This window comes from Natator depressus, chromosome 10 (assembly GCF_965152275.1).
Source record: "Natator depressus isolate rNatDep1 chromosome 10, rNatDep2.hap1, whole genome shotgun sequence".
NCBI lineage: Eukaryota > Metazoa > Chordata > Testudines > Cheloniidae > Natator > Natator depressus.
The window spans coordinates 216,191-501,500 of record NC_134243.1 but is presented as its reverse complement, the minus strand read 5'-3'; the positions used below and the strand labels follow the sequence as shown (position 1 = coordinate 501,500).

The window sequence follows — 285,310 nt, the reverse complement described above, 5'->3', positions numbered from 1 at the left end:
CTGCTCCCCTCCTTGGGTATGTCTACACTACCCGCCGGATAGGTGGGCAGTGATCGATCCAGTGGGGGTTGATTTATCGCATCTAGTCTAGATGCGATAAATCGACCCCCGCGCGCTCTCCCGTCGACTCCTGTACTCCAGCGCTGTGAGAGGCGCAGGCAGACTCGATAGAGGAGCGGCGGCCGTCGAAGACACCGCGGTGAGTAGCTCTAAGTACGTCGACTTCAGCTACGCTATTCACGGAGCTGAAGTTGCGTAACTTAGATCGAGCCCCCCCAGTGTAGACCAGGGCCTTGTCTGCCTCGGTCTGTGGGGACATGTTGCAGCCCCCTCAGGTGCTGTAGGGCGTGCTAACCCCCGTGCCCTCGCGGGGGCAGCAGAGGAGCACATAGGCTTGCTCCATCTCTTGCTGCTCAGCCGGAGACTTTCAGCACCTAGTTCGCTCTGAGGTATTAGACCTTTCTGACCTGACCCTGCACAGGCCCCAGGGAGGGAAGACAGAGATAAGACATGTAAGATCTGCAAAGAGGGGCTTCCCACTACAGGCCCCCTCTGCCACAGCATCACCAACCCTAAGTGTCAAAAGTTACAAACTAGGCCCCAAACAAGCATGCGATTTTTACAAACAATAAATTCCAGGTTCTTATTTCTTACCAGCTAGTTGCAGAGCCCCCAGGCTACATTGGGTCACATTTTTCTCCACAGCCATGAGGGCTGCCTAGAAACTTACCTTTGATTGCTTTTGAATGAAAGCTGAAAATTCTCATGTAATCACATGACTCAACGAGCCAGGGCTTTGAGAGAAACGTCGGCTACTGCAAAGCTAATGACAGGATCATGAGAGTTGGCGACCCTGCTACTGGCGGGAGGGGACTCCCAGCACAGACCAGTTCAGCACGGCCGGGGGAGGGGCACTCCCAGCTGGGACCAGCTCAGCATGGCTCCTAACTGCTTGGCTGGGGAGAGACTCCCTTCCAGCTCATTTGGTAGAACTGCTGACTGCCAGTTAGGAGGGGCCTAATGGGTCTCAAGAGTGGCATTGTGGCCAGGAGCTCTACTGTACCTCCCCCTCATGCCGAGAGCTTGGCTGATCTCATGAACAAAGTAGGATCAAGCTGGGTTTGTATTTTGATGGGAGCCATTAAGGAAAAACCCACATGTAGCAGTGGGCTCCTCAGTGTTGCTCTGTGTGTGCACCCTACACAGAGGGTGAGGCAGGCAGGGAGTGTGCGTGTGTGAAGTTGGGAATATTAGAGATGGGAGCTCTGCATGTAGCAGTGGGCTCCTCAGTGTTGCTCTGTGTGTGCACCCTACACAGAGCTTTAGGGTGGGATTTCCCAACATGCTCAGCACTGGCCTAGCTCTGCTCCCATTGATGTCACTTGTAAAACTCTCATTGCTGCTAATGGGGGAGTGAGGCCACCATCACGTGCCTTGGGAAATGCCACCCTCATGCTCATTGTGCAGGTTTGCTTTCTAAACATGAACTCTCCAAATCAGACAATGAAAAACCAGAGCGCCTCTGAAATGGGAGCTATTTCTTAAAGGTTCACCCTGAGACAAATGTAGCCAGCTGAACTCAGAGCAGGAGGCCCCAGAGAGCTTCATAAAGTGGTTACTGTGAAACTGGACATATTTTGTTTCCTCTGCTGGTGAAGGGACTTGGGACCCTACATTCAGGGCCTTTCCCCATCACTGTGGCTTGTGAATCACTCTGGAGGTGTTGGGGTCCATGTAAGGCCAAGAGCTCTGATGACTAAGCCAACATGCAGCTGAGAAGGAAGCACCAGCACTTAGGAGCTCTGCAGCCAGCTCGTAAAAGACTGACCCTCCCTCCCCAGTTTCATTTGATATTCATGTTAGAAAACATGGGGCCATTCTCCAAATGGGAATTTAGCTGTGGAGCAGTTTAGCCTCTGCTGTGACCACAGGCTGTCTTGGTCTCGCTGTGCTGCTGCTCTGCCTTCACTAGGGCACAGCCAGGGAGTTAGCCCAGTCCCGCACTGTGTGTCCTCTACAAGGGAATGTTGCTGCTTTTTAACCACGTGTACCCCAAAACACTTCGCAGACTGTACTGAACCAGCTGTGCAAACTGGAGCTCAGTGCAATCCCCGGCTAGAGTGGAACATGTCAGCTCCTTCCCAGACCACACCAGGTCAGGCAGAAGACTCCTGTTTCCAATTGAAACAGCAGGGGGAGAGCAGGAAGGCCAGATGCAATTTGGCCAAGAGACTGGGACCACACCCTTATTTTTGTGTTCCATGATGATGGGAAGCCAGCACTCCCTAGCACCGCACTGGAGCATTGCGGGGACAACTAACCCAGAACGCAAGGCAGCCGATTGACTCCCCCATCTGGAGCACCAGGGTCAGGGCTGATTCAGAGGGATGTGTGCCCCTTCCTCAGTCCCTAATGCCACAATTTCCCAAGGCACGTGATGGTGGCCTCACTCCCCCATTAGCAGCAATGAGAGTTTTACAAGTGACATCAATGGGAGCAGAGCTAGGCCAGTGCTGAGCATGTTGGGAAATCCCACCCTAAAGCTCTGTGTAGGGTGCACACACAGAGCAACACTGAGGAGCCCACTGCTACATGCAGAGCTCCCATCTCTAATATTCCCAACTTCACACACGCACACTCCCTGCCTGCCTCACCCTTCTGAAGTTAACGCCGCCCAAACAGATTATTGTCATGCCAAGCCTTGCTTCTCTGGCTTTAATCTCTCTCTCTGGCTCTCCTCTGGCTGTCGTGATGCATCTCAGACACCACTGTGTAAATGACTGTGCAGGTAGCAAAGCTAACAGTAAAGCTACTTCTACCAAGCCATGATCAAGTTCTTCTGCTTTTCTAGGTCTCAGACAAGGGAAACCCTCAATAAGCCAGAGGTCAGTGTTGGGCTGGATACTTATTATTTATGCAGTGCCCAGACTTTGTTTGGTACCTTACAGAGCACAGAATAAGATAGGTCCTGGTCCATACGCTTCAGTGCTCATGGCGTACAAATGTATCTGAGCCTGGGGCATGAGGTCGACAACAGTCTCGCCGCTCACACTCAGGCAGGGCTAGGAAGTGTTTTTAGGTCACTTATAAAAAGCTCTTGTACTTATTTTTTTAAAAAACTCTAAGAAGGTATTTTAAGTCATTCAGCAAATAGTTCAGTCTCAGTAAAGTTAACCCCTTAACGTAAATTCAGCAATTGCTCCCTCACTAATGAGTAATTGCAGATGTGGCTACTTCATATCAGTCTGATCATCTCAGAGAAACTTGCCATTGGTTATTGAGACTAGCTTTAAAACAAGGCACAGTGAACTCTGCTTTATGTACCAGAACTGTTGCTGCTTGGTGAACAAACCACACACTCTAAACTATCAAGAAACAGAGGAGGCATGAAAATTGAAGTTTAATTGGTGCTGGTAAGGAGACAAGCTATTGCTATGCTTTGTATTTTGCTGGCTAGTGCTAGGAGAAATGATTGAACTAAGATGTTAACCAATAATAAATAATACTAGGTGTTCAGCTTTATAGTGTTTCTTGTACTATAAATCTGTAACGATCCAGATCATCTCTGCAATTTTGTTCCACTAGCTCCCAGAGCACAAAGCGGTAGTTTGTAGCACATTGCACTCTCTACTGGCAACAAACTGCCCAGTGAGGAAGAGTTTGAGCTTATGCTACACCCAGGGTTGGGGCTACGCTGGAAGGAGACCTCACCCCTAACAGCACATTTCTAGAGAAAACCAGCTGAGGAAAATTAAGGCGGATTAATGAATGACTAGCTACAGCTATCCGTGAGCTGGATTCCATACAGATACCCATCTGCAGAACATGGTGTGTAATTGCTTTGTGTTATTATTGCACTATGCTTTTCACCAGTGAAAAAAGGCTTTTCACAGCCTCCAGGGTTTAGGGCTGGCACATTTACTGTAGGCAGCTGTCACATGCATCAAGTTCTGGAAAATGTCCCTCTGAGGTTAACGAGAGGAACAGACTAATCATTTTGGAGGGTTTGTTACTCTGTGGATATGAGAAATCTCTATTACTTTTCCCTTTCTCCTCCCCCTCTACACATTCTCACCCTTTATGTGTGTGTGCATATTATTTATATAGTTCTGCTTGTCAACTGATTGTGACATGTATTTTCCTGAATGAGGGAAATGGCAAGAGTGAGTTGGCCCCAGCCCTTAATTATAGCTGAGTGCCAGCTCTGCTGTGCCTACGGATCAATGGTCCTCTCCCTTCCGCTGCTGTTCAGCACTGAAATGCCTGTTGCTGGTGCATCTTGAAGAAGCTTAGAGAGGATCAGAAGATTCTGCGCAGGGAGGAGTGACCCATTTACAGCTGGGTGTTAAAGGAATCAGAGCGTTCAATGAACTGGTGAGTCCCCCCTGCCTGCTCTCACTGGATTCCACTCATGGTGCGAGTACAGAGCATAGCCCTGAGAATAACGTAGCGACTCCAGTGGCCTCACTTTGCAGATCCAACTCCCCCAAGTTAGAGAGGAACACAATGGCCCGTGTGTGGGAATTATAACGGGGAGAAATAACACTGATATTAAACAGTCAGAGCATGGCCACACTGCCCGCAGAAGGAGCCTCCCAGCAGGCTGGCAGACTGGGGCTACTACGGCTCACCCTAGTGCTCTAAAAACAGCTGCATAGATCGTGCTTTGAAGTGTGGCTGGGGCAGGAGCTCGGGCCTTGAAGCCCACCCTGCTCCAGTGAGTACAGTGGGGGGGGGGCTGAGAGCCATTGATAACCCTGGATAGAATGGAATCCACTTCCAGCCAGGGGGTGCACCAGCCTCCCCAGCACCCTTCATTCCAGCATCTCTGCCCTGCTCTCTTGGCTACAGAGCCCAGGCTCCAGCCCAAGCCACAACTTCAAAGCGCCATCTACACTGCTCTTTTTAGAGCGCTAGAGCGAGCCCTCCTAACCTGAGTCTGTTGACTGAGGCTGGGAGGTGCCTTCCGCAGGCTGTGCAAACATACCCTAGCTGGGAATAGAACCCAGGAGTCCTGGCTCCCAGTACTCTCCCCTAAACAGATATTTGATATTGCCAGTCTGCAAGTCCCTAGACTCCGCACACAATATCCCTGTGTGCAGCAAAGGGGCCTTTAGCACTTCTAAGATCCTCACCCAAACATTGCAAAGTATCATCATCCTTCTGCTCTTTTGCAATGTCCAGTGCCTGGCAGGAAGCCTGCGGCTCTAATCAACACAGCCTTGTCTTCCTCAGGGTGTGATTTCTCCCCTCGCCCCTGATAACGGGCAAATCCCATGGGGATTTCTTGCCAGTCACCCAGAGGTTGGTGCCATTGCAGAAGTGACCTTTGCCATACTGAAAATCAGCTGAGCTGCCTTGTCATGCAGTGGCCATGTGTCCCAGCTGCCCTGTCCCACAGCCATGCTCTGCCCTTATCCTCAGCGCTCTTGCACAGAGCTGGATGTCACAGTGGTGTTTGTGCTTCCACTCACTGCCCAGTTGTGGTGTTGATGCATTTTGACTGGCTGTCTTTGGTTTCTGATTGGCTGCTGCTTGCCTCTTGTTTTCCTGCTGCTCTGGGTCAAACTGCCAGTGCCACTAAGAGCACGTCCCTGGGTGGAATGCAGTGACGGGAGTGCTGGAAGCTTAGCATTTCATCAGGAAGCCTGTGATTTTTAGATGCCCCTGTCCTTGCTGACTGACGTTGCTGGACAGTTGCAGGGGGTTATGTTGCCTTCACACTTCCTCACTAGGGCCCCTCTTGATGGCTCCTCTGAGATTCCCAGAGGAGCTGGCTGGTGTGGAAGGGCGTGAGTAACTCCCATGCTGCCTGGGTCTGCCGAACGGGCGGGGAAGCTTATCAGACCAGGAGCCTTCCCATGGGATGGCCAGGACGTCTCCCCGGCGGTCAGGCTGAAAATGCCACCAACATAACCTGCCAGGGTAGCTTGGCAAGTCCTCCTGCTGGGACTGAGCAGCCCCCACAAAAACAGAACACGAGTGAGGCAGGAAAACCTCTGCTGGGCTTCAGTTTGTGTTCGGGGTGCCAGCCTGCCCCAGAGACCGCTGTAGAGACCAGCAGCAATGTCTCAGGGCTGCGTTCACAATGAACTGAGAGGTCAGCACTACTTGGTGATGTAGTAAGACCTACAGGTTACCCTGCCGAGAACCTGGCAGCACACAGCCCACTACACACCAATCCCTCTTCAGGCTTGACCACTTCGTAACAGACAGGCTGGCCGAATCCAGTCAGGCATGAAGACAGCAGCTCTCGCAGGAACATTTCGGGGATGGAAAAGACTTTCAGACTCCGAGCCTAAGATACCAGGGAAGTAGAAAGCTAACCCAGGAGGGGCCAAATTCACCACTGGGATAAGCAGGCACTAATCCACTGACCTCCATTATGATGGCCATAACTCTGTAGCCAGACGTTTTCTCAGGAAATAAGGAGAAAGTTGCGATTTGCCTTCCTCTCAAACAGGGAGTCTTGGGAAATAGCTAAGAAGCCAAGAGGCCACCCAGGCAAGCAGTGGCTCTTGTAAGGCACTTTGGGCTTAAAGTTTGTGGGGATGGATACTGCAGGTTTAAAGGCCAGAAGGGCCCACTGTGATAATCTAGTCTGACCTAGGGTGACATATTGGGACAGAGCGTGGGGTGTGTAATTGGATCCTATACAAGACAAAGCTCCAAATATCGGGACATCTGGTCATCCTAGTCGGACGGCCTGCATAGCACAGAACACAGACCCTCCCCCACGTCCCTCATCCAGCCCATAACTTCTGTTTGAGTGATAGAGGCTTGTTTACCAAGACGTCCAGTCTTGATTGACAAACTTAGAAGGCTGGAGAATCTCCCTCAGCCCTAGGTGAGCTGTTCCAGTGGCTAATTCCCCTCACCGTAAAAAATCTGCACCTCGTGCTCCCCGACTCTGCCAGCCTCTGGCAGCACAAACATGGCCAGGCCTTCACATGGCCAGGCCCACTCTCTGCGCAGGTTAGTAATAGGTACACACCAGTCCCTGCGGATGCCGAGCATCTTTGCCACTGGACACCCAGAATTCACAGATCTGCTACTCCCAAGGAATAGCACACGCCAACTTACCAGTTACACTGCAGGCTCACCGCTCCACTCAGTGCACAGCATTTAGCTGGGGTTACAGAGGAAAAACAAGACATTTATTTAACAAAGAACAAAGATTGAGAAGAAGCAAATAGAATAAAGGGAAACAAATGGTGACACACAAAATCATAACACTCTTTCTAACGCTTAAACTTAACTAACGAGACATTCCGCTGTCTCATAAAGGTTAGCTTGTCCCAAGTTTCTTTCCCAGCATCAAACAACCTAACCAGCTGTGATCTTCTGTTGATAAGACAAGCTTATCTGCTTGGAAGTGTGACTGGGTGTACCCTGCACTAACCCCTCCCTTATCCCCCAGCTATAGGTCCAAAGATCCATTGTCTTCACTCGCAAAAAGGATGTCCTCCTGCTGGTTTATTTCTTCCTATAAATTCCCTCCCTGGAAGATTTCACAATCCCTTGTTAGCAATCAGCTCAGACTGTAACTGGGTGGCCAGTGTGACCTGTACAATACTCGGTTTACAAGTAGCTTTTGCCTGAAAGAATCTTGTTGAGCACCTTTTGGTGACCAGCCTCCAGTCACAGACCTGAAGAACATAACTTGCAGTCTATATACGTAACTCCTTCCATATTATCCATACATACATTTCACAATGATGATGAGGACCAGGCTTTCAGTAGAGCCCTTGCATGACACTCTTTGGTGAACTAGTATTTAGATACCAGACCCACAGGATCCCCTCAACCCTATGCACCCCACTGCCAGTTGACACCAAGCGATCCCTGGGTCACAGCCTTCTCTGGGATGAGCTAAATAGATTGATCTTCTTTGTCTCTCGCTGCAAGGCAGGTTTTCCAGGACTCATACATTCTTGCAACTTTTTCTGAACCTTTTCCAATGTTTTAACAATCTTCTTGCAACGTGGACACCAGAACTGGACACAGTATTCCACTAATGCCATATGCAGGGGTTATAACACATCCCTACTTTGGCTCAATATTCCCCACATTACCCATCCAAGGTTTACATTAGTTGTCTTAGCTACAGCATTGCATTGTGAGTTCAAGGTCAATTGGTTACTTGCCTTTACCACAAGTCCATTTCTGAGTCTCTGCCTTCCAGAACAGAGGCCCTGCCACCCCAGGTGTGACCTACATTCTTGATTTCTAGATGTGTGACCTTATTATAGCTAAATGCAAAACTCATGGTTTTTAAGTGAGCCCCACGTACCCTGTGATATCTGATACAGCTAATACATTATAAAACTGACTTGAAGTTTTCTGACAGTAACCTAGAAACGGGTCTCTTTTAATTATTCTGATCTGTGTTTGCCAGTTGGTGTGTGTGTTCAGGTATGCACATGTATGTGCCAGAGTGTGTGTGCATTCGTGCAGCTTTCTGTATTTCATATTTAGTCAATCTTACAGCATTTATCACAGACAGTCAGCACCCTGATTAGAATGATAAGGAAGAGATACTTAATCCTACTTAGCCGCCCTCGGCTGATGTCAGTTAATTATGAATTTCCTCTCGTCAGCCCCAGCTCATAATAAGATCTGCAGCAATATATAGGGTGGTAGCGAGACATCCTCTCCCTGCCCAGGGGATGAAGCCTGATCCGCTTCTTAGAGCCTGCCTGTTGTTTTATTTTCAGTGTTCCCTTAAAGATAAGGGAAGCTGCAGGCAGGCAAAGGTGTAGGAAAGCGAGATTATTAGGTACACTGGCAGGTGCTGAGCTCTCTTCAGCTGTTTGCTTGATGACGGGTCCTTTAATGGCTATTTGAATTTTTTAATTAATTGGGTTTGGCTGAGTTTGCACCTTATGCTCCCTTTCTCCAACACTCTGGTTACTGCACACCTTCTGGTCTTCAGACTGGTTCTCTGCCCCCTTAGAGCAGCACATGGGCCACACTAGACAGTGGGCTTGTTTCCAAAGACAGGGTGACACCCACTCTGTGAGAGTTAGTGGTGTCCTGTGAGATGCCTCCAACTGCTGACTTCAGACCTGTAACCACAGATCAGGCCAATACCAACTGAGCTGAAGGACAAGGTCCCGCAAACATTAGCGCAGGCCGATGAGATGAATGGGGGTTCAGATGGCTAAGAGAAGGGACAAGTAGGAAAGAGGCATTAAAGATGCCAAAGGAGGGTTCAGGTGAGTATGTTCGCAGCAACAGAGGCTGGGGTGGTTACAGTCAGAAATGAGAAGAGGGAGAGGGAAGACAGTTGTTAGGCACTCGAGAGAAGAAGAGCCACCATTAAAGACAGACCAGTACCTACAATGTGCGTGGTTCTTTACAGGTATCGCTGTACATGGAGGCAAGTCCAGGAAGGAGGGGGGAGGAAGGAATTAAAAGCATCATAGAAATTAGAGCTGGAGAAGATGTCGTAGGCCATGTAATTCCTGCAGTGCAGCCTGTGCCCTCCATTCCTTTGGCCGCAGCATGTTAGCCGCAGGGAGGAGAGCAGTTCCGGGGCTATGCCATGCCCTTCAGGGGCAGGGGTTGGGCCAGTCTCAGCTCCAGCATGGAAAGATGATTGACACACTCTGCATGTTGCCATAGAGACACCCAAAGCCCTTTCTACTCCTAACATACTTTGTATTTCAGACACATTTACAATGGGAAAGGACATCTGGCGAGCGTGCGTCCAACTCTGCTTTATTGCCATTGTGTTCTCCAGAAGAAGGGGAGGAAGAGGTAAGGGGGAGAGGAGATTGGGGGCATTCATGCCGTTTCTCTCTCTCTCGCGCGCGCACACACACACACACACACACACACACACACACACACACACACACTCTCTCTCTCCTCCCCCCCCACTCCAGGAACTGAACAAGTCAGAGGGCAATATGGGGCCCAGGGATCAGGGAGTTGTTATTATTTCCCATCCCCAACAATATGCTGGGCAGCTAAGAGAGCAGGTAAACTGCACACATGCACCCTGCCCCCAAGAGTTTACGGTCTCATTTCATACAATAAAGGGCCAGCTAAACAGTGTGGTGGGGGAGGCTAGATCTGGCCCAGTAATAAGTGGCAAGGCTAGTGCACAGCATCGCTGATGTATCGGGGTTTGGGGCCCAAAGGGAGGCTGTTGGCATTAAATAACAAATGGAGTTAATTTCTGAAAATCTCAGATCTCCTTCCTCAGCAGAATTTCCTGGCAACCTGAGCTGCTTGAATAACTACCTCTACCGAATAGACTGTACATGGGAGACAGACGGGAGAGTGGGGGATGGACCCTTTCACGTGCATTTCACAAAGTAAGTTCAATGCCTACTCACTGTCTGCCACGCTGGGGCCCTGGGTCAGGCAGGAGGGCAAGCAGAGTAACAGGGCAGGAAGGGCTCTCTGGATTCCTTGGCCCTGAACTCTCCCAACAGCCAAATCCTAGTGGTGTCCTCCACCTCCTCGCTTGTTGGCTTGGCTTTCATCTGCCGTCCCTTTTCAGGGCAGACACGTAAGGCACTTGCTGGAGCCCAGGACTGCATTTCTTTGCATTTACACACTGGGAAGACCCCAGTTCTATGAGCCCTGTGCAAAGTGACTCCTCCGTGTGGTGACTGGCACTGCCACAAATAACTAAGGCTGAACTCTTAAAGTAACTAAACCCATTACTCTCTCCAGCATAAGACAAACTTTCAGCCCCTTGGTTATTCTAGCGCCGTCATGCTGGATGAGAATTACAGCTGCACACTGACTGCCAGAGATGAGCTGCACAGCCAGCATCACTGCACTATTAACACGTCGGAGAGGTTCACGCAGCAGGACAATTACAGCATCTCGCTACAAGGTGGTTTCTCTGGGAGGAATCGCACGTACGTTGCTTTCCCGGAATATGAACCCAGTCTGAACAGTGAGTACCACCCATTGCAGCTATGGGACTGGGGCCAGCTGATCCCTTTGGAATGAGAGTGTTTGGCCTGTGAAGTTCATTGAAGAGCAAGACTTCAGTGGCAGCAAGTGAGACTGATGGGGATGCAGAACCCCCACCCTTGGGCAGCATGGCCTGTACATGTTATATATGGGGGCAGCCCGTCATGCCCCTCAGGACTCTCTCTGGGTCTCATTCTTCCACATGCACCCCAGCCCATCCTTAAGGGTCATTCTGCCACCATCCTCCCTTGCTTTGCTATCTGCCTTGGGCAACATCCATCAAGCCATCACTGCAGTTTGAGCCCTGGGGGCTCCCCCTGCTGACAGCTGCACTGTTTGCTGGGATAGAGGAAGGACTGGGGAGCCTTGGGAAATGTGAACAATGGGCCTGATTCTCAGCCCCACTAAGACCACTTCACAATGCACAGTGTCACAGAGGGGTCTGAAAGCTCCCTAAAGGGGATAAAGAGGATTTTCCCAGTTGGAAGGAAACCCATTTTGCAGCAGCCCCTCTGGTCTCTGTCCCCAGCACAGAGCACGTCCGTGCGTGTTCCTGGTAGGGAGGGCTAGAGCATAATCTGCTTTGTGATCCCTCACTGGCATAGCAGTCCCTCAGGGACTGTTATAGTTGGTGTTACATTACAGAAGCCCTGTGGCTGCTTTAACTTGCACTGGGGGCTTATTTGTTCTCCTGCTGACCCCAGGATCATGGGAGGGGTAGAACCACATTTATGTCCCCTAGCTGTGATCAGCCTAGGACTGTGCTCTGTGTTCTGCAGGTCTCCCAAAGCCAAGCGTTTGGAATAATTCCTCTCTCTGTTTCCAGTTAAGTGTGATCCCCCCTTCAACCTGCAGAGCAACATCAGTGCCAGTAAGTGCCAGCTCTGGTGGAGTGTGCCATGGAGTCTAGAGAATATTCTTCAGTATGAATTGGAGTATAAGGAACACAACACATCCTGGGAGGTAACTATACCTGCTCTCAGCCTGGATGAGCCATGCACAGATGCCTGCTACCACAGTTCAGAGCAACTGCACTTGTGTTCCCCCTCCGTGGTCCACCAAGGACACCCAGTCTAGGCTGCCAGCTCCTTAGCCATCACCTCTCTTGGGCAAAGACCTGTGTCTCACTCCCTACTGACCAGGGGTTTTCCAGTGAGTCTGCATTGTTCCCTGCTAGCACTGTGATACTCCCAGTAAGCCATTCTGCCTAAACAAACCAGCATCTACACTTTGCTTTTTCTCCAGAAGCTATGAACAGCTGTAATTGCCCACAGCCCTTACAAAGCAAGCACATTTATTCTTCAGGTAAAAGCATTACAGAGAAAACATATTAAAACGATCAAAGAACCTATATGCATGCTAAAATGCTTACCAGAGATCACCGCCCTCCACCCCCAACTCAAGAAGGGCTCTGGTAAGAGCCTGTCCTTCCAGCCCCACCAAGGGGTTTTTCTGTGGTTACAAGGTCACAACAGCTTTAGCATAGAACTAGCCTCCCCATGAATGGGTCTGTCCTTCATTTATACAGCTTGGGCCACTGATCCTGAAACTTCAGGAACAGGTGATCACCCTTCTTAAGGTGCAGCCAGAGGTGAGAAATTTGCATTCAGCTCCTCCTAGAGATTCCCAAGGCAAATCATTTGACACTGTCTGTCCCCAAAGTCCATTCTTGTCTGGCAGGTTCAGTAAAGTCAGTGGCATGTCCCCCCTCCGGCTCCTACACAGAGGCGTGGCCAGGTGGGTCTGCATGTTGCCCTGTCCACAGGCACTGCCCCTGCAGCGCCCATTGGCTGTGGTTCCCAGCCAATGGGAGCTATGGGGGTGGCGCTTGGGGCAGGGGCAATGTGTGGAGCCCCCTGGCTGCCCCTAAGCGTAGGAGCCGGAGGGAGGACATGCCACTGCTTCTGGGAGCCACGGCACACGCAGAGCAGGGCAAGCCCCCAACCCTGCTCGAGGGCCAGATTAAAATGTCTGAAGGGCCGGATGCAGCCTCCCGGGCCATAGTTTGCTCACCCCTGGATTAGCACCTAAGAATGTAGAGTCAGGATTGGGGAGCTGTCAAATTGTTCAGAGTACCAGCCCTTTATTGTGTGTTGCTAATAAGAGTTATTTCTTAATAATTTTCAGCAGGCACAGCACAAACAGCTGTTCAACTCAGTGAAAAAGGTAGAAATCGAGGCCATGGAGTTTGAAGCAGGCATCATTTATACTGCGAGAGTTCGCTGCAAAACTTCCCAAGCAGAGGAAGGTTATAAAAGTCAGTGGAGTGAGTGGAGCCAGACAACTGAATTTCAAAGAGCAGCCCCCCCAGGTGCAAAGAACATTGTTTTGTTCCATTTTGTTTCATATGAGCCCTAAAGTCACTTTATAAAACAGAGAGAGAAAGAGACACACTGGGAAATGGAGGGGCTGTCAGCAGCAGGTTCATGGATCAAGAACAATGTCTTCCAGCCTTTTAAAGTCAAGTCACTTTCTTTCAAGGTTTTAATAGCTTGCTTGTTTGTTTAAGGATTTGGATAGAATTCCACTCTTTATATGAAAAAGCGGCAAAGAGTCCTGTGGCACCTTATAGACTAACAGCCGTATTGGAACATGAGCTTTTGTGGGTGAATACCCCCGTCGGATATCCGATGAAGGGGGTATTCACCCACAAAAGCTCATGTTTCAATACGGCTGTTAGTCTATAAGGTGCCACAGGACTCTTTGCCGCTTTTACAGATCCAGACTAACACGGCGACCCCTCTGATACTCTTTATATGGTCATTTGTGAGTTGATTCTGTTAATGGAATAATTCTTTTTATAGGTTTTTCACAGGTGCCCAAAAAGTTCTTTCACAGAAGCATGATACAGATTTTGTTCATTCCTCTATGTCTTGGTGTCATACTCTACATAATTTTGAACTTCAAGCTTTCCTCAAGGTACATTATTGTCCTTGGCACAAGCCCTGGCTGCCTTTTCTAGTTTAATGTAGTTTCTAGTTTTAAAGTTTAATGAGTGTGTATATCATGTGTCCACACATCTGGGCTGCTTCTTGCCTCTGCACCAGAGTCAGGTCTTTGAATGTCATGGGCTCAGAGGAACGTGCTCTGCAAACATTCCCAAACATGCTGTCTCCACGTGCTTGCAATAGTTAGCGAACCAATACTCAGAGTAGAGGGCGCAGGGTGCACTTCTGGGATCCTAAGCTCAATCAAGGAGCATAGCTGAGACTATGCAGAGTATTTACGGTTAAAAGAATTTTTTTAAACTTTGTGCCAATTTGCCTAGATGTAAAATAAGGGTGACTGGTATGGAGCATTAGCTATTGATGATCAATCTGCCATCTACATTTAGATCTTCCCTTGCTGGACTCCTGCCAACGGGAACTACACTAGCCAGTGTGAAGTGCCCCTGTGACTAAGTTTCTGTGTTTCTTAAGTTCTGAGCAGAGCAAAGGACCATGAGGTAAAAGGGAAAAAATGGCTCAAACCTCCAGCTGTCATGGCCCAACACATGGGAGCTCTGAGATGGAGCTCTATGTAGGGACAGGGGATCTACCTGGGCAATGTCCAGAGTTGCATGAAGGTGCTGGAATGCAGGGTTGAATCTGGCCTGGGTTAGTAGCCATGGGGAACGGTGTAAGGACCCAAGCACTAGAATTTAGGTCTAAAGAACCTGGGGCAGCTGTTATTCCCACAGTGCCACCAGAAGGCCCTGTAGAGGCACAGCAAGGGAGCACTGTGGAGAGCAGGTGCCACAGGAAATATCGCCCATGAGACCTAGAGAGACAGTACTCTGCTGCCCTCTGATTGGCCAAGTGCACCTACTTAACCCCTAGGTTTTTCCCAGGAATTTGTCTGGGCAGCCACACAGACTTTGGCTTGCTGCAATGCCAGACTTTGCCTCATCTTCTGGTCTCTGAGTCCAGTCTGACTCTGATCTTGATTCCCGCCCTCATTCTAACCCGGTACTGCCTCTGACCTTTGACCCCTGCCTGACTCTGGTCCCGACTCTTTTTTACAGGGCCTGCCCTTGATACCTGGCCTTGCCCTTGGCAGCCGGTATCAAGTGGAGTGCCCCAAGGGTCGGTCCTGGGGCCGGTTTTGTACAATATCTTCATAAATGATCTGGAGGATGGTGTGAATTGCACCCTCAGCAAGTCTGCAGATGACACTAAACTGGGAGGAGAGGTAGATATGCTGGAGGGTAGGGATAGGATACAGAGGGACCTAGACAAATTGGAGGATTGGGCCAAAAGAAATCTGATGAGGTTCAACAAGGACAAGTGCAGAGTCCTGCACTTAGGATGGAAGAATCCAATGCACCGCTACAGACTAGGGACCGAATGGCTAGGCAGCAGTTCTGCAGAAAAGGACCTAGGGGTTACAGTGGATGAGAAGCTGGCTATGAGTCAACAGTGTGCCTTTGTTGCCAAGAAGGCCAATGGTATTTTGGGATGTATGTAGGGGCATTGCCAGCAGATCGAGGGATGTGATCGTTCCCCTCTATTTGACACTGGTGAGGCCTCATCTGGAGTACTGTGTCCCGTTTTGGGCCCCACACTACAAGAAGGATGTGGAAAAATTGGAAAGAGTCCAGCGGAGGGCAACAAAAATGATTAGGGGACTCATGACTTATGAGGAGAGGCTGAGGGAACTGGGGATTGTTTAGTCTGTGGAAGAGAAGAATGAGGGGGGATTTGATAGCTGCTTGTAACTATCTGAAAGGGGGTTCCAAAGAGGATGGCTCTAGACTGTTCTCAGTGGTAGCAGATGACAGAACAAGGAGTAATGGTCTCAAGTTGCAGTAGGGGAGGTTTAGGTTGGATATTAGGAAAAACTTTTTCACTAGGAGGGTGGTGAAGCGCTGGAATGGGTTACCTAGGGAGGTGGTGGAATCTCCATCCTTAGAGGTTTTTAAGGTCAGGCTTGACAAAGCCCTGGCTGGGATGATTTAATTGGGGATCGGTCCTTCTTTGAGCAGGGGGTTCGACTAGATGACCTCCTGAGGTCCCTTCCAACCCTGATATTCTATGATTCTATGATAATTCCTCCAACTCCGGCCTGATGACTCCCATCCTGGGTGGGCAGACCTCAGCACAGCTGTGACCACTAGGAAGACCTCCTAAACCCCAGTCTTTAAAAAAAGGCTTTTCAGATGGCACAAGGAATAGTGCAGGATTATGCACTCTAAATTTAATAAAACTAGTACTTCTGTAAGATGCTTCATTCCTGGAAAGGTTCTGAGGTGATTTAGATCAAACAGTTGCTGTAAAATGCCCTGCCAGCTGAATTCATACGAAGGGGAACAGTTCAGACAATTCTCTAATACTGTTACACTGCAACATATATTAAGACTCAGAAACCTCGAAGGAGTCTGCATTGAGGACTTGCAAACATACATTTTATCCATCTGGACTACAGTTGTCTCCAGATAGACTGCACTGTTGATATTAAATGCACACACATAGCTGTGTAGCCATGCACAGACAGATGGCAGGAGCCATACGAAATGGGCCTTTCCTGGAGTCTTTCCAGAAGAAAGTTAAGTGTTTTGGTTTAATCTTTCGCAGTGTGCTGCGGGTTGCAATAGAAGGTGGAACATTTATCTAGATTTGATAGCAGTGTCGTTCTTTTTCCACAGGGCAAAGAACATCTTCTGCCTGAACGTTCCCACCCCAGCTGCTTTCTTCCAGCCTCTCTACACCTTGCACAATGGGAATTTTAAGGTAACAGCAAATTCTCTTTCTTCTTCATGATCCTTCCCCTCAATGTGGGAAGGTGGCTTGTGGGTTCTCATCACTGCTTCCACTAACTGGCCTCACCAGGCCCATTCCGACACAGGGCTTTAGTCTGCCTGGAAGTTCCTCATTCTCCACTCAAACACCTGCCTCCATATTCCTCCTGCTCCATCACCAACCTCCTCTCCATCTAGGAACGAAGCCCTCCCATCCTGAGCATCTTCCAGTCACTGCCTCCCTTCCTTTATACCACCACCATCGGACTTGCCCAATCCCCACTGGACCTTCCACAACTGCTGCTGTCAGGCTCTTCCTTGCCTAGCCAAAGAACTGCAGGAGAATCAGTCAGACCAGACTATCCGGGGACAGCCCACCCACACTGTCCTGTTAATCCAGCTGCTCCTACCCCATGCACTGAGGGGGCGTCAGCAGGGAGGGTCACTGCCCCTTTATGGTCAGAAGTACAGGATCCTTTTCCTTTTACCTGAAATCAGTTCCCCTGGGCTAGGGTTACCAGAAGTCCCGATTTTTATAGGGACGGTCCTGATTTTGGGGTCTTTTTCTTATATAGGTTCCTATTACCCCCCACCCCCGTCCCGATTTTTCACACTTGCTGTCTGGTCACCCTACCCTGGGCCAGCATCAACCTTGTCTCCTTCCTCCATTCTCTCTTCATCCCTGTCTGTGCTGGGGGCTGGCTGGTTTTGGGTGAGCCTTGTTGCTACCCCATAGGATGTCAAGTCCCTTGTCCCCCTACATTGAGGCCCTCTGGGTAAATTAGCACTTACTCTGACTGCCGAAAGTTGCAATAGGATCCAGTGCCTGGCAAGTGCAAAATCAAAGCCTGGGAGCATTTCCCGCCTCAGTAATGCAGTTGCCTTTTTCCTTATCCCCTCCCTGCTTCCCTTTCCACATACCAACTGGAGATGCTGCTCCCTGTCCCCCAGGGAGCCAAGATAGCAGAGGCTGCTCAGGGTCTGGCTGAGGAATGAAAGCTTTAAGGTCATCAAAACTTCCATCAGAGAAAGCAGGGGCCTTATTCTCCACTCCATTATTTGAGGTTCACTCAGTGGAGTTGCACTGATGTAGAACTGAATCTAGCCCCTGGTCTGCACTGCCAAAGCCTATGGAAAGCAATAGTTCAAGAATTCCTTTGCAAATTCTGCCTCTCCCCACTAAACAGTATTTACTATTCCTTGCTTCAGGACTGGATTGGACCTAATGAGACATGTGGCCAGCTCAGAAGAGATGACGCTAACAACCCAGGCAAAGTGACTATGGATGGAGTTTCTGGTCTAAGTGCTCATGATGTCATTTCCCAGCTCTCCTTCAAGTCACTGGCAAAGACCAAAATCATTCCTCAGGAGGACCCTTGTGGCCCTGCCTCCAGGCCCGACATGCAGTACCTCCAGAGCAGGTATGTGAGTGTGGAAGAGGTGGAAGCCAGGCTGCCATCATTGTTCCGACAAAACCACGCCGATGACGCAGGTGCCCTGGACTTCTCTGAAAGAAGCGAAACCAACCTTGGCAGCCCAGACATGAGTGGGAACCATCCCCCATATTTACGGGACGGTCAGGGTGACTTCTTTATGCCACAGGAGTCTCTGGAGCTGGAAAGTTTGTCCTTCTGTAGTAATGACTATTGTACCTTGTGTGGCAGTTACTGCGCAGGTGGTCCAATTCCTGCTGAACTGCTACAGCTCACCAAGGAGGATGGTCAGGTCAAGCATTAGAATGATGGGAATGACAGACTCTCACTGAAAGCTGCTGCAGATACAAGTCACCAGGTCTGCCACATCCACCAGCTGGCCCATCTGAACCCCTTGTGCAGTTACAGGCTCCATTAAACTTTGGGCCAGATCTGGAGATCCTTTCTTAAAAGCAAGTTATGTCCAGTCCCTGCACAGTTGGCCCAAAGAGGGCAGGCACAAGCAGCCCCCTTCCCTTGCTGCCCCCCCCCAGTGCAGGGGCTGAGCACAATCACGGTTTCTGTGACCAGGTGAGCCAGGTCTGTGCCAACCTAGCAACATGCTAGGCTCCCCAAGAGAGGCCGGACCATGTCTTTCCCCCACACCAGCCATGGAGCTGACTGGTAGCAGAACTCCTCATGCACCCTCTGGAGGGATGTAGTAGAAGGCACACCCTCCCTTTGTGCCTCCCTGGGGCAGAGCAGCGCTGCACTGCCCCCAAAGCACCTCCCTAACCGCAGCTCTTACTAATCAACCACCCAGTGGCTTCATATTCTCTACCCCAGACAGAGCTCCTGCTGTGCTGAGATCAGGGTGAAGTCAGACACTAACAGCAAACCCTGCACCAGGCTTACACACATTTCAAATATGGTGTCGCTCTTAGAACCACGTACGATGCTTGTTGAAAAACAATGCTCTTCCAGCGATGGACACTAGTGAGATGCTGCATTTTCTGCTCCTTTTAAACTGCACCTGAGTTCACAGGCATGCCTAGGTCCAATACTTTAATGTCTTTATATACTGTGTTTTGCTGTTTACGAGCCTGGTAACTTTCTAGCTTACATTAAACCCAGTGCCTTGCTTATGACTTGAAAAGATTTATTTCAAAACACACTATGAGTCACTGGGCTGATTCACCGTCTGGGGAGGGTGGAATCACACCCCAAACAATGGGGCTCAGGCTTTTCTTAGGTAATCCCATTAACCAGGCACTGCTGCTAAACAAGGATTCTGCTTTGGGAGACCTTCATTTTGCAGCCCTGGAATCCAGACTCCACGGCCCATTTACTCCTTGGTGCCTTTTCTGAGACAGCCACTGATGGTACCAACTGGGGCCTGTTTTTTAATGCTCTAATCAGGAGGCTTTTCTAAACCCTGTCTCAGATTAGGAGATTAATATGGCCCATGGGCTTCCTGCTGTCAATTAGATTTTTTTTTAATCTTAATTTTAAATAGCACAAGGGGGCCCAGACATGCCTTTTACAGCTCACAGCTATTCATCATCCAAGGAGAGGGTGGGAATTTGATGCAGTCCTAACACTCTCTTTTTATCATTTCTCCAAACTCAGAATTGGTAGGTAAGGTCTCATGGGAAGAAAAGCTAAGGGGTAAAAGAGATCAGGAGCACTGGCAATATTAAAGACAAAACAGCAAACTACCCCAATGTGAAGGAAGGATAGGAACAGTAAGAGGCCAATATGGCTTCATGAGGAGCACTTTAGTGAACTGAAAATCAAAAGGAAATCCCACAAAAGTGAAAACTTGGACAAATTGCTAAGGAGGAGGACAAAAGAACAGCACAAGCACATGGGAACAAAATCAGAAAGGCAAAGGCACAAATGAGTTACATCTAGCAAGGGACATAAAAGGTAATAAGAAGGGGTTCTTTAAACTCATTAGGAGCAAGAGAAACTAGGAGGTGTATCTATAGGGTGTATCTATTGGGGTTCCACAGGGGTCAGTCCTGAGTCTGGTATTATTCACTATTTTAATTAATGACTTAGATAATGGAGTGGAGAATCATACAATCATGGGACTTGAAGGGACCTCGAGAGATCATCTAGTCCAGTCCATGCTCTTACATCTTTTGAGATGCTTGGTTGTGCCATAGGTCTGGTTACTAGACCATAATTATGGAAAAAAGAGGAAGCAACAGTAATACCCAGCCAACTTGAGGAAAGATTTTATTTGATGCTTTGTGGTGGGCAGTGGCATTCGACCAGGGTCTTTCCTTATTTATCAATGGTTTGATCCTCCCCTTCCTCACAATATAGCCAAGGTACTTCATCTCTATGCAACTGAGCCAGCAGTTGGTCATGAGCCCCACAGCCCTAAGGGCCTGGAGTATCACTTGGACACCTTTGAGGTGGGGTAGACCGCTCCATCATCGAGGCATGCAGCAGCATATGCTCAGTGGGGCAGAAGTGTCTGAAATGTCACAGGAGTGCCATGGAGCCTAAATGGAAGGGTCCAGAAGTGGTACAGACCCAAGGGCATGGCACATGCAGTTAACTCCTTGGACTCAGGTGCTAAGGGGTTCTAACCCTAACCCCGGTCACTTGCCCACCAATCAAACCTCATGGGCCACCTCTGACTCCTATGAACAGCTCAGAAGGCCCTTGGCACTTTGCCAGCAGTTTGCTATCTGCAGAGGAGAGCAGCTGGAGACTCCTATTGGAGGAGAACAGGATAGGATTCTCCTGGACACTTCCTTTCTACTGTTGTTCCTGGGTGTGCTATGCTGCTCACAGGTTCTCCCTGACAAAGACCCCTACCAAATGTCCAGTAGACCTTGCTCCAGTCTCTCTCTCTCTCTCTCATTCATCTTGAGACCATACTGGATCACTTTCTGGCTAGTGATGCCTTGTTCCTGCCAAGACTCCTGTAAAAGATCCAGTATCCCCTGCGGTTGTTGGACATCCATCAATTCATAGGGTGAAAAGCCGGTGGAGGATTGTGGAACCTCCCAGATTGCAAACAACAAATACAGGAGCATTTTGTCCCAATTCCAGGCTTCCCTAGTTACAAATTTTCACAACAGCTGCCTTAATGTGCTGTGAAACCACACTACTAGATCATCTGTTTGTGGGCATTAGACAGAGGATTTTTATCAAGAGAGTTTTCAGGAGAGCCGAACTCTCTCGTATTAACTGGGATGTGAAGGCTGTGCCCTGACCCGTCAGGAGAACTTGTGGAAAGTCCACTCCAGCAAATACTTCCATTCACTTGGTTATTGTCTGTGATGTTGCTGAGTGCAGGGGCTACAGCTTCGGGTACCAAGTGGCATAATCTTCAATCGTCAGAATAAATAGTTACCTGCTTGAGCTTGGTTCCCGGGGCCCTACGAGGCCTTCCCCAACCCTATCAAAAGGGGTGCTCACCAAAGGAAGAGGGCCTAAGGAGGTCCTGTGGTCCAGCTGGGGGCTCATCAGTTGGCATTTCAGACAGGATTCACAATAATCTTTAATGTCAGGATAAACTATGGGCTAAAAGAACTGGGCCATTATCCTCTCTTGGATTTACTCCACTCCCAAGTGACCAGACCATGACACATCATGGGCAAATTTTAACACCTGGTTTTGATACAACTTGGGGTCCAAGAGTTGGGTTTGGCAGGCTCTGGTTTGTTTATCCTGGACCACTCACACCCAGAAATCCCTTTTTCACTCAAAATGGGGATAGTGAGTGTTCTGGGCAGGATTAACCAGCACTTCATTTCCACCAGCCATATAGTGGCCTGAAAACTGGTCCTCTCTCTGTCTTGGGATGAAGTTCAGATCCTGTGTAAGAGCAGTGGGTTGCCCCAAGGGGGAGGCTGTTCATATGGCCATTCCTCAGGAGGCTCCAAACTACACTGCACTCTGTGTACCTTTCCCGGTCTCTTTTCACAGACCCTTTGGGCCTTGAGTGCCTCCCTTCAGACCCAACACTGTTCCTGGCATGACTTTGCTTTGGGGCCAACCAGCTCAGAGTTGGAAGAGGGGAAACTTCTTTCAGCCTAACTTTTCCTTGGGTCTCTAAATTGAGTGCCAACCTCGCCTTCCTGGCCACCCTCAGAAGGCTGGTTACAAGTCCCCAGTCCTGGTTCAATACAACTGGGTAAGCAGGTGTCAGGTCACAGCAATTGACATTTCACCCTATCAACACCCCCACTGTTAATCTGACTTTAGCCAGAGGGTAGGGCAGATTGTCCCCGTGAATACATGCTACATATATCCATTTGGCCCCTTTTAGAGCTTGGGAGCTATCGATTGCTCTTGTATGAATGTCTACCTTGAACCTGAGTCAATCAGGTCCAGCACCTCAGTCTCTGCCATTGTAACCGGGACTACTTAGGCCTTCAGCCCAAGGTTTCTAAGCAACAGTCGCGGGCATAATTGCATTGTATATTGGGGCAATCTTTGTACCATTTGCCTTCCTTCCCCCAAATAAAACCAATTAGGGACCTCCCTTTCTTCTCAGCTGGGACTCTGTCAGCTGGCCCACAGCCAGGTGCAGGTTCCAATCCCAGGGAGTACCATGAGTTCACCCTATGGCCCAATTCAGCCCTTCCCAAGGGGTCTCTTGGAGCTTGGGCCCCCTTCCCTATTGGAGCTGAGCCATGCACATTCGAGTTCCCCAGTTTTCCTGGAGGCTCACACTCTATTTCAGCCTCCAGGAAATTCACTATGAGGTGTACTGCCTCCTCCAGGTGAGACACTTGGTGGCAGCAGACCCTCTCCTTGGACCTCACCGGGAGAATTTGGTAAAATCGTTCTGACGTCACAAATTGCACAATTTCCAGTGGGAGAACAAGTCTCTGGTTTCAGCCAGTGAGAACAAAAATTTAAAAGTCATGGGGGCTACAGCCCTTGGCCAGGACTCTAGAGTAAATGGTTCACATTGCATTAATCAGCAACAGCCCTCTTCACTAAGTCCCAGGTGGTCTAGTACTGTGGTTTTGAGTGTCCCATAGTCCTTTGCCTCCTCTATTCCAGGGCATGATACTTAGCCTGGGCCTCTCCTGGCAGATAGGGGCCACTAAGATCACACCCTTCGACCTGAAGCCACTGGTATACCCCAGCCGCTTGCTCTAAAGTCTCTAGGAAGGCCTCAAGACCATCTTCTGGCCCCATTTTTGAGAAGACTCCTCCATCACCCACAGTGAACTGCAGCACCCCCGCCTACCTGAGGGCTCCGATTCTCTGAGGTTCATAGATGAAGTATAAACTGCTGCCATTCCTCCTGCCGAGTTTGTTGGAACTGTTGTTGTAACTAGAGTTGCTGCTGGGTCAGAATCTGCTCTTGCGCTGGTCCTCTCATCACTGCTCTAGATGCTGTTCTCCCATCCATTTCAACACAGCTTCAGGAGCCATGCTTTTTCTAGGCAGTGGTAAACTCTGCTCGCGTTCTCCATCTGGTATAATTTGGTGGGGCTGTCGACTGGCTTGGTAACAAAACAATCAGCCACACCCAGCTCTGGTTTAGCCTTCAGCACAGGCTCTTTTATTCCTCTACCACAGAAAGGCAAGAAATATTGACAAGTAACAAAAACGATAGTCGTAACCTGGACTGGTACTGCAGGGTACTCTGCCCGCAATGGCTCAAGGGTCACAGCCCTCCCTTAGCCTCAGGGGGACCACAGGATCTACCTGCCCTGTTACAGCCTTTCATTACTGCTGCTCAGAAGAATGTTTGTTTGCCTCTCCTACCTCTCTGCTTATACACACTGAGTCCTTCCTTATATTCTGCAGCTGAGAATCAGAGCCACTCATTAGCTGCTGCTTATCTGTATTAGCTGGTTCCCAACACATACCTGCTGGGCTTCTCCTGGCCTTAGGCCCTTGAAGGGGCAGACTGCCCTGCTACAGTTATGGAGCAGACAGCAGCAGAATTTCTACATCATCTGCCTCTTTGGAGCGAAGGAGGAGTTGAAGATGACTCCCAGTTTACAGGACTGAGTGGCAGACAGGTTGGTGATGTTGTCAGCAGTGACACAGAATGGGATGAGCATAATGGAATCCAGAGTAAAGGCACACACACACACAAGTTCCTCTGAAAAAGAAAAATGCCAGGAACAAGGACAGGCCACTAATGCATTTGCACAAGGGCCTGGCTCAGGGATCTGAGGGGAAACAAGAGGCTAAACCCAGAATGGAAAACTGCTGTGGTTCTTTTACAAATTAGCCTGAAAGTGGCATTAACAGTGTTGTCTGCCACAAAGCGCTGAAATACCAGGGCAGCCAGCGGGACTATCAGCACAGAAGGTCTATTTTTTAAAATATGTGTGAATAATTCTTCTTGTGATTTGCAGTGATATCCAGCATCAAACGCTGAGATTCTGGGAAACAAAATGAAAAATATTCTTGCTCGGACATGGGCACAGACACACACACGCACGCCTGTGCGTGCAGGCACACTCCACAGACCTGAAGAAAAATCCCAGAAGATTTTACCAACATTTCCCATATATTTTTGTCCCTCATCTCAGCCCAGTATAATCCCCCAAATCTCTACTAATGATGTCACTTCAGTTAAAGCTCTTTGACAACAGAATCAAGCTGACTTTTAACAGGTGCTATTGTGAAATAGGTTTCAGAGTGGTAGCCGTGTTAGTCTGTATCAGCAGAAAGAACAAGGAGTACTTGTGGCACCTTAGAGACTATCAAATTTATTTGAGCATAAACGTTCGTGGGCTAAAGCACACTTCATCAGATGCATGCAGTGGAAAATACAGTAGATACATACAGAGAACATGAAAAAATGGGGGTTGCCATACCAACTGTTAACGAGACCAATCAGCAGGAGAAAAAAAAACTTTTGTAGTGACAATCACTTGACATCTGATTTGTGATTGCTGGTGAGTATTTGCTTTACTCACCAGCAACCACACACCACACAACAAAAACACTAACCCAGGAACCTATCCTTGCAACAAAGCCCGTTGCCAACTGTGTCCACATATCTATTCAGGGGACACCATCATAGGGCCTAATAACATCAGCCACACTATCAAAGGCTCGTTCACCTGCACATCTACCAATGTGATATATGCCATCACGTGCCAGCAATGCCCCTCTGCCATGTACATTGGCAAAACCGGACAGTCTCTATGCAAAAGAATAAATGGACCAAATCAGACGTCAAGAATTATAACATTCAAAAACCATTCTGAGAACACTTCAACCTCCCTGGACATTCAATTACAGACCTAAAAGTTGCAATTATTCAACAAAAAAATCTTCAAAAACAGACTCCAACGAGAAACAGCAGAACTGGAATTAATCTGCAAACTAGACACCATTAAATTAGACTTGAATAAAGACTGGGAGTGGATGGGTCATTACACAAAGTAAAACTATTTCCCCATGCTAATTTTCCCTCTACTGTTACTGACACCTTCTTGTCAACTGTTTGAAATGGCCACCCTGATTATCACTACGAAAGTTTTTTTTTCTTCTGCTGATAATAGCCCACCTTAAATCGATTGGTCTTGTTAAGAGTTGGTATGGCAACCCCCATTTTTTCATGTTCTCTGTGTATATGTATATATATATTATATTATACATATATCTTCCTACTGTATTTTCCACTGCATGCATCCGATGAAGTGGGCTTTAGCCCATGAAAGCTTATGCTCAAATAAATGTGTTCGTCTCTAAGGTGCCACAAGCACGCCTCGTTCTTTCATTGTGAAATCGCGCTCTCTCCAGTACTGTGCAGCCGCAAGAAAAGCTGCCTTCCTATCTCTACCAAATAATGTGCTGTTTAGTCATCTGTTTGTTCATTTCAGGAGCGAGTGATCAGAAGATGAGTCTCTGCACAGTTTTCTGCAATGTAAGTGATGTGACACAAATGCAAACTAATTTTAAAAGAAATAAAAATCTGTTCCTTACATTGGGACAGAGGGATTCAACCCAGACTAAATCCTCTGAGTTAGAGGTTGGATTCTCTTTACAACATGGCTTCTATCTATTATCTATTAATTCAAAGCATAGTTTGTTTCACGTGTCAGATGTGGGTGCACAACTGGAACATAGAGCTGGAGCTGCAGAGCACATGGGTCGTTGCTTGGCAAACTCCACCTCAAAGCGGCAGAAGCCCAGCCTGCAATAACGACTGTTTTGGTTTCCCTGTTGTTGCTATTAGCTGGTGGCTGAGGGCACAGCCCATTCAGGCAGTGCTACCGGCTAACAAAAGTACCAGTTGTTTCATGGTTTAGTAAGGACACAGGATGACAGTCATTCTGGAAACAGAAAAGGTTTAATTTTTGGTGAAACTGTTGAGTGTAAAAGTGAAAGACAGAGAATGCTGGTTCCAGTCAGACAAGTGGGTAAGCGCTGGACAAGCTCCTCCTATGCAGCTCTGTCAGTGAGCCTCAGTTCCAACACCCATCTCCCCTGCCACTCATGTTCCAAGGTCTCTACAATTCTGCCCTGGCAACTAAATAATCCTGGCCTGCAGAAGCCCTTTTCTCCACCCCTCACTATTCCAACTTTGCTCAGCTCTGCAGCTTTTGCAATGTACCTCAGACTTGGCCTGCAGTACCCTATGCTGTTCTTGCTCTAGGCCTCCACATTGCTCACTCCCCTCCCACTCAACCCCATGTACCCCCTTCCAGGCAGTAAAATCACCAGAGGTTAAAAATAGCCAATCTAATCTTCAGTAATTAAATCTAATCTAAAGATCTGTTCCTGCCAGGGTTTCTAGAGCATTTCTGAAGAGATAAGCACTAATCAAATACAGAGATCTCAGCTATCAATTTTGAAAGTGCAAACCATGATATCTGATGCTATGCAGATTCCCATTCTAGCAGCAGTTAACAAATGATCTCCTCCCAGTAGCAAAGAGGGTGAATGCAGACTTTTTTAACAATAGGGCAGCCAGGGTTAAAGTTGCAACACCAGCCCCCAGCATTTTGAATTGTTTTCTCTTTGGTGGTCATACCCAGGATAACGGCATTAATCGGGAAAATTCCCAAGGCCCCCAGTCTCAAAGCTGCAGAAAGATAATTCTAGGGCAGGGCTGGGCAAACTATGGCCCGCGGGCTGGATCCAGCCCCTCGAGGCTTTGGACCCGGCCTGCGGGATTGGCACCCCAGTGGTGCCACTCCACTCCGGGAAGTGGCCACACCACGTCCCTGCAGCCCCTGGGGGAAAGGATGGGGCAGCAGAGAGCTCCGCACGCAGCTCATGCCTGTGGATACTGCCCCCAAAAGCTCCCATTGGCCAGGAACGGGTTACCGCAGCCAATGGGAGCTTCAGGGGAGGTACCCACAGGCGAGGGAAACATGCGGAGCCCTCTGCGCCCCCCCCCCCACCATCCCCAGGGGCTGCGCAGGGACGTGGTGCCAGCCGCTTCCCGGAGCGGCGCCGCGTGGGGCCAGGGCAGGCAGGCAGGGAGCCTGCCCTGGCCCCGGTGCATGCCGCTGCCACCCCGGAGCCACTCTAGGTAAGCCTGCACCCCAACTCCCTGCCCTGAGCCCCCTGCCACATCTCGCATCCCTCCTGCACCCCAACCCCCTGCCCTGAGCCCCCTCCTGCACCCCGCACCCCAACTCCCTGCCGCATCCTGCACCCCTCCTGCATGCCAACCCCCTGACCTGAGCACCCTCCTGCACTCCACACCCCAACCCCCTTCCGTGAGCCCCCTCATACACCCCACACCCCTCCTCTGCCCCAATCCCTTGCCCTGAGCCCCTTCCTGCACACCGCACCCCCTCCCACACACCCCACTCCGCAACCCAACCTCTTGCCCCGGCCCTGCAGGCAATTTCCCCACCCAGATGTGGCCCTCGGGCCAAAAAGTTTGCCCACCCCTGTTCTAGGGTCTCCTGCTTTAGCTGTTCCCCGTAGATTCCGCCTCAGGGTGCTCAGGGGAGATGATCACACAGGGATAATTCCCAAGGCAGATTCCTCATGAGGAACCCAAAGGTGGAGCATACACAGACAATTCCTGGAGACTAGGGCACTTTAAAATCTTGCTCTGGACTCCCCACCATGACTCTAGGGGCTGTGGCACACAGTTTTAATGCCTTTATACTGCTTCAGTGCGCCCCAATGAATTATGGAAAGATAAAGTAGGGAGAGACAGGCTGACTATCGACACATACCAGAGTTCACATGGGAGTGAGGGGGTGAATCAGCTGCTCTGTCACCACCTCCTCCCACTCATTGGCTTTCTGGAACTACCTACCACACTCTGAAAGAGGAAATGTGGAGGCCCAGCTCTCCTCCCTGTCACTTAGCTGCTGCATTGCAGACCTTCTTCGTTCCTTACCACAGTAAGGCATATCTTCTTGAGCTGCCTCCCCAGCTGCTTACACGCTCCTCAGAGCAAATGCTCCCACTGCCGTATCTGCTATGTTGGTTACAAAATCTGCCCCAGGCCCTGGCCACTCTACCCATAAAATACAGAAGCCACCCTGGAGATCGGGAAATAGAGAACTTGGACAAGAAGGGACAGACCTCTAGAGGGACGAGAAGGGGAGACAGAGAGCAAGGGGAATGTGTGGGGCAATGGGAATGCCCAGAAATTCTCTCTCAGTCTCAGGCATAGCTAATGTCCTCTGCAGATAAAGTGGCATTTGATGCAGAACAGACACAGAAGCCAGGCATCTGAGACTCCCCTAACTTACAGCCATAGAACTCAGTGTTGCTTTATTCCTGAATCTCATGAGTTTGGTGTTTTTCCTAAAGCTCCAGGCCCAGTCATGTGACTATGTGAGAGTCTCAACTTTCATTAAAATAAAAATTAAGTTTCTGGCCCTCCTGGTTTTGGAGAAAAGCTGGACATTGATTCCTCTCAATTGACTGAAGGCTCAAAAACAAACAAAAAAAAACCCCAAACAAACTACAAGGCAAATACAAAGACCCAGAATGTGTTACTTTTTAAAAATCTCATGGTTTGTTTGTTTGGGTTTTTTTTGGGGGGGGGTAGACTCATGAATGTTTAATACTTGGGGTTGGCACAAGAACATAAGAATTGACACACAGACCCGTGGGCCACAGATTCATAGATTTGTAAGGCCAGAAGGGACCATTATGATCATCTAGTCTGACCTCCTGCATAGCACGGACCAGAGAATTTTATCCAGTGAGTCCTGCGTCATGCCATATTTTGTGGTTGGGCAATAGCATATCTTTTAAAAAGATATCCAGTCTCAGTTTAAAGGGTTCAAGTGACAGCAAATCTACCACATTCATTGGTAAATTGTTCCAATGTTTAATTACCCACTCTGTTAAAAATGTGCATTTTATTCCTTGTCTCAATTTTAATAGCTTCAGCTTCCAGGCATTGGATCATGTTATGTCTTTGTCTGGAGATTAAAAAGCTCCCTAGTCCAGTCTCCTGCCTGTGACACTGGTCAGCATCAGATGCGTCAGAGGAAGTGCTAGAAATCCCACACTAGAGAGCTGTGGAATAATCCGCCCACCATGAAGGTCTGACACTAACCTCTAATAGAGATTGGTTTGAACCCTGGAGCATGAGGTTTTATATTGCTTGCAAAATTTTTGTTAGTTTTGCCAAACATATGACAACATCCTGCAATAACCTGGCCAAATTAAGTGTAAGTACTTTAGGAGTTCATTGTAATAAAAATGCAAATGTTTCTGTACTATTGATGGATTTTATATATTTCCCTGGGGGAGGGGACCACAGACCTCCAGGAGTTATGAACAATGTGAGGTGGGTAGGCTAATTCACTCAGGTTGTAATAACTCCAGAGAGCTACCACCACCTAGTGAGAGGCTCACATATACTGGTTCAAACTGTATTCTCTGAGTCTAGGGACCAACAGACAAAGAAAGGATTTTAGTTTAAATACCCTGAGTTAAAACTGATTCAGGACCTTCTTCCTGATCCAGCAAGCGGACAGGACATCTGGTCCAAGGGGGTCCCCAATCCTTAGGGAAGGGTTGAATGTCTTTGGCTCACTGACACACCATAAGACTTGGGTGCTGGTTCTGAGCTGAAGCTGTAATCATAGAATCATAGAATATCAGGGTTGGAAGGGACCTCAAGAGGTCATCTAGTCCAACCCCCTGCTCAAAGCAGGACCGATCCCCAACTAAATCATCCCAGCCAGGGCTTTGTCAAGCCTGACCTTAAAAACTTCTAGGGAAGGAGATTCCACCACCTCCCTAGGTAACACATTCCAGTGTTTCACCACCCTCATAGTGAAAAAGTTTTTCCTAATATCCAACCTAAATCTCCCCCACTGCAACTTGAGACCATTACTCCTTGTTCTGTCATCAGCTACCACTGAGAACAGTCTAGAGCCATCCTCTTTGGAACCCCCTTTCAGGTAGTTGAAAGCAGCTATCAAATCCCCCCTCATTCTTCTCTTCTGAAGACTAAACATCCCCAGTTCCCTCAGCCTCTCCTCATAAGTCATGTGTTCCAGTCCCCTAATCATTTTTGTTGCCCTCCGCTGGACTCTTTCCAATTTTTCCACAATGTGTGAGCACAGGAAAAAAACACTGTGTGAGATTTGAAGGCCTAATCACCAACCAGAGCCTTTGCTGGAGAGAGGGGTGATGTATGGTAAGTGTGTTGGCATGCATGTAGGTTCTGGTTTGAATATGTTTTCTCTGTAATGCTGTTACCTTAAGAATAAATATGATTGCTGAGAAAGAACTGTGAGTAAATTAACAGTGGCAATTACACTGTGTACCATCTCTGAGCAGAAAAGCAAAGCAGGCAGACTGTCATTTGCTAGGGACATCACAGTATAGTCAGGGAACTGTGCAGCCTAGAAATATCTCAGTCAGAAGGGAGAGAGAGACACGTGTCTCCATGCAAGTGAGGTGATGGCTGAGGTGCTTGGAGTAGATGCCCTTGCTTGACCACAGAGTGGGAACACAGGTGCAGTTGCCCTGAACTGTGACGAGCATTATCTATCATAACTGGATATTATTGTTATCCATATAAATATTAAATCCTTCTTTGAATTTTGCTAAGTTCTTGGCCACAACAACATCCTATGGCAAAAAGTGCCACAATCTAACTATGCATAGCTCTTCCTTTTATAAGTCTTGAATTTACCAACTTCAAATGAATTGAATGTCTGTTTATTCCTGAGTTATGAGAAAGGAAGGAGCTTTAATCAACTTTACCTACACCATTCATTAATGTATATCATTTGTATACTCTTTGGGGAGACCAGTATGAAGGAGGACCTCACTGCAGCGACGGAAAGAGCCATCGCTTGTGCATGGTTCTGGAAAAACATCTAGTTTGTGACAAGGACACGAGAAGAAAAATAATTTGTATACTTTAATGGTGTGTCGTATTCACCTCCTTTCTAAGTTAAAAATCTAAATCCTTTGAATTTCTCTAGATGAGAGTTTCTCCAAACCCCTAAATATTCTTAAAAAGAAAAGGATGACTTGTGGCACCTTAGAGACTAACAAATTTATTTGAGCATAAGCTTTCGTGAAGCTTATGCTCAAATAAATGCATCCGATGAAGTGAGCTGTAGCTCACGAAAGCTTATGCTCAAATAAATTGGTTAGTCCCTAAGGTGCCACAAGTCCTCCTTTTCTTTTTGCGGATACAGACTAACATGGCTGCTACTCTGAAACCTAAATATTCTTGTCACCCTTCTCTGAACTTCCTCTAATTCTGCAATTTTGATCTGGGGTCACCAGTATTGCACACAGTATTCAAGATGAGGCTGTACCATTTACGTACAGATGGACATTATAATATTTTCCTCTATTATCTTATATCTCATTCCTTATGCAACCTAATATCTGGGTTGTTTGGTTTTTTTTACCATAGTTGTACATTGAGCTGTCTGCAGTGATGCCTAGGTCCACTTCCTAAGTGGACACAGTTAATTTAGACCCTTCTAAGGTGTATCAGTAGTTCAATTTTTGCCTCCAGCGTGCATTAGTTTGCATTTCTGAACACCGAACTTCATTTGCCATCATGTTGCCCATTTGCTTACTTTGGTTAGATGTCTCTGAAGTTCCCCAGAGTCTTCTCTGGATTTGATTAACCTAAAAACTTTGTATGCAGTGGATCTGTAGCCATGGATATTAGAGAGACAAGGTGGGTGAGGTAATATCTTTTATTGAACCAACTTCTGTTGGTGAGAGAGACAGAAGTTGGTCCAAATAAAGATATTACCTCACCCACCATGTCTATTTAAAAACATTGTCATTTGGAGATTGTTACCTCACTGCTCACCCCCCTTTCCAGATCATTAATAAATACTTTAAACAATACAGGACCTAGTACAGAACCTTGAGACCAGTGCTGTTAACCTTTTGCCATGATTAAAATCGACCATTTAATCCTAGTCTTTATTTCCTGGCTTTTAGCCAGTTTTTGGTCCTCAACAATACTTTGCTTCTAACCCCAAGACTACTAAGCTTCTTTAATAGCCTCTGATAAGTTACCTTGTCAAAGGCCTTTTGAAAGTCTAAATAAATTATGTCAACTGGTTATCCTTGATCGACTTCTTTACTGATATGTTCCAGGAATTCTAATAGATTAGTGAGGTGTGATTTTTCTTTGCAGAAACCATGCTGATTAGGCCCTATCAGATCATGATCTTCCAGTTATTTTATTATTCTACTTTTAACTATTGTTTTAACCAGTTTACCAGGTACAGATTTATGGCTGAGTGATCTGTAATTCCCTGGATCTCCCCTAGAGCCTTTTTAAATCTAAGGGTATGTCTACACTACCTGCCGGATCGGCGGGCAGCAATCAATCCAGTGGGGATAGATTTATCGCCTCTAGTCTAGACGTGATAAATTGACCTCCAAGCGGTCTCCCGTCAACTCGTGTACTCCACCGCCGTGAAAGACGCAGGCAGAGTCGACAGGGGAGCAGCAGCAGTCGACTCACCGCGGTGAAGACACCACGGTAAGTCGATCTAAGTACGTCCACTTCAGCTACGTTATTCACATAGTTTAAGTTGCATAACTTAGATCGATTTCTCCCCCCCCCGCCCCCAGTGTAGACCAGGGGTAAATAAAACATTTGCTACCCTCCAGTCCTCTAGTGTAGTAGCTGTTTTTAATGAGAGATTGCATGTTTCTACTAACAGCTCAGTCACTTCATACTCTAGGTCCTTCAGAACTCTTAGATTGTATGTCCTCCAGGTCTGATGACTTATTGTTTTTTAAATTATCAATTTGCCCCAGCACCTCTTCTTCTGACACCTCAACCTCTGATAGTACCTCATCTTTGTTACCAATGAAGAACAGGTCCAGGATAGGTATTATAATCCTCTTCTCTGGCAATACTAAAAATTAAACTGGTCATCTTTGCCCTCCCTAGGTATTCACAGGGTCCTGAGGAAACTTCCAAAGCCTCTCCGAGCATGCACTGGGCTTACTATAAAACATGGCATGAATTATTTGAGAGAAATCTCTTTGGGCTTAAGTTGAGGCTATAGGTTCATAGATTCCAAGGCCAGAAGGGACCATTGTGACCATCTAATCTGAGTAAATCAAATCCTGTTAAAATAAGACTTTTAGACATTTCAAAAAAGTAAATCTCAGCCTACAGTTTCCTTTTTCCTGGTTCAAAGTACATAATTTTGGTTAAATGCATTGTATACTCCTGAATAAACCTGCACATGCAAGGCTCCCACAGAACAGTGATCCTGGCTGTGCCTTGGTGTGATGTGGAGTACAGTTCTTAATGGTGAATACTAAACTCAGAACTCACAAGTGCAGGTAGCTTCATGAAGTGCTTGGGCCTCTTCATTTCCACAGACACACACATTTCACGCTGACTTCAGTGGGCCTTGTGCATGGTCTAGGGTGACCAGATGTCCTGATTTTATAGGGACAGTCCTGCTATTTGGGGCTTTTTTTTGTATGGGCTCCTATTACTCCCTCTCGTCCTGATTTTTCACACTTGCTATCTGGTCACCCTAGCATGGTCCCGGTAGAGAAAATCAGGGCTCTTGTTTGTAACATGGGCTGTCTACGAATTTCCGCTAGACTTTTCTCAGTTTGTCACAACCAAGGCTTTTCCGTTATCATAGCATAGTTGTTTGCATTTTAAATCTGTGTAATAAAACTTCATTTTCTTTGGCTATGTCAGAGGGTACCTGGCCCTCTGAAGAGGTCAGAGACCCAGCCGACAGGCTCCACAAGGGGGAACAAGACAACTCAGGTTCACCTGGGGCTACTTAACTCACTGACTTACCAGGAGGCAGTTAATTAGGCAGGGGACCACCTGATCAAGGAAAAAAGGCAGCTACTTGCAATGGGGCCTGGCCAGGAGAACACAGGCTCCTAGGGAAAGGAACAGTCCCCAGAGTACAGAAAGAGAAAGGCCCTACAGAGATGGCTTCTCAGAGGATTGCTGGTGAAGGGGGCTCACCAGCAAAGGAAACTCAGAAAGAATGATCCTGTGTGGGAGGACTTCCAAAAGGAAGAGACTATGAATGCTAAGTCTCAGAGAAACCTGGCTCCCATGAAAGACTTCACCAGGTGAGAACAGATGCTGTAGGTCAAAGGAATCATGCTGTACTGAGGAACAGTCCTTTTGGTTTGGCCTCTGGGGGGGATCTTGACCCAAGAGGAGGGACCCTTCCCCAGCTAGTGCCAAGAGGCCCCTGACTCCCAAAGAGGATTCTGGGTCATGAAGGCCTCACCGGTAAAGGACTTTTGATATAATTGGTGTTGATGGACTAAGGTTGACTCAGGCCCTCCTCCCTCCAGATAGAGAGAGACATTGTGGGGAGGCCTATTTCTGTGATGATATGCCTCAAGGGGTGCTGTTCAATATACAGGCCTCAGTAGACTTATTAAACCCGTATTCATGGAAACTAAGGCACAGCTACAATGGCGATGCTACATTGGGCTGCCAAGAGGTACTCCAGGGGTGAGCGCCCCTATTACAGGCTATAATAGCTAGACACTTGATTTTTGCCTCTGCGCGCCCTATTGTAGTATTTTTTTTACCCCTAGGTATTAGTCCTGGAGGCTTGAGAGGAAGCATAGATTTAGCATAGCTCTGAGTAAACATACTGCATTGCACAATTCCACTATCTCTTACTATAATTCACATTCAGAAGATGACAGGTTTCAAAGTAGCAGCCGTGTTAGTCTGTATTCGCAAAAAGAAAAGGAGTACTTGTGGCACCTTAGAGACTAACCAATTTATTTGAGCATAAGCATGTAGCTGTAGCTCACGAAAGCTTATGCTCAAATAAATTGGTTAGTCTCTAAGGTGCCACAAGTACTCCTATTCAGAAGATGGTTCCATTTCTTGATGGCACATTATTGCCCTCTGCTGGAAGAGCCCCATTGTCATAGATTTAAAGTGCATAAGAGACCATTAAGATTACACAGGCTCTTGTTAAAAAATATTGTTTGTGTTCTATCTAATCTATCATCTTGGTATCTAAATGTTTGTCATCTACCACTGGTACACACTGAAAAAAATAGGGTGGAATTAATCTTTTAAGAGAGAATTCATTCTCTCATTAAGGTCTGGGATATACAGTTCTAAAATATCCATATACTAGTATGGAAATAAAAGGCAATATTTTTGTCTTACCCTCCATCAGCTAATACATTATTTGTTCCAGGGAAAGATATTCTTTAATAAGAACAACCTAGGTTTGTAGGACATGAATAGTCCCAACACTGCAAAGAAGTAAGATAGAAATATTATACTTCTCATCAGAGGGTTGGACAAATTTAAGCACCGGTTAATGCTCAGGACTCTGGTGTTTGGACCGTAGCAATAGGTTTTGAATGCTGCATTGATTATCCTGATGGAATCTCTCTGTGAACATGACTGGAGAGAGTGAAAAGGGGAAAGGCATGCCTGGGAAATGTAAAGCAAACTAGGCAGGATTAAAACAAACAAGGGCAAAAACAGTCTCTCTCAGGTTATTGTTAACCATAAATTCATAGGTTATTTACAGGGCTGCTGTCTTTGTGAACTGGGTTGACACATCTTTTGCTGATTATAATATTGTCAGGACAGGAATTGGCTTCCTTTTTTAATTTTCATGTAGATCACTTCATCTCCTTTTTTATTCTATGAAGGTGACTTGCGGGGCGCAAGCCTGATATTTAAAGAAAACAAATCTAGAAGAACAGCTGAGAAACCATTTTATTAATATGGTTTTCAAAATGTTTTTGCCGGTGGGTTCTTTTGAAGAGATGCGTGTGTTTGGGGGGGAGGCTATTTTCAGCATATTTATACACTTCTTTCACATTCTAGTTATTGGATGTGTCTACCATTGGTATCCTGACTATTTTAATAATTCAATTGTTATGAATTATATTATCATGAATTACAGTATATTAAAATCATTGCAATCACCTACAAGCTGTCTTCACTAATGTCCCAGTTTAAAGACATTGTCTCACTGTAGCTTTCTGGATGAAACTGTCAGCAATCTTATTTACATCTAGGTTCCCTGGTACTATTTTGAAGCACATAAAGGACAGCTACATTATTCAGTTGCATTTGTCCCATCAATGACTAGAGATAATTTTTAAGTCTTCTGAAGCAGGAGAATGAGCATTCCACAGTTCAGAATGATACAGGCACAGTGAGAAGAAGTCTTATGAATTTGCAGTACTCGGGAAACATAGTGCTTCCAGAGTACCGCAAATGACTCCAAGATATTTTTCTTGATGGGTAATAGCTAATTTAGGCACCATCATTGTGTATGTATTGTTGAGATTATATTTTTCCATGTGCATAGGGTGACCAGACAGCAACTTTGAAAAATTGGGACAAGGGGTGGGGGGTAATAGGAGCCTATATAAGAAAAAGACCCAAAAATCAGGACTGTCCCCATAAACTCGGGACATCTGGTCACCCTACATGAGCATTACTTTGCATTTAACATACAATTTCATCTGCCATTTTGTTGCAAGTCACCCAGTTTTGTGAGATCCCTTTGTAACTCTTTGCAGTCTGTTTTGGACTTAATCTTGAATAATTTGTATCATTTTGTAATTTTGTATCATCTGCAATCTTTGCCACCTCACTGTTTACCCCTTTTTGCAGGTCATTTATGAATATGTTGAACAGCACCGATCCAAGACCAGTACAAGCCCCTCGGGGGACACCTCTATTTACTTCTCTCCATTCTGAAAATGGACCATTTATTCCTACTCTTTGTTTCCTATCTTTTAATTGGAGTGCCTGGGACTGCTTTCAGGATCATCTAAGGATCCGTAATTTAATTTAATGACAAGACTTTTATCTTAATCACCCTCCCTCTGTTTATAAACAAACTCCCTGTCTCAAGGGCAGAAGTTGTTAGTAGCACAGAACTTATCACATTCCACACTCAAGCTCTGACTTCTGGGTGCTGAGCACCCATTATTTTTTTTCTGTGGATATTTGAGCCCGGAGCACCCATGGAGTTGGCGCCTATGCTTCCGAAGGAAATCAAATTTCAGAACGACTAACTATGGTATCAGGTTTCAGAGTGGTAGACGTGTTAGTCTGTATCAGCAAAAACAACGAGGAGTCCTTGTGGTACCTTACAGACTAACAAATTTATTTGGGCATAAGCTTTCGTGGGCTAAAACCCACTTCATCAGATGCATGGAGTGGAAAATACAGTAGGAAGATATATATAACAGTACATGAAAAGATGGGAGTTGCCTTACCAAGGTGGGGGGGTCAGTTCTAATGAGACAATTCAATTAAAGTGGGCCTTTATCAACAGGACGTTAGAGCTCAGATAAATGTGTTAGTCTCTAAGGTGCCACAAGTACTCCTCGTTGTTTTAACTATGGCATGTAACCTATTGCTTGAATCAGCGTCTGCAACAGATGACTGGAGGATAGCTAAAAAAGGCTGCAGAGATCATCCTGATGATTACTAGTGGTAAGTCTAACTTCACTACCAGGCAAATAAGTTGAAATTAGAGTAAGGAAGAGAATTGCCAGACACACAGATGAAGTAGATATGTTGGTGAAGAGTCAACAAGGCTTTTGTAAAGGGAAATCATGCCTCACCAACCTATTAGAATTCTTTGAAGGGGCTCAACATGCATGTGGACAAGGGTGATCCAGTGGATATAGTGTATGTGGACTCTTAGAAAGCTTTTGACAAGGACCTTCACCAAAGGCTCTTAAGCAAAGTCGGTAGTCATGGTATAAGAGGTAAGGTCCTCTCATGGATCAGTAACTGATGAAAACATAGGAAACAAAGGCAAGGATTAAATGATAAATTTTCATGTTGGAAAGAGATAAATAGCAGTGTCCCCCAAGTATCTGTACTGGAACCAGGGCTGTTCAACATATTCATAAGTGATCTGGAAAAAGGGGTAAAACAGTGAAGTGGAAAAGCTTGCAGACAATACAAAATCACTCAAGACAGTTAAGTCCAAAGCTTGCTGCGAAGCATTACAAAGGGATCTCACAAAACTGGGTGGCCGGGCAACAAAATGGCAGATGAAATTCAATGTTGATAAATGCAGAGTAATGCACATACAAAATTATGGGGTCTAAATTAGTGTAGCAAGATCTTGGAGTTGCGGATCGTTTCCTGAAAACATCTGCTCAATGTGCAGTGGCAGTCAAAAAAGCTAACGGAATGTTAGGAACCATTAGGAAAGGGACAGATGAGACACAAAATATCATGACACTATAAAAATCTATGGTACACCCCCACCTACAATACTGCATGCAATTCTGGTTGCCCCATCTCCAAAAAGTTGTATTAGAATTAGAAAAGATTCAGAAGAGAACAACAAAAATTAGTAGGGGTATGGAACAGATTCCATATGAGGAGAGATGAAAAAGACTCAGACTGCTCAGTTTAGAAAAAAGATGAGTAAAGGGGGATATGGCAGAGGTCTATAAAATCATGAATGATGTGGCGAAAACGAATAGGGAAGTGCTATTTACTCCTTCCTATAACACAAAAACTATGCCACGCTCAATTAAATTAATAGACAGCAGGTATAAAATCAACATGAGGAAATCTTCACGCAATGCAGTCAGCCTGCGGAACTTTTTTCCAGGGGATGTTGTGAAGGCCAAAAGTATAAAAAAGATTAAAAAAACAATTAGATAAGTTCATGGAGGCTAGGTCCATCGAAGGTTATTGGCCAAGATGGTCAAGCATGTGACCCCATGCTCTGGGCGACCCTAAACCTCTGACTGCCAGAAACTGGGACTGGATGACGGGGTAGATCATTTGAAAATTGCCCTGTTTTGTTCATTCCATGTGACGCATCTGGCTTTGATCACTGTTGGAAGACCACATACTGGTGTAGATGGACCATTGATCTGACTCAGCACGGCCATTCTTAGGATCTTAAATCCCAGTCAGTCTCACTTTAAGGATATGGAAAGAAATAGGTAGAGCCCTGCACAGATACAAAATTTATATCTGCGGATGTGAAGTAGAAATCCATGGAGCTGCAGGTCTCTACCGGGAACCGCAGTGGTGAAAGCAGCAGTATGTCAGGCCACCACTCCCAGGACCAGCGCCCCACGTGGCCAGCTTCTCTGGCGTTGCTGTGCCACTCCCAGCTCCACCCACTGGGGTGGGCACCAGGCTCACCGGCAGCTGTCCCTGGTTGTGCTAATGCATGTAAGCAGCTTCCATGCTCCCAAACAGGAAATGCAGATGGCTGCATGGAAGAGACTCCTTGCTGGGAGCTCCTGAGAACAGCAGCCCAACATGCTGCTACTTTTGCCGCTGCAGTGCCTGGTGGAACCCTGCAGCTCCTTGGATATCAGCTTTATATCCACGGATATAAATTTTGTATCTGTGCAGGGCTCTAGAAATAGGTGTGGGTGAGGGCAGAATTTGGTGGTTTCATTATTAGCGATGTTATCAGGCTGATTTACAAATCTCAGATTCTAACAAATTTATTTGAGTATAAGCTTTCGTGAGCTACAGCTCACTTCATCGGATGCATTCAGTGGAAAATACAGTGGGGAGATTTATATACATAGAGAACATGAAACAATGGGTGTTACCATACACACTGTAACGAGAGTGATCACTTAAGGTGAGCTATTACCAGCAGGAGAGCGGAGGGGGGGAGGGAGAAGAAAAGCTTTTGTAGTGATAATCAAGGTGGGCCATTTCCAGCAGTTGACAAGAACGTCCGAGGAACCGGGGGGGGGGGGGGGAATAAACATGGGGAAATAGTTTTACTTTGTATAATGACCCATCCACTCCCAGTCTCTATTCAAGCCTAAGTTAACTGTATCCACTTTGCAAATTAATTCCAATTCAGCAGTCTCTCGTTGGAGTCTGTTTCTGAAGTTTTTTTGTTGAAGAATTGCCACTTTTAGGTCTGTAATCGAGTGACCAGAGAGATTGAAGTGTTCTCCTACTGGTTTTTGAATGTTATAATTCTTGACGTCTGATTTGTGTCCATTTATTCTTTTACGTAAAGACTGTCCAGTTTGGCCAATGTACATGGCAGTGGGACATTACTGGCACATGATGGCATCTATCACATTGGTAGATGTGCAGGTGAACGAGCCTCTGATAGTATGGCTGATGTGATTAGGCCCTATGATGGTGTTCCCTGAACAGATATGTGGACACAGTTGGCAACGGGCTTTGATGCAAGGATAGGTTCCTGGGTTAGTGGTTTTGTTGTGTGGTGTGTGGTTGCTGGTGAGTATTTGCTTCAGGTTGGGGGGCTGTCTGTAAGCAAGGACTGGCCTGTCTCCCAAGAGCTGTGAGAGTGATGGGTCATATTTCAGGGTAGGTTGTAGATCCTTGATGATGTGTTGGAGAGGTTTTAGTTGGGGGCTGAAGGTGACGGCTAGTGGCGTTCTGTTATTTTCTTTGTTGGGCCTGTCCTGTAGTAGGTGACTTCTTGTGAAATAGTTATGGGTAAGGCCACTATGGATGTAGAAGCCCTCTACACCAACATTCCACACAGAGATGGACTACAAGCTGTCAGGAACAGTATCCCTGATAATGTCACGGCAAACCTGGTGGCTGAACTTTGTGATTTTGTCCTCACCCATAACTATTTCACATTTGGGGACAATGTATACCTTCAAATCAGCGGTACTGCTATGGGTACCCACATGGCCCCACAGTATGCCAACATTTTTATGGCTGACTTAGAACAACGCTTCCTCAGCTCTCGTTCCCTAATGCCCCTGAATGCATCCGATGAAGTGAGCTGTAGCTCACGAAAGCTTATGCTCAAATAAATTTGTTAATCTCTAAGGCGCCACAAGTCCTCCTGTTCTTTTTGCGAATACAGGCTAACTGGGCTGCTACTCTGAAATTTGTAAAATACTCTCAATCTCTTCAGTCTCTCTTCATAGGAAAGATTTTTCCAGGCATTTGATCATTCTCATGGCCCTGCTCTGAATCCCCTCTAATTCTGCATTATTAATATTAAAGTGGTCATTGAATATGACAGCACTCAGTAACGGACCGAAGGAGAGGGGCCGGGTAAAGATGGCTTTATTCCATCTTTGCAGCTGATCGTGGAGCTGGCTGGAGGCTTGCTTGGCAGCTCTTGTCATGGACTGCTCCAATTTATTCCGGGTATCCATGGTTCCCAGAAGCAGCTGGAAATCACAAGTGTGCACAGCTGTTAAGCAATGCCATCGTCCCCCGGCCATGGCAGGGGCTGCAAGCACGGTCGTGAAGAGACTGTGCACCAGGCCTGGACCGGGCGACTCCCCAGCCCTGGGGAGTTGCGAAGCAGCCGTGCCAGTTGCCTTTGTGGGCTGCCTCCTCACTCGAGGCGCGAAGAGCCTGTAAGCCGCCAGAGGCAAGGCCCAGAGAGCCGGTGGGCCGCCCGGGGCGCGCGAGGGGCGGCCCGGCCCCGGTGCATGCTGGGCGCCCAGGGCGAGGGCTGGCGCAGCGCCCCCGCCGGCGCAGCCCCGGTGCCTGCTGGGCCCGGCCGCGGGGACAAGGGTGGCACTGCCCCAGTGCATGCTGGGCAGCCAGGCTGCGCGTGGGAGAAGGTGGGCTGGGGGGACGTTGTACGTGGAGACCAGGTGCATTGTGGGTGGAGCTGGCCACTGCGGGACAGGTGAACGGCGGGTGGCGATCCGCAGGCGGGGCTGAGGAAATCGGACAGGTGCATCATGGGTATCCGCGCGGGGGAGTCTGGGCTGAGAAGCTAATAGGTGTGCGATTACGCCAAGCTGCTTCCCATGATCCTCTACTGGCTCGGAGCCAACCCGGAAGTGGGTGTGACAGGAGGCTGGAGCCCAGCGCTGCTCAGGGCAGGGTCGGCGCGGCTCCCGAGGACAGACGAGGGCAGTGGCGTCGCCGTGTTAATTGAGCATGCGCAGAGCGCGCGCTCCCGTTTATACGCTGCACGGAGCGGAATCGGCAAGAAGTAGAGTCTGACACTACACCTGGGCCTGCCAGTGAGTAGCAGGCGGCTGAGCCAATGGGAGTGTGGAAGCGCGGAAGTCCCGCCCTTGCCAGAGGTGGGGGCATTGTTGTGGGTGACGTCACGGGCGGAGGATGCGGGTGCCCCATTGGCTCGGGTCCCTCCGCCGTGAGCTGGGCTCTTAAAGGGCGACTCGAGGGGAGGCCGGGCCGGCCGGGCGGGCCCATGGCCAGCACCAGCAGCCACCTCGTGAGTACGCGGCGTGCCGGGCCCCTGCGCAGGGGCTGCGTCGGGCCCGGCCGCTCGAGTGGCCCGCGGGTGCCCTCTGGGAGGAGGGGCTAGGCCGCAGCGCCGGGGCCGGCTGGCCCCAGGCCGCGAGGTGCGGGCGCCCCAGCAAGGCGCTCGAGGTTCTTCCGCGGACTCGGTGCGGTTCGCCCCTCACAGCAGCCCCCACGCGGACGGCGCGAGCGGCTCTGGGGGGCGCGAGGGCTCTGGGTGCGATGGGGCTGTGCGGGGCCCTCCCTCAACTTCCGGGCGGGGCGGGGGTCTCGGCGCGGTGGGGCTGGGCGGGGCCCCGTGTCAGGCCTCGCTGGGTGGGGAGCTCTGGGTGCGATGGGCTCTGCGTGAACCCCAGGACAGGGGTGGGGGGGTCTGGGCACGATGGGCTCCGCAGGAACTCTCCCGAGCGGGACCAGAGAGGAATTGAGTGCACTGGGCTCTGTGGGAACCCCGCTGGTCAGGAGCGGGGGGTGTGCGCGTGGGGGGTGTCTGGGTGCGATGGGGTCTGCGGGAATGCTGTGAAACAGTGGCTCTGAACCTTTCCAGGCTACTAGACCCCTTTCAGGAGTCCGATTTGCCTGGTGTACCCCCAAGTTTCACTTCACTAAAAAACTACTTGCTTACAAAATCAGACATAAAAATACAAAACACTGTTATTGAAAAATGCTTGCTTGCTTATTTTTACCATATAATTAGAAAATCAGTCAATTGGAATATAAATATTGTACTTATATTTCAGCGTATAGTATAGAGAGCAGTATAAATAGTCCACTGTCTGTCTGAAATTTTATTTTGTACTGACTTTGCTAGTGCATTTTATGTACTCTGTTGTAAAGCTAGACGAGTTGATGTACTCCCTAGAAGACCGCTGCATACCCCTGGTTGATAACTACTGGTATAAAATACTTGTAATTGCCTTCAACTACTGCACAGTTTTTGTACACGAAAGAGGTTTTTTGTCTTTCTTTGTACAGAGTGAACCTGATTAAGATGGTCATAAGGTTAGGAAACTAAAATTTCCACTTTTCATCCAGAGAAGATGAAAAGCCCATCTTCTATGAATCATTTGGCTCCTCGAGTGTACAACATGTGCCCCCAAACTGAGCTTGTCTCCATAATTTTAATTCTGATGCTGAAAGGAAAACAGCTGCTTTTTTGGGCTTGTGTTTTGGAGGAGCAAAGATTGAACCATGCTGTTGAAAGTAGACTTCTAGTTTCATTATGCTTGGGTGTTAAGGTTGCTTTTAATGGAAACTTCCACTGAAAGGATGTTAGAACTTTCTTGTTCTGGAAGGGACCACCTGTTACTCTGTAACCTGTTTTTTTTTCATTAGCACCAATTGTCTGAACTCAAATCATAGGCCGTGGTAGTGAGGGAGATAGTCGTCGCAGGTGATTGAACTAAAATAAGTCTTTCAGATATAGCTGCTGACTTACATTCTGATTGTGAACACTGATTGATAGAAGGGAAGTAGCTGACTGAAGTGGTTCTTATAGTTTGCATTTATGGGATATGTAGCAAAATTTATTATAGTGCAGTTTTTAAGATTTAATAACTATCAACTTTTATTGCTCAGGGATGTGGAAAAACACCCTGGGAACCCTCAAGCTAGGGGTGATGGCCCAGCCCCATTCCACAACATATCCTCTGCTCCTGTCTCCCTGCTTCTGTGTGCTACATTCAGCTTTTAGATTTTATACATAGTGACTTTTATAAACTTAATCAGCCCAGTGGGAGGTGATGGGGGATGAGAGAGGAAGTGGGGATTCAGCCAGGAAGGGTTTTGGGGGAAGCGTGAAGTGGAAGGGAGAAGAACTCAAGCTTTACTTTTCCCCATGCTGTCCCCACATGGTGTATCTTCACCTCCACGTTTCCCTTCCACTCCAAAGTGGTCCCTCAGCACAACTTCTCTCTGGAACACAGATAGTTTGTCAGTGTAGCTCCTCCTTGGGCCCCTCTCAGTTGAAGCCCACTTTCACTTACATCCCTGTTCCCAACCCATGCTAATTCCCCCGTCTTCCCAGGACCCCCCTTCACAGCACCCTCCTCCTGTGTTTCATCTGTCCCGCAAAGCCCACTGCAGCAGCCATGCTGACCATTCTCACAGATGGAATATGTGCAGAGCAAGGCTGATGCCAGTCAGTGCTCATTTTCACTGAAAATGACATTTCTACCTCCCCCAAAGATGTCTGTGTGTTTTTGTTTATTTATTTAGTAATTGTTAGGGAATCAGATTGACAGTAAGAGAAGACTGATGTCATGAATGAATCTGTGAATTTCTGTAGGCTAACCTTAATATAACTTTCAGGTTATGCCAAATAAAGAAAAATAACGGTTTAATTTTTAAGTTCTTTTGAACTTAAATTTGATAGCACGTGAGATGTTATCAAAGTTTGTGTGAGAAATGTGGCATTTGTGGAAAGGGTGGCTGTTTAGCTATAGGAACCTAAAGAAATGTGAGGAAAACTGGATAATTTTTTTAGAGGTCTATTTTAAAGCATTTCCCCTACAATTAGAGATAATGTTTGGGAAACAACCCCTTCCCCACTTCCAAAAAAATAAAAAAAATTGTCCTCTGAAGAGTTATAGTGCTGATGTTGGAGAATGAATTCAATTATTAAAATGTGAAAGCTATTTTAGTCCTGCTTTAAATACCAATCTCAATACAACCTTAACTACAGTTACTGATAAATAAATGGGATCTCTGTTAACAACAATTAATTAGTAGCTGAAGGTCTGTTCTGTTGCACAAGTGTGATTTGTAAAACCATGTATATAAAAAAAAAAAACACCAATTTATGACTGACCTTGGTAATATTCAGATCAAACAGCTCTCAACCATGCTTGTAGCTGTTTCTATTGCTTTGCACTGACTTAGACATTCTAGGGTTCAGGGTAGTGCTTCAGTTGTGTGTGTAGTTGTGTTGATTTGTATCTGACAAGGTTATGCTGGGAGATTTGTGCAGATGGTGGGTGTCGCCATTAGGCCAAGTAACCCACCATCTGTGCAGTATCCCTCAAACAACCCATGAAATTGGTCCATGCAGATTAGCTGTAGAGTAAGGGTGGTGATCAGTGGTCTAGTACTGGTGACATGGGATACGTGCATGGCTATACGCCACACAGGTATAATTAGTAAAGTCAGAATGTCTGAGAACTTAAAAATTGGATATCAGACCATCAGTCCCACTGATGATTCAACGTGGTGATATTCCGAACAGTGAGCCCTCAGCCATGCTTATGGCTGTTTCTATCGCTTCACATCGACTCTACAGATGTAACTGGCTTCTGAGTGACATACAAAATGATAATCCTGGAATTTTATTATATATGTAAACTGGGGGAAAAAATGATTTTGGTTAATTTTGTGTTAACATAAAAGTGCTTTTGCTGCATAGTTTTTTATTTGGGTATAAGCTATACCAGCAAAAGCACTTTTATATAACCGGGGTGGCCAAACAGCTGCATGTGGCTCGTGAGCCGCACTTTTACAGTTAAAATGCGGCTCACAGAGCACACACCCTCCCCCCCCACTAGTTTCCTCCTACCAGATGGGGAGAGGGGATGGCGGCTAGGGCCTTCTACCCTAAGGAAGGCTGGTGGGGCTAGCAGCTTCAGCCCTGCAGGAGGCACCTGCCAGGGTTTGGGACTTCAGCCCCGCTCTTGCTGAAGCCGCAAGCACCTCCCACGAGGCTAAAGTCCCGAGCCCCATCACCCAGCCGCAAGGTAGAAGCTCTGAGCTCTGGAAGGTGTGCCTGTCTCTCAACTTCTGAAGAGTATCATATGTGGCTCAGAGGATCTGTAAGTTTGGCCGCCCCTGCTATAAAATCTGCATCTACATTAGAAGTGTTTACTAGTATAGCTATCCTGGCAATTTGTTCCTAGTGTAGACTAAGCTCTTGTAATCTTAAATACTTGTAACTGTTTTACATATAAAACTTTTCAGAAAAATGTGAGATTTTTTTTGTTTTTGAGTTCATAGTGTCTGTTTAAAATCCCTCACACTTCATTTATCCGTAGACTGCTTTGTCTGTATCACTGACACATAGGCTGTCAACTTCTTGATTTGGTAAAAAATTTAGAGAAAACTGATCCCAAACCTGCCTAGGGTTGAAAGATGGAGTAAACTCATGAACACTGTTTTCAACATTCTAGGTTTACAAGGTCAGATAAGTAGTTTAATATGGCTAGGTACATATCCATATGTGTTAGAAATAACTGGTCAAAGAGTAGTGATACAGACAGTTGTGTGTGGTGTAGCTTTCAAACTAAATGTGCATCCACCGCATGGTGGGGGTTTTTTTTAAGCAAACCCTATTTTTGAGTGGACATGGAAATTACTTCCCATGTCTTACAAGAAATAACACATTTTCTCACAGTTTTTGTAACTGTGACTGGATCACTGTGCTTGTTCCTCCCTCAACTCTATCTGTATAAGAGACATTGATAAAGTATCCAAAGGAAGTAACAAAAACAGAGTCCATAGGTATTGGGGAGAGATTGCAGGAACTAGATAGTTATGTACCGCTTGGAAGATGTTAGCTCTGTCTAAATACTTAAAAAAAAAATGTAGCACCCTTTTTATTAAACCCACTTAAAGTAATCAAAGGTTTGAAATTTCTACTTTTTTCACCTTAATAACTCAAAACTTTCTTGGAAGGACTTTCTGAATGACTCTAGAACTCATAGGTTTATGACCTCAAAAAAACCATGCAAGTGAGACCTGATTTAAATGTGTTGTGATTGTTTTTCTATACAGACTGTTTAACACAAACACTAAGAAGAAAAGCCCTCTGTTAAGGAGCTTATTCACAGGTATCCTCCACAAAGAACTTCCCTAGTTCTACTCTAGTAAAGTTTTGGTATTTCTGATATTTTGAAAGTTTAAAAACAGGAAACACTTTTTGAGGTGGGAATTTTGTTATTTTATACATAAAAAGCAAAAACAGCACAACCAACTCTGTTTACCTTCACGTTCTCCTCTACATATCTTTTAGGTAAGTAAGCATACTTGAAAAAGCTGAGACCCAATAATTGGGTATGTGCAAAAGAACTGGATAAAACAGCATAATGTAGAGAAATGTTGAAGCTTGTGCTAAAGCCCATTTCAGCCTTACTGACCAATGATTGCTGTAAGCAATAAATGGCTTTGGTGGGGGAAAGACTGAGACTTGCAGCATGGTTAAAAGACTAATACACTTATTTAACAGTATTTTCATATATTCTTTATTGTTAGGCATTGCAAGGATTAACTTGTTTATCACATTCTTTTCCCAAGATTGTATTAAATTTGGTATTAAGATTATAAACAGGAATATAATGTAACAGCAATAGTTTAGATCTGTCACAGTTATTTTGGTTCTTTTCTGGGTTGCATTGGATTGGATCAGTTTATAAAAGATCCAGATGAACAAGAGTGGAAGAAATGTTAGTGACTTATTTATGTATCTAGATAATTGGGTTAGAGGCTGAATACAGGTGCTTGGAGATTCCTGTGGCTTCCTGCTTCAGATCAGTTTGACGGTTATTAAATAATAAAACAGGCCCTTTAAACATTGGCTCTGGCCCCTGAAGGTTCTGGAAACTGAAGTTCTTTGCTTAGTAATGGAAGAGGTTAGAGGGTAAGTAGTTGGTATACATGTTCCTACAAGTTCCCTCGTTAGGAAAAATCTTTACCTGAAATTGAATGTGGAATCCTAGAAATTAACAGAAAATAGCATACCAAGTATCAGAGAGGTAGCCGTGTTAGTCTGTATCCACAAAAATAACGAGGAGTCTGGTGGCACCTTAAAGACTAACAGATTTATTTGGACATAAGCTTTCGTGGGTAAAAAACCCACTTCTCCATGCATCTGAAGAAGTGGGTTTTTTACCCACGAAAGCTTATGCCCAAATAAATCTGTTAGTCTTTAATATGTCATCAGACTCCTTGATGGTTTTTTTAGAAAACAGCATAGCTATCTGTAATGTGGTTCAGTTCAGAAATATGCAGTTGTACTATATGGTTTGGGTTTCATGACTTAAATGTTATTGTACTCTCTTGATAAAGAACTAAGTTAATTTTGGTAGGAACAAAACATCAGTCTTTAAAAATCAGTTTCTTCTAATCTGGCACCACAAGTGCTAATACGCAGTAATCCTAATTGTATGGATATTGCATGACATCACGGAAAGCTTAACTTTAACTCTGAATTTCCTGTTGTTAATGCTTGTTTTTGGAATAATTATTATACTTTGTAATGTGTGTTATCCAATATTACTGATATGTATACTAGTTTTTATCTAGTGTTGGGCATACCATACAAAACATATTCCATGAGCTATATGGATGCAGAAAGATTTAGAGATAGAAAAACTAAAACAAAATGAAGATCCAGACTTGTAAGTAAAGCAGTGATGTTCACATTTCTGTGATGGTGAGTGGATTTCATTTAAGTGCTTTTTAATACCGTTGCTTTCCCCCATCTTCCTACAAAGCTCCCAATTAAATTAATAATAGCAGTATCTGTTGGAAGTGTCTGCTTCAGATTTCCTATTTTCATTAATATTTCTAATCTTCAGGGTTAAAGTGCAATAGCGTCAGAGCCTAAGAAGAAGTTACTAAGGCAATGTGTACACTGCCACTTATGTTGATATAACTTATGTCACTCGGGGGTGTGAACAAGCCATAAGTTATACCAAGCTAAGTGCTGGTTTGGACAGTGCTATCGCCACTCATTGGAGATGGATTAATTAAATTGACAGGAGAACTCTCTCCTGTCATCTTAGAGCGGCTACACTAGAGAGCTTACAGCGGTGCAGCTGCATCAATACAACTGTGCCATTTTAAGCTCTGTAGTAGTGTAGCCATAGCCTTAGTGGAACATGCTCTGGTCACTCTAAGTGATGCTTACTTTATCCCTATATTTTTGATAGGGATTGTGTGGGCTTGTGGCAAAGTGATTTACCACCTGGTGTGCTGCCTTTTAGCTAAGTGCAGCATTGCAGGGTTTTTTCTTTGTAGTCCTGTGACCAGGTCCACTGGTGATCCCTGTTGCCTTGTGACTTGGCCCTACAGCTGGGTCATCTTTGGTCTCACCCCTTTCGGAATGAATCAGGGTTTTCACCCAGTAGTCCCAGGACATCACACAGGCAAACAGCCCTGGTCCAAGGCTAAAGTAGTCCTTGTGGACTCTTGGATCTTCACAGTAGTCTTCCTGGTGAGGTTATAGGGGAACCCAGCCCTTCCATCTACCCTTGGTTCCAGCTCAGAGACCCGTGGAAGAAGTTGATAAGGTGTCTCTGGTCAGATCTCTTGCTGCTGCTGCTTCAGGGTTCCTTCCTGTGTTGGCCCACCTTCCCCTCACGGGGTTTGGATGACTGCTTTGTTCCTTTCTGGGAGCTAAAGATAAGAGGCCTGTCTGCTTCCCTAGCCTGAGTCTTTTGAGCTGAGCTTCTCCCATTTGAAGGCTGCTACTCCAAGATTGGTGTGCCAGGTGCAGCAGGGTGGGACTGCCTGAATCCATAGCTGCTCTTTAACGCATCACAGGGCCCCAACCCAACAAACGCTTCAGTATGTGCTTAACTTTTGGAGCATGTGTGTCGTTTCAGTGAAATCGATGGGCCTGTTCACATAGCACTGCAGGTTATGCAGCCTTGCTGGGCTGGTGCCTGTGAGAATCCATTTTTACCAGTTGCCTATTATGGCATTCTGTACAAATAAAATTTTGAATTTTATTTAAGTAAGGTCCTCAGAGGATCTGTAGTTTGTTTAGAGATTGGCTGAAGGATGACCATTCCATTTAATGACCACTTCTGAGGTTTCAAAATTTTGTTTTCCTAATGCATTGGAACAAAACCAAAATCTTTGAGATAGATAGGTTTATGAAGTGGAATTGTGTTGAAACAGCAGTTTTTAGATCAAAAAGCTCAAGTTTTTATTTTCTCTCCCATCAAAAGTGACCACAGAGCCTTGGATTTCAAAAACTTTCCCAATGAAAACAAACTAGACAAGCCATTTACAACACACACTTTGCTTCTCTACAAAAGAAAAAGGACACTAAACTATCTAAACTACTACATGCCACAAGGGCCACAGCAGTGGTTCCCTTAACGCACCCAGCAATATTGTTAATCTATCCAACTATACTCTCAGCCCAGCAGAAGAATCTGTCCTATCTCGGGTCCTCTCCTTCTGCCCCTCCACCCCCACGAACATGATAAAGTTCTGTGGTGACCTAGAATCCTATTTTCGACGTCTCCGACTCAAGGAATATTTCCAACACACCTCTGAACAACATACTAATCCACAGAGACCTTCCTACCAACACTACAAAAAGAAGGATTCTAGGTGGACTCCTCCTGAAGGTCAAAAAACAGACAGGACTTCTACATAGAATGCTTCCGTCAACGTGCACAGGCTGAAATTGTGGAAAAGCAGCATCACTTGCCCCATAACCTCAGCTGTGCAGAACACAATGCAATCCACAGCCTCAGAAACAACTCTGACATCATATTCAAAAAGGCTGACAAAGGAGGTGCTGTCGTCATCATGAATAGGTCGGAATATGAACAAGAGGCTGCTAGGCAGCTCTCCAACACTACTTTCTACAAGCCATTACCCTCTGATCCCACTGAAGGTTACCAAAAGAAACTACAGCATTTGCTCAAGAAACTCCCTGAAAAAGCACAAGAACAAATCCGCACAGACACACCCCTGGAATCCCAACCTGGGGTATTCTATCTGCTACCCAAGATCCATAAACCTGGAAATCCTGGACGCCCCATCATCTCAGGCATTGGCACCCAGACAGCAGGATTGTCTGGCTATGTAGACTCCCTCCTCAGGCCGTATGCTACCGGCACTCCCAGCTATCTACGAGACACCACTGACTTCCTGAGGAAACTACAATCCATCGGTGATCTTCCTGAAAACACCATCCTAGCCACTATGGATGTAGAAGCCCTTTACACCAACATTCCACACAAAGATGGACTACAAGCTGTCAGGAACAGTATCTCCGATAATGTCACGGCAAATCTGGTGGCTGAACTTTGTGACTTTGTCCTTACCCATAACTATTTCACATTTGGGGACAATGTATACCTTCAAATCAGTGGCACTGCTGTGGGTACCCGCATGACCCCACAGTATGCCAACGTTTTTATGGCTGACTTAGAACAACGCTTCCTCAGCTCTTGTCCCCTAATGCCCCTACTCTACTTGCGCTACATTGATGACATCTTCATCATCTGGACCCATGGAAAAGAAGCCCTTGAGGAATTCCACCATGATTTGAACAATTTCCATCCCACCATCAACCTCAGCCTGGACCAGTTCACACAAGAGATCCACTTCCTGGACACTACAGTGCTAATAAGCGATGGTCACATAAACATCACCCTATACCAGAAACCTACTGACCGCTATGCCTACCTACATGCCTCCAGCTTTCATCCAGACCACACCACACGATCCATTGTCTTCAGCCAAGCTCTACGATACAACCGCATTTGCTCCAACCCCTCAGATAGAGACAAACACCTACACGATATCTATCAAGCATTCTTACAACTACAGTACCCACCTGCTGAAGTGAAGTGACAGAGCCAGAAGAGTACCCAGAAGTCACCTACTACAGGACAGGCCCAACAAAGAAAATAACAGAACGCCACTAGCCATCACCTTCAGCCCCCAACTAAAACCTCTCCAACGCATCATCAAGGATCTACAACCTACCCTGAAGGACGACCCATCACTCTCACAGCTCTTGGGAGACAGGCCAGTCCTTGCTTACAGACAGCCCCCCAATCTGAAGCAAATACTCACCAGCAACCACACAACAAAACCACTAACCCAGGAACCTATCCTTGCAACAAAGCCCATTGCCAACTGTGTCCACATATCTGTTCAGGGGACACCATCATAGGACCTAATCACATCAGCCACACTATCAGAGGCTTGTTCACCCGCACATCTACCAATGTGGTAGATGCCATCATGTCCCAGCAATGCCCCTCTGCCATATACATTGGTCAAACTGGACAGTCTCTACGGAAAAGAATAAATGGACACAAATCAGACGTCAGAATTATAACATTCATAAAGCAGTCAGAGAACACTTCAGTCTCTCTGATCACTCAATTACAGACCTAAAAGTCGCAATATTACAACAAAAAAACTTCAAAACCAGACTCCAATGAGAGACTGCTGAATTGGAATTAATTTGCAAACTGGATACAATTAACTTAAGCTTGAATAGAGACTGGGAGTGGATGGGTCATTACGCAAAGTAAAACTATTTCCCCATGTTTGTTCTCTCTCCCCCCCCCCCCCCGCCATTCCTCAGATGTTCTTGTCAACTGCTGGAAATGGCCCACCTTGATTATCACTACAAAAGGTCTCCCCCCCCCCGTCCCCCTGCTCTCCTGCTGGTATTAGCTCATCTTAAGTGATCACTCTCCTTACAGTGTGTATAAGACCCATTGTTTCATGTTCTCTATGTATATAAATCTCCCCACTGTATTTTCCACTGAATGCCTCCGATGAAGTGAGCTGTAGCTCACGAAAGCTTGTGCTCAGATAAATTTGTTAGTCTCTAAGGTGCCACAAGTACTCCTTTTTCTTTTTGCGAATACAGACTAATACGGCTGCTACTCTGAAATTTGTTGAAACAGATATTTCTGCGGAACATTTTGGTTTCACCTAAATTAATGTTATAGCCAGCTCTGTTGTTCACACTTCTGTTAGCTTCCATTGTGTTGGGAAGTAAGTTCTTGAGTTCTTCAGTGACTGCCATATGGAATTAAACTGTTGATGTACCATCGGCTGATATGGGACTTGACAAGACCACTCAAACACAACTCTATCTTACATAAATACAAACATTCATATAGTTTTCTGTAACCAGAGGCCACTTGCATAAATACTGTTTTTATATGCTTTATGATACAGAGTTCATATCTCAAACATATCAGAATGGATTTTGAATATATTTACTACAGATTGAGGAACTCTATTAAATAACTGAACTTGAACCTTCATTAAACTTATGTCTGAAAACTAGGGTCAGTTAACTTCATCATTCAATTTCATAAACAACATAAAAGAAATGTTAATGAATTAAGGGCAAATAGTTAATTGTGTAGGCTAATAGTTTGGTAAGCCAGATTCCTTTGTTCTGTGAAATGCTTGTCAATTTTATATTGTCATCTTTCTATGTTAATCATTTGTCAGGATTTTCTGCCTTCAGGAAATTGAGAGGTGCCTTCATTTCTAAACTTGACTCCTTGTAATAAGGTGGACTGACTGCTCGATTAGATCAAATTCACATCTTGAAGACATTCTTTCAAAGCAGTCTTTTTTTCATGTTTCCTTCTACCTGGATCCCTGATAAATGTTTGATCCATCAATTTTTGAGCCCTTTACTACACATACAGACAGATGGCTACTATAAAAATCTACCTTCCCTTTTAAGAAAAATCCTAGTTTGTCAAAATGCACTATTCAATATATCAGTTGTTCAGATATTATTTCCTCTCCTAAAGCTATAAATGCTGACAACATGTATTTCATTAGGGCCTTTTGCCTTTGGAATTTGTTCACCATTTGTCTGAAATAACCAGAGTTTGCTGAACTTTAGGGCATTTCCACCCACCCTGCTTTTAGAGATGGGGAGATTGTGAGGGGTCTGTGAGATTGGAATTTAGAGGCTTACATTATGTTTTAAAATTTTGCAGCTACAAGTGTGTTTTGTATCCATTCAAATGCATAATTGAATATTTTGAGTGTCAAGAGTGCCCAGGGCCTGGAACAGATGATTTTTTAGGTAACAGTACGAAACTAAATAAAGCATTGCTGCAGTTTAGCGTTATCACTCATGGTTTTGTGATATTTCTCAGATGTTTAGGTTTACTCATAATCCCAGGATTTCCAGGTCTGCAGTTGTTAATGACATCAGATGGAGTAGAAGAATAATAATAGAGAAATAGGTCTGCATCCGAGAGTGCTAAAGGAATTGGTGGCTGTGATTGCAGAGCCATTGGCCATTATCTTTGAAAACTCGTGGCGAAGGGGGGAAGTCCCAGATGACTGGAAAAAGGCTAATGTAGTGCCAATCTTTTAAAAAGGGAAGAAGGAGGATCCTGGGAACTACAGGCCATTCAGCCTCACCTCAGTCCCCGGAAAAATCATGGAGCAGGTCCTCAAGGAATCAATCCTGAAGCACTTACACGAGAGAAAAGTGATCAGGAACAGTCAGCATGGATTCACCAAGGGAAGGTCATGCCTGACTAATCTAATCGCCTTCTATGATAAGATAACTGGTTCTGTGGATGAAGGGAAAGCAGTGGATGTATTGTTTCTTGACTTTAGCAAAGCTTTTGACACGGTCTCCCACAGTATTCTTGTCAGCAAGTTAAAGAAGTATGGGCTGGATGAATGCACTATAAGGTGGGTAGAAAGTTGGCTAGATTGTCGGGCTCAACGGGTAGTGATCAATGGCTCCATGTCTAGTTGGCAGTCGGTATCAAGTGGAGTGCCCCAAGGGTCGGTCCTGGGGCCGGTTTTGTTCAATATCTTCATAAATGATCTGGAGGATGGTGTGGATTGCACTCTCAGCAAATTTGCAGATGATACTAAACTGGGAGGAGAGGTAGATACGGTGGCAGGTAGGGATAGGATACAGAGGACCCTAGACAAATTGGAGGATTGGGCCAAAAGAAATCTGATGAGGTTCAACAAGGATAAGTGCAGGGTCCTGCACTTGGGACGGAAGAATCCAATGCACCGCTACAGACTAGGGACCGAATGGCTCGGCAGCAGTTCTGCGGAAAAGGACCTAGGGGTGACAGTGGACGAGAAGCTGGATATGAGTCAACAGTGTGCTCTTGTTGCCAAGAAGGCCAATGGCATTTTGGGATGTATAAGTAGGGGCATAGCCAGCAGATGGAGGGACGTGATCGTTCCCCTCTATTCAACATTGGTGAGGCCTCATCTGGAGTCCTGTGTCCAGTTTTGGGCCCCACACTACGAGAAGGATGTGGAAAAATTGGAGAGAGTCCAGCGAAGGGCAACAAAAATGATTAGGGGACTGGAACACATGAGTTATGAGGAGAGGCTGAGGGAACTGGGATTGTTTAGTCTGCAGAAGAGAAGAATGAGGGGGGATTTGATAGCTGCTTTCAACTACCTGAGAGGTGGTTCCAGAGAGGATGGTTCTAGACTATTCTCAGTGGTAGAAGATGACAGGACAAGGAGTAATGGTCTCAAGTTGCAGTGGGGGATGTTTAGGTTGGATATTAGGAAAAACTTTTTCACTAGGAGGGTGGTGAAACACTGGAATACGTTGCCTAGGGAGGTGGTAGAATCTCCTTCCCTAGAAGTTTTTAAGGTCAGGCTTGACAAAGCCCTGGCTGGGATGATTTAGTTAGGGATTGGTCCTGCTTTTGAGCAGGGGGTTGGACTAGATGACCTCCTGAGGTCCCTTCCAACCCTGATATTCTGTGATTCTAAGAATGTTGATAAACTGAAAAGGGTTCAGAAAAGAGCTACAAGAATGATTCAGGATCTGGAAAACAAGCCTTAGAGTGAGACATTTAAACTTAAGTAGATATAACTTCTTATCGGAGAAGGGTAAGAGGTGCTTTGATCATGGTTAAGGCTGCGTGTCCGTCATGGAGTTCAGATTCTGTGACTTTTTGTGTCTGTCTTCTGCAGCAGCCAGTGCTGGCTCAGAGTGGGCCAGTAGCAGCAGTTTGGGTGTAGCAGGGAACTCGGGGCTGGGGCAGGGGGTTGGAGTGTGGGGCAGCGCTTACCTCGGGGGGGGGGGGGAGGGGGCCTTCTCCAGCTCCCATGGGCATATCCCTGCAGTTCCTAAGTGGAAGGGACATGGGGCTCTGCACACTGCCCGCCCCTGCAGCTTCCATTCTGTGGTTCCTGGCCAATGGGAGCTGTGGAGCTGGCGTTTGTGGCAGGAGCAGTGTGCAGAGCCCCCCTGGCTGCCCTTCCCCCTAGGACCTGCGCGGACATGCCGGTTGGAGATGGGTAGGGAGCCTGCCAACCTTCCCTTCCCCCACCACCAGCAGAGGTCCTGGGCTGTGTGCCACCACCCACACCCCCAGCACGGCTGCATGCCCCCGCCCCCACCTCCAGCACCAGCGAGGGTCCCAGACTGCATGCTGCCACCTCCCCTCACACCAGTAGGGGTCCTGGGCCACCCCTTGCAGCACTTCTGGCGCCCCCAGATCACCCCCCTCCCAGGAGCACCCCCGGCCCAAGTTTTAGTGAGGGATATATAGTAAAAGTCATGGATAGGTCTTAGGCCGTGAATTTTTGTTTTCTGCCTGTGACCTGTCCATGACTTCTACTAAAAATACCCGTGACTAAAATGTTGCTTTAATCATGGTCCACAAGTACTTGTATGGAGAAGAGATATCTGATAGACAGCTCTCTGAGAAAAAGCCACAAAGAGAGTTAGAAGCTAAAGCTTCACAAATTCAAACTAGAAAAAGTCAGGGTAACTATTCACTGGAACAACTTATTTAGGGATGGATTCTCCATCACTTGCTGTCTGTACATAAAGACTAAGATTCTTTATAAAAGAGATGCTATAGCTCAAACAGAAATCATGGTCTCTTGATGCAAGAACCACTGGGTGAGGTTCTGTAGCTTGTATTGTGCAGGAGCTCAGACTAGATGATTGTAATGGTCCACTTCTGGCCTTAATAATCTATGAAACAATGCTTTTTGTAGAGAGAATGCAAAGTGGCAATCTTTTTCTACTATTACTATTGGATTAGAAACTCCTCAATTGACTTATTGAATTTTGTTTAAATGGGTAAGTCACTCTCTTGCTTTCACCTGGCTCAACTGCATTGATTATGCTGTAGAGTGTCCCTTAAAAATCTTATCCCTCTTCTAAAGAATGGGTTTCCAAGATCTGGACTGCTCAAGTTAATGCTTAATGAACTTGTAGTATCATAATAATAAATTCACCTTTATTCTTTTTGATTAGCTGTTCTGTAAAATGCCACCCAAGTATTAAATTTCCTAGTTCTTTGAGCACTAAAGGGTGTTTCTTATGTATGTGTTTAGTGGACAGGTTTAAAATATTGTTAGTAAACTAAACTGTGTAAGCCATGAAAGATTTAGCCGAGGACCAAATCACCCTAACCATCCTGTTTAGGTGTGTATGGTGCATTGTGGCTACACATGTTCAGTGTTGCAGGACTGTTAGTTGTTGCCCCATCCTACAAGGCCTGGCAGGGCTCTGCTCTATGGTGTTCATTTGTATTTGTTCACAATCTTAGTTTGTTCCAGCGGATGCTTAGGCTAGTTTTGCTCCTTTGAGCATGTGCTTGGATCCTGATGCAAAACACAGGATTCCTCCTGCTTCACCTCACATTATGCTTAGGTCTCCACAGCATGCTAACTGAGGGGTAAATAATCACAGGATTATGCAAACCATGGTAGTCTAACCTGTAAGAGAATGACCACACATGCTGTACTGTGCTGTCACTCCCTGCATCCTCACTGGTGCTTTATCTGGCTATGACAAGCAGTACAGCTATCTGGGAGCATATCCTAAGATTAATAGTACCACAACTCACTGCATCATTCTTAGCTCATATTTACAGCATCTTGTGGGACAACTTGTCTGCCCACTATGGGGACTGTGGAAAGTTTAATGGAGAGAACACTTAGTAAATTGCTTTGTTTGGCAATAACTATATACCCATAAAAAGGAACTGAAATGCTCTGAAATACAGAATAAAATGAGCCAAAAGAAAACAGTTATAAAATAACTATTCTCTTAATGATCTGTATGGTAAGAAAAAGTGGAGAGAAGAAAGTTCTTTTACAGCATTGCACTTCTGTCTTTACCTAGCTTTAAAAGCTTGAATGAGTCAAGGCTTTGAGATTAGGCTAGTAAGGTGATAAAGGTTCTTACCAAAACCTCAACTTTTGCAAGTTGGACAATAAAAGGGGTGAGTGGTTGTAGGAGAAAGGGAAGTTTTGACATGGAGGATTTTAAATCCATGTAAGAGTTTCACTATATCAGGTGGTTAATGGGCATTATTCTGCTATAACAAACACTGAAGATGCTTGAAGCAGGAGAAACTGCAAGCAGGATGCTGAACAGAGACAGATTTATAGTTCACTTCTGGTCAGGTCAAAGGATAGGTAGATGGTGAGATAGTACACAGGAATTGGTGCAAGGGGGCTTATGGGAAAGGATTGGAGGACCATCGCATCTCAACTGTTCTGATTGTTCATGGCTGCATGTTTTCACTGCTGTTATCTCAGGATAACCGTACATGTTAATAGCTACCACAGGATTTGCCTTATAGCTCATGGTGTGCTGCCTGTCTCACCACGTGGCACTGATAGTTATGTGGATGTGTGAACATGGAATGTGTGAAGGGGAAAACCCACAGCTGAGCCAGAGTTAATTCTGCAGTGATGGCATCTGCACCGTCATGGGAGTCACCAGTGTCCCAGCCAATCGCTGTCAGGCTCTGGACCTGGATGCCTGGACTGATAAGCACCACCACCATTGAGTGGCTCTGCTCCAGGAAGTAAGGAGCATGGCTTGATTTAGTTATTTTTAGTTACTATTGCCATAAGTTTTTTTTTTTTTCTGTTTTGTACTTAAGTAAGTTTCCTTTTCTTGGATTTTCCCTGTAAGTGTCAGATGGGATTGGTCTGGGCCCATATACATGGGGAGGACATCCGTCTTGAGCCCAGGTGAATGGCTTAACAAGTCCTTTCTTCTTCTGGAACATATTGAGGTCCCCAATGGTTGTATTGCTCCACAGCGCAGGGTGTGGTGATGGGGAGGTATTAAATCGCCTTGGGGAGGTATGTGCATTTGCCTTGTGGTAATGGGGACCAAGATGGTAGCCTTGCTGTGCCTCTATTAATTGATCCCTTTCTGTGTTCTCTTTCAGATATAAGTAGTGTAGAAGATGATTCTGAGGAAGCTTTTGAATTTGTGGCAACTCCCAGTGAAGTCCATGTGCTTTGGGAAGGAGTTGTCTGTGTTTGTCTGTAACCTTAGATCTTTCACCTTTTGTATTTTGCAAGTGAATACCTGTGGGATGAAAAAGTTAGAATGTTTCACTTATAAATAATGATGATAAAGTTTTTTTTTTTTTTCACTTCATTTGCATCCATTGGGTGTAGGGATTAGAGTGTGGGGGATGGAAGTGACCAGATAGAATGAAGAACAGCAAAAGTACCTCTCAGGCCTACCCTCACTAGGAGTTTGGGGGCTTTGGAGCATTTGATTTCTGTTGAATATTACTTCAGCTATTGCTAGGCCTATAATCTGGTAGGTTAGTGTCTTAACACATGACAGAACCAATGATCTGATCTGTCACAGCTGCCACTGAAATAGCATTCAGGAGAATTGTGGGATTGTACTGGGAGGGACTGCATGGGTTTGTTTGGTTTTTTTTGGTTTTTTTTTTCAGTATAGGATTATTTTGGTATATTTTAGCTCACTCTGAATGTCTTTATCATGCATTAAACTCAGTTGCATAATAAAAAACAGATTGCTTTTCACCCCAAACCAGAAAATAACTAATCAACAAAAACAAATACCCCTCCTCATCCTGAAATGGTATCCTTATCAGACCTTTCCCTTCCCAAGTGCATGGATAAATAGATGGGGCCTTACATTGTGCCCTGACAGTCAACAGATTGGACAAAGTAGAGGAGAAAAGCTCCAAAGTTTGAGTACACCTTATGGGGAAAGATCTACCAGCAGCTTCTCTTTTTTGTATTGACAGGACTTCAGCTCAAGTACGTGTGCTGATGTTGTGGTGGAAACATGGCAGAGGGAGAAGAGCAGTCTCAAGTAGGCAAATCCCAAAATGTTTAGGATTGAATAGGTCCAAAACAGTACCTTAAACTCCACCTGGAAATGAAAAGGCAGCCAATGCAGATGCCAGAGCACTGATGTTCTGGGCTCCAAGTGAGCCACACTGCTTGGTAAACAAGCTGCCATGTTCTACACAGCTTCAGTTTCTGGGTTCATTTAACAAATTCATATATTCTATAGCCAGAAAGGACAAATCGTTTTTCATTCTGACCTGCATAACACAGGCAATAAAATTTCATCTGTAAATCATGTAAGCATAGTGATTTGTGGTTTAACTAAAGCATAATCCTGTTGTGCCTTTGTTATATTAGAGCCCTGTACTATCAAATATATTCTTGTGAAGGTACATAGGTTATGATTTATAACCTTGTGTTTGATAAGTTCAATAGATTGATCTCAAGCCTCGTTGTAAGACACGTTTTCCAGTTCTGATATCTTTCTTGTGGTTTTGCTCTAAACCTTCTGTAGTTTACCTCCTTTTGGAAGTCAGAGCCAGTATTCCAGGAGTGATGTCCACAGTGCTATATACAGTGGCAATAAACTTGCCTACTCCTACTTGATGATCCTCTGATCATACATCCAGAGATCTCACTAATCCACTTAGTCAGCCATGTTTCCACCATGACCCCTAAATTCTTTTCAGAGGCATGGCTTTGCAGGATACATTCCCTACATTTTTTGTAATGTGACATACATTCTCTGTTCATAGATATAGGACTTTACTTTTGGCCATATTAAACCATGTATTTGCACCCAGTTTACCAACCAATCCAGATTGCTCTATATAAGTGACCTTCCCGTATCATTATTAGCCATTCCACCAGTCTTTGTCCGCAATGATCTTTTCTGCCAGTCACTGATAAAAGTTTTATAGCTTTTGATTGAGACTGAATCCCTGTGGGAGTCTGCTAGTAACATCCCCGTTTGATGATTTCCCTTTGAGATTTTAGCCATCTTATCTATGTAGTATGTGCTATATTGATTGATGCTAACTCTAATTAGAATTTCGTGCAGTACTAAGTCAAATGCCTTGTAGATGTAACTGCATTAACATAATGTAGACTTTTAATAACCACATTTGTAATATCAAAAAATGATATCCAGTTCAATTGACAGGACCTGTTTCTCATAAAACTTGTTGATTACATTCCCATCCTGCAGTATGTTTGTTGAATTTCATGTTGGCTGTTATATCATTTTGCCTGGGATCAATGTCAGGCTAAAATATAGCCCCTTGGGAAGCTTCACTGCACTAGTCTAATCCTGAGATGTTTGACACTGATAATGATAGCAAAGGCCACCTTTGAAGGAGACTCCTCCTCCTAGCCCGATGGGGAGGGAGTGGGGGGGAAAGCTTCATGTTCATTGTTGCTGTATGGTTGTTTAACAAGATCGGGAATCAGTAATAGCAACAGATTGTGAACTCTGTTAACAAATGGTAGGCACCCTTTCCCTACCTGCTGCCCACCATTGCAGCTGCTAGGCTATAGTTTGCTGTTGCCACTGGCCCTGTAAGCTGGGGAATGACTGGACGCTTGTCCAAGTTAGTGTTTTTTTCTAAAATTTCTCACTGTTGCAATTGCTGGTACAGCTTTGGTGGTAGTATTGGTTTGAATTCTAGTTCAGATAAGTTGCCAGTGGCCACCAACACTTGTTACGATGTCATTTAGACCTTATCTGAGCCAGGTTAGACAACAGTAGTAAAAACACTGGCAGCCCCAAAAGGTCTGTCTACAATATTGCTCCTGCTGTCATTACCACTGATAGAGCTGCACCAGTGAAATTTGGTGGGAAATTTGGCACCGAGAAAGGCTAATGTAGACACAACCACAGTAGTTGGACTTGCTTTGAACAAGGCTGCACTAATGTAAGCACTTGTGTGTGAACATGTGTTGTGTACCAGATGTGACTGAGGGTTTCAGAGGTATTGGCGTGGCCAGAATGCTCTAGTGTAGACAAGAGTCCAAAAAAAGGAGATGCCTAATTAGCCAGTTTTGCTCTCCTAGGAATTGGCCTTTCTCTTCCAGTTCCACTTTTATTTGAATTGTCAGATTCCAGCAGCTATGGTGTTAACCATTGATATAACCTATGGGTGTAAAAGGAATAACAGGACAATACCTAGTGAGTCTTTATTTTGCATCGAGATAAGTTGTTGTTTTCCTGTTTGAGGTACTATTTCTGTTATTTTCAGCAATTGTTAGGGGATAGTGCATGGAAGATGAAACAGAACCCTGTAAACATATGTTCCATACTGGATTTAAAAGAAAAATTGAAGGAAGCTTGTTAATAGTCATTTATGAGAATGACACTGTCGTATACATTTGACATGTTGCCCCCTAACTTTCCTTGCCTCCCAAATTGTTCCATTATTTTGAACAAAAAGAAAAGGAGTACTTGTGGCACCTTAGAGACTAACCAATTTATTTGAGCATAAGCTTTCATGAGCTACAGCTCACTTCATCGGATGCATAAACTTTTGAACTTCATTAGCTTCCAAACATACAATATACTGTATTGATGAACAAATAATTTCTCCTGTAGGGCAGTAGTTCAAAAAACCCTACCTTTAAACATAGAAAAATGATTCAATAATAGTAGTGATCAGTATGTGATACTCTGTGAACAAGACCAAATTTTAAAAAGAAAATTTAGAATAACTGAAGTGTTGTCAAGCCTCTGACTTGGAGTACTGTGGCACTGGTTAGTTATATCAGCACTGTTGACTCTAGCTGTCTTGATCCTCGCTCTGCTGTTACAGTACCATATAGCATATATGCATATTAGCATAACAGCGTAATAGCATATATGGGTATTAGCAGATCTGAGAGTCTCACAGGAGCCAGAATCACTTTCTACCACTGACTCAAGTAGTACTGGGCCTATCTCTCACCTGCTACTGAGTACCTCTCCCCCCCCACCCCCCTTCCTTCAGCAATTCACTGCCCCACCAATTGACATAACGTTGTTTTTGATGACTTCTGATGATGGTGTGGGGCACTTGTGCATTTATTCCTTAAGGATGTTTCCTCGTATCTTCTGCCTTAGACAAAGAATCCAGAGACTCTTCCAGGGGCAGATTTTATGGAGACCATTGCTTTGGGCACAGACCATGGTTCCTTACTCCAGGGCTCCTAGGCTCTTACCCAACTATGCCCACATGGTTTTACTGGGGTTCAGAAGCCTCTTTTGGATGGAAGTGCTCCTGACAGACCTTGGACCCATAAGGACTCTCACTCTACAACATCAATTACCCAGTCTGCACCTGGTGACTTACCCAAGAAAATGCCACCTCGCTGGATTTATTTCCTTGTCCTCCTTTGAGGCTATTGTTCTGCCTATTACAACTAGATAACTTTAAGGAGTATCAGGACCTGCTTTAAGAATCTTGGACTCTTAACAGATTCCCTTGGAAGAGATCCGGGAACCTACCCACAGGCTGGTTGACATCTTACAATCTCTCACTTCTGGCAAAATAGTGTTTTGTTAACTTTTGCTTGCATCTGTAATAGCCTTGTTATTTGGCAGACCACAGGCCCGGCAGCCTCTATCCCCCAGAAGGCAGACAAGAAATACCAGGCTCTGTCAAGGGAGGCTAAATGCTTTTATATGCATCCTGTACCACCTTTGTTAGTAGTGACAGCAGCTAATGAGAAGTTGTCAGCAAAATAAGACCACATGAAAGGAACATGAGCCTAAATGATTGGATATATTTGGCTGTAAATCGTATTCATTAGCTAGTTTGGAGTTTAGATCAGGTTCAAGATCAGTGGTTGCAGTGGGGTGATGAGAAGCTCTCATAACTTCAGGGCTCTGACTTCCTCAAGAGGCTCAATCCATGGTAAAGGACTTGCCATTTAAGAGGTCAGTGTTATTTAGCTCTAAGATAAATTATGCTCTTTTTACATTGAAGGATTGTGGAGCTACGCTTGGTCCTCAGTTTTGGACCCTATTATGATGGAATATTCTGTCCAGTTCCACGCTCTCCACCCTACTCCCCTATTCCTTTTAAGGGACCCGTCTCACAGTAACCTATTACGCCAAGAAGTCCTGTCATTTCATTCACTTGAAGAGATGGAAAGGATAGTTCCTCAATACCAATGGAAAAGGTTCTACAGAAAATACTACTTGGTTGAAGGGGGGAAGATTAAAGGATGGCAGACCTCCTTGTGCATAAGAAGGCACAACACATTCATATGCAAGTTGAAGTTCAGAGAGTGTCTAGACAGACATCAAATTGTGTGAGAGCCTGTTATGAACTGGCCGAAGTGGACCTCTAGTTTCTCTCATAGCTCATTCCACAAGAAATGTTTCCATAGTAGACACATGTAAAGTAGCCCCCTGGAGACCTATTCACACATATACAAAGTATTTTGGTGTCCAGGAAGCTTCCAGATCAGATTCTACATTCAGGGAAGGATATGCTGAAAATGACTCCAAGCTCCCACCTCCATTATATTGGTCCACTTCTTCGAAGTCACCATACATGGAATATGCAGGTGGACAGACTCTCAAATGAGGGAGGAAATTTACTTAACTGTACAGTAACTGGGCTCTCTGAGGCCATGTCTACGCTACCACTCCCCTGAGCGACATAAGTTACGCTGTTATAAGTGGTAATTGCACAGCGCTACGTCCCACCGACATAGCTACTGCTCACTGGGGGTGGATTAATTGTGTCAACGGGAGAGCTCTCTCCTGTCGGCATAGTGGCATCAGTACAGCTGTGCTGCTGTAAACTCTCTAGTGTAGACATAGCCTGAGATGTGTTGTCCAGATGCACATTCCACAACCTGCCTTCCATCCCCCTCTACCTTGGCGTCCTACCAGAACTTTGTGGTGGAGAGGAAACTAAGTGGTGATTGGCGCACTCTTCCCTCTTATGCTCTTATCATGGGGTGAGGACATTTATGGTGCATGAGCAGCCAAAGGGGACACTGGTGTCCAAAAGACTCATGTGGGGTGCATGCACCCCATACATTAAACAAGCATATAGACAATACATCTTGAAGAAATCCAGTTACTGTACAGTTAAGTAACTTTCCTTTCCTTTTGTAGCTCTTGGTTCACATTTGGAAGGTGGCTTACAACTATAATGAATAAGCCTACTTAGTAAAGACAGGTTGTATTCTGCAGAAGTTGATGGGCCTCACACAAATGCCACCTATTTGCCATGAATGAGTAGAGCTTTTTTCAAGCCCTCGGATATGGGTGAGGCACAGCCTGCACTTCCTGAAAAACAGACATGGTGTAGTCTCTGTAGTCTAGAAAACATCTGTGTTTATCATTCCTTTCCATAGTGCTGCTGCTTTGGTGAACAGACAAAGGATGTCTCTTAGCTTTAGTTATATTTTGTATGTTGAATATTTATCTCAAAAAGTGAACTTGTTTAACTGGGTGGGAGGTGGGGATGGGGGGAGAATTCCTGTACTTTGTAGAATACCAACTGGTGAATAGTTGTTTTAAAATCTACATTTTGGAATGGAACCTTTTAAACCCAAACATGTGGGTGAGTGCAGGTTGGATTCCCTTCCAAAGAGCCTTCCTACTTAAATCCAGAAAATTTTGAACCCTGTAGAAATGGGGCATTTTCAGTGTAAACACAGACTGAAACCTGTGAAATGCAAAATCATTTTTAAGCTTCAACAGGAAAGACTGTGATATCAAATTTGTGAGGGGTGGATGGGTGTGTGCCTGACTTTTGCTTCACAGTAAGTTATGCATTGTTTTGCCAACTGTCTTTTGAGGAACTCTAAACCTCTGAGTTTAAAACAATGTTTAAACCTAGGGCAGTGTTTGTTTTTAGAAAAATGATGATTTCCCAATACAGTGCAGTCAGGTTTTAATTTCAGAAAGGTTTGGCAATACTTTCATATTGCCTGCATTGCATTCTCTGCTTGGTTGCACAGCCACAGGCATCTACAGCAAACATGTGACAAACTAATGGCAGTATGTCACTGACAGGAAAGCCAGCTTGAGAATAGTCTGTGCTCACAGTTATGATTTTGGGGAACTGGATATCCAAGTAGCTAAAATGATCTAGCAGTTTTCTCTGATTATTTTTCCTATGGAGATTACAAAAGTCAGGGTTCAGTAGGCTTTTCTTGTCTCTGCTCCTTTGAGTGCTATATTTGGCTATTGCTTTGGTTTGACATTAGGGTATCTCTTTGTGACCATATTTGGAATTTAAATATTGAAACCTTCCTTCTGGTGGGAAGGGACTACAAGGCAGGGCATGGATTAAAAAACAAAAAACCTGTCAAACATGGATGGGAGTGTAGAACTCTGCTCCTGCTGGTCTCATCTTTTTGTGACCCCTGCACCTCACGCGCCCCCCGCCCCCCCCCACCCCCCCGCAGCCAAGAAATACCACTGAAAAGTTGGGGGTTCCATGAATATCTTAAAATGATAAAATAGTCACTCCTTTGTCGTCAGCAAATGTAGAAATTTGTCCCGTGTGTATGACCACGGTTTTTACACTTCATTTAATTTTTCCTTGTATGTTTCATTGTAGTTTAGAAAATTAATCCATGTGATTTACAAGCTTCAATTTATGTTTAGTACCCAGCTGTACAAGGCTACTGTTTGTTGAAAGTATACAACACTTATTCATTCACAAGATGGACTGATTTTCTAAGGCTCTAGTAGCTTGAAGTAAGCTTAAAGTTCATGTTAATTCATAGCAGATACCACTTTGACATTTTGATCCACAGGTATTAGGCGATTCTTAAAGGAGAGCCCTGAAAAGACTGCATTCTTGAGATGAATGCCTTCTGGTTACGTGTCTGAGTCTGTGCTGTTGTAGATATCATTGAGGCATATTTCAGTCAGGCTAATGATTCATTTGACAAGTTAAGAGCTGCTATCTCTGGAATGAGTTCTCAAGCATTGACAGGCCAAAGGATTTCAAGTTTTGGGGAAAATTCAGGCTTGATCTGGCAATCTGCAGTGTAAAGGAGGGATCTTTAGAGCTAAACTGGGTAAAATTACTGTTTTTGAAGAGTGTGACTACATTAATCGTCCTTAAACCAATTTCCCAGCTTTTGTTTCTTTTTAATTAAACAATCACTCTTAGTCGTAGGCTATGTCTACACTATGGACCTTGCAGCAGTACAGCTGTACTACTGCAGCTGTGTCGCGGTAAGGTCTCCTGTGTAGCCACTTTATGCTGACGGGAGAGCTCTCCTGCCGGCATAATTAAACCACCCCCAACAAGCGGTGGTAGCTTTTGATGGGAGAGTGTCTCCCTCTGACATAGCGCTATCCACACTGGTTCTTTTGTTGATGAAACTTTTGTCAGTCAGGGATGTGTGGTTTTTTTGTTTTTTGTTTTTCCCCACACCCCTGACCAACAAAAGTGCTAGTGCAGACGTAGCCTCACGTGAATATTCCACCCCTCTAAGTGACATAGGTTACACCCATCATAAGCGCTAGTGTGCACAGTGCTATGTTGGTGAGAGAGCTGCAGCTGCAGATCATTGAAGGTGGATTAATTATGTTGACAGGAGAGCTCTCTCCCATTGTTATAGAGTGGCTATACGAGACGTCTTACACCAGCGCAGTCGTAGAGTCTACTACTCTAGTGCAGACATAGCTTTAGAAGTTCAGCTATGTATTTTTAAGGAGATGGGGATTGTAAATAAGATGTTTAGGGATGGGTAAATGAAGTGTGTGTGTGTGTGGGGGGGGGTGTCCCAATTATTTGATTTGCTGGCCATGTGGTGGTCTATGGAGATCAGATATTGTGGTGATGATGGTGCAGGGGCATCTAAGTACTTAGATATGGGGGGGACTCACAAATCACTTTTTCAGCCTGACTTTTATTACCTAGCATATGGTAATATCTGTGCACTTATTGGGGCAGATCCCATGGGTATGGTGCTGAAAAACATACTGTCCATAGTGGTGGAGCACATTACTTCTAGACATGTGCACACTGTGTTTTTTGTTTTTGTTTTGTTGTTTTTTGCTATCCATTCGATTGTGAAACATCTAATTTCCTTCATTGATAGGATAACTGGCTTAGTGAGGGGAAGCAATAGACTTCATTGATCTTAACTTTAGTGTGGCTCTTGATACAGTCCTACATGATATTTTCATAAACAAACTAGAAAAATATGGTCTAGATGAAATTACTATAAAATGAGTGCACAACTGGTTGAAAAAAGTACTCCAAAAGTAGTTATCAACTGTTTGCTGCCAAACTGGGAAGGACGTATCAAGTGGTGTCCCAAAGGGTTTTTTTCTTTGTCCAATACTAGTCAATATTTTTATTAATGACTTGGAAAAGGGAGTAGAGTGTGCTTGCAAAATTTGCAGATGACTTCAAGCTGGGAAAGATTGCAAGCACTTTGAAAGACAAGATTTAGAATTCAAAATGATCTTGATAAATTGGACAATTGGTCTGAAATCAGTAAGATGACAATCAATAATGATATGTGCAAAATACTATCTTAAGAAAAAATCAACTGCACAAATACAAAAAAACTGGCTAGGCAGCATTACTACAATAAAAGCTCTAGGTGTTATAGTGGATCCCAAAATGAAACTGAGTCAAAAGACAGGTTTCAGAGTAGCAGCCGTGTTAGTCTGTATCCACAAAAAGAAAAGGAGGACTTGTGGCAAATTAGAGACTAACAAATTTATTTGAGCATAAGCTTTCGTGAGCTACAGCTCACTTCATCGGATGCATGCAGTGGAAAATACAGTGGGGAGATTTATATACACAGAGAACATGAAACAATGGGTGTTACCATACACACTGTAATGAGAGTGATCACTTAAGGTGAGCTGTTACCAGCAGGAGAGCGGAGGGGGAACCTTTTGTAGTGATGATCAAGGTGGGCCATTTCCTGCAGTTGACAAGAACATCTGAGGAACGGGGGCGGGGGGAATAAACATGGGGAAATAGTTTTACTTTGTGTAATGACCCATCCACTCCCAGTCTCTATTCAAGCCTAAGTTAATTGTATCCAGTTTGCAAATTAATTCCAATTCAGCAGTCTCTCATTGGAGTCTGGTTTTGAAGTTTTTTTTGTTGAAGAATTGCCACTTTTAGGTCTGTAATCGAGTGACCAGAGAGATTGAAAGTGTTCTCCCACTGGTTTTTGAATGTTATAATTCTGACGTCTGATTTGTGTCCATTTATTCTTTTACGTAGAGACTGTCCAGTTTGGCCAATGTACATGGCAGGGGGACATTACTGGGACATGATGGCATCTATCACATTGGTAGATGTGCGGGTGAACGAGCCTCTGATAGTGTGGCTGATGTGATTAGGTCCTATGATGATGTCCCCTGAATAGATATGTGGACACAGTTGGCAATGGGCTTTGTTGCAAGGATAGGTTCCTGGGTTAGTGGTTTTGTTGTGTGGTGTGTGGTTGCTGGTGAGTATTTGCTTCAGGTTGGGGGGCTGTCTGTAAGCAAGGACTGGCCTGTCTCCCAAGAGCTGTGAGAGTGATGGGTCGTCCTTCAGGGTAGGTTGTAGATCCTTGATGATGCGTTGGGAGAGGTTTTAGTTGGGGGCTGAAGGTGATGGCTAGTGGCATTTTGTTATTTTCTTTGTTGGGCCTGTCCTGTAGTAGGTGACTTCTGGGTACTCTTCTGGCCCTGTCACTTCACTTCAGCAGGTGGGTATTGTAGTTGTAAGAATGCTTGATAGATATCGTGTAGGTGTTTGTCTCTGTCTGAGGAGTTGGAGCAAATGTGGTTGTATCGTAGAGCTTGGCTGTAGACAATGGATCATGTGGTGTGGTCTGGATGAAAGCTGGAGGCACATAGGTAGGCATAGTGGTCAGTAGGTTTCCGGTATAGGGTGATGTTTGTGACCATCGCTTATTAGCACCGTAGTGTCCAGGAAGTGGATCTCTTGTGTGGACTGGTCCAGGCTGAGGTTGATGGTGGGATGGAAATTGTTGAAATCATGGTGGAATTCCTCAAGGGCTTCTTTTCCATGGGTCCAGATGATGAAGATGTCATCAGTGTAGCGCAAGTAGAGTAGCGGCATTAGGGGATGAGAGCTGAGGAAGCGTTGTTCTAAGTCAGCCATAAAAATGTTGGCATACTGTGGGGTCATGCGGGTACCCATAGCAGTGCCGCTGATTTGAAGGTATACATTGTCTCCAAATGTGAAATAGTTATGGGTGATTATCGGGGATACTGTTCCTGACGGCTTGTAATCCATCTTTGTGTGGAATGTTGGTGTAGAGGGCTTCTACATCCATAGTGGCCAGGATGATGTTTTCAGGAAGATCACCGATGGATTGTAGTTTCCTCAGAAAGTCAGTGGTGTCTTGAAAATAGCTGACAGTGCTGGTAGCGTAGGCCCTGAGGAGGGAGTCTGCATAGCCAGACAATCCTGCTGTTAGGGTGCCAATGCCTGAGATGATGGGGCATCCAGGATTTCCAGGTTTATGGATCTTGGGTAGCAGATAGAATACCTCTGGTCAGGGTTCCAGGGGTGTGTCTGTGCAGATTTGTTAATGACACTGTTGTGTGAAAAAAGCAAATGTAATTTTGGGATGTGTTAACGGCCATGTCCTGTGTAAGACATGGGTGGTAGTTGCTCCACTCGCTGGTGAGGGCTCAGCTGGAGTACAGTGTCCGGTTTTGGACACCACACTTAAAGATTTGGACAGACTCGAGAGAGTCCAGAGGAGAGCAACAAAAATAAGAGATTTAGCAAACATGACCTGTGAGGAAAGGTTGAAAGAATTAGGCATATTTAGTCTAGAGAAAAGAAGTGGGGGGGTAGTACACAGCATAGTCTTCAAATATGCAAAAGGTTGTTATAAAGAGGATGGTGACAGGATGTCAGTTATCAATTGTTCTCCACACCCACCAAGGCTGAGACAAGAATTATTTGGCTTAATTTGCAGCAAGGGAGATTTAGGTTAGCTACAAGGAAAAAGTTCTCCCATAGTTACCCCTGTCATTGGAGATTTCTAACAGGTTAGATGGACATCTGTCAGGGTTGGTCTGCTTGACCTCTTGAGGTCCATTCCATCCCTACACTTTCATGATTCTGTGATTTAGCTGTTGCAGCATAAAGTTACATTCCTATTCCTACAATAGTTAGATTGCAAACCAAGAGGTTATACAAGAGTTGGATCAAATAAAATTTCTAAGACCACCTGTCTGACTCCAAGGTGTTCAGAATACTGTACCTTCCCTAGACATGGCTGGAGAGAATTCCCAGAGTCAGAGGAATTACAGCAAAGCATTATCACCATGCACAGGCTTCGATAAATTACATTTGTAAGTGATTTTTAATATTGTAAAATTTCATTTAAATGTGCATCTATAGGATACTGCTGTTCTGGAGACTGTGGGATTGGCTCTCAGTAGAGTGCCACCGACTGACCTTGTAGTTCTACTTGGGGATTTCAACGCTTATGTGGGGAATGATGGAGATACCTGGTGGGGAGTGATTGGGAGGAATGGCCTCCCTGGTCTGTGCTAGTCATGGATTGTCCATAACTAATACCATGTTCAAACACAAGGTTGCTCATAAACGTACTTGGTACCAGAGCATCTTGGGTCGAAGATCAATGATCGACTTCATGGTTGTCTCGTCAGACCTAAGGCTGTACGCTCTGGAAAGTCAGGTGAAGAGAGAGGCAGAGTTGGCAACCCGATCGCCGCTTGGTGGTGAGTTGGATCCAATACATGGGACCCCAGCTGGATAGACAGGAGGCCCAAATGATCAGTGTGAGTCTCCTGGGAACATCAGGTAGAGGACCCTGTGCGGAAAGACTTCAATTCCCACCTCTGGAAGAACTTCTGCTGCATTCTGGGTGAGATCTTGGACGTTGAGTTTGAGTGGACCATGTTCAGGGCCTCAATTGTTGAGGCAGCCACAAAAAGCTGTGGCCTGAAGGCAGTTGGTTCCTGTCATGGTGGCAACCCTAGGATCTGCTGGTGGACTCCAGTGGTGAGGGAGGCTGTCAAGGCAGTGAAGGACTCCTGATACAGCTCAGAGGTACCTGCTGGCTAAGAGGGCTGCGATTGTGGCGGTTGTTGAAGTGAAAGCACCGGCTTGGGAGGTGTTTGGAGAGACCATGGAGAATGAGTACCAGACAGCCTCAGAGGTGTTCTAGTAAACCATTTGTTGCCTTAGGAGGATCAGCGAGATGTTGCCCAAGCTGTACTCAGTAAGGGTGGTGAAACGCTGACCTCGACTGAGGAGATTGTCGAGAGCTGGAAGGAGCACTTTGAGGAACTCCTCAACCTCGTGGACATGTCCCGCTTCCAGGAGGCAGCACCAGAAACCTCCATGAGATCAGATCTGTTTCTGCTGCTGAGGTCAATAGGGTAGTAAGTGCCTCCGTAGCGGTAAGGCAGCAGGGGTGGATGAGATTTGCCCGGAGATGTTGAAAGCACTGGAGGATGATGGGGTGTGGTGGTTAACGAGCATCTTCAATGTTGCATGGAAGGCGGGTGCAGTATCTCTGGACTGGCAAACCAAGGTGGTGGTCCCAATCTTTAAGAAAGGAGACAAGAGGATGCGTTCCAATTATAGGGGGGGGAATCACATTCCTCAGCCTCCCCAGCAAAGCCTGTGCCAAGGTGCTGGAGAGGAGATTACACCCGTTAGTCGAACCTCAGATTCGGGAGAGACAATGCGGATTCCAACCCAGCCATTGAACAATGGACCATTTGCTCTCTCATAGATACTTGAGGGGTCGTGGGAGTTTTTTGGAGACCTAGAGAAGGCATATGACCACTTCTTATGGGAAGTGCTGTGGGAGCATGAGGTGCTGGTGCCACTTTTGCATACTATCTAGTCCTTCTATTCTCAGCGTGAGAGTTGTGCTTTGTATTCTTGGTATTAAGTCGAGTTTGTTCAAGGTGGGCATTGGACCCTGCCAACTGTGTATCTTGTTCCCACTCCTGTTCGTGATTTTTCATGGACAGGATATCAAGGCACAGCTGAGCTGTGGAGTGCATCAAGTATGGGGACTCTCTGCTGTTTGCAGATGATGATGTCCTTCTTGCTTCTTCAGACTTTGATTTCCGACGTGCACTCTAATGTTTCGCTGCAGAGCGTGAAGCGGCTGGGACGAGAATCAGCACTTCCAAATCAGAGGCCATGGTCTTTGCTCGGAAGAAAGTGGACTACTCTCTCCAGGTGAGGAGGAAGCAGCTGTCCTTAGTGGACAAGTTCAAGTATCTAGGGGTCTTGTTCACGAGTGATGGCAAGCGGGAACATGAGATCAATTGACAGATTGGTGCGGTGGTGATAGTGATGCGGGTGCTGTACTGATCCATGGTGGTGAAGCAGGAGCTGAGTTCTCTGATGAAGCTCTCTGTTTACAGGTAACGCTACGTCCCCATCCTCACCTATGGTCATGAACTTTGGATAACGACCGAAGGACGAGATTGTGGGTACACATGGTACAAATGAGGTTACTCTGCAGAGTGGCTGGGATTACTGTTTGAGATAGGGTGAGGAGCTTAGCTATATGGGAGGGCCTCAGAGTAGAGCTGCTACTCCTCCAGATCAAGAGGAGCCAGTTGAGGTGGTTTGGGCACCTGATAAGGATGCCCCCAGGAGGCTTCCATTAGAACTATACTTGGCATGTCCCACTGGGCGGAGGCCCCGAGGCCAACCCATGACACACTGGAGAGATTATATCTCTGGGCTGGCCTGGGAACACTGAGGGGAATCCCCCAGGAGGAGCTGGAACCTGTTGTGGAGGAAAAGGAGGTCTGGTCCTCCCTACTCTTCATGCTGCCGCCACGGCCCTCACCAGGAAAAGCGACATAAAGGAAAAAAAAGACCACCAGTCAAGCTGGAAAGTAAGGTTTTATGTAACATACATTCCACAAAACTCCAAAAGTTTTCTTAGATTTTGGTGAGAATCTATGCTCTCGGCCAGGTTTGAAGGAAACTTTGTTTAGTAGCTTTCACATTTTAAACATTTTAAAATCCTGCAGGTAAGTGGAGGGTCCCCTAAACAGTGTTCTTATCAAGAAAAAGAAAGGTACAAACAGTTTTTAGGCAGGGTGTCTCTTTGCTGTGCCCTGAAGGTGCTTGAGCAAGTGGTATTCACATCAGTGTGACTTGAAGAATTTCTGTCTGTTTGTCAAAAAGTGTGTTACTGTGTTAGAACTGAAAAACTTTTAGATGCTAGGCAACGCTGCATAATCCCACTGGTTTTTCATATCTTCATCTTGATAATCCAGTCCCCTCTTTCTCTCAAATTTTGGATTTGAAGCTACATTAACTATAGTACTTCCTATTCAGAGGGTAAATAAAAACCTCTTTTGATACTTTAACTTGTGATTAAAAATCCCATAACCACCATTAATACCATAGCTTCACAACAGTATCGTATAGATGCTCATTTAAAATATCTTTTTTTTACAATAGGTTCTCACTTACAAATACAGTTTGTATAAACCTGTGCATGGTGGTGGTTTGCTGTAATTCCTCTGACTAACAATTCTCTCCAGCCATGTTTGGGGAAGGTACAGTTTTCTGAACACCTTGGTGTTAGATGGGTTGTCTTAGAAATTATACTTGATCTGAGCTTTGTATAACCTCTTGGTTTGCAATCTAATTATTGTAGGAATGTAGCTTTATGCTCTTTACAGCTAAGAAATACCATACTAATTAACACTAATTACCTGTACGATATAGTTCATGTGCAGAAAATAGAGAAGCATAATGGCTTCATATGACTATTTGTTCTGCTCTACTGAAACAGGATTTAAAAGTGGAGGACACTCTACAATATTAATGTTTTTTGTAATTTGAAAGCTGGCAGCTGAGCATATGCAGTAAATAGCTGGTAAGTATAACTTTCCTGTCTAATACTATCCCTTTTCCCCACCCATCACTAGGTTAACTGTCTCATATGCTTCTGTGCTGCCATAAACAAATTTGACAATTGAATATTTAATTCAGTTCATACTACAAACCTCTCCTGAGCTTTCACATTGTCTTCTGCTTGCACAGTTGTACTCTTTCAGTGACAGTGGGCAGTAAACATTCTGTTCCCTTGGTTAGGACAGAATACTTGGAGTTGGAATTCTTGGTTCTGTTCCGAGCTTTCTTTGCTCAATTGCATTGCTCTTTTTACTCTGTTGTAAATCTGGAGTAATTTTGTTGAAGACAGCAGAGTTACTTCAGACTACATCAGTATAACAGAGTAGAATTTGGCACTTTGTGTGCTTGGGAAAATCACTTAAGTAAACTGTGGTGCAGAATTTATCTCCTTAATTGAGGACAGTACCTCACAAAGCTGTTTTTGAAGCTTAATGTTTATAAAGCACTTGGAGATCCACCAACAGGTGCTGTTCATAATAGCAGAAGGTATAAAATGGAGGACTTGCCTGGATAAAGGTGTCAGGCCATCAGCCTGTGGGGAAAATAACAATGTTGACTGTCAGTGACAATTCAGTAATTTTTTCTCTTTAGACATTAAAAATAGATTGGCAGCCATCTTTGGGAATGTTTAGTGTTTGTGATTGCCATTGTACTGGGGTGAGTGGATGAAAATATGTCTGAGATGAATGTAATGGATGGCACCTGTTAATAAATGTAAATTAAATTGTTGTTTGCCTCTTACTCCTGTTTTGGGATTCAAGCAGGGCTCTGTCATTGCTCCAATACTCTTCTCCGTTTACCTTGTCATGATCCTAATCCTTTCCGTGACCACCTGCCTGAAGGAATCGGGATTGAGTATCCTATGGATGGTCAAGTCCTCAATCTCCAACATCTCCAAACAAAATCAAAGATCATGAGAACTGGCATCACTGACCTTCAGTATGCAGATGGCTGCGTCATTCTCGCACATATAGAGGCTGACCTCCAAAGTACCTTAAATCTTTTTGCAGATGCCTATCACAGCCTGGGTCTTTCTCTCATCATTAGGAAAACCAAGATACTATACCAATCCTCACCTGCACAAACTACTCTTTGTACTCCGCAAATTGCCATCAGTGGAGACCCCCTGGAAAATGTGGACCATTTTCCATACCTTGGCAGCCACCTCTCCCAAACAGCCGGCATTGACACATAAATTGAATACAGGATCCGCTGTGCCAGCACATCCTTTTGAAGACTTGTTTGAGTAGTCTTCCAAGGATAGGGATCTGCAAACAGGCACCAAGATCTTGGTTTACAAGGCAGTTGTCATCCCCATCCTTCTCTATGGATGTGACACCTGGGTAATCTATAGATGACATCTCAGACGACTGTAGTGGTTCCAGCAGTGCTGCCTCAGGAGGATTCTCAGGATCAGCTAGGAAGACTGATGCACTAACATCAGCGTTCTCTCTGCAGCCAACATCAACGGTATAGAAGCACAGGTCATGAAACGCCAACTCCGCTGGGCTGGCTGCTGTGTAGGTATGCCTGACACTCGCCTCCCGAAGCAAGTACTGTTCTCTCTGTTAAATTAGGGAAGAAGGGTTCTCGGAGGGCAGCGGAAGTGCTTCAAAGATGTACTGAAAGTACACCTTTAAAAGGGAGGCATCAATCCAGGAAACTGGGAGGACTATGGCGCGGCGCAGAACAGAACACAGTGGCACCACACCATACACCAAGCCACAGCTCACTTTGAGGAGAACAGACATGCTCATAAGTAGTGCTCCCTCTAATTTTCCCTACGCATGTGCAGAATGAATTTTATGTGCACCAATATGGAGGGGATGTGTGACACATCCCCTCCATATTGGTGCACATAACAAAATTCATGTGGTGGGGGTGGGGCCAAGGGGTTTGGAGTGTGTGTGTGGGGGCGCAGGGCTGAGGCAGAGGATTGGGATGCAGGGAGGCAGGTGAGGGCTCTGGAGTAGGGCTGGGGATAAGGGGCTCAGGGTTGGGGTGCAGGGGTCTGAGGGCTCTGGCTCTGGCTGTGGGTTAGGGGTTGGGGTGCAGGCTGCTCGGGACTTGCGGGTGATGGTGGGTAGAGATGAGTATCTCTCTCTCTCCCCCCTCCTTCCAACAGCAGCAACTGGGCTCGGGGCAGGGCGGTGCCTCTTCTCTGGCTGCAGCACGTCCGTGCTGGGGCCAGTGGGGAGAGGAGTTTTTCCCCACTGCAGTCCTGAGCCCCTGTGTGGGGCTTAATAGGTAGCTGCACAGATGCGCAGCTTAGAGGGAATGTAGCTCATGAGAGAGAGAGAAGCGACAAAGGAGGAAAGAAAGGGCACAACAGTTCAGCCAACAACTGTCTCCTCTAAGATTACACCAGTCACTTCTGTGGGAAAATCTGCAGGGCACAAATTGGGTTCCTCAGCCACTTAAAAACCCACCAATGAACCCCCTTGGCAGACATCATCCGCACACCAAGGGATAGCTGAAGAAGAAGAGTTTTGGGAGTAATGGCTACTCTCTGCTAGGTTGGGGCACTGTGGCAACCAAGCTGTAAATCACGAGGAGGAGTAGATGTTTAAATGGCAAGTTCTGATCTGATAGAGAAACTTAGAGACTTGTCTCTGCTTCTAGAGGAGTAGATAAATGTTTTGACAGAGAGGGGGGATTTCTGCTAGCAAAACACATCCCTGCCGTAGTTCTAAAGTTGCAAAATGGGTTCCAGTTATATTCCTAGACATGTACACAAAAAACCTGTTAAGACTGAGAGTATGTATCAGTTACTAAAGGATAAAAAGCATAGTAAAATTATTCCAAAACGAAGCATTACAAATTCACAGAAATTCGGAGTTGAAAGAAACTTACACTTAACAGAAATCCCCACGTGTTAATGTGTGTAAATGCAGTTAAGGCAACCAAAAATCCTTAATTCTGTCCTGTAGTGACACCAAGCAATAACTGGATAAAACACTTTATGTTCATAAGCATGTTTCTATCATAGGTAATTATGGTGGCAACGGTCCATCTCAGAAGACAATGGTGTAAGTGCCAAAGCAGTTCACTTACTCAGTGTCAGGCTGCAGCATTGCAAGTGACTAAAATGTCCAATGCTCAAATTACACAGAGCTCTTCTTCAGGTCTGGGAAATGTGTTTAGCTGTGGCACTCTGGGTAGAAGGTGGAACAGATTGTTCAGCATGAATACACATTTCAAGAGACAATTCAAGATGAAGTGGCCCATTAACACCCCTCTGGTCAAAGGGAGGAAAGGAGGGCGGGAGGGAGGAGATAGTTGAGAGTGAATGTTAGTAGGTTAAAGATTGTTTTAATAAGCCATAAATCCAGTGTCTCTATTCAGTCCATGATTTTTAGAGTTTAGCAAAGTTATGAATTTAAGCTCCCAGGCTCGTCTTTTGAAAATGTTGTGCGGGTTTCCTTTGAGGATGAGGACTGATAGGTCAGATATAGAGTGATCACTTTGTGAAAAGTGTTCACCCCCAGGTGATAGTGTTCTTTGTCTTGTCTTTTTCCTGTGTGAGTTCATTTGAGAGCATAGTGATTGTCTGGTTTCACTTTTCAGCCAGCACAGAGCAGTGCTGATCCATATTGGCATTCAATTCCCAGCTCTCTACTCAAAACCAGCACCATGCTGGAACTTCAAACAAAGCAGACTGGGCCACTTTCACTGACTGTGGACGGTATCTCCTGCATACCCCCGCTGCCAAAGACATTTGACCATTTTACTGCGCTATTAATCTCTGCCACAAAGAACAACATCCCTGAGGACTCAGGCCATCCTACACTCCTTGCTGGACTGCAAAGACCCAAGAATGCCTTCACAATTATGGGGAGCATAGAGACCCAGAAATTGGAGAAGCCCTCCTGGCGTCATTGGATGCAACAAGGCAGAAATGGTCGCTTGAATGTGTAGAAGGTCTAAACTTCACACGCTTTAGCAGATCCTCCTGGAACCTGCTGAAACTGAAAGACTATGGGGCTGCAAATCCCATGCATGTCACTAAGCCATAAGTGAAGGGCAGTGCCATCACTGCTAAATTTTTGTGGACATCAAAACAGCCAGGGGACAAATGGTATCACAAACAAGTCCAGCATCCATTCTGTCAGGTGATGTCCACATGAGCTCCAATGGTCTGGACCATTCACAAGTAAGAAGATTGATTGCAGCTATTGCAGTCATGAAATTGGGAAAAGTAGTGGGTGGAGAGACGCCAGTGTCTAAAGCCTGGAAAACCCGCAGATCACCCTGCTTAGTTATAGGCCAGTCTCCCTCTTGAGCACCATCTGCAAAGTGATGAAGCATATGCTTCATCAATCAAATCAGATCAGTCCCAGTGTGGATGCCAACCTACACAAAGATCAAGCTGGTTTTCAACTGAACAGAAATTGTTGCAGCCAGGTCCTGGCCCTCACTACAGACATGGAGGCTGGATTCCAATGAAACTCAAGATCAGTAGTGCTGCTTTCATCAATCTGTCAGCAGTGTATGACAGTCTGGTCTGCCACTGAACTTAGCCAGCAGCCTGAGAATCGGCACACAGAGGATCACTTTGAACACCATGCTTAGTGGCCAAAGGATGCTCATATACCTCGAAGGTCAAACTAGCAACCCGCGTGCTTTGAATAATGGCCTACTGCAGGGCTCTGTCCTTGTTCTAACACTCTTCAGTTTGTACACAAGCAATATGACTGAAACAATAACGCAGAAGTTGGCATATGCTGATGATTTGGCACTTGCAGTTCAGGCCCGTAGCTTTAAAGAACTTGAAGTGACCCTTGTATCTGACCTTAAGATCATGGAGGAGTACTTCCAAAAGTGGCAGCTGAGACCAGATCTGAGCAAATTGGTGGTCTCTACTTTCCAACTTTGACAATAGAATCACACAAAACACACTGTCGAGTTTTGTGGTGAAACTGTGTTATGACCCAAAGCCAACATATCTGTCTCAAGAATGACATTCTTGACTGCACACTGAGCTTTCATGATCGCCTCAAGGAAGTAGCGTCTAAAACGAAGACACGCATCAGTGTTGTTCAGAAGTTATCAGGAACAACTGCCCTGGTGCTACGAACATCAGTCTTGGCCCTGGTGTACTTAGTTGCAGGGTGTACTGTGCATCGGTGTAAACAAGAAGCTGCCATACCCCACTTTTGGCTAAGCAGCTGAATCCGAGCATGCAAATAATCAAGGAACTTTTAAAATCAACATATCTACCGTGACTTTCTGTATTAACAAACATAGAACCCCCAGCTATCTGTTGAGATATAGCAACAGCACGAAAACTTAAATGCACCAAAGACTACCCAGAACTTCCCATCCAGCAGGTTATGGATAACATACCCCAGCAACACCTGAAATTGCAAAAACCCTTATGGACCACATTTGAACACCTCATGTCTCTGGATCCAGCTAGGGAATGGCCAAGTGTCTGGACTTCCTCTAAAATTCCAAACAAGCACACTATACTGACCCAACAAGCTTCTCTCCTGTTTTCAATGTGCCATGCAGATTTTGGACCACACTGAGCTGCATCTGAACACACCATGGCAGATGCGGCTACTTGATGGACAAGTGGAAAATCAAAGACTCCCTTACATGCGACTGCAGTGAGGACATCCAAGCCATTGAACATATAACACAGTGGCATAAATATGGATTCAGAGGTGAGTGAGTGATATCCACCACGTCACAGAAGAGACATTGAAATCGTTTATGGACCTACTACTGCATCTGTAGAATGTCGCTCTGCAGATGTGCGCTGTGTGTGTGTGTGTGTGTGTGTGTGTGTGTGTGAGAGAGAGAGAGAGAGAGCGCGCGCGAGAGACGGCACCAGAAAAAAGCAGTTGAAGTGTACTGATGGGTCTGGCCTCTAATTGAGGATTGATTTACTGGCTTAGAGGATTGTTGAGGTCTGGTATGATGTGAAAAAAAGGGCAGGAGAGAGCTCATCCCCTCCCCCCGTGCTTTTGTGCCTTTACTTCAAGGGATCCCCTTATGCTCTTGTCTCTTTCCCAAGCAGTGGTGCTTAGGTACTCAGTGGAGCAAAGGCAGCAATGCTCTGGGGAGTCTTTCAAGCACTGTCTATCTCGTCTTCCTCAGACCACTGATTCGTTGCAACCAGTAGATTTGTTCCATTCTAATTAGCTGTGAAGAATGTTTGTTTGTAATTGGTTGTTTCCTCTGTCAGTGGCCTCACTCATAGATTGCAAGGCTAGAAGGGACCATTTGTGACAGTCTAGTCTGAGCTCCCATATAACACAGACTACAGAACTTCCCTAAAATAATTCCTAGAGCAGATCTTTTAGGAAAAAATCCAGTCTTGATTTTAAAATTGGCAGTGATGGAGAATCCACCATGACCCTTGGTAAATAGTTCCAATGGTTAATTACCCTCATTTAAAAAAAATTATGCACAACTTCCAGTATGAGTTTTGTCTAGCATCAACTTCCAATCATTGGATTGTGTTATACCTTTGTCTGCTTGATTGAAGAGCCCATTATCAAATATTTGTTCCCTGTGTAGGTATTTATAATCTGTGATCAAGTCACCTGTTAACCTTCAGTTCGTTAGATTCAAAGAGCTCAATCTATTTAGTTTATCACTATAAGGCATACATTTCTAATCATGTAATCCTTCTTGTGGCTGTTCTTTGAACTCTGCAATTTATCAACTTCTTGAAGTATGGACCCCAGAACTAGACATAGTATACCAGTAGCAGTTACACCAGTGTCAAATACAGAGGTAAAGTAGTCTCAAATCGGAGTAGAGAGGTTTTCCTCTCTATACATCCAGGGATCACATTAGCCCTTTTGACCACCGCATCACACTGCAAGCTCATGTACAGCTGATTATGTTCCACAATCCACAAATATTTTTGAGTCACTGCTTCTCAGGATAGAGTCCCCCATTCTGTAAGTATACTCTATGTTCTCTGTTCCTAGATGTTTATATTTACATTTAGCCCTATTAAAATGCATATTTGCATCTGCCCATCTTACCAAGTGGTCCAGATCATTCTTTATCAATGACCAGTCCCCTTTTTAGCACTTCCCCAATCTTTGTGTCATCTACAGACTTTACTGGTGATGATTTTATGTTTTATTGCTGGTCATTGATAAAACTGTTAAATGGTATAGGGCCAAGAACCAATCCCTTCAGGACCCCAAAAGAAATATACCTATTTGATGACAATTCCCCATTTAAAGTTACATTTTGAGACCTATCAGTTGGCCAGTCTTTAGTCCATTTAATGTTTGCCATGTTAGTTTTGTATCTTTCTAGGTTTTTAATCAAAATGTTATGTGGTACCAAGTCAAATGCCTTACAAAAATCTAAGTATATTACCTCAACACTATTACCTTCAACCAAGCTTGTGATCTCATTTAAAAAAAAATAAAAATCAAGTTTGTTTGGCAGGATCTATTTGCTATAATCCGATGTTGATTGGCATTAATTATATTACCCTCCTTTTAATTCTTTGAGTCCCGCATCTAATTTAATTCTTTGAGTCCATTATCTTGCCTGGGATCGATGTTAGGCTGACAGTACTATAATTACACAGGTCATCCCATTAACTGCCAATATAAAGAAAGGTAAAGTTACCTGAGCTATTGACCTGACCCTGTTTGCAACCTATATAATCATAGCAGGTCAGATTCAAGGATTGATAATTTAGGCTATATTTGAAGAAATTAGATTGTAATAAAGCTATGCACAAGGGTTTACTGAATATTACCAATATAAAAAGTTTGTGGTGGGCAGTTGTTAAGGTCATTTATGATAAAGAAAAGACTGATAGATACTAATTTTTTTTTTTTAATTTAAGGACCCTGTTTTTAATTAACTCCTAAACCAATGGATTTACTTGTAAATAATTCTCAAAATACATTCTAGCCTCAAAATGTGTTCAATTTGGAGAAGATGCATTGTATTCTCATTCATAAGAGGTTGAATCTCTGCTCGAAGTGCAAAGCAAAACTAAAATTTACAAGTGAAACCATGATTGATGCTTCCATATAATTAATATAATTCCATTTTCACATCTGAGTGACCTCCTGTCCCACTGTAGTATGTATTCAGTATCTTAGATACCTTCTACATTTAGCAAATAACCGTAAAGGACACGCATACTGAAAGCAGTATCTGTCTTTTGAAAACCAGCAGCTCTGGGACTTTTGTGTGTGTGACAAAGAAAGTGTGTGTAAAAACACTACATCTCAGCAAAAATGGCTGAAGTTTACTCAGTTCTCAGACAACTGTCTTAATCTCTCTCTCCATTTCCCCTGTCTCTCTGTTCCCTTTGTGTCTTCAGGTTGTATTCTATGCTGCTTTGTGTACATAGGCCAGCCTCCCAACCAACATAGGCAGATTTCCCTTAGTTCTGCTCTAAAGGATTCTGCAAGCCTTTCCCCCCATCCCCCCCACCTTGTTTTCTGATGCACTCTGTCTACATTTGGCTCCCTCATCACTGTCTCAGTATAGTTCTGTTTCAGTTTGTGCTCTTAGACTGTAATCCTGTAGTAGCAGAGGACCAGTTTTGCTCTTCTATTGTAGAGCTGTATAATAATGAAACATTTTAAATTTGGCCTGAACTTCTCTAACAAGTTCAGGGACAATGTAAAAATAAAGCTGGTTGATGTCTTCCTTGTGAACATCTGAGGCTTAGCAGAGTTTAATGCAGAGCCTGCTCTGACATGCCAGTTCTCCCTGCCCACTCTGACAGGTCCAGGGGCTGCTACTCTTAAGCAGCTGCTGTGAGAGTAGTTGGTGAGGTAAGTTGTAGAAGTCTCATTGGAACTTGGAAGTAGAAATACTCAAAACAAAATAAAACATGTCTTAGCCTCCTGGACAGAAGAAAACTATGGGTGTATAATATCACGGCTATGTGACTTTTAGTGTGTCTGCTGCTTGGTTAGCTTTTGGAATTTGCAGAAAGCACTAGCATTTTTGTTCTTTGAGAAGACAATTGCAGCAGCAGTAAAGATGAGATCTAGCCCCTTCCTCATATAATTTAACTCTATAAGGTATGAATTTCAGTGTTGGTGGTGGAGAGTGTCATTCAAGAGGGAATGCATGCCCACAGGTGTGGTGATGACATAAAATGCTGATAACTAATAAACCAAAATATGTCATTTGGCAAGCATTAAATGGGACTCTAGTCATCAATCTCTCTCATATCTTAGACAATTTAAAGTGACATGACATATATATTGGAGACAAGGTGGGTGAGGTAGTATCTTTTATTGGACTAACTTCTATTGAGGAGAGAGACAAGCTTACACAGAACTCTTCTTCAGGTCAAAATGTTTCTCTAATATCCTGGGACCAACATGGCTACAACAACACTGCATATGAAAGAAATAGAGCATTTAAACTAAGCAAAGGTTATTATAAAACGAAACTTGATGGTTTGAGTCTGTTGGCCAGAGCAAACTAGGAAATGTGCGAACTCTTGTAAGAAATGAAGAGAACTGTTTTGAATGGTGAGTAGCAGGCATACTAATTATTTGAGGAAAAATTGGACGACTCCAATGGTGAGTTTAAAAGGTTATTATTTTATGCTTGAGCTGTCAGTTGCCTTTTTGGAAGTCTGAAGGGAAACTTTCACTGATGCTTCCCTCATCCAGAGTGGTGACATTGTTTTTTGTGTGTGCAAGTTTGTAGTGTTGTCCTCTGGCAAAAAGACAAACACACATACAAGAGCGCAAGTTTTTTAACTGCTTGAAAAGGTACTTTTTTTTTTTTTTTTTTTTTTTTTTTAAAGAAGTACCATTGGCTTCAGTGCAGTTGATCAGTTGAGTAAAGTTACGTAAGTGTTTTCAGGATCTGCTCCTAATTACAGAGTAGGACCAAAGGACTTAGCACAGAGAAGGAATGAAGAAGAAGTGAGGCAGAGGAGGAAGACAATAAGATTAAGTGTTTACATGGGAGGCTAACATTCATGTATTGGTAACCAGAGCTTTTGGGGTTTAGTTACTGGTAAAGCCTGTACACCCAGCTCAATAACTACTAGGTGGTGATTGGAAAATACTTATTGAAGAATTTGTATCATAACTTCTGTGTGAAGAATGCAACAAAGTATATAAATAAAAGCTACCAAATTATATTTAAATTCTGTTATATTTCAATCCAATTTTGTTGGTTTTTTGGAATAAAAAGACTGTGGATTTTTTATCTTTATAGTTGCTTAAGTAAATACCTGGATGTGTCAACCTTGCTTTCAAATTTAATTTCTGAAGTGAATTGAAAAATATAGACTCTCCATGACTTTCAGAGGAGTGTGGTTGTTGCATGATATCGCTACAGGGCAGAGTTAAAGTTTCTGTTAAAGGACAAACTTTTAGCCACAAAGAACGATGAGTTGGGTCTAAAAGACAATTCATCCTTTACATTTTTATTTTTTTAAGTCTTCACAAGATTTCAGTGAATCCTTAACTATATGGGAAATTTGAAGAGTCTGATAGGGAACAGTTAAGGTTGTTTTGGCAGGACTGCACAGATTGTTTTTGGCACTTTGGGCAAAATCAGAAACTGAGGCCCTCTGCCTTTCCAAAAAAGTTACCACTGAGGTGAGGCCCAGCAGGAGGGGATTGGAGATTGAGCCCACACTTAACCTGCTGCTGTGGCTTCTGTCTTGTGGAGCTGCTCCTGGCTCCCCACTCTGGTCATTGCGACCTAGCATGTGGGGTTGCAGTGGCACTCAGGTTTGGCCTGACCCCCCCTCCATAATGATGGGGTGCCCGGGCCAAATTTGAGTCAGTGGTGCTGCGACCTTGTGCATCACTCCGTTTGGGGGCCCTCTCAAACGGAACCAGAGGAAACCTGCCCCTTTTACCCCACCCCAGATGGCTCTGTTGGTTGCCCTTACTATGCATTGACAAACTTTAACATACTTGGATTTTTAAAGTTTAAATTTGTTTGAAAAATACCTCCTGTTCTGCATCATGCCCTACATGTGACCAGGTACAGATCTGGAGTGACCTTCCTTAAGCTCAAGAGTAAAGGGTCTTCTACTGAGACTGTCCCTGCCGCCAGTTCCCCATGAGTTCAGCATTGGGAACTGGAGTGCCACAGCACATTGAAGCTACCAAAGTGAGGCATAGGGGACGTCTATTTGCATGGAGAATAACCACTTGACTTGTATCCAAAAGCAAATGGACAGCCAATGCAGAACGCTGAGAACAGAACTTACATACTCACTCTATCTGAGACAAGCAGCAACATTCTGCACTAGCTACAGCTTCTGAATAGTCTCCCAGAGTAGGCCCCTAGAGTACATTGCAGCACTCCATCCTGTGATTTCAAGAAAGTATGATGACTTTAGCAATGTCTGCATCAGGGAGAAAAGGTCTGTCTCCTGGCCAGCTGAAGATAGAAAAAGGAGCTTTGAGTCACACTTGTTAACTGGGAATACAGAACAGTGATAAGTCCAATAAGATACTGAAACTGCAGATACCCAAAACAGAGGTTGCAGACGTCGTGCACCTGTCAACTGCTAGAGATGCTTCCCTCGGTAAGATAACCTCACCAGAGTTTGATTTGTACTGAGCCTCAGCTAAGTCACTATTGTACTCGAATCAGGGAGAGTAGGTCATGAAGCTCTAAAAAAGTTAAGATTGGTCTGGTAATATTAACTCAACTGCATTGCACATCCTGTGCATTTGATGGAATTCAGTAACATGCAAGTAAAGCAGTTTTATTTAGCTTGGGAAAGAAGAGAAATTACAAAAGTAGCCACAGTAATATTGTTGGAACAAATTTAACATTTGGCTTTAATTCTCTCAACGGTAGCTTTGCATTAACTCCAGTAATTATTTTAATTTCCTAGTTTTGAAAAGGAAAAAGTAGGAGGGGAGGAAAAGAGAAAAACTGAAGGAAATTTGCTTGCAAATACAAACTCTGCCCTGGTGTCACTGGCAGATCTTAAATTCTCTTAATCAGCCAGTTCACGCTTTAGCTCTGCATCTGAGTATTGGGAGGGGAGGTGAAGAATAATCTTCCCTTAAAGTATGATTTGTATAAAATGAGTGAGTGCAGATATTCTATCTGCATCTTCATTCCTTTTATATAAATCTTTGCATTAAAGTTCCAATTCATTGTGCTACGCTTCCAGTAGCTCTGACCCAGCCTATACCTATTCTCAGTCTCCTACACTACTCCCACTTCCTATGCTCTATCCTAGTTTGTTTTGACTGCTTCCTTTGCTCATTCCTGGCTCCTGCTTCCTTCCATGCAGCCCTCTACACTTCAAATAGTCTCTCGATAAATATTTACACTCCTGAAGACCCACCAGTTCTGTGAAGCATTGCAGATCTGTTTTTGTTGTGTACAGTTGTGTATTGTACCTTGTAAGTTTATACTGTAGTTCTTCATAGGAAGGACTCTGCTATATGGCATTCTTACACTTTGTACATTTTCATGCATTTATGTTGCTTAGCCCCTCCAGTTATACATTTAGATAAATGAATATGTTCGACCCTCTCTTTTCAGTATGATGCTGTTCCAATCCAGTCGAGTGTGGTTATATGTTCCTGCCCATCCCCATCAATGGTGAGGAACCAGACAGATTCCAGCACTCCATCTGTCATTACCACCTGTGGCAGCAGACAAGGGTCTAACATGGAGGGAACTGCAGCTGAATCAAGGTCTAGTTCAAACTCCCTACAGCAACATTCAGGACAACAGCCTCCACAGCCTCGAAAAAAACGACGTGAGGATTTCAAATTTGGGAAAATTCTGGGTGAAGGATCTTTCTCAACAGTGAGTAATACAGCTATTTTTCAGCTCCTTGCTATATTGGTTCAACAAAAACATAACCACAGAGTCATAGAAAGGAAGTGGTGGAAGGGACCTCAATAGGTCATCTAGTCCACCGTCCACCCCCCCCCCCACTGAGTCAGAACCAACTGTACCATCCCCAACAGGTGTTTGTCTAACCTCCTCTTAAAAACCTGATGAGTGAGATTCTACCACCTCCTCTGGTAACATATTCCACTACTAAACAATCCTTATAGTTAGTTTAGATATTAGGAAATACTTTCTAACTATCCCTTGCTGCAGATGACACTGATTATTTCTTGTCCTACCATCATGGACATGGAGAACAGTTGATCACTGTCCTCTTCATAACAGCCCTTAACCTATTTAAAGACTGCTTTCAGGTCCCCCACAACTCTTCTTTTCTCAAAATTCAAACGTACACAGTTTTTGTTTGTTTTTTTTAAACCTTTCCACAAAGGTCAGGTTTTGTAAATCTCTTACCATTTTTGTTGTTGTCCTCGGCATGCTCTCCAGTTTGTCCACATCTTTCTTAATACATAGAATCCAAAACTGGATAGATTCCTCTAGCCGAGGCCTCACCGTTCCTGTGTAGAACAAAAGTTACTTCCCATGTCTTACGTATAAAACTCATGTTAATACACACCAGAATATTAGCCTTTTTCACAACTTCTTCACATTGTTGGCTTATGTTATATGTGTTCTGCTATATACCCTCAGATCCTTTTCTGCAGTACTACTGGTTAGCCAGTTATTCCCCATTTTGTATTTATACATTTACTTTTTCCTTCTAAAGTGTTGTTGTACTTTTTACTTGTCTTCACTGAATTTCATCTTGTTGATTTCAGACCAATTCTTCAGTTTGGCAAGAGCCTTTTGAATTCTAATCCTGTTCTTCAAAGTCCTTATTACCCTTTCCAGTTTGGTGTCATTCAGATTTTATTAACTTACTCTCCTCTCCATTATCCAAGTCATCAATAAAAATGTTTAATAGTACCGGACCCAGGACAGGCCCCTACAGTGTCCCACTAGATATGTCCTCCCAGTTAGACAGTGAACCATAGAAAACTACTCTGAGTACACTTTTTTGACCAGTTTTGCACCCATGTTACAGCAATTTTGACCACATTTCCCTGGTTTGCTTTTCAGACTATCATATGGGACTGTGGCAAAATCCCTACTAAAATCAAGGTATATCACATCGACTATTTCCTCCCAGTGCACTAGGCCAGTAACCCTGTCAGAGGAAATTAGGTTGGTCTGGCATGATTTGTTCTTGACAAATCATTGTTGGCTGCTACTTTATCTTCCTATTATCCTCTTTGTGCTTACAAACTGATTAATAATTTTTTTCAGTATCTTTCCAAATAATGAAGTTAAGCTGACTGGTCTATAATTCTCTGGTCCTCATCCCCTATTTAAAGATAGATACTATGTTTGCCCTTTTTCAGTCTTCTGGAACCTCATGTATTCTCAAAGATAATGGTTCTGAGATTGTTTCAGCTAGTTCCTTTTCATACCCAAGAGTGAATTTTGTCAGATCCTGCCAACTTGAATACATCTAACTTAGCTAAATATTCTTTAACCTGTTCTTTTCCTAGTGGCTTGTTTTTTCTTTCCCCTTGTTGTCAATAGTAATTGTATTAAGCAGCGGGTCACAACTGACTTTTTTAATGAAGACTAATGGATATTTTGTGTCAAACACCTAGTATGACTTCCTAGATCTGGACTCTTTCTACATTAGTAATGATAATGAGTAACATTTTGGTTTTTGATTTTTTTTTTCCTTTTATATTTGAATAAAGATCACTTCTGACAGCATTTGAGTTACTGAGCAATTTGCTTAATTATTGCAGGAGCCTAGTACTGGCTGTTACAATGGAAATAGGCTGTCAAACTATTGACTTACATTCTTATACTGCACCCATCACTGCCTTCAGCACTCTGGTCAGGCCATGCGTGCAGACCAATAGATGTTCATATGCTCATAATTTCAGTTTTGTGAGACTGAAGCAACACTTTGTCCATTTTTGGTTTTTGTAAAGTTACTATCCTTTAGTTCCCACAGAAACTCCTTGGGTGAGTTTTGAAACTTCAAATTTGGCATGTGAATAAAGTCATTGAGAAATTTATCCTCAGCCAAGTTTGGAAAAAACAATAGTTGGGTGTTAACGAGGTCCAGTTTTCAGTGTGCAGTACAAAATTAAGTTTACACTTCAAGAGGTGGTGTTTATGCCTGCTGCATCCACTTTTCAACTCCCATAAAAAGCACCCTTCTGCCTTAAAAGACTTGAATTTTAAGTTTTCAGAAGACGACATATCCCAGTGTGTGTTTTTAGTGGCTTAAGCACTTATAGTGCCATAAGGTGGTGGAGTTTCTCATGCTCTTTAAAATATTCAAGATTTACTTTAATCTGGTCTGAAGGATTTGAACTGGGTTAGAGGTTTATGCCATTGTAAGAACTTAATGCACCTCAGAGCATGATGCCACTGTAAGGATTTCAGTTAAAGTTCTTGTTCTACCTTAATTTTATTTTTATTTTTTAAAACCAAGTGCACCTACACAGGAAATGAATGGTTGCATAGATACTCACTCACTAAAATCTGGAAATCCTAATATAAGAGTTCAACAGTAAATTAACTTGGCAGGATTACACACAACAATTTGTTTTCTGATTTTAAATGAGTAGTTTAATATATTACTGACTGACTTCTAGTAAAATGTGTAGGAAGTGCAATGTGGCAGAATTACTGTTGCAGTTGGGACCTTAGCTTTGTGACATGTTTTCCAGTGTTAAAGTTCCATTAAAGTGGCTTTTTCATTATATAGATCTAATATTACTATAAGCGAGTAAGTGTCAATTTGGCTACACAATAGCTAAAGTTTTTTAAATTGTTTTGATTTATGGCAATCTGTTGGCTTTTCTCAGTCATTGTAAACTTCTCATATTTTTGTTATCAAGGTGGAAGTGGCTGCAATGTAGAGATTGAGAGATCAATGTAAATCCCCAATTCTGCAAGCATTTATGCATGTGTGAGTAGTTCCAGTGATCTCAGTGGGACTATTCACATGTGTAAAGTTATTAAAGTGCATTTTTGCAAGATCGAGGCTTATGTTTTATATTGTTTCTTGACTATTGGCTAACTTGACTATTCTAATACAAATATAAATATTTGCATTCCCCAAAATGCAAAAAGCTAGCTCTTTACATCTGGGCATGTTGATATTTAAGTATTAAGTAATAGATCTTGAAAAGAGCTGGTTTAGTAGATTTCAGAAATGTTGAAATTATGATAGAGCTGGGGTAGGGGAAGAAATTTTGCAAAAAAAGAAACAAAACACCCCACTTTCTGACCAAATCTGATCATAAATATTGTAGTCTGAGGGATAAATGTTTTAAAGATTGATTGTTATATGTTAATCCTATACACAGAAATCTTTTTGAAATTTTTTTATTATAAATGCATAATTTTTAAACCTTGAGTGTTTCTAATCTGACTTCTCACTGATCTGCTTCTGTCAACTTCAGACCTCTTACACTCAGAAAATAAAAAAGTGAACAACCCTCCTACAGTTTTATTGAGAAGTAAACTTTCAACAAAATATCCACTTCTGGAGCAGTGTAACTCTGTTTGCATAAACCTATTCAGGGGGTGTAAGATGGCTAGCCTTAAAAAAAAAAGTATAATACTTTTACTTAATAGCATGTATTTGAAATAAGTTAAGATGTTGGAGTATTCTACTCTAACTAAAAAAACTTTGGCATATGAACAAGCATGGTATGATGGTAGAAAATTTGGTGTAGATTATGTAAGAACTAGATATAGATTATATTCCTCCTAATGCATTGTTAGAAACCTAATATGAAAACTTGTTACTGGAACATTCTAGATATTCTGATGTAGCAGAGACGTTCTTGCTTGTATTCAGGCAAGGAGACACTGTGCATTCTAGCTGTTGTGTTTTGTGTGTGTATCTGATCAAAACTCTCCTATTAGGAAACTTCTTATTCCATACAGACTGTAAATTCACTTGCATTTCACTAACACATTCCCTCTGAAACTTTTTTCTTTTCAAAAATTTGGAACCATTGTCTTGAAGGCCTCTTCTCCCCCTCCCCACCCTTCACCTCTGCTGTTTGGAACTCTTCCTCTCTTCATCAGTGAACTGTTTTATCTTGTCAAATTGTAGGCTACACTGAAAGCCTTTCTGTTGCTTTTAGCTCTTAATCTTTTATGGATAAATTGATTAAAGTGCTCAAGGACACCATGCAGGACATGGATACATACTATGGCAGTCTTTTTATATACTTAAAAATAAATAAATATAAATAACTTCAGGAAATATTTTTGCTATATTTGCCTGAAACACACAGCAGAGACGCATGTCTTCTTGTAGAAAGATCATCAATGATTTAGTGTAGCATATTATATTGTAACCCATATGATTTCCTGAAAAGGAGAATAAAATCTAGTTTATTGATTACCCGATGGTGTTTATCAGCCCTGGTTCAGCAAAACACTTAAGTGTGTACTGAACTTTAAACACATTGACTTCAATGGGACTCAAGAACATGCTTAACTGATTTGCTGATTTTAGGGCCATGATGTGGAGTGTATATGGAAAGGGGTGCATTAAACATCTGTGGGCATAGGGATTGAGGTTAATACAAAAGTCAAACTGTGACTGGGAATGAAGAGCAAGCTGGCATCCTTGTATATCTTTTTAATGAACCAGTTACATTGTGGGTTTTTTTTCCCCCCTAAACCAGGTTGTCTTGGCCCGAGAATTGGCAACTTCCAGAGAATATGCCAGTAAGTAACGATTCCTTCAAGCTAAATGTTTTAAGCATAACACTGAAATAGGTATCTTTAACTATATTCACTTTTTAAAATATTCTGTTACCTCCTTCCCCTCTAATGATGGGGGAGAGAGAGTGGGAGCAACTGTTAATCAGGGAAGTTTGGCATTTTTTAGAGCGTCACTGTTATCTAACCAGTCAGTTTGCAAAACTGCTTCGTTTACAACATGCCTTGTTTGGGCTCAAGTCCTCTGAATTTTCATTGTTCTTCTTCGTCTTCAAGTTAAAATTCTAGAAAAACGTCATATCATAAAAGAAAATAAGGTCCCCTATGTGACCAGAGAGAGAGATGTAATGTCCCGTCTGGATCACCCTTTCTTTGTGAAACTCTACTTCACGTTTCAGGATGATGAAAAGCTGTGTATCCTTTTGAATTAAATATTTATTGCAAAGTGTTTGAAAGTAGCAAGTGAATTATTTCATTCAAACCTATAGAACTTTACTGGAATAAGAGAAACATGGAAAGAAACTGAGCAGCACTTTCTGCGGTGTGATATGCTATGCATCCGATGAAGTGAGCTGTAGCTCACGAAAGCTCATGCTCAAATAAACTGGTTAGTCTCTAAGGTGCCACAAGTACTCCTTTTCTTTTTTCTTTAGCATCTAATCATTATCGGAATAGCTACTTGAATTCTTGAGTAAATATTAAACCACAAATATGCCAAGTATTTTAGAACAGGAGGTCTCATGCGTTTACGTAACACTATTTATACATGCCAGTTTAAATAGACCTAGTAATATAGCCTACACCCAAAATTTCATGTCCCTTTAAATTAACACCACATGGCAGAAACTGTATATTTTACAGGCAGCAGTGTTTTTCCAAGAAACTCTTTTTGTGGTCACTTTTTTATATAGGAGCTACCATATTGTGTTCTGCTGCAAAACTATCAAGAGGCAGAACAGAAATAACAAACATAGGGTTGCCAACTTCCTATCGGCTGAAAACCGGACCCTGAGGCCCTGCTCTACCTCTTTCCCGCCCAAAGGTCCCGTCCCCTACTCTGCCTCTTCTCCCAAGGCCCTGCACCCTCCCTCTCCTGGCTGGATCATCTCCACCTCACTCCCCCCACCAGGTCCAGGACTGGGACAGGAGCTGCCGCAGTCTGATGCAAAGTCTGCTTGCGGGTGGGAGGCAGCCCTGGCTGTGCAGGGGCAGGCGTGAGTTGATGACACTCCTCCCCCGCGTTAATGGGACTTTTGGAGACTGCCCAGTCTCCTTTTCAACGTGACTTTCTGGTCGAAAACCAGGCACCTGGCAACTCTATCCTGAACTCTACTAACATCATTAACGCTAGAATACAAATTAAAAAATTAAACTGACTATATCTGTACTTTAGAAGAGATGAACAGGGAAAACTCAGTATTAACCGTATTGGCAGTGTCAAAATTAGTGGGAGAAAATGTTTTTAAGTTGATTTGTTTAAAATTTGTTTTCTTACAATGTTTTACTTTCAATACAGCAGGTAAAACAAAAACTGAATTTTTTAAAAAAGAAGCTTGGCCATGTTCCTTTCTTATATTCAGTAATTTGTGTCCATTAAATCATCAGAGTTGTTAAGCTTCTCTCATCTAAAATGGCATGTAGAGTAATCTGAATAATGGGGCTAAGGCATTGAAGAGGTTCTGGTTGGGCCTTTTAATAGCAGTTCTTAGAATTACTATGCAAGAGACCTGGCTGGTCGTTGGTTATAGTATGAAGAGGAGATCCTCAGTGTCCCAACAGGAACGTGTAGTCTCCTCCATGGCATCTCTCTCCAACCATTCTTAAGTTTGTTTATTTCAAGTTCATTTTATATTGGTAAGTATTCTCTCTTCAGAGCTCTGGAGTCTGAGGTCCCCCTTTTTATTCATAGAACAGGTACAATACCAAGCTATGGCAAACTTCCCTTTGAGCTTTCTGCTCTGTAGTGGTGCTTTCTAGGGGTGAAAGGTTAGATCTAGTCTCCTTTCAGGGCTCATATAATCGTTCATGATATACTTGCTGAGGCTGCCAACGATAGGCAGGATGTAGTAGTCTCTTTTTGTAATGTGAACACCTGCTCACTACAAACTGGGCTGAGACCAGTGCATTTTGTATAACTCTCCAAATGGCAGTCAGATAGTTTCAGCCTGGCCACAACTGGGTCTCTATTTTTGCAGGAGCTAATAACTGTAGGTGAAGTTTTAATCAATTATTTAAGTGATTTAGACATGTCATTAACTGTGTCTCAAAACAGAGGATTTAAGCATCTAAATTACCTTAATTGTGTACTATAAAAATGGAGAGCAGTGTCAGAAAATGTTGCCTTGGATTAGTACCAAAACAGTTTTGGAATTAGGCTCCATATTCCTTCCATAGTTCTTATTCAATCTTATTTTTATTTTAGTCCTCAAAATAAGTTTGTTTGATGTTTTAAAATGTCCTAGTGATAATCCTTAACTTTATATTCAGATTTTGGACTTAGCTATGCCAAAAATGGAGAGCTTTTAAAATATATTCGCAAAATTGGCTCATTTGATGAGACCTGTACCAGATTTTATGCTGCTGAAATTGTATCAGCATTAGAGTACTTGCATGGAAAGGGAATAATTCACAGGTAAGGTACTTAATTGGGACCAACATATTTGCAATGGTATTTAATAAAAGAGTAATTTTTTTAAAGGCTCACTTGTGATATAGTTTAAATATGACTAAATGTGTAGCTTTTGTAAAAAACTAATATAAATGTTTTTTTGTGAATATAAGTATTCGCTTGCTGTATTATGAATCAAAATCAAACTAGTGCTTGTGAATAGAGCCCTGCTGCGGGACTGGGATTCTGCGGGTTCTGCAGTACCTGCTGCCATAATAGCAGGAGTGGATAAAATGTACTTTGTTGCAGGGAGGATTGGGTGGGCAAAAATACCAGATTGTAGTAATTTGCAGGAAAACATTAAATCTGTTGTCGGTTTGTCATAAATAGAATTTCAGCAATGTAAAGCAAGTCTTTCTTTTTTTAAATAAAGGTTTTAATACTTAAATTTAAGCAAGGGATAGAAAGAGGTTTGATTTCCATAACAGGAGTTAAAGTATTTTTTTACATGGTTTAAGCAAGATTAGTTTTATTCTTTTAGCAGTAAAAATTGTCTGAATTCCATTTATATTGTATATAAATTAAAAAATGGAATTCAGTCTCTCTCATATTTATATAAATTAAAATATAAGAGAGAGAGGCTGAATATATAGTTAACATGCAGGAATCTCTCTGTCTTGCGGGATTTGTGGGATCCAAGGTTTTTGTGGGTGGGATAAAAATGCAAAAAACAATGTGGGAATGGGAGTAGATATTGCAGGGCAGGAGCAGGATTTAAGGAACTGTCCTGAGCAGGGATCTGCTTGTGAAGTACAGTGTGCAGGAGACTATATAAACAAAAGTAAAACTGACTTAATCCAGTTTTTACATTTTGTGTTACTACTCAGCTTGGACAAAGAGCAGAAATGGTGAAAAGACAACTTAGGGTATGTCTACACAGCAACTGGACACCCACGACTGGCCTGTGCCAGCCAACTTAGGTTTTCAGGGTTTGGGCTGCGGGGCTGTTTCATTGATGTGTAGACTTCTAGGCTTGGGCTGGAGCCTGAGCTTCGGGGGACACAGACAGAGAGCGAGAGACAGACACAGAGAAAGAGACACCCCCCAGAGGGCTCGAGAGCCCGGGCTCCAGCTCAAGCCCAGAAGTCTACACAGCAATGAAGCAGCCTCGCAGCCCGAGCCCTGCGAGCCCAAGTCATTTGATGCAGGCCAGCCATTGGTTTTTCTTTGCTGTGTAGGCATACCCTTAAAGTCTAGTTTAGATAATCTGAAGTGGTGATGAGAACACAGCTAAGGGTGCACTTAATATTTATCTTGAGTTCCTTTTTAAAACTAATTTTGGTTATTATAGGAAAACGTTGAAACTTTCTAAAAGATTTTAATTGGGTCTCTGAAGAGCCCCAAGAGAAGAATTACAGTCTTGTTGTTTGGATGAGAATATTCTATCATGTATACAAAATTGGTTTGCTAACTATAGATAGATTTTTACCCCTATTTGACACAATAGCCAAATGGGCAGGGGTGGTTGGGAGTAGAGATTGTACCGTAGAATCTAAGGTTGAGAAGAGACCTATTAGGTCATCTATTCCAAAAGTTCCCGAAACACTTGCTCAGAGTCTTGGAGAGCTGTCTGATCATGTGATGCTGGCTCTTCTTGTTTCCTGTTACGTTAAACGCTAAAAATACATTTTCTAATATTTTTGCATAGAAACAGTTGTGAATGGGAAGAGGGAGGAAATTGATCCATCCATTCTGACAGAGAGAAGGTGTCCATGAAACACTAGGATGGAATAAACACGATAAAAGAGTTCAGGGGTTCAGTTTCCCTGCCAGTAATATATGTTGTATGGGAGGGAGATTCCAGAAAGGTCAAAAAACAATGCTATTTAATATTTTAATTATGTATAGGGAAGAGGGGCACTGTTTCCTGTATTGTTTTCTTTGTCTTTTATGTAATCACAAGAGTTTTTAAAACATGTATAAATTTACCTTTATTTATGTATTTCTTTTAGTAGGGCTTTATTAGAAATCTGGCATTATAGGAGAATTGCTTGTAGATGTCTTAAGTTTAGAATGCTATGGAGGTAATTATGGACAGCTCAGTACTGGGTGGTGAGATTGAGTTTCTGCTGATGTCACAATCGTACAGTTGACTTTTTTACGAAACCATATTCTATTAAAATGCTTAGAACTCTCTTGGGGTTTTCTTGAACACTTAGAAGTATGACCGCAGATAACCAGACATCTTAAAGTGGTTCTACTTTGAAAAATAACTCTGTAGAAATGGCACTTTTTGTTCTTTGAGCTTTTGTCCACATGGGTTCCACTGTAGGTGTCCACACTCCTTGCTTGAGAGTCTGGAATCTTTTAACCAGCAGTGACCATAAAAGTCTGCCTCACCCTGAGTGTGTAAAAGGGCAGAACAGCCCCAAGTACCACTCAGTTTCCTTCTCCGTGCCTATGGCAGTGAATTAGAGCAGCATAGAGTCCTCCTGCTTCCCTGCTACATCACAGATACTTGTAGTTTGATAGGTAGTTAGGATTATTCTTAGTACCCTCTGTAGTTCTAAAAGTTCAAGTTGTTGGAGCCCATTGGCCAAAAGAACCCCCCCCTCCCGAAAACACACACAAAAATAACTTTTTTGTTTTTCCCTTGATACCGTGATTCACACACGGCTGAGTCTTGGTCCCTGGGTTTTAAAATCTGCCTAGCTTGTGACTCACCCATGCCTGCAAGAGATGCTCATGCAAAATGTTTATTCTGCTTGAGGGAGTCTCACATAACTGACAAATATGCACTTTGCACATCATTTTCTAAGCATACTCAAAGAGCTTATGATGTCTGTCTGAAAGTTTTCTTTGCAGAGAAATCTACAAGGAACATATCAGACTCTGAAGCTCCCTTTCTAGAGAATGCTATTCCATTAAAGCCATTGTCTAGCAGTTCCCTGGCTACCAGGGATACCATTCTAGGTGTTAACAGGTCTTCTGCATCCAAGGCTATGCCTTCACTGCATGCTAAGCATGGGGGTAAGCAATTACTGGGTAAGTTAACAAGTGATAGCTTAACCCAGAATAGCATGACCACATTTCCGTGTTGTCATCACTTGCATCCATACTGGTACTGTGTCTGGCTGCACCAAGCAATACAGCTGTCTGGTTACTTATCCTAAGATTTATAGCACCACTATTTACTATGCCTCTGTTTGCATTCACAGATGTTGTAAGACAACTTGTCTGCCTGCTCTGGTGGTTATACATTGGTACAAAGGCTTGTTAATGGGCCTTGTTGTGTTGTATGAAACACAAGAGATGTGTGAAGCTGGAGAAATTGTCAGCAGGCAAACTGCAAGATGAATGCTGAGCAGAGGCAGATTAATAGTCTACTTCCAGTTGGGGGTTTATGGGAAGGGATTGGAGGACCATTGTGTCCCAACTGTTGTGACCGCTCATCTGCACCGCGGTTACCTCAAGATAAAGGAACACATTAAAACCTACCTCTTTGTCTCCTCTGTAGCTCAGGGAGTGGTAGCTATTATGCTGTGTAGCACTGATAGAAGTGTGTGGCTGTGTGCACTTGGAGAATGCTATGGGAAAAACTCACTGTTGAGCTCAAGTTAAGTCTTCAGTGAAGGCAAGCCCCCGAAGACCTCATGCTGCTCTGAAACATTCTGGACTTATCCTTTTTTTTCCTTCGCAGGTCAGTCAGAAAAATCCCACCTGCCGAAGGCAGAGAGACCTTGTATTGGTCAAAGTCTCCAGTACCAACAAATTAAAAAAAAATCTAAATTATATTACACGGAGGCTTTCAAGTTGATTTCCTTCAAATCAGACTGGCACAGTGTACTGCTAGACCCTTCAAGGGTTTGTTCCTCTACCTCACAATTACACTAGCAATCTTCTACTGTCCCTACCAGCTCATTGGTACTAATGGCTGTAGAACCATCTATCACTGATTCCTTGGAACTGTACTTACAGCTGTGTCAGCCACTTCAGTACCAGCAAGCTTGGTGCTGAGTACATTGGTACCAGTCCCTATTATTTTGCAGTGATCTTTTATAGCTCCAGTGGACTTAATGATCACTCCAGACCTGGAGTCTCCTCTAATGGACTTTCCTCTGTTTTCTGTGGGTTCGAAGATTAGTTTCAGTACTGGAACCAAAGGTTCTAGACATGAAGATATCCCTTGACCTTCACCACTGGTACCAATGGCTGTCTCTTAGGAGATACAGGGATTCTATGGAGAAGTTCTACGATTCTGACTCCTCCTCGCTGTTTTATCCTCATTCTCCAAATATGATCCTAGAAAGGGAGGTATGGAGGAAACGTTCTCATCGGAGGTACCAGCTTCTGACAGGACTCAAACTCCATTGTTTCCACTACTTTGGTATCCCAGGCCTTATCATTATGGGACACAGTTGTGGCCTTACTGGCCAGGATTGAACCCGCAGCAATTTCCAGGTCCTGACTCTTCTATGTTAAGGTGAAGGAATCAATCACTTCATAAGGAACCATGCAAGCCTGTATATTCTGCAGGTCAGCCTATCATGCAAGAGGTTGAACAGGGTCCTCATTTTGGAGAGGATGAAGGGGAGCCTTTGGAGGAATATGACTTTCAGCCCTTTCTGCTTGCAGTACCCTCTTAATCTCTGGATGACGCAGTTGTTCTGTCATCATCTGCTACAATAGATTTCAGTGCTTTTCAAGACTTGCTTAAGAGGAAGGCCAAGGCTTTTTAGAAATTCCTCTTGAGATGGTTCAAGAGGATTCTCAATCTCAGGGCCATTTGGCCATGCCATTCAATAAGGTAATACTCACTGCAGCTAAAGAACTGTGGCAAACCCCTGCCTCAATTGTTTCAACATCTAAGAAAGCCGATCATAAATGTCAAGTAAGCAGATCATAAATGTCAAGTACTTCCAAAAGGTTTGAATATTTCTTTGCACATCTAATCCCACGGTCTCTTATGGTTACAAGTACCCACAAATGTCCAAGCACTGTGGGCCCCCCCTAATTTGACTCCCAGGAAGAAAGAACCCAAGAAAATGGAGCCGCTTGTTAGGAAAGTATATTCTTCAGCTAGCCCTCGGATGCAGATAAGCAGTTATCAAGCTCTGTTGGCCAAGTACAACTTTCTCCAGAAGAACAGGGTTATGCAGCTGAACAAAAAACTCCTGCATGATATTAAGAAAGAGCTAAGTAATGTGGCCGTAGGAGGGTGCACTTTGTGGCAAAGACAGCTCTTCAAGCATCATTAGATGATTCTGATCCTGCAGCTGGGCTATAGCTTCAGCGGTATGAACTATCCACAGGTCACTGTTACAATTGTCTGGATTCCCAAAAGAAGTCCAAACTGTGATCAGGGACTTACCTTTTGAAGGTCCTGACCTTTTCAGTTTAAGGACAGATGAGGCACTTCATGCTTGAAGGACTCGAGAGGCCCTCCATTCTTTAGAGCTCTGTGCACTTACGAGAAGAGGAAGCAGAGTCTGAGCCACCATATTTTTCTAGACAAAAGGCTGAGATGCCCTCACTGTTATCGGAGACTTTTTGGATGCTTGTAAGAGTCTTGTTATCTAAAAAAGAGAGGCCCTACCCTAAGTTCCCTCTAAGCTGCATGGCCAGGCGGCCAACCAGCAAGCTATCAAGTGCTGTGCGCTTCAGGTGTGCCTCTGCCCACTGTCGCACTGCTCCTGCTCTCTGCCTTGGAGCTGCTCCCGGGAGCCTCTCACTTGTTATGCAGAGCGGTGGGGAAGGAGGGTGCTGATGTCGGGGTGTCCCTCTCCTCCTGCCCCATACCCCATCTCTGCTGAGCCAGGGAGGGAGGAGCGACAGGGCTCAGGAGTGGGACTGAGGGAGCCTGCTGATGGCTGCTGCTGCTGTGTCTGCTTTGAGTGCCTATCTACTTAAAAGGGAAACATACAACAGCAAATCATAGGGCTGGAAAGAAGCAGTAGCACTCAGGATTTAGTGAGGCTCCACCATTTGGGCTGCATTTTGCCATCATCTGAAATTCTGCACTTTAATTAAAACTATCCCTGAGTTTCTGTCTTTTTCCATTGTGAATATAGTCATAACACTGTAAATTGATGTGTAAACACTAAAGTGACAGTAACTTCCACAGAGGCGCTGCCTCTGGTGGAGAGAGATGGCTGGGTCCTCTGTAGAAAAAAATGGGGGAGGCCTTTCAGTGAGGAATGTGGTCTGGGAGATGTGTTCTCCCATATTGGATCCATGTTGCCCAGGACTGGGGCAGTGGCCTGACTTCTCTATCGGTGCACAGCTCCATGTCAGAGCTGTCAGCCAGGACTCCACACTTCGGGCATACAGATACTTTAAGTTTTTAGTCCTCTGACTATAACTTAGCATGGGAGGAAGCCGCTCCACTTCTCCCAGAACTCAAGGACATGCTGTTACACATACTTCTGTGCCAGTGTATACACACTGGGGCTTTAAGGAAAAGCACCATATAGCGTGAGAGTAAGCAATATTGATTACCTGAAGGATTCCCCAGAGCAGCTGCTGTCTTCTCGGAGTCTTGCCAGGCTGTGAACGTGCACATATTCTCTGTAATTTTATTCTTTCAGCGTGCTGTTTGAGTTTTTTGATTGGTCTATGCATTTCCTAATTTTTATTTCTCTTATGCTTAAATTTAATTCTTTGGGTAGTGAGTTCTAAAATGCCTAACCTGTCCTGGCTGAAGTAATTATCCCTATGGTGACTTTTAAAAATATATTATATCTAGGTTTTTTGTTTCTACTGGTGTGCACATCCACACCTTACCTCGATAATTTGTGCACATAACATTCATTCTGCTCATGGATGGAAAAAATTAGAGGGAACATTGCAATTGACTAGTCAGTTTTAGAAATGATTCCACATGAGTACTTTGTCTAATTTTGGTCTATGCCAATTCCCTTTTCAGGGACCCATGTCGCAACAAACTACTGCTGGTTGAAACAGGTAGTCATCTTCACTGATGTGTGATTGAGAGTGTGTGTGCACCAACGGGTTCTACTTCCATTTTTCTTAAAGAAAAAGGAGGGGGGGGAAAAGGTTGGCATCCTTTTTGGATCTGACGTCTCTACAGGTTCATCCGTTTATTGGTCAGACACACACTGGAACTGCCAATGCATGTGACCCTGAAAATTCTGGAGTCTCTGAATTGGTGGATAAAGACCGCCTTCAGGTCTGTCAGAGTCCCCATTCTACCAACCCTTCCCACAAGACTATTGTAAGAGATGCATCTAAGCAGGGATTGGTGGTCCCAAGCGGAGTGGCATTTACATATAAATGCATTAGAGGAGACGGCCCATTCATCTAGTTTGCAAAATATTCCTGCCCATGCTTCAGAACTCCACCATCCAAATCGTGATGGACAATATGGTGGTGATGTATAAACAGGACTGTGGGGTGCAAGATCATCCTGTCTATCAGGAAGCAATCCTCTTATGGGAATGATGCATTTGTCATCACATCCAGCTCTTTGTCTTTCAGGCATTCAAAATGCTGATTTTCCTCATCTGAAAAGGCTCCATCTCCAACAAATGGGAGGTAAAAGTCTCAGTTCTGAGTCTTCTATTTCAGGACTGCGGGAGTGGGGGGGGTCTGATATTTATAGCCAATAGGTTCAGCAAGAAATTACCTATATTTTGCTCCTGGAGAGGGATGAGTCCAGGATCTCTAGTAGTGGGATCAATAACTGCTGCACACTTTTCCATCTGTCCCGTTAATCCCCATAGTGCTCAGGAAAATGTCTGGACAAAGCTCAAAAATGCTAATAGCCCCTACTTGGGCTTGTCAGTTTTGATTTCAGATGTTGTCGTTCATCTTTCACTCCAGCTGACTCCTCAGCTCCTGATCATTCCTGACATCAGTTCTTAGACTTCAGTCCAGTCTTCCACCCAAACCCAGAGACTTTACACTTGCCAGCATAGACACTCGCTGGTTAACCTTGCTTGAGAAGAATTGTTCATCAGCTGTTCAAGAGGTCTTGTCATAGTAGAAGAGCCTCTACTAGGCTCGGATGCTTAACTAAATGAAGACTTTTTTTCAATATGTTCTGACCAGAGACTTATCCAACCACGGGACTCTTCTGTCCCATTTATTCTGAGCTATCAGTTTTCTTTGAAGCACTCTGGACTGTCTGTCAATTCTGTCAAAGTACGTTTACAACTATATCTGCATTTCACCCTCAGATAAAGGGTTATATAAGCTTTTTTTGTCACCCGTTTCCAGATTTTTAAAGGGTCTGACTGTTTCCACCAGTTAGTGATCCCTTTCTGGTTTGGGATTTGTATGTAGTTTTGAGGTCATCAATGGATCTTCCTTTTGAGCCTTCATAAACCTATTCTTTGTATCCTCTTTCCATAAAAACTTCATTTTTAGTGAAGTGTCTCTTCAGTTCATAGTGAGTGTGTTGCGGACTTCAATGGCTGGACCCCCTTACACAATATTCCATAAGCAGAAAGCTACACTCAGGCCAGGTCACACAGTTCTGCTGAAAGTGGTTTTGGACTATCATTTTAACTGTTTTATACGTTTACCTGTACTTTTTTTTTTCCAATAAGCCTCATGGCACCCGAGCTGAAATTAAGCTCCATATTGTATATTAATTTAGAGCCATATCTTTTTATCTCTCTAGAATGAGGGCCTTTAGATGTCTCTCAGACTTTTCATAGCTTTTGGCAGTAAATCTAAAGGACAGGCAGTTTCTATAGAGACTAGCAAAATGGATTCTTGATTGTGTTAAGATTTCTTGTACTATAAATAAGTTTCCCTTTCTGCATTCAGTTAGGGTGCTTTCTACCAGGGCTCAGGCTCCTCAGTAGCATGTCTTAGGAGAGTTCATATCGGAAATTTGTAGGGCAACTACATGGTGTTCAGCTCATACATTTACTAAACACTTTTCTATTGTGGCAGCTTTTAAGTCAAATACTCAATTTTGCAGAGCTATCTTGCAGACGTTACTTAGGTAGGACTCGTATTACCTACGTCCTTGAGAGGTAACTGCTAGTCAGTCATCTACAGTGGGATCCATGTGGACAAATGCTGAAAAAAGAGAGGTTACTTACGGTAACTGGAGTTCTTTGAGTAGTGGCCCTATGAGTGCTCCACTGTAGGTGTGCTTGCGTCCCTGTGCTGCTAATTTGGAGAACTTGGGTATCAGTGTCCGTTAGGCCTTCACATGCACTCTCTCTCCTCATGCTGTGCCATGAGGCTAGTCAGCGCAAGCAGGCTAACACCCCTCAGTTCCTTCTCTACTGCCCCTGGCTACAGACCGAGCTATTTGCAGTCTATTAGGACCATCATTTTAAGCTGCATGTCTGTAGTTAATTAGTCTCATAGTTCGTAGTTGTAGTTCTAGCTGTTTCTCCTTCTTACACGCTTTTAAAAAAAGACTACTTCCGTTTCTTTCCTGCCTTTTTCCTCGTTGGGGACTCCTTCCCCAGCAGGGTATGCCGGGCTCACTGGGCTTCAAGAAATGCCTCTCTTGCAAAGAGGCAATCCCTCTAGCAGATAAGCACTTCAAATGCCTTTAGACCACTCTCTCCCCCGATTGACACAGCTGACCATCATTCCACAACCATTTGGCCACTGATTTGGCAACATTCCAAAGTGCCTGGGAATGCATAACAGATCAACAGGTCCTACAGATCCTTCAAACTGGGTACTTCCATCCGTTTTACCCCCCTACACCCTCCACAACACCTTCCACATCCCTCTTCAGGGACCCTTCTCATGAGAGTTTACTACGACTAAACATAGATTGCCTTCTCCAGTTAGGAGCCATAGAACCAGTACCTTGACATCTACGAGGCAAAAAGTTCTACTCTCGTTATTTCCTAATACCCAAAAGGAAGGGAGGTTGGAAACCCATATTAATCCTCTGGGCTCTCAAAATTTTTTCAAGGCTCAAAAATTCAAGATAGTCACTTTATCAGCAATCATTCCAAGGTTGGAACAGGGAGACTGTTTGTTTGGTTTTTGGCACTCGACCGCCAGGACACCTATTTTAATATCTTAGTCTTACTGGCTCACAGATGTTTTCTCAGATTGACTCTGGGACATGACCATTACCAATATAGAGTGCTAACCTTTGGGCTATAATCGACCCCAAAAGTATTTTAAATGTTCTTTCAGTGGTTGCTTGTTTACATTCTCAAGGGATAATGATCTACCCTTAACTGGACAATTGCCTCCTCAGAGCTTGATGTCTCCAAGAGGCTCACCAAGTCAATGAAGCTACAGTACACTTGTTTACGGAACTAGGTCTACAGATCAACACCAAAAGTCAACAGTCACTCCACTGCAACACCTGAAATTCATAGGGGCTGACTGTAATTCGTTAAAGGCCAAAGCCCTCTTACCTCAACACAGGTTCCTATCCTTAGTAACTCTCATAGACGCTGTTCAAACAGCCCACAAATACCAGCCAGGCTCTGCCTCCAACTCTTGGGGCATATGGCAGCATGCATGGCGGTAATACTACGTGCCATGCTTCACATGTGATGCCTCCAAATGTGAGTCAGCTTGGTTTACAGATCAAACAAGGACAGGCTGGACAAATCCCTGTCACCACCCACCAGGATCAAAAACTGCTTAGACTGGTGGAAGGACCCAGCCAACATTTGCAAAGGGGTTCCCTTCTAGCAGACGTCACCATCATTGTTCCTCACCATTGGTGCCTCATTCATAGGGTGGGGTGCACATCTAAAGAGCCTCGCAACACAAGGCAAATGGTCGCTGGCAGAGATATCCCTTCATGTCAATCTCCTCGCACTAAGAGCAGTCAGGAACGCCTGCGCCCATTTCCTCCTGCTGATCACAGGATCTCACACAAAGATTCTAACAGGCAACATAGCCTATATGTGCTACATCAAGAGGGAAACCAGTCACCCTCCCTATGCACAGAAGCAATGGTGCATCTCCCACAATGTTACTGTCTGTGGCTTACCTCCCAGGTGCACAAAACTCAATAGCGAACAATCTCAGTTGCAAATTCCCACACGACCTTGAGGGGGAGATACATCTGACAATGCTTCACAGCCTATTCAGACGATGGGGGACGCCATCCACAGACCTTTTCGCCACTCGCCTGAACAAGAAATGTCCACGCTACTGCTCCAGATGGGGATGGGACAGCACTCCCTGGGCAATGCTCTCCTCCCCTGGAACAAGGACCTTCTCTCTGCCTTTCCTCTATTTCCCCTACCTTTGAAGGTCCTGCTGAAAATAAAAAGGGATGGTGTCATTTTGATTACTCCTACTTGGCCGAGACAGACCTGGTACAGCTCATGGTGTTCCTGCTGATTCCTCTTGCGGCCATCCCACACCTCCTCTCGCAGAATGGAGGATGTACCCAACATCCAAACTTGGGGATTCTCTGCATCAAGGCATGGCTTCTGCTTGGTTCCAACACCGAGAAAGCTTCTGTTCAAGGGAGGTACAAGAGGTACTGTTACACAATAGGAAGTCCTCGACATGACATACTTACCTGCAGAAATGGTCCAGGTTTCAGATTTGGTGCAAGTACTAATAAATCTCCCCAACATTCACAACTCTTCCGCATATCTTAGACTATGCTTTGACCCTAAAATGGTCAGGACTATCTCTAAGCCCTCTTAGGGGTCACTTAGTGGCTATAACAACTTTCTACCAACCTGTAGAGGGCTACTCAGTGCTGTCAGACCTAACTACTAAAAGGTTCCTTAGAGGTATAGTAAACCTTTTCCCACAGCCTCGGCTTCCTATCCCTATGTGGGACCTAAACCTGGTGTTGAAAGAACTGACTAGGCCTCCTTTTGAACCCATGGCCATCTGTTTGTTGATGCACCTGTCAATGAAAATGGCCTTCCTGGTAGCAATTATCTCAGTCAAGAGAACAGGAGAGAGAGCAGCTCTGATGGCTCAACCCCTCACACAGTGTTGTTTTTTTCTGAACAAGGTTACACTCAGGCCACATCCAAAATTCATCCCAAAGGTAATCTCTGTTTCACATAAATCAATTGATTCACCTTCCAGTCTTTTCTACCTCAAGGCTCACCAGGACAGGAGGGAGGCTATATTACATGCTCTAGATGTCAGGAGAGCCCTGGCCTTCTACCTGGATAGGATGAAGGCCTTCAAGATGTCCCCTAGGCTTTTCCTCTCCATCGTGAAAAGATCCACGGTCTCTGCAATATTAGCCCAAAGGCGCTCCAAGTGAGTCTTGAATTGCATCAGACAATGTTACCAAGTTCGCATCATGACCCCTCCAGACTATTCATGCACACTCCACCAAGTCTGTCTCTTCTTCCGTCACCTTCAAGAATATCTCTATCTCAGAGATATGTAGAGTGGCAACGTGGGCGTCAGTCCACACTTTCGCAGAACACTATGCAATTACTGGGGACTCCACCCTCAGTGCCATCTTCAGCTCCACGGCGCTGTCACTGACAGTAGAGCACCCATAGGGACACTACTCGAAGCAGAAGAGGAAGTTACTCACCTTGTGCAATGTGGCAGGGTGCTGGGCAGGAACACCTGAGCCAGCCCTATGTCATGCCAGCTCCAGTTAAGGAAATTGGAGGTGACTAGAGAAACCTGAACCTGATTGACAAAAGGGAAGTGGCTGCCAGCCTAATTAGCCCGGGGCTACATAAAAGCCTCAGAGGAAGGAAGCCGGGGGGCAGACAAAGGGGGAAGGCAGAGAGTGGAAGGAGAGCGGTAGCTCTTCTCTCCTGGCTGCAGAGGCTGGAAAGTCCTTCAGACTGAAACCCCCAAGCTGTATGTGTTGAGAAGGTGGTGGGAATTGCACCCTGTAAATAAACTGCACTGGTGATTGCTGAGCCAGAAGGTCTCTGAGTGGTTTTTGGAACAGAGCAGAGGCAGGAGCAAAGGGGGCCCTATTACATGCAGTAACGGTGGTTCTTTGAGATGCATGCCCCTATAGGTGCTCCACAACTCACCCTCCTACCCTCTACTTTAGAGTTCTTGCGGTAGAGAAGGAACAGACGGGTTAGCCCGCGCATGCTGACAAGCTTCATGGCACAGCACAAGGAGAGAGAGTGCATATTGAGGTAGATATGCTGGAGGGTAGGGATAGGATACAGAGGGACCTAGACAAATTAGAGGATTGGGCCAAAAGAAATCTGATGAGGTTCAACAAGGACAAGTGCAGAGTCCTGCACTTAGGATGGAAGAATCCCATGCACCACTACAGACTAGGGACCGAATGGCTAGGCAGCAGTTCTGCAGAAAAGGACCTAGGGGTTAAAGTGGACGAGAAGCTGGATATGAGTCAACAGTGTGCCCTTGTTGCCAAGAAAGCCAATGGCATTTTGGGATGTATAAGTAGGGGCATTGCCAGCAGATGGAGGGACGTGATCGTTCCCCTCTATTCGACATTGGTGAGGCCTCATCTGGAGTATTGTGTCCAGTTTTGGGCCCCACACTACAAGAAGGATGTGGGAAAAATTGGAAAATGTCGAGCGGAGGGCAACAAAAATGATTAGGGGACTGGAACACATGACTTATGAGGAGAGGCTGAGGGAACTGGGATTGTTTAGTCTGCGGAAGAGAAGAATGAGGGGGTATTTGATAGCTGCTTTCAACTACCTGAAAGGGGGTTTCCAAAGAGGATGGCTCTAGACTGTTCTCAGTGGTAGCAGATGACAGAACAAGGAGTTAATGGTCTCAAGTTGCAGTGGGGGAGGTTTAGGTTGGAAAAGGTTTAGGAAAAACTTTTTTTTTATTAGGAAAAACTAGGAGGGTGGTGAAACACTGGAATGCATTACCTAGGGAGGTGGGGAATCTCCTTCCTTAAGTTTTTAAGGTCAGGCTTGACAAAGCCCTGGCTGGGATGATTTAGTTGGGAATTGGCCCTGCTTTGAGCAGGGGGTTGGACTAGATGACCTCCTGAGGTCCCTTCCAACCCTGATATTCTATGATTCTAATGGACGCTGTTACTGAAGTTCTCCGATCAGCAGTGCAGGGATGCGCACACACACCTATAGTGGTGCCCCCATAGGGGGACACATCTTGAAGAACTATCATTATTGCACAAGGTGAGAAATTTCTTCAAGATGCTTTCGTCCATATGGATTCTATGACCTGCCATCCTTCCCTACTAACAGAGTTGTCCTCCTAGATATCAATATTACTGAAGGAACTGAGTGGTAGTTGGGACTGCTCCACCCTTTATGCACTTGTAAGTGGGGGAAAAGATGTACATGTGCCCTGCACACCCTAATGCCAATCTTCCAGTGGCCACTGCTGGCTAAAAGATTCTGGACTTGCATGCATGGAGAGGCCTACACAAACAGTGGGATTTGTATGGACAAAGACATCTCGAATAACTTGAGTTGCTGTAACATAAGTAACCTTACTTTTTCAGCAGATCTGTTTCCTGTGTGTATTCAATCAGTTTTCACTGCTGTCAGCTCTGCAGAGTTGAAATGGCTGTGGGGGAATGAACTGGCCTACCTTCTGGTTTATGCGTCATTAACAGAATTATTCAGTTGCATTGCCACCAAATTCTGCTCTTGGTTGAAATCTGCCATTAAAAATCATTTTGTTGCACAGACCTAACCGGCGCATGATCTGAGGAAAATCATATTGCACAAGGGTTACTGAAAGCAGCATTGGACTTGCAAAGTTTTTACTGATGAAGCACGAGCCAGAAAGACCCCAGCTTGACTTTCAGATCTCAGTCTTAGTTTTCAGGGCTAGCACTTAGAAGAAAGCTTGCTTTTTAAAAAAAAAAAAAACTCTTGTAAACTGGGGAAATTTTGATACAACAATGACACAATAAATGTGAAACCCTACAGTGCTGTTTTTCATGTTCACTGTTAAGTAGAACCACTTTAAGTTTTAACTACAGAATCCTGCAGCAGCTAGGTGTTGGTTGGTTGACATGGTCTTGTTTTTTATCACAACTGGAGGCCTGCAGAAGTCCATGTGTGAAGTTTGCACAGTTATGGCCTTAGTATAGTTTTCATTTGTCCCATTCATTCAGTTTTGTGGGATGATCATTCTTGGGCCAATGATATTTCATACTTAGTGATGTTTTGTGTTATAGTCAAGTAGTGTAAATTTCACATCCGTATTACCATATCAGTCTCATATGTTTTTTAAATGTAAGGTTTACAATTGTCCTACTCTTTTTGGTAGATTTTTTTTGAACAAGTGAGATGCATGTTGACCTCCATTTTGTGATTAACTCCTTTTAACTTTTAGAAGGATTGGAAAAATTCGTGGGCTTTATGAAATCTGCTGTCCCCACTCTAAATGATTCCCCCAGGTCAAATAAAAATTGCCACAATCGTATTTACACAATTCCTGTGGTTTCTTGATGGATTAATTATATGTACAAACGTTTGTATATATAGTGCTATGACCTGCAGAATTCATGTTAAGAATATTGTTAGCTTCAGAATTGAAATGTGATATCTGGTTTTCACATGTTTAATTTTAAATTTGAGACTCCATCTTTTTCAGGGACCTTAAGCCAGAGAACATTTTGCTAAATGAAGAGATGCACATTCAAATAACAGACTTTGGAACAGCAAAAGTATTATCTGCAGATAGTAGACAAGGTATGCAATTGTTCATATCTCTGATCCTGTATCCCAGTGAACTACTCAAGAAAAAGTAGTTCCCTGAAATGTAAATCTCTTGAATTTAAGTTAAACTATCCTTGACTTTGAACATTGCATGTGGCTATACCATAGTCTAGATATAGTTTTGTTGTCCTAAAACAATTCTGACTCTAAACTTCTGCTTAGGTGGATCGGCTCATAAAGTGTGAATTTAGAACTGGTAGAGTTTGTTTTGAATAAAGCCAGTTTTCTCTCCAGTTTAAAATATAGGAAAGGGAGCTTAATTATTTCTTCTGTTCTTCTGAAGAAAAGAAACAAAACAGTATATTCTTCTGGCTGTCCAGAAAAACCTCTTGTCTTTTCTGATTATATGTGCTAGGATGTCTCCCATGGCAGTGACTTAAATTAAAATGTGAGAGAGAGGCAGATATTTTGGTGCAATTGATGGTAGATTATTACTGAAAACACAGGGTATTAAACTTCCTGAGGTCTTGTTTTGGTATCTTTTTTAAAACAATATAACTAGCATTAAGCTGGCTTTTGCTGATGACTACTATGATACTGAGATAACATACTGGGAAACGTCCACCATTTGGGGATTTAATTTATAATAGTTTTTCTTAAAAACAATCTTCTGTGTAATGGCAGGGTCTGTGAGATTGTACTGTAGTGTGTTTTTAAACATTTCAGACAAGGAAATGTTGACCAATATATGGTGGCTGGCGCGTGCATGTATGTGTGTATAGTATATATAGCACATATGTGTATATATAGTTACCTATATAACTCTATACTTTTTATACCCTATCTGTAACAAGTACAAGGTACCATGTACATCGTTACAAACTACATTTAACCAATCACCTTTCTGCCTTGTTTTTCTGGTAGTATGGTGTACCTCCTGTCTTGTTTGTCCTGATCCTGACAACTTTCCTATGATTTTTTTTTTTTTTTACTGAGCAGGTAGAGAGTTACTCTCACAGGCCAGTATTGGAATGTCCCAAAGGAAGAGGATAAGATATAGGATTGTTGTATCCTAGTACAAACCTAGGAGGTGCTGTCACACTCTTGGTATTTCAAATGCCTGTGTTTAGAACAGAAAGATAAGAGGTACACCCTACTACCAGAAAAATCAGGTAGAAAGCTGATTGGTTAAATTTAGTTTGTGATGTACATAGTACCTTGTATTTGTAAATAAGTAGGGTATAAAAAGATGGCTTTAGGGGCGTAACTTTGGGAGCACACCTTCTGTTTAAGAGACTGTATGAGACTGCTTCCTGGAGACTGGTATCATATAAAACTTTTTACTATACTATATTTTTATTGTGTCACAGCAAAAAACCTGACTGACATTAATTATTTGGTCTCTTGAATATATTTCATAATAAACTAAAATGTGGTCAAGCAATTGACTATACAATTTATCAACAAAAAGAAAGACTTGGATAAGAGTTATTAATAAATGACCATCTTAAAGGTTGCCTTGAAACTGCTGTGCATTGTAACAACTTGCTGATTTGCCTTGCTCTTCAATAAACTGAAAAATAAGAATAGCATGAGGTGAACACAAAGCCATCATGTCTTTTTATGCAATATACATCCTTAATTTAGGTAAAGGAACATAGAATATAGTACTGACTATAACAAGGCACTGTTCTGAGGAAGAATTTTGAGTAACTATTTGAACTTATGCTCATGGCTTGTTTAGTACTCCTCAGAGAGGAGGGGGCAGAAAGGCGTAATTCCCAAGTATTGTGTGTTCAGGGCCAAGATTCTCCAAATTACTGTCAAGAGTTGCTAAATGTAAATGGAATGGAGTTCTTTGCTTCCAGTAGCACTTTCTCTTCCTCCCTCAATGCAAATCTTGGTGGCCTGATGCCACCACAATATATGCCCTCCAGTGACACCAGACGGTCTTGCCGTTCATCCAAGAGGTTTGTTTTCTGGTGAGTGATGTATGTGCTACGAGTGAAGCAATGGATTAGTTGCAGCACAAGCTAGCAACATCAGAGGAGCCCAGCAGGTGTGCTGTATGCTATGCTGGGTGCCAGGAGTGTAGCTTATAAAGTGCTAGGCACTGGGAAGAGGCAGGAAACACAAAGTAACAGAACACAAGCTGAATGAGCTCCTTTTTAAGAGATGTGATAACTCCAACGTATTTGAACTGTAATATCCTGTAGCACAGTCTGGCAAAACTGTTAAAATCTACTAGCCCAGTCAAAATGCCTATTTGCCTACCCTCTACCAAGAATAAAAGTGGAGGGAAAAATTTTTGTAATTGCCTATCCAAAAAAAAATACTTACTGTAGACACAGAATTTGGGTGGGTTCTGTAGCCTTACATACTATTCAATAGATAAAATTTTGGTTTATCTAACTAAGGGTTTACTTATCTCTTTCCCTTTTCTCCCAGCACGAGCAAACTCATTTGTAGGGACAGCGCAATATGTTTCTCCGGAATTATTGACAGAAAAATCTGCCTGTAAAAGGTAAGTAGTCTTTGTGTTTGTAGAGAATTTTATGGACTTAGCTTACAATTTTTTCCTCTTTTAAAATATTTATTTAAAATATCTTCTACTTTTACAAAATGTTGCTTTAGCATCTCTTGGTTATTTTAAATCAAAATACGTTTCCTTATTGGCAAATGTTATTCCATGTGTGAGCACTGACTTACTGGATTGCTCATGAGTTCTGGGTTCTACAGACATACTGACTTACTACAGTACTGAGGTTGTGTCATGAGAAGGAAGTTGATGGTGAAAAGGCTATACGTCCTGAAAATATAGTAATAAACCAAAAAGTTTTAGACATGGTCTTGCATCCAAATAGCCAGCACCCTTTCTCAGTCCATTTTGAACATAAGTCAGCTCCAACATGAGCAACTTCTGTTGTAAATTCAACAAAATGTTTTGCCTTTCCTATAGGTAGGAGAGTCGTGACTCCCCACCCCCCCTTGCAGTTAAGTTATTTAGTCCACAGGTCTGGTCCTTCAGTCCACTTGTGTTTTCACTGAGCTCCACATGAGCTCTTGTATAGTCCAGGAGTTAGCTTTGCGTCTCTCACAGTTTCACCCTTAAGATCTTTTTCACATAGGAATCCCCTGCAGCTTGGTCTCTGTCCACCCTGCATAGTCAGTTTTAGCCTGTGATATGTGGCTATTCCCTCACCACAACAGAAAATTAGTGATTAGAAATAGGTATATATTACAGCTTTAAAATAATGCAGCTAAGTATTATACCTTCAGTATTCACTGCTTTAGAGAGTTTGGCTAGTGAAGGACTTTTTAGCAGGTTACCCATGTCCTTTTAGAAGTGACATTATCCAGCTGTAGTTCACAAAAGCTTATGCTCAAATAAATTGGTTAGTCTCTAAGGTGCCACAAGTACTCCTTTTCATTATCCACTCTGTCTTTACAAGGAGCTTGTATTTTCTGAGTTGGGGTAGGCTCTTTAGATAGATAACTTTTCTTTTTCAGGATAGGGCTAATGCTAAGTCTTTCACCAAAGTAGGCGCAATGTATGTTGCGATAAAGGTGATTAATCAGTTTTTCAAGCCAGCATATCAAAAAGATCTTGCTACAGAGTGATTCTTCTAAAAAGTGCCTCAAATGCTGTTTAGTCTCATTAACCTTTTGGACATAAATGAAAGTCTTCAATGAAAGATTTGTTTTGTGATTGTAGGAGTTTTGTCTAAAGACATGGGGAAGCGGGAAGTAGTTCTTTAGGAGCATACACAGCTGTATCGAAATCAGTGCCTTAGATTGCAACAGTAGTTGCTTTCCTGTTCCTTTGGTTGATCTGTCAGATATGCTGGCTGGTAGTGTTTTAGGAACAAGCAAGCTTAGATGTACACTTGGGTTATGTACTATGAAGTGGTTACTGTTTTCCTTTGTCATATATATTACTTTGTCAGAGTATAGCTACAACTTTTCTTTATAGCCAGTTTTGCTAGCTGCTTTTCTTGCCAAATAATGTAGTAAGAAGAGTGTGTGGATCGTGCTGAATTCAAGTCTCTTCCATTGGCTGTATGTGTTACTGGTATCCTGACTGGTAGAAGTTGAGAATAAGAAATGCCGTCTTAACTTAAATTATACAGGCTTACTGTACGAGGACAGTAACTAGTATGTGGTTTTTTTGGTTTTTTTTTCCTCTTTTCCCCCTTCCTTTAAAGTTCTGACCTCTGGGCTCTTGGATGTATAATATACCAGCTTGTAGCCGGATTGCCGCCGTTTAGAGCTGGGTAAGAGACTTCAGATCATATCTTGTATGTAAACTACAGTTTTGTTTTTTGTTTCAGTTTTCACTAAATTGCAGTTTTCAAGGGAAATTAACTACAGTATTCCCTGAATGTTTTCATTAATGATTTCAACCGTTGTTCAATATATCTACTACTTTAATAATTTTGGGCTAGATTGTGCTCTTGCTGCAGCCAGGAGTCCCCAGGAGCTAGTCAAAATTCTCCAGGGGCTCCCATGCAGTTCGCATCACCATGGTGGCTACCAAATCCATGAAGAGGATATAGCACACTCCCATCTCTATACTGAGTCAGTTGTGCTCACTTCCGCATTCCTGCCCCCATTCAGGCATCTAGTACCCAAATGGGTACAAAAAGTAGGGAATTATTTTCCCTTTATGAATTTTGTCTATCCCTTGCTCAGGGCTGTTAAGGTGAGAGAAAGCTTCTTGTGCTCTCCCTCTGGTCGTCTTTGAGCATCCTCACAGGGGCAGGCTGGAATCTGGCCCTTAACATTTAAAGAATAATCGATTTTTTTTTTAAAAAATCGATATACTATTTGGCTTGTGTAATGCCAGGATAAAAGTATCCTAGGTAACATCTGATGACTAAATATTATACTTGTTTTCTTGCAGCAATGAATATCTTATATTTCAGAAGATAATTAAGTTGGAATATGACTTCCCAGAAAAATTCTTCCCCAAGGCAAAAGACCTTGTGGAAAAGCTTTTGGTAAATATTCATTATATTATTGTCAGATGAATAAATTACATAGGGACTGCATAACGTGCTGAATGTATGAAGTTTTCCTACATTTGTATCCAAACTAACTGTAAACTCTCAAACCCCTTTAAACTAACAAGAAACCTAAAGTTCTTGGCCGTATAGGGAGAAAACTTGTCATATTGAAAGTAAGCATCAGTTATTAAACAGCATTTTAAATTTACTTTCTTCTGAATTGTGAAGAAAGTGTGTGTACGGGGAACACATCTATTAGTCAAGTTGAAACAAATTATTCTAGATAATCGCACAAAACAACACATCAGACTTATAGCACAAATTTACAGACTTTTTATACTCTTAATGCATCATACAATTTGCAAAGCGATAAACTATTTGTCTGAAAACATCTCTCTTTAGCTATTAGACAGAACTAGCTTCATTATTGGTAAAATTAGAGTTAATTTGCATTGCATTTCAGAGTACTTAACCCATATCGCACACCATTGTAAGTATACCTGCTGTAGAATTATGGTAAGATGTTTATAGTGTGAGGATTAAAAAAGTGCAGTCTTATCAATGAGGATTAGAAGCAAGAGTAAAATGAACCTGCAGAAAATATTTACCTTTTTAGTCGGTGCATATTTGTTAAAGCTGGCCAGACTAACAGTCACAGGGTTCAGCATGTTAATGTGCCTGTTAAAACACCGAAGGGATTGCCATTGTGCTGTTATAAAGTTAAAATTTGTTTTTAAACTACTTTCTATTATTTTAAAGAAGTACTAACTTCATTTTAACTTGTCCAGGTTCTGGATGCTACAAAGAGATTAGGCTGTGAAGAAATGGGAGGGTATGGACCTCTTAAGGCTCATCCATTCTTTGAATCCATTACATGGGAGAATCTGCATCATCAGATACCCCCAAAGCTCACAGCATATTTACCCGCTATGTCCGAAGATGATGAGGATTGTTATGGAAATGTAAGTGTCAATTGTGCTATATTGCAACTTGAGACCTTTACATACAGCAGATTAATTCTTGCCAAGATAATATTTTTATTAAAACTATTCTGCCATCCCCGTGAGCGACGGTCACTCACGGTGCATACGCTGTCTCATGAGGGATACATCTCGCAAAAGTGTACGCACTGCTTCAAATTGAAGGCTCAGTCCAGAGGCTAAAACTTTTTTTACTAATGGAGAGCTCTCTCTGGCCAACCTCAGACCCTGGCCCCGATGCCTCTCAAGTGGCGATCGCCATCAGCATGATCATCAGCCAACCCTCATTTGCCACATACCACCAAGAGAAAGTGTATTCTTTTTCGCCCAGATGAAAAGAAATGGGCCACTAGTTCACCCTCCAAGGAGCTGCCTCAGAGAAAGGCATCCCCTGCAAGGTCAGTAGACTCAACATCTTCAGGGGTGAGACTTCGCTCCCACATCCATCTGCGCACCTCCAGTATCGGTGCTAAGGAGAGATCCAAGGACCACAGACAGAAACGCTGTCACTTGGACCCAAGAAGGACAGTGCAAGAATTTTGAAATCGGTGCTGACCACCTCAACTAAAATAACTCTGAGTGCTTTGGCATCGACCAAGCCCTCAGCACTGATGAAGTCCTCTGCACCAACGTGACCTTCGGCACCATCTACTGGCCACTTGAGAGAATGCACTTGGCAACGACAATGCCCCCAGTTTCTACACTGCCACTGATGCTGAGGATGCTCCTGCAGCTACCACAGGAGTTTTGATACCCACGGGACCTGTTTATCTCTCACACCTGAGTTGCCTCTTCTCCATAACAAGCTTCCTGCAGCTCATGCCTCTTCCCTGGAGACACAACACTACTCCCCTTCACCACTGAGGACTGCACCACTCTTCTCTAGCGAGGAGGAAGAGGAGGAGTACTCCATTGCATTGCGCACTCCACCATCATATCAAGGGCATCCACACAGAGAATCATCTTCTCATCCTCGATACCTGGAATCATAGAATATCAGGGTTGGAAGGGACCTCAGGAGGTCATCTAGTCCAACCCCCTGCTCAAAGCAGGACCAATCCCCAACTAAATCATCCCAGCCAGGGCTTTGTCAAGCCTGACCTTAAAAATACCAAAGGAAGGAGATTCCACCACCTCCCTAGGTAACCCATTCCAGTGCTTCACCACCCTCCTAGTGAAAAAGTTTTTCCTAATATCCAACCTAAACCTCCCCCACTGCAGCTTGAGACCATTACTCCTTGTTCTGTCATCTGCTACCACTGAGAACAGTCTAGATCCATCCTCTTTGGAACCCCCTTTCAGGTAGTTGAAAGCAGCTATCAAATCCCCCCTCATTCTTCTCTTCCGCAGACTAAACAATCCCAGTTCCCTCAGCCTCTCCTCTTAAGTCATGTGTTCCAGTCCCCTAATCATTTTTGTTGCCCTCCGCTGGACTCTTTCCAATTTTTCCACATCCTTCTTGTAGTGTGGGGCCCAAAACTGGACACAGTACTCCAGATGAGGCCTCACCAATGTCGAATAGAGGGGAACGATCACGCCCCTCCATCTGCTGGCAATGCCCCTACATGTACATCCCAAAATGCCATTGGCCTTCTTGGCAACAAGGGCACACTGTTGACTCATATCCAGCTTCTCGTCCACTTTAACCCCTAGGTCCTTTTCTGCAGAACTGCTGCCTAGCCATTTGGTCCCTAGTCTGTAGCGGTGCATGGGATTCTTCCGTCCTAAGTGCAAGGACTCTGCACTTGTCCTTGTTGAACCTCATCAGATTTCTTTTGGCCCAATCCTCCAATTTGTCTAGGGCCCTCTGTATCCTATCCCTACCCTCCAGCATATCTACCACTCCTCCCAGTTTAGTGTCATCTGCAAACTTGCTGAGGGTGCAATCCACACCATCCTCCAGATCATTTACTTTAAGATATTGAACAAAACCGGCCCGACGACTGACCCTTGGGGCACTCCACTTGATACCAGCTGCCAGCTAGACATGGAGCCATTGATCACTACCCGTTGAGCCCGACAATCTAGCCAGCTTTCTGTCCACCTTATAGTCCATTCGTCCAGCCCATACTTCTTTAACTTGCTGGCAAGAATGCTATGGGAGATCATGTCAAAAGGAGACTAGCAGCGAACCAGGTTTCTGGTATGAGCCTCCAAGGATGAAACCCCATATGCCAGTTCCCTCACATTTGCCCTATTGGGCCCCATGGGCTGCATGTATGGCACACTTTCCCAAATTGTCAACAGACCAGAGACGGAGACGACTACATTCTCCATCTTCATCAGTCTCTAGACTACCTGACTCTGAACCAGAAGCAGTAGAGGTGCAGGAGTAAGAAACTGAGAAAGAGGTTACACCACCAATCCACTTCTCATTGTCCCCCAATGAAGGCATCATGCCACCACCTCCAGCATTGGTGGATGATTTTAAACTGTTCCAAGAACTGTTCCACAGGATTGTGGATATTCTTCAGATCCCTCTGAAGAAGTTGTCGAGCAACTTGTGCTGTTGCTCTCAAAGATAGCACTCCCGATCAATGAGTCCCCATTGGACCCCGCCAAAATGATCTGGCAGACCCCAGTGTCAATATCCACCTACAAGCAAGTGGACAAGAAATACTGTGTCCCCACTAAGGACATGGAATTTTTTTCCCCCACCCTACTCCAAACTCCCTTGTTGTCAATTTGGTACGAAAGAAGGGGTGACAACACCACTCTAGAACAACCCCCTGTAACAGGGTCTGGAAGAGGTTAGACCTCTTTTTGGTTATAAAGCATATTCTTCAGCTATACTCTAGTTCAGTATCACTAACTATGAGGCACTTCTAGCCAAATATAATCGCAAACTATTCCAAATTCCAGGAATTCTGTCCACACCTCCCAGACGATGAAAAGGAGCAGTTCCAGGCACTGGTGACAGAAGGACAACTTCTGGCTTGTACGCACTGCAAACCTCTCTGGACTCTGCAGACACAGTTGCTCGCACTATTGCAACATCGGTTGTGATGAGATAAGAATCATGGCTTCATCTCTCCGGGCTCTCCAGAGAGGTGCAGACCACTTTGAAGGATATAAACTCTTCGCTGAGCTCACGGACGAGTCCCTACGTTTTGTAAAGGACTCCAGAGCTACACTCCATTCACTCCACATATATAAGCTAGCACCAAAGAGAAGACTGGGTAGATACCAGCCTACCCAAGGTTTTGCACTCCACACATTTCACTCCTCAGCGGCGGTTGTGACACACAATGCAGGTGACAGAGGCATCCTCCTAAGAGCAGGCAGATACCAGCACAAGGGGCTACGCCTCACACATACACCTCAAAACAACAATTTTTAAACTTTGGTTGAAGTCCCAAGGTGCCTCCCTTTGGTCCAGTTGCTGCAACCATCTTTAATAGCACATCAGTTTGGCAACCGCTTGGCCCCTTTCTACCCATCATGGCAACAAATCCCCTCAGACAAGTGGGTCTTAAAAATCTTCAACAAAAAGTACTCTATTCCATTTCCTCTCTCTCCCATTCACCTAGCCCCCTCCCCGTCCCTCTTCTTACAAACACCTTCTACAAGAAGAAACAAACCACCTTTTGTGACTGGGATCTGTAGAACTGGTCCCTTTCCAGCACAGAGAGAGAGGTTTTTATTCCCACTGTTTTCTGATCCAAAAGAAATCCGGCATGTGGAGATATATCCTAGACTTGAGGAACCTCAACAAGTTCGTCAAACTACAACACTTCAGGATGGTCATACTATGAACAATTATCCCAGCACTGGAACAGGATGGTTTCTTGGCCCTCGACCTCCAAGATGTGTGCTTCCATATCACCATAAACACTTCCCCCAGGTGATTCCTCAGATTCGTCCTGGGGTCCTACCATTGCCAATGCAAGGTACTACCCTTTGGCCTTTCTACAGTGTCCAAACTATTTTCCAAAGTCCTTGAGGTGGTGACAGCACATGTGGGCAAACAAGGAATTGTAATATTCCCATACATGGATGGCTGCCTCCTCAAAGCTCTGACCAGAATTGACACTGTTGAAGCCATAAGAAAAATTATGGACCTGTTCTCGAACCTCGACCACCAGATAAACATACAAAAATCAGTATTGACGCCAATACAGCATCTGGAATTTATTGGGGCCCAGCTGGATGCTAAACGAGCCCGAGCCTTCCTCCCAGCTCACAGATTTTCAGCCATAGTCTCATCTCCACCGTGAAAACCAGCCTACAGATCTTTGCCAGAATGTGCTTACAACTGCTTGGCCATATGGCAGCAGCCATGTTTGTGGTAAAACACACCAGATTACACATGCACGGTCTCCAGGCATGCTACGGACAGCGTACATACCCCACAGACACAGCCTAAACAAACTCCTATCTATACCAGTCAAGATCAGGTCCTCATTAGACTGGTGTACACAACCCCAAAATGTCTGGATGGGCGGGGTACCCTTTCTCCAACCCACACCGTTCTTGATACTGCCAACCGATGCCTCCCTATTTGGTTGAGGAGCACATCTACAGACCCACATGGTGCAGAGCAGACGGTCCCCATCAGAATCCGCATTGCACATCAACCTCCTAGAACTACGGGCAGTCTGCAACGTGTGCCAACTCTTTCTACCATTGATCAGACGAAGGACCATGAGAGTAATGACGGACAACATCGCCTGCATGTTTCCCATCAACAGACACGGGGGAGTGAGGTCACAATGCCTATGCTCAAAAGCACTAAAATTGTGGAACTGGTGTATCCAACAGAACGATGACATCTCAACCACATACCTACCTGGACACCAGAACGCCACGGCAGACTCATTGCACAGGAGATTCTCAGAAGACCACAGTGCTAGTTAGACAAAAGAGTCCTACAGCACACATTCAACCAGTGGGGATTCCCAAACATAGATCACAAGAATAGTCATAGTGGGTCAGACCAAAGGTCAGTCTAGCCCCGTATCTTGTCTTCCAACAGTGGCCAATACCGGGTGCCCCAGAAGGAATGAACAGAACAGATAATCACCAAGTGATCCATCCCCTGTTGCCCATTCCCAGCTTCTGGCAAATAGTCTAGGAGCACCATCCCTGCACATCCTGGCTAATAGCCATTGATGGACCTATCCTCCATGAATTTATCTAGTTCTTTTTTGAACCCTGTTATAGTCTTGGCCTTCACAACATCCTCTGGCAAAGAGTTCCACAGGTTGACTGTGCATTGTGTGAAGAAATGCTATGCAGGGGTAAAAAACTCAGCTACATGTGTAGCTTCAGAGGAGTGGGTAGTACTGTTCCAAAAGGGCCAGGAATGTGAGGAAAAAGTTAGAATGGAGTCAGCCTTATGCACAGGGGGCAGGCGAGAAAACTTGCTGTTGGCAGGAGCGACTGGCTGCCAGCCTAAGATCGCTGGACAGCTATAAATCAAACCATGGTAAGTTGGTGGATCGAACCAGGGAGTTGGATTTGCAATGTGTTAGAGATAAGGCAAATTGGCACACAGCAACAGCACTGAAGTATAAGAGGGCTACAGAAATGCCCGCTGCTAAGAACTCCTTGAGAGAGAGAGCAAATAAAGAGCTGCAGATGGTGACAAAGATTGTCAGAGATAGGAGACAGCATTGGTTCCCATCCCCATTGGTATGGTTGAACCGTAGGAGATAGACCCACCTACAGGGCCAATTACTAGAAGTAGGAGGAGAGAATTAGCTCGGGCTGACATAGTATCTTCAGGAGCAGAGTCCGAGACTGAGACTTTTAGGGCGAGTCAAAAGAGGAAGTTATCAGGAAAGTCGCTACAAGCAGTCTGCAAACAGAAGAGAGAGGTCCCAGAGTGGCAGAGCAGGAGGTTGAGTCAAGCATGCTCTTAGAGGAGGTGACTGGGGGGGAGGAAGAGACCCTCTCCTCCATCAGAGTCCGCCTTAAATAGAGAAGAGGAAGTGCCTTTGGAGACTGTGATTGTACAAAAACAACAAGGAGTCCTTATGGCACCTTAGAGACTAAACACATTTATTTGGGCATAAGCTTTCATGGGCTAGAACCCACTTCATCAGCAGATGCATGAAATGGAAAATGCATCTGAAGTGGGTTCTAGCCCATGAAAGCTTATGCCCAAATAAATGTGTTTAGTCTCTAAGGTGCCACAACAAGGACTCCTCGTTGTTTTTGCTGATGTAGACTAACATGGCTATCCCTCTGAAACCTGTGATTGTACAGGGACTAGAAGATGCTGTGTCACAAATGATATAGGTAATCTCTAGACACAGAGAGAGAGACAACAGCCCAGAGATGCCAGAAATACTCTAGTACAAATCTATATATCTTATAATAAAACAAACAGACCCATAAGAAAAGATATGTAAGCAAGCAAGCTAGCCCTATGGGCTACAGTACTCTTCATCTCCCCATTGATGCCTAAAAATGACCAAGATCAATGTAAAAACAAGGACTTTGTAATACATTACTTTGGGATTGTAATTAATTATGTTATGTAACTGTGCATACTGTTTGTGCATGGATTCTAGTAATTTCTGACTAGATGCTGATGTCTTAACCAGTGCCGCATTACAACCCTTTTCGTATAATAAACAAAGCTAATGATCAATACCACTGAACTGCTTTTTTGACAATGATAGCAAATGGACTGGAAGCACTCCTTCCATTTATAGTAATCTGTAACATTAAACAAATTACTCAGGTGTCCTGTTCGGAGCTTAACCTAATATCGCATTACAGTCAGTTGAGGGCTAGAATTTAACTTGGTGAGGGCTGCATGTTTGTCATGCAGGTGTTAAAGTATAATTGGAAAAAATGTTGATATTTAAGTGTTCTCTTAAATATATGTCTACATGATTCTTCTAGAAAAAAGAAAAGGAGTACTTGTGGCACCTTAGAGACTAACCAATTTATTTGAGCATGAGCTTTCGTGAGCTACAGCTCACTTCATCGGATGCATACTGTGGAAATTGCAGAAGACATTATTATATACACAGACACCATGAACCAATACCTCCTCCCACCGCACTCTCCTGCTGGTAATAGCTTATCTAAAGTGATCATCAAGATGGGCCATTTCCAGCACAAATCCAGGTTTTCTCACCCTCCGCCCCCCCACAGACAAACTCACTCTCTTGCTGGTAATAGCCCATTCAAAGTGACCACTCTCTTCACAATGTGTATGATAATCAAGGTGGGCCATTTCCTGCAGAAATCCAGGTTCTCTCACCCCCCTCCAAAAGCCACACACACAAACTCACTCTCCTGCTGGTAATAGCCTATCCAAAGTGACCACCTTCTTCTAGGTTTCTTCTAGGTTTGTCATGTTTGGTACTATTGTGTTTGTGGGAGGAAAGGGCTTTTGAGTTATACCCAACTCGACCCATTTCCAATGACGTATTATCAACATTTCCACGAGATAGAGCAGAGGCTTGCGCAAGAGATGGGGGCAAGCCAGGCACGGCCCCCCCCAATCAGTGCGGGTACAGAGCTCCTCTGGGGGTGGGGAGAGCGAGCTCCTCCAGCCATTGAGGGCACAGAAAGTGCCTCTCCAAAGCAGCCAAATCTTTATTCCATGCCCCTGAGCCAGAAGACCTGGAGCTGGGGGGGGGGGTGTGGGGGGGACAGTGGTCCCCCCCCGGCACGCTGCAGAGGGTGACATAATTGAAATCATGATTTTGTAGATATTTTACAAATCAGATGACATCTGTGTTCCCTCTAAGCTGTGCGGTCAGGCGGACTCCCAAGAGTGATCAAGTGCTGTGCACTTGATCAGCAGAGCCACGCAGCACACACAGCATGTGTTCAGGTGCCCCTCCCTCCTGCAGCTGCTCCCAGGACCCTCCTGCAAGCTGTGCAGAGTGGGGCATGGAGAGGGGGTGCTGATGTCAGGGTGTCCCCCTCCCCCAGCCCCTGTACCCGATCTCCACAGAGCAGGTGAGAGAGGACAGGGCTCAGGACTCAAGCAGCTCTGAGGTCTGAACCAGCCTTCTGGTGAGTGAGAGCCTTGAGCGCATGGTGTCTCTCTCAAACTTCACAGACAGACAGACACACATTTGTGGTGGTATTACTTCTTGGTACTTCCTGCAATGCACATATATTCTCTGTAATTTTATTCTTTCAAAGTGCTGTTGTTGTTTGAGGTTTTTGGACTGGTCTATGCATTTCATAATTTTTATTGCTCTCTTGCACTTAAATTTAATTCTTTGAGTAGTGAGTTCTACAATGCCTAACCTGTCCTGTCTGGAGTAATTATCCCTATTGGTAACTTTATTTAAAAAATATATTTAAGTTTTCTGTTCTGCTGGTGGCGCACAGCCACACATTACCTCAGAGCACATAACAAAATGTATTCCGCACATGGGTGGAAAAAATTAGAGGGAACATTGGATGACACCTCTCTTACTTTTCTGTCATTAACTTGATTACGGAATTATATGTACTCCCAGACTGACTGTACCTGTTTTAGTTCCTTGCTTTGTATGCAAAGAAACAAACTATTCTAGCAACATCATTATCTCAGCAATAAGTTAAGTCTTCCAATCTAAAACTAAACCAGGTGAGATAGTAACTCTTCAGGGTACCTTGTTTAGAAGAAGTTCAATAAACAGTTCTATCAGGGGACAGAGTAATATCTATACCTACTTGCAAGATTTTACTAAGATAACAGTAGATTATCTACATATAACAATTTTTTTTAGTCAAAAACACACCAAAATGTAAAATCGGCTCCCTTTCGGTTGCTGTGAAGATACTCCTGATAACACCAGGGCAACTGACTTAATAAAGAAAAGACCCCAGAAACAAGAATAGGCTGAAGTTTGTCACACTGCAGAGAGACCACTTTTTGCAAGAGATAACAGGAAATCAGCATTAAAAAGATTCACTACCAATTAAGGTGTGTTCAGAGTTCACCAGGAAAAAAATTGGGATTTTTGCTTCTTTAAGAATGGTACCTGTTTGCTTGAGAACCTGTATTCTAAGACAAGGAGAAAGGTCAGTAAGATTAACCCTTCTACTCCTAGGATTAATAGTTTCTCTAATTAGTGTAACCTCCAATTTTCACATGCACTCACCTATTTCTGTTAAACAAGTGCAAACCTTGACTGCAATCATTAGGAGTTGAGGAACTAATGCAATTTCCATATATTGGTGACATTTGCTTATAAAAAGCAATTCAAATGCATTCAGTTGAGTCCTCAGAAATGTGCAGGAGTTAGTAGCAATCAGTAAAAGCACATCAATCTTTCTTGAGAGGTTTTATGCTGTGTTGTTGTAGCCCTGTTGGTCCCAGGATAGTAGAGACAAGGCGGGTGAGGTAGTATCTTTTATTGGGCTCACTTCTGTTGGTGAGAGAGAGACATGCTTTTGAGCTACACAGAGCCCAGACCTGAGGAGGAGCTCTCCATAGCTTGAAAGTTAAGCTTTTCTCTCTCACCAACAGAAGTTGGTCCAATAAAAGGTATTACCTCACCCAGGTTGTCTCTCTTGAGAAGTTTATGGCATTGAATGGGTGGGTCCCTTTATTTCTAAGATGTTATCATAGTTTCCTTGTTCCTTCTGAATCTCCAGACAGAAGTTATTGATTGATCCATTGTGTCATTGGAATTCCTTCCAAAGCTTTCTCATTGTGCTCCCCACTTGTGGAACTTTTGACCTTTTACTAGTAGACAGGGTGTGAGATGTTTACTGAAAGCAGATTGGATTGAAATTACAGGCTTAGATATGCTGCTGTATGAGGAGTGGTGTGGACACTGCGCAGCAGGAGCATCAAAAGACAGTGGGTGAAATCCACAAAGGGATTTAGGCATTACTATGATGAGCATCATGGTGCCTAATAATTGGGCTCTTAGAAAATCACAGAAACAACACTGATCCACACAGTAGAGTTATTACCTTAATTATCATGCACATTGTAGGGAGAGTGGTCGCTTTGGATAAGCTATTACCAGCAGGAGAGTGAGTTTGTGTGTGTGTGTTTCGGGGGCTGGGGGGGGAGTGAGAAAACCTGGATTTGTGCTGGAAATGGCCCACCTTGATTTTCATACACATTGTAAGGAGAGTGGTCACTTTGGATGGGCTATTACCAGCAGGAGAGTGAGTTTGGGGGGGGACGGGGACGGAGGGTGAGAGAACCTGGATTTGTGCTGGAAATGGCCCAACTTGATTATCATACACATTGTAAGGAGAGTGATCACTTTAGATAAGCTATTACCAGCAGGAGAGTGGGGTGGGAGGAGGTATTGTTTCATGGTCTCTGTGTATATAATGTCTTCTGCAGTTTCCACAGTATGCATCCGATGAAGTGAGCTGTAGCTCACGAAAGCTTATGCTCAAATAAATTGGTTAGTCTCTAAGGTGCCACAAGTACTCCTTTTCTTTTTACAGTAGAGTTAGGTGCCTAAATTCCCTATACAATGAACGGGGAGAGGGAGACACCTTGAAATGGAATCGACAAAAACCAGCGCACTAGGCAGCTCCTTGCCTGGTCTAGCCAGTGGGAGAGGCTGTTGTTCTAAGCCCCTTCCCTTTCTCAGAGACAGGCACTTGCATCCAGGCTTCAGGGAGACACCTAGATCTGCTAGAGATCTATGAACAGGAATCTGATTCCTGGTTTAGGCACCTGCCTCATTCCATGCAACCACTGCCACCAGCCGTTTTGCAGGTGCTGGCGCAACTGCCTACCTTATAATGTTTAGCCCATTGGTTAGGGTACCTCCATCTCTCCTGTTTAAGATGGTCCACAGTGGATAAAGAGCATTTGGGCCAGAGAGAGAGTGTAGGAAGGGCTTTGTAGTCCAGTGGTCAGAGCACTCATTCAGGGGTCAGGAGACCCTGGTTCAAGTCTCCCTGCTCCAATCACTTTCTTTATCCACAGTGGCAAAGCTTCAACAAGAGAGACTGAGAGAGCCCCCACATCAGAATATCCCATAGTTCAAATCCTTTCCTGCTCTGGCAGAGAGCCAAATTGAAGCTGGGTCTCCCACATCCCAGGCAAGTGCTGTAATCACTGGGCTAAAAGTTATGAGGTGGGCCATGGCAGCAACAGCAGCCAACCGCCTCCTCAATCTTTTTTTTTTTTTTTTTTTTTTTAGGGGACCTGATCCAGCAGGCACCCTCTGAGTGTGGCCATCAAATCGGGCATGTTAGGCATCTGAGGGCCTGTCTTCCCCTGGGGCTCAGGTGGGAGGTGGGTGTCCAACACCTAGAGTGAGGCAGCAGTGCATATGGCTAAAGACACAAACTTAGGCTCCAAGTGAGTTTAGGCACCAACAGAATTCAGTAGGAGTTTTGTGGATCACAGTGGGGAATCTAGGCACCTAAAAATGGGATTTAGGTACCTAAATCTGTGTAGGCACCTAAGTAGTGTTGTGGATTCTACTCTTTGAACCTCCCAGAGTTCCAGGGTATGCAAGAGAACATAACTGTTGTTACACATCTTATGGGGTGTTCTTAGCTCATCTCTTATGGTGCATGCTGCTTAACAAATAATAAGACCAAATAACTAGGAGTAGTGAGATGAAACTGGCAAATGGAAATTCCTAATAAGATGTGTTTGGATTATGGAAGCATCATTCCTGGAGACAAATCAAAATTGAAGTGGATGACCTCATATTTATTCTCCTTTGTAAAGTACTTTGAGATTTATGGATGAAAATCTATACAAGAATTAAATATTATTTGTATTAGATTGTGACAAACAGAACACAGCCATAAAAGCTAGCGGTGGGAAAAACAATGTATGACATCGAAACATGACTGGCTTTCTGTCATGTGTGTACGCAAGTAATAAATTACCTGATTTGTTTTATAGCTTTTGCTTAACATGCTGGTATCTCTAACTCAACTTTGTGACAGTGATGTTCGCTGTTACAAACCAAGTAATTTATTGGTTATATTTTTTTAGAGCATGTCATTGTAGCTAATCAGCAGTAAAACTTTAGAATTAAAAGCAGCTTTTCAGTGTTTTATATAAAAATGTTGAATATAGCTTTTTATTTAAAAAAAAAAAAAAAAGGTGACTAAAATTTCTTTTAATAATTTTTCCTTCTTTAGTACGACAATCTCCTGAGTCAGTTTGGTTGCATGCAAGTTTCTGGTTCGGCATCCTCCCATTCACTGTCTGCCCCAGAGACAAGTCACCCACAAACATCAGGGAACATAGAACAGTACATTCACGATCTTGACAATAATTCCTTTGAGTTGGACTTGCAGTTTTCTGAAGATGAGAAGAGGCTACTACTGGCAAAACAGGCTGGTGGAAATCCATGGTAAGATGTTTAAAGTGATTGATCTGTGATTTTTGTGCTGTAATAAGAATCTACAAAACAGTAAACCGTCCATTCTTGCCTTGGTTCATATTCATCTTTATCAGAATCCTAGTAGCTGAACAGTTAATGATTTCATTAGTAATTATGCTTTTCTTGACTAAAGATTTTTGCTAGTACCACTTTAAGAATAATGTGCAATGATAATCTGGAAAATGACGTGTGTGTCATATATACTGGCAGTGGGGTTGTGTTTTCTCTCGGACTGCATATCAAATGAACTCAGCTAACCAATAAAGAGAGGCTTTTTTTATCTGCTTCTCCTGTAAAATCAATCTGGGATCTGAAAAACAGTATGATTCTTTGCTTCTCATATATGGGCACCAATAATAGAAGCTCTTCAAGCCAAATTAAGCTCATTTACACCTCCATAATCCCACTGTCTTCAGATTATACCATCAATAACAGTTAGGTGCAATCCATCAATCTTGTCACAGCAGGAATTAAGTTGCAAATAAATTATAACCTACTGATATCTAGCAAATAGTTTTGGGGTAGGAAAGAAGAGGTTGAAATTCATCTAATAATTAAAGTTATAGCCATGGCTCATGGAACAGAGAGGGGAGACCTATAGAGAGATGGGAACTTTTTAAAGATTCCAAAGCAATGGATCTTTAGATATATCCCAGATAGATTTGAAAGAAAAAGAAAACAACAACAAGGGTAGTTGTGGATACTGGGGGAGGGGTGCTTCTGTAATGACAATAATTCTTTTTTTTTTCTTTCTTGTTAGGCATCAGTTTGTAGAAAACAACTTAATACTAAAAATGGGTCCAGTAGATAAAAGAAAGGTAAGTCTCATTATCCTATCTAACACGATGTAAAATGTCTTTGTTCTTGCAGTTGCACCTCTGAGAGCTGTATTGCTAAGGAATCTGTCTTTGGAATTCCCTGATTTGTATAGATTTGTTAGTTCTGTCCCAAATCTATCGTTCCTTTTATAAAAGATGTCATAGCATTTCCTAGCAAACAGCTTTTCACAAATTTAATATCCTTCCTTTTTTAAAACAAAAGTTATGGTACACTCTCTTGGTTGGATGAAAGTTGCAGTCAGATTAGCTGATGGTGCTTCCAATTTGTAATCAGCTGTGAATGGAGATGTCTTCTCTCCTCCTTTATCAATCTGATTAGTCCAGCATGACACTCAGTTTTCAGTTGTTCTTGATATGGATGTTTGCTGTGTGTGTTGTTGGGCTGCTAATGTCTGAAACTAGAATACAGGCCATTTATTGTCCTAAATGTAGTATTTAATCCTTCTGAGGTAGAATGAAACAGTCTCTCATTCTAAGAGCAACTCCAATTTCCTTCCCTCTATCCTCCTTCCAACTTAGGGCTACTCTGTAGAGGGTTCCCTTTACACTGTACTGCTGTGACCAGCCTGCACTTTCACCAGCACACATACAGGTAGGGACACACCCAGCTGCAGTTATATGCAGATGCTGTGATCAGCCCTGCATGGGAAGGCTCCAGCTAGGGAACTTCCTATCTACACAAAGCAGATTACTTAGCAAATAAACAAAACACAGAAACTAAGCTTAATATACTACACAGATTGGATATGAATAGCAAATTCTCACCCTGGGTTATGATACAAGCAGGCTGCAGATTCTTAAGGGGCAAGCTACACTTGGATTGCAGCTTGGAATCCCCAGGTGTTCCATTCACAAGCTAAAAATCCCTTTAGCCTGGATCCAGCACTTTCCTCAGTTCAGTCTTTGTTCCTCAGGTGTTTCCAGGAGTCTCTTTGGGTGGGGAGTCAGTGAAGAACCAAGATGTCACTCCCCTGCCTTATATAGTTTTTGCATATGGGGGGAACCCTTTGTTTCAATGCTTGGTTCCCATACCAGTCAGTGGAAAAAATACTGATATCCTAAGATGGAGTCCAGCACCAAGAGACCTGGTCACATGTCCCTGTAGTGTGTCAGCAGCCATGACTTGGAGGCTGTCTGCAGTATCCTCAGGAAGGCCCCCAGGTGGGAGATAAGCTTTTTTTTTTAAAGGCCTGTTGTTTTTTCTCTAATGCCCTTCCCCACCCAGCTTTTCAGAATGAAACCATCTCGTCTAGTGCGCGTTCCCCAGGTGTAAACACATTTGTAATACAGATACATAGTCAATATTCTTAACTTCAGATACAAAAATGCTACATGCACACAAATATGATGATCTTATTCAGTAAATCATAACCTTTCCAATGACACCTCACATGACTTATCTTGCATAATTATGATGTATTTTATGCCATAATCTGTATCCCATGTTCTTCAGTGATATTATTAGGATATGTGTCACAAGGTTAACTATTTAAAATGCTAGTTATATCGACACTACAGCAGAAATGCACTGAGACGCATTCAAGAATATAGTCAAGAAGCAGAAATTGTTTATACAGTGCTATGTGAGCTTCACAAACAGACTCAGTCCCTGCCCAAATTACTTAAAATGCAAGTTACATATGATGTAGGCAAAGACAAAGTGGAGAGTGGAAAAGAAGGGGAACAGGTGAGGAAGGGGCAAACTTTTCATGTAAAGTTAGTGATGTTTTAGTCTAGTTATTTTTAAATTATTTTAAAACCTTTATATTCTCTTGTACAGGACTTAGTCTCAGTCCCACAAAGAAACTTCTAAGTGTCTTGTCAGTATTACCTTCCAAATATGTTAGTTTAAAAAAGGTGTGTGTGTGTAATATTAAAAAAAAAAAAAAAAAAAAAACCCACACAAACCAAACAAGGGTAAGTAATGTAACGCTGAGTTTTTTATAAAAAGCTCCAAAGGCGAGCCTGGCAATTACAGGCCTAACTTCGGTATCAGGCAAATTAGTTGAAACTATAGTAAAAAAAAAAAAAAACCAAAAAAAAAAAACAGAATTATTTCACACACATGAACACAATATGTTGGGGAAGAGTCAACAGGGCTTTTGTAAAGGGAAATCATGCCTCACCAATCTGTTAGAATTCTTTGAGAGAGTCAGCAAGCACGTGGGCTAGGGTGATCACATAACACAACGACTAGGGGTCACCTGATAAAATTAATAGGCAGCAGGTTTAAAAGAAACATAAGGAAGTGCTTCTTCACACAACACACAGTCAACCTGTGGAACTTGTTGCCGGGGAGGTTGTGAAGCCCAAAAGTATAAATTGGCTCAAAAGAGAATTAGATAAATTTGTGGAGAACAGGTCCATCAACAGCTATTGGCCAAGATGGTCACGGGTGCAGCCCCATGCTCCACATGTCCCTAAACTTTCAACTGCCCAAAGCAACTGGCACTGACCACTGTCACAGACAGAATATTTGGCTAGATGGATCATTAGTCTGACCCTGTATGGCCATTCTTATGTTCTAACATTTTGAAACTGTAGTAAATTCAGAAACTTACTAGAAGCCCAACTGTGAAATTAGTCAATCTATATTAACTCTGTTTCCATAACGATGCCCTGAGAGAATAAGCATCCCATATTACTTTATCCATCTATAATACAAATATTAGTTTTATTAGTCAGCACAAATACTAGAATGTGTACATTATATCGTGATTGTGCTGCCTGCCAGTACACGTACAAGGATTTGACAGCTTCCTGATACGATAGATAAATACTGAAGGCAGTTGTTCGCTGCTCTTTATTAAGGCTGTGATTCAGGAACGCATATAAGCAAGTGCTGGAGCCCACTGGCATCACTGTGACTTTAGCACATGCTTTAAGAGGGTTTTCAGGCAGGGGGAAGTGAGAAAAACAACACACACAGCTCTGAGAGAATAGATCTAATAGTAATATTCAGTTCTTCCTTTGCCTTGATACACTTTGTGTTGCTGCTACTGTTCTCTTTGTCAGGGATTGTTTGCTCGTCGGCGCCAATTATTGCTCACTGAAGGGCCCCATCTCTATTATGTGGATCCTGTCAACAAAGTTCTGAAAGGAGAAATTCCATGGTCACTAGAGCTGCGACCAGAAGCCAAGAATTTTAAGACCTTTTTTGTTCATACAGTAAGTGACTGTCTTTAGGGTTTTTCCCAAAAGTCTTAATATAATTTTAATCAATTTTCTTTCAAATTAATTTCCAATAATTTGTTAAACTTTTTGTTGATAGAATGTTTTCATTGCCTGTGTACTACAAAGATTTGAACAGTTATTCATGAATGCTAGTCTGCTGGTATTAGTGTATTTTTACAAAGAGAGGATTGAATTTTTTTTTTAATACAAAGAAATATAAACTTTAAATGGATTGTGTGATATAGAAAGAAATGCTTCAAGAGTTTGATTTTCATCTTCGTCTCTTCAAAATAGTCAAAGCATTCTTGCATATTGCAGCTGACTAAAATTGTGCCAATGACTTACTGTATCAGTTAATCAGTCTACATATTTTAAATGGAAAAATGTCATTTACTAACTGTACAGTTATCCAGAAATAATGTACATTGCTCTGTTACTACAACTGATATTAATTAATAGGTTCCTGAACAGATTTTTAATCATTTAATTCTGAATTAGTTTTCTTGCTACCAGTAGAATATTTATTGGTCTTTTTTCTGATTCTTGTCTTTTATATGTTCTTGAAAGTGTCATTAAACTATTATTTACTTGTAGCCTAACAGGACATATTACCTGATGGACCCAAGTGGGAATGCTCACAAATGGTGCAAAAAGATACATGAAGTTTGGCGGCACAGATACCATCAGAATGCTGCTAAATAGTAAAGCTCATCCAAAATGTCCCAGTCTCCCTACTTGCTGCTAGAACTCCATGTGCAGCCAATCAGAGGAATCTTCCCAACCCACCTATTATCCATCTCAAGGGGAAGCATATGTCTGAAATATTTTGTTTTTTTTTTAAAAAAAACAACAAACATAAATGGAATTCAGGGTCGCTTTGCTTGCTCTTTGTGCTTCTGTTGAGGCTTCCACTTGCATATCGTTGAAGTGAGGATCTTGCTTTTGTGCACTTCAGCTCTATTTCTGCTGCAAACTAATGGATAGACCTTGCATTACCAGCTTCACTTAAGATCAGTTAAAACTGATCTACACGCACACACCCCAGATCATGTACCGGTCCTGCACTTTATGGGGCTGGGATTATTTCTGTGACTTTCAGATTATCATTAAACTGTATTTCATCAGGGAGCTTTTAAATGCTTCTGCTGAGGTGTAACCAGCACCTCCTCTCTTTACTTTACTCCCCCCCCCCTTTTTTTTTTTTTCTAACTGGTATCTGGCATTTGCAGTCAGGCCAGCTGCACCCTTGCATAATTCCTAATATATAGTTCTGGTTGCAGGATTTCCATGGTACTTATTATAATTATGTGAGTAAATCAGATGTATGTTTCTGGCAGTCAGACGCTGATGATACAGGTTGTAAGAAAGTAAAATGCTGAACGTGGCACTGAAAATTTTCTAAAATTGAAATTTTGGCTTTTGAAGTTCATAAAGTTTTAAACATGGAATTTTAATTTGATGCATTTACAAGTTTAATCAAGGGACAATAAATTACCAGCATGCTTTTAATTAATACTAACTAAATTTAAATTAACCAGTTAGTATAAAATGTTACTATTGAGGTAGTAATTAGACTCTTCAGCTTTTCAGGAGATGAGGACAAGTAGCTTTCTTTCCAGGGTATGCATTGTGCATTTTAGCGGGGCCAACCTATTTACTTGGGTAGAGAAGGAAGAATGAAAACTTTGATGTACAATTGATGACTTGATTTGTCTTTGTATAATGAGATGTACAAATATTCTTGTCCTGGTCATTGGCCAAACAACTTGCAGACCTTTTAGCAATTCTGAAAATATTTTAAATGATTGAAATATAATAAGCTTATACACTAATCTGAATAGTTGAAAGTTCAAATGAAAATGTTTGATACAAAGGAGAAAATGTATGGTACTTTAGTCATATCTATAAATGTTTGTTTCATATCGGTCTGCTTCATCCTTTTCAAATTAAATTGTTAAATTGTTAAATTTCCTGTGACACAGCAAAGACTTTGCTTTGTACATGTTAAAAGTAACTTCTCTAATAGTGTGTTCCATATATCTGTGCTTCTGGGTAACCAGATCCCTTGGAAAGAGCACGCCCATGCCTGGACAAAGACATTCCTCCCTCATGTTTAAAGCAGTATAAATACCACACCTATTCACTCATTCATTTTCAGAAATATCTCATATTTGCCCCTTTGCTCTTGAATTGTTTCTGTACGAAGTACTTCTTCCCCCTAGAAGGTAACCAAGCAGTGCTAGATTTTCCATATGCACCTAAAGAAGCCTGTTATGTAACAGTTCAATACGTCAGTATTTTCAGATCCTCAAAGGAGAGTCTGAGTTGCTACTCTCCTCCTAATTCATTTTGAAGAAGTACCAGTGTGCAGTTAGATTCTGTAGTAAAGAATCCACACCAAATCCACACTCTACAACAAAATCACTAACGTGCATGGTCATATCTTGTGGACGAGGATGAGGGGGTTCAGTGCCTAATAGGCTCCTGGCATAAAGGGAAAAGTAGAGGATATTCCTCCTGTTAAAATCAGATGCTAGTCCGAAAGTGACTTCACGCCTACTCCAAAGGCAAACCACTTGGCACTAAGTTCTTGGAGTAACACAGGACTCCTGCAACTATATTAACTCCACAGCCAACATCACAGCCAAGATAACCTGCTATTGTGTTTTGTTTTGTTTTTAGTTTGTGGCAATGGATACCTGTTAGTACTAAAGCTATCCACTTCACCTGTATGTCAACTCTATCTGAGGCAGTGCAGCAGGTTCTGGATTACAAGTCTGTACCACTCTGCTATAGGCAGGTACTATTCTTGCCTTCTGTAGAAGAGCCTGGTTGTAGTGGAGCTGTACAGCAGCTCAAACATATTTACTGCTGTTACTTTAAGTGCAGCATCTCCAAGCATAACACACAGTTTTGCAAAGTGGTGGCTTGTTATGGGGTCTAGCAATGACTTCACTATTTTGAACAGAGGCTAGAGTAGCATCAATAAACCTATTCATTTCAGCAGATTACATGCTTTCTCTAAACACATTTTCTGTAACATCAAATAGTTTAGCAACCCCCTCTTGTCATTCAGAAATATCTTCTCCTCCTTTCTGCCCACTGCTTTTTTTAAAAACTCCCTATAACATGTGATCCTGCATACACACTACTTTCACCCAAAGATGCTCTCTTGAGAAAGAAAGCAAGAATGATTGCAGTCATTGCTGTGTAGATAGTAAATGTGAGAGCCTGAAAAGTTGGGTGTTTGAATTGTGGGGTACTTTGCAAAATTTCAGTATTGCAATTAGAAACTTCTCCAGGCAGACTCCTGCACTAAGCTCCCTCTCCTCTGCATATTCATGTTCTTCGTTAAGCCATGCTCGGCAGGTAGGGTTATGGCCCATGAAAAAAGTTGAGTAGTTTTAGCTATTATTCTCTATTTAGAACAAGTTACAATATTGAGCACTACCATCTATAGTAGGTGAAACCTCACAAATAACAATCAGCTTCCAAAAAATGTTTTTTTCATTCTACTTTTTTTCCCCTCAGATTACTTGGACTCAGTCCAAAATGTAATTCACAAACCTTCACTGAGGAATGGACTCTTTTTGCAGTGGAAGGGGGCAAAAGCTGAGCCAGAGGCTTGCCATCCTTCATCTCTACTTTATTGGAGGAGGGCAAGTCAAGTGAAACTACTTCTCACCCCTATATTTCCCCTCCAGTGAAGAGGAGAATAGGCTAGAAAAGGCTGCTCCTTACTGTTGCACTTACAGTAGGGGGCCAAAACTATTCTGGGAGAGGCTTCCCCGAGTCACTTTCCTGTGTATGGGGGTATAGAAGTGGAAGATTCAGACTATGGGAGGATAAGGCAAAGGCTCTCACGTGGAATGGGTAGAGTCCACATGTTTGTAGCCTGCTTAGGGACATATCATGCTCTGTACTATGGTGGAGGGTTCCTGCTTTGGATAGGAATATCTCAGTGTAGGGATGTCCTTATGGACAAAGCAGTTGAGTGCTTTCTGCAGGAGCATGCTCAGTTGTTCATGAGAATGCATGGAGAAGAGTACCAGAGAAGTGCTAAATGGCCTGCTTTAGGGCTGAGAGCAGGTCATTTAGAAGTTTCCATACTGTAATCATATGATTTCCAGAGGGGAGAGTGTAGCTGGCCACAAGCAGCCTCTTTGTTCTTGAAGATATTTGGGAAAAGGAGTACAGAGCCTGATTCATTCACTTTCCTTTCCCAGCTACAATTACCAAGATTTCCAGAAAGACTGTGAATCAGTGTGGCTGTGATTCAGATTAGGAGACATTTAGTTTGAGATCAGACTCCCAGAAGGGTACTCAACTCTGGTGATGGGCCTGCTTTCCATTGAATGAAATCTTGTTGAAGAAAAGGCAGTGGGATTGGTGCTAGAAGGGATACTTAACCCACCTTCCTCTCCCCTGGGGACATTGACCCAGTCTTGTCTCCTGTACAGCTTAAAAAATATCAGGACATGTTCAAGATTCCTGGGCTAGGCTGAGAGTTTGCTTTATCACCATTTGCCTCAATGTCCTAAGCCCTCTTCTGAGCAGGGTTTATTTTAAGGACAGTTAAGTTATAGCTCACATAAGCATTGTTTTTCAGCTTTAGATGATCTATTGTATCTATCACGAGCAGTGTAACACAACAGTCTTAAGAGGTGCTATAGTATCGAAGTTGGAGTCTCTAAGGCATCTGCAGAACTATGCAGCATTGCTATTGTCCCATAATGCTGTTGAACTGTGTAGCAAATTCTGCTAGATACAGCCCCAGAAAACTTCCTGAGGGATGGGTAAAAGTATTATAGCCATGCTTCAGCTTTTGTGATGTGATATATGAGGGATGGTATGTTGGACACTGACGCCTTCCGTATTGGGCATTTTCAAAGGATCCTGTGGACTTAGCCCTCATAAACTGAAGAGAAATCATTTCTTCTGTGTGTTAGGTTGACTTTGGAAATCCAAGTTTAATTATCAGTGATAAATTTCCCCAATTTTAAAATAATATAGACAATAGATGTATGTCTCCTGCAACCTAGACAACAAACACTGAAAATGTGTTTGTATGTATGTGTGAAGTGGGGGGATATTACATGACGCAAATGCTATGAACTGTGGCTGGATGGGCAATATTATACTCAACCACTTCCAACTTTTTACTATTCATGCTGGACTGAGGAGTGTCTTTGTGAAGGGCCATATAAATATTTTGGAGATCTAGGTCCTGTTGGCTCAAAAACGTGTCCATAAAGAAGGCAGTAGCTTAAATAATGAAGTTCTTTCACCCCAGATCCTGACTGGGAGCTGAGTATTCGAAATGGACCATATAGCTGTAATTCTTCCTATCTATGATGAGATTCTTTGTTAGGCTGGGTAGTTTCCTGTGGGAATAAGACATTCATTAATAATGTCTTAGCTGGGGAAAGGAGGTACATGATTTACTAAAGCTGGGCTTTGTGGATGCTGCACACAACTCTCTCTTCCTCAACCTAGTGTTTTAAAAAGAACTGATATGTGTACAAATGGGTGTGGTATTTATACTACTTGAAGCATTTGGTGAATACTTCAACCATGTTGTCTTTAGGCCAATATTTTACTAATTAAACTATGAATCACTTCTGCAATGCCTCATGGCCCAGAAAATGTCTGTTCATAGATACTTCCTTCAGTCATCTTGCAGGTAAGTAATTCTCTTTGACCCAGAGCAGTATATTTTCAGCTAAAATGAGAAATCTATAATCAAACTGGTAAACTGCATTTCCCCATAATGTGTTTGCACTGTCTTGGAAGAAACACAGCTATAAACAGTGAACAATTTAGAAATGGAAAACCATTTCTTAAACTGTCTGAAGCATGCAAGTCCAGTCCATCTGAATGAGCGTGAATGGGGATAGTTGCTATTTGAAAAGCTTATGTACTGAGTTTGATTGGATATGGCAAAGTCTCCTAAATTGTGGCAGAACTCACAACTGCTGTATCTAACAAAAAAACCAAACAAACTAGGAACTATAATCAATTTTAATAGATGTTAGCTGTCTTTCAGGTTGGTGGCAGTCACTTATGATGTGTGTAATATTCTCTACCTGGTTTGTAGCTGTAACTGTGATGTACAGGAAAAGCAAAAAATAAAGAAGCAAACAAAAACAGAAGCAAATAATGCAGTGATATTAGGATAAACATTTTTGTATTTTTATTCTTCTAAGGTTATTTGCTGGTGCGCGTTGGCCTCTAGTTCAGTCTGTGTTATTTAAATTCTAATATATGAATTATTTGGATTGAATTCATGTTCGGGGCCATGGTGTTGTATGTATTGATGTACAGCCTTGAATGTGAATAATTATTGTAAACTATATTTTACACCTTTCTCTGGCTTTATTATATAAATTTTCTATTGGTCGATGATTTAATCATATCTCATAATTTAATGACTGTTTGTTCTCCGCCCGACAGCTCTCTGTGCTGTAGATGTAGCTAGTGACTGGATGATGAAGTTTCACTTACGCTCGATAGTCTTGTAATAAAAGCATGTAGGGTCCTAGGCCCTAGGCTCCCGCCTCTTTTTCTGCGCCGCTCGGCACCGGGCCTGCCGCAGCCTGAGGGGGCTACCGCCCGCCGTCGGCTGAGGAGCCGCGCCGCGTGGAGGACAAACTTGCCCGCGGCGGGTACTTCCGGCGGATGTCACGTCAGCGTACGAGATGGGGGGGAAAGAAATCCGAGCGGACACGTCCTGTCTCGAGGAGTTGGGGGGGGGGGGGGAATGTGACGTGGCTGCCAGGGGCCGGGTGGCTGCGTCGCCCGGCGGGGTCGGTGCTCTCCGGGAGGGGGGCGTGGGAACGGTGAGTCTCCGGGTTGTGCACGCCCAGCTGCGGCGTCATGGGCCCCGCAAAGGCCGGGGTATGGGGATTGGTATCGGCCGGACCGCTTCCGGCAGGAAGGGCCTGGGGAATCGGTATTGCGAACGGACACTTCCGGTAGGAGGGTGCGCGCGGGAGGGGGTCGGGCGACCGATATCCGGGTTGGACCTTTCCGGCGCTGGCGCGAGGATGGCGGCGGAGAATCACTGCGAGTTCCCGGTTCCCGCCATGGGCGTCCTTGGCCTGGCGGGGACCGGCGGGCCCTGCCGCCGCTGCAGCTCGGGGGCCTCCCCCAGTGGGGTCCCAGGTAAATGGGTCCGGCTGAACGTGGGGGGCACCTGCTTCCTCACCACCCGGCAGACGCTCTGCAGGGACCCCAAGTCCTTCCTCTTCCGCCTCTGCCAAGCCGACCCCGACCTGGACTCGGACAAGGTGAGGCCGACGCAGGGACCCCCGTGATCTGGGCCAACCCGCGCGGGCCGTGGAGGTCCCTCTCTTCTCGCCGCACGGGCTCCGCTTCCAGCCGCATTCGGGAAGGGTTAGGCCGGGGCCCCTCCCTAGACGAGCCAAAGGGGGGCTGGGACCTGCTTGTGCTGCGGGCAATCCGGCCCAGATATTCTTGTTACCACTACCGCCGCATCCTGGGCCCAGGGCGAGAGAGGCACCTAAGATCCCAGCCTGCCCTGGAGTCCCGTCAGGGGAGAGAATGGTCCCCCCTTGTCTCCCAGGACATCCGCACGCTTCCCTGTTCTCGCGCTCTGAGCCATCTCTGTTCTCTCTATCTCGCTACTGCAATTAAAATACTGTAAGGAGAAACGGCAGACTTTGAACACGGGAAACCTGAGGTAAAGGTGTCCAGGGGGTGTGGGCCAGGAGGGGTAGGCAGGGCTGGGGATAACCCTGGCAACCTAGAAACATGCCAGGCTTTTTTAGTGGTATTTACTAGTTGTATTCAGAGAAGCTCTATGTTAATTTTGCTTTGTAATTTACCAATCGAGCCTTTAGTATCCTAAGAGTAAATTAACAATGGGGGACAAAACTCCTTTTTTTTTCTTTGCTGTATAATACTTTAAATTGAAGAGAATCCCATATAGGTTAGAAGGAAGTGTGAAGTTTCATTTCTTGGGAACAGATATACATTTATTTTCTTTCTCCCCCCCCCCCCCCTTTTCTTTGTTAGTCTTAAAAATGGTAATAGAACATTCAGGGGTGTTTGTAGTACCATAATCCAAGGAGTCCTTTAAGATTATGTAATATGAATATACTGTTATGAAGCTGTTCAATTGATCAAGTTGATCGTGGGGGCTGGAACAGGCCAATTCCTACAGACTACCCATATAGTTAATTGGTGTTTGGTTCTTGTATCACACCCATGACCATTTGAAGTGCCCTACAAATCTCTTAAAAGGAGCACAAGGTCTGTGTGAATTTCTAGGTCACTTTTATTTATTGAATAAGGTTTTATTTGTCATGGTGCATAGATGTTTTATTTAAATCCTGTCATGTCAATTTTGCATTGTCGTGATCCCATAGTTTATAATTTGTGAATTCTGAAACTGAGCGATGCCATTGCTGTACAAAAGAGTACATTAAATACAAAAGAAAAGAAAAGCATATTGGAGGCAAAATCCAAAAGGCTAAGGCACTGAATGGGTAAGGGGGGAAAAAGGCAAGAAGAGGTTGTATAAATATATTAGGAGAAAAAGGAAAGCGTAGATCCATTTACTTAATGGGGAAGGAGAGGAAATAATGAATGACACACAGAATGCTGAGTTCAGAGTGGTGGTTTTTTTGGGTTTTTTTTTTTTTTTTTGAGGCTTCAGTCTTCACTGAAAATCTTGATTGTGACCAGATACTTAACAATGTGGGAAGGATCTCAGATCAAAATAGAGAAAGAACAAGTTTAAAGAATATTTAGATAAGTTAAATGTATGTAAATTGACAGAGCCAGATGAAATTCACCTTTGAGTACTTAAGAAACTAGCCAAAGCAATCTCTGAACTTTTAGCAATTGTCTTTGGGAGCTAATGGAGGAAGGGTGAGGTACCAGAGGGCCGGAGAACAGCAAACATAGTAGATAACTTCAAAAAGGGGGAAAACCAGAACTGGGCAATTATAGACACATCAGCTTAACTTTGATACCCAGAAAGATATTGGGACAATCAGTTTATTGTAACCTGAAGGGTAATAAGAAGATGAGTAGTAGTCAACATGGATTTATCAAGAACAAATAATGTGAAACCAAACTTATTTTCTTCTTTGATAAATTAACTGACCTAGTGGATAGAGAGGAAGCAATAAATAGGACATATACAGTCTTTAGTAAGGCATTTGACCCTGTCCCATATGACAGTCTCATAAACAAACTAGGGAAATTAAATTTAGATGGAAATATTATAAGATAGGTGCATAACTGGTTCAAAGGCTATTTCCAAAGAGTAGATATCAATGGCTTTCTATCAAACTGGGGGATATACGTTTCTCTTGAGTCCACACTGTTCAGTATTTTCATTAACGACTTTGATAGAGTGGAGAGTATGCTTATGAATCTGTTGTTGTGATGTTTAAACCATTTCTTTGCCTGAAATGTTGCAAATTAGTAATTGGTGTGTAGTTCATGACAAGATGACAGGGTGCTGCTAATCAAACTATTATGTAAGAGCACAGGCTATCAGATCTCGGTGTGTTAATCTCTAATAACAAACACGTGTTATCTCATTGCCGTATAAGTTGGTACCACTCACCATTCCTGGGGGAATTCTGCACCACTGCGCACATGCATAATTAATGAGCCAGACATTTTTAATTTTTTGCGTAGAAAAAAAGCTTCTGCCGGAAAGTTGCTTCAGTCCTGCCTTTTGCCCACCAGAGAGTGCTATGGCGCTAGAACAGGGGGAAGGGATAGCTTAGTGGTTTGAGCATTGGTCTGCTAAACCCAGGGTTATGAGTTCAATCCTTGAAGGGGCCATAAAGGGATCTGGGGCAAAAATTGGGGATTGGTCCTGCTTTGAGCAGGGGGTTGGACTAGATGACCTCCTGAGGTCCCTTCCAACCCTGATATTCTATGGACAGAGCAGCCTCAGCAGAAAATAACTTGGGCTGGAAAGTTGCTACAGTTCTGCCTTTTGCCCACCAGAGGGCACTATGGTGATAGAACAGAGCAGCAGCGGCTTCTGGCCTTTTGGGGAAGAGAAAGAGCCTGCCTTCTTCACAGCGATTGTTAGGCCAGGTCGGGAGACAGACATTCTGTGGTGCTGGTGGGGGCTCAGATGGGGCTCGTAAGGGCTAGTGGGGGAGGACAGACTGGGGAAGGAGCTGAATGGGAGTGGAGGTGCAGGGTTACATAGGGATGGGGGAGGGGATGCCTGACTGAATGAGAAAAGCTAAGAGTCAGCCAGGGTCTGCATGGGGGAAGCTTCCTAACAATTTCCTGTCCATAAAACCCTGTTCCACACTTCTCCCATCCCATCCCACTTTTACCAACACCATCCAAGTTCACACTCAGGCTCCTTCCTAGCAATTACTTCCCTCTCCCTCAGCTCCTCTGTTACCCCTGACTCCCCCAAGTCTTTGCATTGCTTCTCAGGTGTGTGGGAAATACAGTTATGTATTTTACTTTAAATGAATTATTAATATGCCTCGTAAGGAATCTATTTGTCAAAAAACATTGCCTGAATCTTTTTTGTTTTCTGTATGGTTACAGATATACTTACTGACAGGTATTTTGAAATAAATGACCAAAAATAATTGAAACTGGTGTGATTTGTATTGTGTTATTTTGACAAATAAAATAGGCAGAATTTTGCAGAATTTGAAAATACTGTGTACAGAATTTATTTTTTGTTTTGTTTTTTGGCACAGAATTCTCCCAGGAGTAACTCACTAGTAGTGACTCAACTAGAAGGTTGAAGTCAGGCTGAAATTGAAGATGAGAATGTAGGTCTGAGAGGCCTTTTGCAGTGACTGGGCAGTTTGTAAAATGGATATAAAATAGACACTAGTTATCTTGTACTTAGAATTAAATTGTACGCTCAAATATGACATTCTCAAGATCAGAAAAATTTAGAGTATTTTGTACATATGTAAGGGATGAACATTTTTAGTAAAGGACGGGAAATATGGGGAAAATTACAGTAGTGAAAATCCATCTTTGAGAAGATTCTGCTCTTAGGATATGCTTGTAGATAGCACCACAGCCCAGAAATCTATGGAAATTGACTATAAAACTCTACAAATCTATAAGTATTTACATGGGGAACAAATATTTAGTAATGGGCTCTTCAATCCAGCAGACAAAAGGTATAGCATAATCCAGTAGCTGAAACTTGAAGCTAGACAAATTCAGATGGGAAATAAGGTGTAAATTTTTAATGATGAGAGTAATTACTGAAACAGTTTACCAAGGGTCACAGTGGATTCTCCATCACCGGCAATTTTAAAATCAGGATTGGATGTTTTTGTAAAAGATCTGGTCTAGGAATTATTTTGGAGAAATTCTATGGCCTATGTCATACAGGAGATCAGACTAGATGATCACAGTGATCCCTTCTTACCTTGGAATCTGTGACTGTGGGTGGGGGTGGATTTCATCTTACTTTGGAACAGTTTATGTTTGTGTGTCAAAAGGATGGGCCCATGTACCTTCACAACAGTGAGGCAGCACATCTTCTGATTCATCTGCTTCCAGTTGGTCAGAAATGTCTTTTCAGTACTACCAATGGAGTGATTGAGAGCAAATAGTTTTTTATACAGTGATAGTTAAAGTTAGTATTTTACATATATACATTTTTATGCAGTGAAGAGTTGGTTACATGGGCTGATATTTAACCAGTTGATATGCAAGTAGTTAAAGGCAGCCATTATTACCATTTTATTAAACTTAGTTGTGTCTTTGGTCTCCTGCTGCATAAACAGTCCATATCCTTTCCAGACAAGGAGGCCATTGGTACAACTGGAGGACTCTATTTTGCTCTCTCCATGTCTGGATCCATCTCCAGGTCAGCCAAACCCAAGACCAATATGATCTCTCCCCCGCTTCCCCATGCTGAGGATCCCTGTAGTGAAATGATGACTCACCGGTGCGGTGCCTCCTGCAGGTCATCTGGGAATTAGCTCTTTTCCAGCGTACGGAGCATCCTCTGCAGGCTGGTGTCTCACCTGCTACTAAAGCCTGTGTCCCTCCCAGACCCCGGTGCCTCTTTACCTCGGGGTTCTGCTCCCAGCAGTACCCCCTTACTCTGGGTTTTCCCTCCCAGGGGAATCCCCAACCCTCTAAACCCACCTTGCCTCAGTGGCTACTGACAGGCATCATCTAGCCCCCTTTCCCTGGGGCGGACTGCAGTCTGTAATGGCCACTCATCATTGGAAAGGGGGTTGGACCAGCTGCCTCTGCCTATCCCCAGGCTGGACCTCTGTAGCCCCAGTATCTCTGTAGGCCTTCAACATGGCCTGAAGCCTGGGGTTTTACCATGCTGGAACTCCCCAGCACTGCTCCAGTTCAGGTACCTTCATCTCAGGCAGCTAGCCCTTCTCCCTCTATGGCTAGAGTGAGACTCCTCCATCTCCTGGCCCCACAGCCCTCTTGTCAGGGCCAGATGGGCCCTAATTGAGCTGGCCACAGCCGTGGCTGCTTCCCCAATCAGCCTAGTTTGTCTGCTTTCAATCCCTGTTCTCCAGGAGTGGGGCAGCTGCCCCACTACAATCCCCCTGGAGCAAAGAATTCCCCTCTGAATGCTACAGAGTTGTAGGCTCTGGAGGGTCCTCAGTTCACTACTCCTAAAACTATGCCTTCCTTTGTTCCCCTTCAACACAGATTACTTTGGTATAACCCTTTTTGTCAGGGTTTCGAGCTCCACCTTCTTTGTATTCTTAATGGGAACCATTGATATCCACTTTGTCCTTTCAGCACCTGTCCTCTATAGCCAACTAACCTTCCTGGGCAAGTTTCAGAGTGGTATCCGTGTTGTTCTTCCTGGGCAACACAGCTCTGGGGTCTGCAATCTAAGAGGCAAGTTCTTAGTGTTTCCCCACCATATTGTACTAACCCCAGTGAGATCAGCTTCTAAGCCTACCAAAGCACATCTGCCCCTTAGAAGTTGATTCCAAATTCTCAGGTAATTAAGAGCATGTTCCTGAGGAAGAGGCTATAAGCTACAATCGAAACAACTCCTCTTTTTCCCCAGAGGGTGTGGTAAAACATATCATTGATGTCACCCTGGAAAAGCTAAATCCTTCCCAGACTTGCTCACCAGAGTTGTGAATGCACTCAGTTTGATGCTTCCAGATGTCAAGAAAAGACTTGTAGATTAGTTGGCATCTTGGAACTGAATTTATTAGTCAGAGTGGCTGAAGTCTGTGGCTGCAGTGCTAAACAACCAGTGGGGCCCCTGGATGATCGAGATACAAAAGGAGCACTTAAAGACGATAAAGTAATCGTGGAGAAACTAAATGAATTCTTTGCTTCAGTCTTCACGGCTGAGGATGTTAGGGAGATTCCCAAACCTGAGCCGTCTGTTGTAAGTGACAAATCTGAGGAATTGTCACCGATTGAAGTGACAGTAGAGGAGGTTTTGAAATTAATTGAGAAACTTAACAGGAACAAGTCACCGGGACCAGACAGCATTCACCCAAGAGTTCTGAAAGAACTCAAATGTGAAATTGCAGAACTATTAAATATGGTTTGTAACCTGTCCTTTAAATCAGCTACTGCACCCAATGACTGGAAGATAGCTAATGTAAGGCCAATATTTAAGAAGGGCTCTAGAGGTGATTCTGGCAATTACAGACCGGTAAGTCTAATGTCAGTACTGGGCAAATTAGTTGAAACAATAGTAAAGAATAAAATTGTTAGACACATAGAAGAGCATAAATTGTGTGTCAACGTGGTTTCTGTAAAGGGAGATCATGTCTTACCAATCTGTTAGAGTTCTTTGAGGGGGTCAACAAATATGTGGACAAGGGGGATCCAGTGGACATAGTGTACTTAGATTTCCAGAAAGCCTTTGACAAGGCCCCTCATCACAGGCTCTTATGTAAATTAAGTTGTCATGGGATAAGAGGGAAGATTTCATGGATTGAGAACTGGTTAAAAGACAGGGAACAAAGGGTAGGAATAAATGGTAAATTTTCAGAATGGAGAGGGGTAACTAGTGGTGTTCCCCAAGGGTCAGTCCTAGGACCAATCCTATTCAACTTACTCATAAATGATCTGGAGAAAGGGGTAAACAGTGAGGTGGCAAAGCTTGCAGGTGATACTAAACTGCTCAAGATAGTTAAGACCAAAGCAGACTGTGAAGAACTTCAAAAAGATCTCACAAAACTAAGTGATTGGGCAACAAAATGGCAAATGAAATTTAATGTGGATAAATGTAAAGTAATGCACACTGGAAAAAATACCCCCAACTATACATACAATATGATGGAGGCTAAGTTAGCTACAACTAATCAGGAGAAAGATCTTGGGGTTGTCGTGGATAGTTCTCTGAAGACGTCCATGCAGTGTGCAGCGGCAGTCAAAAAAGCAAACGGGATGTTAGGAATCATTAAAAAAGGGATAGAGAATAAGACAGAGAATATCTTATTGTCCTTATATAAATCCATGGTACGCCCACATCTTGAATACTGCGTACAGATATGGTCCCGTTATTTCAAAAAAGATATACTGGCATTAGAAAAGGTTCAGAAAAGGGCAACTAAAATGATCAGGGGTTTGGAACGGGTCCCATATGAGGAGAGATTAAAGAGGCTAGGACTTTTCAGCTTGGAAAAGAGGAGACTAAGGGGGGATATGATAGAGGTATATAAGATCATGAGTGGTGTGGAGAAAGTGAATAAGGAAAAGTTATTTACTTGTTCCCATAATATAAGAACTAGGGGCCACCAAATTAAATTAATGGGTAGCAGGTTTAAAACAAATAAAAGGAAGTTCTTCTTCACTCAGTGCATAGTCAACCTGTGGAACTCCTTGCCTGAGGAGGTTGTGAAGGCGAGGAGTATAACAGGGTTTAAAAGAGAACTGGATAAATTCATGGAGATTAAGTCCATTAATGGCTATTATCCAGGATGGGTAAGGAATGGTGTCCCTAGCCTCTGTTTGTCAGAGGGTGGAGATGGATGGCAGGAGAGAGATCACTTGATCATTACGTGTTAAGTTCACTCCCTCTGGGGCACCTGGGATTGGCCACTGTCGGTAGACAGGATGCTGGGATGGATGGATCTTTGGTCTGACCCAGTATGGCCATTCTTATGTTCTTAGTCATCAATGAAGGTTTTATGGACATTGGACAAGGATTTACAAGTAGCACTAGTCTCAATCACGACAGCTTGTTAGAAGGCAGATGGATTACACTAAATCTCTCCTGAAGGGCTTGCTTTTCTTTTCTGCAACAAATGAAAAACTGGCGGTTGGAAAATTGCATAAAACGACCCCAAGCAATAGATGAATCAGAATGAAAAACCACCCTGGGAAGTTGGATCTTCTGCACCAGACATCAGATTCCTTTGTCACCTCTGCTGGCTCTATATGACTATAGTGAACCCCTATTTTACTAACCAATTGGAGACAGAGGAGTTCATAAAATCAAAAAGTTCATGAAATTGAACATTTCAAAATTACAGGAGGTAGAATGCATAAGTTGCAGTGTGGTGCCCTGCATCACTTTCTTCTTCTTCAAATTAGTGCAAATTTATTTCCACTGCATTGAAGATATTGGATGAGAAATAAAGGTCAATTTTTTCTTCTTCACTTTTGTTATGTGATTTTCCCAAACCCCTGATGAAGGATATTTGTATAACTGATTGTTTGTAAGACTGGTGTCCATCATATCGAGGTTGGACTGTAATATTCTGAAGACAAGATCCCCTTTTATTGAGCCATCTTCCTGAGGAGCTTAAGGAAGAGGGTGGAAGACTTGATGCCTGATTTATAAAAAGCAGAAGTATTCATTAAAATCTGCTTGTGATGCCTCAGGCACAGCCACTTGGGGACAGTAGTGACTGCAGACCAACAGATGAGCTGGCTGTCTAAAGTATTCTGGTTTGTCCATAAAAGGTGCAAGATAACCCATTTGAAGTGGCCTAGATCTCTTTAGTGTCTGCACAGATGAGACACAGGAGAAATTAAAGAATTCTAAGTCAATGTTGAGATCCCAGGCTCTTTATCAACAGCCCTTCAAAAGAAAAGCACCATTCAAATACCAGAAGATATCTCAGCCTTCTTATTTCAATAAGCAGACATCCAGATCCTGTAGGAAGAAGCACAGATCATCATCTATGACCTCATGGCCCTCTTTCTTTTCCAAACAGAATGTTTAAAGGTGAAGTTGATACCTGAACCAATTATTGGTTGTGTTTTTCCTCAACTCCCACTTCCCTATTTGGAGACCACTGTTCGTCTTTGAGGTGACGTGGAGTTGATAGTTTCTCCAGTATGGTACCACTCCATGCCTCCAAACCACCAACTTTCCTGTCCATCTCACAGGATCAGTAAAAGGTGTTTTCATCCTTTTGCAGTTTGGATCAATAGAATAGGTTTCTCAATATGTTGGGATTTGATTCCCATTTATTTTTTATCCCAGAGATGACAAGGGTTTTACCACCTTTCTTGACTTGAGAGCACTCAACATATTTATCCATGAATTCATGTTCAGCTTGAGGACCTTAGCCCCAGTAACTGCATTTTTAAAGCCGTGGGGTTGGTTTATATCTCTAAACCTCAGTTTTTACTCCCATATATCTATCAGGCCAGCCTGCAGGAAGAATCTTTGCTTCTCTGTCAAAGGATCAGCAGCAGCGCAAAGTTCTACTAATTGGCTTTTCTATTGCATACTGTGCCCAGGGCATTTATCAAGTGCAGCTCACTTGAGAGAACAGGGAAAATGCAAATGTCATCAAGGCGCAGTCCTCTCTGTAATCCAATCCTTATGTCTAAGGATAAACCAAGATCCAGTTTCACTCCATTTGCGGTTTGTGGGGGTGGTTATTTGTAATGTGGTAACCAGTGTGCTAAGTGCCATACAAACACACATGAGGACACAGTTCTTTTCCTGAGGAGCCATAAGATCCCAGTTATATAGGGTAGCTGTTGTACAACTTCAAAAATACTGAGTGCTAGCAATTCCCAGGGAGGTCATTGACTTCAAAAGGAACTGCTGGGTAACCAGGCCACTCATTTAGCCCCTGTAATAGAAAATCTTCATATGCAAAGCAACCTTATGAATATAGCTGTTATCTTTAACTCTTGCATTTCCTGAGTTTCATTTTACTCCACAACTTTGTTGCATTAAGCTTTTTATTGTCATTAATAATTGATCTCTTTTGGCACTAGTACAGTACAGTCAAGATCAGAACCCCATTGTGCTGGGCAGTGTATAAACTCACAGGGAGACATAGGGAAGGTTAAGCGGTGATTTGATCATAATCTAAAAATATCTATGTGAGGAACAAAATTTAGAAATGAAATTCCTTCAATCTATCAGAGAACACTATAACACGATCCTGTGGCTGAAAGCTGAAGCTAGGCAAATTCAGACTGGAAATAAGGCATACGTTTTTAACAGCGAGGGTAATTAACCATTAGAACAATTTATCAAGGGTTATGGTGGATTATCCATCACTGACAGTTTTTAAATCAACACTGTATATTTTCCTAAAAGATGTGCTCTAATTCAGACAGGAATAACTCAGGGAAGTCTTCTGGCCTATGTTACACAGGAGGACAGACTAGACATCACAATGATCCCTTTTGGCTTTTTAGTTCATGAAGAATGACTATCATCAATTTTAATCATTATTTAAATCAGCAAGCAGAAAATCTCTGTGTTAAATCACTGATTTTAAACATGTTCTGCATTTGTACCTTTTAGTTATTTTCCTAAAGAAAAGTTGAGCCTCATAACCATTAAAACAAGCTGATTTGAAATAAATATAGCTTTTACACTGAATTTGGTGCTTCTTTTTGCAAACCAGGAAGATACAGTATATTTATACATATTTATTTAAGCACTTATATAGTTTAACTTAAATTTATTCAGATTCTTAGTTTTTATAGCTATACCTCTTCAATTTTTTAGTTTAATTTAAATGATTTTAATAGACTAAAGTGAGTTTAGGCCTTAAAATAAATTTCAAATTGACACTCTAATTTTAAATAGGTTTACTTTTAACAATAAGCCTGTATTCAAATTAAATTCAACAAATTTAAAAAAAAAATTTAAATAAATTTTTTGATCCACCCTGAGTGAGGATGACAACAATTGGAACAAACTTTGTAGATCAGAAACCTGAGGAATTATAGATGCTGTAAAAGTCACGGCTGACGTACAGTAGAAAGGCCTACAAACAGTAAATCTTGCTGTATTGTACTAGTTAACATGTAAAGTTCATTTTAATTCATTTTAATATCTTCATTTTTGCTATTAGTTTAACCCCTCTCCTGACTATTCTTGCCAGCCTGTCCCCAAGGAGATTTGTCCCTCTTAGAATTATAGAATATCAGGGTTGGAAGGGACCTCAGGAGGTCATCTAGTCCAACCCCCTGCTCAAAGCAGGACCGATCCCCAATTAAATCATCCCAGCCAGGGCTTTGTCAAGCCTGACCTTAAAAACTTCTAAGGAAGGAGATTCCACCAACCTCCCTAGGTAACGCATTCCAGTGCTTCACCACCCTCCTAGTGAAAAAGTTGTTCCTAATATCCAACCTAAACCTCCCCCACTGCAACTTGAGACCATTACTCCTCGTTCTGTCATCTGCTACCACTGAGAACAGTCTAGATCCATCCTCTTTGGAACCCCCTTTCAGGTAGTTGAAAGCAGCTATCAAATCCCCCCCTTATTCTTCTCTTCCGCAGACTAAACAATCCCAGTTCCCTCAGCCTCTCCTCTTAAGTCATGTGTTCCAGTCCCCTAATCATTTTTGTTGCCCTTCGCTGGACTCTTTCCAATTTTTCCACATCCTTGTAGTGTGAGGCCCAAAACTGGACACAGTACTCCAGATGAGGCCTCACCAATGTCGAATAGAGGGGAACGATCACATCCCTCGATCTGCTGGCAATGCCCCTACATATACATCCCAAAATGCCATTGGCCTTCTTGGCAACAAGGGCACACGGTTGACTCATAGCCAGCTTCTCGTCCACTGTAACCCCTAGGTCCTTTTCTGCAGAACTGCTGCCGAGCCATTCGGTCCCTAGTCTGTAGCGGTGCATTGGATTCTTCCCTCCTAAGTGCAGGACTCTGCACTTGTCCTTGTTGAACCTCATCAGATTTCTTTTGGCCCAATCCTCTAATTTGTCTAGGGCCCTCTGTACCCTATCCCTACCCTCCAGCGTATTTACCTCTCCTCCCAGTTTAGTGTCATCTGCAAACTTGCTGAGGGTGAAATCCACGCCATCCTCCAGATCATTTATGAAAATATTGAACAAAACCGGCCCAAGGACCGACCCTTGGGGCACTCCACTTGATACCGACTGCCAACTAGACATGGAGCCATTGATCACTACCCGTTGAGCCCGACAATCTAGCCAGCTTTCTATCCACCTTATAGTCCATTCATCCAGCCCATACTTCTTTAACTTGCTGGCAAGAATACTGTGGGAGACCTTGTCAAAAGCTTTGCTAAAGTCAAGGAACAACACGTCCACTGCTTTCCCCTCATCCACAGAGCCAGTTATCTCATCATAGAAGGCAATTAGATTAGTCAGGCAGGACTTGCCCTTGGTGAATCCATGCTGACTGTCCCTGATCACTTTCCTCTCCTCTAAGTGCTTCAGAATTGATTCCTTGATGACCTGTTCCATGATTTTTCCAGGGACTGAGGTGAGGCTGACTGGCCTGTAGTTCCCAGGATCCTCCTTCTTCCCTTTTTTAAAGATGGGCACTACATTAGCCTTTTTCCAGTTGTCCGGAACCTCCCCCGCTCGCCATGAGTTTTCAAAGATAATGGCCAATGGCTCCGCAATCACATCCGCCAACTCCTTTAGCACTCTCGCATGCAGCGCATCTGGCCCCATGGACTTGTGCTCGTCCAGCTTTTCTACATAGTCCCAAACCACTTCTTTCTCCACAGAGGGCTGGTCACCTCCTCCCCATGCTGTGCTGCCCAGTGCAGTAGTCGGGGATCTGACCTCGTTCATGAAGACAGGCAAAAAAAGCATTGAGTACATTAGCTTTTTCCACATCCTCTGTCACTAGGTTGCCTCCCTCATTCAGTAAGGGAGGCAACCTAGTGACATTCACTTTCCTTGACTTTCTTCTTGTTGCTAACGTACCTGGAGAAACCCTTCTTGTTACTCTTAACATCTCTTGCTAGGCGCACCTCCAGGTGTAATTTGGCTGTCCTGATTTCACTCCTGCATGCCCGAGCAATATTTTTATACTCTTCCCTGGTCTTTTGTCCAATCTTCCACTTCTTGTAAGCTTCTTTTTTGTGTTTAAGATCAGCAAGGATTTCACTGTGAAGCCAAGCTGGTCTCCTGCCATATTTACTATTCTTTCTACACATCGGAATGGTTTGTCCCTGTAATCTCAATAAGGATTCTTTAAAATACAGCCAGCTCTCCTGGACTCCGTTCCCCCTCATGTTGTTCTCCCAGGGGATCCTGTCCATCAGTTCCCTGAGGGAGTCAAAGTCTGCTTTTCTGAAGTCCAGGGTCCGTATTCTCCTGCTCTCCTTTCTTCCCTGTGTCAGGATCCTGAACTCGACCAGGATCAAGCGGAGCTCTGCCCCTAGTTGGTTCCTCCAGCACTTCCATCAGGAAATTGTCCCCTACGCTTTCCAAAAACTTCCTGGATTGTCTGTGCACCGCTGTATTGCTCTCCCAGCAGATATCAGGGTGATTGAAGTCTCCCATGAGAACCAGGGCCTGCGATCTAGTAACTTCCGTGAGTTGCCGGAAGAAAGCATCATCCACCTCATCCCCCTGGTCCGGTGGTCTATAGCAGACTCCCACCACGACATCACCCTTGTTGCTCACACTTCTAAACTTAATCCAGAGACTCTCTGGTTTTTCTGCAGTTTCATACTGGAGCTCTGAGCAGTCATACTGCTCCCTTACATACAGTGCAACTCCCCCACCTTTTCTGCCCTGCCTGTCCTTCCTGAACAGTTTATATCCATCCATGACAGTACTCCAGTCATGTGAGTTATCCCACCAAGTCTCTGTTATTCTGATCACATCATAATTCCTTGCCTGTGCCAGGACTTCCAGTTCTCCCTGCTTGTTTCCCAGGCTTCTCTTCTGCTGAGGTGGAGGCCATCCAAGCTATACAGCACCCTAGTTAGTGATTGTATTATGGCAATGAGTTCTGAAGACTGCATTGCGTAGGTTCTTGTTTTTAAAGTGCTCCCTCTTATCATTTTAAAACTTTCTCCCTGTTGGTTTCATGCCCCCCCTCCACCACCCCATATTGAGTGAGAGTGAATATTTACCTGCTCTGCCTTCTATATACCATCTATAACATATGCCATGATCATGTCCTCTTTTAGTCAATTTAATTTGTATTGGGCATGTTTATAGCTTGCTGTTACTCATTCATCAGATGTTTCTCTTGGATTTTATTAGTATGGATAAGTTTTATCTAAATGCATATATTTTATAAATGTGCTATTTTTGACATACCTATCCATAACATATCTTTAACTATATAGAATTTTTAACCAAAAAAAAAAAATCTTACTTATGAGCTTGGCTCACAGAGGTGAGTATGGCTAGAGCTTATCAAACATTACCTGGTCTCTGCATGGCTTAACTACGGTTCATTGACAGCGTAGTTATTTTCTGTAATGTAGTAATGGTCATATCTTGAGCAATTTTACAGTCTATGGTGTTTTAAAAAAAAATCAATATTTTCTACAAAATAGTTATCCCTTCACTTAATTCCTTTTTGAAGACCGCATACATTTTTTCCATCATGTATAATCATTTGTTCTCAGTTTCGTTATGGAGAGCTGTTGTCATTTTTTGTAGTCAAGGTTGTGTCTAGTTTTCCATTAAACCCAAAGTACACCTGCAGCTTCACCAGAACAAAATCAATCTGCCTGAAAATTCACCTGCATAAACTTCTGCCTTGTGAGACTCCTTTTTTAAAAAAAGCTTAGGTGTAATTAGGGAAGGTGTTCATCATTTGTTAGTTTGAATAATCAGAGCTTTACAAGCCTACCAGGAGTGTATGCTTGGATTCTTATGAGGGTTGCCTGCCCTTGATCCTAGTTGGAGGCTCCATCTTCCATATCGTGCTGGACTGTAAGCAGTTTGGGGCAGTTACTGTTGTTTTATTGTGTGTGTGTGTGTGTGGAACCCCTACTACAATAGGGCCCTTATCCCATATTGAGGCCCCCAGGCATTACAAATAATAAATAAAAATAGTCTGACTATTTGGTGTCTTGATAGCTCCATCTTAGCCCTTCCTTTGTGCCTGCGTTCCCCTCCCTTAGTCTCTTGCTGGCTTCAAGAAGGAGAGGTCGGTATATGGTATTTTAGATCTTTGTCAGGGCCTGGGTGGTTATGGGGAAAGGTGTCTGCTAATCTATTCCCTCCTCCATCCTCTTCCCCCCCCCCCTTTTTTTTTTTTTGGCAAGGTCCTACCCTACAAATAGCTCTAGTGCCTATCTGTTCTGCAGTTTACAGCATTCCCGAGCAGAAGAATGAAATTCACTTGATTCTTGAATTTCTTGCAGCCTACAAAGTACTGAATAGCATTAGTGAAACTGACCAGTTTTGTAAACTTTACCATGCTGCTTAAAACATTGGAGCTGTCTGCTGTCTTGGGAAAGCAACACTGCATTGATCACATGGGTTCACATTTGGAATGCTATCTTTTAAAATGGAAATTTAAGTTCTGGAAGTATTGATTCAGGTCTCCTTAGCCCTGGTCTACACTAGGACTTTAGGTCGAATTTAGCAGCTTTAAATCGATGTAAACCTGCACCTGTCCACACGATGAAGCCCTTTATTTCGACTTAAAGGGCTCTTAAAATCGATTTCCTTACTCCACCCCTGACAAGTGGATTAGCGCTTAAATTGGCCTTGCCAGGTCGAATTTGGGGTACTGTGGACACAATTCGACGGTACTGGCCTCTGGGAGCTATCCCAGAGTGCTCCATTGTGACTGCTCTGGACAGCACTCTCAACTCAGATGCACGATTGTTTGCCGTTGCTCTGACGCAGGGAGGGGCGACTGACGACACGGCTTACAGGGTTGGCTTACAGGGAGCTAAAATCAACAAAGGGGGTGGCTTTACATCAAGGAGTATTTCAGGCAGGACTTCACGGAGGGTTCCAATAAGAAATGGTGCACCTAAGTTATTGTTCTTATTGGAACAAGGAGGTTAGTCTGGCCTCTGATTGATACATGGTTAGATTTACCTCGCTGCACCCTCTCTGTGAGTGACTGCAGTGTGACCTAGGAATGAGTCCCCTAGACGGGAGGCTGGGGGGGGGTGTGTGTGTGCGCAAATGAGTACAAAACAAATCTGGTCTCTTTTTTGTTTTGATACACTATATCTATCTTTTACATCTTTGGCTGGTAGCAGACGGTGCAGAAGGACTGCATGCCATCCACATCTCATGGCTGCTCGGCAGAAGATGGTACAATAGGACTGCTAGCCAACCTCATCTCTTGCCTGCCCGGCAGAAGATGATGCAATAGGACTGCTAGCAATCCGTATCACCTGCCTGCTCACCATAAGATGGTTCAATAGGACTGACTGCAGGACTAAAGAGAATGACCTGATCAAGTCACTCCAAATTTAGTCCCTGCGCCCATGTCTGCCCAGGCGCTCCTGATTGACCTCACACAGGCGACCAGGAGCACCTCGGACATGACGATGACAGCTACCAGTCCTAGTGCACCGTCTGCTGCCACAAGGCAATGGGTTGCTGCTGCTGTGTAGCAATGCAGTACCGCGTCTGCCAGCACCCAGGAGACATATGGTGACAGTGAGCTGAGCGGGCTCCATGCTTGCCGTGGTATGGCGTCTGCACAGGTAACTCAGGAAAAAAGGCGCAAAATGATTGTCTGCCCTTGCTTTCACGGAGGGAGGGAGGGAACGGGGGCCTGACGATATGTACCCAGAATTCCAATGGGGAGCGGAGACTGCGGGAACTGTGGGATAGCTACCCACAGTGCAATGCAATGCTCCGGAAGTCGACTCTAGTCTCGGTACTGTGGAAGCACTCCACTGAGTTAATGCACTTAATGCACTTAGAGCATTTTCTGTGGGGACACACACACTCGAATATATAAAACCGATTTCTAAAAACCGACTTCTATAAATTCGACCTAATTTCGTAGTGTAGACATACCCTTAGTCCTCTGACTGGGAGTAAGAACGACCATACTGGGTCAGATCAAAGGTCCATCTAGCCCAGTATCCTGTCTTCCAACAGTGGCCAATGCCAGGTACCCCAGAGGGAATGAACAGAACCGGTAATCATCAAGTGATCTCTGCCGCCCATTCCCAGCTTCTGGCAAACAGGCTAGAGACACCATCCCTGCCCATCCTGGCTAATAGCCATTGATGGACCTATCCTCCATGAATTTATTTAGTTCTTTTTTGAACCCTATTATAGTCAATGTTTCCTAATGTCTCTTCAAGTGAAATTCTCAAGCTTTGTTCGCTATCCCACAGAACACTACTGGCCATACTGTAAACATGTAATCCAAACATTAGTACCTGATCCTCATGTGTCTACATGGATCATAGGCCACATCTTTCGGATTGCTCTCTGAATGTAGTTCACAAGCAACCTTTCCTCAGTCCACTACCATACTCCACCCCGTGATGTCCCCTTGTATCTGAAACAGGCTGGAAGGAGGGGTTTTAGGTATATCAACCTACAACAAAAGATTAAACTACTGTATTGTAAATTATATATGCAGTTGAAGGCCTTGAGAGTGGGGGGTTGTTTCTTTTTGTTTTTCATTCCCACTATACTCCTGGGGGAATTCTGCACCAAAAAATTATGTGCACAATATTTTAAAATTCTGCATTTTTATTTGTCAAAATAACACAATGTAATCATGCCATTTTCAATTATTTTGGTAATTTATTACAAAATATTGTCAGCAAGTATGTCTGTGACAATACAGATGAAAAAAAGATTCAGGAAATGTTTCTTGACAAATAGAGTCCTTACTAGGCATATTAACACAGAACTCTGAGTAATAAATTATTTAAATTACAAAACAAAAATGTATTTCCAGCACCCTCTCAGAAGTAGTGCAAAGGCTTGTGGGAGAGTCAGGGGTAACGGAGGAGCTGAGGAACAGGGAAATAATTGCTGGGAAGGAGCCTGAGAATGAACCGGAGGGTTGTTGGGGGTGGGTTGGAGAAGTATGGAAGAGTTTTTTGGGACAGTGGTGCGGGGGAAATGTTAGGGAATTGGAGAGCCTCCCCCATGCAGACCCTGGCTGACCCTAAGCCTCTCCCTTTCAGTCAGGCGCATCTGTCCCTGTCCCCTTTTGTCCCTTCATCCTCCTCCCTTTCAACTCCTGGCTCAAAGTTGTCAGCTACTTTGCCCCTACCCTAGTCTGTCGTCCCCCGCCCCCCGCACTAGTCCTGAACCCCAGACTCTAGCCGTGGGGCCACGTGATCCAGCCCCAGTGACTACTGGCCCCAACTTCACCTCCCTCTGCCCCCACACGCACATTGCCCCAGCCCCACTGCGTCCTCCAGGCCCAGTCGCTGGCTTCACAGCTGCAGGGCTCCAGTCTCCAGACTCACCCCCCTTCACCTCCCCTTCACCTCTGGCTCCCAGCTGCCCCCATACCCACCTCCCCATCCAGGGCTTAATTTGTCCCCCAGCTTGCAAGGGCTGAGTAAGTCTGTTGTGAAAAGTGATATATGTATGTTTGTTAATATCACTTTTTACTGCCTCCCTGCTAGCTAGCAACTCTGCTGCTGTGAAAAGTAATATTAACAAAATACAAATATTACCTTTCACAGAAATACACTTACTAACTAGCAAGTCTTAAAAAAAAAAAAAACACACACACACACACACAACCAGAAAAAAAGCAAAAGAGACGACAACAAAAAGGGACAAGAACATGCAAAACACATTATTTGTTTCAATTCTGTTTAAGTCCAGTAAGGAACAGAGAAAACTGTACATTATTTTTATTATTAAGTCTGTGAAAAAACCCTACATAAATAAATTACAATTATATGGACATGTGTATGTGCATATTTATTTGTTTTTCCTTAAGTAATTGAGTATTTTAGGAAAAATTGTCAGAGCAGCCAACAGCACTTGTTGGTGGCCACACTCTGAGGCCATGAAAGCATTTCTTGTGAGAACCTGTGCCCTAATGTAATTTAACTGGTTAACTGTAGATTTTTAAGTGTGTGTGTGTGTGTGTGTGTGTGTGTAACTGACCACACCAGTCTATTGGGCATTTAATCCACTGAGTTTTCTTGGCTGTTGTTGGTTTGTTTTTGTTTTGTTTTTTTTTAACAGGATGAAACAGGTGCCTATTTAATAGACAGAGACCCGACCTACTTTGGGCCAGTGCTGAACTATCTCAGACATGGAAAACTCGTTATTAACAAGGACCTAGCAGAGGAAGGTAGGACTTAAACCAAATCCCTTGTTTACTTTACTCTTTCGCAGTATTGTAATTGCCGTGAAAACCACAAAAGAGAAGTGGGCTTGCCTGTAGAAGGAAGGTCTTATTAAATCAATTTCCATTTTCATTTTTGAGTTACACTGCAGACAAATCTCTACAGCATTCTACCATGCCTCAGACAAAACTGAGTAGCTTAAGACTGGTTAGTGCTGTCCATAGACCTGAGTTTGATTCTTGACCTTGCTCCATGAGCTGGAAACACTGTTAGGAGGCGCACATTCAGTCATGGTAATTAGGTGCCTTGTATCATTTAACGTTGACAGCCCTACGTCTTTCTTACAGTACTGGTGGTCTTGAAAGAAAGACCCTTCCAGTATTCTTAAGGATAGCTGTGAAATGAGGTGTTGAAGATGTAAAGCAAGAAAAAACAAGTGAGGGCTGGGATCTTCTGAGATGTGGACTACACCAATTAGGGGACACTCTTTCTGAATCCACTCCTTCATGGGCCCCAATTCATATCCATGTGATGGGGTACAACCTGGACTGTGGCACTGCTGAGCCCTCTGTCCCCCCAACTTGAGGTATTCCTCTCACACTGATGCTGTGTCAAACCACAAACCTCTGATTGGCCCTGCAATTACACAGACATCCACAGGCAGGGGCACTCTCAACTGTGTTACATCAATGATCTCCCCGCCACTAATGTACCATCAATACGGAGGCTCCAGTCAATTCTCCCCAGTCTTGCACACCAGAACTGTACGGTTTTGCACTGGTCAGAAATAGTCACAGAAGTTAGAAAATGTGTATCTTCTGTCTATCCCCGAGAGGGGGCCACTGCAGAATTATTCTGTCTCCCTTCTAGGAATTTGTCCCAGTCTAATGTTAAGTATCCTAAGCAATGGGATTCCCACCACCTCCTTTGAAAGACTATTCCACTTTTTATCCCATTACTTTTAATTACCTGATGATAGTATTTGCACTTGTCAGAAATTACGTCCTTGACCAACAGGGGCAATTCTAGGCTTCCCTGTAAATTTTCTGGTATCATCCAGATTAACCATTTGTTTGTGCATTGATTGAATCTTATGTTATTGAAACTAAATTGAGAGGAGATGGGAGGACTGAGAGATGATACAAAAGGGAACTAGAGAGGTTAGAAACATGAGTAGGAAATAACCAAATTTAAATTTAAAATTGGGAAAATATTGTGAAACACACACGCTCAATATGAGGCAGAAAGCAGGGAATGCTGAAAGTGAGAATGGACAGCACTCTGTACATGAGACTGCAGTGTGGTGTTGGCAGCCAAGAAAAAAGGCCTCTGTGAGCAACGTTGGGGCATAAGACAATCTCTAACTAATGGTGGTTAGGAAGAAGCTTTTCCTGTGGCCTGGTTATTCCATAGCTGCCTTCTGCAGAATGTTTTGGACCTTTCTCTGAAGCAACTGGGACTGTTCACAGACTGGATTTAGATGAACCCTGGTCTGATCTGGAATGACATTTATTGTGTTTCTGTGTTTAAGGGATACTCTATTAGAAAATCAATTTTTTTTATTGGGCCATTTCTAAAAGTATATGTGTCCCTTTAAAAACACTTCATTAATTGTGTTTGTACTTCGAGCCTAGAATAAGTTTCCTGAAATGGCCTTGTAAAGTTTTTCTGGGTTTGGTTCTAGGACAGTTCTTCAGAATGAACTAAACGATGAATTACATGTGAGTGAAGGAAGTGAGACCTATTCATCTTGTTCAAGCAGCTGCTCACGAGGCAAACTGTTTCCCATGTAGTGAAAGAGATCCTCCAAGAAACTGTCTAGGAGTCCTTGGCTTGCACTCTTTGTTTACACTGTCTTTTCAAACATAATTGTTTCTTCTCGTAGGTGTACTAGAAGAAGCTGAATTCTACAACATCACGTCACTTATAAAATTGGTAAAGGACAAAATAAGAGAGAGAGACAGCAAAATCTCACAGGTGAGGCCATTTCCTAACACACCTTCCTAATTCTGACATAAGAGTTCTCATTTGTCATACCCCTGCTGATGTTGAGTAGGTGCTTTTTTCACTCACCATTTCCCTAACAAGATTTGGGATTGTGGCTTCAGCTCTGCTGACTAAGGACAGAAACAACTGAATGCTGGTGCCCTGCAGTACCCGGTGACCTGCATGATGCCAAAGGGCATGACCAAATGTTGCCAAACTCTTGTTCATTAGAATGCTTTCAGATTTTGAGTAACTGAAAACATGACTGGATATTGGTGTGTGAGAAACCTGCTTGTCATGGTATTTAAACTCGGGGGGGATAGTTAGTGTAGAAAATACAGAGAGCTGTGACAGCAGATTCTCTCTGCTTTTGGATTTAAATCTTTTACATATGAGGTGACCCTCTCCCTATGGGATAATTACTGTTTAAATTCTTATCCTGGGTAGGACTGGATAAGCACAATGACCAGAGCATTCTCATCTAATCTAAAATAATCTGCTTTCTATTAAAGGAAGAAGCCTTTGTGATTGAACCATATCCTAGTGGCTTCCCAAGAGAAGCAAGTATATTTTAAAGTGTGAGGCCACATCTACACTGCACTTCTGTTGGTAAAACTTTTGTCAGCCACGGGTGTGAAAAAACACACCCCATGATCGACAAACATTTTACTGACAAAAAGTGCCAGTGTGGACAGTGCTTTGTTGGCGGGAGATGCTCTCCCGTCGACAAAGCCACTGCCGCTTGTTAGGGGTGGTTTTATTTTGCCAGCAGAAGAGCTCTCTCCTGCCAGCAGAGAGCAGCTACACAGAAGACCTTACAGTGGCTCAGCTGTAGCAGCACAGCTGTTCCACTGGAAGATATGCAGTATAGACATAGCCTTAGACTGTCATTGAGCCAGAAGCTGATTAAAGGTTGAAACATAATTGATAAGTTCCTGTGTGACTGGTTCAGTCCCTATTTTTTGTAAGGGTGATGCTAAATACATTGTCACAAACCAAAGCTTTCCATCGCTAACAGTTTATTTCCTTAAGCCACTCCTGTTAGAGAATGAACAGTTTCCCTTCTAATCCTTCCTTGCAGCCTATTCATTGCATCCTCTAGCTCTTGTCATATACTTCTGTAGTCGGGTTACCTTCCACATCTGCAGCGCTGTGAATATTCAGGAAAGGATTCTAGTCTTTCTCAGATCAATCTGTGACTCTTTCTTCATAAAAATGAACATGCAGTAAATGTGGCAGAGAAACTCTATTAAGTGGGGAAAATATATTCAAGATTTGTTGTTAGTGTGATATATCCCTGGAGCTGGTATTAGGATATGCTCTGATAGCTGGATTTCCTTGCAGCTAGTCAAAGAGCGGCAGGGATCTTCTGTTGATGCACTCTTAGCTGGAACCCTTCAGGGAAATGCTGATAGATTCCTGCTGATTTGTTGCAGTAGATAAGGCCCTGCCCTGGATGTAAAGGCAGTAAGAGGGGCTCTCTGGGCAGAGAGGGTCTAGGATCTGGTTTGAACATTCCTTAGAGTGAAAGCCTAGGTGCAGATAGGCCTGGGGAGAAACCTTGGCCTCTATTATATTTTATTTATGTATTTAAAAGCTAAACCTTGGGAAAAGGATGGGATATGATCCTGTACAGACAGTATGTATGTACTGTTTGGGGCAATGTGGAAAAGCCAGCTTCTCACAGCCTAGTATTAGGATTTTCCTAGGATTACAGCCAGATTTCCAGAGGGCTATGTAATACTCCTGGGGGAATTCTGTGCCAAAAATTTAAAAAGTCTGCGCACAATATTTTAAAATTCTGCAAATTTTATTTGTCAAAATAACACTACATAATCACACCAGTTTCAATTATTTTGGTAATTGATTTCAAAATACCTGTCAGCAAATATAGCTGTAACAGTACAAACACACACAAAAATTCCCCCAGGAGTATAGAGTTAAAGAAACCCCTATGACAACCCAGTTCCTGTTTCTCTACCCCCTCACCCTCCAGAGCCCAGCCTGGGGGCCAGACACTCACACCCTCTCCCACTCAGAGCCTAGCCATGGGCCCCATCCAGCCCAGGCACTCGCCCCTTCCCCTCCAGAGCCCAGCCGCAGCCCCCCCTCCCCCAGCTCAGGCACTCACATCCCTTCTCCCCCCCCTGCCCTTCCCCCCCCACCCCGTCGGTCCCCCTCCTGCCAGCCCCCGGCCCAGACACTCTCACCCTTTACTCCCCAGAGGCCAGCTGCAGGGCTCCCCGCGGCTCAGACGCTCACACTCTCTGCCCTCCAGAGCCCAGGGATCCAAAGGGAGAAACAGCCTGATGCTGAGTCCTGGGCTTGCATGGAGATTTCTGCGCGCCTCCACCTCCTTCCTTCAGGGTGTGCTGGGAACTCTCCAATTCCTTCCCTCTTCTCCCCAGCCTTGTCTTCTACTTGTGAGCTGGGCTCTGCCGGGTCCAGCAACATCTCTGCAGCCCATTTCTGGGGTGAGGGAGGAAATTCTGTACACACAAGATTAATTTCTGCAAAATTCTGCATCGCACGGTGGTGCAGTATTCCCCCAGGAGTAGTTACTTTCAAAGGGGTATCATTCTTTAGGATACCCACTGATTTGTGTAGTGTCAGGAGTTTTAATGCCTGAAATGTTTCAAGTCTTAATAAGATTATTCTGAAAGGGTAATGAATGGACAGAATCTGAACAAGCAAAAGAAAAACAAGAAAATGCGTCACTTCCAAAAAGTGTTCCTGTACGTACGTTATGTTGGGCCATGTAACTGGAATGCTGTTGGCTGGAGACTCTGGTCCCAGTTAAGAACTGAGAGGAAGAGCATTCCAAACACTTCATTAGATGCCAAAAGTACCAAAGCCAGTGACTTAGCTCGAGCCACCCACTGATCCTCTGATGTTCAGAATGTCTTTGTTGTTTAATATCTTTTTAAAGGAATGAGGAAATCCCAGCAATAGTATACACTGTTGAATACTCCATGCTGTATTGAGTGTCTGATGTTTCTTCCTTAAGGTGCCAGTCAAACACGTGTACAGGGTGCTGCAGTGTCAGGAGGAGGAGCTCACTCAAATGGTCTCCACTATGTCCGATGGTTGGAAATTTGAACAGGTAACAAGATAAACAGAGGACTTCATTGGTTGTCCTGATATAAACTGCCGAGTCACGTTCATGATGAGAAATTTTAAAGTTTTATGTATTAGAAACTATTTTCTGTGTACATGCCTTAAATAAATGTAATGATTATTGAGAAGCGAATGGCTCGAGAGATTGGGAATGGAATTCATATTGACACCTGTGTGCCAATTTGTAACTGAAAATTAATGTTCTAGTTCTACAGTCATCTCAGTCCAGTTCCTGTCTATGCAGATACCTTCATCACACAGCTCTCATGAGTTTACACTGTGGTACAAAGGCTGCTGGTGAAAGGGACTAGATGGTTCTTGTGCCCTACAGATGGCCCTTCCAGAACAGGGCTGAGACACACTTGAGGGAACAATATGGGGGAACCTTTTAATGCAGCTGCCTTGGCAGTGTTAACTTCTGTGGATAAAATGGCAGCTTTGGACACCAGAGTTCTAATACTGCACTTTTCATAAGTATTAAAACAATCTACCTAGTTAATCTGCTAAAAATTATTAGTACTGTACATTGTAGGAACAGTTCTGGACATCAAAATACCAGATAAGGTATGAGTCTGTTACTTGCTTTGAAATCTGAACTGCTTCTATGTTTGTACTAAGCACACTGTTAGCACCTAATAAATCAAAACAGTTGTGCAAAGGAATGCAGGTGAACTCCAGGAATGTTTTCTGTTCTTGTTCTGCTTAGGACAAATAAGCTTAATTTGCACAGCCTACAAATAACTTTCTGTAGTGCACTTTAGATTCAGTAACACATTTTAAAGGTTGCAGTGACCTTTCTCTGAGGAAACTTGGCAATTAAGAAATTACCTGAGGAACCGCCTCACCCTGCAGGATGATAACTGGTCACTACATCTACCAGCAGCGGAGTAATGTAACTCAACCCCAGAGAGAGACTTGTGTGCTTAGGAAACAGCTTTCTTGGTGACTGGTCTACAGTTCTGGGAATTCACTTCTGGAAGAGATCCAGATGACTACAAAGCTTAGTGCCATTTAAGTAAATGTAAAACCTACTTTAACTCAGCCTTCCCTCAATAACAGTCATATTTAAAAAACAAAATGAGCCCTAAAAACAGTAGGAAGATGAGAGGGGACATTTTGTGTTCACTCCTAGAAATTTGCAAGGTGTTCAGATCACCCAGTTTGGTGGCCATGGTGAAAGAAATCTAGGTGCACAGATGACTTCTCATGATTCAGTTCTCCAGTTCAAGTGATAAGGATCCTCTCTGCAGCCCAGATATTGATGATATCTGTTTTGGGCAGATACCTGAGAATACCTGCTAGATTTCACTTGATCCATGTGACAACTGAATGAGTTCCCTGGACGTTCTTCTTTGTAGGAGGTTGGTTTCTGGTTTCTTGCAGAAAGAGTCTTTCCTATTTGAAGGAGACGAGGATATTAGAGCTTCCACTTTACCTGCCCATTCTTTGGGACTAGCGTGCTTGAACACTGGGGAACTTTGCAGTTACGTTGTCAAAGAATTAATATTGCTTTCTGAATTAGGCGTTCTTTGGGAAATGCTGTTGGTTTTAAATTTTTTGCTTTTTTAATTCATTTTTTCTCTTCTCCACGATGCTCTGTTTTGGATGTATGGCTTAAGGTTGATTGACACAACAGGTGTGCAATTTGTCATCCAGTTTCCCACCAGCACATAGTTGGCCCCTGGCAGGATTCTCTGTTTGCATTGCAGATTTTCTGTTAGCAGATACCCTCCAGTTGCAGTGTGATTCTAACATTCTCTGAGTCTCCCTTTGAGCTTTTTTATCTCCAAGAGGGAATACAGTGGTGACAGTGTGATCTTTTTCTGAGAAATCCCTTTGCCCCTTCAGTGCAATCTCTCTCTCCTCTGAGATGGTACCCAGCCCAATATGGAGTATGCCCTGTGGTGTACAGTAAGAACCATGCACAGTTAGTTATTTACTTCTCCAGGGCCATACTCTTCCTGTGGGTTGACATCCCAGCTAGCCCTGCACCTGGCTTAACATGGTTTAAAGGGCTATGCTTGATCAATAGGTCAAAGATGTTTCCTCTTCACTTAACATGCTTGAAAAGGTATCTTAAAATAACATCCTAATGGTGATAATCAAAGGGGGAGAGAGAATGATCAGACTTCTGGGCCTGTTGCAGGGTCTGGTGGATCTTAAGAAGCTCATCAACTATTGAGCGAAAGCAGTGTTAGCAAACCACATTTCTACATTAGTTCACATTCCACAAACTACCTCTAGGAATTGTTTTCCAGTAAAGTACTTCGAAATGTCTGTTGGTGCATTTCTTTGTGACCTGTCCTTTGATGGAGATTCATTCTCCATGCTGAAATTTTTATCCATCAGACAAGCTGTGAATTTGTCCCAGTCTGTTGGGTTTTAAAAGATCTCTCTGAATGTTGAGTTTTTCTTGTGACTTATACTACTGAAGGATCAGTTTCTTTAAAAGCGAAATACACATATTAATTAACTTCCAACCCTTTCTCTCGCAAGGAAATAATGTGGTTTTGTACTGCTGAATTACCTTCCTGTTTCTTTAAACATACAAGTGGAGAGAATGATTTGGAGAGAATGATTTAATTACCACCTCTGGAAGAACACAGAAACCAAATATTTATCATCCAGTGCAAAATGAGAAACTTGATAAATTATTTTGCATTGTCCATACTCTTTCTGTTTAAACTGTGTCCATCATACAAATTAGCAATGAATATAGTCTGGAATCTGGTCCAACAATGCCTTCTTAAGTAGATTGATTATACAAAGTCAGTACTTAACTGTTGCCCTCAAAATTATTCACATAATATGAACTGTAAATTACATCCTCTATCATTGCTTTGGACCAGCACCTCTCATTGGTATTATCTTAAATGAGTATGTAATCTGAATAGTCAGCTGCTTGTCCCACAGTAGCTTGTATATCTAGCTCTTCAAATTTAATCTAAAGCCATAATCCTTGTCAGGTGCACTGGCATGCATATGCTTTCACATGGATTAGGTGTTGAACATAATTAGAACATTATGAAGACAAGTCATCCAACGAGAAACTACAAAATTTAACTGAAAACATCCTGAACTTTAGCATTATTAAATTCTTGCTATGTATGGGCCTAGTATTTTGAGAGACTTAAGGGAAGCAAGCTTGGCCCCACTGTGTAAGAGAATTCCTTCTTGGTGCTTTGTAAAATTAACCTTTTAAAAATTGACTCATATTCTTATATATATACTCTCTTTCCTTTTAACTTATTTTATATATTTCCTCGGGAATATATATTGGGTTACCAATGCTGTTCCCTTGTGATAAGAAGAATTTCTCCCATAATTTTTCCATCCCCACATCCAGTAAGTATTTACTGACTTATTACAATCAGACTTTGATAAGAAATTGGCATTTGCCTTCAAATCATAACTGGCTTTGTAACCATCTGCAAGAATTTTAAATATATTAGATAGGATTCTTTTCTGGGGACTACAAAAAACTGTAGCTTTCATTTTTACACAGTAAAAATAATTACACTCTGTTTGAGTAGCAAGTGAATACACAGGAGCCAATCTGTTGTTTGTACAGTTCAGATGATAGTTATATGCTCCAGCATTACAAAGGTTTTGTTTTGTTTTTTGCTCTGATTGATTGTTGCAGCTTGTCAGTATAGGTTCCCCGTATGGCTATGGCCGGGCCCAGCAGTCAGAGTTTCTGCTGATAGTGTCACGGGAAGTGAAAGGGGAGGAGAGACGCTTCCAGAAATGCTGCAGTGAGGTGTGTCATGTCATATTCCTTTCACCCTCACACCAATATGCATGGCCACCTTGCATTTCTGCTGCTTTCAGATCATTCTGCTTTCTTCCTGGGTGTGCAGCACTTGGTAGTTCTGTGTGTGTAGTTGTCGTGACTAGCTTTTATTGTATACTCATGACACTTCATTACACATTATAAATGTTCATCTTGTAAAAAGCTGTAAATACTGCTTAACTGTCCAGACTTCTGATTCAGAGAATTTTCTTGGCAAACATTTTAGGGACAGATACCGCTTTGATTTTCTTCTCTTCCTCCAAGTTAACAGCCCCTCTCCTGTAATTGCATTTTTATATATTTAGGTCAAAGAATCATGTAAATTTTGAACACCATGAACTCTATCAGAACACAGTTTCATTAAAGTGTTCGCAGGGACACTTTTATGTTGTTGATTTGTTCTTAGTCTTCCAGCTTGAATTTATCACCCATGAAATAACCAGCTGAGTTTTGACTCGAGAACCTCATGTTGGTGGTTGATATACAAACCAGAAAAAATATTGCTTGTTTTTCAAGTGAGTAGATAAGCATTCAGTGCCAGGAGCTGGAAACATCTTTTTTTATGTTGATGATTTTATATATGTGTGTATATGTATATATAGTCTACATAGAATATCAGGGTTGGAAGGGACCTCAGGAGGTCATCTAGTCCAACCCCCTGCTCAAATTAGGACCAATCCCCAATTTTTGCCCCAGATCCCTAAATGGCCCCCTCAAGGATTGAACTCACAACCCTGGGTTTAGCAGGCCAATGGTCAAACCACTGAGCTATGTCCCCCCCGCCGCCCCCCGATGTATTAGATGGAGATAATACAGAATAATAATCAATAATTTCACTCTTCTAAATTCCCTCTGCTTTTCTTTATGCAAAACACATCCCCCCAGAATGTAGCTTCATTTTACAACATTTCCTCACAAGTAAGCAGTTGAGAAGGGTTTGGTTCTTTACCCTAGTACACAACCATTCATTGCTAATTATGCTACAGTGTAACTGTTTTTAGGTAAAAATGACAAACTACTTCATTTGCTATGACCAGAACTTTGCATATCAGATTACATGGCTGCATAAATTGCCACACAATTTCAGGTTATTTTGAAATTGCCATATAACTGGGCTCTTAAGTCTCGGCCTTGAGTTTGCAAAGATAACCCTCAGAATTTGAAATCAATGCATTAGTTTACATTCGTGTCTGTCTGAAACAACTTTGAGAGGATCTGTGATTTATTACTTGCAATGATGGCCAAAGGTATGCTAGATGGAACTTACAAATCAGTATTTAACATGATATAATAATGGAGTAACAAGATAGTAAGAGAACAAGGGAAGGGGTAACATCCATAAGATTATGGAGAGGTGTGAATTTCCTGTTCTTCTTTACATTGACTTCTGACAGTTTAAATGTTATCATCAGAAACCTCAAACTAATGTGCTTACAATCCCACTATTAATCAGAGGTTAAGATTCTAATCAGTTTGTTTCTTTTACTTTCCTGAGAACTTGTCTGGACATGGCTTTTGTACTCCACAACAATAGCTGTGTAGAAACCGGTTTCAGAGTAACAGCCGTGTTAGTCTGTATTCGCAAAAAGAAAAGGAGTACTTGTGACACCTTAGAGACTAACCAATTTATTTGAGCATAAGCTTTCGTGAGCTACATCCGATGAAGTGAGCTGTAGCTCACGAAAGCTTATGCTCAAATAAATTGGTTAGTCTCTAAGGTGCCACAAGTACTCCTTTTCTTGTTGTGTAGAAACCAATATAATTAAAGCAGTACAACTCCCTAATGTGGATGGACCTAGTTATACCAGTATAAAGGTATTTCTATCAATACAGTTTATAGCTATACATTTACTATGTCAATTTCTAAAATTATGTAGCAGTACAAAAACTAGACTAGCTCTTAAAATCCATTTGGACTTCTGAATTAGGCATTCAGATGGGAATAGGATTTGTTTATCTTGAAAATAATATGGCTCATGAAAGTGAAGGACTGATAACACTGTCTAGGGGTATCCCACAGACAATTTCACACATTCATATTCATAGAGTTTTAAGGCCAGAGAAGAGCAATATGATCATCTAGTCTGACCTCCTAAGAACAAGACCATAAAATTTCACCCACTGATGAGGATTCCTGTATGAAGTCCAACAACTTGCTGTTGAGCTAGAGCTTATCTTTGAGGCACATCCAACCTTGATTTAAAGACACCGTGATGAGAAATTTCCCACATCCCGACCAGTGGTTAATCAAAAACAAACTATTCGTCTTTGTTTTTAAGGTCCTGCCTATCTCCTCTTATGTATTATTTGACATCTATCTCCACCTTTCCTCTGTCAACAGTACTGGACTTCATCAGTCATTTGTTAACATTTTCAGATGAGCACCTTTGTACTTTCTTGTTGCCTCCTTCAGGAATGGGGAAAGCTTCCCATAAACATTCTCAAAGCTATCTCATTGTTATCCTTAAATTCTCTTCTTAACTGTCCTCTACCATGATGCCTACAAGAAAATTGACAATGATTAAGCATCTGGTGTGCTATGACTGCTGCTTTCCATGCTGAACAGTTTTGTTTCGTTGTTAGCTTGTTCTCCCCCCATCTGTATCTTCTGACTGTTTGTTGGCCTTTGTTGTATACTTCGATGTTAAGCCCCTTGAGGCATGGACTGTCTGTGATTTGTTTGTAAAGTGCCCTGGCCGCTGAAGCCCTGCTCTGTGACTGGGGCTCCTGCACACTACTGCAATGTAAATAATAATCATCTGTTTAAACATTTGCAAATTATTTCCATTTTGACCTTGGCTAACTTCAGCTTCTAGCCATTGGGGATCTTGTGTTTGTCTGCTCCTATTAGATCTCTTCTCTCCAAGCAGGTGCTTAATGAAGCCTGATCAAGTCATCTCTTTTTAAAAGCTAAATAGATTGAACTCCTTTGTCATTGGAACACATTTTTTCCAGACTTTAAATAGTTCTTATAGCTTTTTTCTGAACTCCTCCAATTTTTCAGCATCCTTTTTAAGTGTAGATACCAGAACTGGGCACAGCATTCTAGTCGTCGTTTCAGCAGTGTTGTAATATTACTTTTCTGCTCCGGCTTGATATGTTCTGCCATCACATCTCAATTCTGACCTTGTACCTGGTTCCCACTGTTCCTGTTTTGGGCTCTCCACATATTACTGTTGATGCACCTCAATCTTGACCTGTATTTTTCCACTCCGGGGTCTCTCTTAACCAAGAGATCTGCACAAGTGCACCTTACCGGTGCTGGAAAACATAGCTGCACTGGTTCAGTGTAATGCTACTATAGTCCAGTATCTGGGGCACTCCAGCAATTATAATATTAGTGTAGAAAGTGCACTGTAGAGCTAGGTGGAAAATGCTATGCATTTTCAGTGACATTTTTTGAATTAATAAAAATGAATCTTTTTCTTGGAATTTTTGAGGGGTTGTTTTTCATTCCCATGCCACTTTTCTCTCACTTTTATTTCCATAGGGGAGAAATGCAGAAAGGCAGGGTGTCAAGCTTCCTTCCCCACTCTGAACTCTAGGGCACAGATGTGGGGACCTGCATGAAAGACCCCCTAAGCTTATTCTTACCAGCTTAGGTTAAAAACTTCCCCAAGGTACAAACTTTGCCTTGTCCTTGAACCGTATGCTGCCACCACCAAGCGTTTTAAACAAAGAACAGGGAAAGAGCCCACTTGGAAACGTCTTTTCTCCCCTAAAACCCCCCCAAGCCCTACACCCCCTTTCCTGGGGAAGGCTTGATAAGAATCCTCACCAATTTGTACAGGTGAACACAGGCCCAAACCCTTGGATCTTAAGAACAATGAAAAATCAATCAGGTTCTTAAAAGAAGAATTTTAATTAAAGAAAAGATAAAAGAATCACCTCTGTAAAATCAGGATGGTAAATACCTTACAGGGTAATCCGATTCAAAACACAGAGAATCCCTCTAGGCAAAACCTTAAGTTACAAAAAGACACAAAAACAGGAATATACATTCCATTCAGGACAGCTTATTTTACCAGCCATTAAACAAAAGGAAATCTAACGCATTTCTAGCTAGAATACTTACTAACGTAACAGGAGTTGTAAGGCAGCATTCCTGATCTTCAAAAGCATCACACAGACAGACAAACCCTGTGTTTTCCCCCCCTCCAGCTTTGAAAGTATCTTGTCCCCTCATTGGTCATTTTGGGTCAGGTGCCAGCAAGGTTATCCTAGCTTCTTAACTCTTTACAGGTGAAAGGGTTTTGCCTCTGGCCAGGAGGGATTTTATAGCACTGTATACAGAAAGGTGGTTACCCTTCCCTTTATATTTATGACACGCCCCCCAAATCACAGATAGGGTGAAACACTGGCTGTGATTTCTTCCTGGAGCTCTAGGAGAAAACAGAGTTAATAAGACACATGCACTTCTAAATATACTACTAACTGTATAAAGACTAACAATATTTTCCACATCTCAAGGACGATTTTAACCAGTTGATTCTGGGAAACTTTCACGGGAGAGTGCATCAGCCACTTTGTTAGAAGCTCCTGAGATGTGTTGGATGTCGAAATCAAAATCTTGGAGAGCTAAATTCCACCGAATAAGTTTTTTGTTATTTCCTGTGGCAGTATGAAGCCACTGTAGTGCAGCATGGTTGGTTTGCAGGTGGAAACGCCGTCCCCAAACGTATGGGCGTAGCTTTTCCAGAGCATAGACAATGGCGTAACATTCCTTTTCACTGATTGACCAGTGGCTTTCCCTCTGACAGCTGCTTGCTGAGAAACACAACAGGATGGAACTCCTGATCCGGTCCTTCCTGCATTAAAACTGCTCCCACACCACGCTCAGACGCATCTGTGGTTACTAGGAACGGTTTGTCAAAGTCTGGGGCTCTTAGCACAGGGTCAGACATGAGTGTCGCTTTAAGCTGGTTAAAGGCCTTCTGACGCTCTTCGGTCCACTGAACGGCATTTGGCTGTTTCTTTTTGGTTAGGTCTGTCAGTGCGGCGGCGATTTGGCTGTATTGCGGTACAAATTGCCTGTAATAACCGGCCAAGCCTAAGAAGGATTGAACCTGTTTCTTTGACTTTGGGACAGGCCACTTTTGGATAGCATCCACTTTGGCCTGTAGGGGGTTGATAGTTCCTTGACCCACCTGGTGTCCAAGGTAAGTCACTCTGTTTAGGCCTATTTGACACTTCTTAGCCTTAACAGTTAGTCCTGCCTCCCTTATGCGCTCGAAGACTTTTTGTAGATGTTCCAGGTGTTCTGCCCAGGAATCTGAAAATATGGCCACATCATCAAGGTAGGCGACTGCATATTCTCCCAGTCCCGCTAGGAGACCACCTACAAGTTTTTGGAAGGTGGCGTGTGCATTCCACAGCCCGAAATGGAACACATTAAATTCATACAGCCCGACATGTGTGATGAAGGCTGACCTTTCCTTGGCGGATTCGTCTAGCGGTACCTGCCAGTACCCCTTGGTTAAGTCCAAGGTAGAGATGAACTGGGCCTGTCCCACTTTCTCCAATAGTTCATCTGTGCGTGGCATTGGATAGTTGTCTGGGCGAGTTACAGCATTTAGTTTACGGTAGTCCATGCAAAAACATATCTCCCCATCTGGTTTAGGAACTAGAACCACTGGAGATGCCCAGGCACTGCGGGAGGGGCGGATTACACCCATCTGTAGCATATCCTGGATCTCCCGTTCTATAGCCATTTTAGCTTGAGGAGACACCCGGTAAGGTTGGGCTCTAATTGAGTGAGCATTACCTGTGTCAATGGAGTGGTATGCCTGTTCAGTCAGTCCTGGGGTGGCTGAAAACATCGGCACGTAGCTAGTGCACAGCTCCTTGATCTGCTGTCGCTGCATACGCCCAAGGGTCATGGAGAGGTTTACCTCTTCCATGCCAACATCACTTTTCCCTTCGTAGTAGACACCTTCAGGCCACTCAGCGTCATCTCCTCCCTGGGCTAGAAAAAAAGGGCTTTAGAGAATTAATATGGTACACCTTAGGCTTTCGGCTGGAGGTGGGGAATGTTATGAGATAATTAACAGCTCCCAAATGCTCTTGGACCGTGAATGGCCCTTCCCACAACGCTTCCATTTTATGGGCCTGGAGCGTCTTTAAGACCATGACCTGGTCTCCTACTTTGAAGGAACGCTCTCTGGCATGTTTTTCATACCAGGCTTTTTGCTCTTTTTGAGCATCCTTTAGGTTTTCTTTAGCAAGGGCTAAAGAGGTTCGGAGGGTGTTTTGTTGGTGGGTTACAAAGTTCAGAATGTTAGTTCCTGGAGAAAGTGTAAACCCCTCCCATTGCTGCTTCACCAGCTGTAATGGCCCCTTAACCTCGTGGCCATATACAAGTTCAAATGGTGAAAACCCTAAACTAGGATATGGTACAGCTCTGTAGGCAAAGAGCAACTGCTGCAACACTAGGTCCCAATCATTGGAGTGCTCATTTATGAATTTACGTATCATGGCCCCCAAAGTTCCATTACATTTCTCCACCAGGCCATTTGTTTGATGATGGTAAGGGGTGGCAACTAAGTGGTTCACCCCATGAGCTTCCCAAAGGCTTTCCATAGTTCCTGCTGGGAAATTAGTTCCTGCATGGTAGTATTTAATTTCATAAAGGGGATCTACACAAAAATGAGGGAGTTAGTTAAACAGAAATTAAAAGGTATGTGCCAAAAGTGAAATCTCTGCAAGCTGCATGGAAACTTTTTAAAGACACCATAATAGAGGCTCAATTTAAACGTATACCCCAAATTAAAAAACATAGTAATTGGGGACCAAAAAAGTGCCACTGTGGCTGAACAGCAAAGTAAGAAGCAGCTAGAGGCAAAAAGGCATCCTTACAAAGTGAAAGTTAAATCCTATTGAGGAAAACAGAAGCATAAACTCTGGCAAGTGAAGTGTAAAAATATAATTAGGAAGGCCAAAAAAGAATTTGAAGAACAGTTAGCCAAAGACTCAAAAAGTAACAGCAGAAAAATTAAGCACATCAGAAGCAGGAAGCCTGCTAAGCAACCAGTGGGGCCACTAGACGATTGAGATGCTAAAGGAGCATTCAAGGATGATAAGGCCATTGCGGAGAAACTAAATTAATTCTTTGCATTGGCCTTCATGGCTAAGGATGTGAAGGAGATTCCCAAATCTAAGCTATTCTTTTTAGGTGACAGATCTGAGGAACTGTCCCAGATTGAGGTGGTGTTAGAGGATGTTTTGGAATAAATTGATAAATTAAATTGTAATAAGTCACCAGGATCGGATGGTATTCACCCAAGAGTTCTGAAGGAACTCATGTGAAATTGCAGAACTACCAACTGTGGTATGTAAGCTATCATTTAAATCAGCTTCTGTACCCGATGACTGGAGGATAGCTAATGTGACACCAATTTTTAAAAAAGACTCTAGAGGCTATCCCGGCAATTACAGGCCATTAAGCCTACTTCAGTACCAGGCAAATTGGTTGAAACTACAGTAAAGAACAGAATTGTGAGACACACAGATGAACATGTTTTGTTGTGGAAGTGTCAACATGGATTTTGTAAAGGGAAATCATGCCTCACCAATCTACTAGAATTCTTTGATGGGGTCAACCAGCATGTGGACAAGGGGGAGCCAGTGGATATAGTGTACTTAGATTTTCAGAAAGCCTTTGACAAGGTCCCTTACCAAAGGCTCTTAAGCAAAGTAAGCTGTCATGGGATAAGAGGGAAGGTCCACTCATGGATCAGTAGCTGGTTAAAAGATAGGAAACAAAAGTTAGGAATAAATGGTCAGTTTTCAGAATGGAGAGAAGTAAATAGTGGTCTTTCCCAGGGGTCTGTACTGGGACCAGTGCTGTTCAACATATTCATAAATTATCTGGGAAAAGGCGTAAACAGTGAGGAGGCAAAATTTGAAGTCATTATGGATAGTTCTCTGAAAATGTCCACTCAGTATGCAATGGCAGTCAAAAAAGCTAACTGAATGTTGGGACTCATTAGGAAAGGGATAGATAATAAGACAGAAAATATCATATTGCCTCTGTATAAATCCATGATACGTCCACATCTTGAATACTGTGTGTGGATCTGGTTGCCCCATCTCAAAAAAGATATATTGGAATTGGAAAAAGTTCAGAAAAGGGCAACAAAAATTATAAGGGGTATGGAACGGCTTCCGTATAAGGAGAGATTAATAAGACTGGGACTTTTCAGCTTAGAAAAGAGATAATGAAGGGGTGATATGATAGAGGTCTATGAAACCATGACTGGTGTGGAGAAAGTAAAGAAGTGTTATTTATTCCTTCTCGTAACACAAGAATGAAATTAATAGTCAGCAGGTTTAAAACAAACAAAAAGAAGTATTTCTTCACACAAACACAGTAAACCTGTGGAATTCTTTTCCAGAGGAGGTTGTGAAGGCCAAGACCATGACAGGGTTCAAAAAAGAACTAGATAAATTCACGGAGGATAGGTCCATCAGTGGCTATTAGCCAGGATGGGTAAGGACGCAAAACCATGCTCTGAATTGTCCCTAGTCTCTGTTTGACAGAAGGTGGGAATGGCAACAGGGGATGGATCACTTGGTGATTCCCTGTTCTGTTCATTCCCTCTAAAGCACCTGGCATCGGCCATTGTCAGAAGATAGGATACTGGGCTAGATGGACCGTTGCTCTGACCCAATATAGCCATTCTTATGTTCTTTTTATAAACAGTCCTAATACAAACACTTGTGAGATAACAACAGCTATGAATTTTCAGTTTTCATGCTTCTTTCCATAGAAGATTTTAGTGTCATAGTCTTGTCTTAGAATCATAGAATATCAGGGTTGGAAGGGACCTTAGGAGGTCATCTAGTCCAACCCCCTGCTCAAAGCAGGACTGATCCCCAACTAAATCTTGCACTGCCAGAAATCCATTGTTTTTAATCCCAAATGTTGTCATTTTAACAATTGTCATTGAACAACTTGCCAAGGGATGCTGGGGATTCTCCATCACTTGAAATCTTTAAATCCAGATTGGATGTCTTTCTAAAGTATATGCTTTAGCTCAGACAAAAAGTTATGGGCTTAATGCAGGAACCAATTGGTAAATAGTCCATGTCCTATGTAATGCAGGGTGTCAGACTAGATGATCGTTTTAGTCTTTTCTGCCCTTAAGATCCATTAATCAGTCTCTCCCCTTAACTGATTTCCCAGAATCACAATTGTGCCACAGTGCATGGGCATATCGAATCTACCCTAATGTCTACTGTTTAAATGTTGATAGGCAGAACCCTTGGGAGCTTTCTCCTATAAATTAATCTTGGTGTATACAACAATTCATGAGCTACCCTGATAGTTTGGGGAGCAACCTATGCAATGCAACTTTCTAGGGCCACTGTAGATCAATTTGACTGAAAAGAGTTGGTTAAAACATGGGTGGGCAAACTACAGGCCGCATGTGGCCCGTCAGATGTTTTAATCCGGCCCTCGAGTTCCCGCTGAGGAGTAGGGTCTGGGGCTTGCTCTGCTCTGGCTCTCCAGCCATGGAGCAGGGTCAGGGGCTTGCTCCCAACCGCTCCCGGAAGCAGTGGCATGTCCCCCTTCTGCCTCCTACGCGTAGGGACAGCCAGGGGGCTCTGCACGCTGCCCCTGCCCCAAGCGCTGCCCCAGCAGCTCCCATTGGCTGGGAACCACGGCCAGTGGGAGCTGCAGACAGGGCAGCATGCAGAGCCACCTGGCTGTGCCTCCACGTAGGAGCCGAAGCCGGGACATACCTCTGCTTCTGGGAGCTGCTTGAGGTAAACGCTGCCCGGAGGTGGCATCCCCGACCACTTCCCCTGCCCTGATCCCCCTCCCACCCTCTGAACTCCTTGGTCCAAGCCCAGAGCCCCCTTCTGCACCCCCAGCTGGAGTCTGGCTCAACTCCCTGGCCCAGTGCAGAGCCCCCTCCCGCACCCTGAGCTCCTCATTTCTGGACCCACCCCAGAGCCCGCACCCCAACCCCAATTTCTTGAGCATTCATGGCCCGCCATACAATTTCCATACACAGATGTGGCCCTCGGGCCACAAAGTCTGCCCACCCCTGGGTTAACGGTTGTATATATGGGCAGTGAATGCAGCTATTCAATGCAATAAAAGAGTATTACTTTAAAATGGTAAGTACTGACAGAGATTAAAGGATTGGTGGGGGGAAGCATCTTTCCCTACTGCATGCGTGCACATGTGCAGTCTGAGCCCTGCTTTGAAACTATAAATAGGAGTCAGAGGTTCTTGCTCTCAGTTGAGGATGTTTGTGTACCTACCTAGTATCTAATCAAAAGGTCTCTTGTGATGGCAGTGGTTTGGGATTGAGCTATTCTAGCAATGGATGGAAACCTTTCATTAATACAAGTTCATGTCCATAAGCAGCACAGTGCATAAGTGTACACCAGAAAAGGCACAAGCAGAAGTAAAATTCCTTTTGAGAAGGATAGGGCTTTGAAATCAGTGAGTTCCCAAGACCAAACAACTCCTTGTGGAGTTAAGTTTTTAGCACACTCTTGGTGCTATACAAACAATACATTCTCAGCAGCAGACATATGCACAGGTTTTCTTGTATAAGCACTTTACAAGGATTTAACACAGGCCAGCTTCAAAGAATCCATGTTTAATAAACATTACAAACAGCATGTATCTTGAAGCTCTAGAAATATACAAACTAATCAGTAATATGATTCCCATCCAGACTTACCACAACCAACAAAATAAAAACTACTTTCCTGCTGGCTAATACCCCCCTGACCAACCATCAGCCTACCTTCTCACTAAAAGCAGCATGCCCAGAAGGTCAGCAAATTTAGGCTGTTTCAAAGCATGAAGGGAAGCAAAACTGACTTAAAAGCCCTCCTAGAGAACTCACTGTCACCATTCCATATTAAACCAGAGGCCTGGAGGTTGAGGCACCTCTGATAATTGGCACGTCTATTTTCAGAGAGTACCTTTTTTTTTTTTGCTGACCCTCAGTGAGCAATGAGGTATTTCTCCCTTTACTGGCAGAATAATTGCTGCAGTTGTAAACCTAGTTGATCTGACAGCTGGCCCTTCTTATTCTGGGGATTGTGAAGTGTTTTTGCAAGAAAACAATTGGCTGGCTATAGGACTAAATAGAATACTTGGATTTTATTTTTTAAATCCTTTGGGAAGTTGGGATATCTCTAATCGTGTTTTAAAGTGCATCAAGCCACTTAAACAACTTTACTTTGAAAGCACAGAAGCATTAAGTTAATTTAAAATAAAGGGTTTTTTAAATATTCTTTCTGGTTTGAGAAAGTGGTTACTCTGTGTGTGTTATACGGTATTCATTTTGCATCAGTTTACCTGTTCTTATTGCTCAGTTTTGAGGTTTGGGCCAAAAACTCTTTACAGTTCAAAGACTCGTGCACAGTGCCTTCTTTTGACTGGAAACAGAATTAACTGGTCACTAATGTGTATGGAATTCTTTCTTCTCCTTAATGCTCAATTGTCTTGCGAGTGGACTATAATTTCATCTCTTAATCTTGGCAGCCTCTTTCCAAGGCAAGGTAGGGCAGACTTTTTTAGTTCATTCTATATGGCTGAAAAATCAAGGTGCCTTATGTTTTACTGTGTGATTCCCTGTCAGTCACTTAGACATTCTTGATATAAGTAGCAGAGTATTCATTGGGGAAAGCTGGCGTGCCCGGACATGTTGAGATAAATTAACACTGTTAAATGCTCCAGGAATGTGTTTAAATTACTTGTTTTCTGTAACTTCATTAGAAATGTTTTGGTGGAAAAGGTAACACCGTATTTTTAGCAGGTTTAATTTTATTCATGCTCTGGTCAACTGGATATTCTCTGACTACATATGCATAGTTGAGATGTATGAAGGCACCAAGAGTGTGTGGTGGCGGGATGGTTACTGACAAGCACTCCTGGCAAGTGACAGTTATAAAAGGGTTAATTTTGAGGCAGTGGTGAATCCATATCCGATATCTTTGCTGTTTAAATGTAGTTGACCTTTTGCAAACAGTGTCCCAGGTAAAAGATTTTGCAAGCCCTGGTTATGTTTGTCTGTCTAGGTACCTACACAGCCCCTTTACCATAGTATCATAGCTCCTGGATATTTCTGTTCTGCACTCCACATGGGTACAAGGAAGCTTTGTTTTTTAGCATTAATACTGTGTTGGGGCTGCTTTCAGCTCAGTTATCTCCTTCTCCTGCCTGTACGGGTAAACAGCCTAAGTCCCAATGCCCTGACCATGTTCTAGCCCAAAATTCCATTGTTACGTATCTCAGACTGGGTGCAGGAGCATCCATCAGGTCCTTTAATATCTCTGTGGCTCCCCTGAGCTAATGGAAATAAACTGTTTGTTTTTAGCCCAATAGTTTTTTGGCTGTTTCAAATGATGTTACTCTGAACAGCAGGAAATCTGAACCTTTGATTTAATAATGAAATGGAAATTGATCAATGGTACCTTATAGTTAAACTATTGGCATATTGGGATTGAAAATAGGGATACTGCAAACTGGGGACAGAGGGCTGTTAGTACATGTCTGTGGCAGTTTGGCTGATGAATTTGGTGAAATGTATGACTGCACAGGGTGGATATAGAGCAGGGGTGAGCAAACTACAGCCCGGGGGCTGTTGTCGGTAGCTACTGGTGTGGTGCTCTGCTCTTGTTCGATGCTGATAACAGTCGGTTGTGTGCATGTTCCCTCTGTGTGCTGCACCAGCGCTGCGCAGATAGCTGACTCAGCAGACCCCGAGAGAACCCCCAAAGACCACAGACTCTAGTAAGGTACGAAGGCACCCGGCCAGCTTTATTGTCAAACGAAGCACAGTAATAGTTTCCTATAGACTCTACAGGACATACTACGAAAATGTGCCCCCTGGCAATGGACACAGCTCAGTCAGTGGCGGGACACTCCACTGCCCCCTAGGCTGGACAAAGATATGTGCTCCGGGACCTGTTTTTATAACGTTGCAAGACAGATTACTCATCCCCACTGACGTATTGAGGTACAGCCCCTTGACTCATTAGGGTGCTGTCTCCCCCTTTGATCATGTTGGGTCAAACAAACAGATCTGTCCATCATGTTGTCCTTTTGACCCTGTCTTTGGGATGCACCTGGCTGTTCCTTATTTCTGTGAAGTGTCCTCATATCGGGATGTCCAGGTGCCATCTTGGCACACGTTCCTCGTATTACTACTTATATCATTAGCACGTGCTTTCTAGGGGCCCTTTTCTTGCCAAGTTCTGCCATTAGGGCCTGCCTCTGGCTCACAGACTTAGCAATGCCTGGAAGTACTTTGGTTCAGGCTTTAGGCCTCAGGCCAGGCCTCTGATACAAGGGTTTATGTTTCAGGGCCTCTTACTACAGGGACCACATCCGGTCCTTCAGATGTTTTAATCCAGCCCTCAAGCTCCCGGCAGGGAGCAGGGTCCGGGGTTTGCCCCACTCTGGTGCTCCAGCTGGGGAGCAGAGTCAGGGGTTTGCCCCATTCTGCGCGTGCTGTGGCTCCACATGGCTCCCGGAAGCAGCAGCATGTCCCCCCTCTAGCTCCTACGCATAGGGGCAGTCAGGGGGCTCTGCACGCAGCACCCACAGCTCCCATTGGCTGGGACCTGTGGCCAATGGGAGCTGCAGGGTCAGCACCTGTGGATGGGGCAGTGCGCAGACCCTCCTGGCCGTGCCTCCGCTTAGGGGGCGGGGGGGGGGGGACATGCCACTGCTTCCGGGAGCTGCTTGAGGTGAGCACTGCCCAGAGCCTGTCCCTCTGACCCCCTCCCCTGCCCCAGCCTTGATCCCCCTCCTGCCCTTCAAACCCCTCGGTCCCAACCTGGAGCACCCTCCTGCACTCCCAATCCCCAGCCCCACCCCAGAGCCCACATGCCCAGCCAGAGCCTGCACCCCAGCCCGGAGTTCCCTCCCACACCCTGAACTCCTCATTTCTGGCCCCACCCCAGAGCCCACACCTCCAGTCGGAGCCCTCATCCCCTCCCACACCCCAACCCCCAATTTCATGAGCATTCATGGCCTGCCATACAATTTCCCTACCCATATGTGGCCCTCGTGCCAAAAAGTTTGCCCACCCCTAATATAGCGGGTCTGTGCACCAGACAGCTTTGCTGGTCTTATTTTTGTCAGCAGTAGCTGCATAACAGTACCACACATGTCATTTTATCTGTAATTTAGAAATGTACTTTACAAAAAAAAATACCTGCATCTGATTTCATTCAGCAGCTGGTTAAGGCTTGTTGAGTAAATCCTTTTACCTTAGGTAGTTACACAGTGCAGAAGAAAATGTCACCACCAGAGCAGACTGCACTTTGAGATGAATTGCCCTCATTCAGTTTTAAGGCTTCTAGCAGTTTGTAAATAAGCAACATTTCATTTCAAGCATATATCTTCCACTTGTAATGCCACCTTAACCAACTTCCCTGTAACAACACGTATGAATTTGGAAGGTTGGTCCTTGAGTCCCACCATACTGTTTGTCTTGTTTTTTTCAGTCAAATGCTAACTTTTGCCTCCTGCTCTAAGGATCTCTGTAAATTCCAAATAGAAGCATAGGGTCATTCTGTGAGTAAAATAGCAGGTGTCTCTTCAGGGCAGAGTGTTCTCTGCATGCGTTCCTTGCTTGTCTAAATCCCACCCACACTATCACGCCACATGCAGATTTTTTTTAAATAACTTTTGGAGGAAAGGGGGTAGTGTTCAGGTGTCTGAAATGCAATGGGAACAGGCGGCTTCTCCCCATTGACTGCCTCTGTAGGATTTTGCCTAAGCACTCAGGGTTCTGTTGGCAATGCTACCCTTACATTAGTAGACTCATAGACCTTTAAATGGAACAGCTACATTAACCCTGACATCAGAAGTTGGCATCTATTTGCATTAAAGTGGGAGCTCATGCTCAAAATACAGCCAACGCCTTAAGGAGTGTTAAAGCCAAAGTTGAGGAAAAATTATACCAATTGTTTTGTGCGGAAATACCCCTAAGCCTTTCTCTCCTCTTTCAGTTGGTCAGTATTGGTTCTTCCTATAACTATGGAAATGAAGATCAGGCTGAATTTCTGTGTGTTGTCTCGAAGGAGCTACATAATACCCCCTACGGCACAACCAGTGAGCCCAGTGAAAAAGCAAAGGTAAGATGCTGGGCATGGGAGGGAGGAAATGAAAGATGTTGGTCAAAGCAATTAGACTTAGATATTATTCAAAAGAAGGTTGAGCATAGTGTGTAATCTGCTTGCCACCTCTCCTCAAGGTCGGTAATGGTTCCCTTTTCGTTGTGCATGAGAATATAAACTGTACCAGTTAAAGTAACTCTAATTGTCAGTATGACTCTCACACATTACAAAACAAGAACTTTAAATGTGCTACTTAGTATTCTCCATGTCTTCCATACTGTTATCTGACTTCTTAGTGAGTGCTTCCTTTTGAGAATATGCATATTTGGGTTATCAGACAAGTAGATAGACTTTGATTCTGCCACCAGTGTAGATGATGGATGTTTTCCGTGCTTATCTGAGTCAGGATACAGAATTCTCAACAGCCAGGAATGTGAATGACATATTCTGTCTGAAAAGTATTGTCATATGCAATAAGCTATAAAAGTCTTCCCATTAGATTAAGTCCCTTACTTGCAATGTATTGTGCAAGCTCGCAGCTTTCAGGGTTCCTTGTAATTCTCGCTCTTCTGCATGACCAAATTGACAGAGACGTTATAGGCATGAGATCTTGCTTGTGTGATCTGTTGACTTTCAGGGATAATAGTTAGGGAAGACAGTGTGTGACATGACTGAATCATAGTTGGCCCTGACCAAATGGAAAATGAATTGCACTGTTCCTCCACTCAGCGTGCACTGTACATTTTACACTATGGTTGGTGGGGAAATGGAAACACTTATAATTGGTTAGTAGTAAAACTAGTCATCTTTATACAAAAAAGTTTACCACTCATTTATCATTTTTATTGGTTTAAATTGAAAACAACCAAAGTAAAACTTAGCACAGCTTTTCAAGAGTCCGCTTTAAAAAATAAACACTGAAAAAAGCCCCCTAAGACTGATCTGGAATTTCCAATGTCAGTTGTATCTTGCTCACGTTGTTTACAGTAAACTACTGTCTGCTGCTGGTTACTACTGCTTTTCATGCTGTCCACAGCTCATTTCTTGGTTGGGCACAGCAGCAGTTTGGAAAGCAGCATTTTTGTGTATGGATACCCACAGTAGGTACGTAAGGTACAAGTAATCAGACTTATTTCATAAAGCTTTAGAGTATTTTAAAACTTTTTTTGTTTCATCGCTAGTGAAATGGCTAATTTCTGCTGAAATGTATTTTATCGCAATTCAGAGAAACATATTTTAAACCCTATAAGAAGTTAATGCAGCCAAAAATAAAAAGTGAACATGTAAAACTATAAAATCCTACATATGGATCACTGTTCCTGAACGCACGTGTAAGCCCACAGCCCTCCCCTCTTCAAAACTCACTTTTGCCATGCTGCCTGAAAGAAATGGAAAAGCTGATAAGTTATATGTCAGTGTGGTATTTAAGCAACAAGTGTGTGTGTGTGGTATCTAAGCAGTGTGTGTGTGTATTTTAATTGCATCCTTATCCCTCATTGTTCATCATTTGCTTGTTGTCTTAGTTTGTAAGCTCTTCAGGGCTGGGATATGTGCACCACCAAGATAAAAATAATAAAGCAAAAACTGGAATTACTGACCATAATGCATATCTTTACAAGGGACTTCAGTGACCCTTCTGCGATAACATGCTTCAGAAGGGCCCAGAGTTTGACTGGATACTAGGCTAATAGAAATGTGTAGAATACCAAACCAAACAGTGTGGGCGTCTAAAGAGGAGGGACTAGTCCAGAACAAGTACAGTGCAACTCTTGGTTATTCAGACATTTGAGAGATGCCAGCATTTATACTCTCTGCAGTGAAATTCACAGGCTTGGTAGAGGGACTCTGAAGAACACTGCTGTGTCTCAAATGCTCACCCGGAGTCTTGATGCACAGAAGGGAGTTGTGTACTAGAAAGAATGAGCACAGTGGGAAGTAGCATGAGATTAGAACAGTAAGAGTTAGTTAAAAACCAAGAGCAAGTGTAGTCCTGTTGCGTGGCTGAAAATGCACAGTTGGAAGCTCTCTCTGATGCCAAGTAAAGTCATTTTGAAAGGAGAGTGAGTGAAAGAATCCCCAGAAAATAACAGAGTTTTGTTCCACTGTGCATTGGCCAGTGGAGGTTTGGGATGGGAGAGTTGTCTTTACCAGACTTGGGCTAACCTCAAAATGCAGGAATAAGGCCTGGTGTACACTGGCGGGGGGGGATCGATCTAAGTTACGCAGCTTCAGCTACATAAATAACATAGCTGAAGTCGACGTACTTAGATCTACTTACCACAGTGTCGTCACTGCAGTAAGTCGATGGCTGACACTCTCCCGTCAACTCTACCTGCGCCTCTCGCCCTGGTGGAGTACCGGAGTCGAGGGAGAGTGCTTGGCCGTCTATTTATCACGTCTAGACTAAATGCGATAAATCAACCCCCGCTGGATCGATCGCTGCCCATTGATCCAGCGGGCAATGTAGACAAGCCCTTAGTTTGGGAGAGGATTTATTGGAATCATAACTACATAAACTTGCCTGTTGGTGCAACTGTTGGACAGGGATGTTCTAAACTAAAGAGCATGTCAGGAAAGAGGATGTGAGTAGTGCGGTAGGGACTGTGGACAGGTGCAACAGGAGAGCTTTTTGAAGTTTCCATTTAATATACATACTGTTAACAGAGTATTGGGGGCGTGAGGGTTGTGGGTTGTTGGTTTTTTTTTAATCCTTTTGGATTGAAAAGTACTTGAATGTTGAGTCAGAACTGTTTCTTGGGGTCTGTCCTCTCGACAGATGGATTTTTCAAGCCAGTTTAGCCTCAAATCCATAATCTGCTAAACTGTCTCTGATTTAACCTTCAACAACTTGTTATTCCATTGAAACGATAATGAAGGTCACCCAGAATTACATATTGACAAATATTTAGGTGGCTCTGATCCATGCTGCTGTGAAGGGGAAAGCACAAGAATCGTTGTGTCATGACATCTTAAAAAAAAACAAAAAAACCCTTCTATCAGGACAGATATGAAAGGGCCATTGTATTTAATTCTGCATTACCCACCAGATTACCAGAATCTTTATTAATAGTGGTGGGTTTACAAACCAGAAAAAAACGTGTTGGGAGCAGCCCCAGCTGATCTGACTTTTCCAGTTTTTTTCTTTCTTTTCTGGTGGGTTTTTTTTATCTAGTATCCTCTTCATGGAGGACGCAATTTGCCTAAATAGGATAGAACAAGAAATAATAGCAACTAAAACTTGAAAGTAGTTTTTCCAAAGGTACTAAAATCTTCCCCAGTGACAGGTATTCTACATGATTGACTTTCTCCAAAAGTGACATGCTAGTAATACTGAGTTATGGCAGTAAAGTTTTGATAAATGAAGATTTTGCTGCCATGTAAATCACAGCTGTAAAATAGCATAAAATGTGCTCCTCTATGAGCCAGCATTACACAGTGATAAGTATATAGACTGACTCTTGAATCTCACACTGAGATATTTCCCATGAAGTGAACTTAGCATATACCCTGCTTTGTAATTATTTCCTACTTTGGAAGAAACAACTCTGAGCATTCTGAAAGGCCATCTGTTTCAGAACACCCCTCAAATGCAACTGATCTATCACCCTTGTGTTTGCAAAGTCCATACAGGAACCTTCCCAAAATAAGACCTCCACTGAATGTACATAGCCCAGGACTTGGACTACATCTTGAGGAATTAGTAAGGAAAACAGCCTTACCTTAGGCTTCCAAGGGCTGTGGGCATGAGTGTTATGTAAAGTATTTAGATTCCTTTCTGAACAGTTTATTCATTTTTTGCCATTTCGTTGCTGATTTGGATTTCTGTTCAAGCTCATTTCCATTCTGGCTTCTGTAGATTCTAATTGTAGTTTCTTAAACTCTTCAACTTTTGTTTTAAGTAAAACTTAAAATGGGCCAAGTTCAGTAGAACAATAACAGTCACAACCTGAAAAAGAGCTCTGTGTAAACTCGGAAGCTTGTCTCTCTCACCAACAGAAGTAGGCCCATTAAAGATATTACCACACCCATCTTGTCTCTCTAGTATCCTGGGACGAACATAGCTACATCACCACTGCATAGGCACAACCTAAACAGTATACCTACCAGCTTGCCCAAAAGTTGGATCTCTTGTGGCATTTGAGGAAGCAATGCCACTCAGCCATTGCCTTTCCCTGAGTCCTATTATTGATAGCTGGAATGGACGTGTAACTTTCTAATGTAGCTGGGAGGAGTAAACTAACCCCTTTGAGCCAAATTACTTAAGCTGTTTCAATGGCACTTGTGGGGCAGCTTGTGATTCTCTGAGCTCTCCATTCCCAAATCCACTTGGTTTCACTGCCCACTTCCTTGAGTTGCTCTATTAGGAGGGGATGACCCAATGTTCCTCCTGATGTCTGCCTCCAAAGCTAAGTTTCCGAGTGTTAAGAGTCCACAGACACATGGAGCCAGTTGCAGAGCTCAGAAGTTTCAGGTAGCATATGTAGCATTAGCTGTCTCATTACACAGTGTTCCCTTTCATTGTGTCAAGTGAATGCTGAACTGAATGGAACCATTAGCAGTAATCTGCTGAGACTTGGGACAGTGGGGAAAACTAGTTTTCCTGCTATTTATAATGTTCCTGCTTTTAAATTGTCTGGTATCTTATTGCCTTATGAAGAATTGGATTAAAGTAAAATAACCTCACATACCTCAAGTGTAAGTGGATTGTACTTTGCTTTGGCTCTGACTCACTTGCAATCTTTTCTTTTCCCTCCCTTTCTTTACACTTGCTGCATGCCATTCAGAGCGAGGATGAAGAGACGGATTACGATATGAATGACTCAGATTAAGTGTAAATGTCATGGTGAGCATTAGCTGCCCTAGGACTTCACCCACATGCTTTCCTCTGCCCCATCTACCACCTACCCCTCACCAGTACCATCTTCTGGCTAGTCCTAGTGGTGTATTTGTTCTGTAGTCATAGCTGCCTTTATTCCTAGTGTCAGGTGAAAATCGCAGTGGTAGAAATGGTAATAGACTTTATAGTATGATCTGTTGCACAGATGGTGATGACATGACAAGACCTGTACTGGCTGTTGTGCTTTTTTACATAAGTAGCACTGGCATTATCAGTCCTTTTAAAGCTATGCTGGGAGAGGGGAAATTCTTTATACAGATTCTAGGGGAAAATATTTTTAGACAGAAATGGTTCTGTGTTGTTGTTGTTGTTACATGGCCTGTTTTTTCTCTTCTCATATATTTTGTGTATAATGGCAGCTAATAAAAATCTTCAGTAAATGTCTGATTTGGCAACATATTAAGAGGCTTGTCCATCTGAAGTATGTTAGCCAAGGATGGTCCTATTAAAGCACAATATAGGGAGTCTGCAGGTCTGCATTCTTTTCTCCACTCTGCCTCAGTCCCTCTGTATGAATATAGACAAGTCACTTAACTTCTGTGCTCCAGTTTCCACAGGTCTAAAATGGAAAAAACCTCACTGGGGAGAGGCCAAGTCCTAATTTACTGAGTGTAAAGTGCTTTGAGGTCCCTAAATGGACAGTGCAATTGAAATTCAAATTATTATGATGAATTACCAAGAAGTGGCCTTACAATGCTTGAAGCAGTGCATGGAGAATAATTAATGTTTTTGTTGACAATCATTTCTATTTTAAGTCTTCTGTTGCTTATATCTGTTACTTACTGCTCATCAGGACTCCGCAATACTGCAAAGCCCAGGTGAAATCACTGGAATCTGGTGGTATTCAGCATCTTATGGGATCATACTCCAAATCCTTTCTTACCTGTACCTTTGGAAAGGCAGCTTTTTTACAAACAACTTCAGTGCTGCTTGCATATGGGTTAAAAAAGATACATTTATCTTGCAGTAATAAAATGTTTGAAAAGCGTGCATGGGGAAGGTTGCCTACTTTTGCAAAATCTAAGCTTTCATTTTTTTTAAAATTAAATGATTAGTCCTTATGGTCAGTATGAGACTTTCATTCATCACATGAGTATAAACTCAGGGACTCTACAAACAGGCAGCTCAGAGTTTCCCTAAGTGACACAGTGAATACTGACCAGCATCTGTCAGTTCTTACTCCTGTTCAGAATCCTGAGGGCAGCAATGAAAATAAGAACCAAATATATTTTACTTCCCAGCCATGGTTAGGGACAGGAGGCATTCAAATGTGTCGGCAGCTACTAGCCAGAGGCTAGTATGAAAATAAAGCCACTGAGCAGAGTCCAGGGACAGCATCCCTATCCCAACTCCTTCCTCTAGCCCAGGGGTCAGCAACTTTTCAGAAGTGGTGTGCCGGGTCTTCATATATTCACTCTAATTTTAAGGTTTTGCGTGCCAGTAATACATTTTAATGTTTTTAGAAGGTCTCTTTCTATAAGTCTATAATATATAACTAAACTATTGTTGTATGTAAAGTATATAAGGTTTTTAAAATGTTTAAGAAATTTCATTAAAAATTAAATTAAAATGCAGAGCCCCCCGGACCGGTGGCCAGGACCCGGGCAGTGTGAGTGCCACTTAAAATCAGCTCGCATGCCGCAGGTTGCCTACCCCTGCTCTAGCCAAACAGATTGGCATGGGAGAAGCAGTTGCTTTCTCACCAGGTTGTTGCCCTGGACCATTCCGCCTATATCCCCCGCCCCTTATCTCGTATAGGTCTGTGGAATTAATTCTGTAGGTAATGGCCACCTTGTAAAATTTCAATACCATTTTTGTGAGGGGGTATGGGATGTGGGCAGGCAAATGAATGACATAGGGAAAGAGTGGGAGATTGATGGGATAAGCTAGGAAAGAGAATTACAGGGTGTGCATATAAAATATGAGAGAGAAACAGATTTGTGGGGTATATGGAAGAAAAGAAACCAAAATGTACAGGGCAGGAGGTAGAGCTCACAGTGAAGAGAAAGAGAGGTTAGGAGATGGAGAATGAGAGAAGGTAAAGAGGAAACACTTTGAAAATGACTTGAGAAACATCACCATGATCTGTTACAGGAAAGAGAAAGTAAAGTGAAGCCACGTAGGAAAATGCCTAACCAAAAGCAAGAAAAGGGTTGGGGAGTATGCATGTGCTGTTGACTGTGATCTGCTTTACACAGAATTAAATGTTGTGCTAAAGTTACAAGTGACATGCAACTCACTCACTCCTGTTATCTCCCTGTGGCAGATCATAATAGCTTCGTTTCCTGTGGGATGTGATACTTATGTCTGGGTTTGAGTTTAGCGTGCAGGAGCTCGGTGCTGTCAGTGGTCTGACTAGATTATCTGGTTATCCCTTCTTCCCTGAACTCTAGGAGTCTACAGGTGCAAGCTAAACCAAGATGAGCCATGTTGAATCTGATATGAGTGTCTGCATATGCTGGTTTAACTAAATGTGTGATGTTAAACTCAATTAGTTAATCAGTTCAGCATCACATCTTTAGGTGAATTGGTATAACTTCTTTGTGTAGCCTGTAGCTCACGAAATCTTATGCTCTAATAAATTCATTAGTCTCTAAGGTGCCATAAGTACTCCTTTTCTTTTTACGGATACAGACTAACACGGCTGCTACTTGTAACCCACTGGAGTTCATCAACTAACTTATTCAACTGATAGTTTTCTTTGTGGTATTCAGTCATGCTGGTCACATTCTGCTTGGTGACTATCATATGGTGGAATGTACTGAATAACATAGCCAATGTCTTTTTCCTGCCAGTTGACCAGCCCTAGTAGTAAGATGTGTGCTTTTAAAGTTTGATAGTTAACTTGATTGTATTCTGCTCAGGGTAGGGAGTGCCCTCTTCTGTGTTTTGGAAAACACTATACACGGGTGCTGTTGCAATATATATAATAAATGTTGATGGATAATATTACAATTACAGTACCTAACTGTTCCTCTAACTTTAAGTTGCAGGGGGCACAGTAGCATGTATTTTTCACCATGGCAAATCCCTTTACTTGCAGTTGTCAAGTAAATTTTCAAGGCCTGACTTTTACTCACTGAAATCACTTGTGTTTGCCATGCAGTTTCTTATAGAATGCTTTTAATTAACTAGAAGCACAGGTGGTAAATTTTCTTAATGCTGAAATATGTAGCATTTGCTTTCGATACATACTTTGAAACTTTTCATACTCCATCTAGAAAACCTTTCATAGGAACTTCATAGCAATACAAGTTGTGATCTCATCTGCTCTCAAACCTAAGCAGGAACAGTATACAGTGTGAATAGGAACCCTCCAGCCACAAAGTAAAATCCAGGTGCTGCAGGAAGAACCATTGGTGAGTCAATAGATGGCACTTTTCCCTCCAAGATATGTCTACACTGCATTTAGATACCTGCAGCTGATGTGGGCTAAGGGGCTGTTTAATTGTGATGTAGACATTCGGGCTCCTAGCAGAGTCCTAGAGCCTGGGCTCCAGCCCGAACGGCTACATCGCAGTTAAACAGCCCCTTAGCCTGAGTCAGCTGGCACGGGCCAGCCATGGGTTTTTAATTGTAGCGTAGACAGACCCTAAATCATTACGTAGCCAAGATCTGCACTGTAGTGCTAGACAGCAGTCTGCTCTGAAGTTACCTTTTTTAGGAGAAATCATACAACTGAGGGGTCTCACTAATTGTAATCCTTGAAGATCCTAAAGCATTATATATATCAGGAAAGACTATCCTAATTGGCTGTAATTGATGTGAAAGGCTTATCCACTGTTGGCCGGTTTTGAAACTAGAAAAGTTAGTTACTTGCAATATGAAATTCAACTGTAAGTTTAAATGTCAAGTTTTTTGGTGTATTCATTAATATGGAGCTTCTGTGCCCTATTAAGTAGCTGCCGCGTTCCTCCCTGCAAGTATGGAGGGACAGGTGTATCTGTATGTGTATTGTAAAGGCCTGTGAAATCCTTTGGGAGGGAAGGTGCTACTGGGTATCAGTGTAAGATGTTCATGGTTTAACATTCCGTTCTGTTGCAAGTACCAGAGAAGGAAATTCTGCATGACACCAGTGGCTGCCTCTGCCGGGGAGTGTGCCTGGCCTGTCACATACCTTCTCCTCGTGGTTGGATCAGAAAGCCTTTTCAGCACCAGGAAGGCAGCCACATGCCAAAAGAGTAAAGCGTCAGGTGGTGCTAAAATTTCACTGACTAGCAAACAGTGCTCTGTACTTGTCGCTGGCATATTCAAAGCTTTGCTTAGTTTGTCTGACTACTATCAAGACTTGCTCCTTAGTTTATTTGTAGGCTTCCCTGTGGTGCTAATCACCATCATAACTGAGCTCATCATTACTAGTCACCTATTACATGAAAAAACTGAGGCTAGTAATGTGAGATGCTAATCTAAGGTGCTTGGATACCATCATGCAAGAATTTAGAGCCCATACTATGGGGTTGAGATGAAGGGGGTGGTGACAGGAAAGCCAAAAACCACCAGAGGGAGCAGAGGAAAAGTGGTGAGCAGATGCCAAGAAGAGATCCTGGATACTTCAGAGGCAAATACTTAAACTCAATTATCTTCAGAAAATATTTTCAGAATGTGATTTCTGCAGTGAATATTGTAGCAAACGGACGGGCTGTTCTTGGCAAAATGAGTACATCCTCTTCCCCCACGCCAGGAGAGGCTCTGCTCACTCTTCACTGCAGGAGAGTGGAATCCTTCAAACAGGATTTCTGTCTTTTGAGATGCGTGCTACAAAATGGTAGCGTTTTAATATGAATTTAGGGTTCGTGTGCACAAGTTTGGGCAACTTTATGTGGGTTATAGGCTGGTTTTTGAATGGTGTCTTAAGGGCAGAGGAGGTCTCCAATTCAGTGTAGTCTCATCTTGCAAACCTAAGGTCGCACAGCTGCAGTGGGATGGGCAACATTAATCCTGTCAAAGTATGATTCTTAACATCTCCTCTCTATCCACTGAATTAAACTCACTTCCTCATAAAATGTAACCAACATGCTTCAAAAAACATTGTATCTTTTAATTGTCCGTCTTCCGCTTCACAAAGCATAACAGTGTTGGGCAGGATAGTACTTGGAAAAGTGAACTCCACAGAGTGTCCCATCCCACCAAAAGAAAGGTTTGCATATGAACTGTGACTTCATATATGCAAGAGAAATTGTGCCAGGCAATATATTGCATGAAATTCTATTAAATACTATTGATCAAACATGAAGATATATGTAAAACATTAACTTAATACATCAAGCTAATAGCTTTCACGTATTAATAGCCTAACAAATAGTCCCATCGGGTCAAGAATCTGGCTGTTTGTATTTACCATATAACGAATACTGAGGACTGCTTTAGGAGGTCAGGGCAGATACTGTAGGGTTAGTGGATCAGCCTACTCTGTATAGGAGTTGATCTGGCCCATGTAAGCTTTTGTACTCCTGACTTTCAAACACTGCTTGTTTTTTCAGACTATAATTGTGTCCCTGCCAAGGTTTCGTTGGCACATCTTATGCTACTTATGCATATTTCATTGCTACTCTAAGTGACACAGGTCATAAATAAAACAAGGGAGAGCACAGGAGATGTTACTAAAGCAAGTACAATTTAAAAAATCCCAAGTTTGAAAAAGGCAATTGTTCTCCATTTTCCCTGGTAACCCACAAACTAGGCAACCTTGCTTCTAGGATCAGAGAAACTGGCCTAGCCCATACACCTACTATCCTTGCAGTTCTCTTTACCATCTTGTGACTTTTAGGAACTCTGTGTTTGCTCTGTGTGCTGTGAACTTCATCGATGACCAATTGTGCTCATTTGTCTGATTGATCTCTACTTTTACTGCCCCCTTATAATATTAAATGTGCTATCTTTCCTCTTACTAGTCTGACTCAAATACACTAATGGTGATCTATTGTACAGGTGTGTTAATGATATTTTGTAAGTGACGTATAGCCTATTCTCTGTTTTTCTATATTAAGGCATCAGTTTCAGGAAAGTCCTTAAGCCAGCCCTTTGGGCTTTATCACATGAGTGAAATACAGTGATTTCTTTTTGTTCTCTGCCCCCCCAGGCTTTAGGTCTGATATTGGGAAATTTTAACGTGTGTAATTTTTAACTGTCTCTTTCAGATTTTGCAAGAGCGAGGTTCCAGGATGTGAAGAACATATTGAGCACTGAAGAATATTTCTTTTATTCCAAGATGCAGTGAATTGTCACATTGAAGAGGCTTGGCTGTGAGAGGAAGAAATCTGCTTTAGATAATTTTCTATTGATCTGGGTTGAACCATTTTTGCCTATAAGCTGGTATAGACTGAATTTGCTGGCTGAAAACATCACAAGATTATTGAATGGGAATAGATGATGTGAGAGAGTGTGTTAATCTTGGTTCTAGTGCACGGTTGTAGTCTCTCATGGGCTGAATTATATTGGTCACATAGAAAGAAACAATCATACACTCATATTTTCCTCTGAGACATGTAGCACTTACACCTGGTGCTGGATGATCCAATGTTGATCAGTTTGAAATGATTTTGGTATTAATAATTGCAAACAGTTAAAGGACACTGTATTTGGTGCTACATATATATTACAGCCCATAAATGCAAATATTTGGGCCTACGTAGTTGGTTTTTGAATCAATGACAGCCCCAGTTTACTGTCTTATACTGCACATTCCTTATGGCTCAGTGACACATTTTCTATTCGGTAAGAATGGTGTAGGAGATCAAGTGAAACTACCTTGTAAAAAGTTACACCCCAGACAAAAGATTCCCATAAAGAATGGGTGTAAAATACTGACTGGGTTGATGGCTTATTTTAATAGTGAAAGGGAATACTAAACTTGGAGAAAATGTCTTTTGTCTGAGTCATCTCTGATGTTTCTCCTGTCAAAATAACTTCCTCCTGCAGAAGATAAGCTCCAGTCTTAGCCAAATGTTTGAAAGGAAAATCAAAATTTCTTAAATTATTGTCACAACTGAACATCTTGTCTCTTTTGAAATGTTTGTTGCTAACCAAATGTTTAGTTGTACATTTTAGAAATGCCTACAAGTGTCAAGCTCCTCTTGGATTTTGTTGGGTATTTTTAAGAGCTGGAGTTTGTGTAGCTACATGGCTGGATAGTGTTAGATTCTGATCTCAGTGAATGGGTTTAAAGTTACCCTAAGAGCAAACACAAGCTCACCCAATTAAAAATCTGAATTAATTGCTTTGAATTTTAAGGATGTTTACAGTCCATCTCTCTACATTGTTTCAACTATGCAGTTCTTTATGATGTTTATAAGAATGCTGCCTGAAAACATTTTCACACAGCTCTATTACGACAGGCCTGTGGTAAATGTTAACACAAGACTGGAGCTTTTTAGTGCATTGTGTTTTAAACAAAACCAGTAGCATGACTTTTTTTGAAACAGATGTAACTAAATTGATTGCGTAAAACTCTCAATTCTTGCAGCTTCATTGGCTTGCGTAACTCTAGGTGGAGCAGTGGATGGGAGTTTAAACAGGATTATCCAAGATGGTCTGGAATTCTAAAAGCCTTTTAAACTGTTTCATTAAATAACTTGAGAATTTTTGCATATACTATATCCTCTACCAGTAAAATGTGTAATCCTCCACATGAAAACCAGTTTCTCAAGCATCTTGGGTCTATCTATATTTTTTAAGACTTATTGTACAATGATAAGTTTGGCATAAACAGTTTGTAAAACCATTTCTACAAAGCAGGTTATGCAGTGGGCTAAACGTTTTGTCCATGCATCTACTGCTTGAAAGGGTTTGTAAAGCATTTTGCCATTTGGATGCGGTCTGCTGGCCCCTCCACAATACCACGTTAATATGTTTGTCTTTTTTTAAGATGTTAGGACCTAACTGAATTTACTAAAATGTAATTATTCTGTAGGGGAAAATGTTTATACTTTTATACTTTTTTTTTTTAGGCATCCATATTTTATCAGCCTGAAGTTAATGCCTAAATTTCCTCTAAATAGTAACAGATAATCTTGTGTATCTAAAGATAAGCATAGCAGTTGTTTGTCTTAAAATGCATACTATAGCATTTCCTCTGCTGAAAAAGTCACTGTGTTTAAGCAGCTTGACACGACCCATGTTCTTCAGGTTCCGTGGCTCATGAAATTGTGGCCTTTAAGGCTTCCTATTTTCCTGCTGTGCTCTACAGAGTAAATTCAGCATTGGATTAAATGGCTTTTAATGCCTTATAATAATTAAAAATGTATATTGATATCATTCCAAAATCTGCATTTTTGTGTGTTGTCTTCTGTTGTTAAAAGAAGGCAGAAGATTGGATTTTCATAAACTATCTGAGATCCTTAAGGATTGCAGAAGCAAAACATGAGTAAGAAACTGAGCAAATTGAAACAACTTGGAGGATATATATGAAAAGGGCCACTTTTAGAGAGTGGCATTTTCACTGGAATACTTTATGGTTTAATACATTTGCTTTTTATTTTTTTTGGTGGGATTATCTGCACCCTGGTTTACATTGTCCCTTGTAGTAGCAAAAATGATTTTGGGGAAGTGTTTGAATCATTAACATTTTGCACTTTCTCTGTCTCATACCTCACAGAGCTATTGTCTCTCACTTCAGCAAAAAAAATAATAAATTATTAGGCTAATATCTGGTAAATGATTTTGCAAGCTGCTGTAACAGACTTTGTCAACTAATCTTCTGTTCTTGCTGTTACCCTTATTAATTTCATACTTCTTTAACATCTGAGACATTCACTTAGGTGCATGTACAGTAGAACCTCAGAGTTAAGAAAACCTTGGGAATGGAGGTTGTTCATAACTCTGAAATGTTCGTAACTCTGAACAAAACATAATGGTTGTTCTTTCAAAAGATTTACAACTGAACATTGACTTAATACGGCTTTGAAACTTTACTCTGCAGAAGAAAAATGCTACTTTTATCCATCTTAATTTAAATGAAACAAGCACAGAGACAGTTTCTTTACCTTGTCAAATCTTTTTTTAAGCCTTCCCTTTATTTTTTTTAATAGTTTACATTTAACACAGTACTGTACTGTCTTGTTTTTGCTTTGTTTTTTGTCTCTGCTGTTGCCTGATTGCATGCTTCCGGTTCCAAATGAGGAGTGTGGTTGACTGATCAGTTTGTAACTCTGGTGTTCATAACTCTGAGGTTCTACTGTACTATCGAATTCTTTTCCTAAAGCCCCAGGAGTTTCCCTCTACTAAAATTTGGTTTCTTTTTGTATTGAACTCTGGTAACTTAGAATAAGGTTAGCTACACTAGCAAGAGGTAGACAGGATGGTCAGGTCAGACTCTTTGAATTAGTAAGCTACTTTATCAATAGATGAAAACAGTATTACAGCCTAAGATTTTAAATCATAAGCATGGGTAGGTTATAGCAGAAGAGAATGAGGGTACACTAGATCAAGGCAGACAAACAATTAAAGTGGCTTTTCATACAAGAGATAATTTGTCTGTCTTGAGTCAGTTATTACAGTTTTGTGAAACAGTCTGGTGTTTGGGGGCATAGCTTCCTGAGGAGTGGGGGAGAATGTTAGTAAGGGTATGTATTCACTAGCAACGTTAAAGCGCTTTAACGTGGCTGTGTAGTTGCAGCACCAGTGAGGGGAGTAGCCCCCAGCGCTGGTGCGCTGTCTACACTGCCACTTTACAGCGCTGAAACTTGCAGCGCTCGGGAGGTGTTTTTTCAAACCCCTGAACGAGAAAGTTGGAACGCTGTAAAATGGTAGTGTAGACAAGGCCTATGAGATGGGCCTTTTCCTGCAAGTAGAAACTCATCAAAAGAGCCAGCAGTTTGGGTGGCATTCATGGAGGGTGCGGTGGAGAGAATCTCTTTGAATTTCATTTGCACCTATTTGATTTACTCCCTCCATATCACAAACCTTCCCCTTCCCAGGAGATGTGAATGCAGCTCTTTCAAATTACTGCTGTTTTTCAGTCCGCCCTTGCATCTGGGGTCTTAGGAAAGAGGGTTTCTTTTCTTGAGCAGCATCCCTGTTGGCTCAGGAGCCTGGGACTAGAACTGCTGATGAGCAGCAGCTGAAAGTGTCCGATTGCTTAGCAGAAAGCGATTTTGAAATATGTAAGTCCCTAAGTTGCTCCGTTTGTTTTTGTGTATTTTAATTTACATCTGTTTCCTGCTTTAGGGACCATCTCAGGATCCCAGTTAGATCTGTGTGTGTAAAATAGGGGACTCAGGAACAGAGCAAATCCCATCAGTATTCACTTAAATGTGCAGGAGACTCTTCAAACTCCCTTCCAAGGTAACTGGTAGTATCTTGTGGCTCACCGCAAAAGGCAACTGTCTTTAAAGGCTTATTGCCAAATAGACACTTTAAAGGGCTAAATCTTCCACACTTTATTGTTCAGTTTGCCTAAGGTAACTATCCCAGACAGAAAATATGTCTGAATTCAAAGCATTGAGAATTCCAAGGGCTAATACACCTCCCAGGGCTAATTTGAAGTTCCAGATAAATGTGCATAAATATTTTTAAAGACCAGCTATTGCATTTTTCTTACATCTTACAAACTCTGAACATCCATATTAGAAACATTATGAGCCAATCACAAATAGCAGATCTTTGATTTTTGTTACACTCCAGCCTCCATCTGGGTAGGACTGCAAGTGCAGAAGACAGCACAATCGTCTGTCACTCTCATGTGTAAATATTGAAACCTAACAGCTTCTGTTAATAGAACTGGGAATAAGGAGACTTTGGGAACGTTCTCCTTCCTCAGGAAATAGTCATAGGTTATTCCATTGCAAATTAGCTTCCCTTTACTTTAGCTAAGTCTAACAAGGAATACAGTCTTGTAAAACTCAGCTAGTAACACTGTTGCAAATGCAGCTGTCAATGAATATTCGAAGGGCTCTTATTAGGATATTAGTGATAGTTACATTGACTGCCATGGAGAGAGAGAAATCTACATTATAGTATAGAAAGCTACCTTATTACTTCTGGGTGATGTCACGCTTTTACTGTAACACTTCTATAGACAGTGCTCTCCCTCAGAAGTTAAAGGACTAAAGGCTATTGATCTTAAATTTTGACCCACCTTAACAATGGTCTCATCTCCAAGGCTTGGCCTTCTGGAATCTAGTGGCTGATGTATGTGTGTGCCTGGCTCATGCTCCATTTGCAGATTTTTTTTTTTTTTTTTCCAAAAGCTTATGCTCAGTTAATCTAAAGTAAACTTGGCCCACACGTGTTTGCCAGGAAAGAGCAAGTGCCTATGCACTATAGGCCAAATAGTGCCAACCTGACTACTAGGAACTGAATCAAGACCACAGAACCATTTTCTTTATCACTGAACAGATATCAGAGGGCAACTACTTTCAGCCACTGCTGACTTGAGCCCGATTTGAACCTGGGTTTGAAAATCTTTATTTCCAATGGGCTGTCCAGGTCTCCTTTACCCAATTCACCAGTTTTATTGGTGGTCTGACAGTAAGTTGTGCATCAGCTGTTTGTGTTAGGGCCCAGGAGGACATACTTGCAATGTTTTATTTCCTGGATAGTGGATTAGCAATAACAGTTTCCTTTTGTGCCAGTTCATTATCTCTGAAGTGTTCTTATTGCAGCAAAGTTTGAATTCTGACATGGCTTTAATGCTTTTGCATGAGCCAAGATGATTAGCATAGAAATTGACATGGAGCTGAATCCAGAAAGTTCCCTGGATAAACCTCTAGTAGGGCTTCCCAACTTGTTTTAAGGTAGATGCAGTTACCCATAATTTTTAGATCAAATATACAACTAAAACGTGAATGGGTATTTTTAACCTCCTTTTCGTAACACTAGTTTATTGTAAAATGCATGAAATAAACCTGTTTTTCCCTTTTAAGATGTTGTCTGATGTTTGAAATCTTTTTCCCAAACCCCTGTGACTGCTGACAGTTTTTGTGTATCATAGCTAATAACCCCAGAGTTTAATACTACTGACCCAGTTTTCTATGCTTTCTACACTGCCTTGAAAATTCTTGGTCACTAAAGGCTACCAATACACTTTTAGTAGTCATTGGGGACATAAGAAACTCATGTTTTATTCACTGTCAGATTAAAAAACGTTTGCTGCTAACTGCTATAGTGGGTATAATCTTCTCCTCTAATGTGTGTACTATCGGAAAGTGCTCTACCGTATACCAAGACGGGGGTAGAGTGGGAGGGTGAACACAGTCCAAGATCCAAAAAGGGATGGAGCTGTTGCACCAGGGATGTCACTGCCTAATTTTTAGGTGCTTGGAAAAACCCTGCAATCCACAAGGCTTAGTTAGGTGCCCTAGGCTCCTATACAATGAATGGGGAGAGATAAGCACCTTAGAATGTAATCCATGGAAGCCAGCATCCTAGGTAGGAACCACCTAAAATAGCCAATGGGAGAGGCTGACAGGAGGGGTGTGTGCAGAGCCCTACCCCTGGAGATCGGTGCCTCAATCCAGGTTGCAGGGAGGGGGCCTAGCTCTCCTCAGCAATCCTCAAATGGGAACCACACATCTGATGTCAGGCAGTGGCGTAGCCAGGTGGAAAAAACAGGGGGAGCGGAGATTAAAAAAGGCGCCTCCCGCTAGTACTCACCTGGCAGCGCTCCAGGTCTTCGGCGGCAGGTCAGGCGGCTGCCCCACGCCCCCCCCAGCTTCGCTATTGATGTCAGGGAGACGAAGCACCCAAGGAGTCTCTGGTGGGAATTGTTAGACTCCTTCCTTGCTTGGAGGAGGAAGTGCTGCTGCCGCTGCCCTCACCACTTTGGCCAGTGGTTAGACACTTGTCTGGGCGTGAGAGACCCAGACTCCACGCTTCCCTCCGCCGGGGGCAGGGGAGAGTAGAGAGGGTTTGCACAGGGGTCTCCCATCTCTCCGGAGAGTGCGCTAACCACTGAGCTGTGGAATAATCTGATGTGGACTCCCTCAATTTCTCCTCTTGAAGCTGTTCCATTCTAGATAAATAATGAAAGAGAGACTGAAGCAAGGAGACTGGACCCAGGGTGTCTCACTTCCTGTGACATTTTAGGGATCAGTGAGACTAATACGGGGTTCTCACACTGCCTGCCGTATAACTTTGAGTGCCTTAATGCTATGCGCCTATGAGCCTTACCACCAGTAGCCAGCCTGTGAGCATAAAGGTCTCACCCTGGTTTCCTCCCGCCTAGTTACTTGTTACTCTGGGCCCGAGTCACCCCAAATCCATCTGCCCTGAGCTCTTTACTACCAGACACTCTGACAGTTCTCCTTGCCTTTGAGACTGTCCCTCAGCTCTGGACAGCATTCACTTAAACCCCTTTCCTTGTAACAGGGATATGGTGCAGAGTGGCTGGGCGGGGGGTTTGACTGGTGATTTGTGGTGGGGAAAATTCTCTCCTTTCAAGACTGGAGTTTTTCTTTTCAATTTCAGATTGTTTCAATGGTTTCCCATTAACTTTAATGGCTCATCACTTGTCTTTTCCTAGGTTGTACAATGCTAGGTGCTTGGAGATAATCCATGATGCAACCTATTTCTCTGGTGGAGTGTCCTTGTTTGGTGAATGTGGTTTTGAGTGTGTTATGGTGTATATCCTGGACTGTCTCCTCAGAGCACATTCTGTGGAATCTGCATGCCTGGCTGTAGATAACAAATTTCTTGGTATGTTTGGGGTGGTTGCTGGATCTGTGAAAAGAAAAGGAGTACTTGTGGCACCGTTTCCTTTTGCGAACACAGACTACCACGGCTGTTACGCTGGATCTGTGAGGGTAGGTATGGTGATCCAATGGTTTCTTGAATATGTTTGTCTGTAAGGTTCCATTGTTAAAGTTAATCATAGTGTCCAGGAAGTTGATGCTAATGTGGGAGTGTTCCAGGGAGAATTTAATGGAGGCGGGGGGGGGGGGGGGGTTGTGGTGGAAATCGATGAGCGTTTGAGCTGTCTGTCCAGAGGATGAAAATATCATTGAGGTATCTCAAGAATATCACTGGTTTTGTGGTGCATTTGTCCAAAAATTTTTCAAGTTGGCACATAAAGAGGTTGGAATACTGGGGAGCCATCCTAGTAGCCATGGCTATTCCCATGGTTTGGACAAAGTGTTTGTTGTTGAATGTAAAATTATGGGTGAGGATGAAATGGGTGAGTTTGGTAAGTTACAGGTAAGTAACTTCCTCTTGGAACTTGCTGCAGCAAGATGTTAGTAATTCAAATAGCCTTGAATAGGTTTTAATAAAGGATTAGATGTTTAGGAACAAACATTAGTAACGAGCATCTGCAGTGTCACCAACAAGGACAAAATTTTTAAAAGGTCCGTGTTATAGGATATAAATCTGATGCCCTGCTAGTGTGACGGTTCCCCCCGGAGTACCACCTGGAACTGGGGTACCACTGAGCCCTCTGACCCACCAGCCTGGGCTCCCTCTCTCACTGTGCTGCTGTGACAAGCTGCAGACCTAGTCCTACACTTCCTCCAGCATTCACACAGGTAGGGGGACACCCAGCTGCACTTCAGGATGGCTATACTGAATGGTGATGGGGGTTGAGTGCAGTGGGTAAGGGTCGTAGTTTGCAGGGCTGGGTGGTGAAGCCACAGGTGTTGGAGGCAGCTGGTGGTGACAAGAACCCGGATGTTGGGGAAAGTGGGTTGGAGGTGACGTGGGGGCACAAGGGAAAGAGTTTTGGGACAAGGGCTGCAGGGGGGAGGCGGGCGCGGAAGTGCTCCACCTGCATTGCTACGAGTGCCTGGATCGAGTCCGCTTGGCACTCCATGATGCTTATCAGCCACTCTGTGCTTTGGTGCCAGCGATCCTCATTCTGCCAGCAGACCCTCCTTTCGCTCTCCTGCCACTCCTGCGCTTTTTGATTTTTATTAAGGGACTGCTGCATTACTTCATGCAGCATGTCCTCTTTGCTTCTACGTGGCCGCTTCCTAATGCTTTGGAGTCTTTCGGCCGGTGATAACACGGACGGCTGAGATCTCAAGGTTGCATCTGTAAAGCCAAAATGCAACACTTCACAGAGGCAGCATTGTTCACACCAGACAGAGCAATGATTCCCCCGTACATAAGGGCAAGCACAGTCTACACAACAGCATAATTTGTCAGTCCCAAAGCGAGCGCACATAACCCACGGGAGCCCCAAAATGGTGAGTAAGCACAGGGGCAAGGGGGACCGATTGTTTCACAGCCGTACTGTCCTGTGCCTTGGGGAGAGCCAACAGCGGCAGGGGCCCCTATACTGAACACTCTCCCCACATTTTCCACAGGAGTTCATCCTGGAAGAGATCTCGCTGCTGAGGCAGTAGCGTAGCTAGGGTGGGAGTGGGGCAGCGGCCGCTCCCCCACTGAGCACAAGTGGCGTCTTGTCAATGTCTTGGCGCCTTTTAAATTTTCCCCCGTTGAGGGAACAGGGGAAGCAATCCCAAACAAAGGCGCCACCCGCTGCGGTGCTTTTACTCACCCAGCGGCGCTCCGGGTCTTCGGCGGCACCTCGGTGGCGGGACCTACAGTGCCACCGGAGCCACCCGGAGCGAGTGAGTGAGGGCCGGCCGCCGGAGCCACCCGGAGCGAGTGAGTGAGGGCCGGCCGCCGGAGCCACCCGGAGCGAGTGAGTGAGGGCCGGCCGCCGGAGCCACCCGGAGCGAGTGAGTGAGGGCCGGCCGCCGGAGCCACCCGGAGCGAGTGAGTGAGGGCCGGCCGCCGGAGCCACCCGGAGCGAGTGAGTAAAAACGCCGCAGCAGGTGGCACCTTTTTTTTTTTTTGGATCGCTCCCCCTGTTCCCTCCACCTGGCTACGCGGCTGTGCTGAGGGTGACCTGGGAAGCAAGGGAGGGTCTTCTACAATGTGGCTTCCACCCTGGCCCATATGCAGCTTGCCTGTGTGCAGCAATGGTCCCCCCACCCATCACGGCACGGCGGCGCAGACGTGTTAGTCTTACTGGGACGAGGAGCACAGTAGCTCTGCCAAGGAACCTGTGCAAGCGCATTGCCCAGCTTCTGCATGAGACCTTTGAAGAGATCACTGAGGCCGATTACCACGATGTGAGAGAGCACATCAGTGCCCTATTCCGCATCTAGGCATGCATGCAGCCCTAACCCTCCTTGCCCCAAGAGCCCGCACCGAATAACTTCCTTCCCAAAATACAAGCCACTTACCAGGCACCTCCTCTGGTGTTTGTTCTTCCCCAAGCACCGGCCACAGCAACTGGCTACCTTCCTCTTGGCTTGAGAACAGCATCTAGGGATGCCGGGCTGTCCCCCTTCTCCTCAGCACCCTCGCTCCCGCTTTCCTCCTCCTCCTGCCTTGTTGAACTGGGCTCTGAAGTGTCCATGGTGGTCTTAGGAGTGGAGGTGGGATCGCCCCCAAGTATCATGTCCAGCTCTTTGTAGAAACGGCAGGTCACAGGGGCAGCACCAGGGCGGTGGTTTGCCTTGCGGGCTTTGCAGTAGGCATTCCGCAGCTCCTTCACTTTAACCCTGCACTGCAGTGCATCTCAGTCATGGCCCCTGTCATAAATATAAAGGGAAGGGTAAACATCTTTAAATCCCTCCTGGCCAGAGGAAAAACCCTTTCACCTGTGAAGGGTTAAGAAGCTAGGATAACGTCGCTGGCACCTGACCAAAGTGACCAATGAGGAGACAAGATACTTTCAAAGCTGGAGGGGGGGAGAAACAAAGGTTCTCTCTGTCTGTGTTGCCTTTGCTGGGACCGGAGCAGGAACGCAGGTCAGAACTCCTGTAAAGAGTTAATAAGTAATCTAGCTAGGTATGTGTTAGATTCTGTTTTGTTTAAATGGCTGATAAAATAAGCTGTGCTGGAGGGAATGTATATTCCTGTTTTTGTGTCTTTTTGTAACTTAAGGTTTTGCCTAGAGGGATTCTCTATGTTTTGAATCTGATTACCCTGTAAGGTATTTACCATCCTGATATTACAGAGGTGATTCTTTTACTTTTTCTTCTTTTAATAACCTGATTGCTTTTTCATTGTTCTTAAGATCCAAGGGTTTGGGTCTGTGTTCACCTATGCAAATTGGTGAGGATTTTTATCAAGCCTTCCCCAGGAAAGGGGGTGTAGGTTTGGGAGGATTTTGTGGGAGGGAAAGACATTTCCAAGCGGGCTCTTTCCCTGTTATATATCTATTAGACGCTTGGTGGTGGCAGCGACAAAGTCCAGGGGCAAAAGGTAAAATAGTTTGTACCTTGGGGAAGTTTTAACCTAAGCTGGTAAAAATAAGCTTAGGGGGTTTTTCATGCAGGTCCCCACATCTGTACCCTAGAGTTCAGAGTGGGGAAGGAACCTTGACATGGTGGCAGAGCGGTGGGATTAACTTGAAATCATTTTGAGATCAATTTGAGATTTTTTTTAACCAGAAGCACAGATTTTTTAAAAGGAAATATTTTTTTCCTTTGGGCTGCTGGAAAGCAGGTTTTAAGCTGAAAGCAGTTAGAGTTTTTTTGTCTCTGCTTGGGGGCCAAAGCAGCGACAAAAGGTAATTGTCTTTTGTGAGCTGGAGTTTTCTCTACCTAAAGGCAGGGTAGTTAACCTCCTGCAGGAAAATTCACAAGTCTTCACAGACCTGAAGTTGTTTTTTACCTAAGAGCAACTAGAGGGGTTTTCTGTCTATTTGCCTGGAGACAAAGGTGTTAGGGTTTTTTTTAAAGGATTTGTCTGTAGATTGACAATCACTATCAGAGAACATCGGTATCCGGTTACAGCACAACCTATTATTGTTTTGACAAGCCAAGTTTTTTTTGTTTTTGTTTGTTTTAGTTCTAACTCTCGGGTGTAAAGTTAGTTAAAAACAGAGAGGCAAACATGACAGAAACCAAGGAAAGAGCCAAAGAGGCTGCCCACAGGAGAGCTATGGAGACAAAGGAAAAAGAATGGAAGCATGCTGAGGAGGAAAGGGAGGCTGCCCACAGGAGAGCTATGGAGGCAAGGGGAAAAGAAATGGAGAAAAAGGAAAAAGAGAGGAAGCATGCTGAGGCGGAGAAGGAAAAAGAGAGGAAGCATGCACTGGAGATGGAGAAGGCAAAGGCTGAGCGGAATCTACTGGATAACCCTAACCATCCTTCCCCAACAATCCACAAATGGGAGCGACTATGTCCACAGTATGATGAATCCAGTGATATTGCTGAATATTTTCTCACCTTTGAGAGACTGTGCACTCTCCATCAAATTCCTGAAGCTCACAAGATGACCACATTGGTCGCAAAATTAACTGAAAATGCTCTGGATGTATTCAATAAGATGCCTATTGATGAGGCTTCTGACTATAATAAGTTCAAGGATTTGGTTTTAAAGCAATTTCAAGTTACATCTGAAACATACAGAATAAAATTTTGAACCCTTAAGAGAGGGCCTGGACTAAGTAATGTGGCTTATCTAAACCAGATGAAGGATCTGTTAGATAAATGGGCCCAAGGAAGGGGTGTCACTAGCTTTGACAGAATGTGTGATTTGATAGCTCAGGAGCAATTCCTGAATATGTCCAAGGACGAAATAAAACAGTGTTTATGGGATAAGGAAATGGACTCAGCAGAAAGTCTTGCTTTTTATGCTGATCGATACGAGCAGTCCCAGACTGCCAGAGAGGCAGGGCAAGCTGGAACAAAACAGGTGGAGGGAGGAGAGAGGAACAACCCTGGTCACAGTTGGAGTAGATACCAGAAGGGACACCCTCAGACCACACCCTACTACCAAGGCCCCAACTACACACCAAGGAATACTCCAGACACCTTATCGTCCTGCCACACCGTTCTCCAGCAACCCACCTCGCCCCAGTGACCCGTCAGCTGGACGATGTTTTAAATATAACGAGCCGGGGCATGTGAAGGCCAACTGCCCCAAGAACCCCAACAGATTACAGTTCATTGCACCGGAATCACGACAGAGGTCCTCAGGCCCAGATACCTCCCAGATACCCTTGGAGCGGAGGGAAAATGTGAGTGTGGGTAGGAAGAAGGTCACCGCGTGGAGGGACACCGGAGCACAAGTGTCGGCTATCCATGCTTCCTTAGTGGACCCCAATTTAATCGACCCAGAGATCCAAGTGACAATTCAACCCTTCAAGTCCAACTCTTGCAATTTGCCTACAGCCAAGTTGCCTGTCCAGTACAAGGGCTGGTAAGGAACATGGACTTTTGCAGTATATGATGATTATCCTATCCCCATGCTGTTGGGGGAAGACTTAGCCAATCATGTGAAGGTAGCCAAGAGGGTGGGAATGGTCACCCGCAGCCAGGCTAAGCAAGCCGTCCCGCCTAGCTCTGTTCCAGAAACTTCTACCAGGACCCGGTCAGAGGTGATGGACCCAGACCCCACGCCAACGTCTGCAACAGCAGTAGTGGATCCAGTCCCAGAGACCCAGACAGAGCCAGTCCCAGAACCGGAACCGGCAGCAGCCAATAACCCTACACAAGAGGCTCAGCTGGAGCCTGAACCCCAACATAGTGCCCCAGTGGAGAGCGGTTCACAGTCAACGGAAACAGTCCCATCCCCGACATCGCTTCCAGAGGGACCAAGCCTAGGTCCACAATCCAATGAGGAACTGATGTCCCCAGCATCAAGGGAACAGTTCCAGACCAAACAGGAAGTAGATGAAAGCCTCCAGAGAGCTTGGACGGCAGCCCGGAGCAACCCACCGCCTCTCAGCTCTTCTAATTGATCCAGGTTTGTTGTAGAAAAAGGACTTTTATACAAGGAAACTTTCTGGTGGACACCAGGAAGACTGGCATCCTCAGAGACAGTTGGTAGTGCCAACTAAGTACCGGGTAAAGCTCTTGAGCTTGGCCCACGATCATCCTAATGGCCATGCTGGGGTGAACAGGACCAAAGACCGGTTGGGGAGGTCATTCCAATGGGAGGGAATGGGCAAGGATGTTTCTACCTATGTCCGGTCTTGAGAGGTATGCCAAAAAGTGGGAAAACCCCAAGACCAGGTCAAAGCCCCTCTCCAGCCACTCCCCATCATTGAAGTTCCATTTCAGCGAGTAGCTGTAGATATTCTGGGTCCTTTTTCGAAAAAGACACCCAGAGGAAAGCAGTACATACTGACTTTCATGGATTTTGCCACCCGATGGCCGGAAGCAGTAGCTCTAAGCAACAACAGGGCTAAAAGTGTGTACCAGCACTAGCAGACATTTTTGCCAGGGTAGGTTGGCCCTCCGACATCTTCACAGATGCAGGACCTAATTTCCTGGCAGGTACTGTGGAAAGCCTTTGGGAAGCTCATGGGGTGAATCACTTGGTTGCCACCCCTTCCCATCATCAAACAAATGGCCTGGTGGAGAAATGTAATGGGACTTTGGGGGCCATGATACGTACATTCGTAAATGGGCACTCCAATGATTGGGACCTAGTGTTGCAAGCAGTTGCTCTTTGCCTACAGAGCTGTACCACATCCCAGTTTAGGGTTTTCACCATTTGAACTTGTATGTGGCCGTGAAGTTAAGGGGCCATTACAGTTGAAGAAGCAGCAATGGGAGGGGTTTACACCTTCTCCAGGAATTAACATTCTGGACTTTGTAACCAATCTACAAAATACCCTCCGAACCTCTTTGGCCCTTGCTAAAGAAAACCTAAAGGATGCTCAAAAAGAGCAAAAAGCCTGGTATGATAAATATGCCAGAGAGCTTTCCTTCAAAGTAGGGGACCAGGTCATGGTCTTAAAGGCGCTCCAGGCCCATAAAATGGAAGCGTCGTGGGAAGGGCCATTCACGGTCCAGGAGCGCCTGTTAATTATCTCATAGCATTCCCCACCTCCAACCGAAAGCCTAAGGTGTACCATATTAATTCTCTAAAGCCCTTTTATTCCAGAGGATTAAAGGTTTGTCAGTTTACAGCCCAGGGAGGAGATGACGCTGAGTGGCCTGAAGGTGTCTGCTACGAAGGGAAAAGTGATGGTGGCGTCAAAGAGGTGAACCTCTCCATGATCTGTGGGCGTATGCAGTGACAGCAGATCAAGGAGCTGTGCACTAGCTACGCGCTGACGTTCTCAGCCACCTCAGGACTGACTGAACGGGCATACCACTCCACTGACGCAGGTAATGCTCACCCAATTAAAGTCCAACCTTACCGGGTGTCTCCTCAAGCTAAAACGGCTATAGAACAGGAGATCCAGGATATGTTACAGATGGGTGTAATCTGCCCCTCTGGCAATGCATGGGCATCTCCAGTGGTTCTACCTCCCAAACCAGATGGGGAGATACGTTTTTGCATGGACTACCGTAAGCCAAATGCTGTAACTCGCCCAGACAATTATCCAATGCCAAGCACAGATGAACTATTAGACAAACTGGGACGGGCCCAGTTCATCTCTACCTTGGACTTAACCAAGGGGTACTGGCAGGTACCTATAGATGAATCCGCCAAGGAAAGGTCAGCCTTCACCACACGTCAGGTTGTATGAATTTAATGTACTCCCTTTCGGGCTGCGGAATGCACCCGCCACCTTCCAAAGACTCGTAGATGGTCTCCTAGCGGGATTAGGAGAATATGCAGTCGCCTACCTTGACGATGTGTCCATATGTTTGGATTCCTGGGCAGAACACCTGGAACACCTACAAAAAGTCTTCGAGTGCATAAGGGAGGCAGGACTAACTGTTAAGGCTAAGAAGTGTCAAATAGGCCTAAACAGAGTGACTTACCTTGGACACCGAGTGGGTCAAGGAACTATCAACCCCCTACAGGCCAAAGTGGATGCTATCCAAAAGTGGCCTGTCCCAAAGTCAAAGAAACAGGTGCAATCCTTCTTAGGCTTGGCCAGTTATTACAGGCGATTTGTACCGCAATACAGCCAAATCGCCGCCCCACTGACAGACCTAACTAAAAAGAAACAGCCAAATGCCATTCAGTGGACCGAAGAGCGTCAGAAGGCCTTTAACCAGCTTAAAGCGACACTCATGTCTGACCCTGTGCTAAGAGCCCCAGACTTTGACAAACCGTTCCTAGTAACCTCAGATGCGTCTAAGCGTGGTGTGGGAGCAGTTTTAATGCAGTAAGGACCGGATCAAGAATTCCACCCTGTAGTGTTTCTCAGCAAGAAGCTGTCTGAGAGGGAAAGCAACTGGTCAGTCAGTGAAAAAGAATGTTATGCCATTGTCTACGCTCTGGAAAAGCTTACACCCATATGTTTGAGGACAGCGTTTCCACCTGCAAACCGACCATGCTGCACTACAGTGGCGTCATACCGCCATGGGAAATAACAAAAAACTTATTTGGTGGAGTTTAGGTCTCCAAGATTTTGATTTCGACATCCAACACATCTCAGGAGCTTCTAACAAAGTGGCTGATGCACTCTCCCGTGAAAGTTTCCCAGAATCAACTGATTAAAATCGTCCTTGAGATGTGGAAAATATTGTTAGTCTTTGTACAGTTAATAGTATATTTAGAGGTGCATGTGTCTTATTAACTCTTTTCTCCTAGAGCTCTAGGAAGAAATCACAGCCAGCGTTTCACCCAATCTGTGATTTGGGGGGGGGCATGTCATAAATATAAAGGGAACGGTAAACACCTTTAAATCCCTCCTGGCCAGGGGAAAAACCCTTTCACCTGTGAAGGGTTAAGAAGCTAGGATAACGTCGCTGGCACCTGACCAAAATGACCAATGAGGAGACAAGATACTTTCAAAGCTGGAGGGGGGGAGAAACAAAGGTTCTCTCTGTCTGTGTTGCCTTTGCCGGGACTGGAGCAGGAACGCAGGTCAGAACTCCTGTAAAGAGTTAATAAGTAATCTAGCTAGGTATGTGTTAGATTCTGTTTTGTTTAAATGGCTGGTAAAATAAGTTGTGCTGAATGGAATGGATATTCCTGTTTTTGTCTCTTTTTGTAACTTAAGGTTTTGCCTAGAGGGATTCTCTATGTTTTGAATCTGATTACCCTGTAAGGTATTTACCATCCTGATTTTACAGAGGTGATTCTTTTACTTTTTCTTCAATTAAAATTCTTCTTTTAAGAGCCTGATTGCTTTTTCATTGTTCTTAAGATCCAAGGGTTTGGGTCTGTGTTCACCTATGCAAATTGGTGAGGATTTTTATCAAGCCTTCCCCAGGAAAGGGGGTGTAGGGTTTGGGAGGATTTTGGGGGGGGAGGGGGAGAAGACATTTCCAAGCGGGCTCTTTCCCTATTATATATTTGTTAGACGCTTGGTGGTGGCAGCAATAAAGTCCAGGGGCAAAAGATAAAATAGTTTGTACCTTGGGGAAGTTTTAACCTAAGCTGGTAAAAATAAGCTTAGGGGTTTTTTCATGCAGGTCTCCACATCTGTACCCTAGAGTTCAGAGTGGGGAAGGAACCTTGACAGCCCTTTTCCAAAATGTCCCTTGACATCTGCCCGAAGGTATCGTAATTCCTACGGCTGGAGTGCAGCTGGGACTGGACACCTTTCTCCCCCCAAACACTGATGAGGTCCAGCACCTCACCATTGCTCCATACTGGGGATTGCCTGGCGCGTGGAGGCATGGTCACCTGGAAAGATTCACTGAGAGCATTCCATGCCTTGTTGGGCAAACAGGAAGGGGATTTTCAAAATTCCCAGAGAATTTAAAGGGAGGGACTGACGGTTGGTCACCTGAGGGCAGGTCAGTAGATTTCAAAGTGATGACCAAAGTGCCAAGAACAGACATTGTGGGATGCTTCGGGGGGCCGATCAGAGCGCGTTAACAGGCCAGGGCGTCCACACTGGTGCTGCGGCGCTCCAGCCAGGGCACATCAAGAGTTATGCTTTTAGTCAAGATGGATTACCAGGAGCGCTCCAACTGCAGAGTCCGGGCGCTCTACGTGCCCTGCCAGTGTGGATGCGTCATGAGTTAGGGCACCCGGGGCTGCTTTAATGTGCTCTAAATCACAAATGTAGCCAAACCCTTAGTGAGCAAGAGCAGTCTTAGGACCAAAAAAAAAAAAAATCATTGCCTTTCAAAACAAGCACAACCCATTTCAGAGGGAAGGGAGTGAGGGTGTTTATACAAATTAATTTTTTTTAGTAGTTCTGGTTTTGCTGCATACAACATTAAGTGACACATTAATTAATTAAACATTTATTATTTTAATATTTTTACTTTATTTAAAAAGGTCATCCTTGCTCTCTACACAGCCTTCATGGTTTCTGTTGCCTCAATGTGGCACATGCCCATGCTGAACCATTGAAGCTTATCCTGGCGTGGGCAAAAAGTTGGAACATAAGATGTGTTAATTGGGTGGGCCAGAAAGTTCATGAATTTGGATGTGTTCTCTTAACTGAACAGGAGCGGGGATAAGAGGATTCTAAAATTCTAATGAAGTGCATCTACACAGACACCAGTCAATCACCGAAACCACTCCACCAACCAGCTTTGTGTTGACGTCACCTATTACAAAATAGCCCAAATAAGCGACCTCCATAAAACAAGCCCAAACCTGCAACACTCCAGGGATTAAAATAAATAAATAAATAAAAGCAAGCCCAATTCTGCTGATTATAAGTGGAGTTGCTGAATGAGTTGATGGGAACTGGACAGGCTAGTGCCAGGAACAGGGCTGTTTATCTGAAGGTGCAATTGGACTCGGTGTTCTTACAGTCATTCCTTTGATAAGCCACTGCCAGTCTTCTGCCCAACCCTTTGTAACTCACTGGAGTAACCAGTCAGACCCTTCACCTCTCTGGGGAGGCATCCAGCATAAAGTCAGACCTACAAGGATTGGATGGGGGGCATCCTGGCAGAGTTAAACCTGGTGACTGGGATTTGAGCTTTGGGTCAGACCCTTCTGCAGTGGAGAAGGAAACCAAGCATAGAGACAGAACCGTCCCATGGCAAGAGATTCATTAGCTTCACTGCAGTAGCTGCAGACGGAGCCTGTGCAGACTGTGAACAGCTTGCTCTCCTTTTTCTTTCTTTGCTCCAATACTATGAAAAGACATTTCTAAGGAAATCGCCCCATTTAATAATTGCTTGAGATTCTGAGTCACTGAAATCTGCTGGCTCTTGCACATCTCCTCTAGTTGTGCTGCAAGAATGCAGTCATTGACTTGTCAGGTCCAGTTAAGAAAGGGTAAATATTTCAGACATCAATAAAACAACAAACTTTGCAGGTCCCCATATGCTGCAGATGTGATGCAAATGGGATGTAAAATAAAAAACCTGGTGCCCACAGTAACCTGAAAACAGCAACCATTTATTTTAGAAAAAACTAGAATGCCAATGTTCAGAGTTTGCTATAAAAACCTCATGCGTTTGGGATGGACACAGTTGCAGAGGTGCTAAAGTGTTACAAATAAGCTGCCTTCCTGGCCCAGCCTAAATGGAGTACATTGCATATGTTCCTGTCAAGAGACGTGGAACCAGCCTACGCAGTGAATGAAGATTGTGGTGCAACAGGCCCTCCAACGCTAAAGAGGCAGGTGCACCACCATGACTACCGATCTTCAGGAAGGAGGGAGAATTATTGTAATGCTGGTCTCTCTCTATTGCTCTGAAGTAGCAGCAATAGCATAACTATTAGCCCATAAAACTTATGTACACCTGCTCTGTATCCAAAAAGATACCACCTATTCAGAACATATTTGCCTCCTGCTCTCAGAGACCTGAATCCTGTCACATTGCCTCTGTAGCCGCCCCCTCTTAAGGAGGCCCCTCCTGTTCACTCGCTCTCCTTCCCCCAATCAGACTATGGTGTGGGTATTGGACTTCTACTCTTCTATTCCAGAGTTCAACTTTCTCTCCTCCCACTTTTCACTCCTTACCCTAACCCTTTATGAGCAACACTGCATCTGACTCTTCTCTCCTCTCCCCTCCCATCTGGCTGTCATCCAGCACCCACCCAGCTCCTCCCTCCTTCCTTTCCATTTTCTTGTCAACAGATTCCTGTGCTCATCCTTTTTCACTTCAACTTCCATACTGACACCATATTGAACCCTTTAGCTACCTGCTTCCTCTCCCTCACCTCTTCATTCAAGCTGCAACTCTGGATTAATTCTCCCACTCACCAAAACGGCCATTCACTTGGACTGGTATTCTCGGATCGCTCCATCACTGATACTCCTCTCTCTGACCATTGCATAGTTTTTCAGCATCACCCATGTGATACCGTCTGACCAGAGCCTTCTGAACTTCCAATCCATCAGTATTGAAGACTTTTGTTCCTCTCCTTGCCCTCCCCTCAACTGACAGTGTAATTGATTATCAACATCTTCCTTCACTCTTGACTCCTTTGACCCTCTCTCCCATCACAAGATCCACCCTGCTCTCACCCAAAATCCATTTCTTCCCTTCCTGCTCTTATGGAGGCAGTGTGTCTTTGGCAGGAATCTCATGACCACAATGACTTCTTCCACTACAAATTCATTCTTGCTTCCTTCAGTTCTGCCATTTTCTTAGCCAAGCAACTTTACTTCTCCACTCTGATCAACTCCCAGGCCCACAACCCCAGGCACTTGTTTGCATCTTTGATGCCCTCCACTCCTTTTCTGGTCTCACTTGTTCTCTGAACAGGATCTCACTAACTTCTTCAAAGAGAATTTACAAGATCTAGCATAACCTCCCCTCCCCTGGCCACTCTGTTCTCCCCTGTCATTGACAAAAAGTTTCTGATCTGTTCTCTTCTAGCCCCTCCACCTGCCCCAGTAACTCCATCCCATCCGGTTTCCTGATCTCCCTTTCCCTTCTCAACTTCCCCCCAGACTCCTTCCTCCCTCACAATACAAGCATGATTTATTTTCTCCCATCATCCTAGACCACAACTGCCTCTCCAGCTATGACTCCATCGCTCTTCTCCCCTAAGCTCCTTGAATCATCTAAGCACCTGTTACAACCACTGTTTTGAAGTTCCCCTCATCCGGTTAGAGCCTAAACCTCCCCCTCCAATTCAGCCTCCACCATCTGCACTTCATTGAAACAGTCCTCATTAGAGCCTCTAATTTCCTTTTCTAGGAAAGCCTGGAACTAGCCCATCCTCCTCAGCCTGTTGGCCTCCTTTGATACCACTGATCACACTCTTCTCAAAATCTTGTTCTTCCTTTGCTTTCACAACGCCATCTTCTACTGGATCTCCTCCTACCTCTCTGGTTGCTTCTTCAGTGTGTCCTTAAGAGGATCCTCCTTATCCCTCTTCCAGCTTCCTGTGGGGGTGCCACAAAGCTCTGAACTTGCTCCCCTTCTCTTTTCTCTCCGCATCTTATTGCTGTGCAATCTCAGGCACAAACAAATTCAGTTACCAACTCTATGCTAACAACTCACAGATCCACCTCTACATTCCAGATCTGTTGTCTTCTGTCCAAACTAAAATCTCAGCTTGTGTTTCTTGTTATCTCTGTTCCCCTAAAAACCAACCCAGGGTCACACTTGTATTAGTTTTATTACAATGCCGCTGTTGGGTCAGACAGAAAAGGGATGGAGCTTATTCATACACACACACATTCACCGCATTCATACCCTCCTGCACCCACACACTTTCACAGGCAGAGAGTTAGCATGGGAAGCTGAGAAGCCGAAGCATGGTAGATCTGGTGTGTCCGCCTGCAGTCACAGATCTGGGCCGGTGAGCAGGTCAAGAAGAAGTAGGGGGCTTGTGTGCATGCATATCGCCATGCTGGAACTGAATGGCTCCTGTCACGTACACTGAGTTTTCCTTCTGTGTATATCACCGAGAAGCATTCCCAGACCAGTTCCTTTCATGCATACCAGGTTCTTCTTTTCTTTACAGCACCCCACGATTGCCTTCTCAGGGCAGATTACATCAGACACACCTGTCTCCTGTCTCTGGGCTCTTTTCTCCTTGCAGTTCCTCTCCGCCCACTCCCACATTAACTCCCTTGTTCACACTCCCTTATCTCCCCCACACACTCCCTTGTTCACACTCTCTCTGAATATTGCAAACCTTGGAGGTTCATACAAGTGGCAACTGAAAAGGTTACAAAGCTTGTAAAGGTTACAACACTTAAAAGGCTATGCTAACACTAACTGAAGTTACAAAGTCTGCAAAAAGGTTGCAGAACTTAACGATACAAGTTACAGATCTTACAATTGCATTTGAGTGGAGGCTTTACATAACATTTCTGACCTTTCTTTTTGGCTGTCTAGCCATAAGCTTGGCTTTACATAGCTAAAGCAGAGCTTTTAATCTTCCCCTTCTCCCAAGCCTTCCTCCTTTCTCAGCCACCATCATAACTCAAAAAGTGTTGTAGCCACCACAGGGGAACTGTATATTAGACCATGTCTTAACAGATAAAGAGGAACTGATCATAGAGCTAAAACTTAATGGTAGCTTAGGTACAAGTGATCGTGACCTGATCACATTTATAATGTGCAAACAGAATAAAGACCAGACCCATAATATATATATCTGGTTCTTTAAAAGGGCCAATTTCAGAAAACTGAAAACAACTATGAGCCAAATCAGCTGGGAGTAAGACATTAATCAGCACAAGGTAAATGATCATTTGATCAATGAGACATTTCTTGAAGAAAACCAAACATTACAATAAAGACCTCTACCTAGCCATGTTAGATATTAGACATACATCAACAGGAGGACTGGCTTCCATAGTTGAGATGGTTAATAGAGAAATAAGGATTTTACTTCCCACAAAACCTGTTACTCAAACCTATGGATTTTCCAGGCTTATAATTGGAAGAAAGTCAAAAAAATTAAAATGTTATGGTGCTAAACAAACAAAACCATTGTGACAGCTGGCCAGAAAGAATAGTTACTGACCATAGAGAGTCAGAATCATTTACTAGGGAAAATGAAGAGGCATACTTGCCACAGAAATGGGAAAGAATTTAAATACATGAGACATTTGATACCTGTTGATTTAGGAAGAAAAGGTGAAAACTCTATTTTTCATAAAACAGATGAGGGAATGACCTAATGTTTATCCATATCAGCAGGTGTATTGCAGCTAGCAGCATTGGGGTAGTAACCAGGTCCAAGTAGGACCTTCTTAGGTCACAACATAATCAGCCTGCAGTGAATTGTGATAGCCATATGTGGAGAGAATCGGTCAGATACAGGCAGGCTTGAAATAAACAGTAATTGGCTGACTACATATGAAAAGTTTCAGAGTAGCAGCCATGTTAGCCTGTATCCGTAAAAAGAAAAGGAGGACTTGTGGCATCTTAGAGACTAACAAATTTATTAGAGCATAAGCTTTCGTGAGCTACAGCTCACTTCATTGGATGCATAGAATGGAACATATAGTAAGAAGATATATATATACACACATACAGAGAACATGAAAAAGTGGAGTAAGAGGCTAATTAATTAAGATGAGCTATTATCAGCAGGAGAAAAAAACTTTTGTAGTGATAATCAAGATGGCCCATTTAGACAGTTGACAAGAAGGTGTGAGGATACTTAACATGGGGAAATAGATTCAATATGTGTAATGACCCAGCCACTACCAGTCTCTATTCAAACCCAAGTTAATGGTATCATATGGCAGTCTATCCAGGCCTCTAATAATTTTTGTTGCCGGTCTCTGAACCCTCTCTAAAACAGTTATATATTTTCTGGAATGAAGTGACATGAATTGAACACAGCCTTTCAAGTGAAGATGTCCCACTGATTTATACAACAGCTTTATAATGCTTTCAGTATTATTTTCTAATCCCCTTCCTTATGAATCCTACCATTTGCTTGTTTTATTGGCCACCAATGCACATTTAGGACAGGTTGTCATTGAGCTTCCCATGTGGTCCAGGTCTTTTTCTTGAATTGTTACACTATATTTAGAACCCAGTAAGGAGTATGTGACACAGCACTCAGCATCCCTGGGCGGAGCCCAGTCACATCAGTGTGCGGGGGTGGAGCAGGCTGATGGTGAGGACGGGCAGTGACACAGAGCGAGTGGGATCCCTTGGCAGGCCGGGCCCGGACACATCGGTATGGGGGTGTCATAAATATAAAGAGAAGGGTAACCACCTTTCTGTATACAGTGCTATAAAATCCCTCTGGGCCAGAGGCAACATCCTGTTACCTGTAAAGGGTTAAGAAGCTCAGCTAAGCTGGTTGGCACCTGACCCAAAGGACCAATAAGGGGACAAGATCCTTTCAAATCTTGTCGGGGGGGGGGAGGGGGAGGAAGGTTTTTATTTGTGCTCTTTGTTTACGTGGTTGTTCTCTTTTGGGACTGAGAGAGGCCAGACAGAAATCCATTTTCTCCAACCCATCCTAATCCAAGTCTCCAATATTGCAACCAGTAGAGATAAGCCAGGCAAGGTGGATTAGTTTATCTTTTGTTTTATGTGAATTTTCCCTGTGTTAAGAGGGAGGTTTATTCCTGTTTTCTGTAACTTTAAGGTTTTGCCCAGAGGGGGATCCTCTGTGTTTTGAATCTGAATACCCTGTAAAGTATTTTCCATCCTGATTTTACAGAGATGATTTTTACCTTTCTTCTTTTTTAATAAAAGTCCTTCTCTTAAGAACCTGACTGATTTTTCCATTGTTCCAAGATCCAGGGGTTTGGGTCTTTTGATGATTTTGTAACAAATTGGTTAGACTATTATTCTCAAGCCTCCCCAGGAAAGGGGTTGTGTAGGGCTTGGGGGGGATATTTTGGGGGAAGACATCTCCAAGTGGTCTCTTTCCTTGTTCTTTGTTTAAAACACGTGGTGGTGGCAGCATACAGTTCAAGGACAAGGCAAAGTTTGTACCTTGGGGAAGTTTTTAACCTAAGCTGGTAAGAATAAACTTAGGGGGTCTTTCATGTGGGTCCCCACATCTGTACCCTAGAGTTCAGAGTGGGGAAGGAACCCTGACAGGGGGTAGGTGGGAGGGGATGATAGCGAGGATGAGGCAGTGACACGGAGCGATGCGGAGGTGACGGTAAGGATGAGGCGGTGACACAGAGCAAGCAGGATCCCTTGTCAGTAGAGCTGTCAACTTTCTAATCACACAAAACTGAACACTCCTTCACAGAGGCACTGCCCCTTCGTCGAGGCTCCCACCCCTGCTTGCGCCATCCTCCATCCCTCTGTTGCTTGCTCTCCTCACACCCTCACTTTCACCAGACTGAGGCAGGGGGTTGGGGTGTGTGGGAGGGGTACGGGCTCTGGGCTGGGTGTGCTGGATCCTAGTGGGGCCAGAAACTAGGGGTTCAGGGTGTGGGAGCGGGCTCCGGGCTGGGGCAGGAGTGTCGGGGGAGCGGGGGGAGGGGTCCAGCGGGAGGTGGGCCCTGGGGTGGGACCAGGGATGAGGGGTTTGGGATGCAGGAGGGGACTCAGGGCTGGGGCAGGGTGTGGGGGTGCAGGCTCCAGGAAGAAGTTTGGGTGCAGGAGGGGACTCCAGGCTGGGGCAGGGGGTTGTGGTGCAGGAGGGGGTTCAGGTTGCACGCTCCCAGCAGCACTTACCGTGGTTCCCAGGAAGTGGCCACCAGGTCCCTGCAGCGCAGCCCCTAGGCACATGGGTGGCCACGGAGGCTCTGAGTGCTTCCCTTGCACCTGCAGGTGCTGCCCACGCAGGTACCATTGGTTGCAGCTCCCGGCCATTGGGAGCTGCTGAGTTGGCACTGGGGCACTGCCCATGTGCCTAGGGGGCCGCAGGGATCTGGTGGCCACTTTCGGAAGCCGCGTGGAGCCAAGGCAGGCAGGGAGCCTGCCTTAGCCCCTGCTATGCTGCTGACCTGACTTTTAACAGCCTGGTTGGTGGTGCCGACCAGAACCCCTTTTTGATCGGGCATTCTGGTAAAAAATTGGGTGCCTGGAAACCATACTTGGCAGGCCGGGCCTGGTCACATCGGTGCAGGGTGTGTGTGGGAGGGGATGATAGTGAGGACGAGGTGGTGACCCAGAGCGATGGGGGGTGGGGGGGAGGGTGATGGTGAGGATGAGGCAGTGACACAGAGCGATGGGGGGGAGACAGTGACACAGAGCGATGGGGGGGTGATGGGGAGGTCACAACGGTGACACAGAGTGATGGGGGGGCTGATGGCGAGGACGAGGCAGTGACACAGAGCAATGGGGAGGTCGAGGTGGTGACACATAGCTATGGGGGGGTTGATAGCGAGGACGACGCGGTGACACAGAGCGATGGGTGGTGATGGGGATGTCGAGGCGGTGACACAGAGGGATGGGGGTGATGGTGAGGACGAGGCAGTGACAGTGACCGATGTGGGGGTGACAGTGACACAGAGCAATGGGGGGGTGACTGTGAGAACAAGGCGGTGACGGTGAGCAATGGGGGGGTAACGGTGAGGACAAGGTGGTGACGAAGAGCGATGGGGGGGTGATGGTGACACAGAGCAATGGGGGTGACGGTGACAAGAGCGATGGGAGTGATGGTGATGACGAGGCCATTACACAGAGCGATGGGGGCGATGGTGTCGGTGACTGAGCGGGGGGGTGACGGTGACACAGAGCGATAGGGGGTGATGGTGATAGTGAGCGATGGGGGTGATCGTGACACAGAGTAATGGGGGGGTGATGGTGACACAGAGCGATGGGGGGTGACGGTGAGAATGAGACGGTGACACAGAGCACTGGTGGGTGACAGTGACACAGAGCGATGGGGGGGTGATAGTGACGGTGACACAGAGTGATGGGGGGTGATGGTGAGGATGAGGCAGTGAAACACAGCTATGGGGGGGGTGATGGTGACAGAGAGCAATGGGGGGGTGACCATAATACAGAGCGATGGGGGGGTGACAGTGAGCGATGGGGGGGGTGATGGTAATGGTGACACAGAGCGCTGGGGGGGTGATGGTGACACAGCGCGATGGGGGTGACAGTGAGGACGAGGCGGTGACACAGAGCTATGGGGGGGTGATGGGACACAGAGTAATAGTGGGTGACAGTGACAGTGAGCGCTGGGGGGGTCATGGTGACACAGAGCGCTGGGGGGGTGATGGTGACAAAGCGTGATGGGAGGTAACTGTGACACAGAGCGATGGCGGGTGACGGTGAGCGATGGCGGGTGACAGTGAGCGATGGGGTGACAGTGATGGTGACACAGAGCGATGGCGGGTGACGGTGACAGTGAGTGATGGGAGTGACGGTGACGGTGACACGGAGCGATGGTGGGTGACGGTGAGCGATGGTGAGTGACAGTGACAGAGAGCGATGGCGGGTGACGGTGACAGTGACAGAGAGCGATGGCGGGTGACAGTGAGTGATGAGGGGTGACGGTGACACAGAGCAGTGGCGACTGACAGTGACACAGCGCGATGGCGGGTGACGGTGACAGTGAGCGATGGGGGTGACTGTGATGGTGACACAGAGCGAAGGCGGGTGACGGTGAGTGATGGTGGGTGACAGTGACAGAGAGCGATGGCGGGTGACAGTGAGCGATGGGGGGTGACAGTGAGACAGAGCGATGGCGGGTGACGGTGACAGTGAGTGATGGCGGGTGACAGTGAGCAATGGGGGGTGACGGTGACACAGAGCGATGGCGGGTGACGGTGAGCGATGGCGGGTGACATTGACGGTGACACAGAGCGATGGCAGGTGACGGTGAGCGATGGTGGGTGACAGTGACACAGAGCGACGGGGTGGCGGTGACACAGAGCGATGGGGGTGACGGTGAGCGATGGGGGGTGACGGTGAGTGATGGCGGGTGACAGTGATGGTGACAGTGAGTGATGGCGGGTGACAGTGACGGTGACACAGAGCGATGGCAGGTGACGGTGAGCGATGGCGAGTGACAGTGACAGTAAGCAATGGCGGGTGACGGTGACACAGAGCGATGGCGGGTGACAGTGACGGTGACACAGAGCGATGGCAGGTGACGGTGACACAGAGTGATGGTTGGTGACAGTGACGGTGACACAGAGCGATGGCGGGTGATGGTGACACAGAGCGATGGTTGGTAACAGTGACGGTGACACAGCGATGGTTGGTGACAGTGACGGTGACACTGAGTGATGGGGGTAACGGTGACACAGAGCGATGGTTGGTGACAGTGACGGTGACACAGAGCGATGGTTGGTGACAGTGACACAGAGTGATGGGGTGACGGTGACACAGAGCGATGGTTGGTGACAGTGACGGTGACACAGAGCGATGGGGGCTGACGGTGACACAGAGCGATGGTTGGTGACAGTGATGGTGACACAGAACGATGGGGGTGACAGTGACACAGAGCGATGGTTGGTGACAGTGATGGTGACACAGAGCGATGGTTGGTAACAGTGACGGTGACACAGAGCGATGGCGGGTGACGGTGACACAGAGCGATGGGGGTGACAGTGATGGTGACACAGAGCGATGGCGGGTGATGGTGACACAGAGCGATGGTTGGTGACAGTGATGGTGACACGGAGTGATGGGTGTGACGGTGACACAGAGCGATGGTTGGTGACAGTGACGGTGACACGGAGTGATGGGGTGATGGTGACACAGAGCGATGGTTGGTGACAGTGACGGTGACACAGAGCGATGGTTGGTGACAGTGACGGTGACACAGAGCGATGGCGGGTGATGGTGACACAGAGCAATGGTTGGTAACAGTGACGGTGACACAGAGCGATGGTTGGTGACAGTGACGGTGACACGGAGTGATGGGGGTGATGGTGACACAGAGCGATGGTTGGTGACAGTGACGGTGACACAGAGCGATGGCAGGTGACGGTGACACAGAGCGATGGCAGGTGACGGTGACACAGAGCGATGGTTGGTGACAGTGACGGTGACACGGAGTGATGGCAGGTGACGGTGACACAGAGCGATGGTTGGTGACAGTGACGGTGACACGGAGTGATGGGGTGACGGTGACACAGAGCGATGGTTGGTGACAGTGACAGAGTGATGGCGTGACGGTGACACAGAGCGATGGTTGGTGACAGTGACGGTGACACGGAGTGATGGGGTGACGGTGACACAGAGCGATGGTTGGTGACAGTGACGGTGACACAGAGCGATGGCGGGTGATGGTGACACAGAGCAATGGTTGGTATCAGTGACGGTGACACAGAGCGATGGTTGGTGACAGTGACGGTGACACGGAGTGATGTGGTGACGGTGACACAGAGCGATGGCGGGTGACGGTGATGGTGACACAGCGCGATGGTTGGTAACAGTGACGGTGACACGGAGTGATGGGTGTGACGGTGACACAGAGCGATGGTTGGTGACAGTGATGGTGACACGGAGTGATGGGGGTGACGGTGACACAGAGCGATGGTTGGTGACAGTGATGGTGACACGGAGTGATGGGGTGACGGTGACACAGAGCGATGGTTGGTGACAGTGACGGTGACACGGAGTGATGGGGCTGACGGTGACACACAGCGATGGTTGGTAACAGTGACGGTGACACGGAGTGACGGGTGTGACGGTGACACAGAGCGATGGTTGGTGACAGTGACGGTGACATGGAGTGATGGGGGTGACAATGACACAGAGCGATGGTTGGTGACAGTGACGGTGACACAGCGATGGTTGGTGACAGTGACGGTGACACGGAGTGATGGGGGTGACGGTGACACAGAGCGATGGTTGGTGACAGTGACGGTGACACGGAGTGATGGGGGTGACGGTGACACAGAGCGATGGTTGGTGACAGTGACGGTGACACACAGCGATGGTTGGTAACAGTGACGGTGACACGGAGTGATGGGTGTGACGGTGACACAGAGCGATGGTTGGTGACAGTGACGGTGACAGAGCGATGGCGGGTGATGGTGACACAGCGATGGTTGGTGACAGTGACGGTGACACGGAGTGATGGGTGTGACGGTGACACAGAGCAATGGTTGGTGACAGTGACGGTGACATGGAGTGATGGGGGTGACAATGACACAGAGCGATGGTTGGTGACAGTGACGGTGACACAGCGATGGTTGGTGACAGTGACGGTGACACGGAGTGATGGGGGTGACGATGACACACAGCGATGGTTGGTAACAGTGACGGTGACACGGAGTGATGGGTGTGACGGTGACACAGAGCAATGGTTGGTGACAGTGACGGTGACACGGAGTGATGGGGGTGACGGTGACACAGAGCGATGGTTGGTGACAGTGACGGTGACACAGAGCGATGGCGGGTGATGGTGACACAGCGATGGTTGGTGACAGTGACGGTGACACGGAGTGATGGGTGTGACGGTGACACAGAGCAATGGTTGGTGACAGTGACGGTGACATGGAGTGATGGGGGTGACAATGACACTGAGCGATGGTTGGTGACAGTGACGGTGACACAGCGATGGTTGGTGACAGTGACGGTGACACGGAGTGATGGGGGTGACGGTGACACAGAGCGATGGTTGGTGACAGTGACGGTGACACAGCGATGGTTGGTGACAGTGACGGTGACACGGAGTGATGGGGGTGACGGTGACACAGAGCGATGGTTGGTGACAGTGACGGTGACACAGAGCGATGGCGGGTGACGACGACGGGTCGGCCCAGGGCCGTGCGGTCAGACGGACACGTGTTCCGTGCAGCCCCGTGTCCGCCCCCGTGGGGAGCGCGCGGCGGCCCGGGCCCGCGGGCTCGCCCCGGCAGCGGACGCTCTGCGGAGGTTCGCGGGCTCGCAGTCGACGGACCCCACCGCGGAGCACGCGGCCGGCGCTGGGCCGGGCAAACGGCTCGTGGGAAGCCACGTGATTCCGAGGTGGGCGCCCCCCCGTGCAGGGGCCTCGTGGGAGCCAACGGGTCCTGACTGAGTGGCGTCTTGCGAGTCCCTGTGGGCGGGTCCTGGTCCCGCCCTTTCCAGTCTGGCCCATCGACACCGCCGCCGTTTCCTTTGAGAGGCACAGGTGACTAACTCAGTGCCTACAGGAAAAATCCGCTCAGGCACGGCGGCGGGGGCCGTCCCTGGAAGGCGAAGCACAAAGAGACTGGAGTGAGGTAGGGAGACTGCCACACGGAGCTTCCCATATGGCCTCCGTTCTGGCGCTGTATTGGCCACCTCACGGCCCTGTGTCAGGAAGGTGCCGGACGGGTCCGATTGAGGGTAACACTGCGGCGGCGCAGCGGGACGGACGGGTCGGACTGAGGGACATTCCACGCCGCTGCATTCCGCACCGAGCAAGGAGGGAGGGAAAGTCCGGACCAGAGACAAAGGGGGGGAGCCGAGTCGGGAACATCCGGGTCATTCGCCGCTGCCTCAATCCGGGACACGCGCGGGTGCTGCGGCCGCTCACGGTGAGGCCTGGCCGGGCGAGGGCCTGAGGGCGGCGGGGCCAGAGGCTGCAATGGTGACGGAGCCTGGGGCAGGGAAGTGGGTCTTCGGGGTGCTCGGGCTCCGGTTTCTCCTGCTCCCTGAGCCGCCTTCTCTGGGCCCGGCCGCTCCCCCCCGCGGTGTGAGGGGGGAGCTGCTGCAGGGCCCGAGTACCCACGTACCCCGGCCGGAGCCCATTCCCCCTTCGCCCGGTGCGGGCCGGGCCTTGGCCTGCGAGCCTTGGGTGGGGACGGGCCAGCGGCCTGCGCCCCCGCCCGCCCCGGCGGCACTTGCGCGCGGCGGGCCTTGGGGAGCCCGCCTTTCCCCACCTGCGGGGACCGGAGCTCGGGCTCTCCCTGTCGGAACTCGGAGTGGCAGGGTCTGGGCAGTTAACCGGGCTGGGACGGGCCGAGTCCCTGCCCCGAGGAGCTCCCGGCCGCAAGTGCCTGTGGCCTGTACAGCAGCTCTCCCCGGGGTATCTTCGCTCTCGCGCCTCTGTCGGGTAGCCTCTGCCCCAGCGATTTCTGACAGGGAGATGGCCCCTCTCAGCCCCACTTAGGGACTTACGCTGGGTCCCTCCCTGCTGTGAAGCATAAACTATGAGGGCCTATTGAAACACCAGCACCACTTATGGAGTGCAGGGACCGCAGCGCTGGCAGGCGTTTCTGAGCACTGCCTTGAAAACTGTTTTACAGACCTAGTAAAGTTATGGAGCTGAAGAAGGTAATAGGACTAGTATCTGTGAGTTGCCTTTTGCTGTTCCACTGTGGATAAACCTCTGGGCTTCTGTATGTAGGCAAAGCCAAACACACGCTTTTTCTGCTCCCATCCTGTTAGTAGGGTAGTTTCATTTAGTCAGTCCAGCATTATTCTGATTGGATCCCATGCTTAGGTGCTCCCTACTCTTCACAGAAGCAGAAGCTTTTCACTCTTTGGACAAATTATTCATACATGTATTTTCCTTGTGTGGTAATATTTAGCTTCTCAAATAGGAAGTGTAGGTGTGTAAGACTAGCTGTGTTAGACACTTTCATACTAGTGTTCTGCTGTGGGCTAAATAAGAATTGTTAAAGGTAACCAGGATGTGAAACAAAATGGTGATCCTGTAATTATTCCAGGCACCTGTGAGCCCTCATTTGGAATACTGTATGCAGATCTATTTCCACAGGAAAGATACTACTTTGGAGACATTGCATCACAGGGCAACAAACGGATTCTTTGGACCAGACAAGCTGGGTAGCCAGGGAGATCAGTAATGGGATATATTGAGCAATTCGTCTTTTGGATGTAGGGTTTGGATTCAGCCAAAATAGTTAATGACAGACAGATCTTACCTGTTGTTTTTTGATGTCTTATGTGAAATGAGTTTGGGCATCTCAGTTCAGTTCCTAGTGGGCAAATACCAGCATAACAAAAAATCATCACCATGGTTGGTGCTCTGAGGCAAAGAACTGAATGGGAAGTGGAGGCTGACCTCTTTATTATGTTTTCAAGTGGCTGTTGCAGGCCTCTTCAGTCTTCATGGCTGCTAGCTCAGTTCCATTCAGCACTAGTAAACTCATCAAGTTTAGAAAAAAAAAATATCAAATTTAACAGCACTTATTTCTCATGGGGGGAAAAGAGAAGACTCCAGATGTTAAGAAATGTGAGATGGAATTGCTAGAAACTTCTTATGCCGCTAATGGTCTCAAAAGCTAGTAGCTATAACTGAAAAATCAGGCATTTCAGGTAAAACTGCTACTCTGAAAGAAAACACACAAGAAACAGATTTATTTTTGAGGAGTGGTTTAGTGGAAAAGGAGGTGGGATTCGGAGATGCTGGAGTGGTTTTTCCTGGTGCTAAAGTGTATTCCAAAAAGAGACAGAGGATTAACAGATTGATCAAACTCCAACAGTGATGCAATCTGAGTAATAAATGCTAGTAGGTGCTTTCACTGGAGGGACACTACAAAGTGGAATTCACTGGAGGTTAGACAGTCGCCTGCCTTGCTCTCCTATTGTACACTCATAACCAAGGGGATCTGCATTAGTAAGTGGCTCTTCTTGTATAGTCTTCTAGCTCTGCCATAATTGCAATCAGTGGGTGTAAAAGAGATGGCAGGCTTTAGATACTTGTTTTTGACCTTTAGGGTCATTGAAATCTGGGGTATTCCATGTAGTGGTTAGTCACCAGAAAGTATACTAGCTGCCAAAGGCCTACCTCAAACAAACATATGATTTCCTAGATTTTTAAATACCCTGAGGAAGAAAATGGCAAGTTTCCTTACTCATCTGCTTTATTTTTTTTTTTTCATGTTTGCACTCTAAATACCTAGAGTATTTCGTGGGGAAGTTGCTAAACTTCAAAAGGGAGGCTGCTGGAGAATAAGGAAAATGAGATCTCTAATACAATTCTTGGCTTGCCTGTGAATCTGGAACAAAGGGTTAAAAATTAGATGCGACAATTCCCCACAATGCATATAATACTTTGTACATCTGTGGCAGTTTCTGTCTGTGGATTTCAATGTGTTTTTTAGTTAATTTTACATTCTTTCATATCCCAGTTTTTCAGAAGAGTAAACAAAGGCAGAGATTAAAATGAAATGGTCAATTTCAATTGCATTATAAGTTTTTAACCTATATTACTGATAGGTTAAATTACTGAAACTGAAATGAATTAAAATCTCCAGTTTTACTTTCTGTGTTTACAAGTGCTTGTCGAAGTGGAAAGAAATACATGAAGTACACAATGAAAATCAATTAAGTATGAAAACATTTTGCCATTTTCACAGGGCTTGGTGGTTAGGATACTTGAGCTGTGAACACTGTAGAGGAATGTTTAAAATTTTAAATTTGCTATTGGAGTTTAAAGAGACAACATGGAAACATTCTCTAGGGCATACATTTTATAAAAGCTTTCCCCCATCAATTTAAATTGTGTGCCAAACTTGGGTTGAGTCTCTTTAAGTAAGTAATTTGCCCAAAGTCATCCATTGTTATGGCACACCTGAGAATAAAACTCAGATCTAAAGACTCCATACTTGCACCTTAACCACTAGACAAGAATTCTTTGATTTTGTGCAACAAATATTGTTGTAGTTTACTATTTTCTGGTTAAAGGTGGAGAGGAAATACTAACTTGTCTAAAGTCACATTTGGCAGATTTTTGTCTTGATTGGGTTTAATTTTTTTCTGTAAAATCTTCTCAATTTCTTGTTTCTGCATATTTCCAGCTAATCACTTTGAAAATCTGCAGACCATATACATTAACCTGTAAATAAGGAGGTCCGTTTTCTATCTAGGAGTGTATAATAGCACCATAGTATTTGTAGATCCATTTGTAACATTTTTCTGAGCTAATTTTTAATGGATTTTAAGGTAGAAAACTTGCTACATGCCATGAAATCCATGTTCAGGTTTTCAAACTCTGATTATTCTCTAGCCCAAGCGATATGTATAGATTGAAATGAATTCTAGAGCTTCAAAGTAAATTCACAGCATGAGGGACTTCATGCTTTCTTGTAAAATAATTAGGTCAACTAATAATTAGCCTCATTCAATCTATTTGTGTACATTAGTAAAATTTTCAAAAGCACCTATATTGCATTTTTTACAAGTGACTTAAGAGCCTAAATCCCAGTGACTTTCAGTGGAACTTTTACTTCTAAGTGCTTATGTCCTATTTGAAAATGGGACTTAAGCTTCTACGTCACTTAGGTGCTTTTGAAAATGTTACCACTTGACTACTAGACTAAACTGCTGAAATAGCTTGGTGAGAATCCTGTACTATTTAAGGGCTGTGATTTATCTTTTTCATGTAACACTGATCTGATATTATAGTAATGTGAAAGGAAACTGATTTTTCTGTAATTATACTTAGCATTTAGAGCTTTACAAATATTAATTTAATTCCCCATGCTTCTATGAGAGAGGTCTGAGTTATTTCCATATCTCACATGGAGTGTGGGGGATAGGTAGATATACAACCTAATATATTTGACTTTTTTCATGTAAATAGGATTTTAGAGCCCTTCTCAAGGCTTAGTTTAATTTAATCTTGAGGTATAAACACTTAAACCACTAATATAGACAACATTGTATAGAAACCCTTTGAAAGTAGTCTGAATTTGTCTTGATTAATATGCTAAACTGATGAGTCAAATTTCTGTTCCAGTGAAATCTGAAGAGAACTTTCTACAGTTTCTTCTTACACTGTAAACTTGCTAGCCCATTGCACAGTGCATTGCTGCTGGAACAGGCAGGTAGTCTACAGAAAGATGCACGAGACTTTACCTTAAACCAAAGATAGTAGCTCAAGGTCCAGTAAGTCGTTTTGTTGAGAACCTTGTTTGGTGATAGCTTGTAGGTACTCTGTAGGCTACAGCAGTCTGAAAAGCTAGAACCTTTGCTCACATATACACATGCAATTTAGGACTAGTCTACACTTAAAATGCTACAGGGGCACAGCTGCAGTACTTCAGTGTAGATGCTACCTATGCTGACAGGAAGGTTTCTCCTATCAGCATAGGTAATCCACCTCCCTGAGAGGCAGTAGCTAGGTCGACGGAAGAGTTCTACATGGGGACTTAGGTTGGCTTAAGTGTGCCATTCAGGGGTGTGGGATTTTTTCACAACCCTGACTGATGTAGTTAAATTGACCTAATTTTCTAGTGTAGACCACGCCTTAATCTGTTAACTTCATGGATCTGCATTTGTATAGCTGAGAGCAAAATCTGGCCCTTAATGTTTCCTAATGTTTATTATGCTTTTCAATAATAAACTTAGACTGTAGAATTTGAAATGTTCACATTGATCAGTTACCTCTTTTCTGCATCTGATAACTTGGGATATTCGATTAGGTTGTAAACACAATTAGCTTTCTCAGTTTGTATAGTGTGGACCAGCAGCTACTTGCTGTATCTGTCTGGTAATGAGTCTACAAGTTCTTCAGTGATTGAAGGGAAAGAGAGGCTGACTGCACAATTAAAATGCAAGAGCTTAAAAATGGCCACATGTGGTCAGACATATGGACCATCTAGCCCAATATCCTGTCTTCTGACAGTGGCCAATGTCAGATGCTTCAGAGGGAGAGAACAGAACAGGGCAGTTTATTGAGTGATCCATCTCCTGTTGTCCAATCCCAGCTTCTAGCAGTCAGAGTTTTAGGGAGACTCAGAGCATAGGGTTGCGCCCCTGACCCCCTTGGCTAATAGCCATCGGTGGACATATCCTCCATGAACTTGTTTAATTCTTTTTTTTTTTTTTAAACCCAGTTATACTTCTGACCTTCACAACATCCCCTGGCAACGAGTTACACTGGGAATTGTGTGAAGAAGTAGTTCCTTATGTTTAAGTTAATTTCGTTAGGTGACCCCTAGCTTGTGTGTCATGTGAATGGGTAAATAAAACTTCCTTATTCATTTTCTCCACACCATTCATGATTTTCTAGACCTCTATCATATTCCCTCCTCAGTCATCTCTTTTCTAAGATGAATAGACCCAGTCTTTTTAATCTGTCCTCATATGGATGTTGTTCCATACCGCTAATAATTTTTGTTGCCCTTCTCTGTACTTTTTCCAGTTCTAATATATCTTTTTTGAGATGGGGCAAGCAGAATTGCATACAATACTCGAGGTGTGGCTGTATCATGGATTTATGTAGTGGCGTTATATATTCTGTCGTCTTATCTCTTTCTTTCCTAATGGTTCCTAACATTCTGTTAGCTTTTTTCACTGCTGCTGGACATTGAGCAGGTGTTTTCAGAGAACTATCCATGATGACTACAATGTCTTTTTTGAGTGGTAACAGCTAATTTAGACCCCCCTCATTTTTTATGTAATGTTGGGATTATGTTTTCTAATGTGCGTTGCTTTGCACTTGTCAGCATTGAATTTCTTCTGCCATTTTGTTGCCCAGTCACACAGTTTTGTGAGATCCCTTTGTAATTCTTCCCAGTCTGCCTAGGACTTAACTATCTTGAGTGATTTTGTGTCCTTTGCAACCGATACAAAACTTTCACCATCATTCTCTTTAATGAACTACTGAATATGAATATATATGTCAGGGTTCTACTGCACATATTTCCTGATTCTTGCTCTGGGAGTGATGAGTGTTCATCTATAAATGACACTGAATAAATTATTCCTTTCATAACATGATAGAAAATGTTTTGAAACAAAGTATTGGTCTCATAACGTGACTTGTATCCTATTCTCACAGCATCCTTTCCATGAAATCTGCTTTTGCTTCCACAAGCAGAATAAATGATTAGAGGCACATACAGTATTCTTTGGGCACAGTATTTAACTAGCCCCACAAATGTTCTGGCATAGCAAAGAGCCAAATACATATCTCTACCATATTCATTTAACTTAATCTGTGTATGAGTGATTAGTTTCTAATTCTAGGGAAAGTTAGACCAACTGCAGAATTCTGGAAGCAGTATTATTACTTTATCTATTCACCCTATCCAGATCTCACTTTTTCTAATGAAATTTAGCTTTGTATAAAGATGAATTTAATTGTTAGCTTTCAAGTTGTATTTATGGCATTTCTGGAATATATGCATTCAAGCAAAACTAACTCTGAAACTCAGAAGTAGGACTGGATGGAAAGTTGTTGTGAAATATCATTGAATGCATTAATGTGTGAGTGTGTGTTTCTTCAAAATCTAATTTGATGCTGTTATTCAAGACTTGTATGAAGTAGGTGTCAGATCTCTTTGGACCTTCTTTGTGTTGCTCAAAGGGAAAATATTAAAATTTTGAAGGTGACAAATTTCCAATTTATAGATGGTATGGAAAAGTAGTATGAACCAATGTGAAGTTCAAAATGAGGATTTCTGTAAACTGGAATTAAAATGCTTTTCGATAATAAACTTAAACTGTAGAATTTGAAATGTTCACATTGATTAAATTGATACCCAGACTGTTAATGTAACAGGAGGAAAGTAGTTATAAACCCTTTTATAGATTCCTTCATCTATTTAGATAGATGGCAGTTAGCATCTCATTAGTCTTCTATTACTGTGTACTGAAAGAGGAACTGTTTGGAGACCTCTGGCTGTCATACAGGTTTATGTATTTACACAAATGAAATTAAACAAGTTGGCCTGACTTTCTGAGGTGCTGAGTACCTGCAACTGTTCATGAAGCTGGGGGAATGAAAACTTTTTGTGAGGAGATTCTATGAGCTGCTTCTTACGGCCCATTTAATAAATTAACTCCTGGGCTTTTGGGTACCAATTTAATTGTCTAAATAAACCACCACCTCTTGCTTATCACTGCTTTAGTTTCATAAAATCACAGGACTGGAAGGGACCTCAAGAGGTCATCTAATCCAGTCCCCTGCACTCATGGCAGGACTAAGTATTATCTAATATTTCTCTTCTTGGATTTTGTGTGAGGCTTTCTTCTCTTTCCATTGTCTTAATGTGCGTCACTCCTCCCTCTTGTAATAATAGATCTCTGCTTTGCTTTTCTTTTTTTTCTGGTCTTGAGATCTGAAATTTTTTTGGCACATTTTGTTTGTGACCCTGATTCCACAGTATTGTCCTGCTTCTCGTAGTCTGTACTGCTTCCAGAAAGACAGGATTAAGTGTGGTCCTCAAGTCCAGTGTCCTGAAATGACACCATGGGCCAACTATCTTGTGTATCTGCCAGCCTCTTTCTCTACAGGCTCACATCTGTACTCCTGTTTCTGCCCACCATTCATTGGTGGTTACTACTGCAGTATCATCAGATTGAAACTGATATGATCTTGATAGGATTGACATCTTAATTGCTCCTGTGCAGAATAGTTTGTGTCCCAGCCAGGCAGCAGTTTACAGGCTACTTTCTACTGCTTTCTGGATTGCTGGTAGGGAAGCTCAGTAAGCATGATCAGCAGCATAGATGTCCTCCTCTGCAAGTGAATGCCACATCGGTCTCCTTAGGGAGACAGAATATTTGCACGCTCTTTCAAAATTTAAACCCCTATTGTTCCTGAACCTTTATCTTACTACTGGCAGTGTGGTATATGTTGTATCCTATTCTGACAGCATCAGAATGTAGATGTTAAACTACTACTGAATTCCCTTTGCCAATGTAATGCAACTGTGAAACACAAGATGGAGGTAGTGTTCAAGAACTTAGTTCAAGTCTAGTAGTTTAAGGCTTGTTGATACGGGGAAATTTAGTGGCATAACCTATACTGGTAGAGATTATGCCAGTAAACATCCCTGTGTAGAGAAGCCGATCTTAGATCAGCATTTTTCAAATGTGGCCACATGCAGCCACTGTGGGCTTTTCTTGTGGCCACAGCCTTCTGGGCTGTTGTGGGGTGGGGGGGAGTAGCGAGTGGCCCCTCCCTGTTGCTCCTGGATGCACTATTTTGGTGTCGATTGCTGGGGCGCCAGCAGGGGTTGGGTCCTGTCCTCCCTTTGGAGACACCTGGGGCACAATGCTGGAGAATTAGGCAGCCGGTGAGTTCCCCACCTTCCCAGGGGTCGTGGGGGGTCAGGCTTCGGACTTCAGCCCTGGAGTGGCAGGGTAGCAGGCTCTGGCCACAGGACTTCGGGCTCCAGTCCCCCACTGCCTCCCTTCCACTCACCCCCATTGCTCCTGGCCCCTGCTGCCTCCCCCAATGCCTCCCTTTCAGGGCTTAATTTGTCCCGAGGCTTGACAGGGCTGAGTAAATGTGCTGTAAAAAGCAATACTTGTATGTTTGTTACTATCACTTTTCACAACAGACTTACTAGCTGGCAATAAAAAAATTACAATGATTTGGACATATATATGTGCATATTTATTTGTTTTTCCTAAAGCTAATTAAGTATTTTAGGAAAAAGTGTGAGAGCGGCCACCAAAAAATTTGTCCTGAGAACCCCTCACTTAGATGCTCTGCTATTTCTAACAGAACTTCTATGCTGTGTAGAGCCTTAAAAAGTAATTGTTTGCCAGTCAATCTAATAAATGTTAAAAAAGAAAATGTGTGGAGTTTGAAGTGTATTTATTCATCACTGCATGACTAACTTGAGGAGTTCTATTTGCTCTAACGGGCAACTGTTTATGTTTTAGAGGGATTTTGAACATGTCTGGGATCGCCCTCAGCAGACTTGCACAGGAGAGGAAAGCTTGGAGAAAAGACCATCCATTTGTAAGTAGAACAGTACTCTCAAGTGGTTAACTTCTGCAACTTCACACTGAACTTGTGTTGTTCTGGTGTCCTTTTTTAATGTGAAATGGAACTATAAAGCAGCTGTTGAAAACTCCTCCTCTGATACATGAAGAAATGTCAAGCAAGTTGGTGTAGGTAGAGAGGGACTGCATTGTACAAATATATGTTTTGATGCTGCATCAGCGTTAAGTTTCAGAGTAACAGCCGTGTTAGTCTGTATTCGCAAAAAGAAAAGGAGTACTTGTGGCACCTTAGAGACTTACCAATTTATTTGAGCATGAGCTTTCGAAGTGAGCTATAGCTCACGAAAGCTCATGCTCAAATAAATTGGTTAGTCTCTAAGGTGCCACAAGTACTCCTTTCCATCAGCGTTAAATGTACTTTCAGAAGTCTTACTTTGGGTTTCTGTTTTAATTCAGGGATTTGTAGCAGTACCTACAAAAAATCCAGATGGCACGATGAATCTCATGAATTGGGAATGTGCTATTCCAGGAAAGAAAGGGGTAAGACTTACTGTCAATTTTGTTAACATTTATCTCCCATGCTGAAAACTAATTTTTAACAGATGTAAATCATGAATAACTTTTAGTGCAATTTATGAAATACACTTTAACATAAGTGTTCAGTTTTAATCAAATTCCAGAACTACTTTGGAAGCCACATGGAATAGGCACATAGGAACTGCCATATTGGATCAGACCCAACGTCCATCTAGTTCAGTGTCCTGTCTGTGACAGTGGCCAGTACCAGATGCGTCAGAGGAAGGTGTAAATAGTCTACAGTAATCATATATGGGATAATCTTCCCCTCTTCCTCCTGCGTTGTCTCAGCATAGCCTTTAATACTTAGATTGGCTTAAGCCCTGAAGCATGAGGATTAACACCCCTTTCAAAATATTGTCGTTAATTATAACCTATATAATTAATTATAACCTCTTACCTATATAAATGTCCAAACCCTTTTTGAATCTTGCTAAAATTTTCGCCTCAGTGACATCCTGTGGCATGACTTCCACAGTTTATTACATGTTATATGAAAAAGTTTCTCTTTTTCACCTTTTTAATTTGAGTGTCCCCTTGTACTTGTGTAATGAGAGAGAGAGAGCAGAAGCTTGCTATTTGCCTTCTCTATATGTTGTTTTATTTGATGTTTTTATTATGTCCCTCTTATTCATCTCCTTTTCAAGGTAAATAATCCCAATCTTTTCAGTCTCTCTCCATAGTTTTTCCTTGTTCTTGATCATTCTCATCACTTTTCTCTGAACCTCCTTTAATTCTACAGTATGGTTTTTGAGACAGAGTGATCAGTACTTTACAAAGTATTCCAGGTGAGACTGCACCATTGGTTTATATTCAATGGCAAAAAACTATGCCAATGTAGAGTTAAGGTTGCTTGGTAGTATGCTATCTCCTTAAAGAACAATGAGTTGAGCAAATTCAAAACTTGTGAAAACCAGGAAATGCACTGTTAAGGTAGCCTATGGAACTTTAACTCTGTTCCCTTTAACAATGCCCCATTATGCCCTTATAGTTTACTGTGCCAACCCTACAGTTGCTTCATCTCCTTTTACAGTTCTTTACCTCCTTTTATAACCCGTTCACTCTCACCAACAGGATTCCATCTAACACTGCTAAAGGACAAAAAAGGAGGGAGAGCGCTTGCCCACCCCACCTTGCCTCTATTCCTTTGGGGCTGGTAGCCTATAGGAATTTGGATATGCTTCAGGTGTAGCCAGTGTATTAGGTGGTATGTACGCTAACAGCAGTAGGGCCACTTGATAAAGCTGTGTTTGTGTTCTGAGGACTTGTGTGGGTTACTTTGAGGTGTGTGAGATCTATATTTTGCACCCTCAGATGTGTGTGAGCAAAAGGAAGAGGTGCATGTGTACCTTTTAGGATCCAATATGCATAATTTCAGTGTAAACTTGTGTACATTATATAATTAGCAAGGCATGCGGTTTTATTACAAGGGTATTGTCAGTAGCAAGCTGGGATATGAGAGTAGTTAAGCATTTATTATCTGCTTGCATACCCTGTGGTCAGTGTCCGGTGTAGCTGTGATGAAAGATGGCTCTGCTTGGTAGAGGTATGTTTGTGAGAACTGTGGATTACTTTGAGGTTTGTGACCTAGTTGTGATCTGTTTTCCACCCTCTTGTGTGTGAGGAAAGGGAAGAGTACATATGTACCTTCAGGATGCAATATGCATCATTTCTATGTGGAATTGTTGGTTATCTCAGTAGCAGGGCATAAAGCCTTTATTACAAAGGATATTGTCAGTAGGGTGGTGGAATATGAGAGGATTCTAATGCTTTAGTGATGGTTAAATGAAAGTGTAAGTAAGTTGTAAAACGCTGTGAAATGGTTCTTAAATTGTACCTAAGTGGTATTCTTTCTAGGGAGTTGGCCAAGTGTGTGAGTGTACAACCAGATCTGGAACCTTTGGAATCTTACAGTGTCAATGGCCAGTGTGTACAATGCCTCAATGTGTGCATACTCAAAGAGGGTAGAAGAAAGGTGGCATGGACAACCTTTCCCCCCCACCGTTTGTCTTTTAACAGTGTTAGATGGAACCCTGTGGGTGAGAGTGATTGGGTTGTGAAAAGAGTTGAAGAGCTTGTATATTTCAGCAACTGTGGGCTTGGCAGAGTATAGGTATGTATGTTAAGGAGGGTCTATTGGGCCAGTGCTGAAAGAGAGCAGAGTTAAGGTTGCATGGGCAACCTTTGCTCAACTCAGCTTTCTGCAAGGGAATGACTTACCACTAAACTATTGTAACTCTGCGATAATATCATTTTTTGCCATTGACTTTCCTAGTTTTTTTTAAACAGGAAAAGATATGTTGGTAGGAGTTAATAGTCATTTAAGCAGTTGTACATATGTCCTGCAATTCACATAATAGCCAGCCAGCCAGCCGCCCTTTCCCTCCCACCGGAACAAACACACCTCCCTATCCATGCCCCTGACTCAGTCACTGTGGTCCCCCAGCCCATAAGCAGGGAATGCATCTCCCTGGAGTCCGTTACCTGATAAACAGATTTTCTGTTGCTATTATTTCCTCCCCACCTATAACTTGATTTCTGGGTAGTTCGTGGAGCGAAGGACAACTATGTTACGGTGGAGTGTTGTTTCAGAATGGTTGGAGGGTGGAGTTTGTGGCTGGGCCAGTGAGAGGAACCACAGATAGGTGGTGGTTCCAAATTACTGATAATCTTATGTCAGAGAGAGATCCTCTGATCCCTGTCCAATCGATGTGCCCCATCTTGAGAAACAGTGAGGTGTCAGAGTTTGAAATGTTTCTATGCGAGACAGCATGTGTTTTCTGGTCAGCCATGAACCCTCCAATTTCCTGATTTATTGTTTTTCCAATGCTTATCAATAGCTTTTATATCCTCACTGTAACAATTATTCAGATGTTCAGCCAAATCCGAGTAAACTATCACGGCTCCTGGACACAAATCTCTGAGTTGTCCAAATCTGCTCTGGTACATTCTATGAGATGCATGACAGGAATAAGGCCCCAGTGAATCACCACAATGTTGGGTAGAGCACAACCTCTAAAATCAATGGTTAGATGCTTCAGAGTGGGCAAAACATGATGCCATCAAAGGCCACCTCTTTCCATGCCAATCAGCCTGTAGTCAGCAATCCCCATGTCGTGGCGCACACCTTGATCTTCTGCAGACTTCTGCCATCTTATGAATCAGGAATCACACAGAATCCACACTGGCAACCCAACAAGAATCTGCCCCCAGACCAGGAAGTAGCCACTTCCACTCCCTGCCACCTGTCCCCCAGTGGCTAGTAAAATAGACGTTTTTCTCAAATAGCCAATCCAAGTCTTGCCTCTCCCTCCCCCCAAAGTCCTTTGTCTCTGGCTCCTTCTGACTTGATAGAACAAAGATTATGGTTTGACTGATTGCTGACTGTTCTGCTGTGTTCACTGTAAACCTCTCAATAAAATAAAAATGTTATGTTGTAACAGCTTGTAGCAAGCAACAAAGATTTAATAATTCATTGTACAGATGTACAAAGGTTGGGACTAGAAATCTCAGTGGTAGGGTATTCACTGTGAGCAATGGTGTTGGCACAGTTCCTCGAGCAACCCAGGCAAGCATAAGGTGGATGCATGGAAATCCTAATATTTTTTTTCTTTATTAGCAGACACACAACATAATCCTTCCAGAATGCACATCTACGCAAGCAATGAGTGTTTTTTCTTAAATACTATTTACAATTTGGGTCCCCCAAAGACTTAGTGGGTGCCATGCAGTACCTTGGGTAAAAATTGACTGAGACTATTTTGACCCACATCACAGCAATAGTCTGAGCTCTAGATCTGTGCCAAAAAAATAATAATCTAGAAACCTTTTGAAAAAACAGCTGATTTTTTTAGGGCTTGTGTCTCTGGAACCTCTGGTTTAAATGACCCCAAATTTGGGTCATTCACCCGGCACAGAACTCCCATGAGGTTCAGAAAAATCCAGTAAAGCATGTGCATTTTAGAGCACTTAAAAGTATGATTCTATAAACAAGAAGGATACAGGGATGATGGAGGGAAAGGGTTCCTCTACACATCCTCTCCAGTGCAGGAGGCTCTGAAAGGTGTGAAGCATTAATTTCAATGTGATGTTGCCAGCTGAATGGGAACACCCCATATAGATGAATACAACCTGAAACAATAGCTCTGAGGCCCGCTGTACTCTACAAATGTACATTGGTATAACTATATTGCTCAGAGGTGTGAAATCCACTATACTGAGTAGCCAGCACTGTGTCAATGGAGGACTTCGCCCTTTGGCATAGCTACCACCTCTCACGAAGGTGGATTAACTGTGCTGATGGGAGAAACTCTCTCTTGTAGTAGTCTTCACTGAAGCGGTGCAGCTCCGCTGGTGCAGCATTTTAAGTGTAGACCTGCAAACTGTTCCATTCATCTCCATTGGTCTTCCTATTCCCCTGCTGAGTGCTTTAGAACTTATGAAATGCATGAAGGATTCCTGTTTTCAGCCCCTCATCCAAAGGAGCAGGACTTCCCCAGATTCTGGCTCACATAGGGAACAGGGACGGGGGCCTGAGACTCTCCCAAAAGGGCAGACACCCCAGAATCCAACTTAAATGGGGGAGGGTTGAACCACTGTAGATGGGCACAGGCCCCCCCAGATCCTGGCGCACACAAGGAGACAGGAAGTAAGGGGCTCACACACACTGTTGGGGGAGAGGGGGGTCAAGGCCCACCACAATCCAGCTCGGGGGGGGGGGCAAGGAGGAGGTCTCTGACCTCACTAAAGCTGCAAGAGTTCACCAGATCTGGGCACACACATGGGAGGGGAGAATGTGGAGCTGACAGATGCCGCCTGTCCCTGTTTTCCCCCCAGTTTCCTTGCCACTCACCCCCATGCAGCCTTCCCAGAGCCCCACACTTCCACTCCCCTGAGCCCCTAACAGCTCTCCCCTTTTCTACCACCCATCCCCATTTATCCCCTTCCACATCACCCTTCTCCCCTTGCTGCAGGCCCAAAACTCACTTTGTCTGCTCCCTAATACCTCATCCTTCCTAGGAAGCATTCACATGTTTAATTTTTCATCCCAAAATTCTTTGATTACATTCCATCCAAAACAAAATTGTCACTCAAGACTCTCAAATTGTAGCAACCTCCAGCCACTCAGTCCAAAACTTTTTTTCTCAGATGGGGGCTTATGCTTATTTTACCCATAATTATGTTAATTAAAGGGTGAATCCATAGCCAGCAATGTCAATAAAGTCTGTAATTCATCCAGTCATTAGTACCTGTCAGTTTAACAGTATAAAGCAACAGAAGGAAACTGTTTTTTGGAGGGTTAACTCAGAAACCCCTTGGTCAAATGACCTCAAGCTTGGATCACTAAAACTACCCTGTATCACCATAAGACACACCAAATTTCAAAGCAATCTGAGTAAATGTTCAGATTTTAGTGCACTTACAAGAGTCAAAGACTCTATTCGACACTGGTGAGGCCTCATCTGGAGTACTGTGTCCAGTTTTGGGCCCCACACTACAAGAAGGATGTGGATAAATTGGAGAGAGTCCAGCGAAGGGCAACAAAAATGATTAGGGGTCTAGAGCACATGACTTATGAGGAGAGGCTGAGGGAGCTGGGATTGTTTAGTCTGCAGAAGAGAAGAATGAGGGGGGATTTGATAGCTGCTTTCAACTACCTGAAAGGGGGTTCCAAAGAGGATGGCTCTAGACTGTTCTCAATGGTAGCAGATGACAGAACGAGGAGTAATGGTCTCAAGTTGCAATGGGGGAGGTTTAGATTGGATATTAGGAAAAACTTTTTCACTAAGAGGGTGGTGAAACACTGGAATGCGTTACCTAGGGAGGTGGTAGAATCTCCTTCCTTAGAGGTTTTTAAGGTCAGGCTTGACAAAGCCCTGGCTGGGATGATTTAACTGGGAATTGGTCCTGCTTCGAGCAGGGGGTTGGACTAGATGACCTTCTGGGGTCCCTTCCAACCCTGATATTCTATGATTCTATGATTCAAACTTAAAGCATGTAAAATAGTAGGAATGGAAACCTTCAAGCTTTTTTCCCCCCTGTATCTGCATGCGTAACGTAAAAATGTATGGGCATGTCTTCACTAGCAATGTTTAAGCACTCCCGCAGCAGGACTTTAATGTGGCTGTGTAGTCACGGCTGTAAAAAAACAAAACCAAACCCTACCTCCACGAGTAGCTCCCAGCGCTGGGAGCACAGCCTACACTGCCACGTTACCGTGCTGAAACTTGCAGCGCTCAGGGAGGTGTTTTCATACCCCTGAGCAAGAAAGTTGCAGCGCTGAGGTGCTAATGTAGATAAGCCCTTAGTTTGCTTAACTACTTTTCCTGGTTTGAGTCCCCTAAAGGTTTAGTGGGTGCCATGCACAACTTTTGGTAAAACTTCACTGGTTGAGACCATTTTGACCTACAGTATATCAATAGTTTGATCTCTAGCTCTGGACAAAACAAGACCACAGAAACTTTTTAAAAAGTGGCTGTTTCTTTTTTCAGGTCTTATATCACTGCAGCCCCTACCTCAAATGACCACGAATTTGGGTCACTAACCCCCCCCAGAAGCACACCAAATTTCAGAGGAATGCGACTTAGCATGTTTTTAGGGGATTTAGGTTGAACTTTAAACAGAAGCTGTGAAGCAACTTTAACTATAGTGCTGACATGCCACCATAATAAAGGCATTATAATATCTGTGTATTATTCTCCATCCCATTCCTTACACATCCTAGTATCACTTTTTCTTTTTTTGACTATAGGTGCACATTGTGCAGAGGTCTTCATTATCTGTAGTGATGCACAGGACTCTTTCCTGAGTTAACAGTTAATTTAGAATCCTGTAAGGTGTATGAGTAATTTAGTCTCTTCTCGCCAAAATGGGTATTACTTCATATTTATTGACATAGAACTTCATTTGCCATTATGTTGCCCATTCACCTACTTGTTTAGGTATCTCTGAAGTTCTTCATAGTTCTCTGATCCTAACTAACCAAAATAAATTTGTCACCTGCAAATTTTGCTACCTCATTATTACTCATATTTATTAATTACCTGAAAGAGGATATTTAAACTTTAGATCTAGTATGGAATCCTGAAGCACCCTGCTGTTAATGACAAATATCTCTTCTGAGTAACCTGAGTATTTGGACAACTTGTTCAACGTTACTTTGCAATCAAATTGACATCTGGTTTTACTTGGTATGAATTTCCAAACTTGCAAACCTCAAATTAGTTCTTGATGCTTGTATAAAAATATACAAACTAGAAGGAAGATCTCTCAGTGAATGAGATTTGCCAACTTGATACGTAAATCAGTTATCCAAAATAAGAGAATCACCTATAATAGCAGATAAAGGCCTGGTCTATACTCAAAAGTTAAGTTGATCCAGCTATGTTGCTCAAGTGTGTGGGAAGAATCTACACCTCCTGAGCGACATGGTTAAGGCAATCTAACCCTCAGTGTAGACCGTGCTAGGTTGATGGAGGAATTTTTCTCTTGACCTAGCTACCGACTCTCGGAGAGTTGAATTAACTGCTGATAAGGAGAACCCCTCCCGTCTTGTGCTGCTGTAGTGTTTCAAGTGTGGACAAGCCCAATGCACCTTCTCGAGCATAATTATGCCCTCACTAGATTGAGTAATATCAGAATGCCTTCCTAGCTTTTACTGTTTGTTCTAGAATTCCTTTCTTGATATTCTTTCCCTTTTAGATCAGATTTCACAATGGAAACAAAATAGTGTTTCTTTTACCATTTCCTTCCACCCTCTGTCAGATATTTGTCTTTTGAGTGCAAGCTCTTGAGGACAGGGATTGGGTTGCCTTATGTTTGTATGACGTACAGCATCATGAGGTTTTGAACCTTATTGGTGGCCAGAGGCATGTTAGCATTTAAATAATAAAGTATGTCCCCTGTTGAGTTCAGATGTGTTCATACTAGATGTCTTAATTGACTTATTGGCAAACTGAAGTGTGTTTAAATCATGCTTACGTGGCAGAGCAAGTTTTAGGTTTTTTCAGTCAGTGCCTTCTCTACATGTAAGGTAACTTCTTGACCGTATCTGTATACCACTACTTGCCTTGTTCATACATATGGACCGAATAGGTACACCGATGCAGCTGTGAGATGATATTGCAATGCTAAAAACTGACTTGTACTCTTAAACATCTCATATGATTTGCTGACTCTTAAAATATAAATTCCCAATCGTAGCTCACCATATGAACTCAATTAAATAAATTGCTGCTAGTAGCAGGAAAGATGTCTTTCTGACAAATGATTAGAGTTCCGTGTTGGCTACATTTCTTTATGGTAATGTACATCGCCAACCACAGACAAACTTTGGGATTTCTTGTAAAATAGGTACAGAAATCTCACTTCAATGCTTAGATATCATGGTGGGTGATCTGTTCAGCAAATGGCAGAACTTTGCAAAATGAGAGGGGTCAGAAACTGAAGAGTACTGTACCTGAATCTGTAGGAAGGAGGTAGAGTACATGCACCCAAACTACAACTCACCCAGGATGATGCAGCTCCCTTACTGGTGCCAGAGGTACTGGGGGATTGTAAGTGACCAAGTATTTAGGGCCACCGTCTTGCATCTTACATGGTGCTCCCTAATGCAACACAGTGCATTGGTACAGGACTGGCATGATGGGGAGACAACCCCTACTGAAGCAGTGACCCCACTTTTTGCAGCACCTGAGTACTCTTTTAGTAATCCCCCATTGTGAAATTTAGTGAGAAGTGGTATGACTAGTCTGTATCTAATTCATCATCCTTAAGGGGTATACCTAAGTAACTTCCTACCTAAATGACAAGAGGCCACACTGACCCAGGTGCAGTGGCAGCAGATAGGGTACCGGGCCACCGGTTTTCTATTACCACAGCAATGTGACTCAGGTAGCTCAACCAACTTCTTCATAGGGGGATGGCCTGTAAAGACTCCAACACCCTAGAGAGACATAAAGAGACAGCCTGTAAAGATACCTTCGCTGTTCCATCAGTGACTGATATAATCAGCACCAACCTTCTTGGAACTTTCCATGTGTGCCCATGCTGGTCTTCGGGATGAGAGCAGCTTCATCTTTTGTTGTTTTTCCTCACGGGAGGGCATGCAGTGAAGGTTGGATTGCAACATTCTTACTTTCATTAAAATCATGGGTGGGTGGGGTATTCTTAGTGAGAAACTGAAGAATTATCAGTGATAGATAATAGTGTTAGTTAGGATTGGGATATTAATAATAGCACAGTAACAACACTGAGGGAGAAATGTGAGACTTCTGAAGAACAGTTGCTTAAAACAAAGTCCAGGAAACAGTTAATTCAAATTAACTTAGTGCCTTAAAACACAAAATACATTTTAAAGAAGGAAATTAAAAAGTTTTTTTTTAAGAAACCTAACAATAGGTAGGCAGAGAGGCAAGTATCCTATAAAAAATATTAAAATAAATACATATAGTGTAGTGGATAGTCATGTAATAACCCTATTTGTTGTGCTTGAATAGTTTTTTTTCCCCCCTGGCATGCACCTTTAATTTCTGTGTCTGTTCTCTTTAGACTATAAACTCCCCATCTATTTTGAAAGTGCTTGGCATACTTTGGGTGTTACCATAATCTAACTAACTTTGCTGAAATTTCCTGACAGACACCATGGGAAGGAGGCTTATTTAAACTACGGATGCTTTTCAAGGATGACTATCCCTCCTCACCCCCAAAATGTAAGTAAAGTGACAGAATACCAGTTTCTAATAGAATGGTGTTGAATCTGAGTGCTTATTGCTGTATGAAAAACTAACTACCTGCTTTCTGCTGATGGTAGGGTGGAAGTTTTATAACACTTCATTAATTATCCTGGATGTTTAATGCCTATTATAGTTAAAACTGAAATGGTTATAATCCTTATTTTCATGTGCGTTTACATACCCATCTTTAGAATAAAATTTTCCCTGGCTTGCCTCTTTAGAAAGTTTAAGAAAGCTGTTCAGCTACTTAAATTCAGGGAGATAGGAAAAATCTGTGGGTTTTTTTTTTTTTTTTGGTTTTGTTTGCGTTTTTTTGGCTTGAGGTTTTTTAGGGGGAAAGGGATTGGGTTTTTTAATTAAAGATCACTTTTTTCTAATATGGTTCCAGTAATTATGGCTCAATTTTGAAACTTGGCATAGTTGTCACTGACAACTGTTGCATCTGCTAAGTTGTGTACTGAAAATTGTGTATTGTGCATTCTTGATAGAAAAGTACCTTAAGTTAAGAGGATAGCACGTAAGTGGAAGCAGTGTGAATGTGTGTGTAGCGAGTGCATACTTGTTTTGAAAGACCTCCATAAGCTGAATAGACATACAGCAACAGCTCTCAGGCTACCTAGCTCCAGATTTTTCTTCATTCTGTTTTTTAAAAATCTAGTTTTAATTAAATATTAAAGATGGGAGATCAAATTTTCAAAAGTTAGGATTATTCTATCAATTTTTAACTTAGCAAAGTTGTCTACTTCATATTTTTCTGTTCCTTTCCCTTAAATGTTCCCATGTACTATAAGATACCCAGGAGGTGCAGTGTTGTAGTAGTGATAATTTTTGGAGTGTGTTCACTTTAACATTTGATATCATAACATTACATTAACATCAATTTGGCTTTTTTGCGTGTGATACGTGTACAGGACACGTATCACATAAATAATTCTTCTTTGCAATTTTTTATCCTACTGCAAGCTGTAGAAACCATTTGTATTTATGATTATCTTTGGTGTTCGTAAACTGGTATTCTGGCTGTAGAGTCAATGCATTCTGCTTTATGATAGCTATATAGCTACTACTGATCATAATGTTCCAGTATCCATTAGGGAAATCTTTAGGAAAACTGTCTTTTAAAATTCATGGATATCTCTGTCTATGGAGTTCTGTTGCCCTAGCTAATCACTGGCTTTCTTGAACAAATTATTTTTCAAATCTATTATTTAAGTTACCACATACAGCTTTTTAAAAACAAGGCTGTTGCTTTTTGATGTCTTTAGCATCATCTGAGGCAGGAATGTGTTATCTCACATTGATGTCAAGATTTAAGTTTTTCCAATTCAAACATAAGAATGGCCATACTGGGTCAGACCAGTGGTCCATCTAACCCAACATCCTGTCTTCCGACAGTGGCTGGTACCAGGTACTTCAGGAGGAATTAACAGAACAGGGCAATTATCAAGTGGTCCAATCCCAGCTTCTAGCAGTCAGAGGTGTAGGGACATCCAGAGCATGAGATTGCATCCTGACCTTCTTGGCTAGTAGCCATTGATTGGCTTATCCTCCATGAACTTGTCCAGTTCTTTGTGGAATCCAGTTATGCGTTTGGCCTTCACAGCATCCCTTGGCAATGAGTTCCACAGGTTGACTGAGTGGTTGCATGAAGGAAGTACTTCCTTATGTTTATTTTAAACCTGGTGCCTATTCATTTCATTGGATGACCCCTGGTTTTTGTGTTTATATGAAAAGGAAAATAACTCTTCCATATTCACTTCTTCCACAGCATTCATGATTTTTAGATATCTATCATACCTCCCCCCCCAGTCGTCTTTTTCCTAAGATGAACAGTCCTTGTCTCTTTAATCTCTCCTCATATGGAAGTCGTTCCATACCCCTAATTGTTTTTTTGTTGACATTCTCTGTTCTTTGCAATTCTAATCCCTTTTTTGAGATGGGCGATCAGAAGTGTATGCAGTATTCCAAGTGTAGGCATACCATGGACTTATATAGAGGCATTATGATATTTTCTGTCTTATCTATCCCTTTCCTAATGGTTACCAACATTCTGTTAGCTTTTTTCACTGCTGCTGCACAGTGAACAGATGTTTTCAGAGAAATATTCATGATGACTCCAAGATCTTTTTTGTGACTGGCAACAGCTAATTTGGACCCTATCATTTTGTATGTGTAGTTGGGATAATGGATTGAATGTGATGCTCCCTGAGAGAGTACAATATGCCACCTAAAGGTTTTTGTCCTGTTTCTTCAGGACCTTGGAAATTTATCTGATGTGTTTAGGCTCTTTCTTCAGTTGATCTCCAGTTTAATGCAGGTGACATAACAGAGAGCCTTTCTTTTCACTTGTAAAAGTATACAGCAGGCATTTGGAGAAATATCAGCTGGCTTGAAAAATTCTGCCAGTATTAATGGAATTCCTCATTTTAAAGATAGGGAATATTTCTGAAACTGTCTTGCTACAGAATCAGTCATCTGCCACTTTGCTTTTAAGTCCTTACAAAGGCAATAGAGATATTAAAGAAACACAATTTAATTTTAGGGACAAAATTGATTGTACAACCTAAATGGAATAGAAATGTCCTGATTTAAATGTAATTTAAGCTTAATTTAAAATTCACTGTTGTGTTCTGAATGCAGTTATTGGTCTTGTACATAAAGATAAAATGAAACAAAAAAAAGATGGAAACTTAAAATAGACAAACTTTTAGTAAGGAGACTTTTTAAAGGTATTATAAATGTCTCTTTAATGTAACACTTGCAAAGAATGGGGGGAGTAGGTGGTGAAAATGTATAGATGTGGTCATCCGAGTGGATGTGCTTCATTATTTTATGAAGGAGTGTGGAGTGTTGATATAAGTAGTATTACTTTTTGGGCCCAGACCATCACAAAACTACTCTGAATAGAGCTTGGTGAAATAGCAAGAGAAACTGTCCTCTGGTGTAAGAGCTGTTGCTTGTGGCAGTGCTTGTTTTGGGAACTGTATTTCAAAGCAGGATGTTTGTTGTGCTCCTCATCATGTCAGTGCCCATTAATGTTCATACAGCAATTTAAACATATAAAGAGTGTTGTGTGTTAAATATTATCCAGGATACTCTTTCAGTCCACCGTATTTCATAGCAGTGGTGGGATCTGAGCTCTGGGAGGAAGCAGTAAAGGTTTGGGTGAGCTGCTCTGTACAGAGTTCTTTTAAGTAATAAGTGATCCCCTGTACATTTTCACTGCACTTAGTGTCATTTAGCATTAATGAAATCCTCCATCTTAGCATGAATAATAGGTAATATTGTTCATTCAGAACATATTTTGGCCTGGATTGATTAACATATTCAGTAATGTGACTGAGATCTGGCGTGGAGATACAAGTAGACCCAACGAAGGAGGGAGAACTAAAGGTAACTGCACTGCAGAAAAACTTCATGGATTTTCTGAATGGGATTGTGACAATGGGAGATTGGTTGCCTTGTGGTATAGGGGAAATGGCCAGCTTTACTAGAAGTCGACTTTTTAAATGTTCTGATTTAATGAAACTTGGTTCAAAATCTTAGATTTGCACATAAAGAACTCTTTTCTTCCTTAGGTAAATTTGAACCACCATTATTCCACCCAAATGTGTATCCTTCAGGCACAGTGTGCCTCTCCATCTTAGAGGAGGATAAGGATTGGAGGCCAGCAATCACAATTAAACAGGTCAAAACATTCTTCTGTTAAAACTACACCTTTGCTTGCTTTGTCAGCTTAACTTTTGTGTGATTCTCAAATGTCTTGTGCACAATTCTACATTTTATTTATAGAAGTTCTGAATTGTACACGTTTCATAGTAATATTTACATAAATTTTTTTCCATGTTTTCTTATACAGATCTTGTTAGGAATACAAGAACTTCTAAATGAACCAAATATTCAAGACCCAGCTCAAGCAGAGGCTTACACAATTTACTGGTTAGTAGCTGGATTTTTATTTATTTATTTAACAAACACATTGACTGGCCTATAGCTGTTTGTAAACCCTGGGTCTCCATTTGTGTGATTGATGGTGAGACAGGTAAAGCAGCTTCTAGAAAATAATTTCTGGGTCTGCTTTATGTAGAGATGTTTAGTTCTATGCTGTAACCTCAACAAAACAACCAACTAACTTCAAAGTTAAGGTAGAAGGTCCAGTGATAGCAAGGCAAGTTAATACAGTAGCATATAGAGGCCCTAATGAGGAATCAAAGTCCCATTGTGCTGTACGGATATGTAAAGAGTCCTTGCCCCCTAAAGAGTTTACAATCCTAGGTTAACAAGACATAACAGTTGGGTGAAATTAATGTGTAGAGGCAAGGGAGAGGACGGATGAGTTAACAAGTCCTGTACAGTAGCTACATGCACAATCGTTCCTCATTACATTCCTAACTGTAATGAACTGGGGGGTTCTGTAGCCATTTTGGTCTTAAATTAGTGGGTTTACAGTTATTTTGGGGGAGTTTGTGCAGTGTATATGGGGCAGCATAGGAAAGAGTATGGAGATCTTAGTGAGAAGTGGGCTTATGGGTGGTGACAGCTGGAACTTTGTCAGAATGACATGGCATTGGATGCAGTGAGGTTATCCGTTTGAAAAGCAGTGTAGGGCTAAGCTGTGAAATCTTAAAGGTAAGAAAGAACATCTCTGATTGTCTAAGCAATCTTCTCTGAGATCCTTCCTGTCCCATAAGCAAAGAAAGACAGAGGGCAGAAGATTCTGAAAGTGAATTGATGGCTAGGTAAGTGGTGCAGGATGGAGAGCTTTCTTTGCAGAACATTGTTCCACCTTCTGTGGGAAGAGGCGGCTGCATAGCTTGGATGGCTTCCACCTCAGTAGAGGAGGGACCAATCTCCTTGGGGACAGACTAGCTAGAATAGTCAGGAGGGGGTTAAACTGATAGCAAAAGGAGATGGTGGAAAGAGGGAAGACATGAGCACTCAGGTGGCAGAAAACTGAGATGTTGAGAACAAAATGAATCAAGGAACCAAAAGACATGAGGGGAAGAAATTTTTTAATTGCCTATAGACTAATGCTAAGAGCCTGGGTAACAAACAAGAGGAACTGGAATTGCTCATTTATTAATCTGGTACCCAAATGCATGGGAAGACATGGTGCTTCATAAACAGGTGTCCTTTTTATATGAACTGTTAAATGTCCCTGTTCAAGAATAAATTTCCTTCACATGCCAATGCTTTGTTTAGATTTCTGCTGTACTGTGTTATTTCACTACTGGCTAGTTGTTCTACAGTAGTAGCCGTGTTGTAAACTAGCAGTACCAGTTCCACGAATTATCTTGTCTTTTTCTTCCTTTTAGCTATAGGAAAGTAAGTTAAACTGCACATCTATACACAGCCTTCTAAGCCCAGCATCTTCTCTTGCCCGACTTTTAGGGTGGGAAGAAAGGGCTGTGTGACCCTGAGGAGAAACCCTGTAATTTACCAAATCTTCAGTGAGATTGTGTTCTGTGGTGATATAACATGTGTAAGAGAAACTTTGGAAGAAATTACATTATTTTAGTATACAGTGTAGTGTAGTGGTAACCGTGTTGATCCCAGGATATTAGAAATATGGGTGGGTGAGGTAACATGATATACGTTAGTATATGAAGAGCAGTTAATGAAATAATAGAAATGTCATGGTATTTTCACAGACATCTATTCTGTGGCGAATCTAACAGAGTAACTCTGTAAATGTCTTGTCTCCTTCCACAAAATGCTTTTGCTTCTGAGATACAATCTTCTTCTTATTTCCTGCAGCATACCCTACTGGACAGATGTTAGTGAGCTCTGTCTTACCTGGGCTACCAACCTGTTTAGACTAGTCAATTCTTTTCAAACAAAATGGGTCCTGCAGTGCAAATGACCCTCTCGTTAATTAAATGAGCAGTGTTTGGACAGTGAGCTGTTGGTATAGCCAAGATTTTTTTTTCTGTTTACCCTTTGGACAGTTCAGTCATGGGTTTTCCTACTGTCATGAGTACATAAGATACTTCATCTTTTCCTAATCTCTCTTGCCTTAAGGAATAATTTGAGGGTCTCATATTCATTGTGCAGCTTGACATAATTGACATCTGAAACGTCTAATAACTTTTATTTTTTTTATATCCAGCCAAAACAGAGTGGAATATGAAAAGAGGGTTCGAGCACAAGCCAAGAAGTTTGCGCCATCATAAGCACCTGTCATACAGCATCTTAAAAAGGAAGGGATTGGTTTGGCAAGAACTTGTTTACAAAATTTTTGCAAAATCTAATGTTGCTATGTACAATTAATATTCACTTAGGGGAGGGGGTCGTATGTGTGCCATTTTCCATATTCGCCACTTGTATACAGTTCTGAATTCGCTGAATTGCCCCCAGTTTTTTCATACAGGGTCTCTTCCTTCAGTCTTTTGTATTTTTGATTGTTATGTAAAACTTGCTTTTATTTTAATATTGATGTCAGTATTTCAACTGCTGTAAAATTATAAACTTTTATACTTCTATAAATTCACTAGTATCTCTAGTTACTTTGCTATCTGATGCAGGCATGCTTTAAAATGTTTAGAACTATATTTAGACTCTAGCTGGCTGTATGAAAAAATCATACCCTCCACCCCCTTCCCTCCCCTTAATTTGTTTTTCTATCTTTCAGAAACTAGGTTGTTATTGCTTAAGAGCCTCAGAGATCCAAAGTCAGCCAGCATCTTGATTCTGCATCACTTCCTTTTGTGTTTATATGGCGTTTTGTCTGTGTTGCTGTTTAGAGTAAATAAACTGTTTATATAAAGGTTTTTGTTTCATTATCTTCATTGAAATGATAAAAGGAGAAAAGCCTTCCAGTTAAATATAGTCTCAGAAAGCAAAATTAAATGACCCTTCCTTTTTATAAAGGCTTCTAATATTGTACGCCTGTTTCATTGTTAGCCTTCCCACCCCGCACTCTCTTATTGTAGAAGTGACCCTTCTCTAACTCTTTACTCTTGAATGATAGTCTCTCAGACTTGGTTAATCTAAATCAATTTCTCAGGTCTTTTAAGGAAAGTCCATTTTGACTAGCACATTGGCCATTACCAAAGCTGATGATTGTTTACAGTGGTGCTGATTGGACAATATTGTGACTAGACTACAAATTTATCAATAGGCCAATGCCAAGAAGCATAATTGATTATCTTTATCTTCATCTTTGGGATCTGATATTTTAGGGTAACCAGTTTAGAGTGACTGGTTCACAAATCAAAACTTTTTGAACCCCAGGCATATACTAGGATGCCTGACATTCACAACCCAAAGAAGGATGAACTGTAAACAATGTAAGAAATGTTATCTAAGCAGGAGTGGATGTGATCTGTAGTATTTAAATATTTAAAATTATTTTGCTTTAAAAAAAAAAGTGCCTTATGAAAGCCAGTGTATGTAACATTTAGGGAAAGAGCAAAGTTCTTGTCTGTAAAATGCAAAAGGCCACAGTTAACCTATATGAGGAATTCAAATATGCAAGTCCCTTCTCCCTCTTCCCCTTCCCTCCACAACTCTGAAATGTAACAGCATTTCTCTAGGTTTAAAAAACAAAACAAAAAACCCCATATCACTGGTGATGAAATGCTGAAAGCTTCAACCTGTCTGTGGTATAAAATTAGTGCTATAGTTAGACTTTCTTTGAAATCTAACTTGTCTGTTGTAGCAATAATCAGTTGTCCTGTGATTCCATTTTTATTACATTTTTACAGAAGTATAGTAAGTAAGGCTGAGTGCTGTATCTGATTATGGTGGTTGCCTTCCAAGTGTGGAAATGTTCCCTTGAATCTGTGAGACTAACTGCCTCACTTTCTCTCTCATTTGATCCCACACACTGCTACTATGCTTTCCTCAAATCTTGCCATATTTTTTAAAGATAGCTAATTGGGAAAGGTTTCAGAGTAACAGCCGTGTTAGTCTGTATTCGCAAAAAGAAAAGGAGTACTTGTGGCACCTTAGAGACTAACCAATTTATTTGAGCATAAGCTTTTGTGAGCTACAGCTCTCTTCATCAGATGCATACAGTGGAAAGTGTAGATCTTTTTATACACACAAAGCATGAAAAAATATGTTCTTGTTAAACCCTGGATTTGTGCTGGAAATGGCCCACCTTGATTATCATACACATTGTAAGGAGAGTGATCGCTTTAGATAAGCTATTACCAGCAGGAGAGTGGGGTGGGGTGAGATTTTTTTCATGCTTTGTGTGTATAAAAAGATCTACACTTTCCACAGTATGCATCCGATGAAGTGAGCTGTAGCTCACAAAAGCTTATGCTCAAATTGGTTAGTCTCTAAGGTGCCACAAGTACTCCTTTTCTTTTTGCTAATTGGGAAACCAGCCTTTGAACCAATGGACAAAAAAGAAAATGTTAAGTTAGAAAGAGACTTCCCTCCATTTTGTTTGAGGGAGTTTTTTGCTACCTGAAGTCTCTAATCTAGTTTTTCAAAACCAGTGTGAAATCCTGACCCACTGAAGTCAATGGCAAAACTGCCATTAGCTTTAATGGGGTCAGGATTTCACGCAGTGATAGTTTACCACAAAAAGGGAGGGGGAGCTGATTTAGAGGAAAATCCCTGCTAGGGTATGAGATAATATATCAGAGATTATTATTCATATCTTATCTCTAATTTTACTGCAGGACCTTCAGAGGTTTTTTTACTCTACAAAATCTAAAATGAATGGAAATGTTTTCATGGCAAAACACGGTGGAGGGAACTTTGCTTGTTTTTTATCACTTCTTACAGTGCTGGAAACTCAAAAAACAGCATTTTGTTGCTGCATGAGAAGCATAAAGCCCCCCAAAAAAGGAGTCTAATTTCACTGTCCTTGCTGAAAGAAATGCAAAAAATAACCAACATACTATTAAGTGAACTAGTGGTTTAAATGTTGTTACTAATAAAACAGATTTGGAGTTTTCCTGACAGTGTTCCTTTCCCTGGGATATAAAATGGAATTCCTTTTCTGGTAACTGCTAAATGTAAACACAGCCTGAGAGTTTAATAATCAATAATAATAATAAAAAAAAGCTATGACTGACCTGTTTCTTGTGTTTCCAGAAACTTATGCTCCAGGTGTACAATAACCTCTGCATCACATGCTGATTTATTAAGGAAAAAAAATAAATGTATGTTAGGAAAATATTTAACTTTGAATCTTTTAAAGGTTGGTTGAATTAACTGATACTTGAAATCTCTTATTGAATTATTGTGAAACTATGTGATTGTGTTTGAGGCAAGAGTGCCTTGTTTAGCAGGATGATTCTATAGTTAGCACGTTCCTCAGTTTGGGGGTGGAGGGTTTATAATACAAAGGAAATCAGATACACAGTTCAGCTGGATTTTCTACCTATAGGGTGCTCCCCAGAAAGCCTTTTTTGTAATTACTACTTTAAATCTAGCTTTTTATTGAGTAGTAATTAAACATCCATTTTCATATGCATATATCTTTTAGATGTCAATATGCTAATGTTTGCGTGAAATGGTAGCAGTTTAAGGCCAATGGTAGAATTATTGTACCTTGATACTTGACCTTAACCAATATGTGACTCTTGTAATACATTCAAGGTAATACATACAAGATCACTGAATTTGATAGTGTTTAAATTTAAATGAAAAACATCCTTCGTATGAGAAGTCTGTAGAAAGGAATTGTTGGGGAAAATAGGTGATCGAGGGGATGCCATTGACTAATGGTGTTCTGTAACATACTGTTGAATTTTCTCCTGTACATACAGTACCTTACTTTTGCATCCTTCTTGTTCTCTGTTGGGTAGACATATAGTGAAAAGGAGTGATATGCAGCCATCTTTCCCAGGAGATGCATTAAGACTCCCTTCCAATTGGGAGAATGTCAATTTTCATACCTTGTGCCTCAGCCATTATAAGCAGTTGGTGCAGAAAGAATCCTGATAAGTTCAGCAAATAGACAGTTTTATCGTAAGTAGATGTATCCCAATGGTCATGATGGTAGATACTGCTAAAATACTTAGTATTTTAAGATTTAATGGTCTTTGTATAACTTTATTATGTGCCATGCAAGGGCCTGTTAAATGCAACTCTAGTTATTTCTAATGTTTGTAAACATGGTATTTGTAAGTCTCCACAAATTAGGTTTCCTGTAACTGCTGCACAAAAGAATAGCGAATTGCAGTAAGAGCAAGGAGCAAGTTACATATATTCTCTTTTCTACCTGTACAAGTTATTGGCTCAAAATGATAGGTTTGCCTTGCTGTCATCTTTAAAATAAAACTAGTGGGTTGTCGGACATGAAGCAGAAGTTCTACATGCAAGAACTAGTCTGACTGCTTATCTTAGTTCAAATTAATAATTCTTGCTTTTAGCTCTGTATAAGGATTTCAATATCCCTTGCCTGTATAATTTGTCTCAGGCTCATTTATTACAGCTGTTCTTGTGAGATCACAGCAATCCTTTCATAAAACTGAATGGAGTTCTATTATATAGGTATAAATTAAAATTCTGGGTTTATCAAGTATATGTGTACAATACAACAGCAAAACAGTTACATACAGATATAGTTCAGCTATGCCTGAACTTAGGCAACAACTGTCTAACACTCACTATGCAGCAATTTAGAAAGGAAAATTAAGTGTCATCCAATTGAAACTGAAAATAATATTATGTAGGATGAATTGCAATTCACCAAGCTGGAATTTAACTATGACAGAGGGTTTATTCCACCACTTTGGACGTTTGGCTCTCTAATCATAAATGGCGAAGGTCTAAGTTTTAACTGTTCTCTGAAAGCTGTAATCTCCATCAGAACAACACCCTGTAGCACTCTTCTGGGTCCCGGCTTAGAACTCTGTACTCCTTCCTAGTGAAATGCGGCTGCTACTACTGTATTCGTAGCATTGGTCCCTCCTGCAAAAGGTGGCTTTTTCAACCTCTTCGTTCTGGGTAACATTTTCTCCTTTATGGCTGGACCAGGCAAACTTACGATGTCGAAGAAGCATATTCTTTCAAAACTTCCATCAAGAAGGCAGATTCACTGCCAATATGATACAACTTAGTCACCAACACCTTAGGCCGAGTCTTGGCGAAAAAACTGTCAGTGTAAAGTTTTGCTGGCTATCAAAAAGCGCTAAAAGAAAATTATCGCATGTTCACGCTGTCTTTTTCTATCTGAAGAGAACGTCCACACTTGGGGCAGTAGCATCGACAGTGAGACCAATGCGCTATGGGTAGCTATCCCACAGTTCAGCTCTCCACCTTTTGCCACTAGGTCTTGTGGGAAGGCGGAGTAGATTACAGCGCATCATGGGTCCAGGCTCAATGTACCATGATGCACTGCTTTGTGTCTTAGCATTCCATGTGCTTCTGTCTTCAGTTTGTGGCATTTTTCAACATCCCTTGTTTTCTGCTCACCCCGCCATCTCTGCCTGAAAGAATGGACCCTGCACTGCTCTCCAATGCTCTGCTAGCTATCAGTAGCACATTGCGAATGGCAGGAACTTCACGATTAACTACACTAACTCAAAAAGAAAAGGAGTACTTGTGGCACCTTAGAGACTAACCAATTTATTTGAGCATAAGCTTTTGTGAGCTACAGCTCACTTCATCGGATGCATACTGTGGAAAATACAGAAGATATTTTTATATACACAAACCATGAAAAAATGGGTATTTATCACTACAAAAGGTTTTCTCTCCCCCGCTGGTAATAGCTTATCTAAAGTGATCACTCTCCTTACAATGTGTATGATAATCAAGGTGGGCCATTTCCAGCACAAATCCAGGGTTTAACAAGAACGTCTGAGGAACAGTGGGGGGGGGGGAGGAATAAACAAGGGGAAATAGGTTACTTTTTATAATAACTCAACCATTCCCAGTCTCTATTCAAGCCTAAGTTAATTGTATCCAATTTGCAAATTAATTCCAATTCAGCAGTCTCTCGTTGAAGTCTGTTTTCGAAGTTTTTTTTTTTTTTTTTGAAGGATACTCACTTTGAGATCAGAAATCGAGTGACCAGAGAGATTGAAGTGTTCTCCGACTGGTTTTGAATATTATAATTCTTGACATCTGATTTGTGTCCATTTATTCTTTTACATAGACTGTCCAGTTTGCCCAATGTACATGGCAGAGGGGCATTGCTGGCACATGATGGCATATATCACATTGGTGGATGTGCAGGTGAACGAGCCTTTGATAGTGTGGCTGATGTTGTTAGGCCCTGTGATGGTGTCCCCTGAATAGATATGTGGGCACAGTTGGCAACGGGCTTTGTTGCAAGGATAGGTTCCCGGGTTAGTGGTTCTGTTGTGTGGTATGTGGTTGCTGGTGAGTATTCGTTTCAGGTTGGGGGGCTGTCTGTAGGCAAGGACTGGCCTGTCTCCCAAGATTTGTGAGAGTGTTGGGTCATCCTTCAGGATAGGTTGTAGATCCTTGATAATGCGTTGGAGGGGTTTTAATTGGGGGCTGAAGGTGACAGCTAGTAGCGTGCTGTTATTTTCTTTGTTAGGCCTGTCCTGTAGTAGGTGACTTCTGGGAAGTTCTGTTACTCTGAAACCTGTCATTACACTAACTCAGATTCACAATTGCCTGATGTGCTGTCTGACGTGGATAAGAGCAACATTAAATCACTTTTGGCATTCACGGAAGAGCTGCACATGGTGGACCGTCGCTTTTGAGCTCAGGAAACTAGCACTGAGTGGTGGGATTGCATTGTTATGCAGGTCTGGGATGATAAGCAGTGGCTGCAGAACTTTTGGATGAGGAAAGCCACCTTCCTGGAATTGTGTGTTGAGCTCGTCCGTACCCACAGGGCTAGGGCACCCAAATGAGAGCTGCTCTCTCAGTAGAGAAGCGTGTGGCGACTGCAGTGTGGAAGCTGATGACTCCAGACTGCTACCAGTCAGTCGCAAATCAGTTTGGAGTCGGGAAGTCAATGTTGGGACTTAAAGCAAGTGTGCGGGGCCATTAATCGCATCCTGCTACGAAGAACCGTGACTCTTGGTAAGTGTGTGAAATAGTGGATGGCTTTGCATAAAATGGGTTTCCCTAACTGGGCTATAGATAGCACGCATATTCCAATTTTGGCACTGGACCATCTTGCGACTGAGTACATCACTAGGAAGGGGTACTTCTCCATAGTGTTGCAGGCACTTGTGGATCACCATGGGCATTTCACTGACATCAACACGGTGTGGTCCGGAAAGGTGCATGACGCATGTATCTTCAGGAACACTGGCCTGTATAGAAAGCTGCAAGCGGGGGCTTTCTTTCCAGACCAGAAGATTACAGTAGGGAATGTTGAAATCCCCATAGTGATCCTGGGAGGCCTGGCGTATCCTTAATGCCATAGCTCATGAAGCCTTACACGGGAAACCTGGATAGCAGTAAGGAGCGGTTCAACAATAGGCTGAGTAGGTGCAGGATGACCGTGAAATGTGCGTTTAGCAGATTAAAGGCACTCTGGGGATGCCTTTATGGCAGGTTAGATGTCAATGAGGATAATATTCCCATGGTCATAGCTGCATGTTGTACACTGCATGATATTTATGAAGATAAGAGTGAAAAGTTTGCTCAGAGGTATGCTCCTGAGGTGCAGAATGCCTGGCTGCAGCTTTTGAGCAGCCAGATACCAGGGCTATTAGCAGGGCACAAAGGGGGGCAGTTTGAATCAAAGAGGCTTTGTGGAAACACTTTGAAGATGAGAACCAGTAACATATGTTATACTCAGGACTGCAATGCTTAGAATCATAGAAGATTGGGGTTGGAAGAGACCTCAAGAGGTCATAGAGTCCAACTCCCTGCTCAAAGCAGGACCAACCCCAACTAAATCATCCCAGCTAGGGCTTTGTCAAGACAGGCCTTAAAAACCTCTAAGGATGGAAATTCCAACACCTCCCTAGGTAACGCATTCCAGCGCTTCACCACCCTCCTAGCGAAACAGTGTTTCCTAATATCCAACCTAGACCTCCCCCACTGCAACTTGAGACCATTGCTCCTTCAGGTAGTTGAAAGCTGTTATCAAATCCCCCTTCACTCTTCTCTTCTGCAGACTAAACGAGCCTAGTTCCCTCAGCCTCTCCTCGTAAGTCATGTGCCTCAGCCATGATGATTTTCGTTGCCCTCCGCTGGACTCTCTCAAATTTGTCCACATCCTTTCTGTAGTGGGGGGCCTGAAACTGGACACAATACTCCAGATGTGGTCTCCCCAGTGCTGAATAGAGGGGGAATAATCACTTCCCTTGATCTGCTGGCAGTGCTCCTACTAATGCAGCCCAATATGCTGTTAGCCTTCTTGGTAACAAGGGCACACTGCTGACTCTCATCCAGCTTCTCATCCACTGTAATCCCCAGGTCCTTTTCTGCAGAACTGCTGCTTAGCCAGTTGGTCCCCAGCCTGTAGTGGTGTGTGGGATTCTTCCGTCCTAAGTGCAGGACTCTGCACTTCTCCTTGTTGAACCTCATCAGATTTCTTGTGGCGCAATCCTCCAATTTGTCTAGGTCACTCTAGACCCTATCCCTACCCTCCAGCATATCTACCTCTCCCCCCAGCTTAGTGTCACCCGCGAACTTGCTGAGGATGCAATCTATCCCATCATCCAGATCATTAATAAAGATGTTGAACAAAACCGGCCCCAGGACCGACCCCTGGGGTACTCTGCTTGATACCGGCTGCCAACTAGACATTGAGCCGTTGATCATTACCTCTTGAGTCTGACAATCTAGCCAGTTTTCTATCTACCTTTATAGTTCATTCATCCAATCCATACTTTTTTAACTTGCTGGCAAGAATACTGTGGGAGACTGTATTGAAAGCTTTGCTAAAGTCAAGATATATCACGTCCACTGCTTTCCCCATATCCACCGAGCCAGTTATCTCATCATAGAAGGCAATCAGGTTGGTCAGGCATGACTTGCTCTTGGTGAATCCATGTTGACTATTCCGGATCACCTTCCTCTCCTACAAGTGCTTAAAAATGGTTTCCTTGAGGACCTGTTCCATGATGTTTCCAGGGACTGAGGTGAGGCTCACCAGTCTAGTTCCCTAGGTTCTCCTTCTTCCCTTTTTTAAAGATAGGCACTATATTTGCCTTTTTCCAATCGTCCGGGACCTCCCCCGATCGCCACAAGTTTTCAGAGATAATGGCCAATGGCTCTGCAATCACATCAGCCAATTCCCAACTCAATGAAATTTGAGTTTTGCAAGGAAGCACTTGTGATTTTTGTGGCCTAGGATTCCATGTAAGCAAGTGATTAAACTGCTTGTTTATTTGTTGCTACTATCTGCTATCACAATTTGCAGGAAACAAAGATTGCTTATTAAAAAAAAAATTGTTGTTGCACAAAAAACAATAGTATATCTATATCCACACACACACACGGTTGGGGGAGAGAGGAGGTAGCAGGGGAGGGCTGACTTTCAGAGCTGTGTGTAAGTCCAGCTATCATTTGAAAAGGTGTCTGAGGGGATGGAGTGAATGGGAAAGTGAAGTCCCAGAAAGCGGAAAGGAATGCGCAAGGTGGAGTTTGGGGAAGGCGTAGAAAAGAGTTCTAAATGTGCTGAAGGGGAAGGTGGGCATGCACAATCTGCTCAGTCTGGAGCGTTATGAAGGACTTCAGCATCTGTTTGTTGCTGTATAATTTTAATCATCGTCTTAGTTGGGACCCTAAAAAAAGGCCTCATTTTCTTTTCTGTCCTGCCTTTTGATTTCCCTCCACTTTTTTCTGCATCTGAGTTTTGCAGCACCTCCTGGAACATGTCCTCCTTGCTCTAGCTTAGCCGCTTTCTTATCCAGCGGAGGCGCTCCGCCGGTGTGTAGGGGATGCCTCTGAAGGCTGCATCTGCAGAAACACAAGGAACAATACGCAGAAGCATGATTAAGTACACATACAACATTGAAACAGTATAGTAAAATACACCTCTAGTAACACACCAATCACTTTCTCACTGACAAGCACAAGCACTTTCTCCCTTAACAAGCACACATGCCAGCGAACACCCCAAACCTGGTGAGTTTACTCCAGGGCAGAGGGCATTTTACATGGGGATAAAAGCAATATGAAAGGGTCGTGCTGCAGTCAACTGGGGACAATATTTTAAATTTCCCACAGGTGGGGGTCATTTTACCAGATATCTCATTCCTAAGAGTAAGCAGAGGAGAAAGGGTGCATCTACTATACGCTTGCAGCTTCTGCTCTAGTCCCTGTGCTGCTCACCTGTGCGCTGCTTTGGTGATTGCAGAAGGGCATGGGAAAGCTTTCTTCAATGGTGAAAGGAACAAAACAGATCTGCCAAGGAACCTTTGGTAGAGGGTTGCCAAGTACCTCCAAAAAAGTTTTCTAGAGATCTCTCTGGAGGATTCCCATGAAATCTTGGTGTGCCTCAAGCCCCTGTTCTGCCATACTGCTTAACTGCACAGGGAAATGTCCAGCACATAGAAACGCAGCCAACCATGAACATTTCTATGCCCTCAACCCACCTCTGCACTTCACAAAGCAAAATCACTTACCAGGGATCTCCTCTCCTGCTTCTTGCTCGCTGGAGTGCAACTGCCGAGTCTGGCTAGATACCTCCGGAGTGGAGAACAGCTCCTGACTGGACACACCACATGGCGACCCTGCTGTGGGCTCCACATGGTTGTGTAACTCCACTTCTTGATTGATGACTTTGTCCTCTAGGTTAGGTCCATTTTCCACCAGTTCCAGCCCCGCCAAAGTATCCATGGACTCTTGGCAGTGGAGGTGGGGTCGCCACCAAGGGTAGCGTCCAACTCCATATAAAAATGGCAGGTCTGTGGTGCAGCACTGGAGCAACGGTTTGCCTCCCTCGCCTTCTGGTAGGCCTGCCTCAGCGCCTTGAGCTTTACTCTGCACTGCAGTGTGTCCTGGTCATAGCCCTTTTTGCAAAAGCTTTGAGAGAGTTGCCTATAGGTATTGAAATTCTTATGGCAGAAGAGCAGCTGGGACTGCAGAGCCTCCTGTCTCCAAATACTGAGCAGATCCAGCAGATCCACATTGTTCCAAGCGAGACAGCAATTGTCACGTGGACCTGCCATTGTACCTGGGAAGATGCGATGTGAGCTCTCGAGGTTGAGCAAACAGGAAGTGGAGTTTCAAAAATTGCCAGGACTTTAAAGGGGAAGGAGTGGACTATTGCTTTCCTGACTGCAAGGCAGCGGAGTAAGAACTGCTGACCTGAGCAGTCAAGATGGGCATTGTGGGACACCTTCTGGAGGCCAATTAAAGTGATACAATCAAGTGCAGTGTCTGCATTGGCCCTGACAAAACTTTTGCGCAAAAAGCCCTGTGTCTTTTGTCAAGGTGGTTTTATTTTGTCGCCGAAACTGTGGAGGTTTTTTTGCCAAAAGTGGCATTGCAGTGTGTACATCTCCACTCTTTTTCGTTGCCAAGAGCTGCCTTTTGGGGACAAAACTCTGCCGTGTAGGCAAGGCCTTAGTTAACATTCATGGGTCCTGAGGTGCTTAGCACCTCTGTAATTAAACTGGCCAGCCTTGGGTTCCATCTTTGCTAGAAATTTTGAATTGCTTACTACTGTTTCTCTGCACTGACTTATAATGGAGGGGTGGTTTTTGTTTTATTTTTAACAGCCAATGGAGATTATCCACTTGCAGAAGATGATGCTTCCTAGGCATGCCATGAGACAGTTGTGAGCAGCTTTGGGCTTTCTACTATTACAACTCTAGCAGGAAATTAAATTAATAATCATATTTGGCAGTTATAGTACTCCATGTTACAATGTCTAGCTTCGCTGCACAGTGACAAAGGTGAGCAGTGCCCCTCTAATGGTTGTGTGGTAATGTATGTTAAATAAGTGGGTGATCTCATTCTTAATTTTCTAGCGTGGGAGTCCCAGAACTACTCTTCGCAGCTGACACTAGTTGTGCCCCTTGTTGGCACCTTTATCAAAGGGGCCCAAGAATCGAAAAGCTCAACTCCCTTCGCATTCCTGGAGGTGTCTGTCTAGCATAGGCAGGAGAGTGAGAAGCTTGCACTTCTTCTGCACATTTTGTAACTGAGCTATAGACTTCAAGCTCCAGGCCTGTCAAGATGACATCTTTCACAGCCAGTTTAAGGATTTGTTTCTAGTGGTTTGTTTGGTTTTTAATCTGTTTCTGAATTAAATTTCATTCCTGCCTTTGAAAAATTAAACTCTGCTCCGCTGAAACTGTTTTGATAAAAGCATAAATCTTCAAACAAAGTGAAGTCTCTCCTGAGCCTGTGGTGTCATATCTGTGCACACTCAACAAGAGGGAAATTGAGACTATTCAGTCATGTTAGGAGAATGGAGTCTTATCCCACACACTGCAGTTGTTAGAAGTTCCTCAGATTGTGAATGTTTTATCTTGAAAACAATTTGGCCCCAGAAATCTTCACAATGAGCTTAATTTGGTTGACACACATTAAATCTGTCTAGTAGCTGTTTCATGCAGGTATTCCCAAACTATTTGGACCGATTTTAAAAAAGTTACAAATTCGACAATGTATATTTACAGGGTCAAAAACAGATACTTCAGTTATTTCTTTAATATATTAACTTACTTACATTATGCATTTTATTAGGGCTGCCAATCACAGTTAACTCACGCGATTTACTCAACTCAAGAAAAATTAATCACTATTAATCGCACTTATAACAATAGAATACCAATTGAAAATTACATTGTTGGATGTTTTTCTACATTTTCAATATTTCTTTCAATTACAACACAGAATACAAAGTGCACAGTGCTCACTTTATTTTTTTGATTACAAATATATGCACTGTAAAAATGATGAACAAAAATTGTATTTTTCAATTCACCTCATACAAGTACTGAAGTGCAGTCTCTTTATCATGAAAGTGTAACTTACAAATGCAGTGGGGTTTTTTGGTTACATAACTGCACTCAAAACCAAAACCGTGTAAAACTTTAGAGCCTACAAGTCCACTCAGTCCTACTTCTTATTCTGCCAAGCGCTAAGACAAACAAGTTTGTTTACATTGATGGGAGATGCTGCTGCCTGCTTGTTTACAAGGTCACCTGAAAGTGAGAACAGGCGTTCGCATGGCACTTTTGTTGCTGGCGTTGCAAGGTATTTATATGCCAGATATGCTAAACATTCGTCTGCCCCTTCATGCTTTGGCCACCATTTCAGAGGACATGCTTTCATGCGATGATGCTCATTTGAAAAAATGTGCTAATTAAATTTGTGACTGTACTCCTTGGGGGTAGAATTGTATATCTCGTGCTCTGTTTTACCAGCATGCTCTATATATTTCATGTTACAGCAATCTCAGATGATGACCCAGCACTTCTTTGCGTTTGGACAAATCTGCAGTGATAGTGTTTTTAAAATGAACAACACATGCTGAGTCATCATCCGAGACTACTATAACATGAAATATATGGCAAAAGGCGGGTAAAATAGAGCCAGACACATACAATTCTCCCCCAAGGAGTTTGGTCACAAATTTAATTAACGCATTCTGGAAGAGTGGCAGAAGCATGAAGGGGCATACAAATGTTTAGCATATCTGGCACGTAAATACCTTGCAATGCCAGCTACACAAGTCCCATGTGAACTCCTGTTCTCACTTTCTGGTGACATTGTAAATAAGAAGTGGGCAGCATTATCTCTCATCAATGTAAACAAACTTGTTTTTCTTAGCGCTTGGCAGAATAAGAAGTAGGACTGAGTGGACTTAGGCTCTAAAGTTGTGCATTGTTTTGTTTTTGAGTGCAGTTATGTACAAACAACAAAAATCTACATTTGCAAGTTGTATGAGATGAACTGAAAAATACCCTTTCTTTTGTTTATCCTTTTTACAATGCAAATATTTATAATAAATAATATAAAGTGATCACTGTATGCTTTGTATTCTGTGTTGTAATTGAAATCAATATATTTGAAAATGTAGAAAAACATCCAAAATATTTATTAAATTTCAATCGGTATTCATAGAATCATAGAATATCAGGTTTTGGAAGGGATCTCAGGAGGTCATCTAGTCCAACCCCCTGCTCAAAGCAGGACCAATCCCCAACTAAATCATCCCAGCCAGGGCTTTGTCAAGCCTGACCTTAAAAAATTCTAAGAAAGTTTACCACCTCCCTCGGTAATGCATTTCAGTGCTTCACCACCCTCCTAGTGAAAAAGTTTTTCTTAATATCCAACCTAAACCTCCCCCACTGCAACTTGAGACCATTACTCCTTGTTCTGTCATCTGCTACCAATGAGAACAGTCTAGAGCCATCCTTTTTGGAACCCCCTTTCAGATAGTTGAAAGCAGCTATCAAATCCCCCCCTCATTCTTCTCTTCCACAGACTAAACAATCCCAGTTCCCTCAGCTTCTCCTCATAAGTCATGTGTTCCAGTCCCCTAATCATTTTTGTTGCCCTCTGCTGGACATTTTCCAATTTTTCCACATCCTTCTTGTAGTGTGGGGCCCAAAACTGGACACAGTACTCCAGATGAAGCCTCACCAATGTAGAATAGAGGGGAACGATCACGTCCCTCCATCTGCTGGCAGTGCCCCTATTTATACATCCCAAAATGCCATTGGCCTTCTTAGCAACAAGGGCACACTGTTGACTCATATCCAGCTTCTCGTCCACTTTAACCCTTAGGTCCTTTTCTGCAGAACTGCTGCCTAGCCATTCGGTCCTAGTCTGTAGCAGTGCATGGGATTCTTCCGTCCTAAGTGCAGGACTCTGCACTTGTCTTTGTTGAACCTCCATCAGATTTCTTTTAGCCCAATCCTCTAATTTGTCTCGGGACCTCTGTATCCTATCCCTACCCTCCAGCGTATCTACCTCTCCTCCCAGTTTAGTGTCACCTGCAAACTTGCTGAGGGTGCAATCCACGTCATCCTCCAGATCATTCATGAAGATATTGAACAAAACCGGCCCCAGGACTGACCCTTGGGGCACTCCACTTGATACCGGCTGCCAACTAGACATGGAGCCATTGATCACTACCCGTTGAGCCCAACAATCTATCCACCTTTCTATCCACCTTAAAGTCCATTCATCCAGCCCATACTTCTTTAACTTGCTGGCAAGAATACTGTGGGAGACGGTGTCAAAAGCTTTGCTAAAGTCAATGAACAACACGTCCACTGCTTTCCCCTCATCCACAGAGCCAGTTATCTCATCATAGAAGGCAATTAGATTAGTCAGGCATGACTTGCCCTTGGTGAATCCATTCTGACTGTTCCTGATCACTTTCCTCTAAATGCTCCATAATTGATTCCTTGAAGACCTGCTGCATGATTTTTCCAGGGACTGAGGTGAGGCTGACTGGCCTGTAGTTCCCCGGATCCTCCTCCTTCCCTTTTTTAAAGATGGGCACTACATTAGCCTTTTTCCAGTTGTCCGGAACCTCCCCCGATCATCTTTGAAAATTCATGGCAATGGCCAATGGCTCTGCAATCACATCTGCCAACTCCTTTAGCACTCACGGATGCAGCGCATCCGGCCCCATGGACTTGTGCTCGTCCAGCTTTTCTACATAGTCCCGAACCACTACTTTCTTCACAGAGGGCTGGTCACCTCCTCCCCATGCTGTGCTGCCCAGTGCAGCAGTCTGGGAGCTGACCTTGTTTGTGAAGACAGAGGCAAAAAAAGCTTTGAGTACATTAGCTTTTTCCACATCCTCTGTCACTAGGTTGCCTCCCTCATTCAGTAAGGGGCCCACACGTTCTTTGACTTTCTTCCTATTCTGTTGTTTAATGTGATTATAACTGCAATTAATCGCTTTAATCGTGATTAATTTTTTTGAGTTAAGTGCGTGAGTTAACTGCAACTGATAGCTCTAGTAAATATACAATCATTTCACAAATCATTGTTTTTATATTTTATAAGTGGGATGTGAAATCTAACAAATGAGTGAACTTAAAAAAATTGGCATAAAATGTTACAAAAATCATTGTAAATTTTTAGTCTCACTTCAGAAGAAAATATATAAAAATTTTGGGAAGCATTTTTTCCCATTAAGGTGCTGAAGTGTCCATTTTTATTGTAACGAAAGATTAAAGTGATAAACATGTGAGGTGTAAACCTGCACTGGGGCAAAAGCCATGTCATATGCACCAGGCTCACTGATGGGCTTTTATTTCAATTTTACAGGCAGTGTTGATGTGGTAAGCGCCTCCTGGTCGAAGCCTGCACCTTATCCCCCCCTCCCGTACCCCAACCCCCTGCCCCAGCCTGGAGCCCCCTCCTGCACCCAAACTCCCTTCCAGAGCTTTTACCCATCACTCCTGCACCCCAACCCCAAGCCCCAGGCTCAGCCAATGCATGCTTCACAGTTGAGACTGTTACACTGATTTGTGACAACCCCTGAAGCATATTGGATCTATAAACCTCAGATGACACACACAAAAAGTAACTCATGAAATGTCCAGTGGAGTGTATGAGATTAGATGCAGTGTGACCATATGACCCCTGCACCCAAATTCTCTCCCAGAGCTTGCACCCCTCACTCCTGCACCCCTGCCCCAGGCTCAGCCCAGAGCCCCCTCCCACACGCCAAACTCGGCCCCAGCCCAGAGCCTGCACCCCCTTCCACATCCCAACCCCCTGCCTGAGCCTGCTGAAAGTGAGTGAGGGTGTGGAAGAGAGAGTGATGGAGGGAAGAGAAATGGAGTGAATGGGGTGGGGTCTTGAGGAAGGGGTAGGGTAGATCTTAAATTCAAAAAGTGATCTTGTGTGTGAAAAAGTTGGACATTGCTGTATCATATAGGGTAAAAGCACACAAAAGACCAGTTTTCACAGTCCATGATGTGTTTTTCACGGCCACAAATTTGGTAGGGCCCTAGATATGTGCCTTTCCTCCCATTCCCCTCCTACGTCACATCCTCCAAAAGATCAAGTGGGATAAGGCATCAGTGATCTTAATAACACTATGATGGCCATGATAGTTCTGGTTCATTACAGCTCTACAGATGGCCTCCCACCTGGTGCATTCACCTACAGCCATTTCTGGACTTACTGTCACAGAACAGAGACAAAACCAACCATCACAGCCTAGCATCCCTCCACCTGGCAGCCTGATCATAAAATCATAGAAGATTACAGTTGGAAGAGACTTCAGGAGGTCATCTACTCCAACCCCCTGCTCAAAGCAGGACCAATACTAACTAAATCATCCCAGCCAGGGCTTTGTCAAGCCAGGCCTTAAATACCTTTGATTTTTCGATGGCCAACAGAGTCAGAGAGATCTTGCTTGGAGGAGATCCAATCCATCCGTTTGAATAGCAGGAAACCCACTACAATAAAGTGGTATGTTGCCAAATGAAAGAAGTTCTCCCTGTGGTGCCAGAAGCATCATTTGCCTCTTGAAGAGTCCATGTTTCCTCTTATCCTGAATGATCACCTCTCCTTTAAGCTATTGGGCCTATCCAGATGTTTATGATTTCATGTATAATCCTGATGCTTGTCAGCTGATCTGAAAATTCAATAAGTCATTTGTAAAGTTCTTCCCTGGCATCATCATCATACTAAGGATTGAGATAAAAGTCATTAGAGCCACCTGTACAACTTGCTAACACCCTTTCAAATGAGAATAGAGTCTTTTGTTTTAAGAGAGAGATGATCACTGTGATCCTCTAGTCTGATCTCCTGCATAACACAGGCCAAAGACTTTCATGAATTAATTCCTGTTTGAACTAGAGCATATGTTTTAGAAAAATATCCAATCTTGATTTAAAAATTGCCAGTAAGGGAGAATCCATGCCTGTCTTACCAGTACTTGGTAAATTGCTCCAATGGTTAATTACCTCCACTGTTAAAAATTTGTGCATTATTTCTAGTTTAAATTTGTCTTCCTTCAACTTTCTGCCATTGGATTTTGTTATATTTTTGTCTGCTAAATTGAGGAGCCCTCTTTTATCTAGTTTCTGCTCCCCATGTAGGTACTTATAGGCTGTGATCCAGCCACTCCTTAACCTATATTTTGATAAACTAAACTAAGTAGATTGGGCTCCTTGAGTCTTCCTCTCCCCGCTGTCGCTCACCCTTAAGGCACGAAAGGCATGGCCTTCCCACTTCTAAAAGTGATGGGGCCATGGTCCCCTGGCCCTTGCTGTTCTGGTGCCCCTTAGCTGAGTTGCCCCGGCATCCACACACACAGCAGGAGTCAGTCAAAGCCCCAACACTTTTTAAAGTGATTCTGCCTCTCACTGAGCTGATTGTAATCTAGGGTTGGAGGCTGCTTGATGGTAATGGCCAGGGACTTCGTTTTCTCCAGACTGATAACTAAACCAATACGCATTGCTTCTTTCCCAACCACCATCAGCTGCAGCAATTCAACAAACTAAGCCAACAAGGCAACATCATTGGTGTACTTGAGGTCTGTTATGCTGTATAGAAAGAATGATAACCAGATGTACACTAATTTGTTATCACTAACGTATCACCACAATTGCACTAAATCTGATACAAAGTACATCATAATATACCTATGGAAAAAATTGTAATTGCTAAATATGATGATCCTGTTTATATGGATGTATCATCTTTGTAGCTGAAGTTATGAATATTTGCTATGAATTTATCTCAAACATGTTCCGTTCCTGGGTGACCACCCCCTAGACAGATTTGCAGCAATGCTAGCCAGCCTGCTTGATGGTTTATTAAAGACAATCCACTATTCCAGGGACCCTCCCAAAACTGCTCAAGGAGCACATACTCAATGAGTGCCTCATGACTCAACAAGGCATGTAAGGACATATGATAAGGATATGGGATCCAACACTATCTTTTACCAGTAACTTTCCATGCTCACGTGACCCATGACCCCATATTGGCCAGTAACTTTCAGTGCACATGGGCTGAGATATAAAATGCAAGCTGTGACATCACTGCTTTGTCTTCTTTCCTCTTCCACAGTTCTGGACATGATTTCTAGCAAAGAAGAGCTTTGAACAATGGACTGATGACCCCCCAACCTAATGGATGAACTGGAGAGACTTATTACAGACTAGCAGATTTAACACCACTGTTGCAAACTCTGAAATCAATTGTAATGTATATATGATTCCTTTCACTAATTAATAACTTATTTTCCTTTTATATTAATAAACCTTTAGTTTTTAATTACTAAAGGAATTGGCTACAGCATGGTATATGGTAAGATCTAAAGTATATATATGGACCTGGGGAAGTGTCTGATCCTTTGAGATTAGTAGGACCTTCTATATGATGAATCTGGTTTTCAGTAACGTCTCATTAGAGAAAGACCAGTTGTCTGGGTGGTAAGCCAGGGGCTGGAATGCCTAAGGGGACTGCGTTTTGGCTTCTTGTTAACCAGTGTGGTGATACAAGAGCTCACTTTTGTTATTGGTTTGATGAACTAATAACCACCAGTTTTGGGGTGTGACTGTCCTATTTTTTTTATCACTGTTCTGAATTTGGCATTCTCACCTGTGACCCACACCACACCACAAGGTTTCGAAGCAAAATAGCGTTCAGCTCAATGCCATCGACAGTTGACTCTTCATGCTTATTCATCAACCAGTCAATGCTGATATTGAACAATGATGGTGACAGGACATAGCCTTGCCATACTCATGTGGAAATAGAAAATCTTGCAGTACTGGTGTTTTGCGCTTCCTCAAATCTCTCACCAAGCAAAAGTGCTCTTTATGCACATTTTATAAGATTTTAATTGCCAACCTTTGTTCTTCTGTGTGACTTTGAGATTGCCACTTTAGACGATCATTGTTTGGCACCTATGAACTAACCAAACAGATACCCCTCTATGAGCAAAAAAAAGGAAAAAGAGACTTTAAAAGGATTCCTCAGAAGACCCTACTTCAAATACATCAGGCCCAGATGAAGGTTAGAGCAGTGAATTTATCAGATGACTCTTCAGCACATGGATATTTATTAGTTATATGTTCAAAATACCATTAAAGGTGCCCACCTGGTGCTTTGGATGCCTATTACGTGAACATAAGCAAAATTCTGACCATAATATCTCTACCTCAGCCCACACCCTCCTCAGCAGACTTAGAGAAGAAATAAAAGATGGGCTTTGCAGCATGCTTAGAAGATTAATAAATCTGGACTCTGCTGAACTAATGGGAGGAGCAAGTTCCAAAACTGAGGAACCTTCACAAAGAATAACCTGCCAGCAGGTCTGTTACCTATATTGTGGGAGCTCCAGCTCCAACACCTCTGCTGATTTTAACTGTTACAGTATATACTGGGAGAGACCATCTCTCTGGTAAACAGGTCCGAACCATTTAAGACTTTATAGGTTTAAACTCAATGCCTTGAATTCCACCTGGAAGCTGACTGGAAGCTAGTGATAATCACAGAGCGCTGGTTTAATGTGCTCTCAATATGCATTTCTTCTTCGAGTGATTGCTCATGTCTATTCCACAATAGGTGTGTGTGTGCTCGCCATGTGCACAGGTGCCGGAAGTTTTTCCCCTAGCAATACCCGGGGGGGGAGTGCCCCGTGACCCCCTGGAGTGGCGCCTGCATGGCGCAGTATAAGGGGAGCTGCACGCTCCCCCCATCCTCCGTTCCTTCTTGCTGCCAGTGAAGGTGTGTCGGAACTACTGTGCTCCAGTTTTCCTGTAGCTCGTCCCCAGAACTGTTCGTTCGTTCAGTGTTGGTACCTGTAGTTAGTTAGCTCTTTAGTTATTTCAGTTAGAGAGCCTGGGCCGGGGCATGCTCCGCACCCCGAGTTTTAAGTCGTGCGGCACTTGTAGGCGATCTATGCCAAGGAGTGACCCGCATGCAGGCTGTTTGGGAGAAACCCATATTAGCGATCATTGCAAAATTTGCAAGTAGTTTAAGCCTCGGACCAAGAGAGAGAAGGGACATTAGGCTCTGGGCCATTCTCATGGAGTTGGCGCTGCCCCTGACTCTGGTGTGCCGCTCCGAGCCGGCACCGGGCACCGCGGTGTCGGTGCGAGGCGACCTTCTGGTGCCATCGACCAGTCGGCACCGTTCCCAGTCCACGGGGCACGCCAAGAAGGCCAGAAAGACGCCTTCTTCGCAGCAGCACCGAGGAAAACCAGGGACAGAGGCAAGACCCATGTCGGGCAGTCCTCGATCCCCACCGGCCTCTAGGCCTCCGACTCACGTAGAGCGGAGTAGCCCGGCCCCTTCAGAGCAGGCCTCCCTGGATGTCCGGATGCCATCCACTCCGGAGGCCCTGCAGGCGGCCCGGGATGTTATGTCCATACTGGTACCAGGAGCCCCACACTCCAGGGACAAGCCACCGCTGGGATCTCCACAGTCACCCCCAGCTCGGTACTGGTCTCGGTCCAGGGAGTGTTTCTGCTGCCATTCACCACCCAGCGACTGTTCAGGGCAAAGTCCATATGGATCACCCTCGACGCCCACCAGACTATCTAGTTGGGTTCCGTCAGCACCGCTCCACCTCGAGGAGCGAATACTGATGGGACCGAGGCAGGTATCACCAAAGGTCCTTGTCTCAGAGAGGTTATCGCAGCCGGTCACAGCACGGACGTCGATGCTGTTCCCGCTCAGAATCCCGCTCCAAAACCCCGCTAAGGCATTGCCTCCGCAGCCCTGGGCGTCGATCGCTGGTGTCTCGCTGTCGCGAGTCTGCCCGTCGGAGCCAATCGCAGAGCAGCTGTTACCAATGGTACCGGTCCTCCATGTCGGGATCGCCATCCTGTAGTCAGCATCACTCCCGGCACCGCTGCTCCTCCCGGTCTGGGGACAGCGGCAGGTCGTACATCAGCCCAGCCTCCGCTCATAGTTGTCCATCAGTGGGCCAGGCCAGCCAGGCCGAACAGCTGGCCCCGCTGGTGCTGCAGCAGGTGAAGTGGCACCGGGCGCCATGGCCGGCTCAATGGTACCAGTGGGCACCGTGGCCCCCGACGCAGCCCCTAGTAGGGGCTCGCTTGGTGGCTGGAGCCTCGGAAGCACCATTGGCCTCACTCTCCAGGCCTCTGAGGAAGGAGTCCGTGGGACGTACATCCTCGGCACCATGCCCAGAGACCGACCAGGCGGTGGATCCTCCGGTGCCAGCGGACACCCAGAGTACCGCACCAGCCTCCTCGCCCTCCCCAGATGAGGCAATTACGGCCTCGCCCCCTCCGTCCTACAGGAGGACTTTAGGGCTCACCAACAACTCTTAAAAAGGGTGGCATCAAGCCTCCACTTCCAGGCAGAGGAGATGGAGGAGCCCTCAGACTCCCTGTTTAATGTGCTGTCCTCTTCGGCACCGGGCAGGGTGGCCTTGGCTGTCCATGAAGGGGTGGCAAAAATTTCAAATGCCCTGTGGCAAACACAGGCCTCGTTGGCCCCCATCTCTAAGAGGGCGAAATGCAAGTACTTTGTACCCGCCAAGGGACACGACTTCTTATACACCCAGCCGGCGCCCAACTCCCTGGTGGTCAGGTCAGTCAACCACAGGGAACAGCAGGGCCAGCCAGCCCCAACCCCGAAAAATAAAGATTCACGGAGGCTGGACTCTTTTGGAAGAAAAATTTATTCGTCCTCGAGCTACCAGTTACGAGTGGCAAACCACCAGGCTCTCCTGGGTCTGTATGAGTTCAACCTGTAGAACTTCCTGCTCAAGTTCAAGGACTCCCTGCAGGAGTGCAATAGGAAGGAGTTCAAAGCGCTGGTGGAGGAGGGTACAGCAGCTGCCAGGGCAACCGTGCAGGCAGCTTCATAGAATCATAGAATTTCAGGGTTGGAAGGGACCTCAGGAGGTCATCTAGTCCAACCCCCTGCTCAAAGCAGGACCAATCCCCAATTTTTGCCCCAGATCCCTAAATGGCCCCCTCAAGGATTGAACTCACAACCCTGGGTTTAGCAAGCCAGTGCTCAAACCACTGAGCTATCCCTCCTCCCATCAGATGCGGCAGACATGGCCATGCGGTCCATGGCCTCCGCGGTGTCCATGAGAAGGGCGTTGTGGCTCCTGATCTCTGGGCTGTCCAGAGAGGTACAGACCTCCATGCAGGATCTCCCATTTGAGGGCAAAACTCTGTTTGCGAAGCAAACGGATACAAGGCTGCATGGCATGAAAGACTCCTGCACAGCCCTCCAGACTCTGGGTCTCTGTGTTCTGGCTCTGGCTAATTCTAAGTTCAAGCTGCAGCAGACTCCCGCTCAGGCCACCCACCCGAAATACGAGGTCGCCCATAAGAAGTCGCGGGACTATAAGAGGTGCCCTCAGAGGCAGTCTCGGCCTGCCCCCAGCCTGGGTCCTCCAAGGGCAAGCAGGCAGGGAAAAGGCAGTTTTGATGGGACGCTTGGGGGCGCCCTGCCAGTTCTCATCAGGGATCCACCCTCAGTAAAGCTTCCCTTCTCCAATCGGTTGTGCGCTTTCCTCCCGGAGTGGTCGCGGCTGACCTCAGACCGATGGGTCCTCAACACCATCTCCCAGGGCTACACCCTCCGGTTTACTTCTTCCCCGCCCAACCATCCCCCATCTCCGTCCCTCCTGGGGGACCCCTCACATGAAGTTCTGCTCGAGCAGGAGGTGGGGCGGCTCCTCGGCCTAGGAGCAGTGGAAGTGGTGCCCGGGAAGTTCAAAGACAAGGGGTACTACTCCCGCTATTTCCTTATCCTGAAGGCCAAAGAGGGACTCAGGCCCATCCTGGACCTGCGAGGTCTGAACCAGTACATGATGAAGCTCGAGTTCCGCATGGTCTCCCTGGCCTCCATCATCTTCTCCCTGGATCCCGGGGACTGGTACACGGACCTCGATCTGCAGGATGCATACTTCCACATTCATATATTCGAGGGGCACAGACGCCTCCTCCATTTTGTGGTGGGGCAGAATCACTACCAATTTACGGTCCTCCTGTTTGACCTGTTCACTGCCCCCAGGGTATTTACAAAACGTATGTTGGTGATAGTAGCCTATCTCAGGCGCCAGGAGGGTCCAGATCTTTCCCTATCTGGACGATTGGCTGGTCAAGGGCAGCTCCTGGTTGCAGGTGAGGGATCATGTGATGCTCCTCCTGTTCACATGCACCACTTTGGGCCTGTTGGTAAACAACACCAAGTCCATGTTAGTCCCGGTTCAACGCATAGAGTTTATCGGGGTGCTCCTGGACACCTCGTCGGCCACAGCATCCCTCTCACTGGTTCGAGACCCTGAAGGGGCTCATCAACACAGTCACAAGGTTCCAGGTGACAACAGCCAGAGCGTGCCTCCAGCTCTTGGGTCACATGTCGGCATGCACGTACATGGTCCATCACGCCAGATTCTTCTCTTCCGCAGACTAAACAATCCCAGTTCCCTCAGCTTCTCCTCATAAGTCATGTGTTCCAGTCCCCTAATCATTTTTGTTGCCCTCTGCTGGATGTTTTCCAATTTTTCCACATCCTTCTTGTAGTGTGGGGCCCAAAACTGGACACAGTACTCCAGATGAGGCCTCACCAATGTCGAATAGAGGGGAACGATCACGTCCCTCCATCTGCTGGCAATGTCCCTACTTATACATCCCAAAATGCCATTGGCCTTCTTAGCAACAAGGGCACACTGTTGACTCATATCCAGCTTCTCGTCCACTTTAACCCTTAGGTCCTTTTCTGCAGAACTGCTGCCTAGCCATTCGGTCCCCAGTCTGTAGCAGTGCATGGGATTCTTCCGTCCTAAGTGCAGGACTCTGCACTTGTCCTTGTTGAACCTCCATCAGATTTCTTTTAGCCCAATCCTCTAATTTGTCTCGGGACCTCTGTATCCTATCCCTACCCTCCAGCGTATCTACCTCTCCTCCCAGTTTAGTGTCATCTGCAAACTTGCTGAGGGTGCAATCCACGCCATCCTCCAGATCATTCATGAAGATATTGAACAAAACCGGCCCCAGGACTGACCCTTGGGGCACTCCACTTGATACCGGCTGCCAACTAGACATGGAGCCATTGATCACTACCCGTTGAGCCCAACAATCTATCCAGCTTTCTATCCACCTTATAGTCCATTCGTCCAGCCCATACTTCTTTAACTTGCTGGCAAGAATACTGTGGGAGACGGTGTCAAAAGCTTTGCTAAAGTCAATGAACAACACGTCCACTGCTTTCCCCTCATCCACAGAGCCAGTTATCTCTTCATAGAAGGCAATTAGATTAGGTCAGGCTTGACTTGCCCTTGGTGAATCCATTCTGACTGTTCCTGATCACTTTCCTCTAAATGCTTCAGAATTGATTCCTCGAGGACCTGTTGCATGATTTTTCCAGGGACTGAGGTGAGGCTGACTGGCCTGTAGTTCCCATCAAGGAACTCAGGGTGTTACGGCTGCCGTGCGTGGCCTTCTGCTCGCACGTGGAGGGCAAGGTGGTCAGGGTCCTCACAGACAACACAGCCTCGATGTTCTGTATCAACAGGCAAGGCGGGACCAGCTCCTCTTCCCTCTGACGTGACGCCTTCAGGCTGTGGGATTTCTGTATAGCCCACGACATCGCTTGAGCAGGGACGTCTCCTCTCAACATGAGTGGTCTCTCCACCTGGAAGTGGCTCACAGGCTTTTCCGAGTGTGGGGGACTCCCCAGGTGGACCTGTTCACGACTCAGCAGAACCGGCGCTGTCCCCGGTTCTGCTCCAGGGAGGGACTGGGAAGGAGCGCTATCTCCAATGCCTTCCTCCTGTCCTGGTCAGGCCAGTTTCTCTGTGCATTCCCTCCATTCCCATTGATCAGCAAGGTCCTGGAAAAGATAAAGACAGATAAGGTCCGGGTCCTCCTGATTGCCCCGGAGTGGCCCAGGCAACATTGGTCCGGGACCCTCACGGGTCTGGCGGTTGCTCCGCTGCAGCCATTGCCGTTCCCCCCGGACCTGCTCTCCCAGGACCAGGACCACCTTCTCCACCCCAACCTAGCGGCTCTCCACTTCATGGTGTGGCTGCTCAGTGGCTAGGTAGGGAGGAGAGGACGTGCTCAGAAGGGGTTCAATGCATCCTCCTAGAAAGCAGGTGGCCCTCCATGCGCCGCGCCTACTTGGCGAAGTGGTCCTGGTTCTCTAGATGGGCGGGTGAACGGGGTGTCTCTCCGGTGGCCACCCCAATCCAGCTTATCCTTGACTACCTTCTCCACCTTAGAACTCAGGGTCTGGCACCCTCTACAGTCAAGATGCACCTGGTGGCCATATCAGTCACATGGTATTCTCCCATGCTATGGCTGGCTGGTTCCTTAAGGGGGTGGACTGTCTTTTTCCGTATGCTAGGCCCCCAGTCCCACAGTGGGACCTGAACCTGGTGTTGGCCCGTCTCACGGGGCCCCTGTTTGAACTGCTAGCCACGTGCTCCTGGTCCCACCTCTCGTGGAAGGTGGCCTTCCTGGTCGCGATCACGTCGGCCCTAACCTCTGAGCCTCCGTACATGGTATTTCATAAGGACAAAGTCCAGCTCCACCCATACCCTGCGTTCCTCCCAAAGGTGGTCTCCGCTTATCACGTGGGCCAGGACATTTTTCTGCCAGTCCTCTGCCCCAAGCCCCACATGTCCAGTGAGGAGTGCCGTCTCCACATGCTCGATGTGCAGTGGGCTTGGGCTTTGGCTTTCTACCTCATGGGGACTGAGCCATTCAGAAAGTCCCCACAACTGTTCATCGCCTTGGCTGAGCGCATGAGAGGTCAGTCGATCTCCACTCAGCAGCTTTCCAAGTGGATCACTTTGTGCATCCGTACCCGTTATGAGCTGGTAGGTATCGCCTCCCCCACCCCCCACCAATTGTGAAGGTGCACTCGACTCAAGCGCAGGCCTTGGCGGCTGCCTTTTTGGCTCACATCCCCATCCAGGAGATTTGTAGGGCCGCCACGTGGTCTTTGGTTCACATGTTCACTGTGCACTATGCGATCATCTTTCAAACCAGGGATGACGCTGGGTTCAGCAGGGCTGTCCTCCATCCTGAGAACTTGTGAACTCCTACCCACCTCCAACAAATATAGCTTGGAATCACCTATTGTGGAATACACAACAGCAATCACTTGAAGAAGAAAAGGCAGTTACCTTTTCCGTAACTGGTGTTCTTCGAGATGTGTTGCTCATGTCTATTCCACATCCCACCCTCCTTCCCCTCTGTCAGAGTTGTCTGACAAGAAGGAACTGAGGGTGGGGGGAGCGCGCAGCTCCCCTTATACTGTGCCACGCAGATGCCACTCCAAGGGTCACTGGGGCGCTCCCCCCCTACAGGTACTGCTAGGGGAAAAACTTCTGGCACCAATGCGCGTGGTGAGCATGCACACCTATTGTGGAATAGACATAAGCAACACATCTCGAACACCAGTTACAGAAAAGGTAACTGTCTTTTCCACTTAATAAGGGGGCCACAGTATTCTGCACTAGCATCAACTTCTTTCAGGTCGTGCTGCAAGGCCAGTTTGCCCTCCCAGACTTTCTGGATAGGAGGAATGAATTGATGCGGTGTTAGTCGAATTTTGGCTATGGATGGTTCCCTGAGGCTCTCTGAGGGCATTATTTTGGCCATAATCCTACTACTTGTTCATAGATTCATAATGACTGTACATGTGCCCTGATCTTTGGCTGGAATCACATTTATAAAATGAAATAAATAAATATGATATTTAGGGCCCCACTTGTTCCCTCTTTCAGGAAGTACCCACATAGAGGCCAGGAAACTCCATGTATTTTAACTTGTGGACTGTTCCACTGAAATAGGGGTTTTGCATACCAGTCCAGTAACCAAGCTGGGTCAAGACTCATGAGTATTCGGATATGGTCAAGGAAATTTCTAAGCTCGTGTGACGCCTGGGGACAATAGCGGCAGGTGTTCATTACTTCCCTGTGTGGCAGCCAGATTCCTTCAGGAGCCATGCTGCTGTGGCCACCTTGCTGGGGGGAACAGGTAGGAGATGATGTCAGCATTGTCATCAGATCTTCTATGAGGAAAATAATTCTCTTATGCTGTGTTAATTTTAGATGTGCGATTGTGTATGTAAGATTTGATCAGTTGGAGCTTGCATGGGGAGAGAATTTAAAATTAAGGATGCTAAGCTGTGTATGGCTGTAGATGACAGATTTCTTGGTGTGTTTGGGGTGGTTACTGGATCTATAAAGGTAACTGTGGTGATCGGTGGGTTTCTTGTATACAGTTGTCTTAGGGCTCCATTGCTGAAGATGATTGTGGTATCCAGGAAGTTGATGCTAGTGTTGCAGTGTTCAAGAGAGAGTTTAATGGATGGGTAGTTGTGGTGGAAATCTGTGAGAGCATTTAGGTCATCTGTCTAGAGCAGGGATCAGCAACCTGTGTCATGTGGCCCATCAGGGAAATCCGCTGGCGGGCCGGGACAGTTTGTTTACCTGCTGTGTCCACAGGTTCAGCTGATCGCAGCTCCCACAGGCCGCGGTTCGCCATTGCAGGCCAATGGGGCTGCGGGAAGCAGCGGCCAGCACATCCCTCGGCCCACGCCACTTGTTCAATATCTTCATTAATGATCTGGAGGATGGTGTGGATTGCACCCTCAGCAAGTTTGCAGATGACGCTAAACTGGGAGGAGTGGTAGATACGCTGGAGGGCAGGGATAGGACACAGAGGGACCTAGACAAATTAGAGGATTGGGCCAAAAGAAATCTGATGAGGTTCAACAAGGACAAGTGCAGAGTCCTGTACTTAGGACAGAAGAATCCCATGCACTGCTACAGACTAGGGACTGAGCGGCTAGGCAGCAGTTCTGCAGAAAAGGACCTCAGGGTTACAGTGGACAAGAAGCTGGCTATGAGTCAACAGTGTGACGTTGTTGCCAAGAAGGCTAACAGCATTTTGGGCTGTATAAGTAGGAGCATTGCCAGCAGATCGAGGGACGTGATCATTCCCCTCTATTCAGCATTGGTGAGGCCTCATCTGGAGTACTGCGTCCAGTTTTGGGCCCCACACTACAAGAAGGATGTGGAAAAATTGGAAAGAGTCCAGCGGAGGGCAACAAAAATGATTAGGGGGCTGGAGCACATGACTTATGAGGAGAGGCTGAGGGAACTGGGATTGTTTAGTCTACGGAAGAGAAGAATGAGGTGGGATTTGATAGCTGCTTTCAACTACCTGAAAGGGGGTTCCAAAGAGGATGGATCTAGACTGTTCTCAGTGGTAGCAGATGACAGAACAAGGAGTAATGGTCTCAAGTTGCAGTGGGGGAGGTTTAGGTTGGATATTAGGAAAACTTTTTCACTAGGAGGGTGGTGAAGCACTGGAATGGGTTACCTAGGGAGGTGGTGGATTCTCCTTCCTTAGAGGTTTTTAAGGTCAGGCTTGACAAAGCCCTGGCTGGGATGATTTAGTTGGGGACTGGTCCTGCTTTGAGCAGGGGGTTGGACTAGATGACGACCTGAGATCCCTTCCAAACCTGATATTCTATGATTCTATGACATCTGTCGGGGCAAGTATAATGTTCAGAGGGAGGTTGTTAATGTTGTGGAATTTCTGGAGGAAGCCAGTAGTGTCCCTTTGTGTGGTGAGTAGTTTGAGTATGGTTTTGATGAATTCCAATATTCCTTCAGTAAAAGTGCCATGACCAGATATGATGGCTCTGCCTGGGTTCCCTTGTTTATGTATCTTTGGAAGCATGTAGAAGGGCCTTGGGGTAGGTTTGTGGGGGATGAGGGCATAGAGTTTCTCCTGGAGTTGTTTGGGGAAGGGTTTGGTGATATTCCTAAATTCCTGGGTAAATTGTGGTGTGGAATCTTTTAAAATCATAGGGTTAGAAGGGACCGAAAGGGTCAAAATGAGACACGCTCAACCCAGGTGGGACTTTAAACTCACAATCCGCAGCTCCAGAGGCTGATGTCTTATGTATTAGGCCACTAGGCCTGCGTAGTCTTCTTTGAATTCTTTATAGTAGGTGGTATCGAAGAATGGTGAGTTGGCTTCATTAATGTAGTAATCGTGGTTGCGGACAATGATGGTGTCACCTTTGTTGGTTTGATTACTATCTGGTGATTGGAATTCAGGGAATGTATTCAGGTGGATGTTTCATGGTCCTTTTTTTCCTGAAGCAATCAATGTAATGACCAAGATCATGGTTTCAACTGCTGTGGGGTGCCCAGTCAGATCATTCCTTTTTCTTATGACTGTCAGTGGGAACATGGTAATTGTGGGTGGTCTTGTTATTGTTGTAAAAGATTTCTTTGAAGCAGAGTTCCCCCGCTCATGACTGTAGGGGTGTTAATGGGTCACTTCCCTTGATGGATTGTTGACATATGTTAACTGCTTATGCTAAACAATCTGGACCACCTTGTGTTTATCTGCGCCACCCTGAGAACATTTCCCAGACCTGAAGAAGAATTCTCTGTAAATTCAAAATCTTGTCTCATCAATAGAAATTGGTCTGAAATCAACAAGATGAAATTCTAGATTACCACAATGGATCCATGATCAGGAGAATGGAAATGCATCTTAAAGCACCTTTTGCCTCTTCCCTGAGCTGTGGCAATCCGTGCAGCCACAAGCACGTAAGAATGGCCATACTGGAGCAGACGAATGGTCTTTCTAGCCCAGTATCCTGTCTACTGACAGTGGCCAGTGCCAGATGCTTCAGAGGGAATGAACAGGGAAAATAATCTGGCAGTCTGGGGTTAGGGGCACCCAGAGCATGTGGTTGCATCCCTGACCATCTTGGCTAATAGCCATTGATGGACCTATCCCCCAAGAACTTGTCTAATTCTTTTTTTGAACCCAGTTATAATTTTGGCCTTCACAATGTCCCCTGACAATGAGTTCCGCAGATTGACTGGTTTTTTTTTGTATGCAGAAGTACTTCCTTTCGTTTTAAACCTGGTACCTACAAATTTCATTGGATGACTCAGTTCTTGTGTTATCAGAAGGGGCAAATAACATTTTTTTTCTCCACATCCTTCATGATTTTATAGATGTCTATCATATCCCCCCCTTACCTGTCTCTTTTCCAAGCTGAACAGTCCGTCTTTTTAATCTCTCCTCAGATGGAATCTGTTCCATACCCCTAATCACTATTGCTTTTTTCTGTTCCATTTCCAATTCTAATATATCTTTTTTTGAGATGAGATGACCAGAACTGTATACAGTATTTAAGGTGTGAGCATACCATGGATTTATATAGTGGCATTGTGATATTTGTTGTCTTATTATCCATCCCTTTCCCAATGGTTCCTAACATTGTTAGCTTTTTTGACTGCCTCTGCATGTTAAGTGGATGTTGTCAGAGAACTGATGCCACAATCATTCTTGTGATAACAGCTAATTTAGACCTCATCATTTTATATGTATAGTTGGGATTATGTTTTCCAATGTGCATTACTTTGCATTTATCAGCACTGAATTTCATCTGCCATTGTGTTGCCCAGTCACATGAGATTCCTTGGTAACTCTTTGCAGTCTGCTTTGGACTTAACTATTTTGAGTAATGTTATATCCTCTGCAACCTTTGCCAACTCACTGTTTACGTCTTTTTCCAGCTCATTTATGAATAGGTTTAACAGCACTGGTATCAGCACACATTCATGGAGGATACCACTGTTTACCTCTCCACCATGAAAACTTACCATTTATTCCTACTATTTATTTCCTGTCTGTTAACCAGTTATTGATCCATGAGAGGCTCTTCCTTCTTATCCCATGATTGCTTACTTTGCTTAAAAGCCTTTGCTGAGAGACCTTGTCAAAAGATTTCTGAAAGTCCAAGTATACTATATCCACTGGATCACCCTTGTCCATGTTTGCTGATTCCTCAAAGAATTTTTATAGATTGGTGAGGCATGATTTCTCTTTACAATAGCCATGTTGACTCTTCCTCAACATATCATGTTTCTCTGTGTATGATGATTTTGTTCTTTACTACAGTTTCAACCAATTTGCTTGGTACTGACTGAGGATTGCCTCCAGACCCTTAAAAAAAAAAATTGGCGTTACATTAGCTATCCTCTAGTCATGTGGTACAGCTATGACCTTGGCCTTTTTGTTGATAAAAGTAACCTTTATATCTCCTATGAGAAGAGAGCCCTGAATTTCACAAGGAAGAATGTTCCTTCTTTTCTCCTGAAAACTGTTTTATTTTAGTTTCCTCTCCCTTTATTACAGTGCTTAATAGTTCTACTTTTATAGTTTAACACTGTATATATATCCTGTTTGTTTTACATAATGAGAATGTCCTGGTTTGCATTTCTGAAGTGGTGGTGTTCTGTACAAGACATTGTGACCTACACAGATGATCTCAGTAGCTAAAACAAAACTATTATGTCAGACTGGCATTTTACTCAATGGCTGTTTTGGTTTCCTGCAGTCATCAGTGAGACTTTCAGATGGAATATTCAACACACTGCAGAGCCAGCTAGTGAGGCCTATGCTTAGGTAGATTTATTTTGCTTAGGCCAGGGATTCTCAGCCTTAGTGTGGACCACGTCTTAATAGCCAACTCTCCTCCCAACTGTAATTGCTTAAGATCCCGGGGGCACCTAAAATTAAATGCTTTCAAGGAAAAGTGATACAGTAACACCTCGCTTAGAGTTGTCCTGGTTAACATTGTTTCGTTGTTGATCAATGACAGAACATGCTCATTTACAGTTGCGCAATGCTCCCTTATAACGTGGTGTGGCAGCAGCCTGCTTGGTCCACTGCTTGCAGAAAGAGCAGCCCGTTGAAGCTAGCTGGTGGGGGCTTGGAACCAGGGTGAACCAGCAGCTGCCCCATCAGCTTCCCGCTCCCCTAAGTTCCTAGTACTGCAGCTGCCCAGCAGCCTATCAATTGCCAGCAGTTCAGCTGTCCCTCCCCCCACTGCCATGTGCTGCTCCTGCCCTCTGCCTTGGAGCTGCTCCCAGGAGCCTCCTGCTGCTGTGCGGGGGGGGGGGGGGGCAGGAGGAGGAGAGAGAAGAAGGGGGACTAATGTCAGGGTGTCCCCCTCCATCCTGCACCTCACTTACCCCATCTCCATGGAGGGAGTTTGCTGGCTCAGCTTGCTGATCTACTTAAAAAGGCAATGTACTTAGACTGGCGTCAGCATACTTAAAGGAGCGATACGCTTCTCTCGCTCTCTCACACACAGGGTGTGTGTCTCTGCCATGCTGTCTCTATTTGTGCTGACATGTAGAGTGTGAGGCTACATTAACAATGGATTAACCCTTGAGGGCTCAGCCGAGTGCTAGTTCATCATTTAGCAGTAAGGCATTCCCTGGGAAATATCCCACCCTCTGATTTCAGTGAAACAGCTGTTTAAAAAAACTTGTTTAATGTAAACATATCAATCCACCATAACGTGTAACATGCATGTTTTTATATTTGTATTTTACTTTTAATAAAATATAAAATCAGTTATGATCACACTGAGTAGAGCAGTATGTTAATTTAAACTCTTGGGGGGGGGTGTGTCTACTTACCATACCTAGGAGAAAAATACATCAGTCCCTTTGTAGCAGAGTTTCCACAGACCTTGGGTTTCTTGTGAAGCAAGACCTAATTTTTCTTTCATTAGAAACTCAGAGAGAACGGCAGCATCCTTTCCCTTTAATGAGAGCAGAATGTAGCACTGGGGGATATGTTTTATGACCCAATGGAGAGGACAGTAAATGCAGCATTACTAGTGAAAAGTGCAGGAGATTGATATCAGACTGAGTTAACTTCACATATAAGCAGCAAAAGCCTTGATGTGGTCTGAAGGCATTAAGTATGTCTTTGATGCAGTCAGTACTGTACAGTAATGTCCAAGGGAGTCTTTCCCTGCCCCCAAATACCTTTGCATATGGAATATGTTAAATATTGACTGTTTAAGGGGGTGATTAAATACAGCTTTTCAGGCTATCAAATATTATTTTACACTAGATCTTAATTGCTCTGGTTCAGTATTATAGCACATTAAAGCTACTGTGTAAGAGCTATGATTGTGTGTAAAGCAGGAATTCATGTTTATTGCTGGTCTCAAAACACCAACAGCCAACTTTAAGCAGTGTGTTCTCTTCAAAGGCTAAAGCAATCTTTTCCCCATCCTGTTCCCTGCCTTACAGAGACTATGTATGCACACTCCTCCACTCTCCCATTCCTTTCCCTAAACATGTTCAAGGCTTTTATGCCCCCTACCTTCCTTGTGTCTCCTGGCTCTAGTGTACAGCAAGGTACTTGTTAGGCTCCCACTGCAATCCATCTCCAGCTGGGCACAACTTCAGGGTTTGCTCTGCTTTAGCATCACCACCTGGACCATTTTCATGACAGCTTAAATTACATTTCTAATGCTAGACATAATTCAGTGTG

At 43.9% G+C, this 285,310-nt stretch overlaps 3 protein-coding genes across 14 annotated transcripts; all 3 read left to right on the top strand.

Moving 5' to 3' along the window:
• The first annotated feature begins 4,107 nt into the window (after window positions 1-4,107).
• Window positions 4,108-19,113, top strand: LOC141994326 (interleukin-9 receptor-like). Its single transcript, XM_074964533.1, has 9 exons — window positions 4,108-4,374; window positions 9,673-9,762; window positions 10,217-10,325; window positions 10,725-10,918; window positions 11,765-11,901; window positions 13,066-13,249; window positions 13,743-13,857; window positions 16,562-16,646; window positions 17,864-19,113. The coding sequence occupies exons 2-9, from the start codon at window positions 9,684-9,686 to the stop codon at window positions 18,389-18,391; spliced, it is 1,431 nt and encodes a 476-aa protein (XP_074820634.1). The 5' UTR covers window positions 4,108-4,374; window positions 9,673-9,683; the 3' UTR covers window positions 18,392-19,113.
• Window positions 19,114-42,141: 23,028 nt separating this feature from the next.
• Window positions 42,142-199,900, top strand: PDPK1 (3-phosphoinositide dependent protein kinase 1). Of its 10 annotated transcripts, XM_074964909.1 has the most exons (21): window positions 73,603-73,674; window positions 87,874-88,143; window positions 92,934-92,976; window positions 93,247-93,384; window positions 95,458-95,602; window positions 111,059-111,156; window positions 113,572-113,647; window positions 115,329-115,397; window positions 116,027-116,123; window positions 116,918-117,091; window positions 129,155-129,369; window positions 130,160-130,217; window positions 133,254-133,406; window positions 159,727-159,835; window positions 161,716-161,807; window positions 164,824-164,919; window positions 168,577-168,693; window positions 180,239-180,255; window positions 183,718-183,843; window positions 188,610-188,668; window positions 194,860-194,889. In XM_074964909.1, exons 1-20 carry the CDS (start codon window positions 73,636-73,638, stop codon window positions 188,638-188,640), a joined length of 2,163 nt encoding a protein of 720 aa, XP_074821010.1. In that variant the 5' UTR covers window positions 73,603-73,635; the 3' UTR covers window positions 188,641-188,668; window positions 194,860-194,889. The 10 variants fall into 10 exon arrangements, with proteins under 10 accessions (XP_074821013.1, XP_074821009.1, XP_074821010.1 ...); XM_074964912.1 differs by lacking the exons at window positions 73,603-73,674; window positions 188,610-188,668 and adding an exon at window positions 42,142-42,435 and having other exon boundaries at window positions 194,860-199,900; XM_074964908.1 differs by lacking the exons at window positions 73,603-73,674; window positions 188,610-188,668 and adding an exon at window positions 42,511-42,650 and having other exon boundaries at window positions 194,860-199,900.
• Window positions 199,901-225,140: 25,240 nt separating this feature from the next.
• Window positions 225,141-251,916, top strand: UBE2I (ubiquitin conjugating enzyme E2 I). Of its 3 annotated transcripts, none has more exons than XM_074964531.1 (7): window positions 225,141-225,452; window positions 234,802-234,880; window positions 235,321-235,404; window positions 245,078-245,150; window positions 248,753-248,862; window positions 249,034-249,113; window positions 251,284-251,915. In XM_074964531.1, exons 2-7 carry the CDS (start codon window positions 234,815-234,817, stop codon window positions 251,345-251,347), a joined length of 477 nt encoding a protein of 158 aa, XP_074820632.1. In that variant the 5' UTR covers window positions 225,141-225,452; window positions 234,802-234,814; the 3' UTR covers window positions 251,348-251,915. The 3 variants fall into 3 exon arrangements, with proteins under 3 accessions (XP_074820632.1, XP_074820631.1, XP_074820633.1); XM_074964530.1 differs by lacking the exon at window positions 225,141-225,452 and adding an exon at window positions 225,499-225,749 and having other exon boundaries at window positions 251,284-251,914; XM_074964532.1 differs by lacking the exon at window positions 225,141-225,452 and adding an exon at window positions 225,767-225,802 and having other exon boundaries at window positions 251,284-251,916.
• The last annotated feature ends 33,394 nt before the right edge of the window (window positions 251,917-285,310 follow it).

Excerpts from the sequence above, each read along its gene's own strand:
- LOC141994326 (XM_074964533.1), top strand. The coding sequence starts at position 9,684 with ATGGGAAAGGACATCTGGCGAGCGTGCGTCCAACTCTGCTTTATTGCC. Across the intron at positions 9,763-10,216 it reads CAGAAGAAGGGGAGGAAGAG|AATTTCCTGGCAACCTGAGC; the intron begins GTAAGGGGGAGA and ends CTTCCTCAGCAG. Across the intron at positions 16,647-17,863 it reads TGCACAATGGGAATTTTAAG|GACTGGATTGGACCTAATGA; the intron begins GTAACAGCAAAT and ends TCCTTGCTTCAG.
- PDPK1 (XM_074964907.1), top strand. The coding sequence starts at position 73,636 with ATGGTCTTTGCTCGGAAGAAAGTGGACTACTCTCTCCAG. Across the intron at positions 73,675-87,873 it reads AAGTGGACTACTCTCTCCAG|TATGATGCTGTTCCAATCCA; the intron begins GTGAGGAGGAAG and ends CTCTCTTTTCAG. Across the intron at positions 164,920-168,576 it reads ATGGTTGGAAATTTGAACAG|CTTGTCAGTATAGGTTCCCC; the intron begins GTAACAAGATAA and ends TGATTGTTGCAG.
- UBE2I (XM_074964532.1), top strand. The coding sequence starts at position 234,815 with ATGTCTGGGATCGCCCTCAGCAGACTTGCACAGGAGAGGAAAGCTTGG. Across the intron at positions 245,151-248,752 it reads TCCCTCCTCACCCCCAAAAT|GTAAATTTGAACCACCATTA; the intron begins GTAAGTAAAGTG and ends TTTCTTCCTTAG. Across the intron at positions 248,863-249,033 it reads CAGCAATCACAATTAAACAG|ATCTTGTTAGGAATACAAGA; the intron begins GTCAAAACATTC and ends TTTCTTATACAG.